Source organism: Emydura macquarii, unplaced genomic scaffold, assembly GCF_026122565.2.
Source record: "Emydura macquarii macquarii isolate MOO-44397 ecotype Brisbane River unplaced genomic scaffold, CSIRO-AGI_Emac_v2 contig_1253, whole genome shotgun sequence".
Taxonomy (NCBI): Eukaryota; Metazoa; Chordata; order Testudines; family Chelidae; genus Emydura; species Emydura macquarii.
Window position 1 is genome coordinate 12,602,562 of NW_027131390.1, and position 262,859 is coordinate 12,865,420.

The following is a 262,859-nucleotide window of genomic DNA, read 5'->3' on the forward strand; positions in this document are numbered from 1 at the left end:
ACTGGGACCTTGACACAGTTCTGAGTCTATGCATTATTAACCAAACAGCTACATTTCTGATTATAAGGACACTTTACCATAAAGTTGAATAAACACAGTATTTGGTTTTAGCTCCTTTTATTTACAATCACTTTCAGCACAGATGTATTTCACTAACTTGATAGCATAAGCACACTTGATTGCAAACATTAGCCTTACTACTTCACTTTATCACTTAAACTAAAAAAATATCAATATTAACACAGCCCCTTTCTTTTCTAACTGGAGATAAACCTTCTCATTACAGTTTAAAATATTTTGCCGAAAGATGTATCAGTTATCGCTGGCTTCCCTTTTATATATGCACAACGTTAGAGTCCATCATGTTCCCTATTTTACTGCTGTATTTGGCCACATCATATAATGTTTGTTAATTTGATTTTTAATTCATTTATTTATTCACGGACAGGGAAAAAAGGGGAAGTCTCTTTAGCAGCACCTGCAGTACATTCTTGTGAAAAGCTGCAATAGCTATGTGTTTTCTCAGACTATTCAAGAAATTTAGCTGTTAAATCTTGGGATTTTTTCCTCTTAGCCATGTGTTTTGCCTTTCTAAAAGGACTTCATTCTTGGGCAATTCTTAAATAGTAATAGGTCATAATGTTGGGACCTGCCTTGTTACAGTGAGCAGCAGCGGGAAATGCCAGTTCTGTCAATGGGAGAAGCAGCAGCAGCAATAGCAGCTGCTGAGTGTAAGAACACGTTTCCTCTGGGAATTCACTATTCCCTTCCTCCTCTACTTGAGGTTATCCAGCATTGGCCTACTAAATCTCTTCCCTGCTTCCCCTTCTTCCCTCATTCATTAGCTTCCTCCTTTCCTTTTGGGGAGAGGGAGGAAGGCAGGTAAATGATACATGTTTAATCTCTTCCCTCCCCTCTCCTCAGCCTGCTTTTGTTTGCTTATGCATCAGTGTAGCTTCTCGCTCTGTTAAAAGTGGGGTGGGCAACAGGGAGCATCGAGGATGCTCCTTTATTCCAGCAACACATCCTGTGTGTTCATCACACATGTGCATGCTCTCTCTCTCTCACTTAGGGGTCAATAGCTTGGAGTCATCAGCTCTTTTCAGCAATACACCCTCTTTGGCCCCAGGCTCTGTGCCTTGCTGCCTCAAGCTGACTCAATACCATGTTGTCTCATAGGAATGAAAGCTCTGGTGATAGTCAGTAAAGCTGGTGAGCTCTTCCTGATATCTTGATCCACTTAGCCAGTGGTTTTATTTCACATTTACATTAATAATCTAAAAGAGTAGCTAGATAGCATGTTAATGAAATTCTGTGGATGCTAAATAGGGAGATGCTGCAAACTCCACTGCTGATAGAAGTGGGGGTAGGAGGATACAAGTAGGCCTAGGGAGGTAAGAAACAACTAAAGGAAATCCATCTTGGAAACCTGTGCTAATTTATCTGGTGAGAAATAACCCAAAACACGGGGAAACTATTGAAACAGACATAGATATTGTAGTGAACAGCAGATTAGATGTATGTTGCAAAAACCTTTGAGTGCATACAGCCACATCATCAAGGGCTGGCATATAGGGTTGTGCTGGTGGCAAATCAGTAGAAGTGTCTGTGGGATTTCTGGTTAAAGAGCATTTTGGCATTAGGGCTCTTCTGGTCTCCATAGCTACATGTGTTCAGTTTACCTTGTAAAGCTTGATCTGTATAGTGAACCAGGGCAAAAGAGCTGCCAAACCTGCCTGTCTGTAGAGTTCTTCCATTTAAAATGGACTTTCTTTTTAAAGCACAGATTTAACCTAGAGATAAAATAAAGCTTCAGAATTCAGACCTTTCAAACAACCCAGAGTTTGGGAACATTTGAGTTTTAGCTTAGTCCTTCATGAAAATAAGGGCTGTTAACAAAATTCAGATCACAATCTGGAGTTGGGTCTTAAATGTCTTTATCCCCAAAGTTATTGTGTGCTTGGATATGACTGCTTTTTAAAATAAATAAATTAATTAATTAAATAAACAGTATGTCAGTTCTGAAATGTGCTTAGTTTTCTGTACATAGGAGTGAGCTAGATAGGATGGGGATGACCTGATGTTTCATACTTATGCCTCATTAGTGCCTGCTCAGTGTGATCTTAAGCCTCTATTTTGTAATTATTTTATTCCATTCAAATTTTTCTGACCATACATGGCATATGAGGGTGAATCATTGAATATTCTTTTTTTCTACATAATATTCTTATCAATGATTAATCAACTTTCTGCCTTCATAAGTGGCCGTCTGTCATGCTGCATTAGAATTTAGTTTAAAAAAAAGGGTTGAAGGCAAGTTATTCATGCCTATGAAACTGTAACCATCTAAAAAAGTGCCTAAACTGATGGACACCAGTAACTTAATCACCACTTCCTCATGTTTTTATGTATCTCTTTATTTCTAGTGTTTATTAAAAAGGACATCGGTATCTTAGCAAAGTACCACCACATATGCTACTTATGCTGAATGAAAATGAAAGGAACTATCTTGAAGGGAAAAAAATCAGTTAAGAGCATGATGAAAGCAGTTTGCAGTTATTTCAGGAAATCTCTGATTTAAATCATCATTAGGTGAGGTCCATCCTGGATTAGAATAGATTAGAATAAGAATGCAATCTAAACTATCTGGGCTTGAATCTAGAAATGTCTCACCCTGAGAGATGGTACTAGCAGGCTTGCAGATCTTCAATTCACAGGCTACCTTAGCCTTGCAGCTTGTGTCCCTTCCTCCCCCGTACAAAAGTCTTTAGCCTTTCAGGTGTTTCTTCAGGTGTTGAGTTGTGGGGGAGTGAAGACAAGTGGTGATGTCAGTCCCATTCTTTTATAGTCCATTCCCTCTTGCTGGAACAATTGATTGCTTGTGACCTGGAGGATCATCCTCATTGGTCAGTATTCCATTATGTACGTGCTCTCTGTGAAGCTCCACTGTAAACAATCCTTGTTAGTGGAATCTATCCTTGAATGCATGAGGGATAGCCATCAACGCTGTCTGGCCACTCCACTGTTGTGCCTGAAAGGCTGTGGGAGTTTCCCACCTTGCAACATGTTCTAGTAGCATTTTCAGCACTATTTTATAACTTCACATACTATGGTAGTACATACAGTCCAACAAGATATTAATGTTCAGCAGATCAAGACTTTTAAAATACCACACAAGGCATACATTGTACAGAACATATAATTACATGACATTGCTGAATATGGAGTTTCTGGGGTGGTGTTCTCAGACAGTGTCACAATTGTCCAAAAAGAAAGGCAGGTGCTACACTACCTGATATGAAGGGGTTGGTTAGTGCAAAATAAGCAGCTTCAGATTGGGGCTGCATAGCAGCACAGTGTAAATATGTCTTCCCCTTACTTCAGAACTTTAATCCTCTCCTCTCCTCTTATGTGATCTGATTCTTGTGCCATAAGACACTTAAAGAGCCCCCCTTTTCCAAAGCATAGTCCTCTCTGAAAAATTACCTCTTTTATGTTGCAAGTATAAGTTTGACATTTGACTACCTGATTTTGGAATATGCAAGTACAGTATACGAATCCTAACTTTTAAGTATTGGAAAAGCTTAAAATTGATCATACTAAAGTCAGATTCTTATATAGACCTCTTTAAAAAGTGGGCCTATAATAATACTTCACTTATAGTGCTTTTCATCCATACAAGTTAAAGCGTTTTACAAATAGGGAAACTGAGGCTAAGTGACTTGTGCAGATTGGTGGTAGAGATGGGACTGAACTCCTGGTTCAATGCTCTACTTACAAAACAATATTGCCTCCCTGAAATCTCATTAGAGATTAAAATAAACTATAGTTAACACTCTTACTGTTTACAGTAATTGTTACTAAAGAAAATGTGTGACTATTTCAGGGAGAAGAAGGAACTGTACAGGGATCTTTGTCCCACTGACCCAGCTTGCTGGGTCCTGAGGCATCTGTGGGAGTGGAAAGGTATTAGACTTTTGTAGTGTAGTATTCTATTTTTCTTATTTTTGTTTGACTCCAGAGTTTCATGGGAATTCCCGCTGCATTTGGATTGAATATTTCAGCAAGAAACCCAATGGTGATTGCATTGCCTGTAGTCTCTGCGTACTGAGGAAAGCTTTCTCAGCTCAAGTATCATTTTCAGCTTGCTGCAGACATTCTAGTAAGCCAGTAAATATTATAAACACACAGAAAATCAGAACTTTTTATGATCTTGTTGTTAGGAAAGCTAGACATATACACGACCACATCACAAAGAGTAATATAACTTTATTACAAAGTAAAGAAAAATATATACTGATCTGTTTTAAAAGTTCCCATGAGCCATATTGAGGCCAGATAGTTTTATGTTGCATGTTTCAAATCTTACTGCTAGAAAAAGCCTAGTGTATGTCTGAGGAACAATATGGTTTGGAGTAGCTGCCATTTGTAAATTTAGGGCCATATTCAAATGTTGGCTTCTATTCTACCTCGGGCCATCTACTCCTGAGTTTGCCATCGGGGGAGGCAAGAATGTGGAGATGGAAAGCAGTTGCAAACTGCTCTCTATAAGGGAGAGCTGTACATACCAGTCCTAGCCACAATATTCCGTGTTGTCTGGAAAGGTGGGTTGATCAGTGACTGTACTGCTCCAGCCCTGTCAGTAACCTCTGCTTGCAGAACTCCCGTGGTTTCTCCGGTAGACACTAAAGCTGACCCTCCCCTGGTTGAAACATTGAGGTAGAATAGAAGAAGCAACGTTGCTTGCCAAATCGCCCTGGTGTTCATAGGTATTGACTGGGATAGGGAGGAATAATTTACACTAACCTGCACTAACTTGGGTTTCTTGATCCCTGACTTGCCTGATAGTTCCGGGTTGGCTTTCAATTTTGTTTGTTTTTCCACCTTATTCTTCCTCTGTGTAAGCCTGGTTTGACTGTAGGTTTGCTAGCCAAACCAGTTGTGAACCGTGGTATTAGGTGATGACATTTCAAAATATAATGGAAAATTTTTAATTTCCAGTTGAGCTTTTTGTTTGTTTGTTTGTTTGTTTTTTTGAAAGCCAAACACTTTTTAAAAATTTGAGATATTTTTCCCTTTTTTCCCTTGCTCCCTTCTTTTTAAAAACACAATGAATTCATTAATTTGAATGAATGACATCTAGTTTCTCTTTCCTTTTTTTTCCTTGTGTGTGTGTGTGGTTAATTTTATTGCACTCAGTGGTGGAAAAGCAGAGGGAGATGGAGATCTAAAAATATAAATGTGGCAAACCTTGGAAGAAAAAGCTCCATTTACACCACTGCAAAATGGAAACAACTTAAAAAAAAGACCAATATTTTTCACAAATCTGTTTTTGTGGGTGTTTTGTTGTTTCCACTTTTCTTCTAGCTCCAGCCATGAAGAATTGGGGCTACTTGGCAAAGTGAAACCAGGTGAACATTTTCAACTGGAATTTCCACAAGGGCGTGGTTATCTCATTACTCAGCACTTATGGAAAAACCAAAGCCTATTGAAGGAGTAAAAGCCTGGTAGGCCCACTAAATAAAGTGAGCATTAAAACAAATTCCCCTCTCTTAGTCAAAATAAATGACTCCCCCAGTAGTTTGTAAAATGATACTATCTTAGAAGGGCAAAGTGGCAGTTATTCTGGGGCTCAGTCTCTGGCTCTAGTGGGTGAGAGGAAAAAGGAAGAAATAGGGCTGTGGTGGATTCTGAAAACACAAGTGTTCTGAGGCATTTCTGTGCAGTGGAGAGCCACTAAGTGAATTTTCAGCTCATACGTGGAGATTTAGTTGCTTAGCTCCAGTTAAAATGGGAGATGTCACTTGACCCTTAGCATATGCCTTCCCCTCATGCCTCCCCATTCTTAAAGTATATCAAGAAGCAAAAAAGGGATTACACCAGTTCCCTTAAACTACTTTACTTTCTGCTGGTGTCATCTTCCCTAAACAGCTGCTGGTGTTTGAGTGCTAGCATAATAATGCAGACCTCAGCATGATGTTGGATGTGTGGGGGTTTGTTTTTTTTTAAAGTGATTCAGAAAATGTATGACAAGATATTTGGCCCTTACAAGCACCTTAAGATTCCCATGATGAAATTGTCTGGGGAGAAACACTGGCCCTAAGCTGTTTCCTGAAATCAGTTAACCCATGCTGGAATGCCATAAGGAGTTGGACCTACCAAGCAAACTCAGTCTGGGCAAAGAAAAGTTCCCACAATGAAAAGCCCATACAGTGGTGGTAGGAGAGAAAATGTTAATGTATTGGTTACTAGGAAGTTGGTTGACCCTAGCTCTGGCACAAATTTGTTCTTTACCACAGTTGCTCACCATACCAAGTATACTCCCAATAATCTGCAATGCTGCTGGTAGCATTTTTATAGGAAGAATGATCTTGTTTCTTAGTGCAGCCAGTACTGGGTTCTTTGTTTTGTTTTATTATATGATGAATCTGGAATATTTCCCAGATTTTGCATCTGCTGCTCTAATTTACACTTGCGTAGGTAAGGCTGACCAGGGAGGTAGCTAGAATGACTGACTAAATTTAGTTACAGTGGGTGGAGAACGTGTGTGTTCTGTCTCTGTCTCTTTCTTATTTCTGTAAAATATTTTAGGGTGATACCCCCCCTTAAATCTGGTGTCTGTCTGACTGCAAATCGGAAACTGACATACCTGAGTGCCAGATTTATTGATCCATGTTTCATGAGCTGTTTGTAGAATACGTTTTATTTTAGGGTATGACTTCAGTGCATCAGGGGGTGAGCTTCCCACCCGCATAGACAGACTAGCACTAGTAGGGCTCAAGCCAGCATGCTAAATGTAGCAGTGTGGACATTGTGGTACTGGCTGCAGCTCAGGTTTTCAACTCCAGGGAATTGGGTGGGCTTGAGCTACAACATCTGTGCTATTTATTGCATGCTAGCTGAAACTTGCTAGCACAAGTCTGTGTACTCTGGCTGGGAAGTTTGCTTAAAGTATATCTACACTACAATGTAATCCCAAGTTTCGTAGAACTTGACTTATCAGACCCTGAGTTTCTTAACCTAGAGTAATCTATATGCATTTGTAATGCATGAGTAATCTATATGCATTTGTAGCTCCAGGTTAAAAATTGTTGAATGCTGGATCCCAAACTGAGGCTCCAATACTTACATTACATTATGCAGGCCCAAATCCAGAAATCCATATCACAGACTTCCTAGCACCCTACCAAATGTGGTTGGTCTAGCCCTTCGTTTGCAGTGAAATGGGGGGGAAAACTAGGCTGTCCACCAACCTGCCTGTCTAGAAGACAAAGAAAGTTGGTTCATAGGACTGTGAGATACTTCTGGTGGACTGCCAAACACAACCCCACAGGACTTGTGCTCTACACTGCAAAGCGATAGAGCTTGAACACTAGGTTCTGGCTTGACTCAGAACCCCACAGCCATGGAGTCCTGGGACCCTGGGTCCGAGCCCTGGGTTAGTATGACTTGTGCGTAGATAGAGGGGGTTAGGCTTGAGCCGGAGTTTGAACCCGGGGCTTACACTGCAGTGTAGACACATCCTTAGTCACTTTGGCTGAGAGTGAGTTGAAGAAAGTTATACTACTCTTTCTAAGAGAATCTATAGTACTGTGAAGACTTCCCCACTATCCTCACTCCTTCTCCGTGTTGTTGTCCCCCACCTTGTTTGTCCTATGTTTTATAAAGGCCTTTGAGAGTAAGGAGGTGAATTTGTTTTATAAGTGACTGAAATCTGTGTAGAGGGGGTTGGTGGAACTCACTGACTTCAGCTGAGGTTTACATATTGTTTGGGGTGAAACTGCATGTCTAAAAAACCTCAGGGAGCACCACCTATGTAGACGATGACATTTGTCTTGCACACAGTATTACTAGGCTAAAATATGCTCTGACTTTCATAATACAAATGCTGGTCTGGGATTCTATTGTGTTTCTTCTATTTCAACAACTTCAAATAAGAAGGAAGATGAAATGAAGAATCCCTTTTGTGAGGTAGGATGGAACGTGCACAGTGTATTTATTTGCAAATTACATGCTGCAGGTGAACCATAGAACAGCTTGTTTGCTCTTCTGATCCTTCCTCAATGCTTTTCAAAAGCATGACATAGCAATAGTTAGTGGTACTCTAAGATATTTCCCAAAGCCTACATTTGATAGTAGCAAAGATCAACAATTACCATTGCTCTGCATGCACCCTATCATGAAATCACATTAAAATGCCTTTTTTAGTAGTGTAGATCCTGCCCCACTTTATGTAAAATTATTGTAGCTGAATTCTGCAATCCTTTTTCTTTGCTTTATTAGGTCCCCAGGACGTGGAGGGTGTCTGTATCTTGATTCTGCAGATGCAGGTGCTTGACACGTTTACTAAAATGAATCTCTGTAAGGCTGCCAAAACAAAACCCCTCCTCACAGTGTTGTCTGTAACGGTATGAACAGTGTCATCGTTGTCCTTGAGGGACAACATCTGCTGTTGTCCCATCACCAGTTATCTCCTCCTTACAGCTCAGTTTCCCTCACAGGTATGCTATCACATGGATGCCTTGTTTTCTTGTATTCCACGTGAATGTTTCCACAGGATTTTGAACAGACCTGTACATTCCACTGTCTGTCTTATATTATCATGTTGCCTTACTATTTGCCCACTCTCTCATATTGTTATAATTTGCTTTTATTTTTGAACATCTTTCCTTCTCCTACCTCTGTCATGTCACCATCTTACCTCATGCTGTCTCACAGTTCATATGCTGGAGCTGATGAGCCATTTCCCACCTACTCATTGCCGTTCATTTTCCTCTGCAGACTTCCTCAGATTGACGTTGGTTAATTGCTCTTGTGTCTGGCGAGATTTGGCATATCTTTGCTGCTGCTTAAATCTCCCAGTTCTCTGGCTGTCGCCTACATTTAACTAATTCATCACCCTCTCCTCTCTGAAGCTTAGTGCTTGTCATTCAGAATAAAAATCCATTATAATGATCATCTCTTGTGATGTTGCAGCCATGTCCACACTGTAGATTAGTCCTCTGAAAATATGTATTTGGGCTGTATGCTACTTTGTTTGAATGGGAGTCCAGATTTCTTGCCCGTTTACATTTTATTGCTTTCTCTGTGAGCTTGCTTAGTCTCTGTGCACCCATCTGAATAATGGGGATCACTATACTTGTGCATAGGGATGTTGTTTTAATAGCTGTTTCATCTGATGAAGAGCATTATTTATTTTTAGGCCAAATCTTGAGAGATGTGGAGTACCTGAAACTCCTCTGACACCAAATGGTAGGGTTCTAAATATTCAGCATAGCTCTGATTTTGAGCCTTTAATTGTTAGCCTCACTTATAGCAGATTTCGCTTTGTTCTTTCAAAGTAACTTAATGCAAACTGCCAGCTGTCTTCAACTCCCATTGTCATTGAGAAGGGAGATTACAGAGGGTCATGCTGAAAGGAGGTTACTAGTGAAGTTCCTCAGGGATCAGTCTTGGGACCCATCTCATATAAATTTTCATTAATGACTTTGACACACAGTGGGAGTCTGCTAACAAAGTTGGGAGGTATTGCCAGTACAGAAGAGAACCAACATACCATACAAGATGATTTGGATGACCTTGAAAATTGGAATAATGGAAGCTGAATGAAAGTAGTGAAAAGTGCAAGACCATGCACTTAAGGACTAAAAAAGAATTTTTGCTGTAAGCTGGAGACTCATCAATGGGAAATGACAGGAGGAGGAGAAAGACCTAAGTATACTGGTTGATCACAAGATGACTGAGCCACCAATGTGATGTGTCCATGAAAATTTGAATTGCATAGAATTGCATCAGGTGAGGTATTTCCAGTGGAGCTAGGGAAGTGTTATTACCATTCAACAAAGCACTGTTGAGATCTCAACTGGTATACCATGTACAATTCTGGTCTCCCATCTTTAAGAAAGAGAAATTTAAACTAGAATAGGTGCAGAGAAGGGCCACTAGGATAATCAGAGAAGATTTTAGGAACTTGGTTTGTTTAGCCTAACAAAACAAAGACTGAGATATGATTGCTCTCTCTAAATACATCAGAGGGCTAAACAGCAGGGAGGAAGAGGACTTATTTAAGTTAAAGGCTAGTGTTGGCACACAAACAAATAGATATAAACTGGCCACCAAGTATAGGCTTGAAATTAGACTGAAGTTTCTAACCATTATTGGAGTGAAGTTCTGGAACAGCCTCCCAACAGGAGTAGTGGGGAGCCAAAAACCTATCTTGTTTCAAGACTGAGGTTGATAAGGTTTATGGAGGACATGGTATGATAAGATGGCCTACAGTGGCATGTGGCCCATCCATGACTGCTATTAGCAAATATCTCACAGGGTTGGAAATGGGCACCGAGATGAAGGGCTCTGAATTACTACAGAGAATTCTTACCCAGGTATCTGACTGGTGGGTCTCTCCCACGTACTCTGTGTGTGTCTAATCATCGTACATGGTTCTGGGAACCAATTTTCCCTCAGGTCAGATTGGCAGGGACTCTGGGGTTTTTCACTTTTTTCTGTAGTATGAGGCACTTGCTGGTTTGAATTAGAATAAATAGTGGGTTCTCTGTAATTTGAAGTCTTTAAATGAAGATTTGAGGACTTCTGAAACTCAGCCAGAAGTTATGGGCCTATTAGAAGAATGGGTGGGTGAGATTCTGTTGCCTATGGCGTGCAGGAGGCCGGGCTAGATATAAAGTCTGTGGATCTATGAGACCGCACCTCTCAGTATTTGCTTAGCACCTTGCAGGATAGGTCTTGATATAGGAGCTTCTTTAGGTAAGGAAATACATCGTGTCTGTATACAAAGTACCATATAAATCCAAAGATTTTTCCCTTATGTTAGAACACTTTTTGGGGGTAATTTTCAAAATCACTTGATATTTGCCTCTAAAACTAATGGTAACACTCCCATTGACTTCAATAGGAGCAGAATTAGGCCAACTGAGTGCTTTTGAAACCCCACTCTCCTCTTTTGCTTCTTGAAAAGAACTTGGTATAATGGAAACATTAAATGTTCAGGAAATTGTATGCACTATGTAATTTTGGTAAAGTTAATTAAATCTTATACACTTCCGGTTGATTTCCCATGTTTTACAAGAATGTAATTATGCAGATGCTTTTCAGTAGCTTTGGGAAAATGTTGTAATGTTTACCAAATTTCCCACAGTCACTGGTGACAGCTCCAACAGTCGACCTCTCTTCTCCCACAATAGCAAAATGTGAAAAGTGGTGAAACTGGCAGGGAGCCATAGTTAGCTTTCTTCACTTGACTTGCTATCATTTGGCACTTTTTTTAGTGCTGGGATCTTTAAAATAGCCTGGAATTTTTTTAATTTCTTTTTGTAGGTGCTATAGTACATCCAGGAAATAGAGGTTCTTTGAGCAGCCCACAGGGAGTGGCACTATAATATACATAGCGCCTTTGTCAAGTAGGCATCCTCTTGTTTGACCATTCCCATGTTGGCTGGAGGTCTAAACTAGAGCTGGTCAGGAATTTTTTGGAAAAAAGTTTTTTTTTTCCATATGGGAAATGCAAATTCATTAAAACAAACTGATTCATTTACACATAACAATTTTTAACAAAAGTTTTGTCAGAAATGCTACTCAGGTCCAGGATCAAATTTCAGGAGGGAGAAATACCATCTCAGGATAACCCAGAGCTTGGGGCACTCACCAGGGATATGGGAGATGCAGAGACTTGAACTTGGATCTTCCCAAATCCTGGGTAAGTGCCCCAAATAGTTGGCTTTTTGGGGGTGAGTGGGTAGTTCTAGAAATAGTTTTCATGGGAAAACCAGAAAGATCTAATTTCATCCTTATGCAGAACAGAAAAAATTTTGAAATGTTGTCGGACAAGAAAATCAAACCCTGCTCCCACTGAAGTCAGAGAGAGCTTTGCCATTGATTTAAATGGAAGTGGGGAAAATAGCCTGTTGCACTTGACTTTCTCCCAAGTCCCCAGTGCAATAGCACGTTCTTAATTTTCTGTCTATAAGATGTGTGATATTGGTTACGTTCACTTCAGAAAAGAGATTCCCTTAATAAAAGTATTCAGAAAAGCTTCTATCACTTCTCATATTTCATTAAAGCTTTCCATGGTTCACTGATGGACTAAAGTTAGCCAATTCTACTAATTCAGATTTAGAAAATGGACTATTGGGTAATAGAGTTGAAACCAACAGACCCTTTACCAGGCAAACATCCAAGCCCATCACAGTTTGAATTACTGCACAACCCCTCACAGTGTTTAAAAGTTTGACATTTATGCGTAGAACTTTTTTTTAATAAATGAATCTTTGTCATTGGTGTCACTTCTTACTGCTATCTTGCTAGGCCATCCTTACCAAACAAGAGGTTTATGTTGGTTAAGATAATGTACTAAAATTAAGTTGATGAATGTATATATTAGCATTATAAAACGCTTTTTATTTTAAATATAATTTAGGAATGCTCAAGTTATAACTACATTGGAGACTGTTATTTTCATACCTTGCTCTAAACAGTTTATGTGGAGGAGAAAAGTCTCACTGACTTATTTTTAAAAAAAATCCTATGTTTTTTGTGTAATCAGTCTTGGCTGTACTAAAAGGTAAAGTTGAGCCTGAACTTCAGTGTTTTTGGTTCTGAATTGTTCCAAAATTTAGCAGGGATGTTGCATGGGCTATGAAATTTGGTTCCAGATTGTTAGTATTAAAAATGAAAAAAGTGTGGTGGTCTTCATTAAACCAAATATGCTTTTCCTACGTGTGCTTCATAGCAAGGGGCCCTGTGATGATGGAGTGCAAGAGGCCTACCTCAGAGAAGCACAATCTGTTGAGCCTGGAGCTCCCCACTTGCTCGGCGGGGAGGGGTAACTTACATTATTCACTGAACGAATGGAGTACGCTTCCCTCCCTCACGTGCAGCCAACTCAACTGACTTGTGTCTAGGCGAGTGGGAGTCATGGAACAAGATAACACTTCAGCTGAGGCAGCATCAGCTTTTATTCCAAGAACACAACACAGCACCCAGAGGGTGAGGAGCCAAGCAGTAGATGCTGACTGTAACTCCGAGTTCTTATATAGCCAGTGTGGGTGGCCTCTGGTGGGCAACAACCAATAGGGGTTAAGCCATATTAATTTAACTACAAACCCTGCACAGGCTGCATGAGTTCCATGCACTCAGAGCCATGGCTCTGCCTGCTCCTCCCCTAATGCCTCTTGGTTGCTCCTGAGAGGAAGCATCTGCTCTGAAATCCCTGCACTCCCCCAAACACCTATGCCCCTGACTGAATACACCTTAGCTCTTTATGTCTATTTAGAGCTAGTTTACTATTCTTAAGGATAGGCAGAATTGCCTGAACGTCACTGAGAAAGTACAATTTTAATATACACGGTTTGAGTCTGACCAGCCAGAATCTTTAGTTCTTGTGTAGTGAAACCGGCCTGGAATTTATGGAAGGTCTCAAGGCAAGCATAGGAATCTGAGTTCCTGGTGCAATGTGTCTTTGCTTAATCTTCCCTTTTTAACTTTCACATTTTCTTGTTTGAATTAAATTTGATCAACAGCTGTCCTGCAGGCATTTTTAACCTTTCACGGAGCTCAAAATAGACAGGAAGGTGCAGAATGGTTAGAATGCAATCTGTAGGAAGAAAGGCATTACATTGACTCTTCTCACTTTTGCCTATTTTGCTTGAGAGGACCAAATTTCCTGTTAAGCAGGCAACTGTTCCAGGAAATAGCCACTCATATACGATGATTCTGAATGTTATGTTAATGGTGCCAACACGAGGTTTTACTGGTTTCTGGAAATGACCATTTCAAATGGACAGTTCATAACGCCTCAGAAATGACTTTAATAAGGAAAATGGTCATTTGATCTTAATTACTGCATTGCAATCACCATGTTAGAAGCACCCTGGGACAATGGTTATGCCTACGCTCTATACCACTGGCAGCAGTGTGTAGGGTATGTGCAAACTACACACCACAGTGAAAAGAAAGATGCATCCACGCCATGGTATTCAGCTACATGTCTCCCTGCCAGAGCCTTTCCCCACTGCTGGAATCTTTCCTTGTGGCAAGGAAGGGCTCCAACAATGGGGAGCTGCCACCGTCTTTCCCCATTGCTGAAATGTTTTCACATGATGGGGGAGGGCTCTAGCGGCAGGACACTATGCAGCAATAAATAGCTGTGTCATTTGGGAGAGCGCTGCTTGGGTGAGTAGAGAGCCGTGTAGGAATATACCTGAGAAAATCCCTACACCTTTCAGGCATGTCTTTCACTCTACTCACCTAAGCTGTGCCTCGCTGTCTACGCGGTTATTTATACTTGTGGTAGGAGAGCTACATGTGTAAGTACACTACCCACTGCTGAAAGAAACATGAAGCGAAGATTTACCCTGTGAGAGGTGGCAAAGCAAGAATAGTTCAGTCTAGCTGAATGGCTAGTAGGGTAGAGGCTGATATCCTAGTGCTAGCATTGCATTAAAGCTTTGCATTCACTGGAAGGAGAGATTGTCTGTCTGTCTGTCTGACTTCATGGGTATGCGCATAGCAGCATCAGATGCTGCAGCTTGGTGCTAGTATTGTGCTGCCATCATGAAAGGTAAGTACAGCCATTATTATACTTTGTTCTGGCAGGTCCGGAGACCCTGACTGACACTGATGTCCCATTGTGCTAGGTGCTGTGCAAAAACCTAGTGAGAGAGTCCCTGACTCAAAAGCTTACTGTGTAAATAGAAAAGAATGAAGAAGGGAGTGAAGGAAACCAGAGGCACAGTGAAGTGATTTTTGGCCAAGGTCATGCTGCGAGTCTGTGACAAAGTTGATGATAGAACCCAGTTTCCTGACTTTCCCCATACACCGCCTCTTATCCTTTTACGTTGGAGTTAGAATTTCTTAATGTGCTCTGGTATTGCAAAATGCTTTTAGGCTTATAGTGGGAGATCATGATAGTAATAGTCTTACTCATTTCTGGAGTTTAATATTACTGCAAGCATCTGCCCACTTATTGCACATTGCCCACACAGTAGGAACAGCTTGCTTCAAGAACAAAGCAATGCAGAGCATGATTGTTTTTTTTTTTTTTTCTCTTCAATGCGATTATGCCGGTGATTTTCACTTTATTTCAAGGGGGGGGCCACTTTGGCAAAAACTTTCAATGTGAGAGCCACATCAACTACTAAATTTTGCTACTTCTGCAAGCAGCAGCAGTGAGGAGGGAGGGAATCAGGGATGCTGGTGACCAGTGGGGGGAGATATAAGGGGAGGGGGGAGCATGGAGAAGAAGAGGAATGGCAAGCAGGAGGAGCAGCAGTGAGGGGAAGGGGGGGGGAGGAAGGAACCAGCAAAGCAGAGCACCACAGCAGCGAGCGACAAGTCGAATCTCTCCACGCTGAGATTGGGGGTGGGCACTGGGCAGGCTGAGAGCAGATTCTTTATCAGACAACAGTCACACAGGCGGGGAGAAGTGAAACTGAGGCGATGGCTACACTACCGGTGGCAGAGCCGGCAGTGCAGGATCAATTTTGCAGGTTCAACTGAGCGGCAGTAAAGACTCGCTCAATCGAACCTGGAAGTTGACTCCGTAAATCCATCTCAGCAAGTAGTGTAGTGCTGCCTCGATGGGAGGGCATTTCCCATCTGTGCAGTGGAGACGTTGTGGTTAGTAGGCATTAGGAAGTTGATGGGAGATACGCAAGTTGCTGTAGGTAGCTTGCATATCTCCCGTCGACTGCTGCCGAAATTCGTGGCCAGTGTAGACCAGGAGAACGCTGGGTGGGCAGTCTCACGCTGCGTGCGTGTGTGCCTGCCTGGCGTGCTGAACTTTATATGCTTCATGCAGGTTTCCAGGGGGCTGAGGAGGCAATATCTGTTACTCAGCTTCCTGGGTTCCTCAGTAACTCCCTGGGAGGGAGTCCCAAGTAGGGACCCAGAAGCTGAATAGCAGATACCACCAGACACCGGGGAACCTGCATGGAGCATAAAAACTAATGTCGTCCCAGCAGGGAGGGCAGGAAAAGAGGCGGGGCCACCATGGCCCCATGCTTTTGGTGGTTTTCGGCAGCTCTTAGGGAAGGCTCAGCCTTTCTCCGTCCATGGTTAAAAATAAAATCAATTGGAATATAAACAATTAGTCAGGGAGCTGCACTTAGGGTCGATGGGAGCCGCTACAGGCTTGCAGTCCTTGCAATGAAGAACACTGGACAATGCAAAACCTTCCGAACACTTGGTGTGAGTGCACTTTAATACACCCTCATTCTTGATGGGTTTTCATTTTGTCACTTCTGCACCCAGCAAAAATAATAAATCTTGCCTGACCCATTGCTGCAGTAACAGTGTAGGCAATGATTTACAGTTTGAATATATTGGAAATATACCTCTACAGCATGGTATGCAAAAATTATTCATGAGTTGATCTATATTTAAAACTACCGTTACTGACAATTTAAACTGGTGCTTTAGAAATAAAACCAATGGTGAAAAATCACATACTTGGTGTATTACGGCATCTCCATTCTAAATAACCCTGTGAACAGTCCTCTCTGTGTGGCTACTTCTATTCAAGTTTTGCGTTCCCACAAGGGATGGATCTTTGCTGCATGCTATAAGAAATAATTTCATGCACCACTGCAGTCTCTTGAAACTAATTTAACATCATATCTCGTTGCTGCACTTCTTTGTTGGAACAGAACACAGTTTACATGCCTCACCCACAGGCAACCATACCCACCTTTTTCAATACTCAGCAATTTAACTGTTTATATTAGCAATGCTGCTAATTAACGAGGTCTAAATTAAACTCAAATTCATTTTCTTTCCCCATGTGATTAGTGTAGCCTGCCATTAGTATTTGCTAAGGACTAGCCAGGAGTAAGCCTTTATTCGCACACTTTGTCGTGCTCTGGGGTACCCTTAAGGATGCAAAACAACATATTTTACAAAATGAATGTGAAGTTTAAATCATTGATACAAATGGGTTGGTCCTAAAACATTTCAAATCATTCAAAATTCCAATAACTTTGAATTAATGCAGATATTCAGAATAGCTTATTCTTAAACAATTTCTCTCTCTAGTACATTCTAATTCTGAACTCACTAAAAACCCAAAATCTAATCATTACAAATAATGTGTAAAATAAAAAGCATAATAATCTCAACTTGTTCTTCTGCATTCTTGTGGAAGAGATCTCTTCATGGCTTAGCCTGCAGTCCCGGAACCTTACATTTCTATCTAAATTAGAAGGTGGGGTATCTCTCATGATAACTCATTATTTAGGGAAACCCCTACATGCCAGGTAAAGCTTTACTGTTAAAGATGTAAACCCAAAATTGAGTATAATATAGATTAGCGTTTATATCTTTAATCCCTTGTGCATTGTTTAATATGGTCTGTATCTCTCTCGCCACTTTTTAAATCATCTTTTGTAACCATGCCAGGAGGAATTTGACCCAAATTTTCAGCCACTAATTTGTGTGTGTGAAATGATCTCCAATATGTATTTTTGTTTGTATGTTTTTTAGGAAATTTGGGAAAACCAGAACACTGGAAAAGCCTGATTTCCCCTGCCCCCAAGTGCACATGTGGTGTTCCCTGAGCAAAAACATTGTGACATCAGACATAATCAACCACTCATCATTCCCTCCTTTCTACTTGGGGAGAGTCACTAATGCCCTGATTGTCATGGCAACAGTTTCCTTTGGTTGTTCTGATTTCCCTCAGAATAATCTCACATTGTTAAAAAGGATTCTGGGAGGAGCTGAAAGGAAAGCAGCCTGAGTTTGCATACGCTGCTGCGCCCTTTTGAGATTGTACTGTGGTAAATTACACTTTCTTTTCAAAGGGTGGTTGTTTGTTACTTTCCTCAAAAAGGGTTGTCTAAGAAGATGATACAAAATTACAGCTCCTTTCCATAGATATTTTTAAATGCTTCTTACAAATCCAGGCTTTGGATTTCTGAATATTAACCTTTTTTAAAAAGCAGGCAATATTAGCTACGAATCCCTACTTACAGTAACAAGTCATTAAAACATTGCAGTGAAACTGAAGTTGCATTAAAAAAGCCACATTTTGTTTGAATACAGTTTTAAATTACTTTTGATGTATTGGTCAACATGGTACTCAATGGTGAAATATGGAGCTTGACAAAGGTAACAATGACAATAAAATATACACCAAAGAAGACCAAGTGCAAGTGCTTTATTATTTAAATAGCACATATAATACATATTTTATTTCTATTAAAACAACAAAAGAAATTCACAAACACAAGGCTTCATTTAATGTTAGTCTGATTTATAAACTAAACCATAAAAATTAGGAAATACAAAGTTATGGATTAAAAGTTTGCAAAGTCAAACACTCTCAAGTTAGGATATGCCAGAATTAATTTTACCCATGATCTTTACTTAATTCAGCCCCCTTTTGTGTGTATATATTGTGATATAATCATTAATTACATGCAGATTAATTATCTGCAAAAAGTTTGGTATACGTGACTTGTCCAGCATTACAGAATAACTTGATTGTGGAGGCAGGGATAGAAACAAAACTTTTTGATTTCCCCTCCCCCCGAAATTTGTTTTTGTTGAAAACAAATCTGGCAAATTAGACACTAATTTGCAAAATATTTTGCTCAACCAGAATCTGCATATGTTGGTGGGGGAGAAAAGTTTCTGGGTAGGAAATTTCACTCATCCTACCAGCCACTGATGTTTTCAGCATTTGTTTTATAGCGTAAATATCAGTTTCAAAAGTCAAGAGCTAGGAAAATAGAGAAAAAAATGCAAATGTTCATTCATGTGAAGATTTGGCCGAACTGTGCAAATGGACACCTTTAAATATCTTGGGTTCTCTCCTCCCTTTTATAAAAGTTTGCAGTCACCCAGTCAATCAGGGAGGAGATACCATATTAAGTGACTGAACCAACACTCATGCACCATGAAACGTGAATGGTCCAAGACAAAGCTGTAAGTCAATAGCTTGCAGATAACTAATGGGCTGAAATATGTTAGTATAAAGTGTTCAGAAAATTGTAGACAAGGAAAGGAACATGTAAGATCAAACAGAAAATAGGGCAAATTTAGTTTAGTAAATTATTCACTATTTATATTTGGCTCAGCTTTACTGTTTGTCAGAGTTTATGGAAAACTCTTGAGTTCCTCTCATGCATGAGTGAGTGAGTGTACTGTGCTTCCTAAAGTAGCTGGGGAGAATAAATTGCTATCGTTACCTAATCATCAAGCAATTAAATACAATCACAGGCATTTCCATATTCAAATTAGAGGAAGAGTGTGGCCTGCAGCTTACTATCACTAGAGAGCTCAGACTACTTTCTGAATGTTGTGCATCAGAATGAGAGTGTCTTAATATTTAATGATGATCTCAATCTGTGTATAAACTTCATACCAGGCTCAACGTTCTACATGTGATGAATGTGCCTAAACATCACCTTGTACATGCCCTTTCTGCTTTCTTGTTGTCTTAAATTCAGAGGCTCCTCACAAATCTCCGGAGATGGTGGTAAATACAGGTTATCTCTGTACTTAGCTGCTCCACGTGTCATTGAAGCACATATCAGAGTGGATTTCCATCTTTTGGGAGCTTCCTGTTTCAGCTGATTCTGGGGGAGAGATTTTTTTTTTCCTGGAATGTTTTCAAGGCAGAAGACAAATGACTAGAATGTGGGCAGACTTTGAGACGTATGCAGTCACGGCAGCTGGACACAATTCTCATCCTAAAGGCACACACATTCCCCCAACAGGAAACACAAGAAATCCAGGAAAACAATCTTTTCAAGGGGCTCTTGCAGCATGGTGACTACAGTGTGGGGTTTACAGAGCTCCACAGAGCAAGATGCGCTAACACTTTAACACACTGCTTGTGCTGCATGCTGGGGTTCTGCAAGAGGATGAGTGTGAATCAGTGGCATATCAAGGGAGAGGCGGGGGGGGGGAGGGAGGCCATGCCCCCTGGGCACCAAGGGGGGTACCAGCCAAGCCCTCCATAGAGGAGCCGGCCCTGCTGTTGCAGGCAGTCAGGGGCCTGGCTTTGATGTCCTCCTGCCCTCCCCTGGCACTGGGCACAGGGGCACCATAAACAGCTGGGAGCGACGTTGCTTGCTGAGTCACTTCTCTTCCCCTCCCTCTCCCCTCGCTGGCCTAGTCTTTGCTCAGCGGAGAGGAATGCAGCATGTGGCAGAGCCAATAGCAAGGCTGGGCGCCTCGCAGCACTTTTTCAATCTTGAAGCAAACACTCCACTGGAAGGAAGCTCTCAGCAGAAGGCTCTGGGCTTAGGCTGAAGATGCTGCAGATTTCACCATGATCTGCCCCCACCTTCACATTGACACGTTAAAAAGGCAGGAGCAAGTTCCTTGTGACAGCGGTAGAGACAGGGCTGCTCAGGCCGGGGAGGGGCGGCTGCCCCTGTGGATGATTATCCTCTGACTGCCCAGCTTTGGAAGCTGAAGGACACCAGGGAGCCGTGGGGACCCTGGCCGTGCAGGGGCCAGGCAGCCAACCCAATGGCAAGGCTCCAGGGCAGAACCCGTCACTTCCCCCTTGCCGCCATGCAGTCCTGGGGCATCTGCCCCTGTTACTCCCACTCCCAGCTGCACCACACTGGAGGGAGTGGGGCAGAACAGGAAACAGGCCCGCAGACTGTACCCCCATGGGGTGCTGCCGCTGCCACCGACCCAGGCAAGCAAGCATTGGCCCCTAGGCGCCGGAGACCCATGGTACGCCACTGGTTTGAATTTTCACTAACCAAACTGTACAGAAATCCTGCTCTTGTTGAAATCCATTGAAAACTTCCCAGTGACACACAGGGGACCCCAGCAAGAGGAGTCAGATACAGTCAGCATCAGCGGTTTGACCATGGGTCCACCTCTCCTGTTGCTGATGGGCCCCTCTCGGCAGGCAGACAGAGGAAGAACTTAATGGGTGCTCAAACCTCTCTCCTACAGATAACTTATGCCCTCAGACCTCTTCCCCCTTAGTCCCAGAGTTGGTGGAGGAAAGAAGTAAGGCATCTGGTCTGAATCCTCTAGGCAACTACTTTCTCATGGTAATTCTTGACCAGTGATTGCAATGCTGATAGAACTAAAAGTGGTGGAAGCTGTGGGGAAATGCCCAGGAAAGTGTGGCTTTTACTGATATGACTGGCTGGATCTCTATTGACAATACATGCACAAATGAATGCCAGGACCAGAGCAGGAAGCTGGTAAATGTGGTGAGGATTAGAATACTGCAGGAGGACTATTCTTGCTATTGTAATAAACCTGGTGCAACAGTGCCATTGTCTTTGCTGTCTCTCCTAGTGCATTTGTGCCATGTACTGCTCACTGCAGATTCTCCTCTGCTGCTGCCTCTGGGCCTCATGTCTTGCTGGGGCCATGCCACCCACTGGGCCTGACTGAAGTTGATGTAAGTGGGCAGTTATACTGGTATAACTCCATTGACTTCACTGAATTTCTTCTGCTTTATACTGGCGTAAGTGAGCAGGGAATCAGGCCCATGGTCTCAGAATTTCTTCCCTTAACTGCTGCATCATATGTTGTCCGCTACTTCTTAAGGCTTGTTTAGATGGAGAATTAGTGCGTGGCAAGCTGGGGTGTAACTCTACAATGAACCAGGCTGGCATGCACTAACTGAAGTAGATCAAAGCATACTAGGGAACTTTGTAGTACGCAGTATCTGGGTCTACATGGACAGTTCATGCGCTGTAGATTTATACCCTATTTCTCCATCTAGACCGGCCCTAAGGAACAGTAGATAGTGTATGATAAAGCTGTAGGGGAAGCAAATCTGAGACAATGGGCCTAGTTCTCTGTCCAAAAGACAACAGCTTCAGCCGTACAGTGCCCAAACACTATCCTGGGGCAATTGGTTCAACTCTGATTCACAGAGAGAAAAGCTAAATCACATAATCACATTTTCCTTTTATGTTTCACATCCAAATACTATGACTGTTTAGCTTGTGAAATCCGACTGCAGTGGTTTGAAGTGGTTTGTGCATATATTTCACTGTAGGAATCGCCAGTGAAATATACTCTTCTAGGTCAACTGAAGCATCTTTTACTAAAATGCCCATGCCAGAAGGATGAATGAATATCACTACGAGAGTGCAATATATCTTAAGTTTATGGAAGAGAAGAGTCTTGTGTTAGTGATACTTAAAACAGTAAGAGTCTGCTAGAGAGCGCACAGTATGCTAATCCATGCGTTTACAATCGCACCAATCACTGTATACTACTGCTGTGGAAAAGGCTTCCAGTGCAAATCCCAATGCACTACTGTTTAGATCTTGAACTGAAAAGCCTTAATTAAGAACCTAAAGCTGAGCTGCTTACTCAGAGCTCAACTCTGTAAACTTCAGTGTGTCCTTTACATTTGAAAGGGAATGAATTTGCATGGCAAAAGTGCTGTTGTAACTTCTAATGAATATATTGTGTTTGAGTTGCAAAATCCCCACGCCAAACCTTACTAAGACCTTATGCTCAAAAGTAGTATTCTGATCAAGAAAGGTAGCAAAGCAGGCTCCAAAATTGATATATGTTGGTACTAGGAAGTTCCATTGTACTTTAATTTAATTAGATTAAATGTACATTTTGATACAGATGTATATGTGAGTCTATTTTTTCAGATAATTTTTTTTTGCATGAACCATTAAGAGTTATTACCATGGGACACTTATCCCACATAACTTTTGTCATTTGTTTTTTAATGCTTTCCTCTTTCCCTTTGTGTCTTATCATTTCATTGCTTTGTCTCTGGCTGTTTTTTGCCCAACACAATCTACTTTTTAGCTTGAAATTTACAGTAAAAGAGTTCTGATTGTGTGTATGAAAAGATGACTTTAGATGAAACACCAGACTTTTTATATTGTTGTTTGAAGGTGTGTACTATTTAGATAGAGCCCTTCCTTTGGAGAAGTCCAATAGAACTGACATTCTTAAATTCAGAGTAAAAATTTCAAAAGCACCTAAGTCCTATTTAGGAGCACTTAGGCTCCTAAATCCCAGTGACTTTCAATGAGAATTCAGCTCCTAAATACCAAAGTCAGTTTTGAAATTGGGACTTAAGTTCTGTAGGTACTTTTCAAAATTTTACCCTTGTCATATTTACTAAAGAATTGTATCTTTTCTGAATATTTTTCAAAACCATTTGATAGAACTATAGCAGGGATTTAATATTTATTCATTTTTGGGCATCTGATCTAGTTGTTTTAATCAATTGGAAAGACTCCCATTAACATCGGTGGGAGTTGGATTGGACTTTAGGGCCCCTATTCCCAAAGCACTTACTTCTTAAGTGTGTTGCTGATTAAGAATGGACTTAAGCATGTGCTTAAGTGCTCTCCTGAGTTAAAAAAATTCATAGAAAGATTGTAGCTTTCTATTACTTTCTATAGGCTTTCCCGTAAAGGCTACCTCAGAGAGACTGGCAACTCAAGAGATATGGTATAGATAAAAATGATGTTTCACAACTTCTTTTACTCTGGGAACTGGGGGTGGAAGAAGCAGTTAACGTAAATGTATGTGAGGATACAATAGTGAAGTATGATTTGCTAAGCACTGCTTCAAGGCTTGCTATCACCATTGCAAAATGTCTCTTAAATAAACAAATAGTAAAGCAAAATTTAGCATGCTCTCATACAATATTTATCAATGGTTCTTTATGGTTTTTATAGTAAATATTGCTGTCTGTACAGCAGACTGCATAGTCCTGTCTATTCAGTGGAATTTTAGCCACCAGGGGATTTTTGCTGCTGGTTAGAAATATCAAGGAATGTTGTTCACCGTAGCTTTATAATGAATAAAACCATTAATCATTTTAAAAAAATAATAATTGCTTGGACTAGATACCTTAATGAACTTCCTCTGGGGATGTATTTCAGTGTTATTAGCTAGCAGTAATAAATAAAGGGCTGAATTGGTGATGCTAGCTAGTTTTGTTAAAACCAGGATGAGTGGAGAAGGGAGTACCAGGATGTGAAACACATTAAATCCTTTTCACGTTGAAGATAGTTGCTGATTGTCAGTAGCTAAGATTAATATCTTTGGAAACAAAGCTGATATTCTAAGTCCAATGATATTTAAAAGGGTCTGTATCCAACTCATTTAACAAAAACAATGTGAACTCTACCAGGGTAGCAAATAGAGCTTCAGAAACTTTTTAAAGCACGTATGCCAAACCTTACATTTTAATGTTGTTTCTACAATAATCTAAATGATATCTTGTCTTTTCTTTAAGAGAAATGTGCAGTCCTGGTTCTAAAAGGGCCTCAGCTTGGCCTATTTATGAGCCTACAGTTTTGTACCTACAGAAATGAAGGTTATTAGAGTTGGGGTGAGGGTTTGTTCCTGCATAGAACCCCAGAGAAGTTAATGGGGCTGGATACAAGAGTCTGAATGGAACAAATTGCACTCCTGGAAATGAAGGATGCTTAAAAAATTGGGGTCCCAAACTTAGAGTGTAAACAAGCTTAGTGCCACTCTTCCCATCTTGGCCAGAAGCTCAGCTCATCTGGAGAGCTACTGCATACAGGTTACACATTAGGGCTCTGGTACTGCAGACTGCTCCATTCAGGCAGACTCCTGCATCCAGCCCCATTAACTTCTATGGGGCTTCAAGTGGGTGCAGGGTCCAAACACAGCTACTTGCTAGATCAGGCCATAAGAAAGTCCTGGTTTGAGACTAGAATGTGCTTATCTCGGGGGGGAGGGAGGTGTAGAACATACTCAGGAACTCTAACTGTCCTGTGGGGGATACTGCTATTTATCTGTGGTCTGCTCTAATGACTAGCTGACACACACCTTCTCTTTCTTGTCTGAGTGCATGTTAGATCTATTACTGGCATGCATGTATTTTTTTTATGCCTCTGGTTTTATTATGAGAAGCAGTAACCAACATTTAGACTGGTCATATGTATTCCCTTATTGTATCTAAAGTGCTGCAGTACCTCGTAATGTACATCTATTTCTTTTAATAAGTGGCTTGCAATTCTCTAATGTTTATTTAATTGAGTTTAATGAATGGTCTCCTAGTCTATCAATATTTCAGAAAAACCATGATTAACTGAGTGCAATAAACACATTTTAAACCCATATGCTTGAACTAATGGATTCAAATAGGTGGCTGATGTTGACCGGCAGAAAGAGCTAATTTTTTTTGAGTGGTTTCTAAGAACTGTCTTCTAATCTTTAGCCACAAGATTCAGGGAGACTTGGGACCTTTCATGTCAGTTTAATGGATGAGCTGCTTCTGTTGAAACCAATGGAGCTTTCTTCATGAAAGCACTGGTAGGATTCAGCCTTTAACTTTTATCGCTGTGGTTGCCTTAATCTTCTTTGGAAAAACCTTTCTCACACTCCCACCATATAGGTTGTTTCTGTCTATGAGTGACTTGACTTGCCTCCAAGCACTATCATATGTGCCTTCATATGGAGTGTGCCTTCATATGGAGAGTGCCAAACTCCACTTGCACAAGAGGAGCAAGCAACAGGACCTTTTCAAGTCTGACAGTACTATATGTTGCTTCAGTTGCTTCTACACCAATGTTAGGAGTCTGGGTAACAAGCAAGAGGAATTGGCGATTCTCATTCATAAGAAAAAAATGTGGTATGCGTGGCATTACAGAAATGTGGTCGGAGGACTTGTATAATTGGAATCTCTGGTTATAACCTGTTTAGGAAGAATAGAGTGGACAAAAGAGGTATGTGTGGAGGAATGACTCTCGCTATTGGACACCATTACTTGTTTTAGAGTTATTGATAACTCAGAAGCACAGGATCTTAAATACATATGGATCAATGTGCTAACTAATAAAGCCCATGGGGGGGTATTGGAGGGAGTCTGTTATGGATCACTGAACTGAACCAAACAACTCTAGCTGCTGTCTGTAGTGAGTGCAGAGAAAAAATATGGTGTTATGGGGGAACTTCAATATGGGAGATGCACAGCCAGCAATAAAACAACATTAATTTTTAAAGATTATAGATGGTGATTTTTCTAGCATAAAAGGTATGGCACCCTACAAGAGGTAACTCTTGGATTTCATTATGACAGATAAAGATTATTTATATCTGGACTCAAAGCTGTTGGGTGCCTAGGGACCAGTGACAGAGGACTGTCCCAGCCAGTGCTTGGTGCTTCAAAGAGGTAATTTCCTAAAGCTGAGGAAAAATTATGAGGAAAAAAATTACAGAGAAAAGGAAATTGGTAATTTTTTAAGAGTTTATTAGATGGCCAAAAAGGCACAATTCCACAGTCAAGAAAGAAGATGACTTTTTGGCTAAAAGCCCATCCTGATTCAGAGGTGAAGTGAAGGCAAGAGTTAGAAATAAAAAAGCGCTTGCGTCCTGTGATATAGCAAGGGCAGAGGGCAGTAGGAGAGTCCACGAAGGGAGGTATGTAAGCCCCAGAATGATCAGGGCTTTATTCCCTGCAGACTAGTCAAAGTCCATAGAGGGCAATTAGGAGCAGCTGAGGCCAATTAAGGCCCAGCCAGGTGCTAGATAAAATCCCACTGCTCCAGAGAAACAGGGTACAAGCTGGAGGAGTAGTTGTGCTGTGTGGAGCGGAGGAGCAGACAGGAGTAGTGGAGGTGTGGAAGAGCGGAGGAGTCCCAAGAGAGGTACTGAGGCCAGGAGTGGGGAAACCTGCCCCTGGCTGGACTGAAACACTCCCCTAGGCACAGGGACCTGGGTCAGGAGGCCCAGTTTGGGCAGCAAAGAAACAGGGCCGAGAGGCCAGAAAGACTGAGGGGAGGAAAGTAGCCCAGGGGAAAAAGACTGCAGCTGCGAATACAGTGCCAGCAGCTCATAGCTGCTACTCATAGGGCACCTGGGCTGGGACCCGGAGGAGCGAGCGGGCCCGGTTCCCTCTCCCCCTCCCCGGGGTGACGGGCTACTCCCTGGCCCACTAAGAGAGGTAAAGTGGGAGACCCACTAGAGGGAAGCTGGCCATCTGCCACAGTGCGCATGCGCATGCTCTCTCTCTCTCTCTATAGGGGAAATAGTTAGCAATTAATAAAATTAGAAGTTATGAAGTGCAGAAAATTGATAGGGGGAGCTAAAGACCTTATGAGGAAAATCCATGGCTGGCACAGCTAAGGACAATAAAAAGGGTTTATTAAAAGTATAACAGGAGAAATCCTATCAATGTTATAGGTCCATTAGTAGATTGAGATGGAGTAAACTTACTGATAAAGATTAAAAGGCAAAAAATATTCTATACATATTTGAAACAGGATCATGTACTTTCCAGTCCATTAGTAACCAAGGAAAATGTTAAACAACATCTACTAAGGATATATATATTTTTTAAACAAGTAGGATAAGATAACTTGCACCCAAGAGTCCTAAAAGAGCTGTCTGAAGAGATCTTTGGCCTCGTGATGTTCATTTTCAATAAATCTTGAAATATTGGGGAAATTCTAGAAGACTAGAAGCATGCTAATGTTGTGCCAGTATTTAGAAAGGTAATTGGAATGGTCTGGGTAACAATAAACCAGTTAGTCTGATATCAATCCTAGGCAAAATAATGGAAAAGCTGCTATGGGATTCAATTAATAAGGAATGAAAGAATAGGAATATAATAAACGCCAGTCAACATGGTTTTATGGAAAATAGATCTTGTCAAACAAACTTGATTTCATTCTTTAATGAGATTACAAGTTTGGTTGATAAAGGGAACTGCATAGATGTAATTCAATTTCGTGTTGATTGTGATTTAAAAAGAAAATAGCACTACACAATAGCTGTACAGTACACGTTAAATGGATTGAGAACTGGCGAAGTGATGGATCTCAAAAAATAACTGTCAGTGGAGAATCATCATTCAATAGGGCTGTTTCTATTGGGGTCAGTTCTAGTCCCAATGCTAGTTAACGTTTTTCATCAGTAATCTGGAACTAAATATAAAATCACTGCTGATAAAAATTTATGGGTGACAGAAAAGATTGTCAGAGTGGTAAAAATAATCACAGTGAGGTCCACTTAAACAAAATGCATTTTAATATAGTCATATGCAAAGTTATACATCTAGGAACAAGGAATGCAGGCCAAGCTACTGAATGGGAACTGTATCCTTGAAAGCAGTGATCCTAAAAAGGATATAGTTGTTATAGTGGATGTTCCCCATGCACGGCTGTGGCATAAAGGGCTAATGTGACTCTTGGGTGCATAAACATGGGAGTAATGAATCTGAGTAGGGATGTGATCTGTGGCATTGAGAATACTGACAGTGGAATACTGCCTTCAATTCTGGTGTCAATATTTTTAAAAGGATGTTGAAAAATTGGAGAGGGTGCAGAAAAGATCCACAAAAATGATTTGAGAGCTTGAGAAAATGGTGTACAGTGAGACTTAAACTAAACAGATTGAACACTTTATCAGAAAGAAGGGAAGTGATTTGATTATAGCATATAAATACCTTCATGAGAGAAAATACTGGGCACTAAAGGGCTATCTAATCTAGCAGAGAAAGGCATAAGAAGAATCAATGGCTAGAAGCTTGAAGTCATAAAAATTTTTAAAATGGAAATAAGATGCATTTTTAACAGTGGGAGTGATTCATCATTGGAAAAAAACTCCCAAGGAAAGTGGTGGATTCTCCATCTCTTGAAGTCTTCAAATAGAGAATGGCTGCCTTTCAGGAAGATTTGCTTTGCACAAATGCAAGTTAGTGCTCAATACCAGGGTAACTGGTTGAAATTTCGGGGCCTGTGATATACAGGAGCTCAAACTAGATGACTGATGGTGTGTTCTGGCCTCAACCTCTGATACCTGGGTTTAGTATACACTGTCTTGGAAGCATCTTTTTAAATGTTTAAAAAAAAAAAAAAAAAGTAATATTTACCTCTTTATTAAAAGGGCTGCGAGGCACCAACTAGTGCCTGGGGAAGAGCAACAGCACAGTAAGGAAGTGGTGATAGAAGGAGCAGCAGGCTGTAGGGAAGAACTGTTGAGCTACTAAGAAGGGTTTAGACATTCCCAGCTCCAGAGAGCTCACCATCTATGTTGTTTTGTTTATGCAGTGCCTAGTACGACAGGTCTCTGTTGGGGTCGTTGAGTGCAACTGCAACAGGAAAAATAAACAAATAAATAATTGCCTAGGAAAAGAAGGGGCTGCAGCATAATATGGAGTGGGAGTACTGCAACTATAACATCTCTGTGCTGTTGTTGAAATGCTCCGTGTGGCATGTTGGGACTAGGGGATTAAGAATATCGGGCAGCAAGAGGACCACATTTTAGCGTCTATGTATGCTCATTGGGTTGATATAACTCTGCTTCTAGGGCCCTTTGTTAATTATGATCTCCAATTATTTTACAGTGGCGTATTGATGCCTTATAGTCTCCTCTGTCTGATTATGACTGATTATACAATATGAGGTAGACTGACCGGTGCCATGGACTTTTAATTGGCTCACAACCTTGCTATCTATCTGAACAGATATTGAGATACCCATATGGCCGCTATCACTTGGGTGCCTCGCTAATATTAATGAGTGTATCCTAAACACCCCGGTGAGTCCAACTATTATGAAATGGAGAAACTAAGGCAGAAAAGTGAAATGACTTGACTTGCCAAAGCTCATCCCAGCAGATCGTGGATTTAGATTCCAGGTGTTCTAACCGCCAGCTCAGTGCTTCCTCTCCTAGACGATGCTGTCTTATATACTTGATACCTATTCGTTGAATGGTTGCCTCAAATGGCATATGTGTAAATGTATCTGATATTCCTGATCTATATCCAAGGCTTTGTCATAGGTCTTACAAGATCTTGCATAATGATTATTAATGTATTTTCTGTCTTTCTCTTTATTTTAAGGAATACAGTTACAGGGCTTGGGAGACGGTGCAAATTTTGATGCTACCAAATTGGTGCCTAGACAGTCCAAAATTTCGACAGAAAAGCTTGACGGAAAATCTGCTTTCCTTTGTTTGTTTTCTCTGAAGTGTGTGTCATTTTGACATTGTGTGCCTTGTGGCAATGTTGCAAAATGATAGAGCAATCCATGCTCAGTGTGTATAGCTCTCAAAACAATTAGCTCTGCCTAGATTTGTGTTCTAGATTCTATGCTGGCTTTGAAAAGCCACTGCAGTAATGCTGCAGCAAGTGCTGAGTGATGGATGAACTGAAGAATTCCTTGCCCAGTGCACAGAGTGACTGTCAACAATGATGTGCAGTCAGAGTGGTACTATGCTCTTTGCTGTGTGCTATAGACGCAAGTCAGACACAGTCATCAGCTCAGCTGTTAGGAAAGCCAAACTTTGACATTAATGTGGTTTAGATGAGGCCTTATTACTATTGGGAATATTGCTCTCCGATCCATTGCTTACATATGCAAATGAAAATGTTTATTTGGTGCCAGTTTGTGCTAAACTGTGTCCTTTATATATCTGGAGAAATTGACTTTCACCAAGATACAGAGAATCCAATTCTCATCCCACTTGCACCTTTGTAACTCCATTGAATTTCACCAGTTTAGGTGAGATAGCTATCAGGCATAGAGAAGTAAAAGTTGGTATGCAGGTTCACTTTGCAGATTATCTATAAATGAGGGAAGTAAATTCATTTTCCAGATGACTTGGTTCCAGTGTACAAGTTATAAAAATAGCTGAAGTTTCCTAAGCAAATTGATTTAGGCTGCTGGATTGCATAGCTGAAGTAAACGCTATCCAGAGTGCTGTTTTGGTGAGGTGGATATCACTTGTACTGGGTTTAAAAATAGGCAAATACTATACACGGAAATTTGAATGTTTTCAATTGCTTTCATTTAGAGATTATTTGTATTTGAACAATGTGGGCCAGATTTGTTCTTTGGCTGTATATATATACGTGCCTTAAAAGCTGCAGCCTGGATAGTAACATCTGGGCAAATATTGCTCCCTTCAATCCTATCTAGATGTCCTCCATAGCCAGAGCTATCAAGGGTGGTGGTTTAGGCCAGGGCCCAAGTGCGTTGGTTTATATTTGTGTGTGGTGGGGTGTATAAGCCCCACACTGAGCAGCCACAAAGAGGTTAATGTATAGAATAGATACTTCCCCAGCTGCGACTAGGAACAGCTGGGTAAATGGCTGCAGCTCAGGCAGAATAGGGCGCTACCAGAGAGGCTGGGAACTACCTCAACGAGGTTCCTCAGCAGTGGCCTGGCAAGGAGCCAACCAAGGAATGGACCCAGAGGCCTGTCATGGGCAGCTGGGTAAGACAGCAATAACAACAGATTGTGGGGAGACAGCAAGACCTTTGGGAGTTCCATTTTGTCAGGCATTTGAAAGACTGCTATATGGTCAGGGGGTAGCTGGCAGTGACCCAGAGAGCTGGGATACTAGATTCTCTTAAAAGGCCCGGGTTTCACATCTCATCCCCTGTAGATTATTCCATGGATGCATGTGGGAAGTAGGGACTGGTGCATAATTCAACCTGAGTATGATCTCACATTCACAGTGCTTTTGCTATGCTACTATGCATCTGTACGAGAGCCAGTATGACCGAAGCCACAGTTTGGCCCTATATCTCTTAAAGTGGGACTGAATACAGTATTTAGGCTTTTCCATAAAGAAATGAATTATCACTTTATTTAGAAAAGGTCCTGGATAATATCTCATTTTGCTTTATATTAGATACATGGATTTTACCTGTATTTTTTACCTGTAAATTTTACCTGTAAAGACTCTCCAGAAGAATATTTCCCCAGGAATAAATGTGAGACTGCACAAAATGAGTTCTGTGAAGCAAAATGGACAATAGAGGCTTATAGTCCTAAATCTAAACTTATTTATTTTTCTTCTCTATTGATTTAACACTTATTTCATTTTTTAAAGTGGGCAGAACAGTGTCTCCCATCCCCAATGAATGTATTTCAAACTGGACAGTTAATTAAAAAAAATTATGATGATGTAGAAATGATTGCTTCAACTTCAGAATTCAATGATGAGCCTTTATTATCTTAAAAACTGTGCACTTGTTCTTTTGTTCTGGTAGAGATTTTTTGTGAAATCCTCCAGCTTCAGTGTTAAATGTATTACAGCTCTTTTCAATAATCCACATCTGAAAGATTAGCGGGTGAATACAATATTTCCCATAATCCTGACATAAAACAATAGCTTCCTGTAGTGGTCTCAGATTCTTGTGGGTCATTTGTGACTTAAATTAACTTTTGCTGGGTTTTTTCTTTTTTTACAGATAACCATTAGAAAATGGCTAAGAGCACCATAAGATAACTGGAATTTTCCCTTATCTATTGAATCTCGCTTACAAGGATTAATGAGCAGGAGATGGGAGCTTACAGAAACTGAGTAAGTCTTATGGCCTTTATAGCAAACTATTTGTTGATTTAGTTGAAATTGTGTTTCACTAGCTGGGTAATTCATCAATATGAGGCACTAGTACCACTGTATACAGTAAAATCAATTTTGTACAAGACTCAAAGCTTACTAGAAATCTTGTGCTTTGAAGAAGCTGATTTTTCTGTCTTGTTCTTGTATATGACAAGAAAGAATTAAAATGATTATCCTAAACTAAAACAAGTAGATCTGTTAAGCTTTATTGATCAAAGCTAATTAACAAAAATACTGTGCATTTGGCCATATTTATTTCATCTATTGGCAATAAAAGCATTTCATTTTATAATTTAACTACATGTTTGTCCACAAATCTGAGTAAATGATAAAATACCAGTCTGAATGTATTATATAGTGTGGCATTTGTTAGAAAATATCTGCATTGTCATTGGATGGAAAATGTTTATCAATTATGTTGGCTTGCTGATACAATGACGTGAATACAATGGCCTATGTATTCAGGGTTAAGGTTCCCAGACTAATGTGGGTTGGTCTTCCTCTCATTGGGAGATCAGAACATATCTTACAGCTCCTTCCCTTTTTATTCTGGAAGGCCTTTAGCAGAGTGTATGTTTGCATTGCCACAATGACACTAACCTTGGGTGTAGCTGGCTGATGTCTTGGTTCTTCATCCATCTGGACGGAATGTTTGTGGAATATGAACTGGGGCAGAAATAAACAGAGGATGGAAGAGGATATCCAGGAATGATGAGAACTTGACAGCACCATAACTCTAGCTTCTTCCAATATGTGTCATGCCATGTAAAATGAAAGCTCGCTGTGAGCTTGCTGGGACTGTGGATAAGGAAGAGGCTTACTTTGGTCAGGATCTCTCATTCTCTCCCTCTTGCTAATGCCTTCACTATTTAGAAGAAACCAGTCTCTAAAACTGTTTTCTGTCTTAGCTGCATGCATATATTAGTAGGAAATTTTAATTTTTCTTCTTGAGAACAGAATGAATTACAAGCTAAATGAAGCCCGGGTATAAACACTGCTAATGTTTTATAATTGGAGTATGTGTCTCAAGCTGTCATTGGAGCAATCCACTTACTCAGAGGCTGCTCAAAGCCAAATGCTCATGACATCAAAATTCCCCGCACTTGATACCTGACTAAAATCCTTTATTAGGTTCAAAATAGTATTTTGCGCTTTAAAGGATAAGGGGGGGGGGAAAAAGAAAGAAATTATGGTTTTTACTAAAATCCTGTTTGAATCATTCTCACTGGATGTAATGTTGAGTAATGGCTAAGGAGTCAGACTTGTCTGGACACAGCACATTTAATGAACTGTTCAATCACTCAGCCCAGTCTGAATCTACTGAGGTTTCTGGAGATTGAGTTCCCATTGGGTATGCTCATAAGTTTACCACAAACATTGTCATAGTCACTCTCATAATTGGTACAGTCACTTGCATGCCAATAACATACCTAACCTTATCCAGGGAAGTTTGCGATGAACTTGGAAAATTATGCACACGTAACTTTTAGTTTATGATGAGTATAAATAGAATAGGCAATTTATTTATACACAGCTTCTATCAAATGTTATGAATGATGTCTATTTTTACTTTAGTTTTGAAAGGTCTCTACTGGGCCCCCATTTGAAAATTCAGAACTTACTATATCACAGTTGCTCCTCTTCTGTGTACAAACTGTATATGTGAGTACTCATTAGGCTTGATTTTTCAACCTGCAAATAGTGAAGTGCACAATTTATTATGATTATTATTATGCATGATTATTAGTACCTGCTTTGTAGGTCCCTACCACGCTGTGCCCAAAATCAGAGACTTGGACGTCTAAACAACTTAGCTGTGGAAGCATAATTGTGCTTAAGGGAATCTGTAATTTGCACCCATAAAGCTGGAGAGCAGTGCATGACAACCTAACCCAGTATGTTTCTGTTCACTGTATTGCTGGATGTCTGTGTTGTCATTTTCAAAAAGAGAGCTCCTGTATATGCAGCCCAGACTATTGAATGTTATGACTCTTCTTCGTGTGTCATTGTTTTATGTAAAGGAGGGCCAAAATGGGGACACCCAGTTTAGCTGGATGCCTGTCAATGTCGTACTGGATGGCAGTCCAAACTTGAGTAAAATTAGAATAAAATAATTTCCATTGAAAAATTATCTTCCTTTTCTATATCTTGTCCTAATATAATAGTCCAGATTTTTACATTACATTCTGATTCCTTTCTGGCTCTAACTCTATTTAATAAATTGACTTATATCTGCATTACATTGGAATAACCCAGTGGAGAATCAGGTGCTGTGAATTACATTCTAGCTGTTGTCATTAACTCTTGGCTCTGCTGCTGCTGCTGTTCTCTTAGCCTGCATGTCCTCAGGCGGGGAAGCGGCTGCTTTGTCACAAGTCAAAACAGAGAAGACCAATTTCAGCATAGGGAAGACAGCAAGGTTAGTTTATTAGATGCCGTGATGTGGTGATTTATTCTGAAACCTATAAAACAAAACTACAGAGAAAAGGGAAATAGTTCAATGAGTGGGAATTCTTTTCTGGTACAGCACAAAATTGTAATCCGTGGGGAGACCTTTAAAAAAAATTCCAAAAAGAGCAAGCGTTTTTCCCCCACTGTGTAAACAACGAGAAAATTATCATTATAGCCAGACCCTTCTTCCTAGTGAATGGTTTGTATATCAAGGACTGACTTCCCTATGTAGTCCTGTTAAAGATGTAAGGTGTAATGAAAATGTATGTGTGTTCTGTAAGTAATCTCCGTCTGGTTTAAATTTAAATCTGCAACTTTATTTTTACACTTTTTGCCTGTTTCTTGTGGCAACAAGGGGGAAAAGGTAAAAATCTGCATTCACCCTTTGGGCCTAATTGAGAGCAATGGAAAAGGTGATATAAGTTATGTGTTAAGGAGTGTGAATCAGAGAGGCGAAATTGGCACTTGTAGACAGAGATTGATTCACTGCCCTATTACACAAGTTTGATGCCAGTGTAGCGGAGTCATCACCATATATTATTACTACTTTGAATTCCAGGTTTCAGTGATACTTTTGTGTGGGTTGTAACACCATCCTCTTAATCATTCATCATTACGGTTCATGATATTTCTTGATCCAGACTCTCTGTTTACTATCAGTCGTGTTTTTCTTTAGTTCTGGAACAGGGCTTACCTATAGGAAGAATTCCCTAAGGCTTCAGTTTTTGGATGCTCGCAGTTTCTGTAATTCCGATGACCATGTTTCATCATCTAAGCACCAGCAGCCCATAATCAGAAAATACCAATGGTTACAAGGAGGAGTTAGGGGGGAGAGAGAGTGAGAGAAGGATGGTATAGAAAGAGGTAGATGGGGTAGCTGACATTTATTATTTTAAAAACTGCACGCATTCTGACTGATGTCTTTTATTCCTTTCCATCTCCCTTTCTTCTTTTGTATGTTGATTGTGTTCTTAGCCTCTAAGCTATTTTTGAATCACTTTGTGGATGCCATAAGAGTAACAAATAACAATACTCTCAAAGATCATCAGATCATACGTAGTTAGGACAGACTGAATGGCCTTACTCTGAATTCAGTGAGAACAAAGTTAGGCCAATGCTGAGCAGTTTTTGAAAATCCCACCCTAGCTCTCTTCAAGACTTTGTTAACAATCTCTTCTAGTCTGTAACACCTCACATGTGCTCGCTCTCGCTCGCTCTCTACAAGAAACCTGGTTCTGGTCTGTTACCTCAGTGTCATTGCATAGAAATTCAATGAGGTGGAATTACTCCAGATTTACTCTAATTTAAATGAGATCAGCATCTGGTCCAGAGTCCATCGCCTGCTCAATGGGATTGAATAGGAAGGTTATCAGTAACTACCTTATTGGAATATCTTTATCGTGTAATAGGGTGGCACCACACATCTTCATTTGATAGTCTTCTAGATGAAATTGTGGCTCTGAAATGGTATGGTGAGTCGATTGTCTGTCTTTCTAATCTAATATGGGTAAAATCACATAATCGACTATTTGAGGCATGCCCAGGCATATTCAGACATTCAGGTTACAGAATGTATGACTTATATTATCTGGAGAGTGCAGGATTGCTTTCAAAAACTGTTTAATTTAACTAAAAAAACAAAACATAAACGAAACACCCACTTTCTGAACTGTCTATCTGCAGCCAGGACTAAGAATATGACACTTTTCCCTGAGCATTAAACCTCAACAAATGTTAGAGTAAAATATTGGCACCCAGCGTACAGAGAAACTCACATTACCATCAGCTGTCATTCTGATCTGACAATACCATATTATATTCTCAATAGATACTTCTGTAAGCAAACAATGAATGGCATAAATGACTGTGCTGGTCTGACATGGGGAATTTGACTTGTCAGCCAGGGAAGAACAAGGCAGAAGTTTTTCACATGGCCAGCATATTTAGCATAAAACCACATAGGAAAGGAATGGTTGTGCTTAGTGGATGTCACCATTTGTATCACAGGAATACCACGCTTTTGTTGCCCAACTGTGAGCTCTAAGGAGGGAATTTGAAATCGGTGAAAAGCTGACAGAGCTTCGTGAAAAGCACACTCCAAGTAACTCTAGTATTTGAGCTTATTTTAATGTGTTCTTGGCAAAAATCACCATGAATTTACTTGCAAATTCTCAATTTCAGTAAAGTGCTTAGCAAGTTTCTCAATGATCTGACAATTTACTGTACTTCATTTAAGAAAAAAATGAATAAGTAGAATATTTCAAAATCAACTTCACTGAAGTAATGTCTCTAACATGCAATGGTTATTTACAGCACAGTTGTTATCTCCATTCAGTGGAAAATCTCCAGAGATGTAGTAATTTACCAGGTATAGGATGTCATTTTATTGTATCCTCATTGTTACTCCCCTTCAAGATGAGGTGTCAGTTCCAATATACTTTGGCTACACTTACTGCATTACAAGGTGATTTCCTGGTACACTGAGCAGTCTTTAAAGGTCTGCACAAATACTGTGGTACAGTAGTCTGTAAACTAGGTAGCTGCAGAAAGGCACTGGTCTTTCAAATTTCTGAGACCTCAAATTTTCAATCTACCTTAGGGTCCTACATGAAATAAACTAATTCTAAATAGCTCTATTAGTATACATTGCAAGCACAACTGTAGAGGCATTTTAAGTTGCTGCCGCTACTATTTGTACTTCCTGCTCTGCAGAAGGAATTCTTTTGTATTATTTTATTTGTATTATAGTAACACCTAGAAGCCCCGTACTGAAATCTAGGCCCCACCATGCTAGGTGCTGTGCATAGTTAGCAAGAGTTTAAATAGACAAAACGGACAATGGGTGGGAGAGAGGAAGTATTCTCCCCCATTTCACAGGTGAGAGAAATCAGCCTCAGGGAGACTAACTGACTTGATCAAAGTGTTTGAGGCAGCCTGGAATTGAACCCTGACCATCCGAGTCTCAGTTCAGTGTTTTAACCACAAGATCATTGTTTCACTAGGAGACTGACTCTTTGCTTAAAAAGGCTCCTTAATACCGAAAAATTCCCTTTCTTCATGTAAAGAGAAATTTTAGGATGCTGCCACTATATTTTGGCATAATTCACCATTTTACAATAAAACACCCCTTCTCCCAAAATGAAAATGACTTGGTTCTCACTTTTTAGTAACCAATATCGTGACAAAGGTTTCAGAGATGTGTTGGGGGACAGCACTGTGCATGGATCACTAATTGTTTGAGGTACTCTGTCCCAAATCACTTTAATAAATTTAAATGTGCTTTCAAAACAAAACCTGCTAACCATAGTAATTTTTGCACATGTGATAGTGAAACTGGAGGCTACAGCAAAGAAGATGATTTCTGTAAATGGGAGCAAATTCGAGTTCATGTCAGCAATGTATGGCTTTTTAAAGGGAAGGAAACCTCAAAGATCATGCTATAAGTGAATCACTTTATAGGTGACTCTTTGAAGTGAATTTGGTGTTTAGGAAACCATTCTATAAATAGCATCAAAGAGATGGAACACTTTTCTAACCAAGAAAATAGGACTTGATAGGAAAGCAGCAACATTGATGGCTGCTAACATGAGCTACTGATCCATTTGGAATGATCATATTGATAGATTCAAGGCCTCAAGCTATAGTTGCAAATGTCTTCAGGCCTTTCACTGCTGTATATATAGTACAGATGAATTGAAAAGGCCAACTAATTAATTGGGGGAGAGAGCGGGATGTGGGGGGAGGACCGGGAGGGAGGGGGGACAACTCTGCCCCCAACCATGCCTTTAAATAGGCAAATAAGAGAATTTGTGTATTCTCAGTTATTAGTAATTCCTCCAAAAGACCACTGGGTGACACTGTTTCTCTGAGGAAATACAGCTTCAAGTACAATTTTCTTGCTGTACCTTAGGGTCCTCTTTTAAAGAGAGCAGTTTGAAGAGGTCTTGTTAGGCGGCTTCTCTCTCTCTCTCTTTTTTTCTCTCTCTTCCAGTACTTATTCTAAATCTAAAAATGACCACTTCTACTGTGATTACTGAGCAAGACAACAGGGAAGGTTATGGGGAATATACGATCATGCATACTTTAAGGTGAGAAAGCAATCTGTGTAATTATGACTAGAAAGAATGGACAGTTACAAAAGGGAGCTGAGCAAAGGAAAGGCCAAACTGGACACTAAGTATCCATGTTCAAGAGACTCTGTGAGTAAGTCTGTGTTACTTAATCAAACAGAAGTGGGGTACAGCTGATGAGGCTCTTAAAAACAGGAATGTGAAGAAAACAGTGGAGAAAATTAAGAGTTCAAGGAATAAATGTGGGTGACTTAAATAGTCATGTTAAAATGTAAAAGAAAATAGATAATTTTATCATTGGTAAGGTTAACCACAGCACAAAGCACTGCAGTGAACAGCTAATCAGTGTGTCTGAAATAATATTGTAGCTACAGTTTACACGGTGTCCTAGAGAAAGATGGGCAAAAGCCAATGGCTTTATTTTTCAGGGGTTTGTGTGATTATCTTCTTCTGTTTCAACATCTGTGAGTTTGCACTTCCCACAATCCATAGTTTTGTGTTGAGTTTGGGTTTGAAGCCAATGGTTCAATGCGAAGTTCAGCTGGAAACATTAAGTTGCATCTGATTTCACATTGAAACCAGGTCATTGTCTGCTTTAATGATCACTCCTCCTCATCTCAATATCCACTATGAGGGAAGGACTTTATACAGTATGAATGTGTGTGTGTGTGTGTGTGTGTGTGTGTGCGCACGCGCGTAAGATGCCAAGAATTATAACATCTGGAAAGTATGGAGTATGATGGATCAAGAGAATAGTAATGAAATATAGAGCTTTAAACCTCCAGATTGGTGTTTCAGATCCAGGCTAGCAGTAGTTTATTATTTGTGTTCCTGTAATACCTAGGAGCCCCAATTGTGCTAGGTGCCATACAAAAACAGAACAAAAAGATGATCCCTGTCCCCAAAAGCTTACAATCTAAATTGAAGTGAAGAGACAACAGATGGATACTGACAGAGGAGTACAAAGAAACAATGAGAGCATATTGGTTAGCATGATAGGCTGTGGTCTCAGCACACCAGTAGCCTAACCATTGTTGAGTTATTTTGTTTTTTGTAGGCTTCACACCGAAGTACAGATTTGAAGGAGCATAATTCAGTTTTGCGGATGTTTGCAGGGAGCTCCTCCTGAGTGAGAGGCAGGATGAGGAAAAAGCACAGAGACACGTTTTCAAATATGTAACAGGTGGGTGATGGAGGCTGACATCATAGACTGATGGAGGCAGAAGTAGACCTTTGATTATGAATGAGAGATGTTAGGTAGAATGAGGATAGATAGTGACTAGAAATGAGTCTGAGCCACACATTTTGGATCTGGAGTTTCCTTACAGGTCTCTAGCAGTTACCCAAATCAATTTCAGTCTAATAGCCCGTGAAATAAATGTGGAGGTCTGAATCCAGTTCTTAAGGGACATTGCAACTGCCATCCTCACCTCAACAGATAGATTAAGGTCTCTGAGATATTAAATTTAAGATATTCTACTTTCTGTAATTAAACCATAGCCTGAATGTTGAGGTGCAAATCGATTTATCTCTAAATATCATACATTCACCACCTCTTCCCCCCCTGTTTCTGTGTTCTCAAACTTACCCTTTCTCTACTATGGACCTATGATTGCCAGGGGAAATAATTACCAGGGTTAATGGACTAATAAGAGACTGTGTATGAAACTTTTTAGCTTCATAGTGATACTGTGATGAATCTGGGGGTGTTTGACATATTGCTTTATACTGCAAAATGTGTTTGTGCAGAATTTCTGAGCTGGTGTGATGGAATGTCAAGTTTCAGCACAATCCCCCACAGTCACAAGACCTCTAATTGCAAACCATTAGGGCTGAATGGGTCTAGCTACCAAACAATGGAGCAACCATCATTGGAGCATTATCTTAGATGGCCTGGCTGGGTGATTAGACAAAAAGTCAGAGGCTAAGGCTTGTAACACCCAGGCCCTATAACAGAAGCCATTGACCAATATGGCAATTAGGGTGGGGCTTTGAGAAAAGGGAGTTTCCTGCAGAGATCTCCGTTGAATTAAAACTGAGACCAGCCTCGATCCCAGAGGTCCTGGTCTTTCTAAAAGAATGTAAATTTGGGTTAGTCTGCTCCCATAACTCAAGAGGGAAGCCCATCTAACATAGCTTGTAGTGAAGTGTCAGATTGGATGCAACTCAGTGTAAGTAGAGGCTGTTTGCTGTTTTGAAATCACCTTCTCTAATGGTTTGTTCCTTTTGTTGATAAACCTACTTGTTTTAAACAATGAGGGGGCAAAATCATACAAAACTACTCAAGACAGTTAAGTCCAAAGCAGACTGTGAAGATTTACAAAGAGATCACAGAACACTGGGTCACTGGGCAACAAAATGGCAGATGAAATTCAATGTTGATAAATGCCAAGTAATGCACATGGGAAAACATAATCCTAACAACACATGAAATGACGGGGTCTAAATTAGCTGTTAGCACTCAAGAAAGAGAGTTTGGAGTCATTGTGGATAGTTCTCTGAAACATCCACTCAATGTGCAGTGACGGTCAAAAAAACTGACAGAATGTTGGGAATGACTAGGAGAGGGATAGATAAGAAGACAGAAAATATCGTATTACCTCTTTATAAATCCTTGGTAAGCCCAGAGCTTGAATATTGCATGCAGATGTGGTCACCCCATTTCAAAAAAGATATATTTGAATTGGAAAAGATACCAAAAAGGGCAACTAAAATGATTAGGGGTATGGAAAAGCTTCCATACGAGGAGAAATTAATAAGACTGGGACTTTTCAGCTTGGCAAAGAAACAACTAAGGGAGATATGATAGACGACTACAAGATCATGACTCGTGTGGAGAAAGTAAATAAGGAAGTATTATTTACTCCTTCTCATAACACAAGACGTAGGGGTCACCAAATGAAATTAATAGGCAGCAGGTTTAAAACGAACAAAAGGAAGTATTTCTTCACACAATGCACAGTCAACCTGTGGATCTCCTTGCCAGAGGATATTGTGAATTCCAACACTATAACGGGATTAAAAAAAAGAGTTAGATAAATTCATGGAGAATAGGTCTATAGCTCTAGAACAGGAGAATGACTATTAACCAGGATAGGCAGGGATTGCTGTTTGCCAGAAGCTGGGAATGGCTGATGGGATGGATCACTTGAAGATTATCTGTTCTGTTTATTCCCTCTGAAGCACCTGGCATTGGCCACTGTCAGAAGACAGGATGCTGGGCTAGATGGACCATTGGTCTGACCCAGTCTGGCCGTTTTTATGTAATCAGTGCTTTGTGTATACTTGCATGGTGCAGACACTCTCAATACAGCTCATATACAATATATATAATATAATAATTAATAAATAATACAGCTATATAACTCACCCTAGAGTCTCAGTGCCTTGATATCAAGGGCTGCCTGCAACTGGGGAGGTAACAGTGAGGTATCTCACTGGCTGCTTTTACTCTGAGAACTTGGGACGTTGTGGGCAATTAGTATGCAGCATTTCAGACTTCAGAAGTGATATTTTAATTCTAACTGTAGGTAGATTCAGGCAGCAAGCAACTTGTCCCCAGCAGATTTTAAAAGGAAAGTTTTGCACAAGGGCACAGTTTGCAGCACAGGCTAGGCTTTGAGTATGTCGTTAGCCTTAGTTAGTTACTCTGTCCTGTTTGAACCTCCTGTTTGAAAGGGTTGTTCTGAGGGAAACCAGTCATCATCACAACCATTTTGATAATGCCGTTATGCATTTCATTTTTACCACAGTATTAAAAGACTCTGATTAGAAAAGCTGCATGGCATTTGCCACTAAAACAAGCATGCGGAGACAGTAAGACAATGTTCCATGAGCTTAACAATTTTATCAGCAGGATGGTTTCTTCAGTGCCCTCTACAGGCTAACACGCGCTCACATTTCTAGCATAACAGCATTTTTGTTGTTGTTCTTTGCTCGTGTTAAAATATACTTTGTCTATATTTATAAAGAGGAATGATAGATAAGAGAGTGGTGACTCCTGCCGTGTGGACTTCCTTGTTTGGTTCCTGTGCCTCTTTCTTTAAGATTTGCACTACGGCCAAATGTGTTTTTAGCACAACACTCTGAGCCAAATCCTCAGTTGGTGTAAATCATAATATCTTAACTGAGTTTAATGGGGCTATGCCAGTGTGTCAGCTGAGAATCTAGCCCTCTTAGTGCAAACCACCCTATATTGATGATGTGAGGGCAATGGGACCACATGTATGTGAGGAGTTGGAGGATTGTGTCCAGGATTTAGCATATGACTGGATTATGGGTAGCAGGTATGTTGAGTGACTAAACAGATCTGCTTTCAATTACATGGGTATTCTCCAAAAACATTGCCTCTGAAGCAGGGAATCTCACTAACCCCATGAAAAAAGGAAATGTTCTGCTACTATGGAATTGTCTAAGGGCTGGATTACTAGCTGTTTACTCCCTGTGATGATCAGTTACTTACACGAGTAGCTCCATTGAAGCCAATTGGATTGTTTGTGTGAGAAATCAGTGCACCACTGGTAAGAAGAGTTTACAATCTGTCCCTAATTATTCTGCTAAAGTGTTTTGATCTCATTCATAAGAGTACCTACTGTCTTGCAGAACATATTTTCCTAGGAATTATGTAACCACACTAAACAAGTATTTATTGTAAGGCCACTTTCAGAAATACTTTCAACTTAACTTTCTCTGCCTGGCATGCCTGTGTTTTATATCTCAGTGTTTTGGATCTCAGTATGAACATTATAAAATGTAAAGGTTTGCTCAATTATAATTTGCTGCCCTAATGGTTCGTGGTAAAATGTAGTTGCCTCTCTTCCTTATTCTACAGTAACATGCAAAACTGTGCCAGTGAAACTATTCTAATATTCAACGTTTTGAACAAATACCATAAAATACTTCAAGGGAGTCACCGCTACTGGAATATCCAGATAGAACTGGGTGCTGGAGAGCAACCCAGAATGTAATGTTTGGGATGGTTTGGCTGAAAGACTCACTATAAGAGGACTTGTCGAGAAACTTTGCATTTGCCTGAAGCACAATAATATGTGGTCATGTTGTAATCATCATCTCTGTGCTCTCTTAATGATAGTAACATTTATTATGAATTGCCTTACTAAAGATATTTGTTAGTGATGGATTCTGTTCTTATGCTCAGTTTGTCCTTTATATAGTCCTGGGCTTCTCCTGTTCTTCAGAGGACTCTGCCATTCAGTATAAAGAGCATTTAATAAACTGATTTCTTTTTTAAAAACAAAACCTCTCCCTCTCTGCAGGAGAGGTGGAATTTTAAAGGTCCAGGGTGGTAATGTTTTCCAGAGAGCTGTATGCACGTGTAATACTATGTATGCAATGTAACTTTAACGACTCTATAGGTACTAGACAGTAGATTGCTCATTCACAAATTGAGGCACTTGTTAGTCATTTTTGTCTATCATCTTTAAAAGCAAAAATTACACAAGATGCAGTCTATTGGAGAAGATTAGAAGCTGAAAAGCTTTGATTAGAGTCTAAGCATTCCCTAACTTTGAAAGTACTTAAATGTGAGAGAGATTGATCCAGTCCCTTCTCTACACTGTCCAGTAGGTGTTTTGGGGGGGTTTGTTTTTAAATCTAAGGGATAGCAAAAATGCCGTTTATAATTTCACACTGTGGAACTGAAGATGCCAGTATGATCATTTCATTTTGAGAAGAAACAATGGTACAGATCCTCTGCTGCTGTAACTCACTGGTGCTCCATTGAGTTCTAAGGAGCTATGCTGATTTGCACCACTGAGGATCAATAAAACAATAGTCTAGAGTCAAATTAAAAATCTGAAACACTTGGAGGCACTCTGAATTAGGCATAGGATGGTTTCCTTTGTAGTTATGTGGCACTTCTCATTTAAGGCTTTCAAAATTTTTTAAAGAAAGATGGATAAATATTATCTGCCCTTTTTAGAAATGAGGACAGGGGTGGTATGCCTACACTTCAGCGGCTATGCCGGTGTAGTCCTGTAGTGTAGACGCAGCTGACGGAACCACCTCCTAGAATGACAGTTCTTCCATTGATGTAGCTACATCTACATTGGGGCTGCATTAACATAGCCATGTTGGCCAGACGTGTGGTTTTTTCACACTCCTGACCGACATAGTTATGTTGACCTAACTTTTTAAGTGTAGATCAAGTCTGAGGAACAGAGTGGTTAACTGCCAGAGTCACAAAGTGAAGCAATTACGGGCTTTGTCTACAGTAGGAGAGTTTTGTTGGTAAATTTATGCTGGTATAATTAAAACCCAGCAAAACCCTCTCGTGTGGACACACGCTATATCCATATAAAAGTGCTCATATGATATAGCTTAGGCCAGTTCTGCTGACCCAGCATAAGGCCATGCCTATATTAGGAGTGTTTTACCTGTATAGGAATAGCAGAGTGTAATACCCGGAAAGCACTTTTAGTGTGGATCTTGCTTAAACCAGCAAAGCTGTACTTTCTATTGGTATAGTAAAATCAACCCCACAAGCTATACTAGTAAAAGCACATCTTTGCTAAGGATTTCTCCTGGCCCAGCTACATTAGGATCACATAACTGACTGTCATAGCTATGCCAGCAGAAGTGTCTGTAGTATAGACATGGCCTTATCTATACTGGTGTGAAACTAGGTCTACACTAGGCCTTTTATGGAATAGCTATGTCAGAAAAAAAAATCACACCATAGCTGGTAAAATTAAGTGTCGATCAGCGCATAGTGTCAGGAATACTAAATGATCATTACAGCAGTCTGAGGTCTTCTGCAAAAAAAAAAAAAAAAAAAAAAAAAAGTATATACTTGTATATCTTAGTAGTTCTATGTCAATTAATGTTAATGATATTCAACTAGCATTCAATTGACAATCAATATGTATTGTAATAGATAATTCATGCAGCAGTTTTCCTATTAAATATATATTTTAACAGCTCATATTAAAAACATTTTTGTTAAACTTTAACAAGCATGTACTATAACAAAACATTTAACGATTTCAGTACATTCTTGTTGTTGTTCAGAAATATTGTCCTAATAATCTCTTGGTATTACTTAAGCATAGCAGAATCATGCAATGAATCTAATTAAATGCTCAGATAAGTGTAAGATGGAGACTTAATTGGAAGTATTACCAAACTGTCTCCGAACTACCTTTAATTTTAACTTCCATATTTAAAATAAAGAATTCTGCCCTTTAAGAAAATATCACTGCAACTTTTTTTGAACTGACAGATTGTCATGTGCTCACTAAAAAATAATAGAAAACAAAATATTTCTGCTGTTTATGTTGTTAAATTATGTGAGCATGCAAGGATTAAAAAAAAACATTGCATGGCTATAGCGCATCTGGTGAAGATGCTCTGTGCTGACGGGAGAGCTCTCAGCATAGTTACTCCACCTCCACGAGAGGTGGGTGTGGACAGCGCTTAGGTCTGTAACTTGCGTCGCTCAGGGGGGTTCACACCCCGGAGTCATGTAAGTTATATCAACTTAAACGGGAGTGTAGACCTGCCTTTAGTGATGGCCAGGCCCTAGAGATCTTGTATACATTAGCCTTCCTTCCCTAAAATTTCTCTGTTAACTCTCATGTCATAAGATCTGCTCTGAACAGGATTAGACAACATGAGGGTGGCATACCTGCCTGAGCATCTCCAGTGTGAGCTGTAGTATAGCTCTAGAGACTGCAACTGAGAGAAATGTTGAGGGGAAAATAGGTTGGTGTAGACACTGCTGAAAGGCTACCCAATAGATCTCTACAGCCCATGGGTTAAAAGGGAGACATCTGTGAAATGATTCAGTTTCATGGGTATTGTGATAATGGCTAATATTCAGAGTTCCTCAGACCTGAGGCAGGTTGGACAGAAAGCATAAGGATACACTAGTTACTGTTATCCTTGATTTTTGGGTATATGACCTGAATTGGTTTTCAGGTCTGGGACTGCAGCATTTCTGTGATCCTTGCATGAGGGGGAAAAAAAAGGAGAACCATAATCCATAAAGGACTATTCAAAGAGGTAGGAACTCAGTCAGGTGAGGTTTTTTTTCCTCCTTTCAGCCCCAAGAAGCTCTTCACATTGGTCCCACACCTCTGCCTTTCAACACTACAACATATCTTCCTCTCTTAGATACTTTTATGGGCTCTGCTACCATTGTATGTGAGTGCCTCAGAACCTTTAACATGTTTATTCTTGCAGCACTGCTGTGAGATAGGGAAGTGCTATTATCTCTGTTGTTCAGCTAGTATATTGAGCACAGAGAGATCAAGTGACATGCCCAAGATCACACAGGAAGTGTATGGCAGAGCAAAGAATTGAACCTAGGTCTCCCAAGTCCCAGCCTAGCATCCCAAACACAGGACCATGCATCGTTTCTCCACTCAAGGTCAAACCAGCCCAACCAATCCTAAGGATGGTGTTAGACCTCGTCGACCTGGAAATAAATAGCTAACTTCAGTGAAGCTATGTGATTTGCACCATCTTTGGATCTGGCCCTATGTCTATAATTAGAGAAACATTTTCATGCATAATTGTGAGTTGCAAAATGATAAATGGAAATCTACAATGAAATTCATTCCACTTAGGTTATGCCATAATTCTTGAAAGTCTAGTGTTTTTTAATAGGAACACATGATTGGGGCATTTATAATGCGATTTTAATTAATTTTTTTTAAAAACCCGGAAGAGTATTTTCTCATATAAAACTTATAAAATCACTTTCTAAAGAGAAATTATATTTGGAGAGTTTTATGGATCACTATAAGTCACAGTGACCTCAAAATATTTGTTAGAATCAACTGTTATATTTGATTAGACACTAATTTTCTCTTCTATATGCTATGAATTATAGGGATACATGTTCCATGTAAATTGTACAGTAGAAAATAAATATATAGTTGGTTCTGGAAATTAAGTGACACTTGAAATGATAATATATTCTCTTTCAAATAATAAAGTATTTAAGTCTAATTCATTATGAGTACTGATGTCTGAACAAGAAATATTTTGTGGGAATGACTCATACTAGAGTCTAAGGCTGTATTCAGTGCTGACCTACAACTCATGCATTTCTATGGAAACGGCTTCAGAGGGTATGCATGGTATATAGATTAGTCTTGAAATTGGCCCTAGGTTACTAAAGGGCGTGCTCCTGCACCTGTTGAAGTCCTTAGCAAAGCACCATTGACTACAGTGGGAGTAAGTTTGGACCTAAAAGACTTTATTGTACTATAACTTTCAATAGTGTGCACTTGTATTTTCCATTGATACTGAGTTAAGAAGACACTTGCTTAAACTAGAGAGAGACCATGCTTTGGTTCAGAAAAAACATAGCCACTGTGCTTTGCCTTTCCTATGGCTTGGGTTTTGGATTCACTGTATATATGACACTTTCCAAATTTCTCCTCCTCACTTGTGACATTGTCAGGCTAAAGTAATAATTTCTGTTTTCATTGTTAAATAATTATCCTGCACCTAGGAGAAGAAGAGGAATAAAATTAAATGCATGCAACCCCAAGGTTAGCCTCTACTTACTATACAGAAATGTATAGTTAGCTAGACCCCAGTGTTACCTAATTCACCTAAGAGCACCCAGCCTTTGTATGCATTGCCATAGAAGCATGTGGTACACCAGTCCCTAGTGTTAGCAAAATGTTGTCTGTGGGAAGGCCAGAGGTCTGCTTCACCCTTCTAACATCTTTCTGGTGATAGATGACAGACCCAGTACACCAATATAGTACCCTCTGTCCCAATGGAGCATAGCATTCAATGCTTACAAATTCTGACCTTCACTGTGAAATGGCACTTTGTTAGCTAAGTACGGCCCGTTTGGGCTCAATGAAAAAATGTTTGACAATGTAAACTGTTTTTGGCTGGAAGTGTGTTTCCCAAAATGGTTCTGAGACATACAGCTTTCAGAGCAACTTTCACTGTGTGACATATTTGAGCCACCAATCCCTCTAAAGCTTTAGGGATTAAATCACCCCAGTCACAGGGTCAGTGCTAGGCCTCCCCCATCCCTGAAGTCCCACATGAAGGGATTAAGCAGTAAGTAGGGGCTTCTGTAGGCATTCTGCACTGGTATGTTTTCATCTGGAGTGAGCAGGTATAGCACAGACCACAAACTGTATGACAGGAAAGGAAATGTGGCATGAAGTGGTTTCTTGTCATCTGAAAGTTCTGGAGAAGGGCTCAACTCCAGATCTAGCATCCTTGTTCATGATGATTACTCATCCTTGTTCATGATGACTATATGGCTTTGGGGATAGAAAATGTTTAAAAGGTGGCAAGGATGGCTGCAGCTCCAGTTAACAGAGTCAGGAGATAGTGACAAAACCAAGGTTCTAGATGACGCACAATGGGTGGATATAGTTCTAAGGGTAGGAAAACCTGGAGACACTTTCACTCTTACCTCTGACTTGACTCCAGAAGATGCTTGCTCTGAAGAATCAGAACTTTTGTCATTTACACCATGTAACATAGGCAGCTGGTGTAAATCAATGAAGCTCCATTGAAGTTGATAGAGCCAGGCTGTCTTGCATTAATTGAGGGTCTGGACTGTAATAAATATAGTGAAAAGTTCCAGAGGGATGTCTGTGTTAATCTGTATACAGCAAAAACAATGAGAGTTCTGTAGCACCTTAAAGACTAACAAATTTCTGTGGGCATAAGCTTTCATGGGTGCATCTGATGAAGTGGGTTGCAGCCCACGAAAGCTTATGCCTGCAGAAATTTGTTAGTCTTTAAGGTGCTACAGGACTCTCGTTGTTTTTAATAAATATAGTCCAGCTCTTTCCTGGCACTAAAGCTTTATGGTTTGAGCTTTCTACTGCCTCGTTAGTTTCTTTCCCTCAATGTCATTGATTACATTTCCCTCCTCTGTGGGGTTCAGTTAGTACTATTAAAAAAGCAGTGATTACACTGCCCCCCAAAGACTGTAACCAGAATGTTATTCACCGCTCTTTACAACTCATTGCCCAAAAAGGAAAGTTCAAGCATCTTGGGACTGGAATCCTCAGGAGATCCAAAAAGAATAATAAAATCTCTCAGTAGCACTGCATTTCACCTCCATGTTGAAACAAAAATAATACACAGAATAATGTTTAAAAAGGTTTTTTTAAAGGAAAGGCACCAGGAGATCATTTGAACTTCAAATCATTATTGGATTAGATTTCATATCAAACCATTGAGGGAAGCCTTCAGAATTTTAATTTCAAATCATAGGGGAAAGAAATTCCTCCAAGTAATATCCATTGGTCATGAATACAAAAGCCTTATCACTCGCATCAGACTTGAGTTTAGTAGAGCTTAGGTTGTAATTGTCCATTTTTATCTTGTTTGGTAAGTGAGATGCTGCCATTTTAGTGCATGCACACTGCATCATTTTTTGCTGTCATTAATCACTTTCTTTGGACAGGATAATTTGAAGAAGCTGGAATGTTCAGTTTTTGCTTCTTTTCATTGCTTCTCTATATACTATTCCTATTTCTCATCTGGTCCCTTTCTATTGCTGTCCTAGTCCTTTCTCTCGTCTCACTGACTGTCTGCATCTCCAGATAGCACAAAGACAGCTTGTTTCATTGAAAATATTATGAGAATTTGTATTCTTGTGATTTCACCTGACCTCTCACCAACCAGTTTTTTGGGTTTTTTTTTTTTTTTTTTTTAAACCCAACCTGGGTAGAAATATCAGGAAAACACTGCTGTTTCAAAGGGAGTTGCCATAGCATAGGACATGATGGATGTCAATAGACTGAATCAAGTCTGCTTCAGAGACCATATAAGTGCAACAACAAGTAAAAAGGGAAAACAAGAGAATTGGAGACTGGGGGAGCAGACTAGGGAGCAGATCGAAGACTGAATAAGGCACTTAGTTGTGTTAAAGGAGATCTTGACGGGCTGGTAAAAATTTAAGGGGGCATTGGAGGAGACTTCAGGGAATCCTAATGTAAATGGGCTTCTTGGTCCCACATACAGTAACTTAGCAGCTCTGTGACTCCAAATGTATTGAGTTGATTGGCACTGAGATTGCCTCCTATTTTAACCTGGGTATTACTATCTAATAGCATGGCACTCTTTCCCCCCCTCCCCCCTTATGACACAACTGTTTGTCCTCGTCCAATGGCTCCATGAGGAGCAACCCCAATAGTAAATGTTCTATTTAACAAGGTGTGGCATGGTCTGCTCGCTCCTGCCCCTCTCAGAGACATTTATGCTGGTAAAACACCTGGTGCAGTTTATTTCCAATGTTGGTTCCCACCACCCTTGTACATTACACAGCCTTACACCTACGGTCCCAAGGAGCCATCAACTTCTGAGGACAGCAGCAAAAAGTAAATCTCTCTCCATCTCCCTATCTGCTTCCTCCCCTCCTACTTCCATCCTGTGCCTTTTGTATCATCTGCTTAATGGCCTAATTAGCCTCTTAGTTCTCTTAACCCATCAGTTAGGCACAGCTCTTCTTAACAAGTTCTGCTCTGAAGTAATTAATTAGAGCTGCAGTGACCAGAGTGCTGGCTCAGCTGCTATTATCCAGCATTCTGTCACATAAGGCTTCCGTAGAAATAACCCCACTGTACAGGTGTTTCCGGTTGTCTAGGAGTACAACTCCACAATAGGGACAGTAACATACCTACCTATCTGGACTAAGCAGGTTAATGCATTTGGTATCTCTACATGCCTGGCATCCATCTACTTATTGAAGAGTATATGTACTGTGCCTGTATGGGACTGATTCTGATCAAACTTGCCTTGAATTTACAATGGTATTACTACACTGATCCCAGTGGAATTATTCACAGTTTACGCTAGTGTAACTGAGAACTGAATGAAACTCTGGTAGCTTTCTGTTGTTTAGCATCCACAAACAGGCTTACATCCTGGAATGCTGAAATGAGTATGAGTTTTTCCAGTTCCCAATACCTTGTTTTTGTGCAAGTGAATTAATACTGAAATATGTTTGTTACAATTTTTTTTTTCAGAAAAGGCACTTTTTGATCATTTATATACTGTAAATTATAGTAGCATGGTGCACTTTCTTTGACCTTTTCAATATTCTGTAATTATATTGGCTGCTATTCCACTTCTCCTCCTGTTTACAGCCTCACTAGCCTCTGGGAAAGAACTGTAATGGCCAGCTGCTCAAAATATAAAATACTGCAAAGGTCAAAGCAGTATAGCATAAAACTGCATTTCACTGAGTATATTGGACGTTTTTGGAGGTGGTGGTGGATATGCATGGCACACTGCTTTATAGTTCTGCAGCATGTAAGGTATTGTTATGCAGATTATCTAGGCTTTTTGCAAAGCACATCACCTAAATGAACAAAATACCTAGCTCAGGTATAACATGTCTAGGCATTGCAGCACCTACTGCACTGCATGGTCCTGAAGAAGAAGATCCTTCAACACTGGGCAATGCTATATACCCTGGATATCTCTTGAAATATGTGCTACAGAGAAATTCGGCACTGTGGTGCTGGGAAGTGCTTCATTTAGAACTTTCTTTAAATTTTATGTACTTGCTTATTTATCAGTATTGGAATATGGTGCCAGTCACAATTTAACCCAGCCTGTACAGTGTGGTGTGGGTTTTTTCACGTTGGTGTAGTGAACTAGTAGTAAAACTACTTGAGACAATCCCTAGATTATAAGTGAATGTCCTGGAGTTATCATTATGTTAATTAAAATGGAGTTAAGGTCTTGATGCTTGTCACAACACATTTGTTCTGATACTGGTGAGCAGTGCTAGTATCTTAATCATCTCACCAGGAGCTAGAAGAGTTGACTGCTCTGCATGCTCCGCTCCTGCAGTAATTTTTAATTTCAAATAGTTCAGTTTGTATGAAGTCTCTTAAAAAAACTAGATATGTTTAAAAACAGTGTGCTTCCACGGTTTAGTTTTGTAAAAATGAAATTCCTTTTATTTAGGGTAAAATTAGTCCTGTGCAGATTGCTCGGTCTATGCCTATGCGCCAGTTATGCTGTATTTTGAGGGCATAAGTATGATTAAGTGGTACATAATCTTTGTGCTGGCTCTTCCACACAGATGAATTTCACCCTTCATGCTTGCTGAAATGATGAAAAGGCCACTGCAAACTAACCCACAGGATCACGTTTGGAACTCCATCACTCAGGCTGATTTATCAGACTTGAAAACGAGTGAAAAATGTACCCAATTTAGTGCTATTCATTCCGAAGCACCAGCATTGAAACTCCTTTAAATTTGAGATGGGCCAAAACTGGATGTTCAAATCTGAAGCCTTCAGATTTTGAGGGTAATTGACACAAATCCTATATCTGAACCTCACCCTTTTGGTTCTGATTCTGGGGTGAAACCTAAAACAAATAGTCCTATTTTTTGCTTCTGGTGTGACTAAATTAGTCTTGTGATAATAGCTGATCCTGTGAGACTTCTGCCATTTTGGGGCAAAAAATCTCATGAAAACAGCTTCAGAGATTTCATTGCCAATGAATCTGAAATGGCCTCCAACCCAATGCTAGCATAAACCTGGTGTAGGTCTGTATTTTTATCCGAAGTTAGCACTTAAGATTTTCCATAGTGCTCACCGCCATAGTATCTAACTCCATGTATAGACCGTTAGCTCATCTCTAACTAAAATAAGTGCTTAAAATGGAAACAGTGGACTCCTTAGTAGTAAATTATTGCAGCAGTGCTATACTGCGGAAGCATGCTTTCATAAAATTTAACTTATTTGATGGTTGTAATTCATTCAGTACTTCAAATGTTAATATAATTGCCTTTTGGAATGTGGAATGAGTTTGTGGTGGAGAATTATACTGTTTTAAATGCTTGATTAAAGAAAATCTATTGTGCCATGTTTGATTTTTAAATCTTTAATTTTCTTTAAAAATACAGCTATAGGAAAAATTAGCAGGTTTTCAAAGCATTAACATTTATAAACTGCTCCTGCTGCATATCACACAAAATGACATTGCCATCAAGAGCCTGGTGCAATCATAAGTGGTGTTTCTGAGCTATGCAGAGGGTGCCAATACTAATGAATTCATGTGGAAAGTGGCTTATAAAGATTTTCGGATGCATTATCCAAGAGTCATATCCAGGCATCCCAGCCTTTATTTATATCTGTATGCATATACTTACCATATGGTGAATATGAAACACACTCATAAACCACCATCATTTTTAACCAACTTGAAGGCAGTTGAAAGAACAATACTCAGTATTTTTATAGCGCTTTATATGTTCAACATGCAAGGCAAGCATTAATCCCCACAACTCTGATGAGAAGGAGAAAGGAAAGTCAGCGTTATTAGCCCCATTTTACAAATGGGGAAGCAAAAATCACACAGGTAAAGTGGCATGCCTATGGCTATGTACCGTCAGTGGCAGAGCCAAGACCTGAATATAGATTTCTGGAATCCCTGTCCTATACTTTAAAACACAAATAGCTGTCTTCTTTACAAAAACAATTCTTGCCCCCATCGACCACAACAACAGAGTGAATAATTCTTAGAAACTAGGAAAGTCAAACATGCATGGTAAGCATCCCCATGATCAGGATCATATTTTATACATTGCACTGCGCTGAGTAATCCGGGATATGCTTCCTGTTGATCAGCTAGAGGAAGTGCTATGGGAGCATGAGCAGACCTTAACGCTTCCTCATGCCTTGTCAACACTGGCAGACTAATAAGGCAAAACATCTGAGATCCCGCATGTAGTGTCTCAAGCTAGCAGAGAATTGAACCAGTACGCTGTCTTGCCATGTCAAAACCTCTCTGGTGACCGCATCAGTTTCTACATAATGTAAGCATTCATTTAATTTTGTTTCTTGATGCTTATGTTTGCAAGTGTAACCCACACTTACAGTCCATAGCATTTTGTCTACCTGTTGTGCCTGTACCACAGAGAGGTTTATAAGTCTGCACATCTTTTGGGTTAGCAGAACTGGATCTTCTAAATCAGGAAGCAGAGGCTCAAGGTTTAAGATGTAGTTGTCTGGGTTTGATCCCTGCTTAGGGTTGCCAATTGTGGTTGGATGGATGCCTGGAGTTTTCATCACATGACAATCTTTAATTCCTGGAGACTCCAGAACAATCCTGGAGGGTTGGCAGTCCTATCTCTGCTGCTGGAGACCAAGGGGTGTCGCATTGTACAAAGTTAACTTTCCAAATAAAAACTGATGCCAGGCATTCTTTTGGTAAATATTATTCCCCCACCCTCTATCTCTCTTGCACGTATTTCCATTCCTTATATACAGTCAAATCTAAAACTGGATCTTCTTTGGCCATGCTCATCTCCCTAATGTGTTCAGCTTCACTCACGAGATAGCATTTGTGCAAGTAAAAACTCTCAGAATGTGAGTTTTAAGCAGACATCATTAAAGTGATGTGCTACGTTTTTATGGGATGGGATACTGCGTCCTAACTTGATTCTGTGGATTTATGAGTGGCTAAAACATTGTCTCTCACTAGCATATTAGTCCTTCAATCCTGGTCAAGGAGATTTTAATTTTCTAGTCTCTATGAAAAGCAAAATGTTTAAAAGGTAATTGCCAAGTTCAGCAAGGGAGCAGATATGATTTCTTATTCTGGTTCTTTTGGTTCTTTGTCATAATAAATAAAATAATCTTATAAAATCTTTGCGGCTAAAAACACAGACTGCTTTAAAGAAAAATTCTTTTGATTCTCTTTGTGGGGTCTGTATTTTGTACTTAATTCTGTTGTGGATGTTCTGTCTATTTCTATTTGGAACAGAAAAGAATTCAGCAGATTGTGAGGAAATGGATGTCAGAAATTATCAAGGTCATTAGAAGCTAATTATTTACAGAACCATTTTGCTGGGCTTTGGTATATTAATAAAAATCACTTTGCTTAGCTTTTATTACATCCATTAGGAATTTCTGTGTGTCTGCCATGCTAAGTCCTTCAGAGTCTTACTCCTGTCCTGTTACACAGTAAGTCATGCACGAATACACTTCCAAATGCATGTTAAATAGATGCACATCAAATTCAGTGGTCCCCTATTATCCTAATCTCTCTGCAAAAATCTCCATTGATACTGCTCTACTGCTGTAGTACTGCAGGTTAAATACTAATTAAAATTGCACGTATCATAAAACATTCGTACTTCAAAGCTTCAACTGACTTCAATTGCACCACATACTTTAAGTACATGTTTTTCCAAAATGAGGAATTTAGTGGTAATTTATCCTGGTCTTCTGATTGCTGTAGTACTCAATAAAATACATTGTCACCAGAAAACTGGATGTGGGTCTGATGGAAATGCACTTTGATGTAATAGACAAATGGTGACAAAAAGTCTGTTTACCTTTGGTTAAAAATCCTCTTCAAACTTTTATTTTGGCCACTTAAACGCTATAGAACATCTGCGTCTTAGTGATTCCTCCAAGGCCACCAGAAAGCACATGCATTTGTCAATTTACATATCTGTCGAGACACTCTTGTTTATTTTTAACTGTTGACTTGGATGAGGCCCGTTTCTTTGATCTAAAGGTGAAGTGCTCCATCTTCCATTGTCAATTTTCTGAGCCACACAATCTGCCAGTTAAGGAGGTTTTTTTTTTTTGGTTTTTTTTTTAATTGTCACTCATAGGTCATTAAACACCTAAACATTTTGCTGATTCTAGGGGTGATTTCATTTTGCTGTCTTATTCTCTTTTTAAAATTTCACAACTTGTCCAAAAGAAAAACATTTATCACTCTTTCATCCAAAGATCTCAAAGTACTTCACTAACATTAAGATTTACAATGGCTGTGTCCCAGATTACTTTGGAACTCATCAAATCAGATGCTGTAAAAAGGTACATAGATATGTGCTTTATTTTATGGTGTCTGTACTGTATGACTATTCCCATAGCACTGATCAAACTGTCCAAAGGACTGTCCCAGCATGCACAGGGCTTGTGCAAAATCTGGGATAGATGGGCAGAGGTTGTCATCTTTGTTAGCCCAAAACTTTTTTAGGAAGCTGGAGGGAGTAGTCCCAGGGTATTATACAGCAGCCCCAAAACTGAGGCATAGACAGGCTAAATGCTAAAAGGGACATCATAACCTAGAGGCAGCTCTGGGAATAAAACAGACAACTTTTGATCTTTTTGGTCCTGGGCTGGACTCGTGTTCCCTCTAGGTTACAAGACTTTAAATACCTTAATAGTGCAAAATTGCATTGAAATACACCCTGGAACATAGTTATTGCCATTATGTCTGGAATTTATATCGTGAAATAAGACTATGCCATGATTAAAAGAGATCTGGGGAGGAGGGGGACCTTGCCAACTTCAGTGGCTGCTGTCACAGACTTTGAGACAGTGGGAATATGGCTGCATTAGCTTGTTGGGACAGGACACAGCAAGGGGGTGAGAATGGGGGCTACAGGGATAAAATTTATCCAAAAGGGATGCATGTTTCTATGTCATCTCCTAGCCTGTCAAGCAAGAGTGTATGTGTATTGGGGGAATGTCGATTACTGATTCCTCCCATCCTAGTGCCGATATCTGCCATCATTTGCACTGGAAAAGGATGGAAAGTTTGTATTGATATAAAAACAAATAAAATTGGGAGCTCCAGGAGGAGCAATTAAAAAGATTTAAAGACATTTCAAGCAAGACATTTGAGGCACAATGTATCTCCTGGATTTTTTTCCCCCTCCCTGGAGGAAGGTGGTAGTTGGAAGTGTAATCTGCATCTTGGTAATCGGTCTCTCTGGAGGGCAAGGTCTAGGAGACTTCTGGCTGACATACTGTTTCTTCTGCCATCAGGTGGTGGTGCTGCTGTTCCACCTATTGGTGAGAATGTTGACAGCTCTAGACACACCTCACCTAGGTGCAAGTTCCATGTGCTTCTCCAACTTCATATTCTGCAACCTGGTGTGTTCTCCAGGACATGAAGGGGAGCTCTGGGGAAACAGGGATTGCCCAACCCAAAAGAAGGGAGAATTCCTACTGCTAGGTAAGAGAGTGAAGTCCAGGACCTCCATGGTAGCATTCTCTGAAGTGCTTCCAGTTCCATGTGCAGGGCCAGTTAGACAGGCAGAACTGCAGGATCTCAATGTGTGGATGAGACAATGGTGTAGGGAGGAGGGGATTAGAAACCAGGAAACCTTTTGGGAAAGGGGGAGCCTATAGAGGAAGGAAGGGCTCCACCTAAACCAGAGTGGAACCATATTGCTGGCATGTAAAATTAAAAAGGTTGCAGAGCAGTTTTTAAACTAAGATCTGGGGGAATGACGACAGGTGCAGAGGAGCACGTAATTTGGACACAGACATCCCTTAGGGAAAGATCTATTAATGGAGATTCTCTATATCCTAGTAAGTAGGAGAGAATGGAAGAGGATAAAATATGGGGAGGATCTGATATGATCCAGTTAAATGAAAAAGAATCCCATTCCATTACATCGCATAATGGCAGACAGCTAAAAAGTGACAATTTTTAAGTGCTTACAAACAAATGCTAGAAGTCTAAATTATAAGATGGGTGAACTTGAGTGCCTTGTATTAAATGAGAATATTGATGCAATAGGCATCACAGAAACTTGGTGGAGTGAGGATAATCAATGAGACAGTAATAACAGGGTACAAAATATATCTGAAGGACAGAATAGGTCGTACTGGTCAGGGAATGGTATTATATGTGAAAGAAAGCATAGAGTCAAACGAAATATCTTAAATGAACCAAACTGCCATAGAATCTCTATGGACAGTAATTCCATGCTTGAATAATAAGACTATAGCAGTAGGGATATACTACTGACCACCTGACCAGGATGGTGATAGTGACCATGAAATATTCGGAGATTAGAAAGGCTATAAAAATTAAAAACTCCATAATAATAGGGGATGTCAACTATCCCCATATTGACTGGGTACATGTCACCTCAGAAAGAGATTCAAAGATAAATTTTCTTGATACCTTAAATGATAGCTTCTTGAATCAGCTAGTCCTGGAACCCAAAAGAAGAGAGGCAATTCTTGATTTAGTGCTAAATGGAGCACAGGATCTGGTCCAAGAGGTGAATAGAGCTGAACTGCTTGGTAATAGTGACCATAACATAAAAGAATTTAACATCCCTTGGGGGCATGGGAGGAAACACCAAAGCAGCCCACCATAGTAGTATTTAATTTCAGAAAGGAGAAACTACATAAAAATGAGGAAGTTAGTTAAACAGAAATTAAAAGGAATAGCACCAAAAGTAAAATCTCTGCAAGCTGCATGGAAACATTTTAAAGACACCATAATAAAGGCCCAAAATAAAAAATACAGTAAGAGGACCAAAGAAGTGCCACAGTGTCTAAACAACAAAGTAAAAGAATCAGTAGGAATCAAAAAGGTATCCTTTAAAAAATGGAAGTTAAACCCAATTAAGGAAAATAGAAGGGAGCATACACTCTGGCACATGAAGTGTAAAAATATAAGTGGGAAGCCCAAAAAGAATTTAAAGAACAACTAGACAGAGACTCAAAAAGTAACAGCAAAAATTTTAAATACATCAGAAGCACGAAGCCTGCTAAACCATTGGGACCACTGGACAATTGAGATGCTAAAGGAGCACTCAGGAAACATAAGGCAATTGCAGAGAAACTAAATGAATTCTTTGCATCGGACTTTCACAGCTGAGGATGTGAGGGAGTTTCCCAAATGTCAGCCATTCCTTTTAGGTCACAAATCTAAGGAACTGTCCCAGATTGAGGTGTCATTAGAGGAGGTTTTGGAACAAATTGCTAAATTAAACAATAATAAGTCAACGGGACCAGATGGTATTCAACCAAGAATTCTGAAGGAACTCAAATGTAAAATTGCAGAACTAATGACTGTGGTATGTAACCTAATATTTAAATCAGTTTCTGTTCCAAGGTGACTGGAAGATAGCTAATGTGTTGCCAGTTTTTAAAGAGATACCAGAGGCTATCCCGGCAATTACAGATTGGTAAACCTAACTTCAGTAACAGGCAAATTGTGTAGTAAAGAACAGAATTATCAGACACAAAGATGAATATGGTTTGTGGGGGAAAAGTCAACATGGTTTTCGTAAAGGGAAATCATGCCTCACCAATCTACTAGAATTATTTGTGGGTATCAACAAGCATGTGGACAAGGGTAATCCAGTGGGTATAGTATACTTAGATTTTCAGAAAGCTTTTGAGAAGTCCCTCGCCAAAGGCTCTTAAACAAAGTAAGCAGTCATCTGATAAGAAGGAAGGTCCTCTCCTGGATCAGTGACTGGTTAAAAGATAGGGAAACAAAAGGTAGGAATAAATGGTCAGTTTTCAGAATGGAAAGAGATAAATAGTGATGTCCCCCAGGCCTCTTTACTGGGACCAATACTGTTCAACATACTCATCAATGATCTGGAATAGGAATAAACAATGAGGGGGCAAAATGATATAAAACTACTCGAGATAGTTAAGCCCAAAGCAGACTGCGAAGATTTACAAAGGGATTTCACAAAACTGGGTGACTGGGCAACAAAGGCAGATGAAATTCACTGTTGACAAATGCAAAGTAATGCACATGGGAAAACATAATCCCAACTATACATATAAAATAATGGGGTCTAAATTAGCTGTTGCCACTCAAGAAGGAAATCTTGGCGTCTTTGTGGATAGTTCTCTGAAAACATCCACTCAATGTACCACAGCAGTCAAAAAAGGTAACAGAATGTTAGGAATCATTAGGAAGGGGATAGATAATAAGACTTAAAATATCACATTGCCTCTTCATAAATCCATAATACGCCCACATCTTGAATACTGCATGCAGATGTGATTGTCCCATCTCAAAAAAGATATTTTGGAATTGGAAAAGGTTCAGAAAAGGGCAACTAAAATGATTAGGTGTATAGAAGAGCATCCATATAAGGAGACCTTAATAAAACTGGGACTTCTCAGCTTGGAAAAGACAACGACTAAGGGGGGACATGGTAGAGGTCTTTAAAATCATGACTGGTGCAGAGAAAGTAAATAAGGAAGTGTTATTTACTTCTTATAACATAAAATTTAGGGGTCAGCAAATGAAATTAATAGGGAGCAGGTTTAAAACCAACAAAAGGAAGTATTTCTTTACACAACACAGAGTCAATCTGTGGAACTCCTTGCAAGGGGATGTTTGAAGGGCAAGGCTGTAACAGGGTTCAAAAAAGAACTAGATAAGTTCATGGAGGATAGGTCCATCAAGGGCTATTAGCCAGGATAGGTAGTGATTGCTGTTTGCTAGAGGCTGGGAATGGCTGACAGGATGGATCACTTGGATTATCTGTTCTATTCATTTCCTTTGAAGCACCTGGGATTGGCCATTGTCAGAGGACAGGATATTGAGCTAGATAGATTATTGGTCTGACCCAGTACGGCCGTTCTTCTATTATGTACTGTGCTTTTAGCAGAAAGAGGGGAGTATCACTTCCCCATCCTCGTCCTGGTTTTATTCCTGGAGCAGTGCTTTTTTACTAGAGTGTTACAAATACATTGTCTGTCCACCTCTGGCAGCCAATAAAGTCTTAATTGCTAGCAAAGTGATATGATATGACTTCAGAACTTGTATCAACTTTATAGTCACTGCAGAATTTTATATTTGCTAATGGTGCACGACAATAGGGGAGATAAAACTTGGCTGCCCCTACTTCAAAAGCATAGTGTTTTGCCAGTTGAACTAAAGGTGAATCTCTCCATTACCAGTAGGGGCCTCTGATACAAAGCTGAGCAATTTTTATTCCTTTCAGCAGAGAGCAGTTGTACATGTAGACACCAGTCAATTCCATGATTGCTTGTCCAGGCCAGGATTTAGGGAAACTTACGCTACAGCTACACTGACGGCGGCAAAGTCGCTGCCGTCAGATCTATTTCTCTGGATCGACTGAGCAGTCAGTGAAGACCCGCTCAGTCGATCCAGAAATCGACGTACTAAGACCACCTTCACAAGTGGCGCAGCACAGTGAAGACGGTGCGCAGAAGAGAAGCAGATAAGTCTATGGGAGTTACGCAAGTTTTTTGCATAACTTGCGTAACTCCCGTCAACTGCCGCCGAATCTCAAAGGTAAGTGTAGACAGGGTCTTAGTGTGGTGACAGTAGGTAGAACAGACTGTTTTTACTTAGTATAAAAGAGCAAGCAAGATCTACAAAGACCTAGTCTGTATCCAGATGCCTGAATTGAGAATCATTATTTGTATTGTATTCACTACAACAGAATGCTGCCCTGTCTTTTCACTGCCACATGGGGTACTAGCATATATGCCTCTGTGAGCTAGCTCATTCCAATATATCTGAGATTCTCTATGTAAAGGAACAGGATTGGGGTTAATAGAGGTTAAAACAAGTGAAGAGCTGAAATGAAGACAGTATTCATTATTACACAGATTATTATACAAAATCCTGCCTTATCCAAATAGTTGTTGCATTCATGTTTTTCTGTAGCAAGTCAGCTTTTAGCAAATTTTGCAGATATTTAGGCACCACCCTTTATCTACTAAGACAAATTTGTTCCCATCTAATTTTCAATAAAGGTCTTCATTGTACAATACAGATACAGTAACATTGCACTGATAGAAAACAAAATTCCTTTGCCTTTGACGAAGTTAAGCAAAAAGCAAGTGAAAAAACTGACCTAAATGCTCATACTTTTGAACATCCTTGTTAATTTTTTTTCTACATTAGCAAAAAAGCAAATAATTTTTCTCAGACAATAAAAATTAAGAGGTAATGCAGGAAAAATTCACTGAGCAGCAAAGGCATTTAATAAATCTCTAAATATTATTTAGGCTAATGTGGGGTTTTATATATATAATATAATATATTTTAAAAAATGTTGATGGATAAAATTGATGTTTACTGTTACGTATTTTTTAAATTTTTATCTATTTCAATTTTCACAGTGGCAGGAAGTTTTTAGGGGGTCAGACTAATTATTTAATGACAGTATATGCTGAGATTTGAAAAAGCTAAAGGTCTATACCCATTAAAACACAAATTGTCAACATCACAAATCAAACTATACAAAGTAAATATCCTTCAGTCAAACTCTGAATTCTTAAGCAGCATTTTTCTTGTTACCTATCTGTAAATTTCAATTATAGATGGAAATATTTTTTTCGTTGTTTTGTGTGTGCAAGGTAAAAGCAACATTTACCAGCAAATACCATTAAAAATCTAATCCTTCCAACCCTGAGGACAGCCGTATACACCTCTGCATAATAACTGCCAGAATTTGGTAGTTTACATTATTTTAAAATGCAGATATTTTTTCCTTCCCTCAAGGCTTATCTGTTGTTCTAGCTTTTTTACTAGTGGTTTTCTAGCAAAGATGACCTGTGGATAAATGTCTGTCAATCTAATAGCATTCCAAACAGAGCTGCTATTAATAATTCAAAGCAGTAGGTTCAACGCGTGATGAGGCATTGCCTCTTTGTTCGTAAGCCCATCATTTTGCCACTTAACTAGAAGAGAAATAAAAAAGTAGGAATGTGCTGAATTATCAAAATATGTGTTCAGTGGTCGGAGTAGTAAGAAGCAGCAGTGGGCAGATGTCGGCTAATCTGCATTCCTCTCCCCATTAGATCACATCCTGATCTCTAATTGTTACAGATTGGCTTATACGCTAACTAATTCAATTTAATATCCTTTCCAAAAATTTTATCTCTAATTATAATTGGATATTCTTGATAGCCATACACATGTCTAATCCCTTTTTGAATCTTGCTAAGTTCTTGGCCTCAATGACTTAATGTGACAGAGTTCCCGAGTCTAATTATGCATTGGGTGAGTTTTAACAGTGTTGAGTTTGCCACCTATTAAGTTCCTGAAATGTCCCTTTGTTCCTGCTCTAAGAAAGGCCAAAATGGATTTCAAATTTTTTTGTTGCATAAATCATGACTTAATTTATGCTTCTGTCTATTGTTTTCACTAAAATTAGATTTCCAGATTTTAAAAGATTTCCATTTGGCTGGATCTCCTCTTGAATCCTGCCTTTTAACCATACTAGTTTACGCCTTATCTTCTTGGTTCCATTTTGTATAGTGGTACAAATGCTTTCTGATATCCTACTATTGCTTTTGTTTGTTTGTCTGTTTGTTTTTAAGTAGCATCTGCCAACGCATTTTTCTCCCTTTACTTTTAACTTTTTGGGCATATTGAACTAACCTTATAATTTTATTGAGATCTTCCTTACTAAAGTTTAGTGTCTGTGCCTCTTTTTGGTACCTTACGTCACTCTGTACCTCCAAAGTTGCAAGTATTTGGAATGAAGGTTTTCATTAGATTCCTAATGAATTCATTAGATTTGCTAATTGTTTGATGAAAGTTAACCTTGTATTACAGAATACCTCTAATCCATTTGATGTTATAAAAGCCTCTTTTTGAAGCCTACCTCGCATTTCACAAAAGCGGAGTACCAGTCCTAACCTGTTGGGATTTTATTCAATTTTCATTTTTGGCTGGCTGAATATTTTCATACAACCAAAACCCTGCAATAGCTACTTCAGAATCTGGGATGGGCAACTTGTTACACAGTGACCAATACTCTGCTCTCAGACTAGCTGAACTCTGAAGTAATTCTGCTGAGTTTAGTGTATGGGATTTCTGAGCCAGCAAAGTACTTAGGCAGGTGCAAAGCTTTAAGGGTGTGATTTGTTTGATTTCAACAGGACTGCTTACACTGCTGTTGAAATTGAGCAACTGCTTACATTTTTTTCTAGTGCATTCTTAATTTCTGTTAAATGTCACTCTTAACCAATTTGAAAATAAAATGGACATAGGGAAGTCAAATTGGCTAATACATATAGTTATTTAAAATAATATCTCAGTAGCAAATGTAGAATTGTTTTGCTAGAAATGCATACAACATGTGGATTCTGCTTACCAAAATTTTATTCTAAAACGATATTATTTCCTTTCACTGGCATCAGTTTTTATTTCAAGTTAGTATCAACACAGATTTCAGTTAATTTTCTTTGGTATTGTAATGATAACAACATAGTCCTACTTTAACAGAAAGTGATTTTTTGGGGATTGCAGTGGCTACTTCATAGTTACATTGCAAGCTAGCTTTCTGTTAAAGACTGATATAGTTACTAATTTTAAATAAAATTGGATGTGTGTTGTAAACCAGATCAAGGGATAGGAAGGCTAGATCCACTGACTTTATTTTTAGACTTTGAACTTTATTTTTAACAGATTGATTGATTGATTTTTTTTGTTTGTTTGTTTGTTTTTGGTCAAGGAAGTAAGATACATTAAAAAATCTACATACACTATAACTCTTTTGGGTTAATTGTAGTAATTTAATTATCAGATTGTCTGTAAAACTTTTTAAATGCGGGAGGGAAGTGTTGATACTGGACGCTTAATGATCAGTGTGAATACCAGTGAGACATGGTATGCCTGATTTGCAGATCAATAAGGTTTAATGTGTAATAGATATACTATTTGAATAGAAAGCCTAAAATTAAATACCATATATCATACTCACTAAGCCTGGAGAGCTAAGCAGTCACTCAGAAGGCTGTATACAGGAACAGCTTTCATCAGGGGCTCCGCCAGGGAGTCAGTGGTCTCTGGTCCAACCGGCAGCACCTCCCGCGGAGTCAGGTGTTGATGGAGTGTGCCCCTTTGTCTAAATAGTGACTTCTTATACCCTTCCATAAACAGCTTTCACCTAATTATCTCTCTACTCATTATCATATATGCTAATTACCTACATTGGGTTTGCATCCTTGACTACATTCCATTCTCATCATGATAATTTGGGTCGTCTAGAACAACATCTGGTGATAGGAGGGGCAGTGTAAAAATATGCCCCTTGGCAATGAAAAAGTGTACCCCCCGACATTCAAGGATAACTTGTTGTTCCCATCACCGTTATCTATGTGCAGCTGCAAGCATACATGTTGTGTAGTATGTCTTGTGATGTGCTGTGGTGTGCAGAAACTGAGACATCTGCAAGGTTACTCAGTGATCCTATTCATCCCTGCCAACTGGAAGATGTCATGCTACGGGGGTCAGAATAGCCAAGCAAGCAACTGAAGCTATGCTAGGCCTGTAGGACAGTGGTCAGGCAACTCAAATTGCACTGGGCCTCCAACTGGGAGGTGTAGGGGAGAAGAGGGGACTTCTTAATAAATCAAAAACATGGTTAAACTATTAGCAAATAAAACTAAAGCGTCTTTGAGCTGAAATCCATATCCTCAGGCCAAATACATTATGGAAATAGCTTCCTCAATTGGATTTGCCAAAGTTCTTTAAGCAATTCTGGCAAATGAAAGGTTGCATTGATGGTACCTTTTTCCCCCCCATTCCACTTTAGCGCTACTGGCCAACTGAGAGGACATTGCCATAATCATAACAAATATTGTCTTCTGCATTAACAACTACAATACAATCACCTTGCCTCAGGTCACTGGGAATTCTAACTTTTGGTTCTCTGGAAATATGGCATTTGATTACTGCATGCTGCTGAGACATGGCATGTAAAATTGCACACTATATTGAAATGGGACAAAAATAATCTGTCACCACTGCAGTTTTAAATAGCAATAGTGAAAAGGCAATTCTGTTTAGCTGACCGATTACCTTTTGTAATCATCTAACTCACAATTAGATTGTGGTTTGATTTCAACCACATTCCAAATGTTCCTTTTTACTTTTTTCACCTTGAATCAACATGCTATCAAATAGTCAATAACTGATAATATACTACACCAGTTTGTAATCATTACAGAGTACAAAGAAAGCATGTTTCAAACATCAGAAAACCAGATTGACATGGAAATTCCTCTTTTAAAGGTTAGAGTCTGGACTGTTGGGAAAACTTTGAATGCCATTCTTGAAGATAGAAGACCCATCAACTGTTCTCATAACCAATTTCTCTGGTGGAATAAATGTAATTCTTCAGCCTGGTGTTTATTTTGTGAGGATAATTTGTATTAGAAAATTAATATCAGCTATATGAGTTTGTTGATGATAGCTTTGAAAACAATTAAATGTGACTGGCATCTGGAGAAATGGGAAAAAAACACTGAAGGCTCGGTATTAGTGTGTGTAGAGTAAGGCACTTTGATAGAAAGAGAGAGAGACCTCAAATGATAGTATTTATTTGATAGCATGAATGTAATAACTAAAATAATGGAAAACCCTGAGGAATCAAGAATAAAATCATGATGCCCAAAGAGAAAAATAAAAATATGACAATCTTTAAAGGGTTTAACTGAAAGAAGAAGAAAAATAAACCTTCCTTAACAGAGAGATGAAATTGGCTGACTATAAAGGGCACTGTTACCCAAGTGAGTCTGCTGTTTGTTGAACAAGGATTCATACTGTATGTAAAGAAGATCCTCTCATTCAGATATTAGTTTTATGGTTTTATGGCTAGGCTGACCTTTAGCCCCATGCTCTTTGTTTTATAGAAAGGCAATCCTGCAGGCGTTTGTCCTGTAATAGCAAGAGGCATCTATAACCTGAAAAGAGCACAGAGAATAGTGAGCCTGTATGGCTTCTAGTACAGCACATTATTCATACAGGTTGGTAAATAATGGATTACCACATGCAGGAAATCAGAAAGAGAAGACTAGATTTCCCCACTCCCCAAACGCCAATATGTTTCTTTCAAGAACTAAATAAATGCCTGCTACATAGGCAAATATAGCCCACTGACCCAAGAGTTTGCAAAAGGTCATGTTAGACTCCTGCCATCAGTTCCTTATTCCCTGGGTTATGCGTAATATGAAAAGATAGCCACAGACTAGGGTTAAACATATTGTACTTCTGAAATGGATTATAACGATGCCTGTGAAAATATGTGGGGTGCTTGATCCTTCAACACTTCCTCACTAAAGTAGTATGTACTTATGTAAGTGAGTATGTCCTGTTGGATTGAATGGGATTTACTTGCAGGAACAAAGTTTTGCAGAATCTGGCCCTTAAATTTTAAAGTTGGAAAAAACTACAAATATTGGGCTCTGCATCTTTTTTTTTTTTTTTACCTTTCTGAACAATACTAATGTTCCAGCAAATATTGTTGAGATATTCTTCAAACCAATGCTCCATACATGGTCAGGCTTCAGTATTTACTCTGAATAAACATTTTTCTTGCAATTTTGATTTCAAGATTAAGAGTAAGAAGAGTTGTGTAACAGTGATGTATTCAACTATTACTGGAGGACAGTCTTGATCTTAAGAGTATTTGATCATTTCAGTAAAATGCAACCGATTTTTAATCTTTGCTCTCCATGACACAAAATGGAAAATTACTCAAGATATCACCAGTTGTTTTAAATTTTAACTTGTGCTACAAGCCTGGCACATAAAATTCTGCGGTGAAAAGAGCAAAATGGAGGCACTCATTTATTTGCTAATAGCAGCACCTATGGTGCACATTGATATTTTTAAAAAAATTGCTATTTAGGTGTGTGGTCTCGTGGCCTATTTAGTCTACTAAGGAAGAAATCTTCCCAGAGTTGCTCTGACCTATCCAGTGCTGACTAATATCCATATTTTGTTCTACAGGTGACATTGTCGGGGACACAAGAAAACTTATAAAACAGAAAATCTTAGCACTTGATTTTATTCACAGCAAATATTAATCAGTTCTTACACTCTACTTGACTTCTTTTTCAAATTGCAGCCTTACAGAGGAACTGGAGAATAATAGTAATGACAGAGTTTAAAATAACCGAGTCTGTTTTTGCAGACGAAATGTAAGTGGATTCCAAATGTAAGTGGATTCCATAGAATGTATGCAGGTCACTAAGTGATCGGTGTCTAGGAACTTGCTCTCCATCTTCACTCTGGCCTTTTCTGCACTCACCACTGAGGCGTAGCCAGACTTCCTTAGACATTCAACAATGCACTTGTAAATACAATTCACAAGTTTGAGACTTTAAGATGAAAGCTGCACATTCATTTTTCTCCTTCTTTGTCCTCAGATCTTGGCAGACACCTTTATGGTTGCTATCACCACTCCAAAGATGTATCAGACAGTACACAATGTTCATAGTCAGTTACTTCTAGATGAGTTAAATTATTAGGATTACTTTTACAGATACAGTTTCTACCAGAACAAGGTTGAATAATACAAAAGTATAAATAATGGAATTTATTTAAAAAGTTGAAACAGAAATACATGTATATGCATATATATTCTATCTGGTCTAATTACTAAAAGAATTAATATAGCTAATAGTAAGACTGTTATATATACACAGTGCCTTTTACTCCAAAGGACTATACAACCTGTGAGTCAGGTTTTGCTGTCCTTGAAATACATGCAACCCATTGACTTCAAAGGATTATCAAATGTAACAGATCACATAACATGGCCTGTACTGCACACACCACCAGCATCTTCATGTGAGTATCTGTGGAGAGGAAAACATCAGCAAACTGGTGCACAGCATGCTTCCTGATAGTGGGAGGAGGAGAAATTTTGGACACGGATACTGGAGCAAATCTTTTTTCTTATTGAAAGTCTAATTCCATTTTTCATGTCTGTGCAGTGCTGGGGGTGGAGGGTGGGGGGGACTTTGTGGGTGCTTGCTCAAAGCAAGCCAGTCTAAAAGTAATATTAGAGATTGTGGAGGCTGCCTTACATCAGGTGCATTTTATGGTTTTTAATTTGATTTCATTACTGAATATGATGCTTGCTCCAGGTAGTTGTGTTTAAAAGGGTGTTGAAAACTCCTATGTGCTTAGTGAGTGGGGAAGGAGCACCAACTGAGGAGACATGGGGATTAGTTTATCCTTACTAGACCTTGTAAAAGTGTGTGAGGTTCTCAGCGGAGTCTTGTGCCAAATATTGTGCTTATTTCAAAAGGGACTGTTACGTATAGCTTAACAAACCTGGTCCTTTTTACTACTTTGAATAGCTGGTGTTACACAAGGTAACTTGAGTATCAGGTTGCAAAGGAGTCTTTCCTGTCTGCTATTTATCTTTCATTACAGGTCATTCATTATTCCCTGATTTTAAAAAGTTTCCATCATAGTCAGGAAGCAGAAACTATTCCAGATCAGGTGGCCAATCGCATAGTGTGAACAACAAATAATGGATTGTAAAAATAGGCTGTGAAATCTCACAGGATGAAATTTGTCCATAAACTGTTGGAATTATTACAAATAGCAAACTTTTAAAAATAAGTCTCTTTGTGAAGGATTATTGAACAGAATAAAGGATCAAATGCATTGGAGAAACTATCTGCCTTGAATAATTTGACTATCCCTTGTCGGAGTTTTGTTGTGCAAGGAAAGCAGGATTGAGTTTTTTAAGCTATTAATATACTGAGTTGAGGGATAGTCTTCAAGGCAAAACTCCACCATGGAAAAGATATTTCACAAAAAATTATAGGATTATTGATCATCATCCATGAAATGTTGGCTAGGGAGGTTTCCCAGAATCTCAAAATTAAGGCCAGGGACAGTTAAAGAAACATTTCAAATTATTAGAGCTTTGCTTTATTCAGAAATCAAAAGAAATATTCAAAGCCAAAGTCACTAGTATGCTCCAGCTGCTTTTACGTTGCTCTGACAACACAAAGCATCTGTAAACCCAGTTTAACCAGCCAGTTAAAATGGGTTTACATCTTCTTTGTGTTGCCAAAGTATAGTCTGCATAAAGTTCAGGCAAAGGTTGCCAAATGTGCTCCTATACATGGAGCTTATTCAGTCAGGTGAAGAGTACGCTTTCAGATTTAATATCTTCTGCCATGGCATTGCTTCAGCGAGATGGATCAGGGCAACACTGACATCACAGCACCAGCAAGATAAGCTTTTCTGGTAGCTAAAGTGGATGCTAAAAATAATCGCAGTTTTTCATAAGTGTTCAAAGTCCACATGTAACCATCATTGTTTCTGTTGGGCACCAAGGATTGAACTTCCGAGCTGAAGCAGGAGCATCCATAGCTTGAGTTAATGGAGCAACACCCTTGGCTGGGAGTCAGAGGAGACTTATTTTCTGTGTGTCAAGCCCACAAGGTGACACATGTAACACACTAAATGGTGATTTGCATATAGTCAATGGCCATTGCCAGAAATGAACGATACAAGGTCCAATCAAAGCTCTCACTGCAATACTCAATTAATTTTGGTTGATATTTCTTGAGGTATCTTGAAACATTGATCAAAAAAAGTGTCCCCTTCTACTGTGACTTGCCAGTGTGTATCAAACATTGCTAAACTGAACTGGGTTCATTTGTAGGTAGGACTCAGTTTTGCAAATGCTTTGCAAACTATAGCAAACCTGAGCGGAGTTCTGGATTGGCTTTGATGATAAAACCTGAAACCAGGTCAGACTTTCCTAGTTCTGGGTTTCATTGTAAAAGTTTGCACATCTGTAGAGTTTACCTCCATATATGTATGGTATCTGAAGGATTAAGATGATATATGGTAACTGACGTGTTCTGAGATTGTTTCAATCAAAAGTTAAAACTCACTGAGCCACTGAGAGTGGAAAATCTGACAATAAAATCAATAGTTGTGAGTTTGATCTTAGAAGGTATGCCTACATTGCAGCTGGGAGTGGGATTCCCAGTAATGTAGTCATTTAGGCGACCTCACCTCAAACGAACATGCTAACAATAGTAGTATAGTCATTGTGCAACCGGTGGTGGCTTGCGCTAGCCACCTGATTCCAAGCCCAACTAAACAGTTGGGTCAAAGTAAGGGGTATGGTAGTTAATTGATGGTAATTTTGAGGTGATATGACCAAATCATAGGAATGAGATTTTTAGAACTGATAAGTGATTCATATTTTCTACCTGGCAAACCATTTCAGCATCCCCTCTCTTTGGGGAAATCTATCTTCCTGTAAATTTCTTGATATTTTCAAGACATGAAGTCTGTTACCAATTCATGTTCAAACTTACTTAGTAATTAGCAAGCTCAGGTATCCAAGCTTGATTGGTATTTATTAATAAAGTTATTAGTACAGCGCATAACAGAAAGGCATATATGTTACCAAGTCTGAGGAATTGAAGCTTGCAGCCAATGACATATGACAGACTAGTCACAGTGCTATATGGTTCTGATTTCCTGTCTACAGTTTCTCCCAATTTTATCCCTAGTTTCTTAGGGTGCCTGCAGTTTTGTTTCCTAGTAGTTCCCATTTTCTGTCCTAAATATATCTTGTTTTTAGTACAACTCCCTGAATTATAGGTTTTATAAAAGTCTAGTTTATAGGTCAACAACTCCTCACCCCTGGTATAGTAAATTTATTTGATGGTAGCACTTAACACAACATAAACTACAGCACTAATTCTACCTTAATTAATTAACTTTATATAAGGCTTAGCATATATTGTAACAGTTTGAAAAGTTACATACGAATCAGCAAAGCAGTTGTTTAAAGTTTTTACTTTTTAACAATAAATCTTAATCAGCAAAAGAATATAACATAATGACAATTATAATTGTGACTCAATCAGAGCCTCAGAGGTTATTTCTATTTAAATGTGCAGGCAAATATACATGGACGTGCACACATCTAACTGATGTTTATAAAAAATTAATTAATGTTACAATATTTTGTAAATTTTTGTCCCAATTAAATTAACATTGTACCTCAAATTTGTGTTGTTTCTAATTGTGTGCAAATTTTAGTTTTTGTTGCCCCCCTCCCAGTCACATGAAACAAAACATAGAACATGTAGAACAAATTATAATTAAAAAAAAATAGCCCTGCAATTATGTTTGAACATAAAAATAAAACATTAGAAGCTCAAATTCACTAACCATTTCTCCCCCAATTAAATAAAATAAAGCAAAGGATTAATTAGGTGTTACCTGTTACATTTCCATTTAAAAATTTACAATAAGAATTGATTACAATTCTCATAATGTATTTTCCTACTCAACTGTATTAATTTAATTAGCTCAAGGCAATTTACGTTTGTTTTAACCTTAAGAGTACTACTATATATAGGCAAACAGGCAATCCTGTCAGGGCACAGGCAACAGTGGCCAGCTCTGCATATTGAGCTGAGAAAGGGATAAAAGAAAAAACATAGTTACAGAGGTGAGCAAGTGAGGAAGAGGACATACAGGCCAAATTTAGTAAACTGTTCATACATAGGGGAAAATCCATGTTTGAGTTAGTAGCTGTGTTTTGATTGGATTCTTCAGTCCTGCTTGTTGAAATAACATAAATAGTTTAGTCAGGAGCCAAAGGTATTTTTCATGGGAAATCGTATAAAGATTGTGCACACACTGAAACAAAAGCACAGGATTTAGATCATGATACCAACATGTGCTTTATTTATCCATGGGAAATGGAAAGGAAATTGTAAAAGCTTTGGGGAAGACAAGTCTAAATACTCTTATTAAGATAGTGGGACAGGACCCATAATAATAACCGTGATTGTCATATTTGTGCTGAGCAAAGCCTTGCTTCTACCACTGGTTGCACAATATCCCAAAAAGGGGTGTAGAGAACTGATGAATTATAATGGGCAGGCTTTTAAACTGTTTCAATGGCCTGGGAATTAGATATTGTCATTGGATCATTTCCCAAAACACAACAAATTCTACACATTAAAAATGATTGATTAAATCAATTCTATATCCCTGTCGAACACAAAGTCAGACCATAGGATATTCTGTGGCTCCCATAATCAGATAAATGCTAAGATATGAAGTCTATTTATTATTCCTACAGTGACTGGCAGCAATTGACAAAAAGTAAAGGAAATGGGGTTACTTGCAAAAGTTTTTAAAACAACGCATTTTCTTTAGGAAAGGCAGAAGGGAGGGGATAAGGGTTTTTTTTATCTAGGATAAAAATAGCAATTCTATTCCTATGACTATTAACACATTAAGCTGCTAACCTTAACTAATGACCCACATTCCCTTTAAGCGAGCAACAAAACATTTTATACATATGCTTAATATTTTAATTTACTTGAGGGCTTTTACTTCTGTTTTTTCTATTCCTCTTCCTCCTGCCATTCTTTGCATGTTAAAGGGTGGTGAGCAGGGCTTTTTTTTCATTTTAATGTTATTTATTAAATCACTTTTAACATTTATATCAGGCATAACCTTGTTCAAAGAGATGTTGAATTCTGTAACAGCACGATGTACCCAAAGGGGATACCTATTCCAAAGGTATAATTTAATTGCTAAATAGAAAAGTCAATTGACAATGGTTATGTGCTTTGGTTTCAGAGTTCAAAATCCATTGTTTAAATTTAAAATAAGATTTTAGCACTTCAAAACTGCAGTGGCTTAGTTGTATGCTTTTTTGTGTTTTAGGAGTGGTGTCCATGGGCAACAGTTCTTAATTCCCATAAAACCACATATTTGGTTAAAAGCAATATTGCCTGTTTGTTTCTTTTTACAGACAAAACAGTTTAGCAGAAAATGGCAAAGGGGGAGAAATAAACATTTTCTCTTCTGTTTGTACAAATGTTGGCTGCTGGCCAAAGAATCCAAGTGACATCTTTGCTTTTTATTATCTCCTGTCAGGTTTCAACTTGGAATCCAAGCTTGCACAGGAATCTTAATTTAAAGGCACAATAGCAATTTATGATTTAATACCTTTAACTTTAAATTATTGGTAAATTGCTTAAGTTAACCTTATTAATATAAAAGCAGTATTTATCTTTATAATTGCATGTTCAAAATAAAAAACCTCTCTTATTATTAAGGCAAACGGATTTTTACTGTAATCTTTTGAATCCAGTTCATTTTACACAGACATTTCACATACATCTCTCTCTTTAAATGGGTTTTATAAACATGGAGTATCTATTTAGGTCCTAAAAACCTTTCACAATTATACAAATGTATTGCATCCACTTAAGAATTTTTGCTTAAAATCTGAATTAATTTGATTTAATTAATGGGACTCTTTCTTCTCCCCTCTCCCCCCAATTTATGCTCATGTGATTGCATGGACACATACACCCCATCCTAGGAAGTGGGATGATGTGCATTGATCAAATCAGTATGCCAATTAACAGAGGCATTCTATGGGAAATTCAAATTTCCAAATCATTTAATTGTGTAGCATTAATTTTTATCTGCTTTTTTTAGCCAATAACCAGCTATATTTTTTTATTCAATATAACATTTGTTAAAAGCATACTACTTTTCTTTTAAAACTAATAACTTTGGTTAGTTTAGGATTAACATTACATTTTCCTTTTTGGATTTTTGTCTGGATCTACTATCAGGCTGACCTGGTATTCATTCCAAGGTGGTAGTTTCTCCGGATAATCTATTTCATCTAAGTTCTCCTCAGTTTCTCCTTCACTGAAACCACCGACAATCACTGGAGATTTTACTAGATCACTGGTGTTTCTTGGACCCAGGAAGCTGCATTCTCTTTCTTTTCTAATGAGCACCTGAATCTGTTCCAGTCTACTGCTAATTCATGTAGCTTTTCCTTCTATAGTCTTATTTAATTTTCTTAACCTCCTATACTTTTTGGTTCTCCTGCTTAATGTCGTTACATGACTTCTTAAAGCACAGACGTGCTCCATCAAATCCTCCTGTTCTTTCCTGCACTTAGTATGGTTTGCCGATGCACTCTGCTTCACCATAATTAATTGCTCCTGAGCTACCCAATAAGGGCTTCTGTACTTTTCCTCCGGTTTTTGACAACTTAATTTCTGTACCTTCTCTTTCCCACATTAAATGTGACATTCTTTCAACTTTCCTTTTATGTTTTGTAAACTATGAACCAGTGGCACATTAACAACTTGTGCTTTCAAACTTCATTTTTAGTTCCTCATTTTGCTTCTTTTTTTCTTAAGGTTTTTTGGTCATTTACTCAAGCTTATGTGCCTTACACGCCAAAGACTGAACTGCCTTCCCTTTTAACTCTTTCTCCTCAACTTTCTTCATTACTAATTCATTGTCTCATTCATAATTTACAGTTTAGTGAGAACTCTTTTGCCACATCTTGCATTATAGGACAGACACTAGAGAGTCTGTAGTTAAAGAGAAAAATTAAAAACATGTTTGTTTCCCCTAGGCATGTTTTAACTCATGTTTTAACTTTAATTCAGTTCATTTCAATGCTTCATTTAGTTGCTCTGATTAAATTTAATTTTAATAAATTATTATTTTTAAAAAGTCATTTTTAAAGAAAGGTCTGTGGTTTAATTTAGTTGGAGTTGTTGGGTTTACCACAACATATTGTTGAGTGAAAGTGGAAGGAACCCAACTTTTTTATCCATAGTATAAACTCTGATATGATATGTACCTGACTTTAAGCACATGAGTAGTCCTGTGGAAACCAATAGGACTACTCACATGCTTAAGTATGTTTTTTAACTCTGGACATATTGTCTTGTAACAATTGGTGATGGATCCATCTTCAAAGATTCTGAGGTTAAGTCTAGTACAGAGGCTTACCCAAACTCTTCTGAGGGCTGTTGTCTATCTCCCTCCAACAGTTTAGTTGAGGAAAAGAAGAAAAATAGGAAGATCCTTAATTCCACTCTGTTCTAACATCAGGAAAGGTTCAAGTAACATTGTTAGAATATGGTATAGTCTCTTTATTTTGCTTCTTTTAGTAATTCAGATAGCCATTAAGCACTTAATACAATAAAAATATCAGTCAGATTAATTGACTGCCCTCAAAAGGTAATATTAGATGGAGTTGTTGGAAGAAAATGTGCTTAGTTTCTGTTTTTCATACTTTAATGCTTTACTTTACCTCAATGCATATTAGGAAAGTGATAATTCATAAGCAATTTCCATCTCCAGTAGAAGAACTTGTTCACCAGTCCTTAGTAAGAGGTAAAGAGGTAACTTGAATTTTGACCTCCCTAATACTTCGGAACCACAGAAAAGAGGCAGGTCACAATCCTGCAAGTTGTTTTGCACAGGAGGCCCCCCATTGACTTCAGTGCAGCTCTATACAAACGTAAGAATCTGCTCACAGGGAGCAGCTTGCTGGGCCTTACTTGTTTACTCCTCATTTAGAGTAAATGAATGAGCTGAATCAGCCATTATACATAGAGGATCCAGACACGAAATGCTAGTCCTTTTCCTGCTCTAGATGTGCCACCATTCTATCTTTCATTGCCTATCTGCTATTAATTCAGTGGCTACCTAGATACCATTCCAACCCCACCCCGTTATCTACAGCTTCTCAAGGGGGATAAACGAAACATTAACCTTGAGAGCTTGTTCTCTTGAGAACTCTCAATTTCTAAATGGGCCTAAAATTGCCACCAAACTTCTTTCTTCTAATGAACCATGACTAATGAACTGCAATAGGCTTTCCCTATTATATCTGTGCTATTTTTGCCATTGAAATACAGAAGTTTCAATCATTGTGATTATAGGCAACAAGACAAGTTGACACTTAAACTGTTGAAATGTGTCCTTTTATTATAACTTGTGTTTGAATGTATTTAAAAATTGTCATTTTTGTTTTCATGTCTCTTGAAGGTTTCTAAACTGTTTTATGTAGAGATGGTATCTGAATGAAAACCCTAGATCTGAACTCAGTGAGCATTCACATGTGGACCTGGACTGACTGTTGCATCTCAAACCTATCTCTACTATTATACTGTTCTTTTTTAAGAAAAAGAAGCATGAAATTAAATGGCATACCTATGAGCCTGTTTAACATAGCTCTGTCTCTTATGGAAGATTCCATACTTACCTACTTCCTGTGGCCAAAGAGTCTTCTATCATCCAGCAATGTTATTTTGGATAAAACAAGGGCCATCACATGGCAATGTGAGCCACTCACTCTTGTCAAGGAGTTCAGCTCATGATCTTCATAGTGCTACCAGATCTGGTAGAGAGGCACAAGATGTGGGAATCAAGCTCAGGTCTAACCTGCCATAAAATCCTTTTTTAATTATTATTATTTCTTCATCTTCTTTTGACCTCTCTATTGACATATTTTCTGTGTGTTAGAAGGTGGGGGACATGCAGTTATATCTTTAGTATTGCCAAGAGCAGTAGTTCATGAGACATTTGGTAACAAGAGGTTGACTTTCACAGGCTTTGTTTGTTTGTTTGTTTGTTCAAGGGTGAACATGGTGGCAGCCAAACCCAACGGTTTCACCTTCAATACCAAATCAGGTCATATTTTTATTTTTCACTATAACGTCTAACAAATCTTTGACTCAGTAAAGAATGTCATTACTGCTTAGACAGAATGGTACAGCTTTAGGCAGGAGAGGTTATGATGAAGCTTTAGTACACCATAAAACAATCTAAACACAAATTAAGTTTATGGGGCAACATTGAATATTTTTAAAGAGAGTCACTTTTTCAATTGCTAACCATGACATCCACCTCAAATTCCAGTTTTCAAGGACTTCAATCTACTAAGATAACTGTTCTCATTAAAAATTTTCAAACCATTGAACATTACTGTCTGAATTAACAAAATGTAGTATGCATGGATAGTTTCAACATTATATGCTAAGTTTTATTTTAAAAATGCCTTTGGAAACAAAATGATACTCTTTTATATAACATAATTTACTTTTTTAGTACTGAAAATAATTTTTTCTTCTACTTGGTGATAGCAAAGTAGACATCTCCTTTGGGTACTAAAGAAGAATCTGTTCTAGCTATGGGAAGGCTTTTATTAAAACTTAATGATTCTTAACCCAGCAAATTATTTTCCAGGTTTTGATTTTGGTGATTAAAAATACCTGACATTTAGAATCTGAAGGTCAGTCAACAATGCCATGCATGAGGTGTAGTGAACAGAGTTATGGAATGTATCTGGGTAGTTTTTGTTAAGTGTCCTCTGAAAGGTATTTCAATGGCATCTAAACTGGGCATCTGGCATTTTTCAACTGTACTGTATTCATAAATGTAAATGTAAATTCCATATGAGTGTAAAGCCCAAGTTAGTCTAAATAGGAACACAGGAACATAGAAATTGCCACATCGGATCAGGCTCTCTCTCTCTATTTATTTATTTTTTATTTTTTTTCAAAATAGAAAATACAAGTCACTGAATGACCTCCGAGCACTGTCCTGAAAATTGAGTTCTACAATGATTGTCTCCTCCCAGTCCTTCCCCCCCCCCCTTAGTAATTCTTCTCAAAGTGAAAATAATGGCCTTATTTATCTACATTGTACATAAAACCACATGGATTTAACTATAAAACCCATATTCCTAGAGGTATTGTGATATTTGGAGAGGATGCAAACTAGGTCTTCCCTGCTTGATTTTATGCTAGTGTCACTCATGGAAGTTCTGGATCTGTTGGAGACAGCTTGTGCTTTGAATCCTTGTTCTTTCTGGCTGATCAAGGCCACTGGGGAAGTGCTGGGTCCTTTGAAGATGGAGACTGCCAGTTCTCCTTTGAGGAGAGCAAGGTGCCAATTGCTTTTCAGGAGAAATGTGTGTTCTGTTTAAAAAGCCAACCCTTAATGTCGAGAAACTATTCAATTATTGGCTGCTTTCTTAATATTCTACTTCTGGTTGAGAAAGAACAAGAATTGTCTAGATTAAAGGTATTTAGGCAGCTACCTCCCATTGAATTGAATAGGAAGTAGGTGCCAAAAAGCCTTTTAAAAATCTGGCCTCCAGAGCCTCTGACATCCTCAACTCTTGTCAATCAGGTTACTGACTTAGAGACCAAATTTGGCCTTTTAGTCAATGATCTTTCCCCACAATTGATAATGTGTAGATACCCATGCTGTATTTAGTCCAACTGCCTTTTGATACTGTGGTTACTGAAGAGCTAATTACTCTCCTAAGGTGGTTGGTGGGAGTGTTATAAGGCTGCGCTCATGCAGTTCTATTCCTTTCTCTCGGAGAAATTCCAGAAGGTAAAGTTGGGAACTTGTTTTTCTACCCCAAAGTTCTGATGCTGTCACTATTCCTATTCGGTGTGAACAGGGGGAATTTAGGGGAGTTACTGAAGAGAGATGAACTGAAATGCTTTCACTATGCTGATGATACCCAGGATTATATTTCTGTCTTGCCTGCATTAGAGAGTTGTCCAAATGGCTTGATCAGTATTTGACATTGATGAAAACAAACTGATCTAGGACTCATTCCAGATAAACTGTGAAGGATTGGGGAAGCAACCAAAGGCTATATGTAAGATTGCATCCACCATTTCCTGCTAAAGCTTACAATTTGGGAGTATAGCTGCTTTTAGATGATCAAATAGTAGCAATGACTTTTTTCTATCTACATCTAGTTAGAAGGTTGAGACCCTTTGTTTCAAATGAAGACCTCATGAGCGTAACCCAGACTTTTGTCACCTCAAGTTTAGATTACTGCAGTGGTGTTCTACATGGGGATATTCCTAAAATCCATTTGTAAACTAAAGCTACCAAAGTGCAAATCAAAATAAATAAAAATATTTGTGGGACTAGATTATTTTGAGTGTTCACCAAATTGGTATTGATAGGAAAATATTATCAAATTATTATTTTGTTGTCACTTATTTATTTATGTATTGCTTTTGAGTTGTGTGGCTAACATAAATGTCCTTGAAGAATGGTTAATAGTAGTAGTAATAATAATTAATAATTGTGTAATGGCATCCTTAATATTTTCTCTTCTATTGTACAGTATTTAAAAAAACCCAACCACATATTGCTCAGAATGCCTGCATTAGGCATTGCACTGCTTAGACGAAGATAAAGACTGACTAATATACATACATCAAACTTTGATGCAAAACAAAAGAAAATTTGCTCGCAATCTAGTTTTGACATGGCTTATCTGCCAGACAAAAATCCTTTCATCAGTACATCCCACACAGAGAATTCTTCTTGTTATAATTCAGTATCTATTGCAAATGGAGACTTCATTAATTCTGTACCAGAATTCCAGCTGTATGTAGATATCATATTGATTTATCACAGATTTTGTTTTTAACCAGAGAAGCAGAATGCACACCACAGGTTTCACTTCCAGAAAGCCCACCTCCCCATTGCTAAAGTGAAGTACTTTCTGTAGATTAGATTATGCCTTATATACACATCCCAGAGATGAACACAGTATGGAGTTGATACGATATGGTAGCCACATTGTTGTCTGATGATTTAGATGGTGTTAGAGAAGAAAAAACTCATTTTGCCTACTTTTGAAACCACTCCAATTCAGATATAGTCTCAAATGACAATCATTATTTGATTATTTACCATCTGAAAATAAATGTTTACTGTACCTAGTTTATTTATGAGTTTAAAATTTTGATCACCAGGAGAAAGTCATGAAACCCAGCATCTTATTTCATGAAAGGCCTGAGGGTAGCAAATAATGCACAGTCATTGTGTAGTGTACATAATCAGAGTCCATGAATAACAGATTTAACTCCTGCAAATTCTGTATGTATTTTGAAATTTTGTTTTACCACTTACACAGAAATGCTTAAATATTTGTCTTTCTTCATATTTGACTCATAGCTAGACCTGGTCATATAAAAACATGCTTAGCAAATATTTTTTACACTTATTTCAAGCTCTACTGTTGTTCATTGCTAGAAAGTATTTAGATGACTGCCAGTTACTTTAGCAAGTGATCATGAGTTCCAAAAATTTGCTCAATTTTTTGCATAAAACAAATTTGTTGGAAAATCAGCTAGGAAGTGCATTATTTATTAGTCACTAGGAGTTATTTGCCATTCATTATTCTCTCTTTAAAAAAGTCATCCAATCTGGGAACAGAAACAATACTACATGTCTTACCTGGCCAACCAGCATACCATGAATAACAAACAGACAAAGTTAATAATTGGGAATAACCCATAGGCTGAAACTTATTGGCATAAATGAGTAAAGGAACTCTTGCAAATAACACACAAACTAACAGAGATTGGGATGAGTTCTTGAATGATTCGGAAATTGAAAAAAGACCAAAATTTGCCATAAGAATTGTTCATAATGAATCTTCAACTAGCTCTCTTTGTAGGTGATGAAGTAAATATTTATCCAATAGTGTCGCATAAACCCATTTTTCTCAGGCCTTTATTCTGAGGACTGCATATGCTACAATAACTTGTTACAGGGAAACTGAGTTACAGGTGTTATAACAACCATACCTCTGAATTTCCTTGCTCTTATGGCTTTGTCAGATCCATTCTTACTTCATCATAGCTCTTATCCCGAATCCACTCTGCAACTTGTTTCTCAGATGCCTCAAGAAAGCGTTTTTAGGCACATTCATCTTTGATAGCACCTGAAAAGAAATTTCTAAGTGCACCCTGAACCTTGACCATTTATTTTTATATTTCATGCATTCATGTAGCCTTATGCTGAATAGGATTTTGAGAGATTTCTGTAGTTCTCTTATCTCATCCATTAACTTGTTCGCTTCCAGGTTAAGGAAAGAGAATAAGAAAATAAGCCATAAACCCATCTGAACTCTGATCCTATCTCCTATATACTTCAGAATGCAAACTTTGTTATTTGCCCTTCTGTTTTCCTTTTACTTTCATCTGCTTTCTCCTCCAAATGACTGAGTAGGTAAATCATGAGAGTGAGGGCCTCTTCTTATCACCCTTAAGACTAGAGCCACTAAGAGGGTGGGTTATGAAGCTAATGGGGATCTTGATTCAGGTGAAGTGGTTGTTTGCTGTGATTGTGAAAGTGGCAACACTTATGGGGTTTTCAGTGCAGGCTCCATGCTACCTGAAATGCCTCTATGCATAGCATTTGCTACAGAATTTACAGATTCTTTAAATTTTTTTTATAATTTTTCATGGCAGTCATCATTGGTTTAACTATTCCCTCAAGTCCATCTTCTTTAGTGGCAGCCAAATTTAATCTTTTTTCTTTTCCAGTTTACACAGTATACTTTGTCAGTTCTAAAGCTTTTTGATACTAGTGCATTGAGCTCTTTCCCCCGACCCTTCGCTGCTTTCACCATTTATGTTTGAAAGGCCAGAGGCTCAGGTTTTCATCTTCCAAACCAATTTCAGATCTAAATTATTTTCAGGTTCCTTTTACTAGTCTGTCTCAGAACTGTAAATTCCCTTTAGCCTGAAATGCAGGCTGTATTTAGCCATGAAATTAGTGATGGGTGTGAATAGGTAAATCAAGACTAACCCAAACTTTTCAACCCAAATTCAAAACCATCTGGAACATTCATGAAGGTTTAAAACCAAAAAAGCACTTAACATTATGTTATAAATTAGTCATCTTAAATTTCTGTACATCCTGGATTTATTTTCCACCCAGAAGCCAAAGGATTAGAATATTGGCCTTTTTGAAAGTATTTCTGGCCCAGCTGAAACTAGAAAGTACTGAGTGTCATACAAGTAAGCCTCATCTTGGGATATTTCCACCTTGAATTCCAAACCAATGAGGTTCAGATAAGTGTGAATATGATCTAGATTGTTTCCATGCTTATCTGAACCAAACCTGCTGTCAATTTAAGAATCTTATATCATTATTCTGGATTTTGATTCCAGAGAGAAAACTTCCAGTCCTTTGACTAAATCCTGTTTAGTTTCATGTGCTGCAGCTCCATAGCAGAATGAGGCTTTCATTTCCTCCATCAGATCATAATAATTGAGGGGGCAGGTTTTCAGGAGCCCATTTGTCCAATTGCATGTGCAAAATGCATCCATAATTTTAATGTTGTAGACATACAAGTACAGTCATTGAATAGGTAACTTTTATGTGTGTGATTACTCCTGTACACTTCTGAAAATATAACTCTAAATCTGTCACAGAATTGATATTTTATTTACATTATTCAACATCATGAAAACCAGGCTTCAAGGAGATCTTGTATGAGCTCTGGAGGACTGCAGTAGTACCAGAGATTTTATTGTGATCAGGTATGTTAGATACATCATTATTAAGAGAGTGAGACACATTTGGAATGATGACTCCAACTCCTTGTATTGACAAAGGCAAAACAGGAACAAAAGTGTCATTAATAACAATTCCTTTTTTCAATCAGTCTGAAAATTCAGACCTTCACAAACAGAAAAACAGCCTTTTTCCACTCAGGAAGCATAATGTATCTTGTAGTTTGATTAGCCAGCAATTGCTCCTATAGCCAGAACAAAATCTGCCACTGATGCAGTTTATGAAGATAAAAAGTCCTGAACCCCACCTTCAAGTTACAATTCCAATTCAGAGTAGGTGTCTTTGTCCTTGAGCTGCTGTTGCTAGCAAAAGTTAACTCAGCTGCTCAAAGCAGATTGTTCACCAAGCTAAAAATCAGCTAAAACAAAGCAATATTTAGATGTTTTATAAATGGGTGGCTATGATCCTCTGAAAAGAGGATGTTGATGGAGACTACCCACATGCATCAGGGTAAGGCCATGTTTCAGTGCTCTCTTGGATCAGGCACTGAGTGTTCAGCCCCTTGTAGTATTGAGCTCTTTACTTCTTTAAATGTTCATTACATTTTACCAGGCCAGATGTTCCTCACCACTTTAATTTTACCACCAGACAGATCCCAAAATAAATTGTTTCCAGAAGTATCCCTCCTGAATTTGGAATACAGTTATCTTCAGCTGTGCTTTTCTCCCATTTGGGTTCATTTTCTGCCCACGTATTCCTATCATTGAGTTCTACTTATTCTATAGCAGTGGCATGTGAATTTGAAGCCTGCCCACTCAATTATTGGCAAAAGAGCTTTATTTTTGTAGGACAGAAATGAAGTCAGTTCTAGATGGAGCTATCTAAAAGGTGTGGCAGCTGCTGTCTGTGGTGTTCCCTTTATGATCACAGCTCTGAACGTGGTGGCAATAAAGTAAGTTTAAAACAAATGGCAATAATGTACATGGTGGTGAGATTGGCGTGAGTCTCCTGGGGAGGGAGCATTGTGAGCATCAGGTGTCACATGATAAGGGATGTTGACTTACAGACCTGGGGTCTTCTTGCTAGCTTTTCCTCTTCTTTCTCTAAAAATCTGTAGGATGAGTTCCGGACTGGGTTATATTTTCCTAGTTCAGCATGACATTTCAAGAATCATTGCTACTGGCTCAGCAAACTAATTAACTAATGTGGGAGCAAATCTTGTTCTCACTCAAAAGTCATCCAATTGATCTCAGTAATGTGACTTGGTCTCAATCCTGCAGTCATTAATTACAAGTGTAGTCAGGTCGCTTTGTTAATATTCCTCAATATTGTGACACTGATATAATTCCTAGGACACTGGCACCCCCCAAACATTCAAAAATCATGGGTCAGGCCCCCCAGAATTATGAGTTTGCCTTAAAAAATCATGAAATCCATAAATAACCTCAATAAATACTGCTTTTTTAAATGAAAGTCCAGATTCTCACCAAATAACATGAGTCCAGGAGCTGGGGCTTTAAGAAAAGCATTGAATACCAGCAGACTTGCAATAAAACCATGGAAGCTGGCAACACTTTTCCCTAGTTCAGAAGCATTCTGTTGACATGAAAGCTGAAATACAGAGTCTGACAAGGGCTGACCCACTGAGTTAAATTAGACAAAAGACATTTCCTCAATAATTAACTTGTCTGTCTGAGGCTGCCAGTGATTTAAAGCTGAGTTCTGGGAAATGCTGTCTGAAGTTACATGTAGAGCTAAGTAATTTTTGTTCATTTTTAGCTTTTGACAAATATTGTCCGGATAAAGCAGGGACTTGTGCCTGTTCACTCCATTTGCTTTGCTAGTTGCTCCCCAATGCCTTGTTTAGGTAGGCAATAATTTCAGCTCTCTAAGAGCAATGGTTCACTTTCAGAAGTTGCCGCCACCCTCTCCCCAGCTTTAGGAAGCAATGCAAGCTGCTCTATTGCACATCAAAAAATTAAGACCCATCGAGCTAACCACTTGGTTTCCGTACCGCAGCATCAAAGAACAACACAGAAGAAAGCAAATCTGTGAAAGATGATACATTTGCAAAATCTGACTAACTGGAACCAAATTTAACTTGTGTTAGGATGGTGATGGTAATAGAGAAGCAATACATAAAACCTCATCACTGTGACATAGCCATGGGATGAAAGTTTCTTACTGCTGGAATCTTAATAGTTTTCATAATGGACTCAGACTCACACTTCACAGTCTTCAAAACATCACTACCTAAAAAACCTTTAATGTATTATGATTCAGTTGCTAACTTTGCCTCAAAAAGACTTGTTACATTCACTTACATCAGCGGTGAGTTTGTCTCAAGGATTTATTTAAATGCACGTGTGTCTCACACAATAGAAGGGGCAAACACTGCCATACTCAGTCCTTGGGAGTTTTGCCTAAATAATGAGCCCTTGTGTCCTGCACAATGCTACTACTTTTATGTAACCCCCAAGATGTCATGTCTTCATGTTTTCTTGGACATTTACTTGCTGGACAGTTTGATATATAGAAGCTGAATGAATGATTATAAAGCATTTTATAGCCTGGCCCGCATTGTGATATATTGAAACTCTAGTAAAGTTATGCTTTGTATCAAGCTGCAAAATTCAGCCAAAAAAGTCATTTACTTTATGGTCTTTCATTAGTTTTCAGTGCTCATAGGGAAATGCAGTTGTATAGTTTATTAGGCTTTGTCCTCAAAACCTTGTGGTACAGTACTTTGGATTTTATTTATTAAAAACACTATTTTTTCCAGTCCCCTCTGTGCATTCCCAAGCTGTAGCCTTCAGATTTATAAGAAACATTTTTACTTGTCATGAAGCATAGAAATACCTATGGAAGATGATGGTTGTCATCTACCATTTCTTGGTGAACCTTTCAAAGCCACAGCTGAATTATTTTCTACATGGTAGAATATAACATAAGCGCAGCAGACAATCATTCAAAAACTAATCAAAGAAATCCCCTGAAAACTGCAATTTGGATTTTGGTTTGTGACAGACATGGAAACTGGGATGTATACATCTCACACATCACTTTTACTCTTAAACATACATCTCAAATTAACATAGATAAAATACCCTGTCTTTCTATTATGTGGCAGAAATGTATTTGCTCACGTAGACCTAATACTCGAGTCATCTGTAAATCTGCCTAAATCTGCCGTTGAATTCCATTAGCGACTATCCATCTACTCTGCTATGTTCACTTAAGGCTGCTTATCCATTCAACAATGATAATCACAAAACAAAAATGATGAGTGAAAAAGAACACTTTTATGTATTGAATTATTTGGTAGAGACTTATCCAAAATCTTGATGCTTCTGATAGTTTTACTGCCAAATTAGTACCTGTGTATGCTATAACTTGTTCTAATGTTAATGACCACTATTTTGAACCTCCTGATGGTGCAAATGAAGGAATATTTCATAAAAATCTATTCAATAGGCATTGTTAAATGAAATATCTTGGCAATATAGTTGTTGAGAATGAAGTTTGAAGGGTGAGGAGTGATTGAAGGGATAGTCAGACTTCTAGTGATATTTATTAATGAGTGATCTCATAGTAATCGCTGGAATCTGTTTATTTTATTATATGTTTTTAAGGTTAGCCAAGGGCGTGCAGAGTTTGAGATGATTGCTTTCTTGTTTGTTACAGTGTTATGGCAGGTAGTACCATTATACATAATCTTACCCAAGGTTTTTCTTCTTTGTACGTGGGCAAGTTTTTACTCTTCAAGAAATGCTGCTTGTTATCATTAGCTTTGTTATGCAAGGGTCCATGAAGAGTAGTGACCCTTAGAAAGGGAGCTCTGGAAGCAGCAGGAGAATTTGCCATCTGTCTTGGTCTTTGGGGTAACTTCTGGAGGAAGTACTGCTCCTTGGGAATTGGGCATTGGTGTTGGGCTGATTGACCTGCATCTCTTCCAGGATGGGCACATTTGTGTAACTAAAGCAAATTACACTTAGAACATACCCACACACCATGTAACTGATTTCTCCTCCACTGTGAAGCTGAATTGCAAGGCCTCAGAATTCTGCTATCCATTGGAGGAGGAGCAATGGCAGTGTCCAAACGGGATAATAGTGTTGGGAAACGGGGCAATAATAAGCATAAAATTGGAACAAATCTTGGCATAAAACCCAAAATTTAAAATGGATTCACCCACAAAACTTGTGTGTGGGAGAGCTGGACTTAGACCATGGAACTCAATATCACAAGAGATGAGTGTCTGTGGACTTCACCATTTTCAGATGGAAGGCCCCAATCCTGCAATGAGTCAAAAGTGTGAGTAGTCCTAATGACTTGAATAGCACCACTTGTGTCTACAGTTAAGCATGTATGTGAGTTTGCAGGTTTGAAACCTAAATGCATTGCTGATTTCTGTGCACACACCAACCCACATCATACACACAAAAATCATAAATAGCATTAAAAACTGCTATCAACTAATGCTACTGTTTCTCGTGGATTTGGAAGGGAAAAATTGAGACTTATGATTTGTTTTTAAATTTTTAGGAGAATGCTACAGTAATGGAACTATATAAGTACCTATATAGCACATTTCACATACATCAGTCAAAATGAGAACACCCCAATTGGACCATCTTTCCGTACTTTGTTGTTTAAAAATACTCCACTAACAAAATGCATTCCTCATCGGGAAGCCTCCTACAGTTTTCTCTGCCACTTGTTATGGTAATGTTTTTTTCTCAATTATTTTGAAGCAAAGTGCTTTATGAAAATGTCCTATTCAGTGGAATGATTTCAACATAGATTTATTTTCTGTTGTAGAAAATATCTCTTTGTGCATCCATATATAACTTTTTCTGTATAGTCACTTCACTTACATATGTTACATGATTCAAAAGGACATGCATTTCTTTACACATTGGCAAACTTGTATAGTGATTTTTGTTTTTTAATAAGCACTCCAATAGGAAAAACATATTTTGCTTTTTAAAAGAACAACAACATGGGAATAAAATTGTGTCTATTCAGCAAGATGCATTATTCTTCTCCTTTTATAAACACCAAATATATCACTTGCCTATTGGTGGATTTCAACTTTTCCCATACTGATGGGATACATGTCACCTCAGGATGGGATGCAGAGATAAAGTTTCTTAACAACTTAAATGACTGCTTCTTGGAGCAGCTAGTATTGGAACCACAAGAGGAGAGGCAATTCTTGATTTAGTCCTAAATGGAGCACAGGATCTGGTCCAAGATGTGAATATAGCTGAACTGCTTGGTAATAGAAACCATAACATAATGAAATGTAATATCAGGGGAAAGGGGGGACACCAAAGCAGCCCACCATGATAGCATTTAATTTCAGAAAGGGGAACTACACAAAAATGAGGAAGTTAGTTAAACAGAAATTAAAAGGTACAGTTCCAAAATGAAATCCCTGAAGGTTTCATGGAAACCTTCCAAAGCAGGGGTGTCAAACTCATTTGCTATGGCGGGCCAGATTTGAATTAAATGTACTTCAAGTGGGCCATACATACCATAAATCGAAATACTAGGCACAACCATTTTAATGTAGTATTATATTTTATTTGCTAGATATCAACGATATAAAAACTGCAGTAAATTCACTTCTGCAACTACTACTATTTTATGATTAAAAGAATCCATCAGTGATTAAGAATTATAGTAGTGCGCGATGCCCCAAGACCACTCTGTCCCTTTCCCGCCTTTTGGAGCGCTGTGTCTCGTGCTCCACGCGCTGCCGCCAGAGTACCCAGGTCTCGTGGCAGCGCGTGACGCCGCGAGATCGCGAAGCATTGTACCCTCTGGCAGTGTCACGCACTGTTGTGAGATCTCGCAGCAGTATACCCTCTGGCGGCAGCGCGTGCTGCAGCGGGATCTTGCAGCGTTGTACTCTCTGGCAGCACCGTGTGCTGCTGCGACATGTCGCGGTGTTGTACTCTCTGGCGGCAGCGTGCGACGGTGTGAGATGTTGCAGCAGTGCATGCTGCTGCCAGGGGCCGGACCAAAAAGGTTGGTGGGCCATATCTGGCCTGTGGATCAGATGTTTGATACCCCGTTCTAAAGACGTCATAACACAGGCTTGATTTAAATGTATTCCCCAAATTAAAATATATAGTGAGAAGACAAAAACAAGTGCCACCATGGCTAAACAACAAAATAAAAGAAGCAGTTAGACACAAAAAGGCATCCTTTAAAAAGTGGAAGTTAAATCCTATTGAGGAAAATAGAAAGCAGCATGAACTCTGGCACGTGAAGTGTAAAAATGTAATTAGTAAGGCCAAAAAAGAATGTAAAGAACAACTAGACAAAGACTCAAAAATAACAGCAAAATGTTTTTTAAACAGGAAGCCTGCTAAATAATCAGTGGGTCACTGGATGATCGAGATGCTAAAGAAGCACTCAAGGAAAATAAGGCGATTGCAGAGAATCTAAATGAATTCTTTGCATTGATCTTTCATGGATGAGGGTGTGAGAGAGATTTCCAAACCTGAGCCATTCTTTTTAGGTTATAAATCTGAGGAACTGTCCCAGGTTGAGGTGTCATTAGGAGGTTTTGGAACAAATTGATAAATTTAACAGTAATAAGTTACCAGGACCACATGGTATTCAGCCAAGAGTTCTGAAGGAACTCATATTTGAAGTTGCAGAACTAATAACTGTAGTATGTAACCTACTGTACCAGATGACTGGACAATAGCTAATGTGAAGCCAATTTTTAATAAAGGCTTCAGAGGCAATCCCAGCAATTACAGGCCAGTAAGCCTAACTTCAGTATCAAGGAAATTGGTTGAAACTATAGTAAAGAACAGAATTATCAGACACATAGTTGAACATGATTTGTTGGGGAAGAGTCAATGTGGTTTTTGTAAAGGTAAATCATACCTCATCAATCTAGAATTCTTTGAGAGGATCAACAAGCATGTGAACAAGGGTGATCCAGTGAATTTAGTGTACTTAGATTTTCAGAAAGCCTTTGACAAGGTCCCTCACCAAAGGCTCTTAAGCAAAGTAAACTGTCATGGGATAAGACGGAAGGTCCTCTCCTGGATGAGTAACCGGTTAAAAGATAGGAACCAAAGGGTAGGAATAAATGGTCAGTTTTCAGCATGGAGAGAGGTAAATAGTGGTGTACCCCAGGGGTCTGTACTGGGACCAGTACTGTTCAACATATTCATAAATGATCTGGAAAAAGGGGTAGACAGTGAGGTGGCAAAATTTGCAGATGATACAAAACTACTCAAGATAGTTAAGTCCAAAGCAGACTGCAAAGAGTTACAAAGGGATCTCACATAACTGGGTGACTAGGTAACAAAATTGGCAGATGAAATTCAGTGTTGATAAATGCAAAGTAATGCATGTGGGAAAATATAATTCCAACTATGCAAATAAAATCATGGGGTCTAAATTAGCTGTTACCATTCAAGAAGGATCTTGGAGTCATTGTGGATGGTTCTCTTGAAACATTCAGTCAATGTGCAGCAGCAGTCAAAAATGCAAACATAATGTTGGGAATCATTAGGAAAGGGATAAATAATAAAACAGTAAATATCGTATTGGCTCTTTATAAATCCATGGTCTGCTCACATCTTAAATACAGCATGCAAATCTGGTCCACCCATCTCAAAAAAGATATATTGGAATTGTAAAAGGTGCACAAAGGAGCAACAAAAATGATTAGGAGTATGTAAAAGCTTCCATATGAGGAGAGATTAATAAAACTGGGATTTTTCAGCTTGTAAAAGAGATGATTAAGGAGGAATATGATAGAGGTCTATAAAATCATGACTGGTGTGGAGAAAGTAAATAAGGAAGTGTTATTTATTCCTTCTCATAATACAAGAACTAGGGGTCACCAAATGAAATTAATAGGCAGCAGGTTTAAAACAAACAAAAGGTAGTATTGCTTCACACAATGCACAGTCAACCTGTGGAACTCTTTGCCAGAGAATGTTGTGAAGGCCAAGACTATAACAGGGTTAAAAAAAGAGCTAGATAAGTTCATGGAGGATAGGTCCATCAATGGCTATTAGCCAGGGATGGAAAACCATGCTCTGAAGTGTCCTTAGCCTCTGCTTGCCAGAAGCTGGGAATTGGTGACTGGATGGATCATCTCTTCTATCCATTCCTTCTAAAGCACCTGGCATTGGCCACTGTCAGAAGACAAGATACTGGGCTAGATGGACGACTGGTCTTGACCCAGTATGGCCGTTCTCATATTTTTATGTTCTTTATGCATTCCTTTGTATTCTGCCTTAATCTCCAAGCTGTTGGCTGCATTATACTAAAAGATGCTCATTAGTGCAGACTTCCATTGCATATATTTAGGGGAAAATAATCAGGTTGCTTCTACGTATCAGTGTTGTTTTTTTAACACTTTGAGGAACTAGCTAACTTTATGACATTACAACCCTGAGAAAACTTATGCCAAAGAGGGGGTTGAACAGGCAAAATAAAGGGTATTCAAAAGAACTAGTGTATCTTCCTCAAGGAAAAAAATTTGAAAAAAGGTGAGTGCATAAATTAAAGTCAGCCATAGAAAGCTAACTTGCATTCTTGCCACTTAGTCAACTAGTTTCCTACATAATATTTACCATACATACTTAACAGGAAAGAATTTACCTTAGCAAACAATGCATAATATATGCTCTCTTTAAGAAAGACCCACCTCAATATCTTATCAGAAAATTTACTCTCTTTCAGTACCATCAGGGAAAATGTTTATGCAAAACGTGAATGGAAAAAAATTGAGAACCGTGCTTTTGTTTTTTCCACTGCATTATTATAACATATAAGACTTTCATTGTTTTGGCTCATCCCAGAAATTTGCAGTTACAGCAAAACCCACAGGAAAAGCCAATCCTGGTAGCCATCCCTCAGCTTAAGTAGTCAATTTCAGGTAGCTCCCCACAGCCTCTGTTACAGTTCAACCAATAGTTAAAAACTACCTTTGGTAAGTAAACTTCTACTGTGTTTGCTCGTCTTTTTAAGCCAATGCAAGCAAATGTAGTGCTTCTGGAAGGTGATTGACTGACTGCAATGAAGTCTTCTGTTTATCCTTTGAATAGATATGGCATGAAAAATGGCAAAGCCAGCTGCCTCCCCTACACTGCCCTGCTGATGTGACAAACCCTCTGCAGATGTGAGAATATTTTTATTCATTCCTGTCCAATTTTATACATCTCTTGGGCTGCCAAAGCGGTTTGTGCAGTTTGATATATGGACACTAGTCCATGGGGAAAGGGACTGAGAACCACTACCTTATTTCAACCCATTGAAAAGTCTTAAAATGATCATTTTCAGGCACTATTAACTTGGTAATATTTGAATTAGTTACCTGGAGGTGAAGTACTTTGTATCCTGTTACCAATCCCCTGATCCACCAAGAGTAGATTGTTTAGCTTAAAAGGTGTGAAAAAGCTTTGCATGTAAAACTTCACATCATGCAGACTTTTTTCTTATATCCCATAAAATGACCAAATTCTTTTCCAGGGTATTTTAACCACTACAGTGCATACAGCTGAGGTTTCTATGGAGACTTAGTCTTCAATATTGTCCCAACACAAACACATACTTCAATAACAGAATCTGAGTACTAGCAAAAAATCCTGCATAAAGTAGCACATAGTCAAAACACTTTATATTTATTACAGCCATATTGTAATTGCAGACATGGTTTGAGATAACATTATTACAAATGTTTTATAATTGAATATTAAGTAATGGGAAGGTTAATTTGTATCTACTACAGTTGAGTGTTTTCTGGAGCTACAAAACCTTAACATAGATGGAAGGTGGGAAGAGAGAATGTGTAGCCAACAACAAAGTGTGGAGAGAGAGAGAGGAGAAAACAGACAGACATTTTTGCAGGCCCATTTCATTAGCTTTTGCAGAAAAACCAGCCTTCTATGGCAAAATGTATTTTTCCCATGTAATAAATTGACCCTTGTGTTCAAGAAAAATGTGGATTAAAGTGGTCTCTGTTTAAAAATTCAACCCTGTAGTATCAGATGTTTCCCTTTACTTAGAATAAGAAATAACTGTGGTAACTCAAATGCTGTGATGTGGCAACTCTCAAATGTTGACCTTTCGGTCTCCAAACTCCAAGCCCCCTATTTTCTCTCTAGAGATCTTTGCAGGGCCGTAAAGCTCAGCTAGCTACATCCATTCTGCAGTAGTAATCACATTTTCTCCCCTCCCCCATATAGCCTGTCTTTTTTCAAAAGTGAGAGAAAAAGGAGCTAGTGCTCTGTGCAAGTTTATACAAAACTCTTCCAGGTCTCATTTTATTATCCTGCTTACACCTAACTCCTCGGTGGTATGTACATGTATCCAGAACAGAAGTGAGCTCTGTGGGAGATCTTCTAGCCCCAGCAGTTTAATCTTAGTAAACTTGTAGGATAGCAAATATCTGGAAATAGCTCATTGAATACCTGCTTTGATATCCTGGAAATGTTACTCTCTGAAGTCCAACTGCAAGGAATGATTTCCTGTGCTTCAGTTGCATTTTTACTAGGTGATAAGATAAAAGGTAAGCAGTAAATCCTTTCCACATGAGGCTCTGTACATGACTCATTGGAATAATGAATAGCTGATTTAGCACATTTGTGTGGTGATACCAATATTTGAAGGTATTGCAATTAACATTTCCTGAATTTAATTTTCTTCCCGGTGGTTCCGAAGGGTTAAAATGTATATAAATAGGATAAAATGTGTGTGAATTTGCATATGAGAAACTAATTTTTTCTAATTTCCTTCTCCTGTTACCAAATTTTATTTATTGACCAAGTTTCTTTTGATCTCAGACTATTTTTGATCAAAGCAGTCCATGTCTTTCACTTCCCTGCCCATCAAAAATAACCTCTGCTTCTGGGGAAAGTTATTTGTCATATATTTTTGGACTAATAAAAGACAGAACTTTTTTGAGGCACACATTTTTCATTTGTGTCAAGTGAGAAAGGAGTGGGTGAGTCTGCAGCATTCCTGTATTGGCATGTGCAGTTTAAGTGACAGCTACTTATTAGGTGCAAGTGAATAAATTGAAACGCCTTCTAGGAGATCGGGCTGGTGACAGTCTGCTGATCTGGGAAAGGTTTACTTGTAATAAAATGTCTTTTCTCCAGGACTAAAGCGTCAAAACAGAACTTTCCATCACTGCCCCATCACCTGCCCAGCATTTGAAAATAGTTCCTAAGAATTATCATTCTGTGACAGTTCACTTGCTGTAGTGACTGATTCTGGGTCAACCAAGAAATCTCTGCAACAGATTCTACATCGACTTGCAGATGGTGTAATCTTATTGATGTTAAACGGGTGGCATCTGGTGTATTGTCCATGTAGAATTTGGCCTTGCCTGACTCTTTTTCCTTTAATGGGAATGGTTCGGTGTCTAGCACTAAAAACAGAACTGAAGCAAGATGGAGGTTGCCCTCTACGCCACAATTCAGTCTCGTACAGGCAAGGAAAAAGGGATGTAGTAAAGTTGTTTGGAGCACTACAAAGGAGGTCCCAGTGCAACCCGTAAGCAGGGCTGGCATTTCTGTTGTTGGGAACTGAGGGGGCTGTTACTGGTACATTGGGACTTGCTATTTTCTGTAGTCCCTCTACTAGCAGCACAGATTGGGTGATTAATTGCTTCTCCTTGTGGACTCTCAATGTCATATGGGGAATTGAGCAGAGAACTTTTTCTGCTGCCTAAGGGGACAACCTGTGAGTGTACATGGGAGCTCAAACATTTGCTTGTATTGTGTATATTTAAACCTGCACAGCCTGAAATAAGTATTTAATTTTCACTATTCTCATTAGCTGTCTCTTCATGCCCATCTTTCTGAGTGTCACTGTAAACTCTTTCTTTCTTGATACAGTAGGTCTGCAGGGGAAGATTTTGTTGCAATGAAGCAGTAAATAAGAAGGGGCTATGGGTGTGTGTGTCTGTGTGTTTTTAAAGATGCCAGTGCTAAGAGGCTGTTAGCCCCTGCTTGATGTGCACAGTTTTTGGGTTTTTGTTGTTGTTGTTGTTTTGAGGGGGGGGCGCAGTTTGGTATAATAACCATTGAGCTGGAGTCTCAGAAAAGACTGCAGAAGAAATTTTATTGTCTACTATTTAGTGGTGTTCTTAAGAGAAAGACAGAAGTTGAAACTATATAAGTGAAGCCAGATGTGTCAATAGGAATTCTACCATTGCAAAGCTGACTACTCCAAATTGCCATCAGAGTTTACCACCGCTCCTTTCCTTTGTGTTTGTCTAGGAACAATTCTATTTATATTGGTTGATATTATTTTAGGAACCTTTTTTATTTTTACAGTATATTTTTTAATAAGGTCTCAGCTGCTATGAAAACTGCCAAAGGAGGAATTGCTGTGTCCCACTGAATGCAGCTTTCTATATCTGTTTTTAGGAATAGAATTTAATGATATGGCAGCATGTATTCAATCATTTAGGTGTAAAATGACTAATTATTAATGTTAAGTCTTTAGACATCTTGATTACAGAAATCAATAAGCACTTTGTGTGTAAGTATCTTAACTATTTAAACTTCTCTCGTCTGACTATCTTATATTGTTTTTCTAACTTTACTACCGTTCTATGAATCTTACAAGCAATATCCCATAGTGTTCTAATTGGTTAGCTTCTGCAGATATTGTATCAGCCATCAGTGCTAATGCAGCAGAAAGCAAGTAAGTTTGTGTCTCTACAAAGCCAATTTAAACTATTTCCAAAATGTACTTTTTGAATTATTTTTCCCTTATGTTGTTTTTGATTTAAATAGAATCGCCTGAGGTGAATTATAGTCTGATCTCAAAAGGCTGTATTATTCTATTGGTTAATTGCTCAGTATTGCAATAAATCACTTACTGCCTATTTCATTTGCATTTTTAAGTATCTTAATTTAGTTTCCAGCACAAGGCTGCCTTAACTTAAAGAGATGGAAGAGAGAGGGGTAAAAGGAGTTGAGGTTCGAGGACCTCTTGTTCATTAACAAGAACATCAGAACAGTATATCAGAAAAGGATTTTAGTTGAAATATGGATGGAGACTTTCTGAGAATGAGGCAAAGGATTTCAATTTTCTTCTAGTCTATAGGAATTGACAAAAATGTAAAATGACAATTTGAGTTTAGGCAGGAAGGAAGATTAGAAAGAGTACAGTGTGTTAGGTGCATGTTTATTAGTAAGAAATTGACCAGTTATATTCAGATGAAAGCTGCAGCTCCTCTCTGTGAGTAACTTCAGATAAATGCTAATCTTTTGCCCATGTCCTTGAAAGAACTCCCAGAGAAGCTTTTCTTCAGGGCTTTACTGCTCTTCATGTAGATTTAGCTTTGAAATGGGGCACAAAATTATTCTGTGCTTGTAATTACAGAAAGCCGTTCACTGCTTTTCTTCAGTAAAACGTCACATTTGCCGTTCAATGATGTTCCTTAAATAGATACATTTATTGAAGAACTAAAATATTAAGCAGGCTGAAGACTCTTTTCTTCTTCTAATAGATATGTGCAGCTTTACAATCCTGTAATTATGGCTTCTGATTTTTGGCATACAAAAGGCAAAAAAATTGGCAAGCCTTTTTTGGCTTGTTCTTTTGTGCTATAGTACTTAATCTAGGGCACTATATTCTTTTTATGCACATGCAGCATGTTTTGATCTCTATGCATTTCATTCCGTGTTTGGCAATTTGTGAAACTGACAGATATTGGTGAAAAACTTTCTATTGGGGGCGGGAGGGAGAAGAGAGAAAAAGGATTCCAGGATTTAGAGCTGTATGAATTTCTTGAGCACGTTTTTTTCTGGAGGGAGAAAAAATAACCATGAGTTAGTTATGAGGAGATGGAATCAACAGTGGTTTTCCTAACTTAAGCCTTTGTCTTGCAAATATTTATGTACATATTTAACTTTATGAATGTGGGACAAATCACATTTATTGTCTCATTGGGTTTGAAGACCACTTCTAAAATACTTACCCTGGAATAGCAGTGAAAAACAGGAAACTACACACCAAAAGAAAGACAGTGTAAATCAAAACATCTTCAACCTTTATTCTATCTACTAATTCCAATTCCCAAGTCCCAATGATACAATGGATGGCATGTGGCATGGTCTGCAGCTGGGTCAGCAGTGGACCTGTTCAATATATTGGATGTATTTGGCTAACTGAGAGAATAACTTTTATTTACTATGGATAATCAGTGGAACATGAACTCCCAGTGTGATGCTGTGGCCAAAGGAGCTAATGTGATTTTCAGATGCATAAACAGAGGACTAGGGAAGTTATTTTAATCTCTATATTTGGCACTTGTGCATTTGCTGCTAGAATACTACGTCTAGTTTTGGTGTCCACTACTCAAGAAGGATGTTGATAAATTGGAGATGGTTCAGAGAAGAGCCACAAGAATGATTAAAGGATTAAAAAAATGTGTGTTAGTGTTTAGGTTGAAAGAGCTCAATCTATTTAGCTTAACAAAGAGGAAGGTTAAGGGGTGACTTGATTACAATCTATAAGTATCTACCTGGGGAACAAGTATTTGATGGTGGGCTCTTGAATCTAGCAGAGAAATGAGTAACATGATCTAATGGCTGGAAGTTGAAGCTAAACAAATTCAGACTGGAAATAAAATGTAAATTTTTAATGGTGAGAGTAATTAACCATTGGAACAATTTACCAAGGGTCATGGTGGAGTCTCTGTCATTGACAATTTTTAATTAAAGATTGGGTGGTTCTTCAAAAAATGTGCTCTAGGACTTATTTGGGGGAAATTGTATGGCCTATGTTATACAGGAGGCCAGACTAGATGATCACAATGGTCCCTTCTGACCTTGGGATCTATTAAGCTATTATTCCCCAACCAGCAGCCTAAGTTATTTACTTTTTGGTGGTCAGGAGAACATCTGTTTGTATAGGAAAAAGAGGGTACTCTACCCATCACTTAAGATGGTGTAGCAGTAGCATCTGGTCGTTTGTTTATAGTGCAAAAAATTGGTGGCCACCTGGAACTTCAAGACTGTCTCTATGATGCGCACCACAGCCACTCCAAGCTTCATGGTAACAACAGAGACAGAATTTGGATCCTCCTGTTACAAAAGCAAAGTCTGCTTGCACATGAGCTAAATGAGGATGGACTTTAAGAGTATAGGGCCTATGGCATGCAGAAAGAAGTTCCATTTTCATCCAGTAAAAAGCAGTTTTATGCATTCATTAAGCACTTCATTACAATAGTATGGCCTCTTCCTTTGTTCCATGGAGTAAAGAGTTTTCCCATTGTATGCTGTGGTATTGTCTTGAATATGAGAATAGCTAAGAGCAGACACTTTTGGAAAATGTAGGCCATAGCTATATTAGTGCCTATGTTTAGGCACTGCTTCAGTTTTTGAGACACCCAGGGTCTGATTTCCAGATTTGCTGAATAACCATGACTTTCATTGAAGTCAGTGGGAACAGTAGGTTCCGAGTACCACTGGATACCTGACCTTAGTTTGAGTTGTTTTCTGCACAAAGGCACTGATGATATTTTAATTTCATTCCAGTTGTAACAAATAGTATCAAACCTTGATAGTTCTGTCTGACAATTTGGGGAACTCTGTTCATATTTGATTCCAAAACTCAGCCAGCTGCTTTTGTTTGAACTCAATATTGAGTCTGTCATCAGTTGAGATGTCCAGAAGATTCTCTTGGTCTCTTATTGAAAAGTCTTGGGGGGGTGGGGTATTGCAGAAAAATTTGTGAAAGGGCAGCAGACCCATCTGTTTGCGTTTCCCTTTGAGAGAAAGCACTCATGTAATTGCCTCACCAGTTCAGTGAGACATTGCTTGATGTCACTTTTAACGCTGTCCTGCAACTGTTTCATTCGTTGTCAGGAATTCATACATATTTGGGAAAATTTCAGTGTTGTTTTCCTCCACACAGAGAGCCCACAATTCCAGCTTATTTATCACTGACTCAGTTTTGTTCTGGACATTAAAGATGGTTGCATTCTGCCCTGGAAGTCTTAGATTTAGCCCATTCAGGCAAGAGAATATATCTGACAAGTAGCCCAGCCATAAGAGTCAGGCCCTGTCATGCAGACAATGAGAGAGTGGGAATGAGTGGTCTGGAAAGAATACCTTGATCTTGAAGTGAAGTTCAAAGAAACATGCAAAGACCTTGTCCCATGGCAACTATCAGACGTCCATGTGGAGCAGTAGATTGACATGCTTGCTTCCCATCTCATTACATAGAGCAGAAAAGATTCTGGAATTCAAGAGTCAAGCTTTTATAAAGTTGAATATCTTCACTGTATTGTCCATCACCTCCTTCAAGTTGGTAGGCATGCCTTTGACAGCAAGTGCTTCCCTATGTTTACTGCAATATGCCCACATCTCATTGGGAGCAACTGCTCGGATACATATCACTACTCCACTATTCCTACCAGTCATTGGCATTGCTCCATCAGTGCAGGTGCCATTACATCGTGACCAGATGATAGCATGTTGATTTATGAAGCTGTCAGGCAACTGGAAAATCTCCTCAGCTGTTATTCTGGTAGGTAGCAACTGGCAAAACAAAATATCCCCCTGTATTGCACCTTTGTGAATATACTGCATGTACACCAGAAGGTGAGCTAAGTGACAGTCTACCATGTCTATGGATTTGTACAGCTGCCGAGCAAAGTACTGGCTGCTAATAACACGGTTCACTACTTGAGTTAGAAGCTCATTGGCCATGACATCAATTCGACATGACATTGTGTTGTTTGATAATGGCACCAACTGAATTAATTTTTGGGCCTTCTCTCCAAACATAGTGCTTACCATGTCTGCAGCTGCAGCTAGTAGTAGTTCCTCTGCTATGGTGTGAGGTTTTCCTGACTTTGCAGTTCTGTAACTCACTAAGTATAATGCTTCAAGAGCCTTAATATTGTCATCACCAGCAGAGCACAAAACTTTCTTGCTCACCATTAGCTGCACCTGCAGCCACTTGAAAAATTCTCATGGTTTACCCTTGTGGTGTTCATGTTTTGTTTCCGAGTGTCTGCATAGAAGAGATTGTTTTAGGCTGTTATTCAACAGGACTTCATCACAAAACACATGCTGCAGTTGAGGGTATTCACTGTCTCCAGTCCAAATAAATTCCATTTCGATGTACTTTTTGTCATATTTACATCTCCTTGATATAGATCCTGTTTTGTCCTGGGTGTCAGTGTTTTGGTTTACAGGCTGAGATCCGCATGTCGAGTCAATAGTCATTGTCTCACTAGCAATTTCAGCAACTGCACTGGTACTGGTAAGACAAATTTCATCACTTCCCTTCTCATTCCTGATACTTCGTGTGTTCTTAACACTATCTATCTTTAGCCATCTGTCCATGTTTCACAGTTACATACTGATATAGTTATAGTGTGATGTAGACAACCAAAAAAACTCAAACCCTGACTAAGTTCTGAGCTCAGTTAGACTGGACAGTTGCTGAGCAAATGAAGCCGCACTGTACAGTGATTGGAGGTGAGGGCTCTGTACGTCAGCATCTCTGTGTATTTGTATTCTCACTGATACATTTTGAAGTAAATTAACTACCATATTTTATATAACAAATTCCCACAGAGTTTTAAAACTTCATCTGAGTAGCCTATTCTGAAAGCACAATAAATAAAATAATTAATAAAATTACACAATTTCTCCTGTGTACCCCAGAGATGTCTCGCATACCCTCATGGATACACATACTACAGTTTGGGAATCCCTGCAGAAAATCAATTGAGAGAGACAAACAGGTAAAACAAGGATCTGCCCAGCCAGAGAAAATATCTACCCGAAACTCAAGCTGTACCCAAACCAAAACTCTGTGATAAAGTACCACAAAGGATCTTTTCTTGTGATATTTCTAGCCGAACTACAGCAGTGGAGTTCTCAAGTCTCACAAGAATTGCAGCAACACAAGGTTTGGATAGCACAGGAAAGGAACTTCACGATACTTGGACAAGTGAAATCTAAGCTTTAAGCCTTTCCACAGTCTCTCATCAGCAATTATAAAGTTCATAACACCAAGTATCATAATGATTTAGAGGTTCAGGTAAGCCCACCTGACACAAAGCTCATGTACTAGCCAAACTTCTTTGAACCTCTTTGGTTTGGACGTTTCACCAGAACGGGCTTGTTCATGAGGTTTTGATACTTCTCTGCCAGCTTTAAATAGCTGATGGATTCTAGAGGCAGAATGTTCTCACTGCCAACACTGAGGTATGGAACGTTTTGTCATTAGAGATCAGACTGATATCAAGCCTGACTATGCTTAAGAAGCTTCTTTTTGAGAAACTTTCCTCAGGAATTGCACACAGAAACAATAACAACGTGCATGTACTCATGCACGCGTATGGACACACAAAAGAGCGAGAGAGCATTCTGTTTACATTCACACAATCCTGCTCACAGAGGAATAGAAAGAAATAACACAACCTTTGTCATGGATTCTGATACTAATACTAAAGTTTTTAAGGTGATTAGATTCCAAGGTGCCTTAGAAATTCCTTATTCAGGTAGATGTGATCATCAGGAAGCTTCTTTCTACATAGCCATGTGGGTTTTTATTTTTTTCTGCAAATCTTTTAAACCCAAATATCCATTGGATTCTCTTATATGTTTTATGAATGCATAGAAGACAAGAAAGCTAGAGCCATGAAGATGCAGACCTGGATTTTAAATTCCCAAAGTGTTTGGGGAGTTCTGACCCTATAGAGTTATAGGTTCAGCTGTACAAGAAATAACATACATATCCTAGCGCATTAATGTCTCTAAAACAAGTAAAGAACCACACCACTTCTGTTTCTAGAAGAGTACAAGGTATATTTAATAAAAATACTGTGATTTTTAAAAAAGTATCAAAAAATGGCTTAAATATATCTTTGTGAAATCATTATTAATTCTGAATATCTACTGGTATACGTGTACAATAAATATTTAATTTACATGAAAAAGTGCCCTGAGACACCCAGTCCAGAAATATAATATTGTCTGGTTTAACAGTAAGAAGCTATTTCCCTCTTGAGAAAACAGACTCCAATTATAGATGTCACACTCAATATGCAGAAATGTGATCAGATCAAATGCCTGCACATAGTGCACACAACTTCAAAATTACTTTGGAACAACAGTTTGCAATCTTTATGTAAATTAGAATGTCTCTCTCCCTCTCTCTCTCTTGCTCTTCCAGTGTTCGGCATAGCATGAAAAAACGCATGCATCATCTTTTTTGAAGGGAAATGATTGATACAATTTTAATAAAGGTTACTAACTGAGTGTTGTGAATCAGGTTGTATGAAATTGTAGCGGCTAGATGGTAAACAACTTTATTCTGCAACACTGCAAATTCTTTTGGTGATATAAACCTGTGGAATGCGACCTCTGTCAATTGTAATATTTCAGGAGTATTAAAAAGAAATGCCGATGAGATGAAATTTGAAAAAGATGAGGCTATTTCCATTAATTTTAAATACCAAGCAGAGAAAATAATTTTAAATATCCTGAGTGTGCTTTTCTATCTCATGCTTAAAAACTGTAATTTCCTTTTCATCTTGTCCATCTGGTTTGAGTTTTGTTAAGGCTTCATCAAGTGTCATATTCTCAAGCCAAAAGAAATTGCTTAGCACCCTTTGCTTTCACTGTAATGTGTCTCTAATACACAAAATATACCATGGTTGGGTAGCAGCAGGTACTAAGCAGGCACTGAAATGTGTTGTGATCATCAAATAGCTGAGTGGAGCAGAATAGATGGAGAATAAGGGAATGGATCAGAAAGCAGTGGACTTTGTAGGGGTGAATAAGGGGAAGACAGAAGATCTGTAAGTCTCTTAGACTACATCTATACTGCAGCCAGATGTGTAATTTGCAGCTTGTGCAGATGTAGGTGCACTAGGCATCTATCCCACTAAAAATAGCAATGAGGATGTGTTGGTGTTGGCTGTCCATGTCTGCTCAGCCCCCTGACATGTAGTCTCATTTCTAGCCCTTGCTGAACCCCGTGCTGCTGCATCCTCACTGACATTTTTTGTGAGCTAGCTAGAATAAGGTTAGCATGGGTATGTCTACACAAGCTGTAATTTACACCTCTATTTGCAGTGTAGACAGTGGGAAGAGGGAGAGGGGTGCACTTTCGAGATTTTCAGGAGTGTGTGGCATGTGGAAATATATGTGGAATTCTACTGAAGGGAAAAGCCTGCAGCCTATCTGTCTTCCTATAACTTAGCTTCCCTTGTCTTACAACACTCCAGTGGAAGCCAAGAAGGGGAAAGTAGTAAAGTTCAGTAGTATAATGTATCATTTCATGTATAGCAACATCAGTTGCTGCAAATCACGGTAGCTTTCCTGATTTAAATGAGATAAGGATCTTGCCCGTAACTGGCAAAAAAAAGGACAATGTGAAGACATGCCAAGAACGGAAAAGATACAAATGCAGAAACAAAAGGAGAGAGGTGAAGTATGGGGAGAAAGCTGTTTGGGTACCAAAAGCCAGTAACGTTTTCATTAAATTGACAGTGGGATATAGTATGGCATTCATGAATTTCTGCACCCAATTGTCAACTGGAAGTATGTACAAATTTCTGGTGTAATGAATGAGTCTCAGCCAAAGTTATTTGGTTACATACTGTATGTCCAGAGAGAGATCTTATGCGTCATATCACCATTATATATACAGTCAGAAAAGTTAGCAAGTAGTCCAAAGTTAATTAAGGTACAGAGGGAGGTCTGTCTATATGACATCAGAAACAGTAACCTATCACATTGAAATTTCTTTGCCTCTCAGTAATTGGTTCTGTCTTCAGGAGAGAAAATATCAGCTGGTATTTTAGTTACTTAGGATTTATAAAACTGACTTATTGAGGGATCTATATTGCATTTGTTATGTTTGCATGAGCCAATAAGGAAAAATGACACTTCCTTTTTACTTTGTAATGTATCTGATTTGGGTTTCGGCTGCATAGCACTTATAGTATGGATATTGCATCAACAGGGCTACTAGATACAGCAAATTTGTGTCAACCCCTATACAGACACTGCAGTAGAAGCACAATGCAGCTTTGAGGTCTGTACAAGGAATTGGGCTTTGTATCCATCCACCTTCCAGTTTCTGTAACATAACATAAGAACAGCCATTCTGGGGCTATGGCTACACTAACGGTGACAAAGTCGCCACAGTCAGATCGATTGCTCTGGATCGACTGAGCGGTCAGTGAAGACCCGCTCAGTCAATCCAGAAATCGACGTACTAAGACCACCTTCACAAGTGGCATAGCGCTGCGTTGATGGGAATGCGGTTCCCGTTGGCACAGTGCAGTGAAGACGGCGCGCAGAAGAGGAGCAGAGAAGTCGACGGGAGTTACGCAAGCTACGCAAAAAACTTGCATAACTCCTGTCGACTGCCACCGAATCCCAGAGGTAAGTGTAGACAGGGACTAGGTCAGACAATGGCCCATTTAACCCTCCATCCTGTCTTCTGACTGTTGCCAGTGGCAGATGCTTCCAAGGGAATGAACAGAACAGGGCAATTTGGAGTGATCCATCACCTGCTGTCCAGCCCCAGCTTCTGGAAATTGGAGGTTTAGGGAAACCTGGAGCATAGGAATGTATCCTTGACCATCTTGGCTAATAGCCATTTATGGCCCTATCCTCCATGAATTTATCTAATTATTTTTTTAATCCAGTTATACTTTTGGCCTTCACAACATCCCCTGGCAGAGGATTCCACAGGTTGACTGTGCATTGTGTGAAGGAATACTTCCTTATGTTTTTTAATCTGCTGCCTGTTCATTTCATTGGGTGACCCCTAGTTCTTGTGTCATGTGAAAGGGTAAATAACATGCCCTTAATCATTTTCTCCATATCATTCATGATTTTACAGATCTCCATCATATCTCCCCGTAGTTGTCTCTTTTCCAAGCTGAACAGTCCGTCTTTTTAATCGCTCCTCCTTTTTAATCTCTAGGATAGGCATTCTGAAATGAAATTCAGTTATTAGAGAGTAAACAGGTGGGCGCAGTTGGCACTAATTCATCCTTGACCACTCAGAAATTATCTGGCATTCCAGACAAAGGAAAACCCAGAAACATCACTCAGGTAACCTCTTCAATGTGATCATGTGATCCCATTACATAAGAGTTGTTAAGTTAAAATATAGTAGTATTTCCCTAGAGAGAGAGACAAATGTGAACAAATTGATCCGTAAGCCTGGGGAAGGCAATCATATATTCACTGGACCTTGCACTTAGAGTCCCAGCCCAGCTGTTTGTTATCTTGAAATAGACCCTGATGAAGGAGCTAATTAGAAATGGAGGCAGAATCTGTTATATTGGTGTAACTCCAACTGGTGCACTGCATTGTGGCAACCTTCTGGTGCGATGCTGATTACTGGTACCTTGACAAACTGCCAGGCACTCAACCCTGTTCTGTTTAACCCCCTTGTTCAGATGAAGTGTTTCCTCTACTATGTAGTCTAGGGGATCTAGTGAACTGGATCTATCCTGGGAAAGGAAAACAAGATTGTGGGTGTTGTAGCTGACCATGTAAACTTCTTAACTCCCTTACTCATTCTTAGACAGCTCCACTCAATGAATCAAAAGGACCAACTGTCCTGAAACCTTTGGATTTGAAACATCCGTCCATTAGCTCCTCAAACATAACTTCAGTGTTGCCAAACCAGCAAAGGAGAGGGAAAGAATGTCATCCTCACTATTCTGTTTCTTCTTCCCATCAGCTCTTTCCCTTACTCTCCCCTCTTTCTCTCATCTGCTGCTTCTCCTCCATGCTGACCAGGAGTGAACGGAGGAAAGGAGCATGACTAGTTCTACTGTTATGTCTGCAGCTTTGGACAGGAACCCAAGCAGTCAATCTCTGAGGAAGCTACTTCATATCAGAGTTGTTAATAATTAAAAGAAAACTGTGTGCTATTAACACTACTCAAGCCTCTGTGCCTCCATTTTTATTTCCCATTGTGCACACTGTGTATTATTCATCGATACCGTTCTAAAAACTGGCTCTGTGCTGGAGATAACTGATCCATAAGACTAGTGAGAGTCATCTTTAAAAGCCTCAGTAGCAGCATTAATTCCCAGCATAAGTGAACTGTTTCTGCTGTAAACTGCAAACAACTACAAAATCTTATCTTTAGTAAGATAATAAAAATCAATTATGGGGCAACTAATGAAGAAAGGACAGCAAAAGGCAGGCATTTAATTTGGTTAAAAAGTAATGAGAAAGGAAACAGACAGACTAAATGTCTGTAATTAAACAAGCCAAAGAAAGCTCTGACTTGAATGTGTGGCTTTTACAGTGTGTGTGTGTGTGTGTGTGTGTGTGTGTGTGTAATATATATACACGAGCCTAAATTTAAAGATTCTCTGGCAATAGCACAGTCTTTAGCAAATGAGTTACTGCTGTTGACAGCAATGTAAATATTAAAGTTCCGGCAATAAAGATGAGAATATTTCATGGCAACATCAGTGACCACCTCAGACTTTTCAGAGACAGAGAGAAATGTTATATGCACGATGAATAGAAGGCAACAAATATTTAATATATGACTGTACCTGCATGGGATTCCCTACTCCCAGTGAGGCTATGTCTACACTGACAGTGGCAAAATCGCCGACATCAGATCAACTTATCTGGATCGACTGAGTGGTCAGTGTAGACCTGCTCAATCGATCAGGAAGTCAACGTACTAAAACCACCTCCTCAAGTGGCGTAGCACTGCGTCAATGTGAATGCAGTTCCCATCGGCGCAGTGCAGTGAAGACATCACGCAGAACAGAAGTACAGCAGTTGATGGGAGTTACGCAAGCTGCTCTGCATAGCTTGCGTAACTCCCGTCAACTGCCGCCGAATCGTTGGGCAAGTGTAAACCAAACCTGAGTGACGGTGGGGCTGAGGCTTCACTCAGCTTTTCTGAAGAAGAATAAGCAGGTGAGTGTATGTTTTCTCTCCTTGTTTGTCAGATTGCTGTGTAAAATTAGATCTTTGTTTACTGTCAACAACCAGCCCAATGGAAAGAGTGTTCAGTGTTTGGATGAAGAGAAACATTGAATGAAGAGTAGACCCTATCAAAGCTGCTTTTGAGTGAGTATCAGTGACACTTGTTCAGTGTTCCATGATAAAATCATTCAGAACACTGAGTTGCTGGGAAAAAACCCTCCACTCTGCTGTATGTTCATATAATGCTGAGTCAGGAACTAGCAACATTAGCATGACATTCTTTAAAAAAAAAAAAAAAAGTTTACTGAAAGATGTCACCACAAAGGTGTCCTGATTTTTTTAAAAAGAGTATGGTGACTCTAAATGTTATGTAGATTATTAACATCGTTACCTTCCAAAGGACTTGAGGGGCATGTGTTTGCGCACTCTCTCTCTCTCTCTCTCAAAGGACTAGCTGTGGTCTGAGAAGAATGAAACTAGAATAAAAGCAAACAATGCTAAACATATGGTGATGAACTAGCTGAACAGGGCTGGGTCGGCAGTGCTGTGGTAAATCTGCTGGGAGGGATTCAGAGTTCTGCTGCTGCTCATTTCTGCCTGCTTGGGAGGCACCAACAGGGACAATTCTGTAGCAGTTAGGGAGGCAGCTGTAAAGAACTGACCACAGGTACAGAGGTTCTGGGGCCCTGACAAGATTGTGGGATTATTTCAAGTCCAGGGCTGCTACCACAGCATGCTGGAGACCCTACAGAAGACCTGCAATTATGGTACAAAATTAGCTTTCCATCTTGACCTACTGCAGGAGGTTTACTCATTGCTTCCTCCAGGGCATCTGCTAAGTATTGCTTCTAGAAATACCTGTCCACTGCATTGTGTTCACTAGCAGGTGGTGCTATGGCCTTGACAATGATTCAGATGGTGGGTTTGTCTCACAAGTGTCCAAGGAACCTCCCTGCCTTCTACCCCCTCATCCAGTTTCACAGTTTGGCTAACTCTGTTGGATTAGTGTGCTGGGTGGTGTTGGTAGCTTGTGACATACAGGAGGTAAGACTAGATTATATGGTGGTCTCTTCTGGCCTTAACTTTTATCGCTAACTGCTGCCCTTTCCTCACCTGTGTCATGAGTTCAGTAAGAGCTGGAGCCAGCAATGACGTGAGGAGCTCCAGACATCTCATGAATTTCAGCCCTGCTTTGGGGGAAACCTCCTCTGATTGTTGCCTTCTCCACTTGCTTCCCTCCCCGCTGTGAAGAGTAGCCAATCAGGGCTGTTGCAGGAGGAATTGTTCCCCCTTTTCCCCAGTTCCCCAATGAGCTAGAGGCATTTTTTTTATTGGGGAGGGAGGAGAGGGAGCCTCTGACTCCTCCTCAGAGGAGGAAAAGAGAAACAGCCCAGCAGCAGCTCAGAGTGCCTCCTCTGTTCCTGGGAAAAATGGGTGAGCCTGCTCCTCTCTCCCCTCCCTGCAATACTAGGCCTAGGAGGGGGCAGAGGTGGGCGATAAACCTCTGGAGCTGATGAGGTTGGGGAGATAGCATTGATATGGAAGCCAGAATTGATTTGGGAGATGGGGTGAGTGTATAATTGATTGAACTGGGGGATGGGCAGATGTGGGGCTCAGAGCAATAAAGAATTAATGAGCTAGAGTCTGGAAGCTCTGCACCATCAGACAGCAGCAAGAGATCCTGCAGCAAAAGTCACCTCACTTCACCTCACTCGGTACATTTGGGAGAGTTGGCAACACTAATGTTTACCCAGACATTCAGTGGGAGTGGGCAAGTGGAGTTCAAAAATTAGAAGACCGAATAAAAGCACAATATAATATTTTTTTTTAAATCATGATTTTGGAAGCTAATCTCATGACTTCTTGGGGCTCTGACTCATGATTTTCAACCTTTTGTCATTGGCAATACTTGTCTCCGCCTCTCCTAAATATAATATATAGTTGATTTTTGAATGATGAGTAGAGACTGTACTTCTGTGATCACTTCTGTATGTCATCAGAGTTCAGAGAAATAGTTTGAAAAGGCACTGCCTAAGACACACAGCTGTGCCACTAGCCAGTGGTTTTAGTTATTCATTACATATGGGTCTGATCCTCCATGCAGTGTGTGTGTGTGTGTGTGTGTGTGTAAGGAATTGGACATTAGTTGTAGCTATGTTTGGAACAATTATTTAGACTGATGGGTTTTGCATGAAAGACTAATGACATCAAAATGAAATATTATTTTGTGTGTATATGAGTATATTTTGGCCTCTTTTAAGTTGGTATCAATTGTATAGTTAAGTTAAAAAAAATACTATATAAATATGAATGTTCTTTTTAATACCATTCTAGAGGTATGCATAAAAGCTTATTTTGAATGGTATGTTATGTACTTTAATTTTAATGTACAATATAATAAAATATATGTAAAAATATCCAGAATTTGGCAAGTGCCCATAGTCATTTTATATACTTAATTAAATAAACTGTTACATATTTTATTAGAAATCGGTCATTTTAAAGGTATGTGCTGGTGACAATTTATGTTTAGAATCCAAATATCTCTAGTTTAATGGTGTTTGTTTAATTTCTAAGACCCTAATTCTGGTCCTTCCATATGTATCCTGAATGTTGCCTTACTCTGAGAGTAGCCCTGGGGTATTTCAGTGTAATTAAGGGTGGCAGAAGAGGGCTCCCAATAAATTAGTCTTTTTAAACTTCTCATTTAAAACAACCCCCCCCCCCCTTTTTTTTTAAACAATGGGGAAAATTTCACACGGGGGTTGCAGCATATTTATAAACGTAGCTGCTTTTACTTGCTAACTCAGCTAAGCTTAGCATTGCAGCAGCTTGTTTTTTCCTTTTGCTCCTGTTGTTCTCCATCTGATTTTAGGCACCTAATGACCTAAAGTACTTTACTGAACGGGAACAGTTTGTAGTGGTTTATAGTGGTTGTCTTCCAGCTTTAATAATGGGAGAAAATATTTCTAACTCCATGTATACCTCAAGCTGTTTTTAATTTTGTAGTAAGACAAAAGGAGAAGCTAGTTCACTGTTCTTTAACAAACTGCAAATTACCACTATGTTAGAGTTAATTAGAAATATCTGGTGATGTTTTAACAAATCTGGGTGTGTGTATTACACAATACCAGCCTAGATATAACACATTGAACCTTTCCAGATTTGGAGCATCTGTAATTTCAAATAAATTCCCCTCTCCTTATCCCTCAGCTCTCTTGTGACCAGCATGAAGCCATATTGTAAAGGATTTTTGGCTAGACACAGATTTGTTGTTGTCTACACTGCAGCATCAGGTACAGAGTGCAGGATCTTCTCTTCCGAAAACACAAAACTCCACCACTTGTAGGGAAGGATAATTTCCATTAGTTGTAGCAATTTGTTAGGTTTTAATCTTTCTTGTAGCACTCACTGAATTAGATTGGACAGGACAATCTAAAGGTTCCCTAGAAAGGGTGAATAGATTCAGCCTCTGATTTATGATATGGTCAAATAGGCTATGTTTTTATATGGATATCAAGTCAAAATAGAGTTGTTGCTGACTGAAAAGAGTGGAAAGGATTTCTAGCGACAAAGAATCTATCATAATTAATGTAGAACCTCAGAGTTACGAACACTTTGGGGAATAAAGGTTGTTCGTAACTCTGAACAAAATGTCATGGTTGTTCTTTCAAAAGTTTAGAACTGAACATTGACTTTATACAGCTTTGACGCTTTACTATGCAGAAGAAAAATGCTGCTTTTAACCATCTTAATTTAAATGAAACAAGCACGGAAACAAGTTCCTTACTTTGTCAAATCTTTTTTTAAAAAACTTTCCCTTTATTTTTTAGTAGTTTACATTTAGCTCAGTACTGTACTGTATTTGTTTTTTTATGTCTCTGCTGCTGCCTGATTGCATACTTCCAGTTGCAAATGAGACATGCATCTTGTACATAGCTCATACACTCTGGTTACCCTCTCTAGATCTGAGGAAGAGTTCTGTGTAGCTCAAAACTTCTCTCCCACCAGCAGAAGTTGATCCAATAAAATATATTACTTCACCTAGCTTGTCTCTCTTATAGCAGCTTCTGTCAGTCACACGCTGCATTGTCACATTAACTGGGATATGGTGCACAGCACCTTGAGATGTTAGAAATGTGAAAAACAGAAATCTTAAACTATGAATTCTTTAACTAAACCTTGATGTATGAAGTGTGAGGTTTTTATAACCCTTTGGTATCAGGAGGTATTAGCACTTAGCAGAGCCAGCTACAGACTGCTGGTGGAAAAGGATTCTTGGATATATAAAGTGTGCAGTTGTCTGTACATTACTTGAATTTTTGGGGATAATTACTGAGTAGAGATCTGGGTCTTTGCACTCTACTGTACTGCATTGTGCATTATTATGATCTGTGCATATCACCAAAACACAACTGAGCACACAACACTGGCAAATAAAAATTCACTTTGCTTCTCTCTTCTGTTTATAAGCAGTGTGTGATAGGTCACATTAAGAGGTGCCCCCACAAAACCAAGTTCGGGTGTTTAAGTGCACAACTTTAGAAGAATTAAGGAGCGGAGGGGCTTGTTTTCTGTCTCCTGAAATGGGTACTACCCTGAAGCTATTTTACATGGGGAGCTGCAGTGAGAAACCATCTTTGGCAATTTCATTGTAATTAAGATGGAGAAAATTCTCAGGATTTCACAAGGCACAATAATCCAGCATTTTGGGTTTGTTTTATATAAAAGCTTGAACAATTTAATGTATAAGGAACCTCTTGATGCAGAAGAGTAGACAATTCTTGTATGCCTCAGCAGCTGGTCAGAAATATCTAAAGAAAATTATATTTTATTTTCCCTTCACTTTCCATGGTACCTGCATAACAATTGAATCCCAGACCTTACAGAAACAGCGCCTTTCACCTAAACTGCAAGTAATACAGAGCTAAATCCTGTTCCCTTTAGGGTAATTGGCAAAGCTTCCATTGAATGCAGAGGCAATAATATTTGACTCAACCTGAATGGTAATACTCAACTCTCTCCATCTTCAAAGCATTTTAAACCAGCCTTAGCAGCACTCTTCAAAAGAACTCCCCAGCACCACTGCATCTTTAAGCAAATGGATGCCGGAGAGCTCAACACTTACCATGGAAAAGTTCACACTGTTGGATTTTTTTCCTCTGGAATTCCTGAAAAATGCTATAGTATTTAGCCCATAAATATCACCTGCTAAGGTGTAGCTACTTTATCTCTCTCTCTCCTAGACACTGATATAATTACTGGTATATTCTCACTTTTCTTTTTAGTCTCTTTTCTCTCCTTTCCTTTCTTCGTACTACTCTTACTTAATCTTCATGTAACCACTTAAGTAATCTACCAAATAGAACAAACAGTTAATGGTGTGGTATATAATCATCTCATCTTTTAGTTAACTTCCATTATTCTCATAGATGTGACCTTTTTATCAGTCTACTATGTTAAGAATTATTTTTGTTTGTTTGTTTTTCTGACTATTTTTATTGCATGTTTACTCATCATTTTCTTAAATAAAATGGGAGGGAAAAGCATTGTACAAACGCTTCCCCATCCTCCAACACCCCTGTGAAACCCAGCAGGCGCCAGCTAGTATTATTCCCATTTAAAGTGATGGGGAAACACTTAGAGCTCTTGAGCCATTTACCCCAAGTTGCAAAAGGAGGCAAAGTCACAGCCTGTATGTGAACTCTGGAATTCTAGTTCCTAGGACCACTAGGCCATGAAATAGAGAGAGAAGTTCCACAGGCTTATCATTTTTGCTGATTTATCCCTGAATCCCACCACCTATTTCACTGTCAACCATTAATAATCATTCTGGAATTTATCACAGTTCGAACCCTATAAAATTCCTCCTCTCCTATTGGGAAGGAGAACCTTCCATTACAAGAACTCAGTATTACATATTACTCAGTGGGATTTGTTCAACAGCCCCAAAAAATGCCTGCAGGTCAGAAGGAATTTTAAAAGGCCAGGGATGTAACTTGTATTATTTTCCCAATAATGCAATATATTGAAGGCACATTTATCAGCTCTGACTATTTGGTTATCTGTTTTAATTATCAATATTTCTAAGTGTAAAATTCATTGGTATTATTTTAAAATATTTTCTAGTCCAGATCTGGTATCCTCATTTAAAGATTGGTAGAATCAATGCATTCATCTGCAACACTTTTTTTCTTCATCTAATTTTTTTTATAACATTGCATCCAGATTCCAGTGTTTAAACTGTACATTCCCTTTCAAACCTTTATGTCTAATTAGCAATCACTGTCACGTACAAAACCTTCCAGTTTACTTGCAGAGTCACAGAGCATAGCCTTGATTGGGAATGCTGAAAATTAAATGTTCCAATAAACATTTAATTTAGATTTAGTAATTGATTGATACAAAAACATTTAGGGAGGCTAAAATGTACACTGGAGGGGGGGGAAGAGCTATTAACTAAAGCTACTCAGTTGGTTTGGCAGAAACTAAGGACCTGAAAATGTGAGTATCAAGTGAGGATTTGAGTTCTGCATATATTCTCGGCTAATTAGGTTAATATTAAAAAAAAGGTTGAAATTCTAAAGCCAAATCTTTTATGAAGGGTAACTAGAATTTCTTTAGGCTATGATAGAATAAAATAGAATCGAGATTGTCACTTTGCTGAAGTATAACATGATAGTGTTTATACATACAAAACTCCTCTCCTACATTCCTGTGAGTATTCTAAAGGTCTGTCTGCAGAGCAACTAAACACCCGCAGCTGGCCTGTGCCAGCCAATTTGGGACTGCGGAGTTTGGGCTGCAGGGCCATTTCATTGATGTGCAGACCTATGTGCTCAGGCTGGAGCCCAGGCTCTAGGAGCCCAGGATCTAGGACCCTGTGAGGGGGGAGGGTCTCTCAGCTCAAGCTCCAGCCTAAACCTGGAAGTCTTCACAGCAATGAAATGGCGCTGCAGCCTGAGCCCCATAAGCCCGAGTCAGCTGGCACAGGGGAGCCGCTGGTGTCTAGTTGCTGTGCAGACAGACCCTAATAGTTTCACCAATTCCAGAAGTAGTGGAGACAGTACTCGAGGGACTGGGCCAAAATCCCAAATTCTGAAAACTTCTGTGTCCAAAATCTGAGCCTGGATTTGAATTTTGCAAGTTGTTAGGGCTAAAACTGAGATCCTGGATTCAGCCACTCTGCACTTCTGATTCTAAGTTTTAAAACATTAAAGATAAAAACTTTTAATGCAGAGTTAAAGTTGCCTGATGATAGGTTGCGTCCTTCCAGAAAACTGACTTCAGCAAATCTCAAACTTCTGAAACCAGAAAATACAAAGTTAAAGTTAAATGCCCACCAGCCTTACCATGATTCCAAGGCATGGGTCTATAGAGTGAATATTCTGTGTTTGTACAGCACCTAGCATAATGGGATCATGATCCATGAATAGAGGTTTTCTCCATGAATAGGGCTCCTATGAGCTATGTAATACAGTCCAGGGAAACATTCTAACTACACTATATGCTAGCATTCATTTCTCCAAAATATTATATACAAATAGTTTATATTTAATATCAAAGGGCCTGGGTCTTGGTTGGTGTAAATCAGAGTAACTCCACTGAATTCAATAGAACGATGCAGATTTACACTAGCAGAGGATTCTGGCCCATGATCTCAAGATGACTTACATAACTGAAAATAATAGACTGTTGCAATATAAATCTCCTCCACCAATTACCACATTTTTAATTAGAAATAGCTCAAGCTACAAAGCTTGAATCCAGATTTCAAGCAGCTTACAGTCCAGTTAGGTTTTGGATCTGGGGTTTTGATTCAGTCCATTGTCAAGCATTTGGTACATTTGCAAAATCCATTTCCAGATCTGGGTTTGGATTTGAAACACCTACAAAGTTTATCTCCGAGGTTTATGTTTGTAATTTTATATAAATGATTCATGACTCTTTGTACATTGGACAAAAAACAAGGACAAAAAACAGTAGTTGTTAGACTTTCCTAAAATACACTTGTCTACACTACAGAGTTTTGTTGACCAAAGTGTGGAGGTGTATGCACTACAATGCTCCTTCCACCAACAAAACTCTCCTCTTTTGCCAACAAAATAAAATTGCGTCATTGAGAGGCGTAGACCGTTTTGCATCAAGGTTATATTGACAAAGTGTCTGTGTAGATACTGCACTTGGTTATGTCACCATAAATGGCCTCCAGAAGTGTCCCACGATGCCTATCCTGAACACTCTGGTCCGCAGTTCAAACTCCACTGCCCTGCACCCAGGTACAAAAGCATCCACTTCTCCCCCTTTAAAGGCCCGGGAATTTTTTAAACCACCTCCTGTTTGCTGGCATGGAAAGCTCACATCGCATCTTCCTAGCTGACCACGGCTGTTCCACGCAGCAAATGCTCTCCTGCCTGGTGCACACCAGAGCTGTTGGATCTGCTGAGTATATGTGTAGAGGAGGCTGAGCAGTCCCAGCGCTGCTCCAGCTGTAGGAATTTCGATTCCTACAGTCAGATTTCTTGACACGTGTTGGAGAAGGGCTACTAACAGCACACGCATCAGTACTGTGTGAAGATAAAGGAGCTGAGGCAGATGTATCGGAAGGCAAGGGAGACAAAACGCTGCTCTAGTGCTGCGCCGAAGACCTGCTGCTTCTGTAAGGAGCTGGACACCATCCTCGGCAGTCACCAACCTCCATGGCCAAGAGTCCTGTGGATACTTTGGCAGGGCTGGAGACCGCTGACTCAACACTGAGGATGGAAATCATGGACGAGGAGGTCAAGTTGGAGGATGAGATGGGACAGGTGACAGGGTCGTTGGGTACAGTGGGGAACCAGGACCTCTTCTCAACCCAAGAGGGGTCAAGCCAGTCCCAGTGCTCTGTCTGTGGCACTCATGATGCAGGAGAGGAGCTCTGGTAAGTGAAGGGCAGTGTAGGATTAGGGTTATCTCGCTTCCCACCAAGTGTTTTCTGTGTGTTTTGAATTGGTATTAGTAAAAACATAATCTCAGAAAGATAATCTTTGTCTCCTACACACAGTGGTTGCTGCTGAAATTAATATACAGTGGCAATTGGATCATTTGCAGACTTCAAATCGCAGTCAGGAATCATCAACATTTTCACAAAAGGCAGCAAATTACCAAAACATGGCACAGTGCTGTAAAGAAAGACACATTACTGGTGCTCATTGTCAAAATGGTGCTTCAAGGCTTCCCTGATTCGAATATCCCCCTGTTGTGTCTTTCTAATAACCCACATATTTGGCTTCTCAAAATCAGCCTCCAGGCAATCCATTTCTGTACTCCACCCCAGGGAAAACTTTTCACCCCTAGACTCACAAATGTTATGGAGCGCACAGCAGGCTGCTATGACCATAGGAGTATTTTCTCATTTAAGTCTAGCCCGCCATAAAGGCAGTGCCATGTGCTTTTAATTTGCTAAACGCATATTCTACGGTCATTCTGCACCTGCCAGTCTATTGAAGTATTCCTTGCTGCTGTCTAAGTTTCCCCTATAAGGTTTCATGAGCCATGGGAGTAAGGTGTAAGCTGGGTCTCCCAGGATCACTAAGGGCATTTCAGTATCCCCCATTGGAATCTTCTGGTCTAGAAAGAAAATCTCTGCTTGCAGTTTTCTATACAGGGCAGTGTTCCTGAAGATACGAGTATCATGCACCTTCTCTGACCACTCTGCGTTGATGTTAGTGAAACTTCCATGGTGATCCACAAGCACCTGCAATACCATAGAGAAGTATCCCTTTCCATTGATATACTCTATCGCAAGTAGGTCCAGGGCCAACATTGGGTCATTGTGCGCCATCTATTGCCCTGCCATAGTTGAGGAATCCCATTGCTGCAAAGCCGTCCACTATTTCATTCACATTTCCAAGAATCACAGTCCTTTGGAGCAGAATACGATTAATGGCCCTGCACATTTGCATTAACACAGCCCCAACAGTGGACTTCCCAACTCCAAACTGATAGTGACCGACCTGTAGCAGTCTGGAGTTGCCAGCTTCCACATGGCCATCACCATGCACTTCTCCACTGAGAGGGCAGCTCTAATTTTGGTGTCCTTGCACTGCAGTTCTGGGTGAGCTCCATACACAGTTCCAGGAAGGTGTCTTTCCACATCTGAGAATTCTGCAGCCACTACTTATTATCCCAGACCTGCTTAATGATGCAATCTCACCACTCAGTGCTCATTTCCCTAACCCAACAGCGACAGTCCATCATGTGTAGCTGCTCCATGGATGCCAAAAGTAATCTGGTGGTGTTTCTTTTTATGGCACACAGCAGGCCAGGCACTTCTGATTCCCGTTCACATTGGGAGTTCATCATGATATACTGCATGACCATCCGTGATGTGCTCAAAACATTGACCACAATAGTGGAGAGCAGTGCAGGATTCCTCCTTTCAGACAGAGATAGAAGGTGCACAGTAAACAGGGGCCATTGAAAGATGCTGAGAAATGCAGTCAGAAATACAGGAATGATGGGACAGAAAAAAACACATGTGATGTTGAACCCACACCCATGATGCATCATGATCCACTCTGCCTTCCCACAACTCCTAGCAGCAGAAGGTGATAAGTTGCAGAATGGGATAGCTACCCACAGTGCACTGCTCTCACTGTCGATATCAGAGCACCAACTGTGGACATGCTCTGCCGACAGAAGGAATGTTGTGTGAACATGCACAAGCAATGTAAGTATAGCGCTTTTTGATCATTGGTGTAACTTGCATCGACAAAACTCTGTAGGGAAGACAAGGCCTCAGTGAAACATTAAGGGGTGATTTCCCCCCAGCGTGCATGTTTGAGGATAGTGAGAATTCTATGTGTGTATCAAAGGGGAGAATGGAGCCCAGGGTAGCAAAAGAGCTTGGAACTGAAAATAGAGTAATCTTCATTCACTCATATTTTTGATGTAAGTTCATTGCCTAAATAGCTCCAGGTGGAGTGCGGAGAGAGTTTGCACCCCATAAGGGCACATAAAGATTTAGCACAAAAATTTAGCACAAACCCTGCCAGACACACCCTGTGTAAACTTCATCATCATGGTCCCAATCCATCTTGTACACTCCTCAAGTGTGTGCCATGACATATAAGGGGAAGAAAGGGTTGTTGCGCAGAGTGGAGATGACTGGTGATGGACCTTCTTGTCCTGAGCCTGGTCTCTTAACTCTGATGTGTAGCAGCTATATGGAGTAAAACAGTAGTGTCTGAAGGATATGCCCCTGAGCTAACTGATGGTGAGCAGCAGGTGTAACTCCCCCTACTTGGAGCTAGAGCAGCTTTGCCCCAATATGGTAATGATTCTGTATAATGTTTGTATGGTCTATCATTGCGAGGCTGGTTGGAATGAAGGGCTCTTGTCATTCTATCCCTTTTCCCATGCAATCCTGAACAATGTGGGAACTCTCTATGCCCCCACCCCCAGATAAAAAATATTTAGTGGTGCCCAGTGAAAATCTTCCCAGCTCCTTTGGGCCATATTCTGATACCCTTACTCGTGATGAGAAGTGCCTTGTTCCATGGTTTATCTCATTAAAGCCATTGGGACTACTCATGGAGTGTCTGTCAAGATGGCAGCCATCTCAATATTATCTTACCAAGGCAAAATGGTAAAGATTTCAAACATGCCCACCGGCCTTTTTAAAATATTTTGAGGTCTTTAGCCGTTGTCTTTATTTGAAATTATTTTGCTTTATTTTAACACAACATAGGGTTAAGTGTTTCGAAAATATTTTAAAACAGTTTCATAAGTGAGTGAAAAGGTCTCATCACTCTGAAAAAAATGTAGATTTGTAGCCATTAAGTAGTTAAAGAATATTGGAGGCAGGAGCTTTCTTATTTAACTGCTTATAATTTTATAGGGTAGTAACTGCAATAGTGTAATCGATATTTTCTGCAAAAGCAGGTAAAACACATTGTAGTGTTAATTGATACAGATGGTAAACAATTTAAGAAAATGTTAAATAAAGCTCTTTTGGGGTGAAACATTCTTCTTTTCCTATTGTCAGGAAGTGGAAACCTATATGAGTCTGGATTTATTTCCTCGCTGAAATAGCAGCTGGTTAACAGTTAGTTAGACAGAAATGCAGATACTGCCAATTATGAGATATCTTCTTACATGAGAGCAGGCCAGGTGTTTTCCTGCCCACAAAAGATCAGAATAACATTGTCCCAACTTGAATCTTTTTAAAGTGGCAAGAATATTTTTATTTTTGAATACTCTGAAATAACTGTTTAATTTAAGCTTTGTGCAATGCTTTCTCATAGCACTGAGAAAATACAGTTGTATAAAGTATCAGTAAATATACCATAGCTGCTTAGGTACTGTAAATAATGAATGCATAACTATACTGTAATTTAAATATCTTGTAATTACACACAATAAAATCTGAGGAACCTGCTACTAATGGTGGTAGGGCTTAGTTATTCCTCAGTGTGATGATAGATGACAATTTTCTTCATCAAATTGTCACTGAACCAGCAAAGGGGTGATACAGTTTTAGACTTGGTTTTGGTAAGCAGTGAGGACATCATAGTAGTGTTGTTCATAGGAAATAACCTTGGATCGAGTGTTCACGAGTTGATTCTGTTTAAATTAAATGGAAGGATAATCAAAACTAAGTCAACTGTGGTTTTGGATTTTGAAGGGTAGACTTTGGCAACAGACTGCGCTCAAATCAGGCTCACTTCTGGTTTTATGTTTCTAAAAACTCATGCTTCAGTTTCAGCCAGCCACTAGCAGGGATCAGGACAGGATCTCTGCCCCCTACCTCCCATATTCTCTTGTGGGTTTTTTATCTCCTTCCTCTGAAGCATCAGGGATGGCCACGGCTGGAGATAGGACATTGAATGGGTTGGGACAGGTCTCGGAGGTGGCACTAAGCATTCTCTCTCAAGTACTTTGCTGGTTGGTTCTTGTTCAAATGCTCAGGGTTGAACTGATTGCCATCTGTGGGGTCAGGAAGGAATTTTACCCCAGGTCAGATTTGCAGTAACCCTGTGGGGTTTTCATCTTCCTCTACAGTGTGTGGGCAGGGGTCACTTGCCAAGATTATCTGGGCATATCACACGTACTCATTTCCTTGCCATTGCAGGGGCCTTGTATATTGATGCATGTTGGCCCCTCCTATTCTCTGTCTGTGGCACATAATAATCCTAGTCTCCTGAGGGCTTTAATACTTTGGTCTAATTTCGGTTGTTGGGTTTCATGTGTGGGTGCTGGGTGGTGTGGGCAGCCTGTTTTGTACAGGAGGTCAGACTAAATGATCTCATGGCCCCTTCTGGCCTTAAACTGGCGCTGAGCTGAATCCTTAGCTATGCCAGACTCATGCTCCAAGAGGCAAACGTTGCTTTAAGCCATTTCTTCTCCTCTTCCAATCCTGGGGGCAGTCATGGGCTGCCAGATCAAGGAGCCATCACAATTTAAAGCCGGGCTAGGATTGCTAGTGGGTAGTGTGCTCCTGCTTCTCTCCAGAACATCCCCCACACACTGAGGGAATCCTCAGCTGCTGGAGTAAGGCAGCTTTAAGGCTGCTTTGCACCACTCCAGCAGCTCAAAAGGGAATTTAACCATACTTCGAGGATCTGGCCCAGTAAAACCATACTGGTGCACATTGCTACTCCTATTGTTATCTTGTTCATTCATTTAACTGCATTGATGTTACTAGCTCAGGACATTTCACTGCTTAAAATATTAAATTTGTTCTTGTTGCGGTAGCTCTTTATTTGACACTGCAATTCCTGTTACTGTCTTGCACATACTAAGCATAAGGACTTCTCTTTCTCTTATTGTTGACCTTGGAAAAGTTATTCCTCCCAGTGAATACCTCATACTTCCAGTGCCATTTCTGCCCTTTGAAATTTGTCAGAGGCTGTTTTTGGAGTAATAAGTTACAGTCCATATGGGCTGACGTAGCTAACTGCCCAAGCTCTGTGGTGAGCCATGCCACAGTTTGGGAGGCAGGAATGAGCAGCTAATCGCCTCTTTTTCTAAACAATATAGACCCCAAGACCTATTCTTCTGTTGGTATGTGGGGGAGTGATGGGCATCAATCCCATTAACATGAATAGGAGTTACTTGAATGAATCCCAGTACGGTGATGGTATACTAGTTTCTCTAACCTTTTCACTTGACAAAAGACCCTGATGTTTGTGTCCAAATAGCCTGCAGCTATTCTTTGTTAATTTCTAGAATATCCTTTACCATGATAAGGTGACCCTCTGTGTAATATTCTGACTGTATCTCAAATACCTTTATGCTGTCAGAATAAATGCTTTGACTTTTACTGAATACTTTGATTTATGCATACTTGAATTGTTTGTATTTTTACTGTGGTTAAGCATGACTTGGTGCTCAGATACTATAACGATGAGGACTATATACCTATCTAGATAGCGATGGATAGCTAGCGTGCATGCCAAATGTATTTTTAGAGCTTTATCCACCAGTACCCCGATGAATCTCCTGATCAGTGTATTATAATCTATGATCATGGAAATTGAATTGTGGTTTTTGGTTCCTAGCCTCATTATCTTATGTTTCTCTAAACAGAAATCCATGTCTCTCATCTGCATTTATTTATTCCTAGTGTTTCCTGACTTCTTCCTTTGAAATGATATCCTCTTGAAGTTGTGCCTCATCAGCACATTTCATCAACTTATCACATCATTCTTTCTTACAGTTTACTGCTGTTTAAAGTGAATAAGATCTGTCCTCAGTCTAATCAGAGCTGCATGAAATTCCTCCGTTTCCCTTCACAAATTTTAGAGGTGAAAATGATTGGCAGAAGTCTCACAAATTTTGACTTAGTGAATTTCTGTATCAATTTTGCAATGGAAATAGCTGTGTTTTCATATGAATAATGAGCTTGATGATGCTCTCTGAACCCGAGAAATGCTCCTGAGCTTGATGAGTTATCTTGACTGGTCTGTGTCAATCAACCAGGGCTCAGTCAATCCACAGGTGAAAATCTAACCAGGTGACTCCAAAGCCAGAGATATAGGCTGCCAAGGAGAGCAGCCATTCCAGTCTGCTCAGCGTCGCTACCTCACCAGCATTCCTCCCTCCGCTTAGTGGTTCTGACTCCTGCCGTGTTCCAACCCTACTCTTGGTTCCTGATTCCCACCCTGACCTCTGACTCTGGTTCCCAGCTGACTACTGCTGGTCCAACCACTAAGCCTGAGCACCCACTTCTCAGTTTCTGACACATCTCATCCTCCAACAGCAGGTAGCTGTGCAAAACTATGTGAGAAGTAGGCCTTAGGTCCTTGCTAGTCTAAGCCCAACCATTTAAAAAAAATCTCTTTCTGGAGGCCTCTTATCCTTTGGCTGTTACTCCACCATCCTATTTCCTGTATTACCTTTTTTTCCCCCTTTTTTTTAAGTTCCCAATTTTGGGGTCAAGTGTTTATGTGCCATGTCATACCTTTTTAAAAAAAAAAAAGTGCAGGTAAATGAGTAGGCGATTCTTTGACCACCATTCTTTGTTATTCCTTCACTGATACTTTAGGCATTCCACTACTTTATCTTCAATTAGCTTTCCAACTGTCTTCCCTGTCAATGTAGTCAGACTATTTTCTAAGTGTCACATAAACGTCCTAATACGTCATCAGGAATCTTACATAATATGTTAGGAAATACTCTAAATATTTAGATAGATCCCACACCATAAAAAACTAAGTATCATTGAGCTTTTTGAGCCAACCACACGCATACAGTCCCAGCCCTTCTAATAACATGAACATCTCTAATGATAGTTGGGAAAAGAAGAATGAAACACTGGAAGGAATTTTTGTTTGGTTCCACTGAAGTTGCGAAATATCAGATTGTTACATATGGTCTTATGGAAAAGACTATACTTATTTTAGGTGCTGGGTAAGCTACTCACTGGTGTCTTCCTCCAAACAGATCAGCACCTTGAACTGCTTAGAGATCATAGGGTGCTATTTCTATTTGGATGCTGTTTGCACCTTTAACATTTCTTGCCTCTGCAAATTGAACTGAAGTCCATGGACCTGCCCCTCATCCTTAGTATGAAGCTGGACACCTGTGACAGGCAAAGGCACTTTTAAACTTCTAAAAAGCATGTTTATCTTTACCAAAAGGGTGCTCTGGGAATTCTTGGGTTCCCCCAAGTAATTATTTGTCCTGTTTTACAGATGAGGCATCTAAGATACAAAAGATTAGAAGCCACATTGTACCACTATAGCACAGGCTGCTGTTGCAAAATGAGGATTAAGTGCTATGGGGAGAGGAAAGAAAGTTCCCACAGCACTCAGGCGCACAGTGAGCATGCCTTTTAAGATGTTGCTCATGCCTTCTCCTCCCACAACTAGCCAGCTCTGCTGTTCAGTGTTTGGGGAAGGGGTGGGGCTATGCACTCAATAGACAGAGCCAAACAAACACTTGGGAATTTTGCAGGTGCAAATTGAGCTTTTACAAAGGGATGCTGCCTCTCTGAAAAAGGGCCAACTTCAGTGGAAGGGAGAGACAAAACCGGGCTGAATTTAGCTCAGAATGCCTCCTTTAGACTCAGGGAAGGTGTTCCCACTGAGAAGAGAAACAACAATGAAAAATATAATCAATTGCAGCATTCAGTATCACAAGCTGAGCACATTGTCATTTAAATAACCATAGTTGAGCTGATTAAGCCATTCTGATAATAATGGCAAAAAATTTGAATATTTACAATGGTCTAAAAGTATCTGCAATTTTCGTAGAAGTTCAGTTTTCCTGGAGAAAGAGCAACAAGAGATCTATTTACATTCATTGTGTGCTGCAGTCTTATTGTGCAGAATGCAACAGCATTTGTGTGGCATTGTGTTAGATGATGCAACCTCAAATGCTCTGAAATGGCAGCCTGAAAACCCATCAAAGAAATGTGCAAAGCAAGTTGTTTTATTGGTATGATACCTCTGTAAGAAGATTTTTCCAAAGCCTTCAAAGAATCATATTTGCATATTTGTATCCCTTGTATCTGTTTCTCAGTTTTATTTATATTTTATATAATCCCCCCTTCTGTATTTTCACCTTATCATAATTTTCCTGAAATGCAGTTGCTTCATGGTTAGATGAAAGGGCTGGAGCAAATTTCTCACTGCTGTTGCTTGTCAGTTTTTTCTGTTCTGTAGTTTGGAGTCAGTGATACATACCTGCTTCCAGCAGTGTTGACTGATTCAATTTCCAGGTTTCCTTTTTTCATCTATGAACCATGGCAGCAAAAAGCAGAAGGTCAGTGCAGTAAAGAAAAGACTATTAGTAGTGGGTCACAGTGCTCTTCACTGCATCCTGCCTCTAAATTACAAGAAGGCTTTTAATACATCATTTTAATAGCAATGTGAAATATGTGTTTTCACTATCTATGCAGAAGACCCCTTTATTCTGGAAGCAAGCATTAAACATTAATCAGAGCTTATTCTGAAAGAAAAATGTCCAAATTAAAAGCATCTCTAGTGGTGTCTCATCAAAATGATTACAGTTATACCTTGGTAGTGTTGTAAATACTCCTTATTGATCATAGTTTTTTATACCAAGTTTATGTAAATGTAAGAGATGACAAATCCAAATTACACTTTTGTACACTTCAAAACTGTTCATATTGAAGATGAAAAGGAAACTTCTCTGAATCAAAGCCATGAATCATCAGAGTAAAGAAAGCATACTGTTTAGCATTTCCCATAAACCGAGATGCAGCCGTCTTATTGGAAGAATAATTTAAAGCAGAGCAATACAGTTAAAACTTGTGAACAATTTGTGGTAGATGGTTTTTATTGGCATTAGATAGCTCTTTGTATATCAGTTTTAAAAAGAAGAAATAGCAGAAAAGGATCTATTCTATCCCTTCTGAAATACCTTGGTAATTGATTTTTAAACATTTTTCTATGAACTAACTATAGAAAACTGAATATGAAGGTAGCCTACTGAGAAAAACATGAAATTGCATAGAAGTTTCCTCCTGAGATGTTTCAAAGCACTAATCCTGATATCTGATCCAAGAAACTCTGCCTTACAATTTCTCTGTTTTGAAATTTAAATTGATTCACTGAATCATTTAACTTTACTTTATCTGATTATTATTAATATTATAATGAGGGGTTTAAGAATATTGAGAATTAAATTTCTTTACAGTTCTCTTTCAGAATACTGTAGTAAGAAATTCATTTAAAATCCCTAATTATCAACAGTAATAAATGGACTGTAGCTGTGTATTGTAAACTTCCTTAATTTAACTATAGGGACTCACTTATAGCAACAGGATTTAGTTTTGAAATGAAAAAAAGGTCCATATTTCCATTGTAAACAATTCATTGTTGTTTTGTCTTGCTTACCTATGAAATTTATTTGATCTCAGCAGACCTTTTCATTTACTCTTGTAGAAGGAATACATGTCCCAATACCTTAGGACATGTTTTTTGTCCTTGGTTTTCCTCAGCACAGTTTCTCTCCTTTTTGCTTGATCATGTCTATTTATTTTTCTTGTATCTGGTATATTTTATACTGAAACAGAACATATCCTTGTGATGAGTTGCATCTCCCTTCACTAGCTGCTAAGATGACCCCATGGTGTCTCTAAAACCTTCTCATTTGAAGACAATGAATTTGCTTCACTTCTGTACTATAAATAGAGATGGTAAATCTTAATTGTAATTTCAGATTGCTGTGTCTGTATCCTGCTGTGCATATGAATGTTTTTGATCAGGATATATGTTTGTGTGTTTATTTTTTAATCCCAATTTACATCCTTCATGTTCCAAGACATCTGAAATAATTAATGTGTGTTTACATGGTCATCTGTCAAATGCTATACAAAAGACCTATCCTCTTGCCCTTTCTTTGCTTAGTTCTATGAGAATTTTCCAAACATAATGCTATATTAGAATTATGCAAGCTTATATTTTCCTTTTATGTCCATCTTATTCAGAGTGGATTCCCAAAGATTACATGTTAGGTGTGCGGCATGAAATTGTACAGTCTTCCTGTTTTTCATGAATTTGTAGCAAGAACTGAAAAGCTGAGCTACTTAAAAAGGATTTTATATTTTAGCCGCACTTTTTTCCTGTAGTTCTCTGTAAGTGAATGTTTAAAAATATCATCTTAAGTTTGAAGTGGAAATTTTATAATAAGAAAGTTAGTAGGTGTTTTTGCCTCCATGGAAACATTCATTCCGTTAAAAATAGTTCTTCTGATAACTACATTTCTATAACAAGAATGTTAAGAAAAAATGTTATTAAACCAAAATAAATAAACCCAATCTTACATTTAAAGGTCTGATTAAATCCACACACAAAGCAGGAAGTGTCTGCATTTTAGATAAAACCTCTTCCAGAAGTCTTCTGTGATGGGGAAGAGAATACAGACCTCTCAGGATCTGAAAGGGGCCCTCCATGGTCTTGATTCCTACACCAAAGTGAGACACCATCAAGCTACAAGGGAGAAGCTTGGACCCTGGGGAATTCATCTAGTTGGTAATGGGGAAAATGCTGGACTCAACAAAGTTATATAAAATAGCAGTATTGGTGGCTGCTCTTTCTGCTCTCTGGAGACCAGCACTCCAAGCATGCAGAGCAGGGTTGGCCTTAGACCAGATGGTGCCCCAGGCATGGAGTGTCTTCGGCACCCCACCCTCCATTTGTTAAACTTTTGAATACCTTATTTTTATTCCATTTGTAGCCCATTTCATGACTTTGATGCATGATTTGCATTCATGATATATTGCAGCTGGGCTCTCATTTCACTTCAGTTTATTCTTATATCTCACTAACTGACTGGTGACACCCCACCCCTTACATATCTGCGGGGGCATGGCTGACAACATTCTAGGAGGTTCGAGGAAAATGTAGTTCTCAGAATCTGAAAGGTTCCATGAGATTCTACAGAGGTCCAGAACATTCTAGGAGGTTAGTGAAAAATGAATCCACATATGGAATACCTGAAACATTTTACTTCAAACATTCTATTTTCCCTTTTGTCGCTAACAACAGAAACAGCACCTGAGCTCGGCACCCCCCAAGCCAGATACTGGGTCGCCAGCCCCTAAATCCAGCTCTGATGGAGAGGTTCTGTCAGGAGCATACATCTTTGACTTGTGGACATTGTATCTAAACAGCCATGAACTGACTGACGACCTTAGTCCAAGCTTATGCTAACTTGGTTTTTCTAGGCTTTAAAATGCCTTTTAAAATTGTCTGTTTGGTATTTGTCAGGGCTTTTTGACTAGCCTATGCCTATGCCACATCATCCTACTGTTATATACTGAAGTGCAAGCGATACATCCTTTATTGTTCTGAGAACCATGCTATGACCACGATTCTGCAAATGGATCTGTATGAGTCAGGGTTGCCTGTGCAATGACCTGTAGTTGCCAGTACAGATACCTATTGATTTAAGAGAAGTATGAACACCTAGAATTTTAGCCTTCATGCTTTGTAGGTTTAATTGGGATTTTTAGTGTTAATTCGACATATTTAGTGATCCCTTATCCTTTTAAATATTAGCTGCAAATAGAAATTATCTCATGGAAATGCATGAGGATTGTTGCAATATAATAATATACCACATAAACATATAGTTAAGTCATATGGGTAAATATGTCAATATTTTACCGTAACCACCACTGACAAATAATCCAAAATTACCAAGTGACAAATTACCTTAATAGGTTGTTGGTTTCGGTGAACCCTTTCCCTGTTTACCCCAGTAACTCAGGCTGTTTTTGAAGCCAAAGTTAATTTCTCCTTTGTGTAATGTCCCTATAGCTGCTCCAATTCAGGTGCGTATGTGCCCCTCACCCCTTCAATCAAAGATTGTTGGCAGTAGTGCCCATTCAGTCTGCACCTGCGCCCTAGCTATCCTCATGCCCCTCAGTGAGGGTAAATAGAGCTATGACAGATGAACTGCACTCAGTTCCTTCTCAAAGCCTGATGGAGTATTTAGTGACGCTTGCTTATTTAGCTAGCTATTCTGTCTGTATTTTATAGTGTAGTTAATCTTCAGTATTTATAGATTAGTTTTAATAGTCTTAGTCTGAGTTTTTATCTGAAGAGGAGTTTTACAAGAGGCTCTTACCACCACATCCTTTCTTCCCAGGAGAAACTCTCCTTCTCTGATGGAGCCTTTTTTCCTTAGGGCATGCCTAAATCCCCAGAATTCAAGTGTTGTCTCACTTGCCAGGAGTCCTTCCTAGTTAATAAGTGCCATTCACACTGTATCCACTGCTTTGGGGATACTTATATGCCATCCAAGTGCCAGATCTGCTCAAGATTCAAGAGTCATTCTAAGAAAGACATGGAGATAAAGCTTTGACTCCTCGTGATGGCATACTCATGGGAATGGACAGACAGTCTGCTACTCCATCATTTGTCTGTGCTCTTGACTCTTTCTGGATCATGGATACAATAGTTCTTCTGATTCCCAAATTTCTATCTAAGATTAATTCCACTGTCAAACAAGGCTTGACTTTCCTGAAGCCTTCAAGTGACACTTCAAAATACACAGGCTTGAGCTGTTCCATGTGTCCTTTGGTATGACCAACCTTGGGTGCCTCCCCCATTTCCTTATGAACTAGGCAACTTCATTAAAGGAATTCCCTGGGGTAGGTGCCATCTGTCAGCCAAGGCAGACCATACAGCAGCCCAGAGCTTGTTGGGAGTAACAGAGACTCAATGCAGACGGCTTGTGTCTCAAAGACCTATGGAGATTATGGACCAGACCAGCAGTCTCTTGAATAGTAAGGTGGGGTTCACAGATCCTGTCCCACTGATAGAAGAATTCAGAGGAAAGTAATTGAGAGGAAACTCCACAAGTTTCCTACCCTTTGTGTTGGTGTTTCCACATGGGGTTATGAATCTGGCCCTCAGTTTTTACTCAGACAAGCTTCCATTGATTCTGAGTAAAAGCTGAGTAAGGACCTTAAGGTTTGGCCCATAGGTGGTTGAAGACTCTGGCAGGATTAGGCATATAAAGACATGCCATTAGATTAACTCATTCCATGGTATTTCCTACTGTCAGAGCTGCAGATGTGCTTCATTGCATTAGGTGTAGCTGTGGGCATGCTGCCATCCAGCTCTACTGCAGACTTTATCCCACTGCTGCTGAAGGCCAGATAATCATAATCATTTCAAGTGGATATTACAGTATATTTCCCCAGGGAATGCTATTCAAATTAAATCAGTCATACTAACAATGATTTTATAATTATATAAAGGGAACCCTCTACTCTAGTTATTTAAAAATAAAAACACTTTTGCATCATATCAAATGGTTATTGCCCTCTTTTCACATTATTTCCTACCCATAAACCCCAATACTCTGTATGTTCCTTTATTTGAGAAATTTATTATTCTGACAATTACCACATGTAAGTAGAGTTAATATCAAAATAAGAACAAATGTAAGTCACAAAATCTGTTTGCAGTGTCAGTGCTATGGTACGTACTAACAAACTCTAGATGCTGTTCTGGTGGTGAAGGCAATTAGCCATGGTATTCGTTAGCATAGTTTCAAATATGCTGCATATTTTAGAGGGCCTGATTATGCTGAGAAATATCTTGCTATGCAAACAGTGCCACTGGCTCTAGTTACACTAAATGGAGAATAAGGTATGACTCAGTTTGAGTAAGGAGACAGAATCTGGCCCTATGAAATTTTTAATTATTATTACTGGTAATTATCAAAATTACTAAGGGCCTGATTGAGCAAGGTGCATAAACTTGTATGTGAGTAATCACATTGGATCATTCCCATTCTAACAGGTTCATATGTGATTAAGAACTTTGCAGACATGGGACCTGAGCTGGGGCATAGTAAGGACCCGTCTCCAGCACAGGCAGGAATTAATCTACATGTAATACAACATCAGAAAGCAGCTTCTTTTTCTTTTGTTTGTTCTATAGTAACAATTTTAATTTACAAATATTTAGATAAAATATCAACAGTCTGAGTGGTACAGGAAGAGATATCTTAACATATACCTCGTTTCTTCTAGCTCTTGCAAATTTCTGGACGTTTATGAATGCTCAGAGAGATAGGGAAGTGGGTTTAGAGGGGTGAAACATATATGAATCTAGGTCACAATGACTGCAAAAGGGATTCATGAGAATTGTTCTGCCTTTTGAATCATGAATTTTATCTCCTTTATGAACAGGAGATGGTCTTCTCTCCTTGCATTCTCTACAGAAAGAAAAAGAACTAAAAATATACACTAATAAAGATATGTTTAAAGTTTGAAGCAGAGGTATTCATAAGCAAACAAGTTAATGATTAGTGACTAGCTGTCCATGTACCAAAATATTAAAGTTTAACCTTTCCTCTATATATGTAGCTTTATTCCATAGCCAGGCAATAAGAACCCAGTGACAGTGATTGGGTAATCTTTCATTCGATTAGCTTAAATCATCAGCTGAGACAAAAATTCAATGGCATGCTGATGAACTTCAGTCAGTCATTTTCCTATGCTGTGGGCTACTCAGATGAGTGATACAAAAATTAAATATTTTTCCAGTGATCATAAAAGTTTTCTCAAGTAAAAGCCATAACACGAGAAAAGGGAACTTTTTTAGATAGCACTGAGCCTGATTTTCAGATAATGTGACTTCTGGATATTGTACTTTTTCAGTGACTTAACCTCTTTATCTCCTTCATTCCCTTTCTTCCATCATGTCTTTCTTGGGGAACTTGAAGAAAAGATGAGGCATTAAATAAAGGAGCTCTCTGGCTGCTTACAAAATGAGGGGCGAAATGTGTATTCCAAGTGTCACAGTGGATGGGTGGTGATTTTGGTTTTGGTATTTTTTTAATTCTTTTTGTGGAAGATCCTTGAAATAAAACATCTCACATTGACAAAACTGATTTAAAGTCTTCAGCATAATTATAACCTGTTCCAGTGATAGGGTCTGGGAACTGGGAGACTTAGGTTCCATTCCTAGCTCTGTTACTGACTCACTGTGTGGTCTTAAGCCAAGTCACTTTAAGCCAAAATTTCCAAAACTTAGATATCTAAAGGTAACCACCTAAAACCATATAGACGCACCTATATTAAAGTGACCTGTTTTATTTTGTTGGTTTTTTGCAGAGGTGCTGAGTCACTCAGTTTTATGGCTGTCCAATATGGTCTTTCATTAGGAGAATCTAGAGAGTAGGGAAGAGAAATTTCTCCATCTTACAGACGGATAAGGTAGTTATGAATTAACTCTTCTTTTAGGAATTGTCTTTTGAAGAGTCATCCATGTCTGTTTCAGCAGATCCTTTAGCCTTCCAAATATCACTCAATTCAGCTTCCCCATTTTCTTTGCTATCTGACAAAGAATGGATAGCTTTTGCCTCTCATCAAGGGGGAAAAATAAGCTGGGGTTTTTGGGGTTTTTTTTTTTTTTTTGGTTTTTATTTTTTTTATCTTCCCCTTTCCAGCATTAATCCCCAACGTCCTTCTCAAACTGGAATCAAATTACATGGTGGCTTTAGTGTTCAGTGTTACTGGCATGGAAAAGAAGACAGCACTTTCCCAGAAACAGTTACTAGCAATGCACATGCCCCATTTGCTATATTTCACCCCGTTGATCTCCTCCAATCGTAAAACTTGCACTACAGTAACATGCACTAATAATTCTCCTAACTCTCTCATCACATAGGCCATACACTGTAGCTATATAGAGAATCCTGACACTATGCAGTCTATCCTTGCACACCTTGAGAGAAAGTTACATAAACAGTTGCCTCAGAAGAAATGTTTACTCCTTGTGTATGTCTCATCTGAGGAAAAAATGTAGAGAAGGTGGTTTTGAATTTTCTGCTTTATAATGTATGGGCCAGATCCTCAGTGCTGCTTTGGGGCCATCAACTTACTGGTGCAAAGAAACCACAAATCCAACCTAGCCACTGTCTGAAAAATGGTGTGTAGTGTCAGCCGCCCCACTCCTGTGCTGCTGCCCCCACAGAAAGGCTCGACTCAGGAATCTGGATGTGTGTGTGTTGCATTTTTATATGTAACTTAGTTTACACAATAAGAAATACATGTGTTTTCTTATCTTGATATGTCTAGGCACAGCACATTTATAAAAACTGAAAAGATACATAGTTGTACAGTACCCAGCACAATGGGCTGGGGTCCTGGTCCGTGATTGGGACTCATAGGTACTGTCACAGTACAAATAATAATAATGAACCTTCCAGAATAAAGAGTTAAAATATAATTGTTGCTCACTCAAACCATTTGTGTCAGCTCTTCACGATATCATCATTGAACACTAGTGACTGGTTGGTATCCTTGTGGATGGAAATAGCCACATTTCAAGCAATTTCCTTGGCACTGGATATTTTTCATTTATTAGGCTGTAATTGCAAATGTGCCTAGTTATCCACCAAATGTGTTAATTAAGCATTCTCTTAATTACAGTGATTACAATTTACTTAGTTTCGTGACATATTCCTGAGATTCAAACTGACTGTGGCATCAGTTTGCTTTCTTTTCACAAAGCATTTTAGAATGCCTCCTTCCAAATTTTGGGATTCTATCTAGAAATGTTTCATAAGTTTGCTTAGACTCTGAATCGGGGTTGGTGGCACTACTGAATTTAGGGGGAACCTGTGTATTTGTATCTTTAATTTGCAATGCTAAATATATCATACTGCCATGACTGGATTCAACACAAAAGTAGTGACAGATGCCTACTGCATCTAAGATAAGGATCTAAACGTTCCCATAGTATGATGGGTTTTTGGATCTGGGGCTTGGGTTGTGATCTCTCTAGACTTTTTTTTATATTTTTTGTTGTTGTTGAAACTTTTTAAAATCTGTTTTGTGAAAGCCACCTAAGAAGTTGAGCTTTGGGCCTGTCTGAAATTCTTTTCTACTGTGAAATGGTTTATCCATCCTTACCCCTATAATTTGGGAACCAGTCTCCCTATGAAACATCCTTGCTGCCAGGGAACCTCCAATGATGTGAACACAGACCAATTGATATTTTCAAAAACTTGGAAGAATGTTTTCTTCTGCCCGTGGAGGATTCTGACTTTAATATGCAAATACATAAACAGATATTTAAAAAAAATCAGGGACAGGACCCTTCCACTCAGCCAAACATGTTAATACAGTAAAAAAGTAATCAGGTAACTTGATGAATTCTGAGGCCTGAAGTGTCAGCTATAACCTCTGGTCCCTACTCCATTCCAATTTTTTCATTATTTTCTCTCATTTTTTCTCATTCTCTCAATTTTCTTATTTGCCTCATTTAAGTGTTAGGAGCTAAAGAAATCAAATAAGCTGAGCATTTACCAAAAACTGAACCTAGCATACTCGTTGCTTAGGGCAGCCTACAGCTGATGGATAGTGCAGTGAACTAAAGACAGATGGAACCATAAAACCTCATTCTGTGCTTAAGTTCTGTTTCCCGTGTACATTAGTGATCTCATTAATATCCTCTGCGCTGGGAGCAGTACTTAGTGTAGCGCTGAATTAAACAATGTGTGAGATGAAGAAATAGAAACCTTGCAGTGACAAACTTGGACTGGAGTTTGTCCAGGGCTTCTAATGACCAGTATAGATTTATAGTGGCAGGAGATGATACCATGGATGCTATATAGCAGATATATGACTCTATCTCTATCAGTTTTCCCCAGGTTTCTTGGATGGCATAAAACAATGTGTTATTAATTTCAAGAAGAACTCCTAGATGTTTGAACCCAGTCCTTTGTGCAGTGAACCACATGCTGCAGAAGAGATTACACATACATTTCAGATCTCAGATTTGGCCTTCCAATATGACTTTGATACAACAATAATGTGATTATTCTGCAAGACTGAATAGTTGGCTCCCTTGATTAGGGTAGATAATAATTTGTTCCTGGTAAAATAATTTATTTGGAAAAATTAATTGCAAAGGAACCCATCTACACAGACAATCCTCTGTGCCGGAGATTAGTTCATTTATGAACACTTGCCACCTTTGAGGAGGCAGTAACAGGTAACAAGACTACAGGTCTTTTTCAGGTACACATGGGTTCTAGTTATTTGATTGTGAACAGGGAATGTTCAGCAGATAAGAAAAGGATTTTCTCCTTCACCTACACTGTTATACTGTGTGTGGTTACTCTTGGTAGTCCTGGCTGTTCATTAATATTGCTGCCATTGAAGAGATTAAGTGACATTATAGAGCCTTAAGACTCATCCTTCCAAACACTTGCTCATCCAAGTAGTTTCACTGAACACAATGGGGTTACTCATGTGAGTAAAGACTATGAATAAGAGTACATTTGCAGGAGTAGGCCCTTGTTTTAGAATATGTTACTTTGTTTTTGAGTCTGAGGAAGTTATTTTCAGGTCAAATCTGACTCTGGCTCCTGCTGAAGTCAATGACATTTTTGGCTCCTTCTAAAATCAATGGAAGTCACAGTTCTATGGAGAACTATACAATCTTTACAGTGCTGCCACTACAGAGATTAAGATTACTGCTCTATTCCCTTTCTTATGCTAAACATTTGCAGCAGCAGAACTGTAAAGATTTTAGTAGCAACTACTGTCTTTTGGTGTATTTAGGGCAGAATCTATCCCTGAGTTCATTTGACCAAGCACATAATATAAATCAGTAACAAATGTATGCTGTGTGGGCTTTTTTGGTTTTATTTCCTTCCTTGTACATCCCATAGATATTGAACAACATAAAACAAACCTTAAATAGTGCCATGGAGGTTATTTAGCTGAACAAAACACATGCAAATTAACAGCAGAAATATAAATATATATTAAAGAAGAACAAGTTAAATGTATATAGAATCTTTCACAATAAAGACACAAGGTTATGATCAGTTATATGCACTTTATAGACAATAACCATTAAAATGTAATATCAGATCAAAGGGGCCTAGATCTACTGATCTCTGTTGTTAAGAAATTTCTTACATGGTGAGTAGAATGGAAGTCCCAAATTGTTTCAGTACTTTACAATGTGTCAATTGCAGTTGCGGTGCTAGGCCCCAGTCCTGCATGGCTCATAAGGCATGACAAAGTCATAGTGAATTTTTACTGGAATTACTCCTAATTAATAATAGCGTGCAATTTTATATGGTGTCCTATTCAATTATCTCAAAATATTTCATATGTGAGATAGGGAAGTGGTAGTATTGCCATTTTGCAGATGAGGAACAGAGATTAAGGTACACTTTTTAAAAAAAAAAGTAAGTAATAGTTGTGGAAGCTTCATTTTGGTCGCCCCGCTTGAGGCATGTAGGGCCTGATAGATTGGGGAGAGGGATTGTTTGTTTGTTTTTTTGGGAAGGGAGAAGTGCTGAGCACCTGTAACTGAACTGAATGGAGTTGCAGATGCTCAGCTCCACTGAAAATCAAGCTACTTATAATAGATGTCTAAATATGGATTTACTTACCTAACATTGTGTGCAAGTTTCAAACTTTTGATCCTAGCATGTTGGTAGTGGTGTACAGTTAACAGTAATAGTAATTTTGCCCCTTTCAAAGGGAATCATTCTTGTCTTTTCAGATAAGTATCCCATGTAGGTTTCTCCAAGTTGACCCTTATTTCTTTCAGTGTCCCCAGCATTGGCCCTCTCTGTTTTCGACTAACACACCCCCTATGCTAGATAAATGAGTCTGTGGTCTTTGGCCCTCCTGTCATTCTTCATTGCTGCTCTATTTCAGTTGCTACACAAAGGCATGTATACCAGATGTTGAGTGAAATGCTTGTTGATGCCTAATACAAGAGGGAACTGGTGACTCAGGGAAGAGAGAGAGAGACACACACATTTCACTATTTTGGATTGGGGAAAAAGTTTTTTTCTTTTCCCCCCTTTGTGGTTTTTCAGAATGTTCAGTACAACATCTTAACGAGATCAGACAAATGGCCTTCCTGCGGACACAACAGTGTACACAGCCAGGGCCACTCAACAAATTAAGCCTAATGCATCTTTCCTAATAAGTACAAGAATAATGTTGAGATAAAATATGATGATGAACTCCCGTTAAGTTCTAGACAATGTCAATTTGTCCTGTGTGAAACATTTTTATTTGGGAAAAAAAATTACAATTAACTTGGTTATTGTAAAATTTATTCTAAAGGTACTTTGAGATGCTTGAAGGAAAGGTGCTATATTCTGAAAGTGAAAAATATTTTACAAGCATTCATTAATTAAGCCTCACAACAGCCACTGAAAGAGCGAGACCCTGTTATATTCATTTTACGGAGTAATGTTCAGACCCTGGCCCAGAATGATACATTGAGCCAGTGGCAAAGCAAGAAATGGAACCCAGGAGTCTTGACAATTATTTTAGCCATTAAATAGACTTAAGATAAATGAAAACCACATAAACTCACTCTTGTTTACCTGTTGGTTCCATTCAGCAGCAGTACTCTTCCAAAGGAAAAGTGGTCTCTTCTTCTGTGATCAGAAGAATAATAGACCTTGATGTAGGGCTTCATAGTTAGTGATGTTAAGTGTGAGAGGAGGATGAGAAAAGGAAGGTGTTTGTGGAGGTGGTGAAGGTTTTGGAATGCCAAAATCTTGTGGAAGAGTCTTTGGAGAACATTTTTAATTTTTTCTCCTAGGTATTGTAATTGCAGATGACATTCTTATTATTCATGTGACTGTCTAATCTTTTTCCGAACCATAGTGCTCTCTTTGCCCCCATATCTTGCTGCAGTAAGTTCTCCAGGTCAGCTGTGAATTGTGTGAAGTTATTAATCCATTTCAGATGGGTTATCTTTTTAATGTCATTAGGTATCCCATTGTTCTTATATTATGAAAGGCTAAATAGTAAAGCTGGTTGGAAAATGGAAATTTAAAAGAAAAAAGAATCTAAATTTCCTTTGAAAAATTGTTTTTGTTGTTTCAGTAAAAACAAAATATTGTAGTTTTTCAAAAAGTATTTTTTTGATTATCAGTGTAAAAAATTTAGTTTCCAAAACCAAAACCAAAACCAATCAGCTCTGTCAAAGAGCAAGGCTGTATTGAGCTCTGGTCTGATTTTCAATAGTTTGGAGAGCAGGGCTGGATTAAGTCAATGTGGGGCATCAACTACATCACAACATGGTCCCCCTCCCATCCCAGTTGCCATACCCATACAGTCCTGTCAGCCACTTGAAGTGACCTGAGCCTGGGGCCTCTCTTTTCCTAGGAGTGATGGTAGGGAGTCGTCTCTTTGGGTGCAGCAAGTGCAGCAGGGCTTTTCCACCCAGGAGAGGCAAAGGCAACAGCTTGGAGGTCTCCAGTAATCACCTCAGTAAGTAGGGTGTATCTGCTTGGATATGTGGGCTGGTCCTACTTCACTCTTCTCCGCCTGCCAAACAGAGTCTTCTGCTGAGTCCAGTGGGGCATGGAATTAACACCACATTGAGCTGCAGGCTGTGGTTCACATCCATCAGCTCTATTGTTCCAGGTGGTCTGCAGATTTAAGCAGAAACCACTTCATCAGTTACACTCGGGTCATGCTTTGGAACACTTCCTTGCAACCACAAGGGCTCAACATTTCAACTAATATTTTTAAATGAAAGATAGAATTGTGATGACTCTAGGAGCTGGGGCCTAAGGCATAAGTTTCCGGTCCCTCCACCTTAATCCAGCCCTGGCAAAGGGGGTTGGGCTGGGGAGAGAAAAAAGCAAAACACACCAAATACAAGTTTAAGTGGGAGGTCCTTTAAATCTCTGTTGAAGAATCCATTTTGAACAATTTTTTATCTTTGCATGATGCTATACACTATGGTTATTGATGTCAGAGCAAAGTTATTATTATGATCTGCAACCTCTTCTCACCCCCCCACACCCACACACACTCTGCTGTACAGAGACTTCCTATCATGCTAAGTTATAGGGTAGTTTTAGGATATGAAAAACCATCCAAACGGAGAAGTGGAGACTACTAATCTCATTCTGCTTGTGACATAAATGATTTGAACACAGGTCTCCAGAAGTAAAATAAACATTTTGAGAATAACTCACCCACACAGCTCATTTTTAGTTCATCTTTTTTACTGCACTAATAATGGTAACAAGGAATTAGCTCCCTTCATCTCAGCTCCCAGTTATATATATTTTTACCACAGATTACTAAAGCCATGTGTGTTAAAGCTTTCCCAGTTGTAAAAAGAAAATCAATATTCATTTGACATTTGAAACTGGTATAAATACGAGATGGAAATGTACTGATTTTTTTTCTGCTGCTGCTGTCAGCACATCTCTAAAATAGCTGACAAGCAGAAATTACGGTAATGACAAAAAATGACCAGCACACCCTTGGTTGAAGGAAGTGGGCATTTGAGCATTCTCAGAGAAAAAAAACCGCTTCCAGGAGGCTTTTGGCAGACAAATTTTGGATTTGTAAAAATGAGGATTTGATTTGACAAGTCATGAGGAGCCATTCTGAAATGCTGGGTACCGCAGTTGAATATTTGTCTTCTGTTTTGTGTTTTCCATGCAGATATGGGTCAGACAGGTTTAGGCCCGAGGGAGTGCAACTCTAATTCTTATGGCTGGAGCACAGAACTGGGAGTCAGGTGACTCAGGTTCAATTTCCAGTTTGGCCAAGACTTCCTGTTGACCTTAGGCAAGTACTTCAGTTCTGCACCTTAGGTTCTTCGTGCAAAATTTTCAAAAGTGTCTCCGTGACTTAAGAGTCTGAACCCTGTTTTCAAAGCCCTGTAAATCATGTAGGCTTTGGGACTCAGGCGCTTTTGAGAATTGGACTCAGGCTCCAAAGTAATTTAGGTAGGTTTGAAAATTTTACTGCTTATCTGTCAAATGGAAATGATGCTTCCCTACCTCTTCTGAGCACTGTAGAACTCAGTTCCCGGATGTTTTTAAAATATTTATAAATCTTTGAGTGCAAGATGTTATAGAATCCATGTAGAGATGGAATGGAGCTACAAAGTTAAGATCTAGATCTGAAGTTGCCCACAGTTCTAGAGATCTTTGGATCTGGGATTTTGGTTCAGTCCATTACAAAGATCAGGGCCTGTTGCAAAGGTGTTTTTTTGTTTTTTGTTTTTTTTAATTATTATTCTTTTATCAGTTATTTATTTATTTATTTACAATCATATAGAACAGAGTTAACAAAGTAAAGACCTCATAAAAATAAACATTCCGTATTGAAAAAATAAGGCAATATTTTTTAAAAAAATCAACCATCCCCATTAATATTTATCATAAGACTTAGAGCCCTGTCATACAAGGCACAAAGCCCCTGATCCAGCACAATATGTACGCACATGCTTAATTTAAAGCATTTGAGTAGTTCTGTTGACTTCAAATTATTTACTCCATTTCAAACCTGTGAGTAGTCCCTTTGAAGATAATGGGGCTACTCAAATCCTTAAAGTTAAGCATATGATTAAGTGTGTTTTGTGATTGAGCCCAGGTGCCTTGAATGCCCACTGATCTTAGTGAAACATGAGAGAGCCCAGCTCCTATTAGGATTGGGCCTCTATAGCTATTTGCAGCTAAAGCCCAAGCAGAACTTTCATTAAAACTCATCTTTTCCCAAGTATCTGAAAATGTGAGATGAGGGGAAGAGGTTTTATGTTTTGCCTGTAGTTGACATGGATTGGAAGATATGAGAGAAGGAGAAATATAGTTAATGAAAGCACACACAGTGGAAAGACTGAGCTGTCAGTTGTCTTTATTGTGTCACATGATAAAAATCTGAGGTTTAAAAAATAGCTTCCTCTTATCCTGAGGCTGATTTTGGGTATAAGGCCAATAACCAAGCCACAAACTAGAACCAGATGGGAATTACCCTAGTATTTATAGGTGTTTTGGGTCTGCAGTTCTGATTTAGCCCATTGTGAAGAGATGTGCCGGCTGTGAAGTTTGGATCTGAATTCAAATTCTTTTTGAAGCTCCCAGATGTTCACATCTGGGGATTTGGTTCAGGCTCATGTCCAATTTTAAGAACAATTTTTCAAAAAATATTCTCATTGGGAAATTAAAACATGATGGTTCTTCAAACAAACTTAGTGTGAAGTTTTCACTATCCCACACTACTGGCTAATTGACAGGTGACATTCTTTACTATGAACAGATAGTCATATATAGATTCTAGTAGTAAGATGATTCATATATTTCTCACTCATCTCCCCACTGTTTCCCTCCTACAGACTAATAGGAGGTAATGTACCTCCTACGGAAATTTGTGCATGCTAGACCCATGACCATTTTCTTACATATAGACAGGTAAATACAAAGTAAAATCGATTGCAGATTGAATAGCTACTGAAGTCAATAGCATTTCAATAAATCTAGTGAAACTCTTAATTTGACTCAGTTAAATCTAAGAACATTAATGGTAACAATCTTCAGATTTAATTCTCATGTTTAAAAATTGGTTATGTTATGGCACTTACGTTTTGAAGATCAATTTATTTCAGGCTTTTAAAAATAAGCCAAGTATCTTCTTCCACCAAAAGTAAGCTTTTTATAAAGCCGAAAGAGTTCAGGATTGATTTTCAGTGATTAAGGTTGTTTATGTAATTTTCTTCTTGGCAATGCGTTGCTCTAATTTCAGTTGTCTAAAATGGTACATAATGGAAAAAAATGAATGCATAATAAATATATAGGACCAAATTGTGCTGGTAGTTATATTCCATGCAACCCCACGGATGTTCACAGGATTTCTCACATGTAACTGAGACCAGAATACAAAACATTGCATATTACTATTTTTATGTACATCATACAGTTAGCCTAGTGCAGTTATGCTATAGTTTTCAACTGGGAGAGGGGAAAAAAAGACATCTTTATACTTGAATTGCCCTTTTATCCTAAAATGTATGTTTTTGGATGCATATGTCATTTAGTAGCATTCCCATTATTATGGGAGCAATAACTGTTTTTAAGGCAACCCCAAAATTCATATTTTAATATTTGTTAATGGAATACGTGGAAACTGCAGTACATTTATTCAGTGAATTGCCCTGTACCAGCATCAGGAATAAACTAATATAATGACAAAAACCTCTTCCCAAGGCTAAAGTGATTCAGCTGACAAACTGGCAATTACTCCCACAGACTCTTCAAGCCTGTCTTTAAATAAAACATTTGTTAAAACATTCTGCTATGTGCCTTGTGTCACCTGCAGCAAGATAAATGCTACATTATATTCTATCAGTTACTTTCAATTAAAGATATTTCAGAACATGCTGATGTAATTGGAAGTCATTATGTTGTTTTAGATTTTGGAACTGTGAAACCTCACTTCCGTGATAACTATTGGACACTATCTAACAAAATAAGTACATCAATAAACACTGCAATGGCTACAAGTTTTTTTATTCATTCATGAGAACCTCACCTTCCATTCATTGCTTCATGATCACCATAGCCCTTGTCTCCTGTGATCAACATGGTGACATATGGAGCCAGATTTTGTTGCCCTTACTCATCTTGGGCCTGATTCTCTGTTGCCCGCCACCTTGTGTAGCCATTTACACCGGTGCAAATTATATGAAATGCTACCATGCTGATTTGGGAGCCATTTACAATACAGCACAAGGCAAAATGCTACACAGAGCAATAGAGAATCAGGCCCATGGAGTATCACGTTGCTCCACAAGTTCTGCCATTGACTGCAAGGTGACTACTTTCTGTGTTGTAAGGTAAGTGTAAGGATATCACAATCTGCCCCTAGGAATTGTCATAGCATAAGAGAGATTAATCCAGCTATTTCCATCCTCCATTAGGCAGTCTGCAATCTGACAGTCTATTCCTTTCTTAGGTAATGTGTAGTCTCTCAGCTCCAAAGTCTACAGCAAGACGTGCATTCACATTACATATACACAATCTGCAATATGTTTATTTCAAGGTACTTGATGGAATATAATACAGCATTCATTGAAATTAATGAAAGATGTGTGGCTGAATCCCCTGCATTGCTTTGAAAATCTCCATCTAAATGCCTTAGTCAGACAAAGGGCCAGATTCATCTCTGTCTTTAAAAAGAGTTATACTGGGAGCAGATATGACTCAGTGGGACCACAAGAATAAGATTCTAAATAATTCTAATTCTAAATAAATGGGTGTTTTGCTATTGATTTCAGTGGGGCCAGGATGTAACCCAAAGTGAGCAAGCTCCAGTTTTCTGTGTGCATTTTATACTTTGAGGCATGATGATATGACAGGCATTGCCATTTTTATTCTATTTTAATGGAGGTGCCAGTCTTTAAAAACTTATGCAAAAGAATGTAATTGTTCACATATCTATAAACAATGGGCCTGAGTCCTTGCATCTGTATAAAATGAGTGTAAAATGCCATCAAATCAGAATTTTTCACTCACCTTGCACCCACTTTGCATGCAAGATTGAAGCCAGTGGAGTATCAGGCCTGACATCTTTATCCATGCACACATGCAATTAGGAAGGCTGTGATTGGTATAAGGAGAACAAAGGAGATAGGGGCTTTTCCTCTCATTTCTCTTCTTGCAAAAGGTCCACAATGTATGTTGGGCTACTGCAGCTTCCTCATTAAAGACTAGCATAAAGAGACCACTTATCTGTGTTGCCAGGTCTCTCTCTTTTTTCCAGACAGCTGACATATCTTGATTTGGGACACAAACAGCATCTGAACACCACCCTCCCCTCTCCCCAACAAATTGAAGTTGCTGTGATAAGCAGAGGTTAAATAATTCATGGGGGGACTGCATTAGAGAAAATGGAACCTTTATAGTTCAGGGAGAAGGTATCTCAATTTAAGATCCAATGAGAGTTTAGAAAGCATTTTGCTGAGTTCTGGCAGTTTCAAACAAACATCTGAGTGCCAGAAAATACTAGAACAAAAACTGCACTACAGTAAAAAAATCTCTATTAAATTCTTTGGGAACCTTTATTGAATTAATCCCTCATGCCAGTACCTGCTAGAGAAGAAACTGGGTGGTGAATTTCTTTTTTCTTCCCTAGGGATTTTGCAGAAGAGGTTAGAAGGTCTCAAATTACTGTACTCTCATTTACAGATTTGTTTCTGGTTATTAATTTATAATCCCTATAGATCCCACAGTCTTGGGACGACATAGTCCTTGAACAGTTTTTAGGCATCCTCAAGATTGATTACTGTAATGTGTTTGCAATCCTATATTCAGCTACCATTAAGCAGTGTGGTGCCAAAATAATTTATTAGTCTTCCTATGGCATGTTGAATAATTTATACAATTGTTTCTCTGATGCGGGAGAAGCCTTAGATGGCCTTTATATGCTTGAAACAATAGGTAGTACCAAAACAAATGTATTCTGGGTAACAGAGTTCTGGATAGCTCTCTAAGAACAACTCCATAATTTATTCATAACTTGTTCATTGTTAATCAAGTAAGTAATTACTTCAGGACAACAAACCATTCCTACTGTCTTCTAAAATATAAAATATATATGATACCCAGTAATAAGCACATAGAAACTCATAAGCAAATTAATTAACTTGTGAGCTATGAAGGACAAGCAAACCAAAACACCTCAAAAACAGACCCATTAAGATGCATTCAATCCAAACCTAACCACACAAATTTATTCATGTGACTATCCTTCCCCCATACTTCCATTCTTTTTTGTGTGTTCTCTCTGGAGGCTTTAATATCTACACTTCCATTATAATACCTTTGGGCTCTGTATAGGCAATAAATAATAATAATTCTAATCAGCTGTCTCAGAAATGAGCGCTTCTGCAATACAACTGGTCGTATGACATTATCAGTCTCTCATTTGAGTCTTCATAAATGCCGCCTTTTTTAAAGACTTATCAGCTGCCTTCAGTAGCATTACCCATGAGGTGTGGTTGCCTCATCTGTGACTCCTGGCAGGAGCAGAATCATTTGTAAGTTATTCCCTCCCTTTTTTTCTAAGAGATCCTAGACGGCAGGAGGGGGGCATTGGATTGTACATCCCGAAAGCTCTGTCGTGGGGTTCCAGGTGAATCTGTCCGCCTATTCTGTCTCCTTTTCTGTTCAATATGTACACTGGCCATTAGGAAGGCCTCTTGTGACCTAGAGGAAAGTGGATGAATGGTTTACAGTGCCAGTCAGAGATTAGAGTGCGTAGGAAGGGTGGCTTGCTGAGACTCAATATAGATGATGCTCATAAAGTGGAGATAAGTGGCCCTACTAGCCAGAGGAATTCCAGACACTTGTTATCCAAGTATTAAACCTGGAGTTCATGTTGGATCTCCTGATGCTGATGGATGCCCTATTAGCACCAATTGCCAGGAATGCTTATTACCACTTGTATCTGTCAAGAAGAGTGCAGATTCAGACCTACCATGCTGATCCATGCCTTTGTCCCCTGGAGGTTGGATTACTGGGTTGTATAGGGTTACTTGAAAATGGCAGCAAGTGCAAAATGCACCTGCCCACTCAGTAGCTTGGACTTCTAATAGGAAGCATAGTGCACCTAAGTTGCATAACCTACACTGGCTGCTAGGAAGTGAATGTTAAAGTGGTAGTTTTGACCTATAAAGCCCTGAATGTTGTAGGTCCTGCCTACCTTAGAGACCATGTCTTGCCCATGTGATTCCATTGCAGCTGTAATGTGAGGGGTCATCAAATCCAGAACTTACTTTCTCTCCCATGGTCCACCAATGCCTAGAGTTACTGATCTCAGGGCAAGTCTCATGGGCTATCTGTTTTCTAGGCTCTTGCATAGGCCTGGTTAGAACTGACTGATAGTTCACTTCAAACTGTTGTCTTTTAAAGGCACAATACTAATATAACTTAACTATATGTTACCTAGAATGTGCCTAGGCACTTAGCAATAAAGGGGTGGTTGCAACATACTAAATTCCTGAAATGAGAATTTAGAATCTCTTTAGCCCATTTCTATTTTTAAAGGAATTGTAATTCAGTGGAATTCAGCCTGCAGGACATGTGGCGTTCTTGGGCTCTCGACTCACCACGCTGCTGTTCAGCATTCATATGAGTATGCTGCTATCTTCCAGACGAATTCAAGTGCATGGCACATTTCCAACCCATCTTTAAAAATAAATAAAACACTTGTGCTGAACTAACATTGCTTCTCAGGAAATCAACTCTGAATGTTTATTTAGGAAAAACTTTTTCACTAAGAGGGTGATGAAGCAATGGAATGGGTTACCTAGGGAAGTGGGGGACCTCCTAAGTTCCTTTCCAACCCTAATTTTCTATGATTCTATTTAGAAGAATTGCTGATAGAGGGGAGGCTTGGAAGACTGAGGCAGGGGATTCCCAGTCACCATTTTGAATCCAGAATGGGGTCTAGATTTTTAACAGGTGTCAATCAGCAAACATGGAGCTGTCCTAAGTCAATAATGTAGGAATATAATTATATTTAGTCATCTAGAGAAAATGAATGGGTCGTCTGTATTTGTTTCCCAAGTGGGTGTGTCCTTACAATGGAAACTACCATCACAATTGTTACCAGCATTGGCTCACAGTATGATCAGTGAGGCCAAGGGTTTGGAAAATGAACTATTATATCCTCCTTAGACCTAACTCTCCAGGTCAAGCTTTGGTGAGTGATATAGAGGTGCTTACACATTGGCTGCCTAAAGCTGACATCTTCCTTACGTAAACAGAGTAACACATAAACAATATCCTTCTTTTGCAATTGCTGTTTGTTTGAAATGTTATTGAAGAGAAAAATATCTTTCTCAAGCTGTTATCTGAACACACCTTTGATTTCTCCCCCTCCCTATTCCTCTGAAATGTATGGTAATTTTAAAACTAAAATCTAATGTTTCTTTTCCAAACGTTTTCATTTCAAGCAATGTGCAAGAAAGAGAATAATGCATTAGGGAAATTCAGTGGAGAGTGCTTGAAGCTTTGGAATTTTGCCATCAAGGAAAACATACTAACCCATCAGATAGCCCAGATGTAAAAGATAGTGTTCATGATGAAAACTTGTCCTCTTCTGTTGCGTTTAATGAATCTTATTATGGTTTTATACAGTAGATATTGCAGCCCCAAAGGGCTGTGCTTATTGCAGGACTTTGGATATGCTGCAACAATGAACTGTTTCGTGAGTCAGTGTTTTGAATCATCTGGAAAGAGTGAAGGGGCAACCTGTTAATATTGCAAGGATATGTGTAACAATGGTTATAGGGTGGTACCAGAACAACACACTGGACAGTTTTTGAGACAGATATATCCTATCAGACATCTTAAGGAAATTTAAGGCCACATGAAATACATTTCAAGAGAAGAGAACAATCAAGCTGCACATAATGTGCTGCAACAATGTGGGTGATGGTTTAATAACACTTGTCTGTGACAGAATAGTCCAATTGTAGGAAATCAAGGTTGAACGGTACAAATCATTCTAAACCTCAGTTGCCATAAAATGTAGAATAACTAACTGCATTTCTTCCTATTCATCATGGAATCAACCCTTATATACTTTTTAAAAACCCTCTTTCCACTTGCAACTCAACAAGCTGAACAATTATTTATATATCCTGCAATAACCATGTAAGAATGCAATTTCTCACAGATATATTCCCAATACTCACTTATTGCTAGCAGTGACAGGATTATACAGATCAAGCATGTCTCATGCATGGGAAACTGCTAAAATATAATTCTGCATGTTAACCTCCCCATTGAATATACATTAGTACAAAAATCTGTCATTTCAGTATTTATATTTAGGCCTTGAAAATTCCAGATGAAGGTGCAAGAGGAAAAATAACTGACCATGATATCAGCTGAATCTTAGGATATGTCTATGCTGCAATCAAAGATGTGATTGCAGCTTGGATGGGCGTATCTACACTCGCTTTAATCTAGCTAGCATGGCCAAAAATATCAACTAGGACACAGTGGTGCAGGCTTCAGCACATGCTGTATAATCCCACCCAGAACCCTGGGTACATGCTTGCACTGCGAGCCCATGCTGGGCACCATGCCACCAGGTCTAAACTGCCACTTTGAGCAATGCTAGCTAGATTAAAGCTAGAGCAGGTGTGTCAACCTGGACTGTAATTACATCTTCTGTTGTATGTAGACTTACCCTCAGAGTCTTTCTCAGGAAACAGTCACTCAACTTCCTGCAAAAGCAGAAAGCCTGGAGAATGTGGGATTTGCTATCAGTGCTGTGTGCATATCCACAAAATACAATGCTCTGTTTAATATTGCTTATCACTCATTTTTTTGTATGATAACTGAAGCATGAACAGTATCTGAGGGTGAAGCAAACTAAATCTGTAGCTGCGTGGTCAAGCCTATCAAAATATATAGCTGAGCTCCAGCAGCCAAACAATTTTGCAGAATATCAGCTGAAACAAGAAGTTCCAGCTCACTGGACCTCCACCCACTGTAGGCTTGTGGAGCAGCAAATAGCTATGTTCAAGTGTGAGGGTGCATTCGAAACAGGCAGAGATGTTGTACAGAACTCATCTAACATTGAAAATGGACAGTTTTTATTACATTCCACTTGTCAGGCAATGATAATGAAGTAAGCCCTGCTGAAATCACTCACCATGAGAAAACGGCATACATTACTTTTGGAAATATATCTGAAAGGTCATCCAGCTGCAGTATGCTCAGTAGAAAAAATGGCTTTCCAGTTATTCAGTCTATAGAACAAGTAAAAGAAAGGAGCCTGGCAATATTATGTATCTGCTTTATTTAAAAAGTGACACACATTGGAAGGTTTCCCTCTCCCAGCAGTCTCTCACACAGAATAGATCATCGTGCTTTTGAATGTGGCCCAATATGGGCAAATCCTCTTCAGAGGATACAAGATATGAGCAGATTTCATGACACCTCGTGTGTAGACATCACATCAGTTATATGGTACAATCCTTACTCACGCTGGTGAGCTGTGGGAGCCCAATTTGAAGCCAGTCTCTCTTTTTAATGTAGGACATCAACATCAGTCCGATTCTTTTTTTAAAAATTGGAAAATTATTGAAGATAAAAATGTCAAATGGATAATAATAAAGAATAATTTTACTCTCACAGAGTACCAAACAAAAAGTTTTGATATATATGCTTTTAAACTGTTGACAGTACTTTCTGTAGTATGTAGCACACAACCCCCAGTAACTGTATACTGAGGAAACTATTTATAGCAGCGGTTCCCAAACTTTTTGAGTGTGCAGACCCCTTTTCAACATCCAAACATTTCACGGACCAACCCCTTTTCAACCTCCAAATATTTTGCAGACCACCATATGCTACTAGTTGTAAAATAAATTACAGTAGTAGGTTTTTATAAATTACATGAAATTATATTTTATTTGAAATTGTATATTTCCTTGGTGAGAATGTTGTTGTTTTTCTTTTCTGCGGACCTCCTCTAGTAGCCTCACAGACCACCAGGGGTCCACGAACCACAAGTTGGGAACCGCTGTTTTACAGTATTGCCATTTTTCCTATTCATTTAATGGTGGAAAGGAAATACATTTGCCCAAACATTTATTTTTAAACAAAAACAAGGTTCAAATAACTCTAGTTTATTATAATATTTTTTTCTAATTGTAATGAGAAAGGTATCCAGAAAGGCTTGAGACTTGAAAGATGCTGATGCAGACAACCACCCTTTCGCTCAACTGTGGTATATCTCCAACTAGAACTAGTTGCCTTAAGCTTCATTTTAAAAATACAAGAACATCAACCCTTGTGTACTTCACTTTACTTCTTTTTTGTTTTGGCGTTGGTCCAGCAATCGGATCTATGCAGGAGGACCCTTGTACACGACTGCAAGATCAAAGCCTTCCTGGGTAATTTGTGTCTGTGAGGTTAGTATTGTGATACCAATAAAGTATTAGAGTTAAAAGAGTGAAATTACTGGTACTTTTTTGTCAAACTCTGGTGTCTACTGCATTCAGTGCAGGGGCACAACTGAATGTCTTGCTGTGAGTTAAACATCATTTTGCTACTGACAGATAATCTCTACAAAGAATACTTCCCTGCTGTCTAACTGCTTGTGAACCCAGCTGTGGAGAGAGTCAGAACTGGATATCATAAGCTACCAGTGAAATGTGTTAAATAAATATGGCTTCACATTGAGTGGATGATTTTGATAAACAGACGCCAAAGCCATTTAGATGTAGAATTCGATAATGCATTTTCAGCCAAACTTGTATTTTTCTCTGTTTATTCTAAAATCAATGTCTCATGTGATTAATTATAACCTTAATGATATTTTTTCTCTTTAAATGTGCTCCTCTGATAGTAGGAAGGACAGGACAATGAGCTAGAGTCAAGTACAAGTCAAATAATTGGGCAATTGCTAAGATAAAAATAATCAGTAAATACTCTGAAATTCTATGCCATTAGAACCATTTGATTCTTGACTAGGCCTTAAGTGTTGAGGATGATGATGATTATTTCATGGACATATCTGAGGCCCAATTGATGTTGAGATTACAGATAGGGAAATTGCTCAGTTTAATCATTCTTTCATCACATTATCAATGACTGCAATGTTTTTATTTTTTTGAGTAACCCATGAATTTTGTGTATATGTAACTTCCTTCATATATATATTCTCTCTCTCTCTCTCTCTCTCTCTCTCTCTCTCTCTCTCTCACACACACACACACACACACACACACACACACACACACACACACACACACACACACACACACACAGAGTTATGGCTTTGTGTGTGTATATGAGAGAGAATATACACATCTATATATGTAAAAACATACATTTATTCATTTAGCATTAATGTAATTTGCTATGCCAAAAGTATCTGAAGAAATACTGTGGCAGACTTCTTCCAGTCATGGCACCAATTTCACGCTTTACGAAAATTTCATGTTTAAGCCTCTCAGATAATCGGAATAAAACCATGAATTTGTTCACATTAATTAAACATGTTACCTAAATGCTGTATTATGAATGCACTTACATCCTTTAATTTCCATGGTATAAAAAGGCATGAGGAATAAAAGAGATGTGTTGTCAAGGGGAAAGAATTAGAAAATACTTTGAAGGTTCTAAATAAAACATTCCTGTTTATTTAATTTTTACGTGCAGGAAGATTACAATGTACTTAAGAGAAAAGGAAATGCCAATCAAATATAAGAGAAATGGTATTTCCAGTGACCCATTCAGAACTCATAAGCAGGCAGGTTAAACCATTCATTATTTCAATACGTCTATCTAAATGTCAACACACAGCAATTAATTTCAGATTTCAGTACAGAAACACATCAAATATTGTTTGGGGGGTTTTTAACTCACTAATTAGTTCTCTAAAACTGTGATTTTTATTAGAATGCTGGAGAATGCTAGAACAAAACTGACATTTTAAAGGTCGGCACCAAAATTCTCTGATGATTTGCTGGAATGTGTAAAACTTCTTTTCATAGTAGTCAGACAATGATGACAACAGTTTTCAGTGGTTTATAGAGGCTTAAGCTAAACCATGGCACAAGCTAAGGGCAGATTATTTGTCTGGATAAGACCTGAGACATTTGTCCTTTTCACCTCACTCTCTTTGCTGAGGTTGACGGCTATGCCACCTGGCTCATTGGCTTTCTTAATGGGGAGAGAATCTGAACTAGGTTGAGACCAATAACTTCATCCATTCATCCAATGCCTGCCCAGTGGCCTACTTTACATAAATGTTGGTGGGTTTCAGTCTGGTTCCTTGCGGGCAGGAATCTGCCAAGGAATGAACACACCGTGGAGACTTAGTTAATCTACTATCCCCATATATGGTGGCTCACTCCATGCCAGGTAGAGATTTTTTTAGAAAAAAAGTTTTTGTTGGAAAGAGGATTTTCACAGAAAACAATTTCATTTAACAAAGTGTTTATGTTCTGAATTGAAAATTTTGGAGGGAAGATATAATTTTTGGTGTTTTTTAAAATTTTTAATTTCAAATTGTGGGAAAATTCCCACTTCTCCAAACAGTTTACATTTTTCCCTGGGAAAAGAGGCGTTACAAAAAAAAAAAAAAAAAGCAGGGGGAAAGAGGTAAAAGTGAAAATAGCACTTGTTAAAATTTTTACTTTTCACTAAGAGTTAAAAGTGAAAGTGCTTTACAGTTTACACCATTTTTAATTGGTTTCCATCTGATCATGAGTTGAAAAAGTAGGATTTTCCACACCTTCTTATTTTTTTTAATTTTCCCACAAGAAAAGCATTATTTCTTGATAGGAACATTTAAATTGTGTACTTTTTTTCCTGTGAAAACTCCCGGTTTCTGGCTGGGTGTAATGTTGAGGAAGTTTGTCTGGATGCTCTGGGAGGAAGCTGTGAGATATAACTGTGGCAAAGAAGCTAGTAGGCTTCAGAAAAGAATCAAACATTGTCTGCAGAGACACTAAATAGGAAAATAGTTAGAGATACTGACTCTCATGCTTAAGGACATAAGCGAGTTGCTACTTCCCTAGGGTAAAGAAAAACCTTAGGAAAATTTGGGCATGGTAAATGGACTATAGGGGAGATGCATGCAGTGTTGCTGTAGCCATGTTGGTCCCAGGATATTAGAGAGACAAGATGGGTGCGATGATATCTTTTATTGGGCCCACTTCTGTTGATGAGAGAGAGAAGCTTTTGAACTTACACAGAGGTCTTTTTCAGGACACCTGGTAAGCTTGAAAGCTTCTCTCTCTCACCAAAAGAAGTGGGTCCAATAAAAAAAATTACCTCACCCACTTTATCTTTCTACAATGGGAGATGGTCTTTTCTGGTTGGGGCTGAGGTGTAATGGTATGGCATTTATTCCTGCCTTTGCTTCTATTCTCTGGATAAATAGAATAGTATCTATAGATGCGCATCTTTCACCAGTACCATAATAATAGACAAGCTGACAATATGGTGCATCACAATTAACTCCCACTATACTGGGCTTATATATACACAAATTGTATGGTAAAACTAGGTGGTATAGATTGTTTGTGCAACAATTCAAATACATTAATTTAGTGTTCAGCTATGAGGGGAATGGGGATATGGATGGTAGGAGACTGCTTGGAGGGAGTTGATGTGAATTCTCTGCAATAAGAATATGTACCAAATAAACTAAAGAGCAAAGTGTATAAGACCATGATTAGGTTAGGCATGACATTGTCGGCTGGTCATGAAATGCTGGCCAATGAAGACAAGAGAACAACTATATTACTTCACGCTGCCAAAATAAGAATACTCAGGTGGACACTGGGTAAGAGGAGAGTTGAGAGGCTGTGTAATGAAACTGTGTGAGCCATGATGCAGGTAGCCCCCATCATGAAAAGCTGAAGCAGTCTTGACTGAGGTGGTTGGGTCACATGAGATAATGAGACATGTATGTGTTTGTCAGAGAGTGCCCAATCGAGTAGTAATGGGACAAAAGCCATAAGGAAGACCCAGAAAAAGGTGATTTGAGAGGCTGAAGAAGAGCGTGAAGAAAGTTGGGGTCAGCTTGGAAGACATACTTGACATGAAGATGTCAGGAGATGAAGAACAATAGCTGCTGACCTGGAATAATGGGACAAGGTGAAAGCAAAGAGGATTTTATAAAAATATCCTTGGTGAAATCATGAGTCATTATAGTCTAATTCTGCAACATCTTATTCAATTAATTCTTTTAAAATAAGTAGGCAGAATAGATCTAACCTATAAGTAATATTTATTATTCAATTAATTTTAAAATTAAATTAAATTACATGAAAGGACAGTTAAACATAGTCAACAGGCATGGAGCCCCATTGTGGTCTATTGGGCTTTGCCTGGGAGCAGCCCCAACCACAAATCCAAAGAAGTGGATGATCTTACACTGTCATGCAATTAAGTTTCAGGATCAAGGCCTTTTCAAAATATGTGAAGGTAAGTTCAATCCAAATTTTACATCCTTTGTTTCCTACTTTATCAATTAGTGCTTTAACTATCCTATTATGTCTTTTAATTCTTGCTTCTTTCATTTTTATGCACTACCAGAGATTAGGGCATAACCCTTCCTCCAAGATCCTGTCGCTTGTTTGCAATTCAGAGAGGAGGACTTAGCAAGGATATTTTAAAAACGAATTACTAATACCATCATTTTTAAAATATTTAATAAACTGACATCTTAAATTACTCCATTTTAAAAACTCTTCATCTCTCAGTTTTAGGATTAGCCGTTTTAGCACTATATATTAAAATTTTCTCCACTAAATTTTCCCCAGCATATAAAAACGAGAAATCTATCCAATCATCTTTGGAGACAATATGTCTCCTCCATTTACGAATTAACATGTTTGGAATTTGGGTACTAAATTTTGTAACTGCTAAACCCCCATCTCTAGGCATAGAATAGCCCATCAGTTGTACACTGGGGAAGATGTAAAATCTTTTAAGAGTGTTCCTAACTAAAACATCTAATTCATTTAGCATATAAAGTGGCGGCTCAATTAAAAGTAATTCATAAAAAACTCTCGTTAAAATGTAAACTTTTAAAATTATCAATTTCTGCGCAGGTTTTGCCTTACATAAACTTTCACACCAATCAATTAAGAGACCTAGATATCTTTCAGACTCACCAGGTTGAATATAATCAATTAATTCATCACCTAATCCCCATTTATCTTTTGGGTTAATAACATATGTTCCCATGCTTGGGAAAATATGAAAGCCCTTTGTCTTTTTAACATTTACTTTTAAACTTGAATTTTTACAAATTATAAGTAGGCAGAATACTGCATGGAGCCCCATTGTGGTCTATTGGGCTTTGCCTGGGAGCAGCCGTACACTGTCATGCAATTAAGTTTCAGGATCAAGGCCCAAATATGTAGAGTAATATTGCTTGCTTTTAATTGCAATATACTACTTAGGGCAAAATCCTGTCTTGTCTTCTACAGGTAAACTGTCAGAGAGGAACCTTTCTGCCAACCCCCTAGAACACCCAGACCAGAGCAAGGAGAGATACAGAGATGGTATGCTGTTAAGCATTAGCTGTGGGGTCTGCCAACATTTCAGGGGGGTGAAAGCAAGATCTTTGTGTGAATGAGGGTATCATTTGTGTGTGTTAAGAGGATGGGGGAAGCTCATTTTTAGAGCATTGATTAGGAATTCTACAGGGAGCATTGTCCCTCTTGAGCTGTCCCATCCTCCACTTAGGAATCCTCCACTTAGCCGTTCCCCCTCCCCACCTCTATGCCTCTTGTTCTCATGGCAGAATGTTCCCCTTAACTCCCCATTTTTCTTCTTACTAAATATTGAAGAAAATGCTGGGAGGGAGGAGCTATTTTGAGTGTTTGCAAATGATGCTTGTTGCTAGAGAAACTAGATAAATAGTATCCAGGGACTGAGGGCCCTTATCTTATAGCATCAGGCTGTTACTTTACATCAGGTATCTCAAATCCAGGTCTCAAAATGGAAATATTTTAAAGACTTGCAAGATTCTTGATCTAGATGAATAAAGTATATGCACATACTCATACATGCATCACATACTTACATGGATTTTGGGTATCTAGGAACAGAGGGTTATTAAAGGAGACCTATCTTTTCAGTCCCCAAGAAGTAATACACCGACGTAACCTGTTCCATGCTGCTCCTTTCCTCTATTGATTCTGGCTCCCGGGATAGTGTTGTTCCTCTGACTCCTGCCTTGTGTTTATTTGAAATGTGGTGCTTACCCTAACTATGCTTCCTTTTATCTGTCTGGTCCTAGTCCTTTTGCTCTCCCTTTCACTGATTCTTAGAAAGTATATTTAGGATGATACATTGTTTTATCATGGGTAAAACAAACAAAACAATGTTTTTACAAGCCTGCATGACAAGAAAACATGGCTGTGATTCAGTTCTCCATTCCAGTGCAAAACTCCCCTTAGTCACAGTCCTACATTCCTAGTGTTCCCAATGTATGCCATGTGAGGCCTACTGAAACCAGCATGCATTTTTCCAGAGTAAGGATGATAGGACTGAATCCAGGAGGTTTTTGTGCCTCTGTTTTTGCTATGAAGGACTTAGTTAAAACATATCTGAACTAAAATGCCAAAACCCTTCAGATTGTAGTACTAAGTGAGCACCCTCAGATAGTTTGGGCTGCATATGGATTTTGTTTTTGGTTTTTTTAAAGCAAACATGTATAATCTGAATATAAATATTTTTCAAGAACCAAAGCACGTTTTCCAGGTCCTCTGTAATTCTGGATCTTTGAGAGTACAGGCATTCTCTTTTGGGAAGCCATGATTCAGCAAGGAGTCACCTCCTCTGCAAGTACTGTTACCTATACCTGGATTTGCTCTGAGTCAGTTTCCTTCTGATGTAACGCTGGGCAGTGGTGCTACCTTGCTAACAAAGACTGTCCTTCATTTCAGATGTTGTTGTCCTGTGCTTTTAGGTCAGTAGGCTTTGAGTTCTCCTCCCACTGCCACCTTGAAGTTCTGAATGGCCATAATACACATGGCACAGAGGCAATGGCAATCCCCTAGGAGACTACTATTTTGATACACTGTATTATTTCCATCTTACTGATCATAACATTTCAAATAAAGTTAACAATTTTAAAGTAGTTCTCTTGAGGCAAAAAATCTTTACAGCGTTGTATAAAATACTGAACATGAAGATCCTTCCTTTTATATGGGAATGTGGTTTTTTTTGTTTTTTGTTTTTCCTAAGGAGTAAGGAGTTCAAAATTTTGGTCCCCAATGTGATTTAGTAAATCAAATGTGATTGTTATATTGGCTTCCATGTCACAGAGGTGACTGAGATTACATGACCCTCATTGCCATCCTTTAGCTGACACTTCCTGTCTTGTCTGTTGTTGAAACAAATTGAAAATAATATCATTTAAAGATGCCTCTTGGGGAGTCTTCAGAAATCGGACTTTGACAGCAAGATTAGAATTTCCACCAGATTGTAAAAATTATTTGCAGAAAATTGGGTAAGCCGATTTAAGGCCAAATCCCAGAGTTCGTATTTCTTCCTTAGTTTCAAATCCCATTGATTTTGCAAGTATAACTCAAGACCTCTCTCTGTTACCTGCAAAGTATCCCTGTGCATTTTTACTTTTTGTTCCAATGGGCATTTCTTTCTTTTCACAAACTACATTTCAAACAGAGGAAATATGTTGAAAAGATGTTACTAGTGTAGTTATCAGAGCAAATAGAATCTCCTGTGCCTTGTGATACTGGCTATAACATTCATTTGATGTTACAAAGATACTATGATTAGCTTTGAGTCTGATAATTTCTTGCAATGTAGTCAAGAGTCAACCAGCCACAGGTGTGATTGTAGGTGATATGATAATTTTGAATTTGTAATATGCCCCGTCTCTTCTGTTTCTCACAGTGATGCTCTTAAAAGTTCAAATTTCTAGCAAACACAATAGTGAATATATAAATTCTTTGTTTTTCCTTCTAAAAATGTTTTTGAAGTAGTTTTATACTCCGAAAAGAGTCTTTATAATAACATCATGGAATTGTCTTTCAATGACTCCTAATCAAATCAGCGTGATTTACAAGTATTGTACAAAGATGTATTTTTCTAACTGCCAATTTAGGATCTGGCCCTAACCATGCTCCCTTAACTGTGTTGGCTCCACAGTAATTACAGGAGTAATGGGTTCTAATATTTAGTTTTGTCACCTGTAGTAATCACATATGGCTCTGAATACACACAGGAAGCAGATCTGTTGAATAAGTAGTTGCAGTTGCTTTAGTGATGGTAATCACACTTTCAGCCAAATTTTGCTCATCATCCTCCTATAGAGTCCTGTTGTGCTAGGTGCTATACAAAGACACATTCAAACAGTCCCAGCCCTCCAGAATTTACAGTTTTAAGTAGGCAGGACAGACATATGGTACGAGAGGAAAATTATTCCATTTTACATATGGAGAATTGAGGCATGGATATTAAGTGAGTGACCCATGGGGATAATAGCAGAATAGGGAATCAAACCATGAGTTTCCTTCCCTTAGTTCAGTCCCTTAACCACAAAGACATCTTTCTCTTGAACAGTATTAAAGTAGTTCAATTAATTGCAAATCAGAGTAGTCATTTAGGTGGTCAGGATTTGGCCCTTCAGTAAATGTGTTGCTCCTGAAAGTTTCATGTATCCACTGAACCTTCTCCAGAACAGTACAGATCAGTGTTCATGCTGTCTTCACCCTGTCTTCACAGACTTCCAGCACGGGTTCTAATGAGTGCAAGTTGTTGTAGTGATTCTTTAGTGTAGTGGTAAAGGGACTCAGGCCCACCAGCTTATTTTACACAGAGCTTCACATTTTCTTCATACCCTCATATAATATGCATAATTATATGCAATAATGCATACCCTTTATAATATGCAACTAACAGACATAATTTTGGTATAGGCCAGTGGCAAATCACTTCCCTCTGATATAAGAGAGGTGCAGATGGAAGACTGTGATTTCCAGGGGCATAATTCTTTACATAGGATGCTCTTGCAGTGGTGCAGCAATGTGCTGTCCCTTAGCCTGGGCTGTATCTTGGCACATTCTAGTGTAAAATGAGTTATTTCTTGACTTAGAATTTAACAACATCTTAGAAGCTGTGATTGTTGGGGATGGAATGTCAACAGGGGAGGCAAATGACCTCTGACCTTTTGACAAGGAAGATCCCTTCTATCTCAAAACACCTTAGAATACAGCTGGCCAAAGAACTGATTTTTCAGTAGGGTGGCCATTTCAAAAAGTTGAAAAACGTGTTTTGAGTCCAACCAAAAATGAAACTGTTCAAAATTTCAGCAAATCAAAGAGCTGACAAACTAGTTTCAGGTCAAACAAAACATTTTCAACAAAATCATTGAACTTTTTCCTTCAATTAATTATTTTTAAGCATTTTTTAATTTTTAAAAAATCAAACATTTTGAAACAGAGTGGTGTCAAAGAAAAAATTTAATCATTTAACTTCAAGGATGCTGAAATGAAATATTTCAAATTTTTTTGAAATTCTTTTCTCTTTGAACAATTCAGCGAAATCGACACATTCATGAAATGTTTTGTTGTTGCTAAATCTGCCTTTTTGCCAAAAAAAAAAAAAAAAAAATGCAGCCAGCAGTTTGTCTTAGTTTGTCTTGTCTATTTAGGTTGTAAACTCTTTTCGGCAGTTTGTCCAGTGCCTAGCTATGACAGTCTGTATGCCTATGTTCACACCTGTTAGAGGATTATGGTAAAACTTGTACAAAGAATGCTTTGTGAGATATCATTTGAAAACTCATGATTTGCTGATCATTATTGTCTTGGTAAAATGTATGGCAACATTGTATGTAAAGTCATGAGATTTCACCGTGTGATATTACTAAGACTCGTTCCAACATGTTCTGGAACAAACCAGTTTCCCACAGACAAAAGATGAGCCAATGCCTCAGCCATGTATCAATGAGATCAAATGGACCATCACCTGATAAGTGGCCATTCCTCTGCAGGAGAGAGGGTGTGGGCAAAGAATCTATCTTTAGACAAAGAAGCAGGCTGAGTTTCCTGTCCACACAGACTTTCTGTCTCCTGAACCTCATCTGGAGATGATTCTTGCACAAGAGAAATAAATGACTTTAAGAGGAGAGAGCAAATGCTCCAAATAATCTCTGCCTTTTGCTCTACCAATGGCATCAAAAACACCTGAAAACAAAGGAGCAGGGGAAAAATCATCATATCCAATCATATTTTCCCTGAATACATGGCAGTAAATATTTAAAAATTAAGTTCCAATATAAAAAGGATCCGAGTTATAACCATTGTCACTGGTGAGAGCTAAAAAAATTGCTCAAGTTTGTGAACTAATATGCTGTGGATGTCATTTTACAAAAACTCTGTTTAGATTTCCGATATCTTAAGTTGTATTTGTTTTAATACATGTTATTATGTTTTATCAATTTGAGATTATACTTAAACTTGTCATATTAGCTGAGTTTTTCTTTTCATTTTAAATTGCAATGTTTCTCTTTAAGAGAACACTTTGCATCATGTTGTCATGACAACAGAATTTGCTCCTAAAGTGAAGTACTGACATTTCCCCCAGTGCTTATTATTAGTAATGTAGCCATCACTCACTTCTCCCTCACCTCTGTCACTTCTGAGGGTTTCTGCTTTAAAATGTAAATCGACCATAAAGAGACAAAGGCTCAGGATTTTCAGGCCAGAAAAGGTTGATTGCCATATTTCTCCTTTTCTGTGTTTGAGTCTCAGGGACACTATTGCACCAATTGCTGTGACATATAATTCAAGAGCTACAAAAATACAAGGACATTTTCTGTATCACCAAAAGGCATCTAGACTGTCTCTCCACCAAATGTTTCTTCTGGAATTCACCTTTAAGCAGTTTTGGACCATTTCCAAATCATGCTAGAAGTAGGGGAGGGAGTGGGGGAAACAAAACAAAAAATGCTTCTTATGAGCCTGAAAATGCAGGAGACCCAAAACTTTCTATTCTCTAAGTAAATTCTATTTTGCTTTACTCTCTTTTTCAGATGGTTACCACTGAATAAGTGAATAACAGGTTGCTGTGGTGAGACCATTTCATTCAAATTAATTCATGGAGTCACAGAGGTTAAAAGTCAGAAAAGGACAACCACGTCATCTCACCTGACGTCCTGTATATCACAGGCCACCAAACAGTCACTCCTGCACCAAGATCAGCCACCAGAATTAGATGGAAGCATTATAGCTCTTAGGAGACTATACTTTTCAATGCCACAGGCAGAGGACAGAAGGGGGCAAGATGTACCAATACCCGAGGCCCCTAAAATGACAGAGAATGGATTTAGTGATATATATATAGGTTTATAGATGCCAAGGCAAGAAGGGACCATTGTGATTATCTAGTCTTTCGGCCTATCCTACACAGATCAAATAATTCCTAGATCACATGTTTTAGAAAAATTGTCAGTGATGGAGAATGCATCATGACCCTTGGTAAGATGTTCTAGTGGTTAATTACCCTCACTGTTTAAAAAAAAATTTACTTTTTATTTCCAATCTGAATTTATTGAGCTTCAATTTGCAGCCATTGGATCATGATATACTTTTCTCTGTAAGATTAAAGAACTCATTATCAAATATTTGTTCCCCATGTAGGTTCTTATAGACTGTTATCATGTCACCCCTTAACCTTCTCTTTTAGCTAAATAGATAGATTCAAGGAGCTGGATCGCTATAGGCATGTTTTCTAATCCTTCATCGGACAATAGAAACCAAAGCCAAAACGAACATAGATTTTTTTTAAGCTCATTTACAGACCACCACAGACTAAAGGATTCATAATGGAGCTTATTGATACCTTGTTGGTGACAGTGGTGAAATACCCTAGACTTATCAACCTGGGAGATTTCAACGTGCATGTTGACATGTCCACAGATGCAAAATCCTCAAAACTCATCTCCTTATTTTCCTTGCCCTAGGTTTTTAATGGGTCACTTCTGATCCAATCCACCCAGCCAGTCACAACCAGCACCTGATCTTTGGCATAGATATAAAAGTCATCACAACCCAGCCATTGCTTCATTAAGGCAATGGTGAGAGACCTTTGAGCTTTCAAGCAACAAAGAAGACCAATGATTTTGGTTCGACCCTGAAAACTCATGCCAGAGCCTGCCAGAGGACAAGAGAACTCCATGCACAAGACAAGGATAAAACTTTAGCCTTGTTCACTAGCCTCGATTATGGACATGCTGGCCCCAATGGTCCCTTCTGCTTCAGCTCTCCCACTGATTTCCTTGGTTTTCTGACCCCCCTGTGCCAGATGAAGAGAGAAGGGCAGAAACATGAACTGCTGACAGAAAACAGAGGCTGATATAGAATGTATAGTATGTATAGGATGAAGTATAATGAATCCTTCCAAGACTATGCTGAAGCTATATTACAAGCCTTCCTATCAGCCTCCACTGAAGCTGCCAAATCCTGTCCCGAGGAGCTATCCAAGGTGGTGAACGGTTTCATCAACCCTGAGTGCCAACAACCTGAAACAGAGCCAACCTCCAAATGTTGTGAAAAACTATCATCCTATGATGCTGAAAAGCACATTTATGGAGCCATCTCAAGCTGCATGGATCTGCTCTGCCTGCACTCACCAACTAACAGCCTACTTGCATTCCCAGAGCTCTATACATCCAATCATCAAGATGTTCTGGATGCCCTAAGGGATCATTGGCCCAAGACTTGTGATTCTGATTCATGCCCTTTGTGGCTTGTGCCAGAGAGTCATAAACAAATGGCACTGCTTCTGACCGAAATAGCATAAGAACAGCCTGCTGGGTCAGGCCGATGGTCCATCTAGCCCAGTAGCCTGTCTTCTGATAGTGGCCAATACCAGGTGCTTCAGAGGGAATGAACAGAACTGGTAACCATCAGGTGATCCCATCCCCAATAAGTCAATGTCTCATTCAGAGAAGGAATCTTCCCTTCCTCTTTCAAACATGGAATAGTTCAACTGACGCTGAAGAAACCTACTCTGGATACCTCAGCTATAGCTTGGCTCAGAACACCTGGGTTCTAATCCCAGCACTGCCACTGGTCTCCCAGGTGACCTTGGGCAAGTTATTTCAACTCTCTGTATCTCAGTTTCCCCATCTGTAAAATAACAATGATGATACTTACCTCCCCTTGTAAAGTTCTGTGAGAGCTACTGGTGAAAAGCACTATATAAGAGCTAGATGGTATTATTGTTATTACTGCCTAATATCAAATTTTCCATTCCTGAGCAAGCTCATAGAGAAGCTAGCCAAATGCCACCTAATGGAAGGTAACATTCTAGACTCAATCTGGAATCAGGCCAGAACATGGAACTGAAATTGGTTTAGAGACTGGATAATGGTTGGTTCTAATTGTAACTAACCTAGAAGAATTCTTAGGTGAGAGCCTCCCAGTTTATGGAAAGGCTTTTATTCAAACATTTCCTGGCCTTTATTCCTCTATAATATTCTGAAAGGATTTTTAATTTGCCTCAAACCACCATCAAATAAAGGAATGACTTTAATTTAGACAATATCATGTCTGTAGCTAAGGATAAAGAAGTAAATCAGTGGAATGCTTTAAAACGTAAACATTTTTGACATTTAAACATTCTTTTGAGCTTATGAAGAGATGTTTGTGGATGAGGGCAGGCTCTAGTTTGCTGGCTCTGTGAGGCTGCATACTGAAGGTGATCGTGAGAAAAGAAGAAATGTCAAATGATTAAACACATGCTTTTAGGATATGAACTGATATACTCTACATAAAATAAACACCAGTACCGAAAACATGGCCTCACTCTTCCATAGACCTACATGAGCTCTTTTGCATAGATTACCTCTGTGGGCTGAACATGGTGACATATATATATCTAGATTGATTAAAGAGCTAAGAAAAATCCGAGATGCAACAAACTCTGTTAAGACAGAGGCTTACGCTGATATGTGTGAGAATAGTTGTTATAATAATAAATGCTAAATGAAGAGTTTTGGAACGAAAATAAAAATTCGTGCTTCTGGGCTTAAGACAGTCTCTAACTCTTAGAGATCAGAATGGGCTTTCTTGCAAGGGTTGCGGGGAGGGAAGGATGATTATCCAACATCATCTACTCTGGGGTTGCACCTTCCTTTGAAGTATCATGTGCTGGTCACTGTCAGTGAAAAGCTACTGGACTAGATGGACCATGGGTTTGAACCAGTCGGGTAGTTCCTATGCGGAACACTGTAGTTAGGACATTGTATCTCCTAACTATGCTTGTATCCAGTGACAGAAGTAAGGCAGTGGTGAGAGAAAGATGTGGTAACTGAAGTGATGTGGAGGTAAATGAGGGATCAGAGTTAGAGAATAAAACAATGACTATCATTTCTTGATCCAACAGCCTCTGAGATGGCAAATATGTATGATCAACCCTTTGTATCATTACTCAAACAAAAGTGTCTGCTGTAAGGGCAAAACTCAGCCCAGTACAGAGGATCCATACAAGACTTTCTGTACTACTCAAGTCCAGCACTGAGAATTTAAGTGTGGAAGGATTTTCTTGGGCCCTATGATGTGAGTTGAAGTCACCCTAACGAAGAGACTCCATTTCTCAGTTGAAACAACTAATTTGTGTATTTCATTCACTGTCTTGTTTGATCCCGTATAAAACTAACGCTGTGATCGTACAGTTCCTCACAAGCAGTGCGGCTTTTTTGTGGAAGAGCCCGTGTACAGTACAAGAATTTATCTGTGCCAGTAGTGGAGCAGAATGAAAATAAAGTGTGTGCGTGTGAGTTTTTAAGTGAAGACAAGTTAGCTAAGTTAATGAACCTAGGTGAGCTTAATTAAAATCAATAGTGAATGTAAAAGCGAGAAAACAAATTATGGCAGCAAGTAAAACAGTAACAAAAAAATGTTATTGTAGACATTTTTAAAACCAGTCCAGGGGAGCCACCACAGGATCACTGATGTGTGAGAGAGAATATTTCAAGGGAAAAATCCACTCAACTTCTAACAGCAGAACATGATAAAGAGAGATGTAAAACAGGTTTTGTTACTGAAAGCTTGATGTGGCTGGCAGAAACGAACTGTCAATACGTCATAATATCCCCTGCCTTCTTCCTCATCCAGGCGCTAATTCAGCCCTGGCCCAAGTGGATCCCAGTCTCAATGGCTCAGTGGATGATGTGCCCACTTACATTAGGTCTGAATTTTGTCCTATTTGTTCAGCCACAGAAACACTTGCACAAAGCTATTGGTTTCTCCTTGAGATGTTTTATGCAGCAAAATCAGAGAAACTTATGTCAAATAAATACTGAACATTCTCCCAATATATTGTAGCCTGATGAAAGCTTTGAACTACCTGCTTTAGCTATAGCCAGATTTCCAGTTAAACCAAGACTACATTCAGACCTCACACATACATACTTTCAATCTTCAGCTGGCAGTATATCAATAATATGTCTATAAAGAGGACTTTTTTAAAACCAAGTTTTATCTTCCTTTCTCTCTGATTCTGATCGTTAGGCTACTTACAACAGGTCATTCACTTTGAAACATCTTCAGAGACAAGCATTTAGCTATGGTGCTTATGCCCCAGTTCAAGCTGTTAAGTCACTGTCAATCAACTAAAGATGAGTCTGCTACTTACACTTATCTCCCTTTACAATTTATTTCTTCAGGTCCATCACTCCAGCCCTGGAGTTTGTTCCACCACTTTTCTTCTAAATGGAGGAAGACATGTGTAATACTGTTCGGAGCATCTTCAATTCTTCTATCAGCGCATTTTTTGGGCTGCAGAACCATTAAAGATTCTCTGTTAAGGTTCCAGTTCAGAGGTTCTTTTTCTGACATTTTTTTAAATTAAATCCAAATTCCCCAGAATGCTGAGACATAATTGATCTGTAGAGATGGGCAGAGAGAAGTCCTAGTGCTCTGCAATGTGGGCATGCTGTGGGATTCTGCAAATTAAGTGGACCCTTTTTTTATCTTTTCTCTAAACTCTGAACACTTTGTCCTATTTATCAAAGCCCTTTAACAGTTTTCCTTAGAGACAAAAATCTTTTGATTCTCAATCAAACTTCAAGTTTATTCAGATAAAGTAGATCTACAAGAGGCTTTTTCAGTGTCACTCTGTTGCAAAAATTAAATCAGCTTTATTTTTTCTATCTTGTGCTTTGTCTGTCTGTCTGTCTCTCTCTCATATACACACAATTGCTCATCATTTTTGTTTTCATTTTTCTCTCTTAAAAAAATCCCAGTCATATTGTAAATGAAGTGATGAAAGGTCTTTTAACACAATATTGAAACAGATTATATAACAAGCCTCAGAAAAACCATTAATTTTAAACCACATTCTTCCTCTGACATTAATATGAATAGTCAATCACACTATCTAGATGCTTACATGGTTATTTTCTCTGTAGCCTTTGTATGCTCGTACTTATAAATAAAATGATAGGATGTCAGTCTGTTCACTTCCAGTATGAAATTTACTGTACCCCCCCCCCCAAAAAAAATTTTGCACTCTCATTCAGTCCATTTAGCATCCTGGAAGGACTGGGGAAGAATGGGAAATCTGACCATCTTCCTGCAATCTGATTTTTCTTGGTAAAAGGCGGAGTTATATGGATCAATACTAACTTTTTAAAGGAGGTATTAACAAATATAATAAGATGTTCATTTACCCAAACACTGGAAAGCGTGTTGGGGTCTATTTTTGATCTCTCACAGGTTTTATTGTAGTGTAACTCCATTGACTTCAATACTGACTCTTCACTCATCCTGGCATCAGAGAGAGGAGAATCAGGTCCAAAATGCACTGTGTGGTCATGGTGTATTTCAGCAACAAATTCAGTAGTTGCATTGTGTAAGTCTGAAAATAGCTTTCACATTTATGGCAAATGTTATATAACTATGGTTGGATGAATCAGGGTTTTTTTTAAATTCGTTCGCCCCACTGCTATCACCACCAGCAATCTACATCCAGTTCTGAAATCCAGTTCCCAAAATCAACTCTTTAAATGTTCTCAAATGTTCATGTAATATGTTTGTATGTACTTGTTCATTATGCTGCTGCCTAGATCACCTAGGTCTTCCTCCTGTGCCTGTGGAATTCAGTAGAAAGACTCCTATGGACTTCAGTGTGTTTTGGAGCAGGCTACAAGTGCTTTAGGCAGGCCACATATTTCCAGCATCATCAATGGATGCAAAGTAAAAGCTTTGTGAAACATTCAGCATAGTTTTGCAGATAAAGGTTAGCAGTTCAATCCAAACCCAAGTTCCAAAGCCTTTGAAGCTTGCCCATCACCAATTGCAATTGAGTTCACCATTACTTAGAAGTAATAGGTAATGCTTAGCTTTAATAAAAGAACATTGTTGAAATTTAAATTGCCTCTACACCCACCTGAATGTAGTGGGCATGGAATTTGAATCATGCACAATGAAAAGAAATTCACAGAACTTTTCCATAAACATGATTTTTAATGCTTGAGTTAATGCCTGGTTTGTGATAAGAAATGTATTTTATTATTTGTGAATTAGGATATATTAGGAAACTGAACTTTCAGTGGAGAGTCAGGCATGCCCAAGAAAGGGTAGGAAGGCTTAGAGAGAAGATAAGAAAGAACCCTAAGGAGGAAAGCTGGCATCTGAATCATGTCAGGATTTTACAGAAAATGATAAACTTGGGTGATCGTAATATGTTTACGAAGCCTGCGTTAAGCCTGCAGAGAAAATGTAGGCCAAAATAGAAAGAGCAGAAAAACTCACTTTATTCCTAGACTACACGAATGCACAAATTGAAGATGCTAATTTCCTTTTACATTTGGTTTGCTGTTGATTGATCTTTTTATTAATGATAAGCAAAATTTAAAAATGCCAGACTCATTCTGACTTAATTTCAATTCACTGAACACATTTTTTCAAAAGCTGAAATACTGTTGTTTTTTTTTAAATGTGCTTTTACATTAAATTAATTTAAAGATTGCTTTCTTTCCAGAAGATGAGAATATGATGAGACTAGAAAAGCTTTGTCCCACTTGAGGCCCTCTTTGTGCCTGGATATATGTTTGCTTTGTAATAGTAAATGTATTTTGAAAACAAAATAGCAACTTAATGTGATTACCATTTAATCGAAGTATACGGGTGTGAACCTGACTTCCCATACTTGTGCATCTTGTCGAATCAGATACTGTTAGGGATTCAGGAGAGCTTTTTTGTATCATGTCCAGCAGAATCATTTAGTGAAGTGTGATTTTTCAATGTTTCAGAAACTAGAATTTTCTGACAATAAATATTTGTTATCAAAATGAGACAATCACTTGACAGAATTGATGAGTGAACCGGATGTTGGGCATTTCAGTTGTTTTGAGCCTCCAATCTGCCTATCTTTACAAATTAATCCTGTAATTCTGTATAATACTTAGAGGCCCATTCCCTTTTCTGGTTGTCCAGGGTACATTCTGAATATGTGCATCAGCTCTGACAGCTCATGCTCTGCTAATAGGCTTCTCGTTTAGTTCCAACAAATCTTGTTGGAAGTATCCAAGCAACACCCAGAAGAAAATAGGCAGCAGAGAGTATGAGCAGTACATGATTCCAGACGAACCAGGGAAATTCAGATTACCCAGTATGTTAGCCAAAATAGACTTTGAAAATGGAAGAGACACAACCGACATAGAAAGGCCCGGAAGTCCTTCCTTTTGAGACTAAACCAAATGTCTGTCTTTTAGAAACTGATCCTGCAAACCCATATTGCATAACAGTTCTGTTTGCAGTACAGAGTAGCTCCTTTACCTCTCCATTTTTCTCAGTAGTCTCTCAATCAATTTCTTCTGGAACAAGCAGAATATAAAGCAGCACTGAACTCAGAGGGGACTATTCATGTGAGAACAGGTCCTTTATAGGGCACTTACTTCCAGTCAGTTGAGTGTTCATTCAGATGACAGGTTGGATTCTCCAGGCCACTAAAGCCACTTTATGCCAGTTAAGCAGCATGCAGAAGATTTAAAACATAAGTAAGAGAACTCTCTCCTTTCAGAGGTGTCTCCAACCTGGCTACACCTTCCACTCCTCTCACCCTTGGCGTAAGCGGAGGGAGTGGGGCATGTTACAGCAGCACTCCACTACACCTGATCCTCCATGTGTGTAACAATCTTTATGGACTGTAGGTCAGTAACAGAAGTTAGAACACGTTTCCTGGTGCTCTAACTTCCATCAGGACCTGGCAGCTGAGGATCAGGAAGCCACGATCCCCCATCATGTGCCATTATGTCAGAGCATTACTCAGATGTAGTGGAGAGTCTGGGCTGTTGCTGCCCTATATCTCCAGACTGCCTTGGTGTTTGCTTTTCCTCACCCAAGCCTTTGATGCTGTGATTATAATTCTTGTAAAGTACTGTCTCTAGGAACTGAGAATTCTGAGGACAAGGTTACAGTGCGGTGAAGCTTTTCTCACATTACATCATCAGTCTCAGAATTACTGATTTTAGTGGGGGTGATATTTTTGGAATTTAGCTGGAAGTGGCTGCAAGTCCTTCATGAGTACAGTACACTATTCAAGTCATTATATTTGTTATATTCATAATGAAAACCAGACATCTTTTAGAATATTTGTTGGATCAGGGAGTAAAGGTGAACTGTTTTCTTGGTTATTTCTACTGGGATACTTTTTTCATGGCACATAGCGTGACTTCCATTGAATTGCTAAGCTATACAGTGTGGGACATTGGCTACATCATCTTTTGGTTTTCCAATCTGTGCCCTCTGTGCTGTGTCTGAGAATAAGAACTAATCCTGCCTGGCTTAATTTTTTTCCTTTAAAAAAACATGGCGTATTTATCCCAACTGCAGATTACAGATGGGGTTTCAACTGATTGACTAGCTGGCACAGCAACTGGTTGGTAATGTGTTCCATCTGCTTTATGTTCGGCATAATCCAGTAGCAGTTGGTGGTGAGACTACCATGGTGTTGTTCCAGTTATGCATAGTGTTTAGTCTGTACCGCATTATGGGAAAAAAGAGACACAAAGAAGCAGCTGACTTTCTCTTGCTCCCTCTACTTGCCAATTGTATATGGAAACAATGGTGCATTAACACACCAAGGAATGATTATTTTAAGGAATCTCACTTTGATATGAATGTGCCATACCACTTGCAATTTTCTAGATGACTATTCAAGAATTTCTTTATTGTGAGTATCCAACATCCTGTATGTTTAAAAAAATTCTATGCAATGTAATTCTCCTGTGCAAATGAATCAACAGTACAATGAATGAGCAGGAATTTAGTTCATTTCTAAAGTAGTTTCCTTGGTCTTTTAGACATTGTCCTGTTTGATCCACCTGAATCACTTTGGATCTGAATCTGGGCTTGGGCCAGAGATCACAGCTTGAAACTGTGTCTCTAATGAACTGAAATGGAACTTCTTAAACTTTGGAGTTATTGGATTTGTTTCCAAATACAAGGTTTTGGTTCAGTCCCTTCTTTCTTCTTAATATTTATTAAGTCCACTCTTGTTTCTCCAGGAAATATCCTGTATGTTTTTCTTTAAAGGAATTTGGTAGTCATGAAACCTGCATCATTACTAGCCCTGGAGATTGAAATCATCAGATCTGGTGGACAAGTACTATACCACCAGCAGTGCAAGCTTCCCTACAGTACCCCATCCCAACATTGTTCTGGAGGGATCACCCTAAGAGCAGCAGTCTGAAAAGTTCAGACTCCTCCATGGACTACTGGGTCTTTGCTTTTCTGCTGCAGTTTCCAACCAAAGTGTAGTAGAACTTCACTACAATGGTAGTTTTTGTTATATACTCGTCTGACTCCTAGAAACTGAACTGAAACCATGAAATAATTTCACCTAGGCCATCTAGTAGGGATAACTCTGAATTGCTACTGACCTAGGAGGGATCTGAACTTATGTCCCACTCTGGGGGTAAAAAAACCTCCATGACTTATTGCCTATTCTTTGAGTCACCTAGTCAAAATACTAACATTCCAAGTTTTTCCATAGTACTGCACTTACTTAGTTTTCTCTCTATACTGTACTCTGTCTGCATTTCATGTCACTGCTATTGTACCTATCTTCCTCTAGCCATTGAGTTATTTGACTGATTGCTAAAATAGAAAGCCCAATGGACCAAATCTTTAGTGTATGCACCTTTCTGATATCTGGTGAGAAGCCACCTGCCTCACTGAGTGAGCATAATCCAACAAACTCTTTCAAGCAGGATCAACACCTGCTAACAGGATAGAGTGTTTCAGGCAAACACTGGCAGCCTGTTATGTACTACAATTTGTTGTATATCATACTTTGGAGAACAAGGTTTATTATAAAATTATTTGTACTCTAAGTATTTTGTCATTGAGATATAAAAATTCTGTCATTAGACTACAATTAATTGTTAAAAGGTTTTAACAAAAGTTTTCTAGGACTTCAAAATATTAATTTACATTCCAGTCAGTTTCACTGAATAAAACTGGAATGCTTTCCTCCACAGAGCTGTGTTGCTGACTTCTTCTGATGGGCTCAATCCAGCAAAGTGCTGAGTGCACGCTGCCCTTTCTGGTAAGTATTATTAACTTTCAGGATAGGCCCAAGTGCTACAGTCCTTAGTCAGGACTTACTTCCATTTCCCTCTGAAGAACATAGCAATTTACTTGACTAAGGGATCAATAAAAAATGAACCTTGAAACTGAAAAAAATAAGGATCTTGGGGTCTGGCTCTGAGGGACTTTTAGTGCCTCTTTCTATTCCACCACTGGAATTGTGCACAACCTGAATTTAACTTAAATTCTGCAGGACAAACACACCGCCTTTGAAATATGACTCAGCTAGATTATTAAAAAATGGGAAAGACAAAAATACTACTCCTTTAAAATACCTAAAATCAGATGTGACTGGATGGCTAATAGATTACATGTTGTTCCTTTCTTGGGTCAAATCTGGCCCAGGTCAACAATGACCAAAAGTGGCTACCGTCTGATAGCTATTTCATGCTGTATGTGAAATGAGTTGGTGGTCTCTGGCTAATTTCTAGTGGAGAAATGTCAATATCACAAAAATCTTTATCAAAATGGGTCTGCTTATTGGAAATGTAGGCAGAAAAGCCAAGGATTGAATGGACAAAGAAGACTGAATTATCCTTTCACCCCTAAAGCTGGTCCTTCCAGGGGAGACTTGAACCATTGAGCCATGTCACTTACAGTGCTGGGGCATCTGCACTGCTACATATGTAGGAAGAGGGACCGTCAGTCTCTAATGCTGTCAATCCTTCACCTTTCACCAGAATTAAATTCAAGCATTTTTTTTAAGGGAATAATATGCAATGTATGTACTGATGCAGCGATAACTTAAGGATCTGCCTTTTTCATTCTAAACAACAGTATTCAGGAATTTAAAACTTATCCATGAATGTGCTTTGTAAATGTATGCTGAATTCCAGCCTCTTTGCTTCAGTGACTGTCTTTTTTATCTCTGCTTGTACAATACCTAGCACACGTGGGTCCTAGTCCATCACTAGGGTTCCTAGGTGCTACTGCAATACAAATAATAAATATTAATAATTATTTTGGAACCACCAAAGGAGGCTGCCTGTCCAAAACTCAACAATTACCACCCATCACCCAAACTTCTGGTTAAGTATTGTGGGTTTGCACTGACCCAGGGTGTGGATGGCAACTCAAAGCATACAGGACTTTGGGACTCTTGTGTACTGTATTTAGGGCATGTGGAGAAATTCAGCATACCAGCCTGAAAACATACAGATGGTAGTGCAGAGCACCATACTCAGCAACTTATGTTAGGAATCTTATATATTTGTACTTAACAAAATGCCCTTTCTGTAAACCCTCCTCCCCAAATTTCCAGGCCAACTGTATTCTCACATCTTCTCTCTTTTAACTCTCAGCTACTCCTAGTAAGTGTTAGAAACATAATTAAGAATTTTATAGAAATCAGAAATAATAGCCCAAAACTGCGTACTGTAGAACATTTTCAAGATGTTGTGTGGGCCACATGGAAATACTTGGCTTGCTTAAAATGCAAAACTACCAAGGAGATTTAATCTACAAGCTAGCCGATGAAAAGCCGTAACATTTGATTTCCTTAGTAGATCAGAAGAAACATAAGAATCTCTTATCACCTAGGTTTACGGCATAGCCTTAGTAATACATGATTGGAGATCTGGGTGTTCCTGCATGGGAGGGAACAAGGGGTACAGGTAGAAGATCCAGTCTCTTATGAGTGAATTTTCAAGCCCAATTAAAACCAGGAAATAAAGGGCTTAATCCAAATATCTGTTGGTAAACCTTTCCATCCACCAACACCATGTCATCAGAGCCCTCTTTCTCTCTACATGTGGCCCTTTCGTTGACAAATACATGCATAGTGCCCTCTGTGACCATTCATGTCTGTCTGTTTATTTCATCAGTCCTTTCTATCCTATCTACCTTTCTATTTGTATGAGTTGGTATATTTGTAACTTTGTAGCTGTGTGGGTGCCTGTGACTGGACGCCTGCCAACATCTGTTGTTTCTGAATTCTTGTTTTCAATCATCTTGGAAATAAGGTAGCATTGCAGAGATATGCTAAACAGGGATGAAATAGGATTTCAGCCTCTATACCTGGTATGTGTGGCAGTAACTAATCACTTAAAAGGAAAATGTGCAGATAAAGCTCAGTGCAAAATGGAACCAGACTAGAACAATTCAATTTGCTTTCTTAAATCTCAATCATGACGCCCTCAGATTGGACAGCTACATACTTGAAAGCAAATAATGCAGTCAAACATTTTGTAAAGACAAATGATGTATAATTGCCCCTCTTCTGTCCTTCTAACCACATTGTATGAAGATTGTAGATACAGACCGTTATGTGTGTTAACCCCTTTCATCTGGCCTGGCGGAAAGGTGGCACCATCAGGATGGTCAGTTGTGTTGAACTTCAACTCAGGTAACACACATTGTGCCACAATGTGTATGTTTCATAGGACGCTCCCCTGCAAAACAAGCAAGTGTGCCTGCCTCAATTTTCCATTTCTGTGACCAATACAAAGGAACGTAGCCTCTTTGAGTTTGATACAAAGCCCACCTCTGTGAATACTTTATTCAAATACTCCTGTGCAGTACTTCCCCCAAAACCTTGTAGTAAAACCATTTTCCAATTTCCACAATGAATGAACACCAGGATTTTATTCCCATTTCTATCTCCTGAGATATCATCAGCAAGTTATCCACCTGATGTTCTCAGTTTCTTTGGCCCCTGATCCTGAGCCCCACTCTCCAGACTTTCCTGCCTCAGAGTGACCTATCTTCCCAAAGCCCTCAGCTTTTCGCCCTGAGGGCTCTCCCTCATGCAGTGTTCCACTCTTCTAGGCCTCCCGCCTGGGTGTCCTCCCACACCAACACTCTTGCTTCTGCATTTGTATTCCCCTGGGCAACCTGGATCTTCCCTTTGTCTAGGGACCACTGCCTGAGCCTTCTGCTCACCAGGGGTCTCCAGCCTAGGTCAATTCTCACCAATAGCTTTCCTCTAAGCTCACAGTTGCTGCTCTGCTTCTGAACTCAGCTCCTGCCCAAGCAACTCCTTCCAGCTCTTCCTTGCTACTTCCCTCTCCTCTGGGTCTCAGGCAGTTCTCACCTGCCTGTTTCTGACTCTGTCAGCTCTGACTTGCCATGTCTCTGACCCACCCACTGACCTCTCCTCTAGGGCCAACGTGCACTCTTAAGCCTAACTGAGGGGCCCAGTCACAGGTTCACTGGCCTATTTCCTCTTTAAGGGGTCAATGCCACACTGTGACAATAAGGGGAATAAATGATGCAAAAATAAACAGACCCTGAAAAATGCACCGTGTAAGGGTTAAATTGGGCATATTGTTAATAGATTTCCATATGTGTACATGGTACAGTACAAGCATAGTTCCTCTCTATTAGAATTCTCTAATTCAATTATAGTACACAAGAAAACAATACCTCTCATACAACCATAAAGGGAAGAGCTGGAGTATGTGCTGGGTTAAAGGTTTGTAAAATATAGGGATTACACAAAATCCTGCCTAACAAATCTGTTTCTCCCTAATGAAAACATCCACAGAAATAGCTGAAAACACAGTTTACAATATTACTACAGGGTTTGTGGTCATAAACTACTGCAGTTTCCGTGTGTGTATGTTCTAATGGCTTCTTTTCAGGCAGGTAAAACAATTTTACTACTAAAGGCAACAGAGAATATTAAATCTGTCTTCATAATGCAGTTTCTGGACATTGAGAGAACAGGGAACATGGACTATGGGACTGAGCTCAAGATTAATCCTGTTCTGATCCTTCCTCTGTTTTGCTGTGTGGATTTTGGTGAAAACTTTAACCTCACTGTCTCTGTTTTGCGTCTGAAAAACAACAATAATTCTCTGTTTTGTAAAGTCTTCCATCCAAGGACCTCAAAACAGTATTCAAACACTAATGAGTTAAGTTTCACATTACACCTTTAAAGTAGAGAAATATAATTCCCCACATTTTACAGATGTAGCAACTGAAGCTCAGAAATGTGAAGTAACTTGCCCAAAGATTCATAGCAAGTCAATGAGAGCGCCTTGGATAAAGCTCATTGCTTCTGATGTCCACTGCTGTGCCTTAGTCATAGACAGGATTATCATTTTTCTCTTAAATAGGAATAATAATACTTACAGGGATACAGAGAGGAATAATTGTGTGTGTACAGCACCCTGAAGCTGAAAATGCCACATAAGCTCTAAGCATTCTTGCTGATGTTTTTTACTTTTTCACCGAAAGTGTATGGTTTTTAGCATATGTTTCATTTAAATTCATTGTGCTGAATTTTTATGTGGGAAATGAAATCTTTGCAGCTCCTCTATCTCATTTCTATACCAAGCTTCTCTCTCCACTAGCTCTTTTCTTTATCTTCAGGGCATTGGTAATGTTTGTCCATAAAACCAGAGTGTCTGATAGAAGAGAAATTTCTTTTCTTTATAAGCTATAGAAAAGTATATTGAAGTTAATGTTTGATTTTGGAAATCTTATTTCTCTGCTCTGTATCATATTCTCCTCTGTGACCAGGCCTTTGGTGCATTATATTATATATAAATAGTGAGGCCGGTATTTAGAAGGATATTTCTTTGTTTCCTTTTAATCTTGCAATCTTTTTGGTTTATGTCTTTAAGACTGAGAGGGGTTTCTGTTTTTTTTTTTTTTGGACTGTCTTGGTTTAAGCCAATCTGTTTCTCTTTCTGAGATTCAAATAACTGAGCTTTCTCAACCCACTCGGGGGCTTCTGTAAAGCAGGTAAATAACTGTCACGATAGCAATCAGGCTGGGAAATAGAACTACTACTGATAATATTAAAAAAAAATCATACTACTTTTGTTACAGTAGAAAGCCAGTGTAAGAACCAAGGACTAGTTCCTACAGTCCTTTCTGAGCCATTTGAGGTCAGTGAGCCAAATCCCAAGCCCAGTGAAGTTGAAGGGAGTCTTTTCATTGGATCAGGCCCAAAATGTGAGTTTTGTCTGAGAGTTTTAGGACACAAGTATCTTTGTGCTGAATAATATTGCAGTAGCATCCACTTCACTGCACTCTGAGGGTGAAGTCTTGGGGCAAGATTGGTCTGTCCTGTCCGGCCACCACCTCTCATCTCCTTAAAATGTGCCTCTCATATTTGAAGCTTGTTATACCACTTCCATTGCTCACTCGGAATAGGCGAGTTTGAGGGGGACGGAGGAAAAATTAATTCATACAGTAAGAATAATAAGGAACAGATTTTTTAAATTGTATTCATTTAACTGTCATATTTGTGAGATGTACGCAAAATGTTTTTTATATTTTTTTCCAAACACAAAGAGCAACCATATTCTGTGACATTGACTTTTATTTTAGATTAATGGAACCAGCCAAACAAAGAACAAAAGTCAAATGTCTATGGGGAATTGTGGTGCGAGTCTTCTGTGTGATGTATTGCCCCAGATCTGCCTCACAAAATGTGCCTGACTTTGCAGAGAACAGACTCCTGGAAAGTAAAAGTGGAATACACAGAAAACAAGAAAACAGTTAGCCACAATTTGGGGGATGCAAAATTCATCCTTATTGAAGCTGTATTCTTTCCATCAGCAATCCTTATACAGAAATTTACTGCAACAGTTATTTTGTTCTGACTGCTGTAGGACTGTAAACACTGGGCAGACTAAAGCCATGTTATTCTTGCACAAAATGGTCTTTGTTCTTAAGGATGCTGGTCATGCAAACTCTCATTCTATACAACTGACTTCATGGGAAAGAATTAAAACAATAATAATTATTTGAAGCAAGTTCCATTACATCCAAGGACTTTGAAAGACAAATAACATGTGATCTAGCTGCAGTATAAAAACAACTTGCCAAAGCTTTCATCTTGAGCACAGTTTCAGTTTATTTGGACTCTACTTATTACTTGCTTAATTGGTTCCTAGAAAACCAAAAAACTGTATAAAGATATGCTGAGAATACAAGATAGAGGGGAAAAGTATGCAACTTTGCCCTTGGAGTAATACAGCTAGTTTAACTACCATCTGTCGCTGTTCACTTGGGAAGTTCATGCCAATACTGGCATTTGAGCCAGGTACTGCCACTTCAATAGTATTGCACCTTGTGCTCAGAAAGACGATACATTTAGTTTGGAAACAAAGCCTGTAACCTTGACAGATGAAAACTCTTTTATCTATAGAATCCAGGATGAGGGAAATATTTAACAGGGAAGAACAGATAAATATATGTGAGACTATAAGATAATTCCCAAGATGTTTGTATTTCTACTCTCTCTAATTTAGATCCATAAGAAAGGCTTTCTTTAATCCTTCGGTATCATAACACAAAATATGTTTAGCTGTGGAGAAAAAAAATCTTCCACAGATAAAGCACTGCAATAATAAATCTGTTTAAATCTTGTTTGAGATACATTTCTAGGGCATAATTTACTTCTGTGTATAATTAACACTGATTTATTTGCATAATATTAAAGCAAGAGCAAATATGTGGAGTCCCCAGTTAATTTGTATGTGGAATTATTTTATGTAGCATCTGAAGAGTATCAGTGTTTTGAACCAATGTCTTACATTAGTACAATAAGTATCAGGTCTGTTTTGGACCTGAAACCCAAAGCCCTGGAACTGAATATGCCTCAACTTTGGACAAATTTTGATTCAAATGTGAATTTGGGGCCTTCTCTCATTTTGAGTGGATAAACAAGGAACATTAAAAGAGAGCGTACAGCTGCACAAACCAGATGGCTTGAAAAAGGCCAAAGTTAAACCATCTATATTTCATAAAAACATAGGAATTGCCATAATAGACCAGGCACGTGGTCCATCTAGTCCAGTAATCTGTCTATGAAAATGGCCAGCAAGGTACCAGAAACCCCTTAGAAAACAATTATTGAATTACCTATGATGGGAAACTTCTTCCTAACCTCAAACAGTTAGTGACTTATGCCCTGAAGCATGAGGATTTATATCCTTTTTATTTTTTAACCTGTATGTTGTAACTGGGGATGTGCTCATTACAAAAAGAGCTGGTAGCAGCACCTATTACTAAGATTACCCATCACTTCCTATATTGAGCCTCTGTTTACAGCTGCTTTTAACTTTGTCAAACTTAAACCATTTTGACTGAAATTTTCCATACCAGGTGTCTGCTGCAGGCTGAATAATTTTGGAAGAATTCAGCCAGAATTGCTCAGCAGTTTCAGAGAATGAGGCTGGAAAAAATACATTGATTTGTGGAAACCTTTTATTTGAAAAAACCTAGCACCCCCATGCTTTGAAGCAGGAACTTGAACGCTAGTGGGGGCAAGAAGAAGGGTAGCCTTTGTGTCAGGAATGTGCCTTTTGTCTTCTCTGTGGAAAATCTGCCCACATTTGGCCAATTTATAAATCTTTGAAAAAAATTGTAGTTTACACGTGCTCAGAGACTTACGAGTGCTTTGCAACTAAAAACTCTGAAGATTGTGTGTCACTGAGCATGCTCCATCCCAGGAACGATTAGGACTTTTCCTGGAGTTGCGGCTCTGGGCTGCTGCAGGCCATGCCTTGTCCAGGTCTTGGCACTTGAACTGATAGCCAGGAGACTGTCTTTCCTGTGCTCGCAGTGACACCCCTGCGGGTGCCGAGGCAGCATAGAGGAGGCAGCTGCTTTATGTGATTGCAGAGGTGATAAGAGTTGGACCGGGGGAGTGGGTAGGAACACTGGAACAAGGAGTCTTGGGAGAGATGGAGGGACCATCACTGGGACAAGAGACTGGCAGGAGGGGAGACTGGGACTTGTTGGACAAGGAGACAAGGCCTGGGAAATGGAAGACTTAGAGCTGGAGGGGAGGAAGATTCATAAATTTTAAATCCATAAGGGACAATTAGATCATCTAGTCTGACCTCAGGGAAGACTGGGACTGACTGGGCAAGAACACTGGGAACCAGTAGGGCAGGGAGGAAGAAGGATATCTGATAAGGAGACAGGATGCAGGGAAAGACTTTGGAATTGGCGGGCAAAGAGACTAGGACAAAGAACTCTGCAGGGGAGGAGACTAGATGAGAAGCTCAGGGAGGGGGACTGGGACTGGGGAAAAAATGGGGATTAGGAATGTAGGTGTGGGCAGGGAACTGGAGGCCAGGGGGCGGGAGGGTTGGGGAAGAAGAGACAGATTGGACAAGGAGGTAGGAGGGGAGGAACTGGGACTGGCTGTACAAGGAGACTAGGGATACAAAGCTGGAGTAGGGGAAGCTTGAAGCTGGGAATTGGGGGGACAGGCTGGAGGGCACAGGACAGAAGGGATCAAGCTCATAGGGAATGGGTAAAAGAGTTTATGCCCACTAAAGCACAGTCTCCTACAGAAGCTGGTATGGCACCCATGATTTCTGAGCTTCACCATTCCTTTGCTATCAGAAAATACCTGTGAAACCCACTAGAAATGTGTCTCCTCTCTCTGCTGGTCCACATAGAAGATGACAACCTACTATAGTTATCAGCCACTCAAGTGACTGAGTTCTGTGTGGTGGATCTAAAAGTTCCAATCCTGCTGATAATTCATCTGGGTATCAATATGATGCCACATGATGGAATTTTTTTTTTTTCAGTTTGCTTTTTTAAAAACCTAGGAAATCACCCACAAAACTGTTAAAAGAACATTATTAAGGTGAAAAAGTCAAACACTCAAGACTTAGGAAATGTGAGAGTTAAACTTGCCTGTGCAACCTTAATACAGCTCCTTGTGTGTTTGAGACCATCTTTAAGTTCAGACCAGTCCAAGCTGAGAATGTGATGATATCCTGAGAGCCAAGAAACCAAACTGGGTAGCCATTGAAACCGTTCACAGACATCTGCACATTCCCAGTTAAACAGCCGAGAATGTTTACTTTCCACTAAAATAATAAAGTAACAGTCCTTTCTAATTATTTTGCTACAGAGATACTGGGATGTAGATATGCAAATCAGCCATGCTGAAAACCAGAGTCCAGCCTTACTTATCTATAAATAGCCTGTAATCTTTGGGATCAGTCAGGACTCCCTAAGACAGGCTGAGTTGGATAGTGTGGAGAAGGTGGGTTTAATAGCAATGGCTGGAGGTGATATGTCTGTTGAGGCCAAGAGCAGACGTACAGCTCCTAGGGGGGCTAGGGAAAGCATTGCCTTGCTACACCATTGGAAAGTTGTCACTTGTGATCTGCTTAGAACAGCCCTCCAGCTGCTGTCCAGCTGTAGCACAGCTATCCCCCAGACAGCTGCGTCTTCTGGGAATTGATTGCTGCTGGCAGTGCTGGCAGCCCCTGTCCTTCTTGGTGCGGGTGGCTATCTTATGGCTGCCTCTTCCTCTTACGCTGGGGGAAGGGCATCTTGTGCTCTTCCACCTCCTAATGAATCCACACTGGGGCAGTCCTGATTTGTCCCTTTGTTATTTAGGTGTGTCTATTTCTCTGTTATCAGTGTCTGACTGACATTTCCCCTCCCACTGATATCTCCTGCTCATCAGCACTTCTATTTAGACAGTGCCATTAATGGCTAATGCATACATTTGTCTCCAACACCTTTTGAACCCAACTTGCAGTGAGCATTTACAATTATCTTGTGCTGCATCTTCCTATTTATATATTCAGAGGCAAAAGCCAGGTGGAGTGGCAAAAACTGATGCTGAATGTTTCACGCTGAATGCTGTGGCAGAAACAGTATTTGTCAGGTTATTCATTCAAGTACCAAACAGCTGACTCAAATTTTGTAGAGGAAGGTAACTTGCTAGAATATCATTTGTAATACTCACAGGTGCAGGAGATGCAGACGGGTATTTTAATCAGTAGTGTGTCTTGATAAAATATGATATACATAGGTAGTAATAGAGCTAATTCAGTGCTAAATATGATATTGTATGTGTTTATAATATAGTGTCCTTCTGGATAACCTTCTCCATAGAAATACTTAAGTGTGTCGCACTCAGGCTATTTTTTAAAGGATTTTCTGTGTACTATTTCGACATCTTTCTTCAATTATTATTTTGGATCACATGTCATAGTTCAGATCAATATTTTTCTGCAGTAGAATTTTCTGAACCTTGACAGCTTAATTCTGTGATATCATCTGAAGTTTTACCAAGACACCTTTAGTTAAAGATCAGATAATAAGATCTTAGATGATTATTGCATGCATATCATATACAGTAATTAAATACCAATGTAAAGAAAAAACTTTCAGTTGCAAACTTATGATAAACACTATTGTATGATGATGCAGTGATATAAATTACACCAATGAAAGCAGGATAATTCACAGTTAAGTAGGACTGAGTGAATGGTGTTGGGGGGAAATTACCTCCATTCTTGAAGCAACCTTCTTGAGATCTCCATACTAAATCTAAACATTGTAAGTTTAAGTTTAGCTGACCTGAATGTCCCAGCATCATGATGTTTTTGTTCCACTGTTATCAAATGGTGGTGCCACCCACGTACACTTAAACCACTCTTTTGTAATCTGTCTCCTAGGTGTATTGCATGATCTATTGGTCTCCGTCATGACAGCTGGAACCAGCTCTGCATTAGGGCTTTGACCCAAAATTCATTGAAATTGATTTCCATTTATTCTAATGGGCTCTTGATCAGGCCCTCAATGCAGCAGTGCTGTTTAAAATTTAGATTGAGAGTAGCATTGTGTTCTGTTTTATTTTCTGTGTGTCATGAATCAATGAGATTGGAATTTAACCATAACGAAACTCTAAAACTGCGGATTTCAAAAGTCCTTGGGTCAGAGGCTTTCAGTTTCTGAAGGATGAAAAAAATATGGTTTAGTAACTGTATCTCCCTCTTGTTCTCAGCTGTGGTCCAATAGGGAGCAATTTTGATGGGTATCTCTTTTGTGTAAGAAAATGCAATGCCCTTTAATATAGCAATAGAACTTTGTGACCACTGTTTCACTTTTACAAATTGTAACTATTTAATTTAATTTTTGTCACATCTTATTTAGAAATCTTAGTAATTCAAATTCGGTTCCTAATGGGAATCATTTTTAAAATTGGTGACATGCTACTTACACTTGTTTATGTTTATGCCCCTAGTCATTGCTGTTCCATTAGGGACAGTCAGCTAATTTCAGAAGGCTGTTCAATTTAACAAAACTAAAATAGAATAGGCAGAATTTTTGCTATGCTTCTCAGATGTCATAAACTTACTAGTTCTCCATTTGCTCATAGAGTACTTTTCGGTTTTGTTTGTTTGTTTTCACTAAGATAGGGGACATAAAACTGGCATTTCTGCTGCAAAAGAACAAACTAACAATAAATAAATGTTTTTAGGCTGCTTTTGTTAATGATAAACTAGCAAATATGGCACAAAACCAATTTTTCCTTTGTAGGTCACCTTTAAAAATTCTGGGTGTTTTGAATCACAGGCTTGTCTAACATAAAACTCAACAGCTGTCAAGTTTAGCCTGAAGGCTTGTAGGATTTGGCCTAATATATGTGTTTTCCAAAGCTCTGGCTGCCCCTGTGACTCCATAATGATGATAAATAAAATGCTGTTGGGAAGAGTAAAGTGCTAACGCTAGGGCTTGAACTTTGACAGGCCTTTTCTCACCAGCAAAAATGTAACTGTTTTGAAAATTTTTATACAGTTATGTGAGTGTTAAAACAGACTTTACTATGAATGAAAACATAATCAGGCTTTTTGGAAGCCCAAATATTCACAATGAACAAAGACTGAACATGAAGGATCTTATCTCTATGTGTGGCTATGTGTGGAAACATCAGTTTGCTACATTTAGGGCCCAATCCTGCAGCAGGAGCCAAGTGGGTAGGTCTCCAATGCCCATGCACGGCCCATTGAAGCTGGCGCCACTCCATGTGATACTGTGGGTTTGCTTGAGTGGATCACTTAGGAGGAGGAGCCACTATGGTCAAATCCCAGCCCCATTGAATTCAATGGCAAAACTCCTATTAAATTCAGTGAGGCCAGGATTTTACCCTAAATGGTCTTAAAATAAGCAACCTAATTGTCCTTAATGTGGGCTCTAGCTACATGTAAATGTGGGATACACATGCCTGGAAAACATGCTGTTGAGGGAGATACATATTTGATGATATAAGTATTCTTTGATAACTGTAGCTGTAAACATCTTTGCGGAATTCGAGGTGAACATCATGGCTTTTCTTTGGGGAGGACGTTAATATTATTCAATCTAAAGGGCTGTGACAGAAAAAAAATCTTATTATTATTTCCTTAAAGGACTGATCCAGCACCCACTGAAGTCTATTGGAGAACACACTGTCTGTAGTGTCTCTCCCCTTCCTCCTTTATGTCTCTTATTTTTCAGCCCTTTCTTTCCTGAAACTACATTCCCCCTCCCCCCCCCCCCACCACCAATTAGAGAAAGGTGAGAATCCCACTGAGCCCAGTCATGGTCCTTCTCAAGCTGTTTTCCTCCTGCCCCTTCCTCATTTTTCCTCTCTGTCCCACCTTCCCATTTCCCCTTTGGCCCCCTTCTATGTCACCCCTCTGCTGTCTCTCTTCCTTTTTTGCTTAAGAAGCAGGTTGTGAGGAAAGTGAGGGCACCAGCTTCACTGTTATTAACACACATGCTCTGATCTCCAACACATGCACACTAACAACAAGGGAACAATTTCTGAAAGGCTGCAAGATCTGACACAACACATGTACAGCCCACATAAACCTGAATTTAATGTGCATAAAAAGAAAAATCTGTTCAATATTCAGAGTAGAACACCACACTTGACTTACAAACGTCTTAATCAGAAATCCATCTTGATAGCTCGGTTTCATCTTATCAGGATTTTGAGAAGCAGTTATGTCCCTTTCCTGTGTTTACAATGCAGCAGAAGGAAAACCAATCACCCCGATTGATGTGATCTGCAATTTACAAATAATCTCCACTTCATTTTTTTCAGAAAGAACAGGCACATATTTCCACAGGGTGGGTTGCTTGTTCCTGCATAGCAATCAGCACAATAGATCTGGTTTTGATCAGCATGTATATGTATCTTGCTGGAGCACACATACTGCAGTAATATGCCTGAATAAGCCTGACTTGGACCTAAACAATGGTCAGAGAGATCTCATATGTTCAAGTTCAGACCACAGTCCTAGTTATTTACAACAGTCTGTATCTTTCTGCACCAATGTGTAATTATCACTATGTTCCACTTCAATGCGCTACATATTTTCCTAATGATTTACTGTATGAATAAATGAGTGCAAGCCTCCAATGACATAAAATATGAAATGTACATTTTATTCAGTACAATATTTATATATCTACTTAGAGCCTGTTTATGAGCAAATTATTTATTTCTAATGACTGAGAAGTGCTCTAGTGGAACTAATTGTGATAAATTACTAGATCTGAGCAAATTATCTGATTAATTTAACCTATTTTTCTTCTTCATGAATTGTCCACAAACACATAGATTTTTTCTAAATGTATTTATTATTTGTAATTGTTTGTCAAATAGTTTTACCAATAGATCTTGGTCTGCACTGGCAAGCAATTTGCTGTAAGTATTCACTAATGAAATTAATGGCTGTGTTGTTTAGTTTTGATTGGACACATAGGTCACATGGTATTTTTCTTTTCCCTGAGTGGATAAGCATAACTCTTTGAAATAAGCTTATGGTGTGAAGACTTGACCCTATGAGTTAAATTTCACTTCTATCATGAATATTCTTTGATTCACTTACAATTAACAGTTTCTCCATGTTCCTGCCAGTAGACGTTTTAGAGTATTTGTGAAAAGTTAACACAGTAAGCATGAGTACACCTGAAGGAAATTCTGTTTTTCTGTTTTGAATTCAAGCAATATTTATGGATAATTAAAAGCAATGATATTCTGTCTCTTTTGGATGCTTAGTATCCTCAGCTCCTGCTAGAATACAAGTTGAGTATGGTCAGCACCTTGCAGAATTGGGTCCAATTTGTTGCATATAAAAGGCATCAGCCCAGCAGTTCTTTTACATTCCGAATTCCATTGACTTCAACAGTATGCACAATGGTTGCAAGTGAAGTGTGTCATTAAAAGGTCACCAGTAGCCACAAAGCTGTTAACTATTGTATTTCTTTAACAACTTCAGAAGTATTAAAATAATGTATTCTCCATTATCCTATCCTAGCAAACATGTTCCTCAGTATGCTCAGAGCTTCAAGAAATTGTCAAATGTATGAGTATAACCAAGATAAGAAAAATAGCTGACAACTGGACATTGGAAAATGAAAAGCTAACTTTCTTCATAATGCAATTAATTCCTGAAACAGCTACGATTTAATTTAATGTGGATTCATCACAAGATAGCTTTATTTTTGTCTTTGGTCATTTTTACCTTTGTATGAAAGGTGCTATGCTTTATAGAAATCCATTAGGACTGAATTTAATTTTGCAAATTGTTCATTTAATCTTTAGTCCTCATTTATCAGGTTAAAAACAGGGTAATTTAAATATGTACTGTACATGAATCAAGTGGAAAAGGTGATATACCTAGAACTTCATAAGACCATTTGAAATGGGTTTAACAATTTGATCCTTTTATGTTAGGAAAATCCCCTCAACAGCATTGATAGGCTTCACATTTGGTGTATTAGTCTAGAAGCACATTGATACCAGTAATTATTAAATAACAAACTTAGGTCCTGGTGCTGAATGCCAGGATCTGGATCCACAGAGCTTGAATTATGCCTGCAAACCTGGATCTGGGTCTTGGAGGTATTGATCCCGAGGCTGTAGAACCCAGATACACAATAAAGCACAGATCTAGAGCTACCCAAAAAACCCCACAACTGTGTACAGATTCATGGCTTGATAAATACAGCTTTGGATCATGGTCAGAGCCTGAATCCAATTCAACAGTCAAACATGAAGGACTGCCAAGCACAGTTGCCAAGAAAGGATCCAATTAGCTGAGGTCCAGCCAGCATGAGGAACGGACATCTTTAACTGATGAGTCACTTGTCTAGTGGCTCTCTACCACTCAGACCCTGAATCCACAGTTTAACGAAGTCCGGTATACATTTCCAATACCATGATCTTTGCAGATCTGGTTATGTTACTGATTCTTTGCTCAACTTAGGTCCTGCAGATGAGTGTGGAGGGCCTCGCAACACTGGAGAGGGGAAAGCTTTTCACCCCGAGCGACAAGTTGTACCAACGTAAGCGCTAGTGTAGATAAGGCCCGAGTTACTGAATCCGGTATTTTAGTTCAGTGTTGATGAGTGTGTTTCTCTCCTAGTGTAAGGACTTCCTCTTTAATAAAGGTGCATAAGGACCTACATGGGTTCAATCCATGGAGTCTTGTAACCTTCTTAAGGAGATTGGATTTAGAGTATAAACCTTTCCATCACCTGTTGCTGCTGAGTTGTTGAAGTTGTAAAGTGAAAACTCTTCCTATAAATCATTCCTGGAAACTGTATAAAACATTGTTGATATAGCAGCCTACTACTCCAAATGAGAGTGTTACTCTCTCTTATGAGCTGGTGCCTAGGAATGTTTGCATTGTAGTTCCTTCCTTGTATAATGAGACAAGATCTTGTGCCTGATGATATTCTACATCCCTCGAGTGACTAGTTCACATAGGTTTAAATGGCCCTTCTGCCCAAAGAGAACTGTTGGCTGCTGTCTTCATCTGTCATGGCCATCTGCTCTACTTTTTTGATTCTCAGCATGACTAAAGGAACTTACATACAAAAACAGATTGAGGGTTACATATTAACCTCTTTAGAGACCATAAACAGTCCCTAAGGAGTATACAGATTACTGTTCAACTCTGTCTTTTCCTTCCAAGCAAACATGTTGTTTTATATGAGGATTTGTCTGTCTGTCTCTAGCCTGTCCAAATAACTGTCCTCTCTAATTTCCTTGTTGGGGTATATTCCTCCTTCAATCTTTGCACAGACCTCCAGTCATTGAAAATCGTGTGCATGTATCAATGACAACATGTGACCCTGCATTTATATGTTCCTTTTTGCTATGGCTTTCCATCAGTATTGAAAGCATTTTAGTGCCTGTATGTATAGTAAAAAAGAAAAAATATTTTGTTTTCACTTGCTTTGCATATCACTGTCCATGAAAGAACTCAAATATTTGTAATACAAATGCACAAAAAATGCAGTTACCTCTGGTCATCATACACTTAACAACATATGCACTTCCTTCAAACATATAGTCAAACATTAGGAAGCTATTCTTCTGTCTGTAGTGTTGCTCAAATATTCATTAATTATGCTATCAATTATACCTAAAAACAGACTCATTATCTAAAGATGGAAATTTTTCCCCCTCCTAATTGCATTTTAAAATTATACCTTCTCAAAGTTCTTTGAATATGGGTCTTGTCTTTTCAATGTGTCTGGGTCACAGGCTTTTTGTACCAAAAGGACAGAGCTGTATAATGATCCTTTCTTCTTTTATGAAATTGATAATGCTAGCAAATTTAACTTTATAATGTCACAGTTAGTTGATAGCTACATATTGCTCATGTTCGTACTTTATTATACCTCATCTTTTTACATTATGGAGAGTAAAAGGAATTCAAATGTGTCTGCATATAGCAGCTGATATATTTGAATTGTTTTCCCAGTAATACAGTAATCACATTGTTCAGAGTTTGGGAAACTTTAATTCATCTAAATTTACTTCTGGAACCTAAGAAGGGTGAAAATTAGTGCCCGTTGTGATGGTGATGCTTCTTCATTAGGACACAATCACTTAATTTGACATAGGGACTGAAGAGCCTTCCAATGATGCATCACCTTCTGGTCATTACCCATGCAGGCTGGATTTGACTTGTTTCCTAGAACCTCACCATTCCAATCTCTTGATCCCCGCCAGCTCCTATTTATTATTATTACTGTTACATCCTTCTCGCAGCACTGTTGGCTTGCATGGCAGAAACTAGTCTCTTCCATCCCTTTCTGTTATTAGCTGCTGCTTCCATCTACTCTACGATGACTGTTCTTCCTCTCTGCTAATGATTTTTCTTACAGTTTCTCTTGGACACTCTCATTTCCTCTCACCAGTTGGTTTTCCCTTGACATGTGTGTGTCCGTTCATTGACATCAGGAGTACTTGCCCCAGACGTGTCCAATGCTTCCTTCTAATCTTACTGGAGACAAGCTGCAAGTTGGTAATTTCTCAGATCTCTTCATTGGTGATAGAATCTCTCCACCCAATGCTCAGAATCTTTCACAGATACTTATTTTCAAAGGCGCCTAGTTTTTATATAATGTTTTAATAGATCCCCAGCTCTCACAACCGTATGTTAGCACTGAGATTATGTTTGAGTTGAAAATTCTCAGTTTTGCTTTGGTACTGAATATCTTTGATTTTTATATATTGTTGAGTTTAGTGAATGTTGTGGATGCCTTTCCTACTCTTGATGTCACTTCTTTCTTGAGGAATCAGTTGTCTAGTATGATGCTGTCCAGGTACATAAACTTTCTGTTTCCTTGATGTTTTTGCCTTCTAATGTGATGTCACTGCTTGATGTCTGGGTTTCAGGGATGTTTATTGGCTGTAACAGTTTTTGAGCCCTGTCTGACCAGCTGTTTTTGCCATAGTCTTTGTCTTTGTGCATAGGTTATTTTTGGGGGGAGCATCACTTAATAGTGCAATATCAGCTCCCATACACCTCCCCACACACTGAAAAACCCACTTCATTGAAAAGTAAAACTTTTGATAAAAATGGACATTTCAGAATTCCTTGTGGCAAATATATCAGTAATTAAAGGACAAACATCCAGGCTTTGCTCAGCCATAAATTATAGGCAACAAACAATCAGAGAAGAATACACTGACAAATGGAATGAAATTTTGGAGTAATACAGCTATGAAAAGAGACATGGCTCCAGGCATCAGTTAAAAATGTCCACTTTCAGATGCTATTTAACATGTAAAATAATTAAAATGTGTGTGGAACATTCTCCAATCAAGGTTGGATTAACTGGTATATGATAGGATCTTTTTTTCAAGTATGGTGGGAATGGCCCAAATTTCAGCTACATCCCAACCAATAAAAGAATCACTCAGACAGCCTTACCAGTGAAAAGTGCATCTATTGTGTGTGCTAATCAAAGGGATTTATGATTTAAAAAAATTTAAGATAGTAAACCATATGCTAGTAGCAGCAAGATTTACAACTGCAGCCATATATAAACATCTCCAGGAAGCTGAAGACAACTGAGTGACTGAACAAACTTTGAGACATCTGGCAGTGGAGGAGCTAATGCATGAGAAACTCCAAGGTATTTGACTAATATAAGGTACAGATGCCATTTATAAACTGTGCAGAAGAAAAGAAACCAGCATTTAGAAGATCCATGCATTTAGATTCATTTTATATATTGACTTGCAAGAGCCACAATGTACAACAAACAAGGGGAAAGAATCTTGTAATTCCTGCTTGGTAATGCACAATTCAAATTAGGGCAACAAACACAAAATAAGGGGGGGAAAGACACATTATGTTAATGTTATATTCTTTATGTTGAAATATCCGTTGATTTGGAAGAGAGGACCAATGATGGGCACGACAGTACAGACACAAGGAAACTACTACACGTGAAATTCCAGTTAGAAAAACCAAGCAATATATAAGAACATGACAGTGACCCTAAGAAAAGAAAATAAGGCTTCTCTGATCATAAGTTGAACATCAAAATCTGTTTTTTCTTTTTAAAATAATAAGGATTTGGAAAAAGAGAGAATCTGTTCACTGGAAATATCATATTCCCAAACAAACAACTATCTCATGTAACATTCTGGTCCAAATATGGCTTTTGGATACTCCTCGGGGTCTCCCATTGAAGTCAATCAGAGCTGTGTTCTCACAGCAAAAGGCAAACTTAGACTGTACTGTATCTATACTTAATGCTAGCATTCTGAAAAGAGGTAACAACGTAGAGTTACAAGTGGCTGTTTGTTTACACACATGAATGCACACGCACACTTTCTTTATCTGTACAGATCATGTGTATTTCTTGCTGGAGCACACATTACAGGAATAAATATGAATAATCAGACCTGATTCAAACTGAGGCACAATCAGAATTACTGGCCAATGCTGCTACTTTATTAAAGAACAAGCTTCTTCCCTTGAAATTTGCATGACAGCCCCATGTGACTATAAATGTGTCCTTGTCACTATCCTCTTTCATTTTGCTAAAAAATGATTCTGTCCTGTGTTTATGCAACTGGAGATTGTAACTGAGAAAAAACATTTTTAAACAATATTTTTCCCTAGTCTGGTCATTTACTCTTTATTCTGACAACAATGACAAAATTTCAAGTTTTCCTTATTAGTCTATTGTCTGATTCCCAACCCTTACTAACTGTGAGTAGCACTTACTTGTGAGTAATCCCATTGATCTCACAATAACCATCCTCAGTGAGACTTTTTGCATGAATAGGTGTTACTCAGCATGAGTGAAGGTTGCAGAATCAGATCTATAATTTGCCTCCTTTTTCAGTTTACCTCATAAAATCACACTGTGAGGAAAGGCTTAATGCTCCATAGAGTGTGACAAATGTTTTCTGCCAGTTGCCCATAGATTATGCAGTAGCAGCCACGGCCTAAAGAAAACCATCAGTGTTTATTTTATTGGCTAAGGAGTAGCATCCAGGTCAAGTGGAAGTTAATGACCACATTAGTGGTTGACAAGTTTCTTCAATTTATTTATTTTTATTATATATTGTCCAGTGCCATTGCCTCTATCTAACAGAACCCTTGCAATTTATTGTCTCCCTTCTAAACTAGATTTATGGGAAATTAATGAAAAAAATTGGAGAAAGAGATAAAGATGGTGACATGCAGCACTGAGAAGCAAACAGCTTCATGTGCAGAGGATCAGGGCAAAATATAGTCCTGAGCATGGGTTTTGTTCCTGGCTATGGCTGTTATCTGTGATCTTGACAAAGTCACTTAGCCCCTCTGTGCCTTAGTTTCCCCATCTGCAAAACAGGGAAGTGGAAGCCATTACAAATGCAACATTTCCCATTCTACAGGAATTGCAGCTTTCCAATATCTTCTGTTCTAAGCAAAGGAAAATCCTGCGATTACTGTGGGTACCAGTGATTGTTTTAATGAGTTTTCATGGTACCCACTGCATGGATGATGTTGGGCTTAATTAATCAACGTTTACAAAGGGTTTTGAGATCCTGAGAGGAAAGATGCTATATAAAGAGCAGAGCTTAGCCATACTTCTCTCAGTGGTTTCTAGACTGCACACCTGATACCAGCAGCACTGATGCCCTTGATTATATGGCATAAATCACCACAATTTAAAACTTTGCATTCTAGTTTTGGTCTTTCAAGTGAGCATCTGTGACTTTTTCCAATGTGGCTTTCAGTTCTCTTTTCATTATATCACTAGTGCCTTTAAAGCTTACTTTGTTCCTTTTTAAAGTGTGTTAAATATTAATATAGAAACAAAGAAATCTGCATGATATAGGTAAGGAAGCACAGCACATAAAAACATTCTGATAAGAGGTTCTGATTCAACAAATATCTTTCCCGGTTTTATGTTTTAACTCAAGATGTAGGCATCTGGCTACCCCATGTGACCATAAGGGGAAAAAAAAAAGGATCAAGTTAAACTGTATCAACAAGTAGAGCACAATCCAGCACCGCTAAAGTCAATGAAAGCTTTGCCAATGACTTTGGTGTGTGCCTAGTGCTCAGACCAGCCTAAATGCAGTTTACTTGGTATTATGTGGGTTTCATTTATATTTTCATTCCCTAAATTAATATTTCATGATAATTTAAAAAATTGGCCATGTGGACTCATGAATCTTCTCTAGAAGGGTGAATGAGGAGTTCTTCGCTTCCATATCTGGGCTCTGGTGTCTCCACCCCACCCTTCTGTTAGTCGCTGTAGCAAACAGAGCTACTTCAGAACTTGCTTGTGTAGTCTCCCCACCAGGGCACTGAGTCACTCAGAAAACTGGGAACCTTAGGAATTGCCCTACAGGATCAGACACAGAGTCTTCCCAGTCCAGTATTCCATCACCGACAGCGGCCAGCACCACATGCTTCAGAGGAAAGTGCAAGAAATCTTGTTCTAGGGAGATGTGAGGTAAGCTCCCCCCATAACATTCTCATCTTGATCTCTACTAGCTAGAGATTGTCTTAAACCCTGAAGAATGAGGTTGTATATCTCTTCCAAAGTTTGTTAGCATTAACTATTAAAACATTGGATACTGTTTTTACCCATATACAGATCTAATCCTTGAATCTTGCCAAATTCAGCTGAAAATAAATTGACCTTGGCCCTGTTCTGTCTTGAAGTCATGTCTGCTAATTTGGCACCATTGCCATTCCATCTCCAATAGGAAGGGGCAGCTGCTCCAGAGCCCAAGACTGGCGTGTGTATTCCAGCAGAGGGCTCCAAAGCAGAGTTTAAAGGGAGGGCAGTCATGTCTGAGAACCGACAAGCACTTTCAGCAGTGTCCCCCCAACCCAGTTAATGAGATCACATATATAGGAAGATATTTACTGATCCTCCTTAACATTTTGATTTAGAGGCCCCACTAGTGTTGCATTCAGAAAGCAAAAAAAGATAGATCCTGGGGCCCCATTTTTAAATTAATCTTTCTGCTCCTCAACATACTTTCAGTTGGATCGGGGGCTTTCCTATTGATCCCCATTATTCTGATGGGAGAGTTCACCCGTCATAGTTTTGGAGATCCTTCTTGCTGCTTCTCCCCAATCACTGCTGGATGGGAGTATCGCTGGCCCAGTATGCCACGTCTCTTCACCCCGGTTGCACTCTGCTTTGGGGATAATTCTTCTCCATACAGCCCCCGTGCACTAGATTTATTTAGTGGCTGAAAATAAATGGAGTCATTAGAAATAAATTCAAAACATGGCCAAGTATGGGAAGCATGTTGAGTGTTCCCCCAACATCCTAATATGGAAAAAAAGTTCTTCCATGGCTGGCTGACATGGTTAACAATCAGTCTGCTTGCAGTGTTAAGCTGGTGGGGAATATACTTTTCTACTAACTCTACATTTGTATCTTATTTTCATATTTTTACATTCAAATATAGGTTCATAGAATAACCAAAGTAATACTGATATTATACAAAAAGTAATCTACCTGTAACTTCATTTTCTGCATTCATGGCTATTCAGGCCTTAACAAATATTTTGTTACAGAATGATATGGTAATTCAGGAGAATTCTGAGAGGCTTTAGATTAAATGATGGTTTCATTAAACCACAAGCATTTGCCCAAATAAACATGTTTATACATCTATCCATTTTTCCTATCCCATTTGTTTACAGACCAACACCTCTGTATTGCAAATTTTGTTTAATGACATTTGCCAGACATTTAATTACTGGATAGTAAACAAAATGTTTAAAGAACATCTAATAAAGGCTTCCAAATCCTGTTGACACTTAGGCATACCGTGTATCCTGTATTGCTTCTTTTTAGTCATAATCCTTCTTACCTGATTGAAAAGTAAACATAATAAATGAGTTTAAAAACCAGTATGCACATTTGAGACACAAATATCTGAAGCTACAATCATAGTAAGGCTTTTCTGGAGATTGGTGAAAGGTCACTGGCAGAGCCAAATTTAGAAAATACTATAGGATTTAATAGGAACTGCACTAAGAGTCTAACAGGTTCTGTGCCTGACCAGCACAACAGAGCCCACAACAACAACAAAACAAACTGACAGTTGGTACTTTAGTTCAGTGGCTCTCAACCTTTCCACACTATTGTACCCCTTTCAGGAGTCTGATTTGTCTTTTGTACCCCAAGTTTCACCTCACTTAAAAACAGCCATAAAAATACAAAAGTGTCATAAGCAAACTATTACTGAAAAATTGCTTACTTTCTCGTTTTTACCATATAATTATAAAACAAAACCATTGTAAATATTGTACTTACATTTCAACGTGTAGTATATAGAGCTATATAAACAAGTCATTGTCTGTATGAAATTTTAGTGCATATTAACTTTGCTAGTGTCTTTTTTGCACTAGGCAAATATCTAGATGAGTTGATGTACCCCCTGGAAGACCTCTGCGAACCCCCAAAGGTACACGTACTCCTGGTTGAGAACAACTGCTTTAGTTATTGTGTAATTTATGCATTACACAACCACAGGCATAAAACTATTTGTATATAGTTTTAAATTATTATTTATTGTGTGATATGGTAGCAACTAAATGAATCATGGAAACAAGTTAAGCAATATAAGCCCCAAACACACAGTGCACGAGCTGGAGGAAGTAGGAGTGCTGTTTGCTGTGCTGTGCCTGTGCTGTGCTGTGCTGTGCTAGCTGTTTGCCTGTGGTGGAGCAGTGAGGCAAAATAAAATGAATGGGTAATGAAGGAGGTACCAGTTAATTGTCCTGTCTTAAGAACATTTAATACCTTATTTCAAGAACTCTTTCGGTGTGCAGGAACTAAAATGATAGAAGCTCAATCTCTTGCTTTAGAGTAAGTGACAAATTTTCAAAGTAGCCTCCATTTATGCCTCTCTTTGTGAGCAAGTCAGTGATTGTACATACCATTTTTACACACTAACACTTGCAAACACAGATAATAGAATTTATATGTGCAAAAGCCCTATATGTTTTATTTTCATGTGCAAAGGGGGTTGGTACACATTGGTTCTGCTCCAGCAGTATAGAAGTGTATCCACTGCATGACTGTTGGGCTGATCACAGGCTCCCAGAAGGGCGCTGTGGACTGTTGCCAGCCTGCGTTAAATATAGCAGCCTGTACTCTGGAGGACTGGGCCAGCAGGATTAGGGAAGCATACTGTAAAGGTGATTTTCAACGACCTTTGCCCACAAGTCCTGGACTTGTGTCAAGTTCAGTTTAGCCAATCTGTAGATTCAAGGGGCTAGTTTTGCATGCCATATGCACCCAAACTCCCAGTGCTGTCTGTTGGAATTCAGGCTGGAGCCATAACTATTCCAAAGTCTGCAACCAACAATCAGAATCTGGTGATTTAGGTGACACCAGAGCCCCCTGGGAGCCATTTGTGATCTTCACTAGTGTAGGTGAATTTTGGAAAAAGATTAAATAATGCTTCTATTTAGCCACATGAATATTCATGTAAACACTGCTTCCACATGCATTATTTTTCTGTCATAATTATTTAAAAAGCAACACCTTTTGTATGCAAATTTCTGCTTAATGATACTTGCCAGGCTTCAAATTAATAAATCGCAAGCATAATTTTGTACTCTATTTTGAATCACAAATGAATTAAAACTCAGTCATGAAGATGCCATTTATTTGCAAGTCCTGAAGTAAATGGTTCCTACTGCCCTGAGCATCAGTGCAGAATTGTAGGGAAAAGGTTAGGAAAAGATATATATTTTCTACATCTATGTTCTAAGCAGGTTTCAATAAACTCTAAGATTTCAAAATATTGGGATGTACTGCAGCAGTGGAACAGGGCATCATGTCAGCATCTCACACTCATTAATATATTTTCATCATCAGGTATGCAACAGTTACCTTCTCTTAAAAGTGTTTTTCACTTAACTGTATCTACTAGTCTCAAACTCATCCTGGGAGGGTCATTCCTCTGTACCTTCCAGGACATTGTGTAAAATCTTGGCAAATCTCACATTGACTTCCTTGGGGCCAAAATTTCACTCTATGTATCTGTGATACTGTTTCCAGTGTTGTGGTAACTTTGTTGGTCCCAGGATATAAGAGAGGCAAGATAGATGAGGTGATATCTTTTATAGGTCCAATTTCTATTGGTAGAAGGTGTGACCCTTACATGCCTAGGGCAGCCACCTGAGAATGCCAAGGTTAGGGCAGGCTGTAAAAGGCGAGCAGATTCTCCCAGCACTGGTGGGTGGCACTGAAGCCAGACTTCCCAACCAGTCATAAACTGTGCCTTTGATTCCCCACACCAGTTATCAAGAAGCCAGTATACAAATACACACAGCCCCCTTTACTGCATTCCAGTCTCTGGCTCCCAATCAGCCACTAGGTCCAGTAAAGAGACCAGTTATTTAAAATCTATGCTCATTACTAAAAAGGTTCCCTCTGACCCCAAAGGGTCAACCACAGTACCAGATCAATATAAGTTTGGATCTTACCCAAAATATCACACTGCCAGCCAATCCTTTAGTAACTAAAACTAAAGGTTTGTTATAAAAGAAACAAATAAACCATAAGAGAAACATTAAAGGATTAGAGCAATCAGATACATACAAGTGATTTGAAAGTCCATGTATATCAGGTTTCTAGAAGAATTGTGGAGTTTGCAGGCTTGTATAGTCCCTCTGGTATACATCCAGTACTTGGATGGGTCTCAGTTCTTTGTTTCACAGCTTCAGTTCAGTTGCTGATGAATTGATCCAGAGGTAGGTTGGTAGCTGAAGCTGAATCCCGACTGAAAGACAAAATGGATTCCCCAGGCCTCTGCCTTATATACCTTTTGGCCCTGGACATGCTGTTTGTGGAGTTTTACAGAAACTAAAATGGAGTCCAGAGTCACATGGGCCAGTCCTGGTGCATCATCGGTATATCACTGGCTTCTCCCCTTGGGCCCTTTGCACCTGGGAATGTCTTAATGGGCCATTAAGCAGGCTATTGTTCTCCAGCCATCCTGTCTGAGTCGTTACCCAGACAGCACAATTTGAAATGCTGATATATCAAACATATCCATAACTTTCATCTCACATATAACACGTGAACATAAACATCATCATCTTACTTAGCACATTATAGCCTTTCTAACAGTACCTGGCATGGCATATCTCACATAAATTATTATGATTTTGACATATTGATGTTAAACAATATAACAAGTGTCGTCCCCTCTCCCCACCCAGTCCAGCCAGCGTGACAGAAGGGACAAGCTTTTGAGCTTCACAGAGATCTTCTTCAGGTGTTAGGAAAGTAACCAGAGTGTCTGTGCTAAGTACAAGTTGGGACAGATTATTAAGCATAAGGGGTTCACACATGCTGTAGGAGATCACTTAAAAATGAAGTGGGCAATTAAGGATTATCAGGTATGGTGCATTACAAATAGTTGTAACGAGACATAAACCAGTGTTTCTATTTAGTCTATGATTTTTAGTTTCTAGTAGAGCTACAAATTTCAGTTTCCATCGCATCTTTTGAAGGTATTGTGCAGGTTTCCTTTGAGGATGAAGACTGAGAGGTCAGATATGGAGTGATCACTCCCTAGAAAATGTTTGCCCATGGGGGCTGTGTTTTTTTTTTTCTTTTATAATTTTTCTGTGCAAGTTCATTCAAAAGCATAGTGATTGTCTGGTTTCGCCATGTAGTTGTTGTTGGGGGCATTGGATGCACTGGATAAGTTATACCACGTGTTGTGATGGGCATGTGCAGAATGCATGAATCTTGGAAGGCATGGTAATCTCTCCCACTCTCTTGCTCTGTCTTAGCCTGCAGTGCACACTGTAGGACTTGGTAGAATGTGAGTTTATCATTGGATAGCAGCCCCTCAATGTGTCAGTCCAACTAAACATAGGGACTTGATTCTAATCCAGCTGAAGTCAAAGGGGGAGGATGAGGCCAAGTGGGATATAATTCTTGATACTACTACAACGTGCCGTCTGTAGCAATGGTGTCTGCAAGAGGCCATGCATTCTGAGCAGCTGAATCAGGTCAATATTTTGGATGAATGTTATTAGCATGGTGAGTGAACCGTTAGTAGGTAAATGTACAAATTCCTAAATGACACAATACTGTTTTTGAAGCAATTCACCGCCTGCTGGGGGCAGATTTTATCCAGGTCATTCCTTCAGATTTAGCAATGTGCTTTACTTACTGTTCAGTTAGGAAGATTCAGTATAAAAAGGAAATAAATTAATCCAGCTGCACTGCAACTGACATGATATGGCACATGCAGTTATTACTCATAATGAAATAGCATTTTACCAATGAGTGCAAAAAATAGCCTAAAAAAACAGTCTTGTCTGTAAATATCACGTTCTTAAATGATTCCTGTGTCTCCATTTATGCCATGGCCCAATAAAGCCAGTTCTTGTTAGCATCATGCATCATTAGGCACTTCCTATAAAACATAAACCATACTGTGCAAGAGGGATTCCCACTGTTAATAATCCTCCGTAACACCATGGCATTTTCAAGTAAACGCTCTTTACCAAAAGTCCCAAGACTCTGCTCCATTGCGTCTTCTTGGTATTTCACTCTCAAACATCTGCCCCATGTGTCTTCCTCAAAATTGTTCAGGTTTTATAAGCCTTTTTAAAAAAAAAAATTTAGTTCTTAGGAAAGTTGCTTGGTTCAGAACCCTGCAGACAGAGCTTTCAGAACAGCCTCTCCCACACAATCACATTTCTGAGGGCTGGAGTCACTCCAGCAAACCTCCTCCCCCTCAGTACTACTAGCTGGGGTGGGCAGTGCCCTTAAGTGTACCCATCAGACAGAGTTCTGGGGGAGGGAGTTCAACAGCTTATGTAAAGTTTCCTCTTTTCTCTTCACTCTATAGTGAAGGAGGTTCCCAGTTCATCTGCAACACTCTTTCCTTTCCCTCCCCTTTCCCTTCATCTCTCAGAGGAGAAGTTCTTCAGGCCTGAAGATCTCCTTTACCCATCAGTTTAGGTCTCAACAGACATATCTCAAAATTGGTTGTCCTCTTCATTCATGGCAGGAGGTGTTCTTCTCTTCCTAATAGAATAGGTCCTGTGCCGGCCTTTTAAAAGAGCATTGTTGTTATTTAGTACCTGGATAACAGTAGTACATGTGGGCCACAGTCATAGATTATGGCCAGTGGTGCTAGGCATGCTACAAACACAGAATGAAGAGAGAAGTCCCTGGTCCAAAGAACTTAATTGTTGTTGTGCCACCTCTACCTTTGAAAAGGTTATTAGTGGTAGTAGTTTCATTCACGCTAACATTTTGCTTTTGCATATTTGCTTTTGTGTTTGCCATATAACTTTATAGGGTGTGGTCTGGTTTCTAATCCATATAAACAATATTTAGTGACATCAGCTAAAATGTTTTGCCATTAATGGTGCAATTTGTAGGACTTTTGAGTGGTCTGACAAGAGGTTTTGTAATTGATTTTCTTTAGAACTGCAGAACCGCTGTAGTAATATATATTTCCATATTTCAGGGACATACGTGTCAACTGGACAGTAATACTGTGTGTGTATAATACACATCTCTGTGTTTCTTTCTTTTCTCTTTCACTCAAGCTGTTCTCTCTCTTAAAAATCTCACCACAGCATTAAGATTTTAGATATTCATACTGTATCAGTAAATGAGCCATATATTCCTCTGTGTAAAATATGATGACAGCATAGAATTCCACCCATCCTTGTATTTGACCTTGATAATGGGAACAGGATGCATACTTAAGGTTAATGACCCAATTATTGTTATGCAAGACACCAGCTACAAAGACTGTTTTTCTTACTTTTCATTATGTACGTAGACTGATGCTGAAGAGGGACAGGTATCGTAGTATCTTTTACTCCATTATCTCCACAGGTAGACAAAACTTACTTGCTGTGGATAATTACCCACTCATGTAAAATTCAGGAAAAGAAATAGCCTCTTTTATTAAATTTGTGATCCGACACACACATTGCATTTCATGGATTATGTTGGCTTTTAAGCCTAGCACTTGCAAACTGCATTTGTGACCAAACAGTTTTAACAGCATCGGGCCAAATTTGGAATAAATTGATGTAATATAGACTCACTGGCACACCATTAGGTTTCCTAAGACCTGCTTATTTACCCACTTACACATGTTAGTGAATATAAGAGAGTCTATTTCGTATAATGTACATGCTCAGGCATAGAAAGAAAGGCTAAGTTGCTGTAGCAAATGGCCCTTTTAAATGACATAGTCTTAGATCCTCCCATTAGCTGAAATGTCATTTTTGTCCAAATTTTTCTCGGTTATAATGAATAGAACTGCAAGGAGCTGTCTCTTAAAGAATCCGGCTCTAAACTTCCCAGTTGCCTAGGTTCCAAAAACAAAGGTCCTTTTGTCATGTAAGATGAGACAAAAAAGGGAGAGTTGCTCATTCACACCCAAGAGGAGAGTCTTCAATGGAGATACCAATCCTGCCATCTTTACTCACACGTCTAATCCTTGCTTACATGCATACTCCCACTGACCCATGAGTATGCACTGCAAAATAAGGCTTTTGTCCTGAAGTAGTAGTAGATAATGGGGCCATATTCAGTTCCTCTTTGGACCATCATTTAAGTCATTATAGACCTCCCTTTGACTCAAATTTTTCAGTGCTGCAACAGCATCCCTGCTTTTTCGGCATTGTCCTTTGAGTTGCACTAACTCGCCAGCTCTTAGTTATGGTACGCATCAGTGGATGGATTGAAGCTGGCCCAGATTCAAAAAAGCTTATTGATGATGCATTCCCTCAGCAGGCAGTAACTACTAATAAAAATGACCTTAGTAGATTATTTGAGTTTGTGTAAGATAACAATATATGCTGCAGAAGGAAGGGGCATAGTTGATGCCGGTGGACAATTCAAGAGAGAGAAGAGGATTAAGACCCACTGTTCAATTAGTTGGAGGAAGGAGGAGGAGATATTGCAATATCCACCCTCTGACTTTAGCTCAGCATTTCTTAAAATAGAAGAACCTTTTAAGGAGAGAACAAGGCCTCCTTTCATTACTGAGAAAATGGGAGCTCATCTTGCCACTGCTTGCTTCAATTGCTTGCTGCAGTAAACTTAATGTTTTCTCATTGTTTTCTTGTTGTCAGACTGACAATTACAGGTCTCTTGGTTAAATCTACTCCCTCTCTGCTTCCTGATAAAAGATAAATAGATCATTTACTTTCCAATTACCAAACAGCAATAATTGAAAAGATCAGTAAAAGATATTCTGGCCAATTTGGGTCAAATGATGTGTACTGATGTGTTTCATAGGGGCTTTTTTTGCTCTCAGTTGCTCACACACAGTTTCCATGGAAGTCAATAGGAGCTATTCGTACATATCCAAAGGCTGTTACTGTCCACAAAAGCTTTTCTCCACACCTTTCTGAGCTCTTTCAGTCCGTCTCCAAGGATTTCAGTTTTTACTGATGATCACATGGTTAAGATTTTGCTAGCACAAATGTGTCTCAGCTAGACAAAGGTGCTATTTTTCTGCCAAAACTTTTTCAATATAAAATGCAGATTTAGCAGATTGAAATGTTTCACAAATTTGTATTGCTTTCACCAAATTGTTCATTTCAGAAAAAATATTCTAATTGTTTTCAATTTGAAACAACTTTTCATTTACAAATCTCCTTTAATAGTATCAAAAATATATTTTTTAAGAAATGGTCAAAATATAAACTCTTTTGATTTTCTTAAACAAAAGATTTTGATGGACCCAAAATGAACATTTTTTTTTTACTTTTCACCAAAGATTTGAACATTTTTCATTGTCAGTCCAAACTGAAACCAATTATTTTTTACGCTTTGAAATTGCCAGCAAACCAAAAAAAATCTGTTATTTACCCAGTTGTAGTCTCAGCAATAGCAGCATACCCCTTCCCACCTTCTCTGCTGCCCTTTATAGTGTTTCCACTAAACACAGAGCAATTTTCATTTGCAAATAATAAAATTATGTAAATATGATGAAAACAAGGAAAATGACACTAATGAAAATGCATTTTACAACATCAAGAAAGCCCAAATGTGCCAATTTTGAATTACATGCCTAGCTTTTCACACTTCACAGCTCAGTTTTCTTCAGCCACCATCTCAATTATCATAATAAAATATTAATGATCACACAGGGAGTCCATATATGGTCTCTGATTTCCCAGGTCAGCACAGAAAACACAAATAATTCAAAAGGAAGCAAATTTTCAGAAAGTTAAACTTTGTCACTGTCGTCTGAGAAAAACAGTGAAATCATTGAGCAGTGTCATAGAAGTGGATCAATTTTGCAATAGCTGCAAATGTTTCTTAACATCTATATCATGAGAATTTTGTTCCAGTCCCGTTAGCATCACAGCCACAAGATTGTTATGAGAATAGATTAATCTATTAATCTAAATTTCCTGTTCTATTTTAATCTTTGTAACAATTGAGTCATCGCATAATTTTAGTACTTAGTGTATTGCCAGTTTCATGTGCACTGCAAAGTACATAACAAGAAGAGAAACAAAGCAAACGGATTTCATTTTTGTGACAATCTTAAAACAGAATAAATGATCCGCTTATGATAAATTGTAGTTCTATTGCTCTTCTTAAATGCCTTGCTTTCCAACCAGACCTGCAGAACGTGACAGCAAGGGCAGATTCAACTAAGAAAGTGTGTGCGAGACATGTAAATATTGTTTATAATGTGTGTAAGACATGTCAGAACATCCAGTAAATGCAATCTTGATAAGATGCACTGTGATGACATTATTTATCTTCAACATCGTGGCCATTAAAAAGCATACGTGCAAACTACTACACTAATGTGAGCTTTGTTTCTGATCAGTACAGGCCAAAATCATACAATATGCAAAGTTATATGCCCCGTTATGTGTAGAGGACATGGTGTTGTTTAAGGATATCAAACAGGTCCTCTGAATACAAGCTTTATCTTCTTGGAGATATCAAAACTACCATTTGAAAACAGTTGGCCACATTTTCAAAATTACGTGCCAAATTCATCCTTAATCTAACTCCACTGAAGTCAATTTGGTTACACTTGGGATGCACTTGGCCCAAACAGTCCTAATTGTGCCTACTCAGTAGTATATCCATACATTGGTCAAGACAAGGCTTCCAGTTTTGCCTTCAGGAGCTGTAAAGATTTGTGTTTTACTCTTGCTTAATTTCTATAATCTCAAATAAATGAACCTACTGTTGCAAAACACAACAATCCAGTTGGGAAATGTATTTAATTAGAAATAAGCCTGAGATGCAAACTCAGATCTGGAGCTGAACCTTCCCAGAGTTTGTAGATATTGGAGTCTCTGGCCCATCTCAAATTGCAGTGTGTTCCTTTCCTCCCCTTTCCCTTATGCTCTTCATATAGGCCTGATCCTAGAAAATGCTGAGTTGATTTCACTGAGAGATGAAGAAACACAGAACTTCCCAAAATCCGATTGCTTATTTTGGGGAATTTGCATTTGGGAACTGGGTCTTCTACTCTAAAGCCTGGGAAGCTGATCTTGCAACTATGATTAATCTTCTGGCTGGATAAATTCCTGCTGAAGCTCCTTGTTAGGACATTTGAAAATTACATTTGTATCAAAATTTTAAAAAAGACCAGATTAGTCTCTTTTGAATTTTAGCTCTATGTATGAACTCTTGTTTTGGTCAATATTCTGCTCTTTGTTTAATATTTACTACTACTGTGATATCTTATAGATGTTTTCTATTTCCTTTGTATGTTATCTAGAATTGATATACATCTGCTTTGTTTAGTTATATATTTGGTCCTTTGGGTGCAGTGGCCACTTTTCTAACCTTCTTTATTAAATCACTCTTTCTCTTTTAGATATACTGGAGTGATATGTAAAGCATATTGCATCTTCTCCATGTTTAGAACACCAAAAGACTTAATAAAGAATTATAGAAAAGTGGCAATTGCACAGTTACAGGAATTTCTTTTCAGAATGGTATTTACCCTGCACGTGGTGTGTTCAGAATTCACACTGTAAACTCATTCTGGCTAATACAACAAATAAGAGACTTTTTAAAAATTGCCTAAATACTTGTTTCTGCATAACAGCTCTGAAGGGTTCTATCATAGCAGCTCCCTCATATTTCCCTGAATGGTTTTGGTTGAGTTTTTAGAAAGCCTGAATGAAATGTGAAGAACACATGTTGCTTTACTGCTAATAGGAATTATCATCGTTTTCTGTGAGTGCCTAAAGGCCCTAATCAAAATAGCTGCCCTGTTGTGCGGGGTGCCGTCCAAACAAGCAAGAAGAGGCAGTCCCTATCCCACCCTGAAGAACTTGCAATCTAAGGGCCGGAATGAGTAAGGGTGGTTTCACAGCAGCCTGCAGATCTCCTGGAAGGTGGGGAACAGAGTGTGGCACAGCCAGAGGGCTGTGTGTCACTCAAGAGGACGCTGCAGTCCTGGGAGTGATGCGGGTCCGGAGAAGAAGTGATGGTGGCGAGGCACCATCAGCGAGGGGCACACTGATGAGCAAAGCTAATCCCCGTTACGACCAGCAGGAGGCCCCATAGTGGTGAGTTCTCCCGGGCACACGGTGTAAATACACAACAGCTTCCGTTCTTCCTCATCCTCTATATGCAGTATCCAACTATTTAATATGTAAGTATTTGAGACCTTCTGTTGAACTACTTGCTGGAATCCCATAGGATTTGTCAGGAGTTTCTAGAATTTGCACTAGTTTTGGAAACATTCCTTTCATACACATTAAATGGGCTGCACATAATATACTAATGTAAATGGTGTTGTGCAGGAGCAGGCATTTTCTATGTTGCGCTAACGAACAAAAGCCAGGATTTATAGAGGTAAAGCAGAAAATCAGGGTAAAAACCTGGCCCTGTTGAAGTCAATGACAAAGCTCCCATTGACTTAAATGGGACCTGTATTTCACCCTCAGTCCGAACCTGGTTTCTTATGACTAGGTGTTGCAGCATACACAGTATTGTATTTAGAAGTCTATGGCTTACCTATTATTTCTGGGCCCAGTGATGCAAGGGACTGTAAAAAAAAAAATGCAGCTTTTGTCTTCTTTGTTTAAGACAGACCCTTAATGTTAGTCTCACATAAATGTTTGTATTTAATATTTTTATGATAGAAGGAATCCAAGTCGATAGAAAACATAATGCAAAATTTACTCTCTGTGTTAATGTGAATTTAAAGCCATTTCCCAGCGTAACTAGCAACTGCTGTTATGTATAAAAAAGAGAAATGTTATTGAGAACTGGTACAGTTGCTCTGAGCTAACCGGGAGAGCTTGCTGCTGTATCCCAGCAGAGGATGAGATACTCTATAAAAGCACACTAGCTAGCTGGGACAAGATGATGCGCTCCAGAAAAGTATCTTCTGCTAGCTAGGGGAGAGAGACACTGTGTGTCAGAACTGCTTGCTTTATTTCTTTAACAACTTACAGTAGTGAGAATAAATTGGGCAGGTACAATGGGAAGCTGTGGAAAAAAGAACTGGAAGACTTGGAGAAGGTATATTACAACTCATTTAAACTATTCTGCCTCCTCAGTCAGCCAGGTTGAATCAAGCCCATGGTATATAAGTTACTGATAGTTACAGTTCTACTGTCACTTTTTAAATTAGTGAAGGGTGACAGATTGATAGCCCTGGGAAATGGAACCATATATTTGCAGATATATAGAAGAGATGCAGTACACACAGGGACAATGCAACAGCAAAGACTGCCAATTGTTGCAATGTGGATACCTGTTCACTCAGGACCTGCACTGAGACCACAAACTCTCCTCATATAGGTCATCTAACAGTAAGCAGATGGTAATGACCTTCAGATATTATCAACTTAATTCAACACTTTGGATTAGAAGTGAAAGGCCCCACATTCCTTTACCAATCCATTTGAACCACTCAATTCCTTATAATTGATTTTACTACCAGGACTAGCTACTCAGACCCTAGAAATATGCAGCGATGTCACCATTAGTATCAGGAAAAAGTTTTTTAGAAAAATTCTTTAGGGCAGATTCGATCCTAGGTTATACCAATTTATTCAACAGAGTGTGCAAAGGCTCAGTTAATCCATAAAGCTTCTGCAGCAGCCAATCTGCCATGAGGCCTGACAGAGCCATTGCATCTTGAAAAGTTGTCAGTAGTGCTGCGGAAAGAGCATGAGTGTGGGATGCACAGAACATCCCTCGAATAGTCTCCACCAGCAGGTCTCTCTGGAGCCTTAGTTTATAGCCTCTATACCCAATATATTTAGGCTGGGCAAAATTTTTGAGACAACTTTTTGTCAAAAAATACATAATCAGTTCAATGGAACAATTTGCCAAATTGTTTTGGTCAGGGGGAAAAAATTCTGAAACAGTCAAAACCTTGTTTAGATATTTTTTCTAAATGAAACATTTCAATTTTTTTATTCGGAACAACTTTTTGCTTCAGATTTTACTTCCGTTTCATGTTTTTAAACATAAAGGGCCTCAAACCAAATGAAATTAAACATTAACAAAATGTTTTGTTTTATGTGAAATTAAATGTTTTTGACGTCTTTGTTTTGACCAAAAAAAAAGTCTGTCAACCTGAAACAATTTTTCCCTGATTTATTTATTTATTTATTGGTCTTCCCTGAGCCAAAAAAAAAATCTGTTATTCACACAACTCTAATCGTAATGATCTGAAGGGGGGATAATGGTGGGAACTGCCCTCTCCTGAAGATGAACCCTAACAGATTACTATGGAATTGCACATTTCTGAAACTTGCCAGGAGGCACCTGGCCCCAGATATGATGTATTCATACTGCCTGCCTTTCCCAAGTCTCATCAAAAGAAAAAGTGCCGTGGATCTTAGTTCCATGTACTGTGTTCCCAAAGAATCAGCATTCTCAAGCATCAGCGTTTGTTTCTAGAATCTCTTGTATTTTGTTAGTTGACAGTTTGGCTCCTTTAATTCCCTCCTCTTGCTGTCATAACTCCTTTTCGGGTATCTACAGACATGTTCACTCAGATACTAGTGTTTTTCAGTACAATAGTTTATCAGCATCCAAGAGACTAGTTTGATGTTTTCAGCTTCCCAAAGCAGTACAAGATTCTCTGGCAAATCCTTTACTACTTTTGAAGATTGTATAAATTGTGTTATGTCTCTTTTATTTCTCTCTCTCTTTCTCAGTGCAGAGTGGGGTTTACGGTAATACAAGTGGAGAATCAAAGGAAATAAAATCTATTCATCTGTTTGTATCAAGCAAGAGAAAAGCAACTGAGAACTCTCTGTATGTGGGTGTTCTTGGTCTTTTTACAGCAAGGTGCATGTTTTAAAAAAAGATTTGTACATTAGGGCTCAAGACTCATTCTATTGGAATCATCAGCCTGCATAGTCCTGGCATATTTAAACTCTGGAAAATTTCAGGCTGACATTTAGAATGAAGTAAAACTGTTTAAACTGCATTTAAAAGTAAATTTTCTGTAGCCCTTTTTTTTCCATCTGCCTGCCATGAAGCCAATGAACGGTATTCTAAGCAGCCTGCAATATGTCAAGCTGAGATTTCAGTCTAAATCCTTAATAGATGGTGCCCTATATATACTATGGTGACTCAGTGTGCTGCATTAAGACATTGCTTGAAAGTTTGCAGGGGGTGAGGCTGTTTAACCTTTTAACAATTATTCTGAGCATTTTTATATAATATTTTATGCTTGCAAGAGGCAAGAATCTGAGTCCTGTCTGACTCTGTCTTAGCCCAGTGAAACTACTGAAAGCAATGGAGTTGCATGGAAATCAATGGGGCTATGCCAGCATAAAGCTGGAGAATTGCAGTCATCTGGTGAGTTGAACCCCAGATTTGAAATACTTGGATTCCCAGGCCCACATTCCTGCAGAGTTGTGTCAGCCCAGTGTAAATCCATTGAATAACTAGCTGTTTTCTATATGTGGGTACAAAACAACTGCAAATGTTAAGAACTTTGTTTTCCATAGTATTTTTCACAACAGCAATGGTATACGCAGATGACTTTGCCCAAATTTTCCTTCCTTGTTTGTTTGCTGCTGTGCACTGGCTCACCTAGCTACCACCCCAAAGGTATCTATGTAAGACATCACAAAACGGAGTGCACAGTGGCACAAAGTTTTTGGACAATCCCCTATTGTGTTCTCTAGAGGTGGTAATTTTTAGATACACTCTGCCCTGGCTGGCTGGGGTTGCTGTGCTATAGGGGCAGACTTTTTTTTAAAGGATTATTTTAAATTTATTTTAAGGATTTTGTCCCAGGTAAATGTTTTCACATTCACTGAGGGCAGAACTGAGAGGTGAAGTGGGAGGTAAGTATGAAATGGCCTTTGAGTCATTGAGGGGAAAAGCAAAATCTACTCAAAGGATATGGCAGGAATTTGCATCATCCTCATGGCTCTGAACAGAGAATTTGCAAAGGATCATGAGCGCGTCGTATCCTGATAGGAGAATGAAATGCACTTCCCATTCCACTGATATTCTGCAAATCCTGGGCCACATCTTGGACATCTCACTTAGGCAACAGCAAAGGTCCGATTGACTACAATGGAAATAATTGCTCGAATCTGATGAGCAGGAATTGTTCCCTTGTCCCGCATTCTTTTATTAAGTATTCTGCATGAGTTTCACAATTGCACAGCATATGCACATGGATTAATATAGCTTGTGTATTTAACAGGCCAGTTCACTTTACAAACTTAATAATCATATTAGTTTCTCATTTGATACACAAAGATTTTATCCATCTAACAAGATTGTCCCTGTGTCATATTCAATGAGAGGATCATCAGTGTACTTCAGTGTTTCTCCATGTGTAATCACTATACACAAACATTAACAATATCGAGTTGATTCCATTAAACTGGATGAAGTGAGATCTCACTTATTAATTGTAATAGGCTTGAGTTTATTCTTAGGAGTTTAGAGTTCTTAATGTCGGAGAGCTCCGTGGTTCTAGGAAACATGTTTACATATCCTCAAACTGTAAATTAATATATTCAAAACTCTTCAAGAGTCAATAACTTATTTCATTTCTTACTATATTATGCATAAAATACTTCTTTTCCTCTTTTAGAAACATAGTTATATAATCCTTCATCCATTTTATTTTTCCTAGTGGAGGGGTTTTTAGTGAGTGTCTAAAATCTCATCAGTTTTTGCACCTCAGAGAAAATGTTGGAGAACTAATGGCCTGATCCAACTTCTGTTGAAGACAATAGAAAGAGTCCAATTGACATCACGGGGAACTGGCCCAGGCTCTAAATATCCCACTTTATTATATTCCATTCACTCAGTTCTCAGTCCTATATATTCGCCTGTTTTAATACAGTTCATATGGTATGCTATGCAGTGCTCCAAAACAAGAAGGTGAAGAAGAGGCAGAAGATATTGAACAGGGAAAGGTTGATGATAGAAGCCTATGATGTTCCTAGAGTGATAATACTTCATTATCACAGAACAATTAAACTAAGACAAATATATAAAACACTCTTTAAATACTACAAGGAGTTCCACTCCCACTTTTAGCTGGAATATATTCCTAAATAACAGGAAAGGTATTGAGTGGTTCCAACAGGAGACTGGTAGCAGAAATCCTGGGTTCTATTCCTGGCTCTGCTACAGACTCATTGTGTGACCTTGGACAAGTATTTAACTACTTTTCTGCCTTTGTAAAATGGGATAAAATAATCTGCGGAATCTTTGGGGATTAATTAAAGTTTGTAAGGTGTTTTCAGATTCCCTAATGAAAAACAAAACACCATGCAAAGTATTAGCATGAATGCATGTTGGAACATATTGAACATTGACTTAAGGTTATTGTTTTCTGCATTAGAAAATGTTGATAAAGGCAGGTGATGTCTCTTTTCTGGAAAGGTATATGAGGAACATGTTGTAGATTATGTCCTTTAGACAAAATAGCATGTCTCTTTCTTTCTCCTGGTTACCTCCAATCGTTTCATTTTATCTTTCTCCAAACAGCTGCAAACCTTCCAAAGTCCCAAAATCTGTAAGACCTCAGCAGCTGAAAGTCACCTAAGATCCACTGAAGTCAATGACACTACACCAACTTAATTCCTGGTGAGAATCTGGCCATTCATTTTTTAAAATGTAAACATTATTTTTGTCTTTGGGGCAGGGGGAGGGAGAAAATTTTTGTGTCCTTATGTTTAACACACTTTCTGTCTTTCTCTCTCTTTTCCAAATGTCATGGAGTGCAGACTTACCTGCTAGCTACCCACTTTTCTCAGGTGGTTGAAAACTCCCTGCTTTTGACTGTCAGTGCATCCAAATTGATGTGCCAATGCTTGTAACATTACGGTTCCATTTTCTTTAACGTGGCTTTAACAAAATCTTTTGCAATACTCAAAGGAGCAGAATTTCAGCTGGTGTAAATTGTCAGAGCTCCACTAAAGTTGGTGAAGCTTTGACAGATCAGCTGGTGTGAGCTATCTGAAAACATTTGGCTTGGTCTTAAGTCTGAGTTCCATGTGAACTGGATTTACTGTAGGCCATATAATTTCAGCACTGATGATTTGTTTGTGAAGGATGCTTCACTACTTACTATATGATTGGGATATAAGTCTGTTGCTGATCAACAATTTCCTGACTTCTACAGGAATTGTTTAGGGTATTTTTCTTTTCTTTTCTTTTTTTCCCTTTGGGTGGCAACCTTGCTATTTTAAAATGTAATTTTCTTGATGAATTATTTAGTGCCCCTTCTGTTTCTGTTACCTCAGAATGAATGTTATTCATTCTGGTGAAATGCCCTGGAAGATTAGCACATCAATGTCTTTCTCACTTTCTGTTCCCTAATACTGCATTTGTTAACAGAACCATAGCATAACGGTAGCATGACTCTGTTTCACAATGATATAAAGTTTGACAACTCTGATTTTCAAGGGCGTGTTGAAAACCCTTTGTTTCTTTCACAGTACGGAACCCTCATAAAGATGTTGTGGTCATTTTCACTTTAGTTACCTTACCAGATTCTGATTATCAGACACATTTATAATCACAAAAAAAACTTTTCAATTTGATAACTGTGGTACTGCATGACCCATGACTAACCAATCTGCTTGCAGACTGGAATTAAAAGTTGAGCTTAGAGAGCACTGTACTTTATACTAAATATTTAACTGGTATCCTTGGCAGGGAGACAGAAACCTACGCTATAAAATTAAAAAGGACCTTCAAAATCAGAAACTATTATCTACAAAAAAGGTTTATTCTCAGTTCAGCCATCTATAATTACCACAAAGCATCAAGCATCTGTCTGTTCTATTTGTTGCCAAGATGTGAATATGACTATGGTTACTTTTTCTTTATTTTTATTCCAGGCACCGCCATAATACATGTGCTTTGCAAATATAGTCATTCTCACCCATTTAACGCTATTAGCTCTTCAGTTTCAGTGTGGTTTTGACATGTGTGCATTGGTTTTATTTTGCTCCTGTTAAAGTTTATCAGCACATCTCAAATAAAAACATTTTATGTGAGGTTTTCAGCAATACTTATTACTTTCATAGTTTATGAGGCCAGATGGAACCACTGTGATCATCCAGCCAGAGCTCCTGTATAGATGACAAGGGTGCAGGAACACTTCCTTGTCTCCAGCAAACAAGTGGTTAACACAAGTATACTTTCCCCATCCTCTTCAGCAGATGCCCTGGAAAAAGGTGTATTATGCCCAAATCCACAAAGATACTTACGTGCCTAACTCGCAGATATAGGCATGTCATTCCCAGTTTTATGCAACACAAAGATCTACAATACCCTGCTTTGCACCTGAACTCATGAGGCCCCTAAATTTTCTCTGTAAAAATTCCCTAGGCACCTGTTTGTGTCTCTGGGCATGTGTGCTGGCTCCCTCCAGGTGCTTACCTTTGGCCTAAGTCCTAATGCGATCCCTGAACCAGGGAAAGATAGGTAGAGGAGTGCTTATATGAGCCAAGGGGCTCAATCTGGTTGGTACATTCAGAGACTGCTCACTCAGATCCCATGCAAAAGGTTCCTGGCAGTGCCCAGCTTTGAGCCCAGTGTTGGAGCACTCACTCTGTTGGAGCACTAGGGGGAGAAAGGATTTAAAAGGGATCTCTTACCCCTAAGTAGAGTGCTCTTATACTTAGGCATTGGGCAGAGAGAAAATGACTCTCTAGCCTGGTAGTTAGTGCACACACGGGGGAGGTGGGATCTCCAAGTTCCAGCCCCCTGCACCAATGACTTTACTTTTAACACAATGGAGCAATAAACATGGTGAAAATACAACTTTTGCATGCCTCTTGGAACTCTCCTTGCAATGTGTAATAAAGAGTTGTGTACAGATAGGAGATTGCTTTTAAAATAATGGTTTGATAATTACCATGTATTAGAGGCCAGTGATGGCTGTCTCTAAGGCCTGGATCCATAAAGAGACTTAGCCATCCCATCTCCTAGGTGAGAGCCCTAACCATGAGGCTGTAGAGTTATTCTCATGTACACTCTCTCCGGCCCTATGACTATTTAAGTATTTATCCGAATTAGAACAGCTTCAACAGGAGAGACTGAGAGCGCCTCTCATCAGACTATCCCATAACCCAGTGGCTAGAAGTGGGAGACCCTTGTTCAAATCCTTTCTCCTCATTAGGCAGAGGAGGGAATAGAACCTGTCTCCTACTTCCGGAGTGAGTGCTCTAATCACTGGGCTTAAACTCAAAAGGGATGTGGCACCAACACCTCATCCTGCAGTCATATTATGCGGAGTGAGACAGGTGCCTGACTCATTCTTTTAAGAAATGACTTACGTTAGTAAGCTGCATGACTCCTGGAGAGGGGTTCCCAGCTGTGGATTGCAAGCGGAGATAGGTGTCTATCTCCGGGAGAGGGTTGGGGCTTAGGACATACCCCTGTTGTCAGTATCTTTCATTGGCTAGCTTAGGTGGGGAACTGCCAAGCATGCTGGCTTCTGTAGCTCACATTCTTAAGTGTCTACCTCTCCCATGCATTGTATAGAGAGCCTAGGTGCCTAACAGAACCAATTAAAGTCTATGTTGTGACTTTAAAAAAGATATTTTCTACATATTTTTACCTTTTTCTGCTCCTCTACTAATGTTTCTAAGGGTCTTTCCAACAAAAAAAAAAAAAAGAAAAGGACTTTACAAAGGAAACGGTGACACTGAATATACACACAATGATGTCAAATATACAAAGAAAAAAAGGGCATTTTTTTCTTGCTCCTTTCAGTTATAATGATTGTATGTACTACTTGAAACTACTAGTTGCTACAAAATTTTCATGTGATTTTCAAATTGACGTGTCTTTTTAATTTTGCTGGCACAGTAGTTCAAGTTCAGAGTGGTCAGTGTTTATAACAGACCCAAAATTAAGGGACAACCAGGAATTGAAGGGCAGGATCTTTTCTGGTGTGAATGTCGCCCCGCCTCCTTTTTTAAGAAGCTTATTTTCTTTGGTTTATTTTAGGTTTCTAGTCTTTATGAGCATTAGGAGAGACCAGATGGTATTGATATTTTGCCGACTTTTATCTTTGGTAACTGTTCAGTTTGTAATATGTTTATATAGCCTTTTTGTCATGGAAATGTGCAGTAAAGTTTGTCATTTGTGCAATTTTTAAACTTTATTTTCTTGATTTCGTTACAAAATTATAAGCCTGTTTTTTCCATGAACATCCATGCTTTTACTTTTTATGTGATAAAAAAATCCAGTTTATAGTGCTAATCCAACAAATAATATGGTCCAGAATTAAATTTACAAGTACATTAGAATTCAAGCATCAACAATGCAACTAGACACAACAGAAAACTCTGCATATGTGTGGCTAGCCTGTAAACTATTTGTTGGGGTGTTTGTGGCTATTCCTCGGGTCACTCCATTTTTATTATGTGTTAATGTATCTGTTAGCAGGTAGAAAAAAAGTCAGTAATAACCTTTCTTTTCTGCCATAAACACTCCCAAGTTTTAGAAGATACCTAAAGATATAAAATTAAGGAAACTGTGTCCAACAGGAACAGTAAATATGCCAAACACCGATATACAATACCAAATCCATTATGCAATTTATAAAATATCAGATGCTGCAGCAGCTAGTCTATTCCATGTAGTCCCAACCCCTTCTCAATGTTTTTGCTCTAGTTCTGCACATATTTGTCTTTTCTTTTGCCTTGTTCTTTTCTAATAGATGCATGCATCACTGATATCATGTCTGAAAAAAGGAAAGACTCATTCAGAAGAATTACCCAGATCTTTGTTACTAATAGCAGGAAAGCTGTTTTCAGTTAGTCTGTTTTGGTTTCTAATATCTCTTAGTTTGTTTGTATTATGTCTCTGTCCTGACTGGTGTTCATAAAACATCAGCCTAAAATTTGATGGCGGTGAGAATGTGGGAAGCAGTAAAGCTGAGAGAGACCTATAAGAGATAGTGAACAGTAAATTAGATTTGAGTTTTATTGAAATTTGATCGCTGGAAAGATGACAAGTGACAAAGTGACAAAGCAGAGGTGTGACCAATCTTGGAATATTGTATTCAATTCTGGGCACTATACAACTAGAAAACTGACTTAGGATTTTATTTGGATGTGGTTTACCAGTTTTTGGAAACACTTGTCCTCAGGATTTCTTATAACCTTAAGGTTTTTAGCTCTGAACACATTTTCTACTCGTTCAGTCTTCGAGTCAGCACGTGGATTTTTTGCCTCATTTGATTCTTTATCACAGCTGGACTTTCCAGCATCATTTTGTCTTTGGCCTTCTTCATGTATTTCAGTCTCCTCATGAACGTTTGCACATTGCTATCCTTTCCATTCACTTTAGGAGATTAAAGCCTCCTCTTGTTCTTCATGTTCTGAATGTTTATTCCCATGTTGTCTGCATTTTGTCAGGCTTCTTTCATAAAGTATTTCCATCATTTCTTGGATCAGTGATTGGAATGATGGCAGCAGGGGAAGAGAGATCCCAAGAGGGTAAATAGTGTTGCTGTAACGTCAAGGCACAATTTGGTCCTGAACCTTAATTATGATATCAATTGTCATCAAAAGGTTAGCGCTTCTGTAAAAGACTTCTCATTATAACTGAGATACTTTCGCACTCATACACCAGTTTGTGATCATTGTCTAAGAAATAGATATGTAGATAGATAGTATGATGGACTAGATCGATTCATGGTTTTCCCTTTTTAGCTTTCACTGTTACACTCTCACTTGAGATCACTGCTATCATCTTGATAAATCTCATAAAGCTAACTTACAAGATAGAGTGAGAATTCAGTCATTAGATTTGGCCAAAAACATCTTCAAAACTGAGTATTATTTTGTTGTAGCTGTGTTGGTCTAGGATATTAGAGAAACGAGGTGGGTGAGGTAATATCTTCTGTTGGACCAACTTCTGTTGGTGAAAGAAACAAGCTTTCAAGATACACAGGTCTGATTCTACACAGGTCTGCCCAGAGCAGAGCTCTGAGTGGCTTGAAAGCTTATCTTTCACCAGCAGAAGTTAGTCTAATTACTTCACCCACCTTTTCTCTATTATTCTGATGCAACCTTTAAACTGATTCTTTTTGGCCATGAACTAATAAAATAGCTATTCAGAACTCATCTTTTAACCAACTGCTAGAGGCAGAGAGAATTATTCTCTTCCCCTTTTATGTATTGGCTCATAATAAAACCTCTAGAACAAGCATCAGCCTATCATAATGGAAATTTGCTGAGCTAAGGTGTTGCACTGAATCTTAGTAGACAGTACACAGATGAAAATAGTGTTGTTTATATATACACACACACACACACAAATCTATGCCCTTACCTCAAGACTATTACCAAATACCCTAACATTCTAGTCTGGTTATAAATAAATAAGGACATTTATTTCTCAATAATAGTAAGAGCTTCCCACAACTAGTCAGGTTTGTTAATTATATTCTATTCTTTTTTTAAATGTATATTATTCCTATGATAAAATCAAGAATATTCTCTTTGAATCTACTGTCCAGGAAGGGTTTTCCTCTCTTTTCTTCAACTTCCTTAAGTCTAACTTGTGAAATTAAAGTTAATATTTTATATGAAATGTTCTGCTTTAAACATTTCCTTTGAAAATCTTCCAATGGGATTTTAAACAAACATTGATAAAATAATTTAGAAATTGGTATGGAAAAGCAATTGAGCCTGAATTAAACACATGTATCAGTAGGTTCACTTTAAGATCCTCTTAAGACTTTGATGCAGTTTCACTCATCTTAGTCGGGGTATAGACTGAGACAAATTGTTTATTCTTTTCCAAAATACCCAGTTAAGCACCAGCATTTTACCATTTCATAACTTCTATATTTGTATTGGCCTTTCTTGAAGGCTGAATATTTAAGGAAATATCATATTTACTGTATATGATCAAGCACCTTCAAATATAAAAGTACAGTAGACAAATGATCATGCCCCCAATACTTCATTTTGGTGTGGTCATAATTTAACAGGTATTTATTAATCCAGCCTGCAGAGAATGAAAAGAGGTCAGCCTCCTAACCTTAAATCACCTTTATGATAATGGAAGTTTTGTTCTTTTATTTAATTACAAGACAAATTCCCTATTCTGTAGAGGTCAATTCTTTCATTATTTACAGCTTTGCTTTGATTTAGGTGCTTTACACATCTCTAAAGCTCTCTTCTTTTGAGTTAGAAAAGTTATTTCATAACCAGCCATTAGAAGAAAAATCCATTTCTCTACAGTATATTCTTTCATCTTCTCCATTTCCAAGTCTGACAACATTCTAAGATATAATTGGAAGACCAACACACCTTTCAGTTCCCATGGAAGAAATTTAGAACAGGAAATAAATCTGTTAAAACCAGTATTAGATAAAGTCATCATTTTGATCTGTTATTGTCTGTTATCAGTGCCCAGGAGTATATATAGGAAAGGAAGGTCCCATAACATTCCCCGCTTGTGACACAGACATTTGCAATTAACATAGTAAAATTAATACAATCTAGTATAAGCTTCAGAATCTCCCATCACATGTGTTTGATCTCACACATACAAAAATGTATTTTAAACAAAGTAAAACTTGCATATGTTTTAAAAATTATTTCCCTGTGTAGTTTTTCTCAAATATAAAATGTAAATCTTATACAAGCTCCCATGTATAAACCAAACCAATTTGCTCTGGAAATACAGGAATTGGTATTATTATTGACTATTTGCTTATTGAGCAATGGCAGTATGGTGGGTGCGGTACATGAAGCTGAAGACCCAGACTGATGTAAAGAATTGCCACTTTCAGCCATTTACTGTGTACAACAACTTGTATTAGTCCTACAAAATCCAGGAACTATAATACATATGCTGGAGTGCCATCTACTGCCACCTTATCTAATAACTATTTACATATATATAGATACTGAGCACTCATGTAGCAGGTAAATTATTTACTGCCAGATAAATACCGGAACATTCAATAGCTTGAAAAAAAATGATTTACATATCTATCACCTGCAGAGATCAAACAACCTCCCCATAAAGAGATTGCTGATTTGCCTAGAGACGAGTTGAGACAAGTGAAAACCCTTTGGTTGCCTCCAACACAGAAGGGTCCACCTGTCTGCAAGTAGATCAGATTTAGTTACACCTAACTGCTTTTTTCCAATGTTAATGAGAAGCAAGAGTATCAAGCATTGTTTGTTCTTCATTCACATAAGAATGACATTACAACACTGGAAGTTTGGAGACTTATAGTGCAGCTATCCCAGGATAGAGAAGCCTAAAAGGCCTTTTTGTATGAAAGGGGGTACTTACCAGATAGTACATCTTTGTGTTTATTTTTGCAGCAAGTTGTGAAGGGCTTAGCTCATTTCAAACCGTGCCCTTTGCAAATACCATTGGACCAGTGAAAATTAAGATCATATGTGCCATGAAATCACAAAAGAGATTTCAGAGGTGTAAATTGATTACTCTGTCTTCTTCATGAAAACTGCAGCCTATTACAGAGTAAGTAAAGTAAGCGGATTGTAACTTTGCATTATATGGAAGACATGAATCGATTGTTGACATAAGTGCTTCTGCTCATCATTGGGTGGTTAGCCCAGATGATTATATTGTCACCGCTATGTTGTTTGAGAGAATGTGTTGGAATATTTTGCCTACTATTCTTTAATTGCCTGCCACTATAAACAGCTGTAACCTTTTCTTTCCAAATAGCCCTAATGTAAAATGTCTATGATATGTTGATTTCTCCTATTTTCTCTCAGCTGTCTGTTTCAAACTTAAAAGCGCTTCCTTAAAACTCATGGAAGCACCTATTATCCTGACCTACCAAGTTATCACTGATGCTGTATAAACAGCGCTAGGAAGGCAATGCGGAAGGGGAGTCTTAGAGTATGTCTGCATTAGGGAAAAAAGTATATTCCGTAGTGCCATAGCTAGGATTCACTTTGACTAGCTAAATTGATGTAACTCATGATAAATCATTCTGCCTATACTATTAGCTATCACGTTGTAAAAACATACTTTTTTCCTAGTGTAAATAAGGCCTTAGAGACAGCCATCACTGGCTTATAATACATGGTATTTATCGAACTGTGACTTAACTCTTAAAATAATCTCCTATCTATACACTATTCCTGATTGCACATTGCTAGGAGAGTTCAGATTATTGTGTTTTCACCATGTTTGCTGCTTTTAACTAAAGGCATGATCCAAAACCCATTGAAGTCATGGGATTCTGTCCATTGGTTTCAACGTTCTTTAGATCAGGCCCATAGTGAGGTTGGAAGAATATTGTCTGTATCAATTCAAAATATTCTTACTGAGATTACTATGCATGTTTTACATTTATGATTTAGATTTATGGCCTGCTCACTAGTTTAAACAAGGTAATAAGGTGTTTTAAAAGAAGCCCAAGTATCTTGGTGCTGCACTGCTGAATGAGATGTGTGATAGAGTTCATAATCATATGTGAACAGGGTAATAAAGTCATCAATATCTTACCATCATATTGAAATATTTTATTTGCAATTATTGAAAGGAATCATCCGACTTATTTTGCTATTTTTGCAAATACATTAGTAATGAACAAAAATAAAGCACGGCTATGCCAAACAGGCATGGCATTGAACAAAACAAATAATGGCATATGTACATTACCCTTATTATTTCTCCTGTAATGATCTAGCTATTGGCTAACATAACAGGCAGAGATATGAAGAATATAGTAAAAGATCATTAGTTGAAGAATAGACACAGAATCTTGGACACATTGCTTTTATGCAAAACACATCCAGCTTTCCTACTTATGCCAGCCACTTCACAACCCATCAGTGCAACAAAAACACAGTTTCAGGGGGTAACTCTCCTTCCACATGCTCTTCCACCTTCTCTGCACTTTGCACATCCACATACATGCAGCACAATGCAACACAGAATGTGGGTCATTAATTATAGGGGCATATAAATGTCATTTAGGAGGTGGTGCATTATATTCCGCACAATAAAATAAATAGACTAATCATATTATATCCTCCCAGCGTATTAAAATTACTTCATACTCTGCTTTGCCTATCCCAGCAGTTTCTACTCCTTACTCTGCTAGTGAATTGATCTCTGTATATGACTTCATTTTGTCAGCGCCAGGGAAGGAGAGAGCTTTCATTAACCTTCTTATCTGAAGTCATTCATTTGAATTTAAAAGTCTGCTCCATAACAAAAAAAAATGTTTTTTCTGTGTTCTAAGGCAGGTGTGGGACGTTAAAAAAAACAGATTAGCTGTGGTACAAAACAATATGATTTTTTGCCCCACCTCTGAATGTGTAAATTAGGCACAGCTAAATCAGTGAGAGATGGAATAATTAGTTTTAAAGTAAGTATGTGTAGATTACTCAAACAGAAACCAGACATTTAATCTGTTCAGTTAAACACCTAAAAGCCAAACTGGAGGCAGAAAAACAGTTGCACAAGTCAGTGCTGCAGTAAACAAGGTGAAGAATATGTTCTGCAGAGGCTACAATTGGCTGAATCAGCACTTTCCTGATGTCATGCCTGATAGAGGATGTCCCTGTTATTCACCTCATTGTCCCCTTTTAGTGCTCTGTGATTCAGAAGCAACGTGATGATGGTGTGGAAAGATGTGCTAGGAACCTGATTCAGCAGCACTTACACATTGCAGCATTTTAAATAAGAGATGATCCCCATGTTCATGTGAGTGCACAAAAGACCTAGCTGTTCAAGACATTGCATGGACCTCAGCAAAAAAAAAAAAAAAAAAAAAAAAAAAAAATGACTAATAGCGTACCATTTAATAAACAGTTCAGATGGGGGTTTCCCCACATATCTGTATCTTTCTCTGTCCTGTAGAGCCCCAACATTTTTCTGTTATCTTCCCCTGCTGCAACCTATCACAATACCTACTGAAAAGATGTAAAGCCATGGCAGATACATCTTGACAGTTCAATCAGGGACCCTAGAGATAGTCTTTGGTGCCTGATTAACTCTCCACACAGTTCTAAATTTAATTGGTGATTCTTTACAATAAAAAAATTGAAGTAAAAGGGAGAATTCCTATTAAAAAAAGCTGAATTTCCTGTGGAAATTATAACTTTATGTACTGGGTATCATGCTAGGACTTAGTATAGATTATTTTTGTTGTCCACAACATTTTACATTGTGTCTCTAAATACAGAAGGCTACGTTATTATTATTGCAGTAGAACACACATTATTGGACATAATACAAACTAGAATAAATGTGGGTACAGTGATTTCACAGTCAGCTTCCCTTTCAGACCACTGCTGCATAAATGGATTACCTCCAGTTTTTCATTGGGATAGTTCCATATAATGATTTTCCAAACCATCATGTGCTAGGATATAAAATGATCTTTATCAGGAATAGCTCTTTTATTACCATGAGGTCTGCATTCCCTCTCACTTCAGCCCTGCAGTCCCAACTGCACCAACATCTAGCCTGGCCTAACGTCTGAAAAAAATTGTGAGGGGCCCCTCAAAGTTTCTTGCAAATAGCTTTCCTGAGCAGTCACTGTGGTGTAGCAAAGAACTTACATATTGCTAATCATTTCTGCTTATTCAATTTACACTTTGTTCTGCTACTTACAGGTCAGTATTTGTACATTTGGTCTGAAATTGTTCAAGTATAAGGAGTAATGAAAATCAGTGGAATAATTACTAAAGAAAATCTAACCTATTCTATGTACAATTAATTTCTACCGAAATATGACTCATTATAATGTAAGTAACTTGACTTCATTCTCTTTTAATGGGAAATTTTAATTTAAAGGTTTTAAGAAGCCATGCCAGTTTTACAAAACAGGATGTCCAATTGCAAAAGCAGCCTCTTTCATTTATAGATGCATACATTCTAGAAAACTAATATGCCATTTGAAATGAGAAATTACTTCTAAGTGGTCTGAAAGCATGGAGAATTATTTGTACCCAAAGGGCTCCATTTTACAAACCCTGATCCATTCAACCAGTCAAGGATTCCCACATCAGAGGGAAGATCCACCCTGAGGAGCTTAAGAGCTCCTTAGGGCTTCCCCCCACCACCCTAACTCGAAGAGGCGAGTAGCCAGGTCCTGTGCAAGCCTGTGGAACTCAGGAGTTGCTACTGATTTTTGAAGCCTTGAATCTCAGACCTAATTAGCTGATCAATTCATCACCTCCTATCTCCTCTCACAACAGCTAAGATCATCTGGCAAGCTCTTGCTGTTGCTTTCCGGTGTCTCTCCAGCAGTTTTCTACCATGGGGCCCCTTGACTGGAGTATGTGTCCTTGGTGGTCCCTAACAAGCTAAGCTGTCTAACAAGCTAAGAGGCATGATAAAATCCATTATTCGAGGTTAGTTTTATTTGATTTATGTATTGGTTGCTAACATTTCTGGAGCAAGCAGCATCAGTTCTTCCATGGTACTTGTTCTGCTTGTTTGTTTGTACATTATGATTTTTTTGTTTCAATTTTTTTATCAGTAATCACCTCACTGCAAATGGTGCTCTATAAGTCAATGCAATAAATAAATGAAAGTACTTAGATTTGGATTTGTTGATTAAAATCCATTATTTTAAATGGACATAGCAAGACTTACACAACTTATGAGCTAGGATCTCCTAGAGATTTTAAGCTCCAGTATTCATATACGGCAGGATACAGTCATAAAATTTGTAAAGGTTATTGGATTTTCTTACTTGTAGGTCTCTTAGTTATTGATTTAAAATCTGTTACCCAGAAGGATTGCTGACAAGTTGCATTTCTTTTACTGGGAAAAAAGCTACTCAGTGCTCTAGTTCTTCAGACTTGGTGATGTGCATAGTTTTAAATACAGCCTTTAAATAAAGCACCAATCTCATTTACTTAGTTGAAGTCCACTTCAGTAATTCTTGTGAGATAAAGAAAAGATAAACTATATGTACTCATTTGGATCAGAAGGCCATTGACAGCCAGTTTTTAAGAATACCTCTAGTGATCTCTTTGTTCTAAAACGTAAGTCTGAATCCTGCCTTTCTAAAAAATGTGTAAGTGAAAAATTAAGTATCATATATTGGATACTTCTTGTATCAGACAGTCTATAATGAAGTCTAGCAAGAAGTCTATCATCTATCTTCCAGCTAGCATCTGCCACATCCTTACCCAATGTCTTGCATGCATTTTTGGGAGTAAATCTGAACATTTTAAACAGGAGAGGTCATAACAGATACATTTCTGTTAGCCTAGAGATCTCCAATTGGTTTTCTTGATGTGGGTCCTATGCACTCTTAATTTAGAAATAATTAGGGTCCAATGCACATTGAAGTGGTCTGCCACATTACAATTAAATGATCCTCCAAATATATCCAGATCATCCCTTTCAAAGACACACACTTGTGCAGCAACAGCATATATAAATGCTAATAGACCAATCAAACCTATTTTGTACATGCTAACACACAAAGTTCAGTACTTCCCAGACACCCAAGCTAAGTACTACGTACTAGGACCACCTTAAAGGCTTTCAACAAGAACTAAACTGAAACATGGTCCTTCATCTGGGAAACTGAGATGGGATAATGACAGCAAGGAGTTCTTGATTCAATCTTCAAAAATTTAAAAAGCAGAAAATTCAAAATGCCTCAATCTCACCCGCCTTGGAATCAAGCAAAGAACTTTTTGTGAGGGACACTTGATCAATTCATCACAAACTCTCTAGTTACTCTATTAGTTGCTTTTAATGTGCCTTCAGATGAAGGACCAGTAGCATTTGCTAAGGACAGCATTAGCATACACAAAATGGTAAGATTTAGAGTGTTCAGACCACAAATGCAGACTAGGAATGCTGCTCTGAGCAGATGAGCAGAGTATTTTCATGCAGTATTTCTGTCTGGTGAATTGATGCAGAGTAATTTCAGTATCTGATCTACTCCGGAACATTTAGAAACTAGGACATTAAATTGCTTGCAGAAAAATTCTACACTCTTACCACATGGGCACAGAAGGCTTGATTTATGGTTGTCCTGTGGCCTGTTTGGGTCAGCTATGCCAGCCAAAGATGGCCACAAAGCAGCCACATAGCCCCTTTCACCTTCCATAGGGAATACCCCAGGTGTAAAAGGCCCTGCCATTAAATACACATCTGGCTCCCCCAGCTCTAGGCTGCCCCTCCAGAAGAGCCTCTGGCAAGGCAAATTTCAAAGGCTGGGCATCCTGGGATTAGCCAGGGACATCTAGCACCTGCTTTTTTTCCTACCACCATAAAGTCAGTGTGAGCCATTGGCAGCTGAGCCCCAAGTTACAACAACCCTGAGAATGGCCCTAACCAAAGTGGCCCTATGCAACCCCCTGAGATCACAAGCGCATAAGCCCTCCAGCTGCCTAAACCAGCACAGGGGTCAATTGGGGCCAGGGTCTTTCGAGAGTCAGCAGGAGACAGCACTTGGGTGAATCAGCTGTTGTGTCCAGGTAGTCTGAGTTTCTGTCCAACATGTTTTGAACAGGTAAGAAATACTTTACATGCAGCTTCTGGAAACAGAGTCAAGCAGGGATTTTCCAGTTTTGCTTTTTTCCCCCATTGCCTTCCGAGTGGTTCGTCTCATTCATTTCCTCATTGGAGCACCAGTATTCACTTGTGATATCTACCAAACCAAAGAATTCCAGCATTAACATGCAAGCTCTACCAATGCTTTAGTTTTACATCCTGATGCCTATATGAAATGAAGTCCTGATCTCAGTGGCAAAATTTCCATTGACTTCAACGACTTCAGTGGGAACAGAATTTCACCCAGGATATCTAAAAATTTCAAATAAAACCAGGCAGCCAGATGCTGAAGTCCTGCCTAGTATACCTCTGACAAGAATTTATTACTACAATGTCAGTATCATTCCTTATATGAATTATTATTTGCATGAAATTGTGTGCTTTCTATGGATATTTATGTATTGATGGTGCAGGTGTGATGATAGTTACTCCTTGAAGTATTACCAAATAAACCTAGCTTTAAACCCTAATACTGCAGTACAAGAGAGCTCTAATAAGGTTCATAAAACAGCCTGAAAAGAGGCTGAACAAGAAAATTTTTTAATTCCTCTTGTTAGAAACTGGCCCAGTAATCCACTGTATGGTCACCAATGTGTTGTACATGAACCCAATCACCATGCACTGCCCCACTGATTTCTGTAGAGACAGCCCCACACATTGTAAATGGTAGAATTGGTATTTTAGATTGCAAGTTCTTTGGGGAAAGTATTGTCTCTTATTAGGTGCACAGCACCTTGTACAATATCCCTTTATCTCCGTTGGTGTCTTTTGGTGCTGCTATTACACAAACACTAAATAATGATGGTAATAATGGCATAAAGCCAGCATAAATAAGTCTTCAATACAGATGTCAAAAAGGAGTTTATTTCAGCAATGCCATACTGCAGAGAACTCACTGTCTAAACTGAAATTATTTATATGGCTAGAACCTACTTGTTTCTTTAGCGTCTTGCTCTGCTGTTCATTTCCCTGGCTGAGGAAATTTTCTTTCTTCTCACTGTTCTTTCTAGACTCACCAGTCTTTTATAAGCAGGTCCCAAATATATTTTTAAACCGTATCAGCTGTTACTCAGTGCTAAAATTATACATTTTCAGAAACCTGTACCAAAACACCAGCTCTACCTCCTGTGCCTAGGCTGGTGTTTTGGATTATCCCAAGTGGGAAATAGGTTAAAAAAGGACCATGGTAATCTGCAAATATATTACTTTAAAAATTGTTTATGAAATAAGAATAAATTGGAGTTGAAAAGGCTTGTTGCAAAGCATATGAGTTTAAACTGAAAGAAATGCAGTTAGTTTCAGGGCTCTCAGAAATGTCATCCTGTTTGGGTTTTTTTTAAACAGCACAACAGACATCCTTAAAATGGAAAGGCTTGTCCAGAAATGGGCACTTAAATATTTGTTTTGATTGGTTAATATTTATGGGAAGAGGATTTTTTGGAAGGAAAGATCTGGTAACTTGTTTCAGGAAGAACCTGGTTGAAGTTTAGCCTGAACAAGACAAAGATGATGCTGGCCGGCAGAGGAAAGCATTTTGAAGAGTTTGCAGCCATGGAGTAGTTTCGTTGGTTGAAGGCGCACACCCACAACTGGTCAATTCAGTCCATAAGTCTAGGAATGCTTTTGGAATATTTGTTGATGCTCATCTCCCATACAGCAGCATCTGTGAGTAATGCTTTCTACCATCTCGAGCTGGCTAGGAGACTCCATCCCTTCCCGGCAAACAATGACCTGGCCTCACTTATTCATGCCTTTGTCACCTTCCATCTGCACTACAACAATTCAGTTCAACATCAGCCCTTAGGAAACTCCAAGTAGGGCAGAATGTCTCAGCTTTAACAGTAGCAAGATATCTGTCTGTCTGCCTGTCATTTCCAAGGCAGCCTCAAACTGACTGTAAATGTCACAGTAGCCAAGTGAAAGACAAATGAATTCAATTAAAGATAATGGGGAAGCAGGGATGTCAATGTTGCCTAAGTGATTTAGAGTCACAACTCCTGTGTATTTTACTGGGAAATAAATGGCTAAATGTTTTACATGCTTTTGAAAATCCATTGTAGAGCAGGTGGCCATCCCTCCCTGTCAGTTTCAGAGGGAGGCCACACCCACTCCCTACACTAATCCGGCAGGGATTAGCTCAGCCCGGGGCAGGGAAACAGTCTCTGGGCTAGGGCGGGGCAGCGCAAAGGCAATAGCCCAAGACCCCCAGCGGGGCAGCAAACAGGTCAGGCACCCCTGGGGTGGTCAGGGAAGGGGGAGGGGGATGCAGGCTCACCCAACTCAATTGCTTCCCAGCCCAAGTCCCTAGCCATGGCAGAGGGGTATGCCACAGAGTCAGCAGGTTTCCAACCACAACATGCGGACTCACTGTCCAGTCCCCCAGTCCCTGGACTGGGTGTCCCCTCGCCTGGGCTACTTCCTGCCCCCTTTCCCTTGGGTACCTGGTGTACCACAATCCAGTCAACCTCATTGGGGTAGTTGCCCAAGGGCAGGTTGCCGAACCCCTCGATATCATCAGGGGGTGGTAGGTCAGGCAGCTCGTCGGGTGGTAGGTCGGCAGTTCCTCCAGATCCGGCCCTTCGCCTCATTGTCAGCCTCTGGCAACTCCTCCAAGTCTGGCCCCATTATGGCCATCTCCTCCTCGTCCACATCCGACAACTCCTCCAGGTCCTGGCCCCTCTGGATCACCGGATCCGGTGGGGTGTTCAGCTCCAGGGGTACCTCTGGACCCCAGGCTGCCCGCCACTCATTCACCGGCACCCTGGTCCGCTTGCCCAGGTACCAGGCCACAGGCAGCTCTGGAGAGCAGGGAGAGACATCCTTCCCCTCCAGGAGCAGCCCACCGAGTGAGCTCCTAGGCCTTCCTTTTATACTTCCTGTCCTGCCCCCTCGCTTCTGGGCAGGCGGACAGGCAGTCTCTGGCTCCACCCCCAAAGGCCTGGCCTGTTCCTCCCCGTCAGTTTCAGAGGGAGGCCACACCCACTTACTACACCCATCCAATCATTTTTCTCTGGGTAGATAAACATCATGCTACCTTGATGTCCCTTGTTCTGCTGAGATAAGAGTACCATAAATAGCATGCAACAAAGTAACCCCATAACACACACTCTTTTTATACACTTTCACAAGGGTAAAATAATTAGTTCTGCCATGTATTAATAAATATTTAAACCATAAGATAGATATTGATTTCTCGCCAAATCTCATTTTGGTTAGCACTTTCCAAGTTCCGCTTCCATTTCAGTGTGGTTTAAAGGGTCAAAGAGGTTCCATTACCCAATAAAGCCTAATAAATTGGGAAAATTAATATCTCAGATTCAAATTGAATAATAATTAAATACTAAAAACTCTATTTATGCTAGAACTGGGCCAATACTATATAAAAGCATCCACACTCATTCATTTAAATAAACCATTCCATTCATTCAAAAACTATCACAATTCTTTATATTCATTCCCTGTGAACTTTCATAGGAATGGCTTTTTTTTCAGCCACAATGACAGAATGTGGCAGTTGTGTCCACACTAATATAAATATATATTTGCATTAATGTTTGCAAAACCCACACAAGGAGAGATGAGTTTTTGTCATCCTCTAGTGTCACAAAGCTGCACCAAGGGTGCTCCAGCTCAGGTGAGGATCTAACCCTTCATAAGGCTAATCCAAAGCCCATTGAAGCCAGTGGAAAGATAACCATAGATTTCAGTGGACTGTGGCTCACAGTATGATTACACTAGTCAAGAAATTGAAAGTAATGGTCCCCATGCCAACTGTAATTCATTCCCCATGTGTTCCTATCCTATGCAGCACTGTATATTACAGATGGCGCAAGTAGCGACACCTATAGTTAAGATTGTCTGACACTTTTTATGTCAGACCCTGTTTTCAGTTACTTATAACTTTGCAAAAGTTAAACTATTTGAGCTGAAATTTTCCATGCTGAGTGTCTGCCTCAGGTTGAACTCTTTTTCAGCTTCAATAGAAATGGTTTGGCTGTTTCTAAGAATGAGATTAGGGGAAAATACATTGTTTTGACAAAGTAAACAATTCTCACAACTGTTTAACTGAGAAGCCAGAGACTTGAAATCTGGCAAAGGATGTCTCCCTACTGTCAGGAAGTGTCTTTTTGCCATCCTTGAGAAAATTAACCCAGATTTGGCCAAGTTATAGACCTCTGAAAAATCTCAGCTCAGGCATGCTCAGTAGAGACGTGTTAAAGTTTGACAGATACATTTTCCAAAGATTCCATTTGCACTGAGCATGCTTCAGCCCCTCATAGCTCCTGCATGCTGTCTGGACTATGTATGTTCCATCCCCACAGAGTAACAAAACATGCTCCAAACTTGCCTGTAGGGGCAGAGCAGGACTTTCTCTGCTTTTGTTCCTCCCAGCGGCCACGGGCCACCACAGTGCAGGACACTGTCTCGCTTGAGCTCTCAGTGTTCCCCATGCTGGTAACCAGGCAGTGTAGATGGGAAAGGAGGATGCTTCCTGACTTGAATTCAGAGATGCGGAGCAGAGGAACAGGAGTAGGATCTCAAAAGATGGGATGGGGCAAGCACAGGGGAAGGATGAGAGGAAGGCAGAAGGGTAGGAGCAGAGAGAAGTGGGGAACATATTTTTCCATGTTCTAATAAATCAGTGAATGAAGCCTCATTAACTACAAAACACTTATTCATTCCCAGAGTGCCCGTCCTGTGCACTGAATGAGGCAGAGAGTCCTGTGGAAAAATAGTATGTGATAGTGTAATTAAAGACTGTATCATAACCCATATGCCCCAGGGAGGGGGTGAATGAAGACTGTGCTGTGTTGAGGTGCTTGACTTTACAACCTTCACATTTTTAATGCAGATTTCTTTAATGTATTTATTCTATCTAGAGTTGACTTTTATACTTTAAAATCTGGTATAGTGTGTGCCTACTGTTCATATATATTCATATGCTCTGACTCTTCCACATTCAAATTAATGTAAATTTTGGTTCAAAATCATTATCTTTTGGGTCGAAATGCCTTATGCATGTGCACAGCCCAAAAGTGGGAGGAGAGGTGTGGTTTTTGCTGATGTTTAAATGGTAAGAATCATATCTTATTCGAGTGCTTGCTCATGTCAATTCCATTGCAGGTGTGTGCACACCCCCATGTACGGTTACCGGATTCTTTTCCCCCTTAGCAATTCCTGTAGGGCCAGCTTTGGCACCCCCTAGAGTCCCGTGCACATGCCACTTGTGTATTAGGCACTACCGGCCCTACGCTCCCTCAGTTCCTTCTTTCCATTGTGTCTTGCTTGCTACTGCAAGTGCCTCTTAGCAATTTAATGTTAAGTGTTCCCTTAAGTAGTTGTTGAATAGTTAGTGTTTTGTTAGTTGATAGTGTAAATAGTTTAGTAGATAAGGTAATCCTCTTAGGGACCTCTACCCGGCAGCAGGCCATGCCCCGATCTCCAGGTTTCAAACCGTCTAAGTCCTGCAGTAAGCCCTTCCTGTTTAGTGACCCCCACAACAGTTGTCTGAAGTGCCTGGGGGAGTTGCACAGGAAGGAAAAGTGCCGAGTCTGGAAGGCATTCAGACCACGGACTCAGAAAGAGAGGGAAATTCGTCTGATAGCCTTATTGATGGAGGCTGCTCTGAGACCAGGTTCAGAGCCATCCCGCGCCCTCTCGGTGCCGAGCATCGAGTCGGTGCACAGTGCCCCTACAGCACCGGAATCACTGTGGCACTGAGCTTCTTCTTCATCATCAAAGAAACAAAGGAAACAGTGCTTGGAGAGGGACTGTTCCCCCATGCAGAAGAAGACCAAGGACGAGGGGTCGAGTGTTGGAGCAGCACAGACTCAGCGGTCCCCCAGTAACCAGGGGAAGTGCCGCCACACCCAGCACCGGGACAGTCATCTTCCTCCTCCCCAGATGAGGCAGTTGCAACAAGACCATCAGCTCCTTTAGACGACTTCCGAGCCCACCAAGAGCTCCTGAAGAAGGTGGTCTAGAACTTGGGGTTGGATGCAAAGGAGCTGCAGAAACCTTCGTACAACCTCTTCAACGTGCTGGCAGCAGCCATGAAGGGGGCCCCATGAAGGGGGCCTTAAGTTAGTTAAGGCACTGTGGCAACCTCCATCTTCTCTGCCTCCAACCTCTAAGAAAGCGGAGAAAAAGTATTACATCCCTGCAAAGGGGTTCAAATGCTTATTTACACACCCTTCTCTGGGCTCCCTGGTAGTGGCGGCTGTCAGTGAACGGGACAGGCAGGGGCAGCCCGGCACAACTCCCAAAAATAAAGACAATAAAAAACTGGATCTGTTTGGGAGGAAAATGTATTCTACTGTCAGCCTGCAATTCCATATTGCTAACCAGCAAGCGCTGATAGGGAGGTATAACTATTACCCCAGGGACTCCCTCAAGTGTTTCAGAGCAGGCACTGGACTTCTCCATCATCTTGGAGATACAGCTGACTTGACTGCAAGGTCCATGGCCTCTGCGATCTCCATGCACCAGTGCTCATGGCTGCAGTCGTCTGGTCTTTCCCAGGAGGTGCAACAAACCATCCAGGACCTGCCATTCAATGGAAGTGCACTCTTCGCGGAGCAGACAGACACCAAGCTCCATGGGCTGAAAGACTCGAGAGCCACGTTGCGCTCGCTGGGCCTTTACATGTCCCAGGCCGTGAGAAGGCATTTCCAGCCACAGCAGCAGCAGCAACAACAGCCTAGGTTCCAGCCTCAGCACTTTGGGACCTACAGAAGAAGGGATAGAGACAGAAGGTTTAGGTGGCACCAGCTGGCACCGCCCTCTTCCTCAGCTAACCAGCCAGCCCCTTCCCGATGCTCGGGCGGACAGCGCCAGTTGTTTTGATGGTGCGCTCGAGGACAGCCTTCCAGTCTTGCATCAGGATCCTACATCCCCATTATTCCTAAACTGACTTGCCACCTTCCTCCCAGCATGGACCCACGTAACATTGGATCATTGGATCCTGGGTACCACTGAAGTGGGTTATACCCTGCAATTCTCTTCCCCCGCTTCCACATATTTCCCCATCCCTCTTCAGGGACCCCTCTCATGAGCAACTCCTCATGCAGGAGGTGAAGAACCTCATTACACTGGGGGCTGTGGAGGAGGTTCCACCAGACATGAGAGGATGAGGTTTCTATTCCCATTATTTCCTAATTCCCAAGGCGAAAGGGGGACTCAGGCCCATCTTGGACCTGCAAGGCTTAAACAGATACATCAAAAGGCTGAAGTTCCACATGGTTTCCCTAGCCTCCATCATTCCCTCATTGGATCCAAGAGACGGGTATGCCGCTTTTGATCTGAAGGATGCATATTTTCATATCTCGATATTCTCGGGATACAGGTGCTTCCTCCGGGTCGTGGCGGGAGGCTCCCACTGCCAGTTTACGGCCCTTCCCAAGGGTATTTACAAAATGCATGGTGGTAGTGTGCGTGTACCTCAGGCACCAAGGAGTGCGGATTTACCTGTATCTCGATGACTGGCTAATCAGAGGCAAGTCGCAGGCCCAGGTTCAAACCAGTCTGGGCTTAGTTTGGGCCACCTGCCACCTTCTGGGCCTGCTGGTGAATGAACAAAAATCCACTTTGACGCCAGTGCAGAGAATAGAATTATCGGGGTCGCTCTCGACTTGAAGCAGGCCAGGGCTTTTCTGCCACAGGCGCGATTCAAGGCCATGTCCAACCTGATCAGGGGCCTAAGGGCCTCTCCCCTTACTACAGCACGGACTTGTCTGCAGTTGCTGGACCATATGGCAGCATGCACCTATGTGCTGCATCACGCACGTCTGAAACTCAGGCCACTCCAGCTATGGATGGCCTCTGTGTATGCCCCGAGCAGGCACCCCTTGGACAAGGTAGTTACAATGCCCCCCCCACAAGTCTTAGTCTCCCTGGGTTGGTGGTCAGACCCCCGGTTGGTGATGGAGGGGATTCCCTTTGCATATCTAGCCCTCTTGAAGACTCTGATTTCAAACACTTTGGACTTGGGGTCGGGGGGGGCGCATATCCGCTCGGGCCACGGCACCCAAGGGACCTGGTCGAGAGAGGACCAGGGGCTGCACATAAATGTCAGGGAGCTCAGGGTGATCCATTTGTCATGTGGGGTGTTCCTTCTTTTCCTGAGAGGCAAGGTGGTCCAGGTCCTGACGTATAACACTGTCACTATGTATTATGTCAACAGGCAGGGCGGGGCCCACTCCCTAGACCTGTGTTAGGAGGCAGTAAGTCTGTGGAACCTAGCAATAGGCCACGATATTCATCTGGTGGCTTCACACCTCTCTGGTATCAAGAACGCCACAGCAGACTGATTCAGCATAACCTTCTTATCTTGCCACGAGTGGTCTCTTCACCCATCGGTAGCCGACATGATTTTCCAGAGGTGGAGGTTTCCCCAAGTGGATCTCTTTGCCTCCAAGGTCAACAAGAAGTGCAGTCAGTTCTGCTCCCTTCGTGGGCTCGACAAAGGGGCTCTTTCGGACGCCTTCATACTTTCCTGGTTGGGGAGACTTCTGTACGCCTTTCCTCCCATTCCCTTGATTCATAGGGTCCTGTTGAAAGTCAAGAGAAACAAGGCGAATGTTGTTCTTATAACATCCGCGTGGCCCAGGCAGGACTGGTTCACACTGCTCCTGGAACTGTCCGTTGCTCCTCCCCGGAGCTGCCACGCCTGCACAATCTGCTTTCCCAGGATCGTGGGCAACTTCTGCACTCGGACTTAGAGTCCCTGCACCTGACGACGTGGAGGCTGAGTGGCTGAGCCTGGAGGAATGGGCTTGCTCGTCTCAGGTACAGGCTATATTAAGGATAGCAGGAAACCTTCCACCAGGGCAGCATATCTAGCCAAGTGGAAGAGATTCACGTGTTGGGCCACGGCCAAGGCAGTCATGCCCCACCAGGCATTGATCCAGACGGTGTTAAATTATCTGCTGCACCTTAAACTCCAGGGCCTGGCCACTACCTCCTAGAAAGTGCACCTGGCTGCCATTTCAGCCTTCCATCCTCCGATTCAAGGGAGGTCAGTCTTCTCTCATGCCATGGCGGTTAGGTTTCTGAAGGGCATTGAAAGGCTTTACCCCAGGTCAGGGATCCGGTACCCCCCTGGGACCTAAACCTAGTCCTCTCCAGGCTCACGGAGGCACTGTTCGAGCCATAGCTACCTGCCTCCTTTTTCTGATGTCATGGAAAGTAGTCTTTCTAGTTGCTATCACCTTGGCTAGGAGGGTATCCAATATCAGGGCATTTACCTCAAAGCCACCATACACGGTCTTTTCTAAGGACAAGGTACAGCTAAGGCCGCCCCTGGCCTTCTTGCCCAAGGTGGTGTCACAGTTCCATGCCAGCCAGGACATCTTCCTGCCTGTATTCTTCCCGAAGCCGCACGCTTCAGAAGAAGAACAGAGGTGGCACACATTGGACATACATAGAGCCCTGGCTTTTTACATAGATGGGACAAAACCATTTTATAAGTCCACGCAGCTGTTTGTAGCGGCAGCCGACAGGATGAAGGGCTTCCCTGTCTCATTGCAGCGGATCTCCTCTTGGATAACCTCTTGTATAAGGTGCTGCTACGAGCAGGCGAAAGTTCCCCTTCTGGAAAACGTCACAGCCCATCCTACTAGAGTGCAGGCCTCTTTGCAGCATTCCTGGCATGAGTGCCTATTCAGGACATATGCAAAGCCGCTACATGGTCGCTGGTGCACACCTTTACATCCCATTACACCATCATCCAGCAGGCAAGGGACGATGCCAGCTTTGGCAGAGCAGTGCTGCAATCTACCAATCTGTGCACTCCGAACCTGCCTCCAAGATACTGCTTGTGAGTCACCTGCAATGGAATCGACATGAGCAAGCACTTGAAGAAGAAAAGACGGTTACTCACCTTGTAACTGTTGTTCTTTGAGATGTGTTGCTCATGACACGCCCTCCTTCCCCGCTGTTGGAGTTGACAGCAAGAAGGAACTGAGGGGCGTAGGGCCCGGCGGTGCCTAATATGCCACAGCATGTGCGCGGGACTACAAGGGGCGCCGAAGCCGGCCCTACGGGAACTGCTAAGGGGAAAAAAATTCCAGTAACCATGCACGGGGGCACACATGCACCTACAGTGGAATGGACATGAGCAACACATCTCGAAGAACAAGAGTTACAAGGTGAGTAACCGTTTTTTTGGTAATTTCATTTATTAGACCATGGAAAAATATGTTGTACACAAACAATTTAATTTCAGATGCGATATTTGTGCTCAGATAAAAGCTTATTTTTGAAACTATAAATTTCATTTGATTTAGTCCTTAATAGGATCAAGTGCCTTAGCCCTGGTCTACACTTACCTGGAGATTTGGCGGCAGTCGACAGGAGTTACGCAAGCTACACAGAGTAGTTTGCGTAACTCCTGTCAACTGCTGTGTTTCCCTTCTGCACTCCGTCTTCACTGCACTGCACCAACAGGAATTGCTACGCCACTTGAGGGGGTGGTTTACTAACGTCGACTTCCTGATTGATTGAGAGGGTCTACACTCAATTGACCCAGAAAAATCGATCTGACAGTGGCAACTTTGCCGCTGTCAGTATAGACAGTATAAACATACCCTCAGACATATTTAAAGAAATCTGGCATAGAAATAGCAAAGTTATACATATTTGAAAATCATATACTTACTTCCATTTCCATTATATATGGTGCCCCACTGCATAATTTAGAACTACATCTAGATCCAAACATTTCCAATTTCAAGATATTTGCATATGGGATTGCAGTTTGGCTCATTATAGAGATACCAGCTAGCTATGCACCTTAGCTCTATATCTAAAGTTCCCCAAAGTTTGAATGTGTTTGGTTGGGTAAGGCCCACTTCTAATTTCCTTAATCCCCAGCCTTGGCTTCTTCTGAGAAGAAAAATAATGCACTTCAGAAAAGACAAATTGAAGCCACAAAGATGATGAGGAGCATTAGCCAACCTGTGTTCTGGAATTCAAGGATGATTGAAAATTTTAGGAATAGAGGTGTAAAAATTGAGCAAGGTGAGTTATTTGCTGAGTAAACCCATAGCCTGTAATCTCTGATAACTGGGGAAAACAAACATTTTAAGAAAGGGGAAGAAACTAGTTCATTTACCTGCTTGGAGATCACCGTTTCTTGCTTGTGTGTGCAAACTCCCTGTTTCCCAAACTTTCCAACTCTGCATCCTCAATCCACGGTGACATCTTTGGGGGAGGAAGGAGAAAGATTAGCAATAAGAGCATTCCAATTTGGCAGTAACAGTAGCAAAATGGCATTGTAAGATTTACATGCACAGGATAACAAACTAGTCAGGGTAACTCAATCACAAAGAAAGACTATTAGAACCTTTGTTGTTATTACCAAGTATTGAACAAAAATCCATCTGAAACTCATTTCTTTCCATTTTATTACAGTTTACGATGTCAGTGCCTTATGCTAGACAGTCGTTCTAAAAACTGTGATATAATGGCTTCTTACCTAATCCTAAACATTGACATTATAAGCCATTTTGGTATATTTTATAGGGTCACTGAAAATCTCATTCTGTGAGGGATTGTAATACAGGAGAGCCCTTGGTAAGAAATACTTTATGAAAAGTACAACATAACAGTGTGTGCGGTAGATGCTTTTGAATGGGGTGATTCAGAAGAAATTAACCTTCATGACCACTGGCTCATGGAATTTAATGGGCATCTGGAGCTCTGAAGCCATCTGGTTCTCCTCTGTATTGATGGGTGTAAAAGGGTCACTTGCATATGGACTGGAAAGCCAGGGGCTAAGTCAGCCCTGATTATAAATTGAACCCCACCTGATTACAGGATGTATCCCCTCCCACCAAAGAGGAACGGGGAAGCACTTCAAAGAGTGGGGAAGATCCCGTGCCGGTGTACTACCACAATGCTTCCCCCATGGGCTGTCAGGATAATTATATTGCCAGTCCTCCTTGAGGGACACACTCCCTCCGGCTTAGTGGATGCAGGGTCTGATCTGGGGGAACCTAATATCCTTGGAGAGCTTACAGAAATCTGACCCAGTGGTCATTTCTTGCTTTCACAGTGATGCAAAACCCTACTCTATTGCAATGGTCATAAAGGAGATGGGAAAACATGAAGAAGAGATCTGAGTAGGTGTCTCAAAGAATTTACCCTGGGCTTTTGCCAAAAGACAGTACTGGAACATTTCCAGGAGCTGTTTAATGCCCACTACCCCTGCCCCATCAAAACAAAGGGGTGAGAACATCTCAGATGATCTGGCATGCCTAGTCTCCCTAGGAAAAGTAGATCTTGTAAAGGAGGTATTTCCCAACTCCTAGAAATCCCAAAAACAGAGATGGGAGGCCAGATTACTGGGCATACTAGCTCTGGTAAGGGAAGTTTTGGGAAGGTCAACCCCCTTGGGATTCTAATGTATCAATGACATCAGTGGTTCTCTACCTTGGGGTTATGCAGAGGTCTTCCAGGGAGTACATCAACTGATCTAGATATTTGCCTAGTTTTACAACAGGCTACATAAAAAGCACTAGCCACGTCAGTAAAAACCAAAATTTTATACAAACAATGATGTGTTTATACTGCTCTATATACTGAAATTTAAGTCCAATGTTTATATTCCAATTGATTTGTTTTATAATTATATGGTAAAAATGAGAAAGTAAGCCATTTTTCAGTAATACCATGCTGTGACACTTTTGTATTTTTATGTCTGATTTTGTAAGCAAGTAGTTTTTAAGTGAGGTGAAACTTGGGGTACGTATGCAAGACAAATCAGACTCCTGAAAGGGGTACAGTAGTCTGGAAAGCTTGTGAGCCACTGCACTACATACTCCCAATGAGAGAGCAGCTGGAAACAATGAACCAAAGAGAACCTAGCCAAAGTACAACTGTCTCAGGCAGAATATTATAATAAGCACTCCCAAGCAGAAGTATTCCAACCAGGGGACAGAGTTCTTCTCCTCCTCCCACTCTCAGAAAGTAAATTGCTAGCCAAGTAGCAAGGGTCACATGAAATAATGAAAAGATTATGAGAGTTGCTTTCCTGACAAAAAGAAAAACGCATTTTCTATGTGAACCTGTTGAAACCCTAGATGAAGCAGGAAAGTTTGTTCATCGATCCAAACAAAAAAACCCTAAACGCAGTCCTCTGGTCATCACGAGAAGCTGGATTTATGGCCAATATGAAAAAATTTGGAAACCAAGACACAAAATACTTAGGATACTTGGTGGACATATTCAGACTCTGATGGACAAGGTTGATGCCTTAAAGAAAAGACTTGTGCCTACCATGAAGAAAAGCGTACTGATGTTTTTGGATTTAGCAGGATATAATCAGTAGTCCATGCTCCACTTCATGACAATAACCACCCAACTCACAGGTCTAATAAAGCAGTCATCACTGACATGAGTACATTGGACCTACCAGTGTGAAAAGGCTTTTAAAACACTGAAAGAGCTCTTGTGCTCTCAATAGATGAAGCTGGGAATGGGCAACAGGGGATGGATCGACTGATTATTACCTGTTCTGTTCATTCCCTCTGAAGCACCTGCCATTGGCCACTGTTGGAAGACAGGATACTGGGCTAGATGGACCATTAGTCTGACCCAGTGTGGCCGTTCTTGTTTTCTTATGATGCTATGGAGCCCTCACTTCAACCTACCTTTATATTGAAAACTGATACATCCAGTGAGAAACTGGGAGCTCTTCTGTCACAGGAACTTGATGGGGAAGAGAATCCCATTATGTTTCTAAGTTGGGAGAGGGACTGTCTCTTCCCAAGTGTTTGTACAATGCCTCACACAATGGGGCCTTGATTTCAGTTGGCAAAACTGGAATTCAAATAATGAATAACAATAATAAATAAAAGAGGAGGCGGAGGAAGGTCCCTATAACTAGGGATTCCCCCACTGTAGCCCAACAACTGAGGCCCCGTGGCAGATTCACAATGAGCAGTTGGGGGACTTTCCATTACCAATGCCCCCTGGATTGTTGCTTTTTTTAGGTCTGCTATTATTTTATCAGCATGGCAGGTTGGAGATGTTGGTATGTTTGCAAATGTGCAACATGCTTTTCACCCCACAGAGACATACAAGCTCATACAACAGGCTATGAAATGCTGCAAGCCAGTCTCAAAAATGAGAAAAGTTCTTCTTCAGCTGCAGTCTCACACATGGTCACCTAAGCAGTGACATAAAGACTGTGCCCCTTTGTTCATTCCAGAAATCTGACATTTCTCAGTCTGAGGCCAAATGTGTGTACAGACATATTTCTGAGTTTATTCAAGCTGAAAGGTACTCCTCATCTTTTGAAATGTCAGAGCGCTGCTCTGAGAAAAATGAATACAAGCGATAGGTTTGCTATTGCAAGGGTCCATTTTTAAATGAGCAGCAGCTGGTTGGAGACCCCCACTACTCAGACAGTTTTGCCATGTTTTGGTGGTTGCCCTAACAGATCTCTGAAAGCACAGAATTTAGTGAGGCCATTAATTGTATATTTCCGGTTGCACAGACTTTGCTCAAATGTTTTACTGAACTTTCACTGCTCTGTGAGAATTATGGTAACTATCACTTCACTTACTGCTCTTTGTAGACTTTTGTTAAACTAATGATAATGCTTTGGACATACATGCCTAATTGAGCCTCCAAATGAACCAGTGAGGCAGGTATTGTTACAGATCCATTTTGCATTTAGGTACACTGTGGCACAGAGAAGTTCTGACTTGCCCAAGATTACACGGTGAGTTGCAATAACTCGGGTATGCTTATCCTGCCAGCTGTAAGTGTGCAGCTTACACTTACTTCAATGGCGACTGCATCCATGATACTCGCTCTATCATCACCAGTCATGTGCTTTAGCAAGCAGACCCCAGTGTTTCCATGCAATTCTCTAACGCTTTCTCTCAACTTTAGGGTTTCACATAGCACCAACCTCTACAATATCTAAGTACTTAAATGTCCATTCTATGTGTTCACCTCAGACATCTAACCTAGCCATGGATAGGGAATTTGCCTTTATTAACTTCTGTAAAGTCAGTATCCTGCCTTAGCTATTTCCTTCTGAAACTGTCAGAATATGGAAAGCTGGAAGGTGAGAGAAAACTTAGGATTCTTCTGTAATTTTTCCTGTAATTAATAAATCATACAGCTGTATGTTCATTTGATTGTCATAGAAACAGTTTGGCTCAGTCTACTAGCGCTGGGTTCATGTTAGAACACAGTTCTAGCTAGCAGGCTGCTAATATGGCTTTCCTAGCCAACACAGACTGGAGTGAACTGTATTATAAACTAGATCCCCTTGGCTGACAGCACAGTTTACCCAATCTATGCTGGGCGGTGAAACCATCTTAGCACAGTACTGCACTAGTGTAGAGAGGCCTTTGTGTCAAGCACAGCTGAATATAAAACTTTGTTACCTATAATAGCGGAAATATTTAAACCCAAATAGGGGATTTGGTCAGCCGAAACCCATAGAAAGTAATAGCAGCTTTGAAAATCTCAGCGCATAATTTTTTGGATGCTTAGCTCTGTGTTTCTCTTCCTAGTATTATACACTACTTATTGCAAATCTCGGCATTACACACAAGCCTGTTGTATTTCCACTTCTGTCCTCAGATGGTTTCATCACTATTTCTCATTTTCTGCCACCTGGCATCCTTCTGTGACAAATATTGACATCAGATTTATTCAACATGTGTGGAAAAGCAGGTAAAATTAGAGGAAGATAACTTTTAAATCAAACATGCTACTGCTTTGAACAAGGGAAAGGGCCTGTGAGGTTTTTCTTATGGAATCTACTGTGTGGTGAAACTCCACAGACCAATAAATGTTTCAGTTGATTGTATACACTTGCATGAAGAAGCATCTATCCAGCAGCAAATAGTAGTATTATTTATATTGCATTTATATCTTGAAAGCATGGTAGAAAAATTACAGCCAGCTCAGGCCCTGCTCTGGAGGGCAAGATCCACAAGGAATCACAGGATGTCCCCAGTGGTCTGCAGCATGTCAATCATGCAGAGACCCAATTATTCCAATCTACCCTCTCTGCTTTCATACTGCCATGGCAACACAACTCCCTGAAAAGCTGAGATCCCATTGGTTCTTCACTCATACCGACCTTCAAACTTCTCCTCTGCCTCATGCCCTACAAGGGAGATCTTCACCTTCGAAAATGTTGACAGGTTCAGCTTTATGCAATATGCAAGTTTGAAGAGGGATGATGATGCAGAACAAGCCTCAATTGGTGCCCTGCCTCTCCCTAGGGATATACTCCCTGAACCCTGGAGCCACATATGAATGGAGATCATGCAGAGGACTTCCATGGAGTCAGAGAGAAAGGACATGATGCCACTTGGTCTCAATCCAACAGGATTTTATCAAAAGGAGCAGGTTTTCCATTCCTTTCAATATCTACTATGATAAGCAGCACACAGGATGATGTGGCCCTATCTAATTATTCCTCACCTCACTCCTATGAGATATCGAGTGGTGTAAATGAGAATCTTAAGCAGAACTAGCTATGAAAATTCATGCCTTCCATAATGCTTCCCATTTAAAATGTCTAGATGTTTACCAGATTAAAATACTGTTTCTTAATGAAGATCTTCACATTGGCGTTGTTGCTACAAAAATGAACAGCAATAAGGCACTGATCCTGAATCCAGGGCTATGTGGGCAAAGGGATGCATCTGCACAGTTCTCAGTGCAGCATCGATGCCTAAGTGTTATCAACGCACTAACAATATTTCCCTAATTGATTTAATAGATTTATTTTTTCTACAGGAAAATAGGGATTTTTCCCCCTGTAGACAGGAACAGAATGACCCAATATACTAAACCTGCCAGGTAGGACACACCTAGGCTATTTATCCTCTCAAAAGACCTCAGCTCCTCAAGTCCCCACAGCCTAATAGTCTAGATTGAAGCTATATTTGCTTGTGTGGCAAACAAACATTTACACCTAATGAGGACAAGTGTATCCTTTTTACGCCATAAACGATTGATTTTCAAACAAAGATAAGAGAATTATATATTATGTATTCCAACTGTTAAACTAACTAACTCCTTTGATTCAGATGAGAATAGGTGATCCTTTTTAAAGTACAGCTTTACTGAAAATTGACCTTTCCGTCTACAAACATACCATTTAATTTACAAGAGAAACAAAACCCTCAGAATTGTATTTATTCGGTTATTTTAATAAAGGTCAAGTCTTTTCAGAAACAATTGTAAATGTGGCATTTATCTTTTCATATTTTGGAAAACGTTACTTGAATCTCCACGTCCAGACAGAACATTGCTTTTGTTTGGTCTGAAAACAACTAAATAAATAAGAATAAGGAGTTTTGAAAAAAAATTCTGTCTATCTAAGTAGCTATAATGAACCCTGTTAGAGCCCAGTCTTTACATTATCCCAATCCCTCTATCCCATTAACATCAATGGATTGAGCCCGACATGGCATAAATATATTCAGGATTAATATAATATATTTTTAAAGAGTCATTTTAAAGATTCACCAGGGTCAGCAGGCAATAGGAAAGGCCATTACTTTGATCTTTAAGAAAGAAAGTTGGTACGTTTATTGAAGAAAAGCTTATTAATTCAAGACAGAGGCCCCAGTCCAGCAGAGCACTTAAATATGTAATGAACTTTAAGCCTGAGTAGTCCCATTGAAGCCATCAGGACTATTCACTTGCTTAAAGTCAAGCAGGTGCTTATTATTATTTATTTGTAGTGCGGTTGAGCTGCAGGACTCCAATCATGGAGCAGTTCCCCATTGTGCTAAGCACTGAACACACATAACAAAATGTACCCTGACAATCTAACAATCTAAATAAGTGTTTCAAAACATCTGGATCCGAACTTCTGAGAGACCATGGAATTCTATTGCGCTTGGCTCAAGCATTTAAAGGAGCAGTGGAAGAGAGTTCCCTTGTTTACCTGTTCAGTGGCAAGACAGAATCTAGCTCTTAATCTACTACTTTTCTTATTGAAACCATGGCAAATGAGAGCCTTATGTATAAATTCTCCCTGTCATTTATACAGTTTTAAGAGGAAATGGCTAAATAAAAGGAAAGACCAGGAGAGATTTAAACCTGCTGATTTCACTCCTGTTTCATTTAACCTCCTCAGAGACATCTGAAAGAACAGGCCTACCTTAGAGTAGGCAGTTGTGAAGAGAGAGGTCAGGAAGGGAGTTGTCTCCCCTCTGCTCATGTTGCTGGAGCAAGAGACTGGGTTGCAAGTTTGCAATGGGCTCTAAGAAGCTGTTTGTTCTGAAGAAATACCAGCCTGTCAAAAATATTTGTGATGCTATTCAGTGCAGGGATCCCATAAGCAACTGTGTTCAGTGAAGGAAGGATTTACATAAATCCAATAAAATAGCTTACATTGTGTCATCATATGATAACATTTCAAACTAGCTTGTGGAAAATACTTCTTAATAGAATTAGCCAGAGAATTGGATTGCTGAGTATATTTCAGTGAGATTAATGCTAATCTTACAATGATTTGCAGTATGAAGGGAGTTTAGAGAATAAACATATTGGAACTAGTTCATTACTGGTATAATTCTATTGATTTCAGTGGTGTTGCATCTGTGTTGAAATAGGTTTTTCTACCAAAGATCCTTATCCTGCAGATCTTACCCTGGCTAAAGCCCTGCTACTTTTAGGAAGCCAAGTTAATTTTGTGTGCACCCCAAAGTATCACTTCTCTAAATCTCTTCCAAATCTTCATGACAGGCATGAACTCAGTGGACTGATCCCTGTAAACAAGAGTTAAAGTTTGGGGACTGATGAGGTGATAAATTGTTTTGCAGGTCTACCAGAAAATACTCAGAAAAGTTCTCAATATGAATACCTATGGTAAGACCAACCACTAAATATTGTGCCACACTCAGATGGTTAAAGTGCTTTTGACTGCTAATGCCAGCTAAGACTTCAGCGGCACCCCCAAATTGCACACATCTTGGAGCAGAGGTGAATAAAGTTCCCTGATAGTCAGACAGGACACATCATAAACCATATGCTGAAACCACTCCCTCCAACCCACTACCATCATCTGCATCTTTCCTGGGATGAGCTTTGTCCTGCTCACTCTCATTCAAGTCCCAGTTTCAGCTCAGCTGGGCAATGGTAAAGCAAAGACTGTCCCATCTGGTTATGACGGAAAAAGCTATCCTCATAAACACAGGAGGTGTGTCAGAAGAAAACTTTGCTGTTCACTTCATGAAAAATCCCTAGCGGAAGAAGAGCAATTTCCCAAAAACCTCCATCTGGGATGTCTCAGAAAAGAAGAATCAGAATTACTCCAGAGCGGCACCATTCAGTCAGAAGTGATGTGTGAGGGGAGGGCAATTGCTCGTGTCCAAATAGGAGCTCCTTACAATGAGGCAAATCTGTTTCCAAACAGAGGTGGAGAGGACTCACCAAGTTGTTAGCCTGTGGCAAGGACTTTGCAGACATAATAGTAGAAGTAGAAGAAAACTTTCCACAGCTGGGACAGATGTGCAAAAGAATGGGGCCAGCATCATGGCATGCAGGGCCCTAAGGTGCTGAAGGGGACAGCAGTGTCTGCTCTCCCCTTCAGTCATGATGCTGGAGGGGGATGTTGGACCAGCAGTGTACTTGTTGCAAATGACCGGGCTTGGTGAGTAATTTTCTCATGCCATCCAGGTTAATTTGTTGGCAGGTTACATGTAAACCAAGGCTACTTGTGAGGTTGAGGGTGGCGATGTTCAGGAGCCATTGTCATCAATGATTTAGTACAAAAGATTTTCATAGAGTCTTACCAGTTATCAAAACATTTCCAGACTTTGTTGTGTTTGAAGCCCTATTCTGGGTTCAAATTTTGTAGCTTGAGCCCATCTCTGGTTAGAACGGGAGAGTTCCTGATAGTTTAACTATTGAAATTGTCTTTTCAGTTAAGTAGCTAGAGGTATTTCATTAGGAGAATTTAATTTCCAACTCACTTGCTATTGCTCCCAGTCTTGGCTCACATTCTGATGTACTAATTCCTAAACCTCTGAATGAATTAATGGCTCCAATAATAATCATTCTAACCAAGGAACTTGAAAGATTTTTTTCTGTAGGAAAGATCAGCAACATTCAAGGATAAAGTATTTAGCTCATTATAAAAGAGTATGAATTTCATCTTATAGTAAAATATACCCTGTGAGGGTTGACTGTACACTTACAATACCGATGTTCTCTTGTATGATCAAGGTTATACATACTTCACCTCCAAATTATGAACTGAATCCTTACAAGTCTTTTGGAGTCCTTTACAGTGTTGTCACTAAAAATGCAATCTCACTTAAGTCACTCACATCCTGTGTGAAGGAGAAGTAAGTAATAAATCTCAAACCCAGTGAAAGGAGACTTTGTAATGTATTTTTAAGCCAAGCTTCTGTCTTGTCATGTGTCATCTGGACAGTAATAGAATGGCAATGGTTGGCATGACACTAAAAAGATCAGGCTGTATTAGGGTGTCCAGCAAGTTGTACAGCTTCGTCATACAACAAAAATATGGATTTTTAGGCTAAGAAAAAAAATCTTATTTCTCAGAAACGAAAACAATTTTTTAAAAAAAGTAGAAGCAGTAGACTGTGATAGTCAGCTAGTACCAATAATGCCACTGAGACAAACTCCCACCAGCTCTTTCTAACCTTACACATGCTCTCATTGTCATTATTGTAAAGCAGAGTTCCCTTCCAGGTTCTCTACACAACTACAGGTCCAAAAGGTGAGATTCTGGGGTTTCTTTGCTCCTGAGTTAAAGAAGCATAGTGTAGCTTCAACAACACAGGAGAAAAATGGGATGGAATGAAAGGAGTGTTCTGTGTATAGGGGTGGACCACAGTGAAAGGAAGATGAGGTGTAAGGGGCAAAGACAGAACATGCCACCTTATTGGATATGTAAAGAAAATCCATTATGTTACTTCTTGATTTCAGCTTTGGAAATAAATCTTAAACATCAATAGATCTCAAAAAATTACTTAGAAACATTAACTTCTGGGGAAACCTAATTTTCTCAAGTTGCCCTATTTTGCAGTAAACACTGCCTCAAACCAAATAGTAGAACAAATCTAAGACTGAATACTAAAAAGGTTCTTTTATTAATGAAGAAATCCCTTAACAAAAAGCTAGAAGAGACAAATACAGCCACTGTCAAGCACCAACTGTGCTAGAGGCTTCATGTTTATCTTACAGAGACCTTGGGTACTAAAATGCACCCTTCACCCTCTGAGACTGGGCATGAATATTTCAACAAAGGGAATTCTGAAAATACTTCCTTTCCTCTTTTGAAAGGAGAGTTGGGAGGGGAGAGGAGAGCGAGAGAGAGACTGACTGTGTGCGCTTGCCTGTGCATTTAAACTTTCAGACATTATTTGTTATTTGTAACATTATTTGTGAATGGGATTTGTCTTCATATCTTCCATGCACCATTTTAAAAACTCACTCTTAAGGGACTGCAGACACTGTACTTGCAAACGTAACACCTCTGATTGCAGCATTGATGATTTATTAGCATGTAGAGGAATAATTACTGTGGGAGCTGATGGAAAAAATGTGTTTTGCAGCATCATCAAACCTTTTTAAAACTTGCTAATATGTTTTGCCTAAGTTGATACGGATTTCTCCAAAATACAGCAGGTTAGAAACTGAGACAAATGTAACAAGTACCTTCTCAGTCCATGCACATGGGGAAGTCCCATTGATCATAGTGGAATTTTTGCATACGGAAAGAATTGTAGGGTTAGGTTGGAACCAAACTGCATATTTGAAAAATGGAAAAAACGTATTATTATAAGATTTAGCTATGATTAGCATGCAACTGCCACCTCTTTCTGCTCGGTTGCTATCCTAATCCAGAGAGATGGTCATTATAAAATAAATATATGTGAAACAGATCAAAGAAGCCCATTAAAATCAAAAGCTGGAAGCCACCACACTATTATCTACCTTACTAAGTATTTATATTTCTTTGTTCTTTTTCAAATCTGTCCAGAGGCACTAAACAGGAGGGAGAATGTTGCATCTAAGAAAAGTGGGTGGGGTACAAGAAAAGCTAAGGCTAATTATTACATTACGTAACTCATGTCATATTTCAGCTCTCCAGTATTTATACTCTCTCTGTCTGTGGCTTCTGAGTTGCTCTGTGCTCTTTTCTCACGTTTGATTAAGGCATCACACAATGTCCTAACGGTGATCTGGCAGCTGCCCCCAAGCTATTTAAAACAAACATAAAGGTGCAAGTGCATCCACACAGACACACACAACCCATTCACACACACACAGATTGCACGGACACCATGCAGCCAGTCTTCTTGAAACAGATGACAGATGTCCAGTGATGCTAGGAGTCTGGCTGAGCTCTGAAGAACACAGCTCCAACTGTCACTTTTACTGACTTGTTTGCAGCAGTGTATTTACTCCAATAAATCAGCTGCACACATTTTTCTGTTTTAAACATGGCTCATTCTTTTGTGGCTTTATGAGCCTCTGTTTGATGACCACGTAGCTCTTTGTTTGTTGTCGACTGAATGCCACCTCTGTACAGCGTTAAAGCTTGTTGTGCTAACTATCAGTGCGTGTCAGCGTTGAACAGCAAAATGACAAATTCATAATATGTTCTAGCTGCTTAGAATTAATAATTCTGCACCACCGTGGTAATCGTGCAGACTTATTGCAAAAGGTTTTGTCTTTTGCTGTTACGAAAGGTCTCTATCCCAGGGGCCTAGGCTTAGTTCTGCACCCTTTACCACCGTGAGTAGGTGCTTACCAAGGCTATGCAAATACTGCAAAGAGGTATTTGCTGACGTGGATTCAGCTTTGTGGTGGTGGTGGTATTTGTGACCCCTTTAATTCCCTTTTCACAAACATTAGTAAAGAATAATGTTATTAACAAGACTATTGGTGGAAAAGGATGATATGATATATATACATATCTGCTGGAAGGCTTTGGAGAGCTATCCTGAACGCTCTTGTGGGTTAGCAAATCATAAAATTAGAGGTCAGTAACAATACCATGTGACCCAGATGACCAATCATGCTGCCCAAATAACAATTTCCAGAGAGTGAATACTTGATGCAATAGCTGAAGTGAATATTTTGTGAGAAATACAGAGGATGAATGTGTTTACACATCACGTTGCTGTTATGTCAAATAACGAGCAAAGTAGATCAAATCAAAGTTTTGGTATGAATAATGCATGAAGAGAAAAAAGAACTACATTTGGTGACTAAATTGTTCACTGCATATCATGTTAGTTTTTACATGAGTAGTGCCATTGACTTGAATGTGCTCACTTGCCTCATGACATGAGTGAGGATTTGCAGGCTCCAAACTTGTGTTCGTAGATTAAGTTTTGAAAGAATGAAAGATTTTGGGATTAACATTGAAACTGGAAAGGGAAAGCATAGAAATATAAATTGACAAAACAAATTATATATATATATATATACACACACACACACACACACACACACACACATTTACATAAATACATTTACTTTGTGGAACACTGTGTGATAGACCTTTATAAGATCTGTCTTAACATGTCATATCTCTTACCACTGACCTCCATATCATCTGTTCTTTGCAAAGGTTTCTCAAATTCATATAAACCATGTAAATGAAACTCTAACACTGGAGTGCATGAAGTTTACCAATAGACAGTAGTCTGTTTGCAAAGGTGCAGAGTGTCTACGGTTCCTGTTGATTTAAATTGTACTCAGCACCTCTGAAAATCAGGCTACTTTTATTTGGGTGCTTAAATATGAATTTAAGAGGCTGAATTGAAGCACCGGTATGTTCCTTTTCTTATGTCATTCATCATCCATCCCTGGTTCTGCAAACAAAACAAATGTTAAATCATATTCTAAATATATATTGTATAATTTTATTCTTTTTAGTGTTTGATCCTGTGCCCATTACAGCCAATAGCAAAGTTCCTATTTATGTCAATGGGGCAGAATCAGGCCCTGAAACCCAAAGAACTGGTGTATTATTGAGCCTTTGATGCTGGGGATGGGGATTTGTAATTGTATATCCCCTTGCCAACAAATGGATGCTAAGCTGTTAACATTTAGTACAACCAAAGTGTACAGAAAAACTTTTTAAAGCTTTCTAAACATTGTACTTAAATTAGGTATATTACCTCCCTGATGATTCTTAAAGTTACATCATCCACGTCATTAATAATAATGTTATCCTGAGATATTGAGAGAATAACATGAAGTAACATTAGATTATAGATCAAAATTGTATTGCAGATTTGAATTAACACCAAAAATCGTATTGAATCGATCAGACTAAACACATTTCCAGCATTTTTATGTATGAAACAGAAGTATAGACTGGTTGGTTTATCTGCTGTGTACTGTACAGAGAGACAAGGTAGGTGAGGTAACACCTTTTATTGGACCAATTTCTGTAGAGACAAAATATATTACCTAATGCACCTTGTCTCTCTAATATCCTAAGACTGACTCGGCTACAAAAACACTGCATACATTGTACCGTACAGATTTGAAAAGATTAACTACCTTTATCCCCCTTTGTACTTTACACATTTGATTGATTTCCAGTCATTTCATTCAGCCCTAACCTTGCTGAGTTAGTTATTCCTGCACACTCAGATCTAGTTAATCTGGGTTTAGTTGCTGTACATATCTGAACAGCCAAAATATTTAAATGTTAACTAGCTATTCTCTACTAAGTGCTACATTATACTTATGCTTCATTAATTGTTGTTGTTATGTGTGGGTGGTGCAGTGGTGGTTGTGTGTATGGGGGTTTTTTGGTTTTTGCTACTGTACGAATAAACTTTAGGGCCAAATCCTGAGGTCCTTACTCAGTTTTTACGCCTTCCTTAATCAAATACGTCTTCCGTTGATTGAGTAAAACACTGAATGATCTCAGGATCAGACCCAGCATTTCAAGGCCATTTGGATCAATTAGGTCCGACTACTTTTAAGTTTCTGTAACAGAGCAATGTACAGAAGGGTTACCCATGACTCTGAAGCAGTAAAAAACATGAGGCAAAGTTGGGGGAAGGTTAGCAGACGCACACAGCCATCTAACTGCATGGAGCCAGGAACAGGGAACATCAAGTTGCCAGCACAGAGTGGCTTTCCTTCTCATGCTGCTCTATGACTCCCTTTCCCACAGCAGCATGACTGGCTGTGTGGCCACGCTGCCATTATTCCCGTGTCTATACACAACGCTAAAAAAGAAAAGTCGCAGATCAGAACTTAATGCTGGCATCTCTAAGTGTTGTTTCACTTTGAAAGGTGACTCTGTTAATAGCACCTTCTCCCTCAACAGCCCTGATCCCAGTGTGGATTCAGAGTCAAACATGCAGGCTTTAGTGACAAAAATAAGCTTTTGCTGCTTTTTACTTCTATTAGCCATGCAGAGCCAACACAGCTAAAAAAATCTGAGCTGGATTCCATTCCTTTCTAAAGCATCAACAGGATTATTTGCTAAATTCTGATCTGTTACACCTATTAAGCCCCACTGAAGGCAATTGGACTGCAGGAATGTCACTGGGGATATAATTAAAAGCCAGTGGGGTCACACAGGTGTCACTGAAGGGCTCACTTAGTCTTATTAATAACTTTGTTACTTGTGAAATAGGGAAAGAAAGAAAAAAGCTTGACTGCCAGATTCCAGATTGCGTTTGCAGGACTAGCAGTTTGAAAATACATTTTTTACTTTATAAATTGAGCATATTTAGTGCAGAAAATATTGAGCGACAATAAACATGGGACCCCCCCCATCCCCCCCCAATATTATTTTTACAGAGTTATTGGGAAGTAGTTCGACACTGGGTCAATTTGAAGAAAGCTACCTAGTGAGTCATCAATACAAACTTCCTTTTGTAGTGAATGGTACAGTCTATTTGAAAGTGCGATAATCATGGCCCAATCCGACGAGACAATCAACATCAAATTAGAGTAATGCTATTTCCTTTTTGCGTGCAACAGCAAAAATGGACTAGATGATCCAGCAGGTTCCCCCAAGCCCAAAGATTTATGATTTTTTTACTGTGATTTTAAGAAATATGCTCTTGACACTTGTCAAGATTGTCAGTCTGCTAGGCCAAAAGGCTATCTGATTTAGTGAGCACTTAATCTGGAATGGATCCATAGGCCAATGGGAAAGACATAGCAAACACATGACTTTGCTGTGAAGCTCAAATTAAACAAACTATTTCATTTATGTTACGATAGGAAAAAGTAGGTGTACAAACAACTTGTTTGCTATGAGTTTCATTAGTAAAAAGAGAAAAAATGGATTGAAGACAAATTGCAATGGATTAATTGTATTAACGCATTATAACTCCGCAATTCCACGTGTCACAGCCATGCTAACGAGAATTGTCCCTGCTTAGCTTCCTTATAACTCATATTGCACATAGTGGTTTAGAACCCAATCCAATGCCCATTGAATTCAGTGGTAGTCTTTTCATTGACGTCAGTGGACACTGAATCAGGCTGTTACCACAGAACTACAACTTTACATTTTTAAGGCCTACTGGCTGGCAAGGTAGGCCAACATTTTGGTCTAACAACACTGACAGTGTCTCTTTAAACTGCCTTGTAAATTGAAAAATATCTGATGACATTTTATTGTATATTAAAATATCTGACCCCAAGGAAAGGCATGTAATAAGTAGTACAGTTGTGTGAGTTATACTGTACATGCCATGGGGCAGTAGTTCTCAATCTTTCCAGACTACTGTACCCCTTTCAGCAGTCTGATTTGTCTTGCATACTCCAAGTATCACCTCACTTAAAAAGCTACTTGCTAACGAAAATCAAACATAAAAATACAAGTGGCACAGCACACTATCACTGAAAAATTGCTTACCTTCTCATTTTTACCATATAATTATAAAATAAATCAATTGGATTATAAATATCGGACCTACATTTCAATGTATGTTACATAGAGCAGTATAAACAAGTCATTGTCTTATGAAATTTTAGTTTGTGCTGACTTCACTAGTGCTTTTTATGTAGCCTGCTGTAAAACCAGGCAAGTATCTAGATGAGTTGAAGTACTCCTTGGAAAACTGCTGCATACCCCCAAAGAGTACACATACCCCTGGTTGAGAAACACTGCCATGGGGTATCTTTCTGGTCCAAGTGACTTCTCTCTCTCTCTCTCTCTCTCTATTCCAAATCCCTTTTAAAATATCACTTCTGCAAAAACCTTTCAATAAGAATCCACTAAATTGAGAGTGCATATCCTCTTACATGAACCATGTTTGAAAATTTTCAATATGGTTTCTCATAAAAAATGGTAGCAGTGGATAGAACTGAGAAGTTCCATCAGCTAATCTTTGTGTATCTTAAAATAATTCTGAATAAGGGAACTAACTCTTTTTGTGTGTTTAATTTAAAAGATCACCAGTGGCCTAGGTCTGAAATAATACCACAATCTTCTTTTTCATATGGCTGATGTAGACGTAGAGCAACAACTATAATTTAACATTCAGATGATTAAACCAGATAATTGTGTTTGGAGTAGCAGAGAGTATTGCTGTGATTTCCTCCTTCATATTTGTGAATCAGGCATTGAATTGTTGTATGTTCCATGATCCATTCTGGGTGACCACAGTTTTACAGTGGAGAGTCTTTAATTTTCCATTTGTGCAGCAAGTGTCTGCATCTGCCATGGTTTGTGCAGATGTGGTTTAGAGTTGCCCATGAGCTTCTTGGGAGAACGAAGCCAGGATTCTTCTGCGTCGGGTCTATTATGAGGTGTTTATTTGTAACTTCTTGTGAACTCAGTTCGGCTTTCCAAGCTTCCTCAGGATTGAAGTTGCATTGTTGAAGGTTAAATGTGTGGGTCCAAAAGGGCTCACGTGACTTCAAGTGGTGTTGAGGAACGTTGTTAAGGTTCTGGTGGATGGGAAGATGTTCATGTTCCACAATCCTCTGGAATTCCCAAAAGGTTGTAGCATCTCAGCGAACGGATGGAGGGTGATGTGCAACAGCTCTGGCAGCCGAGGTTTTGGGTTCAACTTGAGGATTCCAGCGATGCATCTCATAGCAGTGTTCAGTTGGACAGCAACAAATCAAGCATAGCTATTTCTGGTCCATATTACCACAATGTGTGCATGTGTGAGAATGAAGATCATGGTTGTTTAGCTAGAGGAACCTAAAAAAATGTGAGAAAAACTGGGCAGAATTTCTAACAGGGAGCAGATGTAAATATTTCCATTGCACAATCTGGCAAATATTTTTCTTACAGAAATTACATAGAAAACCTATTTGTCCTTTGAAAAGTTATTATGCGTAGTATGGAGGCTAAATTCAATCACTAATGTGTGAGACAGCAGGATTTTAGTCCTGCTTAAAATGCAAATCGCAACTCAGCTAAACTATGGAATTGTTGGGGCACCTCCAGTACACAGTAAGGCCAAATCTTGCAGTCTTTACTCAGGCAAAACTCTCACTGAAGTCAGTAGGAGTTTTGACTGGGGAAGGATGCTGTATGGTGCTTTCCTTTTTGACAGCAAAATGGTTTCTTAAGGAATAATGGAAAGGTGTTTTCATGTGGGGAGATTTCTAGCACGTTGCTTGTTTATATATATATATATATATATATAATATTTTAAAGCTGTATAACAGTAATCTGAAAATTGACAGCACAGAGGAGACCCATTTAGCAATGCCTTTTGCATTACCCTGCTTTGTTTGTTTGGTGAGGGTTTTTTCAGCAGCATAATTACGGTAGAAATAAGGAAAGCAGTGGTGTATTCCCGGTCCAATTCAATAGGTCCCAACACTTTGCTAAAGTACTGCAGTGGATCAGTTGGAGTTAATTATTACACAAGATTAAACTGCAAATAACTACAGTACATCAAAGTAATGTGGAAGGCCTGGGTTACAACACAAAAGGAAAGAATTTCAAAGTTAAGTCAGAAATAATGTGTTTGCATTCCCTCAACTCACCCCCTTGCAAGTAAGCATTGCAGCACAAAAGAGACTTCTTGTAAGATCAGTCACTGCTTAGTGACCCCCCTGCAACAGCAAGGCAGAGCTGATTAAGGGGAGGTCATGTAGAATCAACTTTGTATTGTTGATGGGTTCATGGGTTCAATTAGAAACCAATTCTGTGGGATGGCTGATTTCAGTGAAGCTAATTGCAGAGTAAGGTGCAACCCAGCATGGGTATGGGTCTCAGAATCAGACAGAAGAGCCAGCTCTGCTGAGTAAGAAGAGGTCATTTTACATAATAACTTTTCAGGTTTGAACTGTGCTTGATAGGTGACCTGCCAAAAAATCAAAAACCAAGCAGTGTCTGTGACCTTTTTTGTTACTTAATGGTGTATGAAGAGGGGCTGAGAATTTTACCAAAATATTTGTTTTATATATATTTGAAACTCAGGTCTTGTTTCTCCTGCTTTTTCTTGAAAGACTTTATGGACATTGAGGGAATAAAATGGACTGTGGGCCTCATCCCAAGCCAGTTGACGTCAATGGAAAGATACCCATTGACTTCCGTGAGCTTTGCATCAGACACCACAGCATCACAAGTATCAAAAAAGTGAAAGCTGATTAACTGAGAAGGGAAGGGATTTTTATTCAGACTATTTTGTGTTTGTTAAGTACCTGTTTAACTCAAATGTCCCATAAACCAGTGGGAGAAAATCTCTCTTTGTTAAAGATTCATCTCCCCCCCTCCTCCTCCCCCTCCCCGCTTAGGGTTGAGAAATCTTTCAAGTGTCCTCCAAAGAGATCTCCTGGAACTACAGGAATAGATCTGATACTTAATATTTCAAAGATAAGAAACCAGGAGAAGAAAAAATATTCTTTCCGGCTTTCTTTACACATTACAAAGAAAAAAAATAGCACAAACTCTTTCCCCCCACTTTTGCAAGTAACCTTTAAGTACTTGTGGCTCTTTAGGCCTAGTTCTCTGACTCTTTGGATTCCACTAGAGTAATTTTTAAATACAAAACTTGAATAAAAGAAAATTCCTGCCCAACACTTAATCTTTGGAAATGCCCAAAGAATTCATTCAGGTCATCTTCTCACCCGTTTCATGAAAGAATATTCAAGAATGGGTGAAGAAGAGCAAAACTAATCACATGTAGATTATTACTGCTATAGGGGTTCTAATCAATATCTTTCTGCAGTATAATTTAGAAGACTATGTTTGCAGCACCACAGCGATCAGGATTATATTTGTTATTCTCATCTTGAGAAGAATAAGATAGCATTGGTTTAACTCACTGCCTGCATAGTACAAATGATTTAATTTAATTAAATTATATGTTCACACACTCAACATCTCTCTTGTACAATCCATGAGACAGATCCTCAACTTATGTAGACTGCATGATATGAAACTCCATTGAAATCAGTGGTGCAGAAGCAGTTTCCATTAGCTGAGGATCTGGCCTAGTACATTTAAAAAGGAATGATAAACACAATAGAATTAACAATATCTCCTAGAATGATTGCTGCTCCTTGGTCTTGCCAGAGTCAATTATATTACAAGATCTTCTCTAAACCTTGCTGAAACGTTGCTGTGTTTATATAATAGCACTTATTCGTGGAATGTAGTAAACAATTTTATGACAACATTTCAGTTTAGACAATAACAAGAAAATTCAAAGTTTGAGTTGATAGTCTGTATCTTACATTCACATTTGTGCCTATGGCTGCATCGTAAAAGTCTGAGAATAGCGAGTGCAATGTTGGGTATTATGGGTCAGATGTTACCCTGACAGCACCTCAGATCTCAAGAAAAAACTTGATTTTAGCTGATTGTGGACCCAAGAGCTGTTCCAGATAATGTAACCACGTTCTACCATGTAGTAATAAACATTGCTCTTCCTTTCTGTAAATTCTCTGTGTGACAACTTGCCCTCATTTAAGCCAATGAGAGTTTTGCCATAAACGGAGTCAGGATTTCATCCTCTGAGTTTTAGCACTGAGAACACCCGAAAGGAGTTGAGATGTGGGAGGGGTGGGTAATACAGGCCAAAATGAATTAAATCTGGAGTTGCGTCTGAGTGATGTAGTGCCACAGTACTGTCCAGCATACCTGCATACTGATACCAGCTAATCCAAGTCTCTCATTGCAAGTATTTATATTCAAGAGCATGCATTTGAAATAGTTGCTCGAGAATTTTTATTCACTGATAATTATGGCATTTTATTGACACACACACACATATCATGCATGCAACATTTTATAAACTGCAGCTCTTGTGTGTTAAAGAATGACAGTGCAGCCACTTGGCATTCTCTAGCAAAATACTAATTTTAAGTTGTATTAAACACAGGTTAAGTAGTTCTAGGAATCCAGTGCAAGAATCCACTGTCTCCCAGCTCAGAAAAGTATGCAGACTCTTACAAACTGCAACAAAGTATTGCCTTTTAGAGTTTCCCAGGATCTCTACAATAGGTATGTGTTGTTCTAATTATGCCATTTCCAAGAATCGGTTATCTTTTAAATTCTTGCATAGCACATCAATAGCAAATGTTGAAACATTTTTTAATTTTTTTTTAAAAAAGTCTAACCTATTAATGTCAATAAATGCAATTTATCTGAGAGTCTAGCCCAGGATTATATGTTTTCTCCTTTTCTATTATTTGAATTTTCTGAAAACATTGACAGTGATAATCCCCTTAATGACTGGGTTTCCTATACAATGGGAACAGTAATGGATCCTTTGTTATAACAACACTGCAGTGCTCTGCCTTCACAAAATAGCTAGAGATTTAAACTAATGTACAAACCCATAATTAATTATTATTTGAGTTTAAATTTGGAAAGCTGGTAAAAATAGAGATGACAGAGATGCATTAGTTGTCCCAGTTTTCACAATAAGAATTCCATAGCATCAGGAATAGGGAGTTAATCAATGAACCACTATACTTGTTATCAATCCAACAGTATTTCCTTGAGATATCTGCCATATAAAGTAAACTAACTTAAAATGACATGATAATTTTAAAAATAATAATAAAAATAGATTACCTTTGCATTATTAACAACACATTGGAATAAAACTAAAAGAACCTTTAAAATATAGTCTCTCACTACTAATACCCTTTATTACTTTTGCTCTGTGTTTTACTGAGTGGAGACAATCAAAATAGATTAGACAATTTCACTTTCCATTTCTCAGGCACTAGTACAATATAGCAATGTGTAAGTTACAAAGCCAAAGACAAATCTATTTTCATTAGGAAAAAGAGTTTTATAAAGCATTACAAGATTTCTATTGTCATAAGGTTTTGTAAATTTTTATTAAATTAAACTGTGGGCCTTAAATTAGCTGACAGCGTCCGTTTAAAACAAATCAAATGCAGAGAGAGAGAGAGAATTGTGCTGAAACGTACCTTTTGCCAGAGATTTGTGTGTAGAAAAATGTGCTGAAACCTATCTTGACCTGCTGGGATTTGAACTAAAAATAATGGCCTGATTCACTTTTACTCACACCAGTTTTACAGCAGTGTAACTCCATTAGTGGTTCCATTCAGTTTAAGGTCCCAATCCTTCTCACACTGAAGAATTCCCATTGGGAGAAATCTTGGCCTCAGTGAAGTCAATGGGAATCTTACCATTAATTACTATGAAGTCCGGATTTCACCTAGTGACTTATACGAGAATAGGAAGAATCCCTATAACAGTAAATGTGAAAGGAGGGTCAAGATCAGTAGGCTACTTTTTTTTTTTTTTTTTTTTTTTAAGTAAAAATAGTTCTGAATAGTCCAGATTTTAGGATGTTTATCTGAAATTTTGGGTGGGGGACATGTACATTTGGTAAGCTGAATCATGCCTGAATGAATCTCTGTAAATATTCTTGAATGACCTTTCTTGCTATGTCAACTATTCTCCTTCTTCTACCAAAGGATAAAGAGGGCTTTGTATCATTATCAGTCAGGACCGCGCTTCACACTATAAAAAATACCAAACAAACCTCTGGACAGATCTGACAGTTAAAGGGAGTAGGACAGATCCTCAGTTGATATAAACTGTCACAGCTCTATTGACTTTACTGGAGCTATGACAATTTACAACCTTTGAGGATCTGCCCCGTGGGTCAAATCATGTTCGTCTTTGTCACACAAAAGTCGCACGCTAGTCAGTAAGAAATTAAGGGCCTGATAATGCAATTGTTCATGTGCATAAATATGTTATTCATATGCATAAGTATTTTCAGGTCTGGCTCTGTAGCTCAAAAGCTTGTCTCTTCCACAAACAGAAATTTCACTCATCTTGTCTTTCTAATATCCTGGAACAAATGTGGCTCCAACCACACTGCAAATTACATTCTTTTGGGACTCATCAGATTGGGTTCCAATTGCTGAGAGCCTGCTTCCTGAGCCTACAACCAAACTTGAGTAATTATATTCTGCCTATTTATATCCCTCATGCACTGTTAATTAGGTCTGGTGTTTTTCATAACTTTCTGTCCTTTACTGTTGTGGGTAACAAGTTTCAGCCCAGAGATGGCCAAATTTCTGTAGTGAGTAAAGTGTTCCTTATATGGCAACTCAATGAACCCCAATTGACTGAAATGCTCAAATAACTGAAGGTTGTATATATTCCTTGATGTTTAGAATAGTGTTAGCGTTCCAGTTGGATTATCACACTGTCCCAATATCTCCTTTTTTACTTGTGGTTTTGCCCTAGTATTTTTCAAACATTGTGGACCATGCCATGAGTTGCATTCCAAAAACTTACACTTGCAGCTTTTTGCTCAAGTTATTTTTTCTGTTTGTACTGTTCAGGCTAAGCCAAGCAGAATGCAAAGTTACCTAAATAGGAACTTAGTCAAATGTTGGTATGCTAGGTAAGGCAGCTGGCTGCAAAGAGTATATGTTTCCTGTTCTTGCCACGTTTGATATGAATTCTTGCCATTGTCTTTCTCTTTAGTCCCAGGACACCAAATCGGTAAAATTTTCAAAAGTTACTCTAATTGAGACAGATACTGAGAAGAGGCTGAAGTATTTTTGAACATGATATAATTACTTCCAAACTCACTTGAAATTTCCATATGTGTAGATGCATGTGAGAAGGAGAGTTGATTTTATTAATAATGTATAATGGATACTATTACTTTATGATTTGTTGTACAGTTTGCTTAAATATTAAATATAGACTAGCACCGAAAAGGTACAGGTTTAAATAAGAACTTAGGGTTCCATTGTGCCAGCAATGTCTAGTGTACAATTAATCAGAATGCAGAAGTTAGTATAAATTGTTTCTGCACTTATGGGGACATAATGATACTCTCATTTCTTCCAACCAAATATCTCAGAGTGTTTTACAGACTTTAATTAATTAAGCCTCGGAATGCCCTATTATCACCATTTGCCAAATAAGGAAAATCAGACCAAAAGAGAGCTACATTTTCAGAAGTATTTGGATGCCTCTGACTGTAGCAATAAAACCTCTGCCATCAGTGGCCATTTTCAATGGTGTTGCCTGAGCTGTTGGAGTTCAGCTGGTTTAAAAATCAGGTAATCAATCAGTGTCTAAAGTTGTATACATAAAATTAGAGTGCTTTTGGAAATTCGGGCCTAGAAAATCTGTGTCAGAACCAAGATTTCCAGACTTTTAGTCCTCCGTCTTAATCACATGACCATTCTTCCTCCATATATTAGAATTTAGTCTGATTGCCTGTAATGTTCCATTTGTAGTAAAACTGAGAGTATGTACACACTGACGGCAGCAAATTCGCCGCTGTCAGATCGATCTATCCGGATCGATTGAACGGAAGTGAAGACCTGCTCAATCGATCCAGAAGTCGATTCAGTTAAACCATCTCCTCAAAAGGTGCAGGGCAGTGGAGATGGCACACTAAAGGGAAGTTACAAAGTCGACAGGAGTTTGTTACGCAGGCTACACAGAGTAGCTTGCGTAACTCCTGTCAACTGTCGCTGAATTTCCACACAAGCATAGACTAGGCCTCAGTGAAAACTCTTCAGTAACACAGGAGTATGTTTAATAAAGATACCTCATACCCATGCAAAATGAAGAAGTTTATAGAACGTGACACTTGTTTCCAAATGCTTTCATCAGTACTTTTGTTGTTGTTGCAATTATAGCATATTTGATGATGATGATGATGATGATTATTATTATTATTATTATTATATGAAGAATGCACCATATTCATCTCTGGGCTAAAATGGCTGTAGTTTCCATTTAATCTCATGTGAATTGCTCCTGCTAATGCCAAGACTTGATTGGACCTTAACAATGTATTGATACAATATATTCATCTACAAGTCAGTCTTCTGTTTAGCATTGTTCCTTGGGCAGAATAGCTCTACCCATCTTCACAATCCCCATGTCTTCACAGAAAATTCCCATTTGCAGCTAGGAACATACTTCTGTGCCGGAACACATTGAAGTCAATGGCAAAACTTCCATTGACTTCAGCAAGGCCAGGATTTCACCCATTTTCTGTAATTAGCAATAAATAAATAGCAATAATAGACCAACAGTCTTGTATTCTGACTCCAGGAATGACCAATGCAAGAGAAAGTGTAACTTCTGTAATGTACATAACCCCCCCTTAGTGCACCAAGAGAAAATTTCCTCTTGACCCCATCAGGTAATCAGTTTTTTCTGTGAATCATGGGGTTTGATAGCTCTGCTTGATTTTTGCTAGTTAGTGTAATTACATTTGCTCTTCATTCATTCATTCATATAAAAGTTTTACTCTCTTTTGAAAACTTATGGAGCTATGTTCATCAAAAATATTCTGCATACACTGCATATTTATTTTAGTCTATGTCATTTGCATTGCCTTTTAATTTCTTTGTATGTCCCCTTGTTGCATTATAGGAAAGGGTTAATATGACAGCTTGACTAGTTTGCTGTATCCCCCTTCATAATTTTAGCATACTTTTACCATGTGTCCTTTTGACCTTCCCTTTTTCTAAGTAAGTAACGCTGTAATGTGCTCACACTCCTTCTCCTCTTTTGTCACTGTTCTTTCCCATTAACTCCCTTTATCTGTTGCTCTATATCCTCCCTTAATTCCCTTTCATTTTGCTTGTCTATCTCCACTATCTGTAAGCTGTCTACTGTAAAATTAATCAGGTTAGCTAATCAAAATGCTGGCATTAACATAAAATTCAGTTAATTGTATCTCCTTTATTTTATGAGAAAATATCCCTAGAAGAAATTTTTATTCTTATTAGCTGAAAGGTTCTCCTTGTAGTAAAAAAAAAAAAAAAAAAAAGTAAAGCAGTAAGACACAATAGACAGTACATTTCTTGGCATCTATGGCCTGCTTTGGACTGTGTTAAGAGAAGCACAATAACCACTAGAAATACACTGCCTGGAGTTCTCTCTTGCAATTAAGAAATGGAAATTACAAAAAGGATCAAGTCAGCGTTGTGCATTTTGGGTGAATTTCATGCCAGCAGAGCCCACCCTAGCCCATCTGCACTGTTGTGAATTTTGTCTTTATTTTGTATTATTGTCATGAGCACAGCTCACTGGCATTCAGAAAGCTCCATGTGTGTGTTGTGTCCCAAATTTCACACTCCTTTTCTAATCCATTATTTGATATTACAATTGGAACATTTTATCTAATCTATAAATTGTTATCTTCTCCTCTTCAGGTAGACAGTGTTCAAAATTTCCCAGTGTCCCAAATCACTAAAAATTCTAAATGTGCAGAATCTAGATCGTATTTAGTTAGGTAAGGTGCAGAATCTAGATTGTATTTAGTTAGGTAAGGTTTGGGATAGAATATGGAATGACGTAGAACTCATTAAATCAAGGCAATAAAACTCTCAAGTGAAGTACATAAACTATTTGCATTTATATAAATATTCACACAAAAGTAACTGAACTCCCAAAGACCCATCCCAGGACAGACTGGGCTCACTGTAAAACCTGGGAAGGATTATCTGGGAGGCAGTTTCTTCGGTTGTCCAAAATTCTAGTCAGGAATAAGAAGGCTGTCCTAGGCTTTTATTACACATCTCATCATGAGACCTATTGTATTCCTTCCTTCCAAAAGAAAGGCAGAGTGATTAATAACAATACCATCAGTACTCACTTGGGTGATATGGGCTACAGGAAGAGGAAACTGAGTGATAATGAAAATACATAAACACCTTTGGACTGACAGGATATTTTAGATTATATAACTAGATTCCCAGTTTGGGGACTAACAGAGTGCCAGATTCCTTTGAGGATGGAGCACGTATCCTTCTGGCCTCTAAGGGAGACCTGTGGGTCTCTCTCGCCTTTCCTCCAGCCAGGGGTGCTTGTTCTTTTCCTCCGTCATAACCTCCATGCCTGGCATGACAGCATTTCTTCCTGTGTATTGCCTGTTGTCAGTATGGCAGGTGGCACTCAGCCCCCAGCAGAAGAGAAAGAAAACATGTGGCAACAGAGGAGGACAAAGGGAAGTGGGGCTGCAGGAAGGGAGAGCCAAGAGGGATAGAACTGGGGCCATGTGGGGAAAGAGATTGAGGCAAATAAGAGTGGAAATGGGATCAGAGTCTGATATAGCAAAGAGAGGAAGATGGGCTCCAAATAGAAAAATGCTGAGAATTACTGGATTATAAGGATATGCAGTGTTGTTGTAGCCATGTCGGTCCCAAGATATTAGCGAAACAAGGTGGGAGAGGTAATATCTTTTATTAGACCAACTTCTGTCAGTGAGAGCGAGAAGCTTTCTAGCTACACATAGCTCTTCTTCAGGTCTGGGACAGGAGAGTGTCACAGCCAAATAGAAGGTCAAACAGATTTTGCACATATTCTAAGGGACCATTGAAGGTGAAGTGGCCATTTAATCATCAGACAAAAAGGAGGGGGGGGGGTTAGTGGGTTACAGATTATTGTAATAAGCCATAAATCCAGTGTCATTATTAAGATCATGATTTTTAGTGTCTAGCAAAGTTATCAATTTAAGCTCCTGGGCTCGTCTTTCGAAAGTGTCATGCTGGTTTCCTTTGAGGAGGAGGACTGACAGGTCAGACATAGAGTGATCGCTTTGCAAAAAGTGTTCTCCCATGGGTGGTGTGTGGTATCTTTTATCATTTTCCTGTGTGAGTTCATTCGAGAGCCTAGTGATCGTCTGGTTTAACCCACATGGTTGCTGTTGGGGCATTTAGTGCACTGGAAGAGGTACACCCGGCCACCTCACAGGGTCCTAGTGCCTGGGCTCCACCTCAACCCGAATGTGTACACTGCAATTAAAAACCTCCTTAGTCTGAGTCCCGGTTTTTAATTGCAGTGTAGACATACCCTCAGAGGACACAGCTCATTTAAAATACACAGGACAACCTGCACTTTATACTAACCCATAGCTCACCTAACAGAGAACATAGGCCAATGGAAGCAGACACTGAGATAAACAAAGACAGAGGATGACTGAGGAAGGATGTCCTGCTGGAATCAGAGAAGGGGAAGCATCAAATAGGGAACAATCTTTGCCTTGACCCAGAGGATGGGCTAGGTAATTAATAGCTCTCTTCCAGCTCCATTTTATACAACTCTATGAGCCTCAAAGCATCATGAAAAGAAAAGAGCTGCAAGGTCTTTAAACTAAGACATTAATAAACATGAGCTCAATGCAGTATTTTCACCTAAGAGACTGGGGCTTTACAGTAGCACTGCCATAGTCCCATGTGTATGTGTGAGCCTACAGAGGTAACCTGTACTCATCAGGGCATACGGGATGACTCTGCTTTCTTCTACCCTCTCTATTCCCCTGTGGCCCATCGTGTAGGCCAAGGTACATTTTGTATGCTCAGGACTGTTTCTATATCTTTCTTTTCCTGGTAAAGTATGTGTAAGAGCAATGAAAACTGCACTGGGATCCTTTTCCTTTTCTCTAGAGACTCAGTTTGAAAGAGCCTAATATTCCACATGAGCAGGATGAGCTAATCATTCACAAAGGGCTTTTTTATTCTGCAGAGCACCAGAGGCAAAATGCATCAGCGAGGGGGGGGGGGGGGGAGAAGAAAAAAACATGCTGGACCAACTAGGAGCCAAGGTGCTAGGCAGGCAGCCTTCCTGGGAAAGTGAGAGGCACCGGGTTTGGGATCCCTGTTCCCTTCCTCTCTCCACTGCTGGATTTTCCTTACCAACTTCCTCCTGTTCCCCCTTCCTCAGCTTCACAAATGATTTCAATTCCTACTGTCTGCAACACCACTTCTTGGAGGGCTCCTTCAACCGTCTGAACCCCCTTCTCCTCAGGCCCGGTCACTCCTGGCTCTCGCTCCTCATCTTCCCAGGCCTCCCTGGCTTGCCTCACCCTCTCAATCTCTCATGGATTCCCTTCTCTTCATAAGCCACGATAGCCCTTATCGTCCCCATTTCCACTTTCCTGCCCTTCTCAGCCACCCCCCACCCCTGGAGCTCCACGGGCTCTGTCTGTGGTGGCTCCTCCAAAGACTGCCTCAGCGCGGAGGCTCTTCCCTGTTCCTCACCGCTCCAGTAGCTGCGGTTTCCCCTTTTGCAGCCCTCTTCCATTCTCTCCCCTCTCGTCACCCTTTAAATCCAGCGGGCTGGCCCGGGCGCACAGATGAACGGTCCCTGGTGGCTCCCTGCTTCTGTCCCCATCCCCCCGAACCCTTCCCCGCAGTATCTGGTGGATCCCCCCCCCACGGCACCCCTCCTACCTCTGGAGGGTCTCCCTTCTCTCCTCCCTCCCAATCCCGCTGGATCTTCTTTAACCCCCACCCCGACCCTGCTACTCCCCGCACCCCCAGTTCGCTCCCCAGGCCAGGCGCCGCGCCGCGCCGCGCCACAGGGAGCTTTCCACACCAGCACCAGCCGCTGTTGCTCCTCTCCCTGACCAGGACAGGACCCTCGGCCAGCCTCTCTCCTCTCCCTCCCTCCCTCCGTCCTTCCTCCCCTTTTCCCTCTCCTCTTCCTCCTTTACCCCCCCTCTTTTTTTCCTGCCCCCCCCTTTCTTCCCTCCCACTCGCAGGCGCGCACACACACACACACATATACACACACATATACACACACACACACACACATACA

The 262,859-nt window shown here is 39.3% G+C and overlaps 1 long non-coding RNA gene across 2 annotated transcripts; it reads left to right on the plus strand.

Moving 5' to 3' along the window:
• The first annotated feature begins 26,534 nt into the window (after nucleotides 1-26,534).
• Nucleotides 26,535-210,346, plus strand: LOC137153909 (uncharacterized). Of its 2 annotated transcripts, XR_010919945.1 has the most exons (4): nucleotides 26,535-26,606; nucleotides 32,163-32,275; nucleotides 208,844-208,942; nucleotides 210,017-210,346. It is a non-coding gene; the product is annotated as an uncharacterized lncRNA (long non-coding RNA). The 2 variants fall into 2 exon arrangements; XR_010919944.1 differs by lacking the exons at nucleotides 208,844-208,942; nucleotides 210,017-210,346 and adding an exon at nucleotides 66,613-66,985.
• The last annotated feature ends 52,513 nt before the right edge of the window (nucleotides 210,347-262,859 follow it).